The sequence below is a fragment of the Cygnus atratus genome, chromosome 3 (assembly GCF_013377495.2).
Source record: "Cygnus atratus isolate AKBS03 ecotype Queensland, Australia chromosome 3, CAtr_DNAZoo_HiC_assembly, whole genome shotgun sequence".
Taxonomy (NCBI): domain Eukaryota; kingdom Metazoa; phylum Chordata; class Aves; order Anseriformes; family Anatidae; genus Cygnus; species Cygnus atratus.
In genome coordinates, this window is record NC_066364.1 from 70,377,151 (window position 1) to 70,665,508 (window position 288,358).

General features: G+C 39.4%; 2 protein-coding genes and 1 long non-coding RNA gene across 5 annotated transcripts in view; 2 read left to right on the forward strand and 1 right to left on the reverse strand.

Moving 5' to 3' along the window:
• Nucleotides 1–28,600: 28,600 nt before the first annotated feature.
• On the reverse strand, nt 28,601–213,778 carry GRM1 (glutamate metabotropic receptor 1). Of its 3 annotated transcripts, XM_035538549.1 has the most exons (9): nt 213,079–213,778; nt 179,363–179,612; nt 91,378–91,613; nt 70,379–70,625; nt 64,518–64,686; nt 62,777–62,903; nt 56,667–57,597; nt 40,760–40,798; nt 39,606–39,666 (listed from the first exon to the last, which is right to left on the reverse strand). In XM_035538549.1, the coding sequence occupies exons 1-9, from the start codon at nt 213,776–213,778 to the stop codon at nt 39,606–39,608; spliced, it is 2,760 nt and encodes a 919-aa protein (XP_035394442.1). The 3 variants fall into 3 exon arrangements, with proteins under 3 accessions (XP_035394441.1, XP_035394442.1, XP_035394443.1); XM_035538548.1 differs by lacking the exons at nt 39,606–39,666; nt 40,760–40,798 and adding an exon at nt 28,601–29,423; XM_035538550.1 differs by lacking the exon at nt 40,760–40,798.
• A 20,338-nt stretch (nt 213,779–234,116) lies between these two features.
• On the forward strand, nt 234,117–277,415 carry SHPRH (SNF2 histone linker PHD RING helicase). Its single transcript, XM_035538295.2, has 31 exons — nt 234,117–234,377; nt 234,529–234,604; nt 235,604–236,277; nt 236,702–236,831; nt 238,742–238,960; nt 239,292–239,370; nt 240,125–240,275; nt 241,008–241,113; nt 241,613–241,869; nt 242,311–243,006; nt 246,323–246,574; nt 247,381–247,459; nt 248,406–248,569; nt 248,657–248,913; nt 251,226–251,347; nt 252,833–252,921; nt 254,653–254,742; nt 255,835–255,942; nt 256,940–257,082; nt 259,105–259,278; nt 259,856–259,918; nt 260,946–261,171; nt 262,469–262,612; nt 263,323–263,424; nt 264,288–264,359; nt 265,508–265,696; nt 270,643–270,735; nt 271,224–271,310; nt 271,773–271,951; nt 275,214–275,294; nt 276,590–277,415. Exons 3-31 carry the CDS (start codon nt 235,636–235,638, stop codon nt 276,684–276,686), a joined length of 5,091 nt encoding a protein of 1,696 aa, XP_035394188.1. The 5' UTR covers nt 234,117–234,377; nt 234,529–234,604; nt 235,604–235,635; the 3' UTR covers nt 276,687–277,415.
• Nucleotides 277,416–284,363: 6,948 nt separating this feature from the next.
• Nucleotides 284,364–288,358, forward strand: part of LOC118243836 (uncharacterized) — a 23,789-nt gene continuing 19,794 nt past the window's right edge. The window contains exon 1 of the long non-coding RNA XR_004777352.2: nt 284,364–284,492. This is a non-coding gene — a long non-coding RNA (uncharacterized LOC118243836). The remainder of the gene's footprint in view (nt 284,493–288,358) is intronic.

A 288,358-nucleotide genomic window follows, 5' to 3' on the forward strand; every position in this document is an offset into this window, starting at 1 on the left:
GGACAGCAGCGTCAGCTGGTGTTGCAGAGTTATACCACCTTACTGGATAACCCTATGCAGCCAACACCTCCTGGCAGATGCACAGAAGGAAGAGAGTTTTTGTCAGCTCCACTTGTGTTGTTTGTGTAGCTGATACAACCAGATCAGCAGGGAAGCTATTCATATATGCTCTGTTTCCTCTCAGGGGCGTTGCAGAAAGTCTTGTTCGCAATTCAACATTTTTGGTACTGCTTCTCCCATCAAAATCTGTGTGTGTGAAACAATAAGGATTGTCATGTCTAATTACATATTCACAAAGTATTGTTTGTATACATCAAGCCATCTGTTCTGATCAGCTTTTTTTCCACCTATGTGTCAAATCCGAGCAAGACAAGGTTATGATTATCTTTATCTATAATATTACCCTCTTCTCTCTATCATGCTGACATTCACTTGTCATCTGACTTCCCACAATGTAAATTAGCTATAGCAGCAGGAACTCTGTAGTGTGAGCAAGAGATCCTTGCCACACCATTCCCAAGATCTGAGGGATGAGCAACAGCTCAGTCACCTCTGTACAGCACATCTGGAGGAGAGCTTCAAAAAGCCAAGGCAGCAGCCCATGTGGCAATGAGGCAGGAGCTGGGCCCTGGGTGGCAAAGACGTTTGAGGAAGGCACTTTTCAGGTGAGGCTGAGCTACACAAAGATGAGAATCCATGACTTAGATAGCATTTTGGGTCATTGCTTTTGTTATTGGTTCTATTATTATTTAAACTTTGTGAATAAAATTGCATACCACTTCCTGTGAGAATAAATATTCGAACTTTCTTATTCTTAAGCAGTCCAATTTAGTTATTATTTAGGGGGGTCCCTGGACTCTGAGGGTACAATGGAAGTAATTTCTGAAGCTAATAAGAAGACAACTTTCCACAAGCAGTTGGAAAGAAAAGAGGGAGCAAAGGCACAGCAAGAAACAAGTACTGAACAAATGAAGTTGAAACTGTCTGAAAGAAGGGAGTGGTTGAAAATGTTCAGCTAAGATGCAGAGCGCAATCTTAAACCTATGCAGTCTTTGCACTAAAATAGGATTAGCTTTGCACCATGTCCAAAGAGAGAAATTGTGAACCAAGTCACCAAGTCACCTTTTTTTTTTTTTCTCTTTTCTTTTTTCTTTTTCCTCTTTTCTTTTATCTTTTTTCTTTTCTCTTTTCTCTTTTCTCTTTTCTCTTTTCTCTTTTCTCTTTTCTCTTTTCTCTTTTCTCTTTTTACTCTTTTCTTTTCTCTTTTTTCACTTTTCTTTTTTCACTTTTCTTTTTTCTCTTTTCTTTTTTCTTTTCCAAAGGCATTTTGATCCACTTAGTGAATAAGGTAACCCAGCAATGTCCTGTATACTGCTAGAGTTTATTTTGCAACACACTGCACATATCTTACCAAGAATCCACAAAGTCCATTCTAGTCTATAGACACTCATGGCACTGCAATGGGCACCTTAAAGAGGAAGGTCTCAGATACAGTCAAGAAATGCAGAACTTCACAAATAATGATAACCAGATTTAATCAGTCTTACCCTTTCACATGTGAATAGATTGGTATTCAAAATACAGAGCAAGTGCAAAGAAAATATGGGAGCAGGACACAGTCCCATGTTACAACCACTGGATAATCACAAGAGGATCCAAGGATAGGCAGCACTTGTGTCTTCAGGTGAGCATTGTGTGTATGCCTTCTGGTACTTTTTAATATTGCTGCTTTTATTTTCATAAGTTGTTTACTGCTAGAGCTTATAGGCATGAATGGCATTAAGAAACTGGATTTCTTATCAGTGAAGAGAATCTTAAAATTATTAAATAATTAAGTATTGCTCTAAGCACAAAGAAATAAGTTTACTATGGAAATATTGCTCATGCCATTGTGATACTTGTATCTCTTAACCTAAGGGAATCAGTTTAATGAAGTGAAGACTCCATGTGGTTTAATGAAAACCAATATGACAAAGTCTTAACTGCATTATGAAAATAAGGTCAATAGAAAGTAGCTTTAGTCTGGAATGGATGTCTCAGGAGCAAAAATGAAAGCTTTATTCAGTTTTAAATATACTGAGAATCTCTATGAAAATACATTTGCCAGATCAAGTTTTAGGTTCTCATCATTCCCGTAATTATTAAGCAAAAGAGAAAGGCTTTTTGTTTGTTTGTTTGTTTGTTTGTTTTTCTCCACTTGAATGATACTGAATTTATTATTATATATAGTCCAATACCACTTGCAAGATGGGCATCCCACTGTGCCAAGTGTGATGCCTGGGCATAGTGAGGAGGAGTCTCTCCAGCAAAGACAGACCAAGGGTTACAAGTCAGGATTGTTGTTCTCATTTGATATGAAAAACTGAAAGCCAGATCATATTGTTTGCAGAAAACCAGCCCTCACCAGAACAACCTTTTGAAAACGATGTTAAATTCACTTAAAATTTGGACAAATTGAAAAATGTTTTCCAGCAAAATAAAAATATAGAGAAGATTAAAGAAAAAGAAAGAAGGGAAGAAAGGAAGAAAGGAAGAAAGGAAGAAAGAAAGAAAGAAAGAAAGAAAAAGAGAGAAAGAGGAAAAGAAAGAGAAAGAAAGAAAAAGAAAGAAAGAAAGAAAAGAAAGAAAGAAAGAAAGAAAGAAAGAAAGAAAGAAAGAAAGAAAGAAAGAAGAAGAAAGAAAGAAAAAGAAGGAAGGAAGGAAGGAAGGAAGGAAGGAAGGAAGGAAGGAAGGAAGGAAGGAAGGAAAGAAAGGAAGAAAGTATTCTGAACATTTAGAAAATTAAGTAGAAGATAATTTAGGGAAAATACCTTTATATCAGAAAGTCAGACTATTTAACTATCAGAAAATTAAGAGAAAATCCTAACAGTTAGAGAACAAATTTTCTTATTAAAAAAGATTGTGTAAAATGTTTTTTTCTTTCCTACTATTTGCTTCTTTTTCTTGGAACAAATAGTAAAACAGTTAAACTCATATATGCTTATATAACATGGATACGTACCCAAATCAAACAATTTCACAGCAAAAGTGTGTTTATTTAGAACAAGAGATAAACTTCAGAGCTAGGAGCTGAATGCCATATTGACCTTCAAGTTCAAGGATGTCTTACAAACCTGGTCTTTCAGCAAATTCTGAGGTTTATGTATGTATTTCCTGGATCTTGGTAATATTCATTTTTAGATAGCACTGACTGAGAACATGTTAAGAAAAGCGTTTTTGTTGGAAACTAATTAGCGGTAACTGTAAGTTGATTAAATAGTTTTGATGAAACTTTCATTAGAAAATAGTCAAGCCGGGGGGTAGCTTTCCTGTCAAAAATCAGGATAATATCACTGATACATAATTGCCAGGGATTAGGTATAGGCAGCATAATATAAAGAAGATCCTCTTGATCCATAACAGGGCCTTCAATGAAGATCCTGCACAGCTTATTATCACATGATGAATGTTAGCCAAGGATTCACCTGGGGATGAGTATAATTTTGTGTAAAAAAATTCAGTAACCAAGTGACTAAAGATAGGAAAGACAGAGGTTTCCTTGTCTACTGGTATTGATCGCATATGTCTTGAAGTTGTCCTGTCACTGTAATCAGAAGTGCTTTTTGTTGTTGTTTGTTTGATGATGATCATTTTTTTTAATATTGTTTCATCTTAAATATAATAAGGAAACTTCAAAAATGTGTACATGAGCAAACACAATGAATTTGGCCATTGGTAAGCGCTGGACTGTTGAACACTAACTGCAAGTACCAAGCCATACAGCCCATTGCATGATACGGCTCAGAGGGAAAGAGATGCTGCAATGAATTCAACATAATGCCGCTGCGTGTTGAGCTTCTCATATCTTGTGGGGCTCATTTAACTTGAGGAATGTCTCTAGAGATGCTTTCTGTGGGCGGCTCCAAATACGCAGTATCTTTGAACATCATTGAGAGTCATTTGCATGCCTTTGACCTCTACCTCTTGGAAAAGGAGCAGATAAGAGTTTTGCTATAGAAACAAACAAATAAACTAGTATGGCTACTTTTTGCTGAAAATCCACACCTTCTGAGGCCAAAGGACAAAAAAGCCCCCATGCTGCGCCTCAGGCCTTGTCCTTATGACTGCAGGTGCCTGGGCTGTGGGTGCTGGGGTAAGAGGGCACGGCCCACTTGTAAATGCTGCGCCTGCCTCCATGTGCAGTCACAGGCTTCAGCTCACAACTTCACAAAGGGCAGAGAGGCTCTGATTTAGTTTTAGGGTAAAAGCTGATAGGGAGGGATTGCTTTTTGTAAAATCACCAATGAGGAATGTGGAGAGTGTTTTAACCAAGCAGAGCCAAAAACAAGAGTATCTGAGTGCAAGGCCTGTGTGTGCACCAGGCCTCTGCTGCTGGACACCACTGCTCTCCTGGCTGTGCCAACTCCTGCCCCTGTATCCTGGTCATACATGATGGATAATCTGTCCTTTACACCAGGCTTTCTTTCCTGCACCTGCCTCCCTCTCATATCTCCAATTTCTCCTATGTCCAGGAGATTTGTATCAAGCTGGCCACTTTTTTTTTTTTTTCCAGAACTTCAACGTCTTAACAAACCTTGAAAGCCTGCAGTGTCAATAAAAATAAATCAAAGCAGCAATGTCCATACATTAAGAGATTTATAGACTTTCAGGACAATGGAGAGTATCTGATCAACTAATCTGGTCCTTGTGTAGCATCCACAGGTCATAGATCTTTTCAGTATCGAGCTCAGTAACCAATTTTGACTGGTTCAGAAAATAAACTGCTTTGCTCTTAACACCAATTGATTTGGAAGTGTGGAAAAGTGCTAAAATATATATCTCCACTAAGGAGAGAAGAAAGTTTTAAAAGAGAGAGGTCTGGATAGCTCAAAGCTTGAGTAAGCACAATTTATAGCACTTCCAGCTGTCTCCTTTTTTTGTCCAGATGTCTGCCACTGTCTAGGTCCTGCTGGCACCCTTGAGCTTGAAAATGTTGTGAAATGTAAATGCCATTATTCTGAATGAAAATGATGCAAATGAGATAAGGCATAGATAGTGCCTGAAACTAGGGCCATAATAAAGCAGGCACTAACAAACCACCATCTGCACAGCCTGAAGAATAATAACACTGAAATGCTAATCTATGGATTGGTGTTGCTATCTGCTGTGGTTTCCAGCAAGCTTTCACTGAATTTTTCACTGCAGCTGATACCTATTGTCATGTATCCTTTAAAAAAGGCCAGTGATTAAGCAAAATTAAATTTTGATTTTGTGCATGACACTAAAAACACAGCAAAGTAGAGAGCGTCATGTTCCCACCACCATTCAGGTGCAGTCCTTTGCTCAGTTTGCTTCAGTGATTTTTGCATTTTCTTGGTTTGCCAAGCTCAAACCAACTAATTTCAAGGAATAAGGAACACCATGAGTTGGTTTGGTCTTTTTTTTTTTTTCTTATGAAAAGAAATTAAGGAAGATGTCATTTCAACAACATTTAATATGAGAATCTCCGGGGATTTTAAGAATATTATATTTTTCAAATATTGAGCAGTGGAAATTAAATAGTTTCCCATTGCTTTTCAGCACCAGAAAGACTTTATTTCCCTTTGAAATTTGTTCTTCACAGCACTTTTCAACCAACTCAAATATTCTATATAGCAGGCTCTGGCTTGGCTACAATTCTTTCAATCTACTGTGGGAGTTCTTGAAAGTAATCTGCGATGTATTTTACTCTGCACACCTTTAAATCCTGGCTGCCATGGCTCACTTGGCACTTTTAAAACCGACAGACAACACCCTACGTCTGGAATTACTTCTTGACATTACTGGGCAGCAGCCAATGCTTCAGTAACTTTTTTTTCCCAGCAGGACATGGCTTTCAATAGGCTCTGACTGGGGCTGAGCTTTCTGTGGTGCAGCCTGTGCTGAGAGGCATTAAAAAGAAAAACTGGTGTGGCCATCCTGGACAAGGGAAAGGGGAGGAGGGGCCAAAGACAAAAGCCCAGGAGCATCCTGGCTTGGAGCAGGAGAGAGCAGTGCCAAGCTGTGGCAGATGAGCCTGTACCTGGGAAGGCTGAGATCTCTGCCCTCATCCCCTCCTGGAGCATGGATGGTGCAGACCAAGGCAAAGGCATCTCCCAAGCAATCCCTGGGCATGGGGCATGGGTCAGCATCATCCAGGAACTATTCCCCAAGGCAATCTGAGTACAACTCCTTCATTTTGGAGAGTAAGAGACTTTAGCTGTGGGGCTGGAGTTTAGGTCTGATTCATCTCATTAAGCACCCCTGCATCCCTTCCTGCAGGGCAGAGAATGTTTGCCCGCTACGTGCTGCTCTCTGACACTTGGACCTAGTGACTGCAGTGGTCATCTGTGCTGCCTGGTTTCAGACACCATTCTCTGAAAGCTGCTGGCTGGTTTTGCGTGGTGATTGTAGCGAGGATGAAATGAATCTGAGAGGTTGTATGGTGCCACCTACACCAAAAGCAGATCCACTGGAAGTGGTCAACCTTGGGCACTTGGGAAGAAACAAGATCAGACCCACATTGTCCCCTGGACCTCCATGCCGCAGGGACTATTTGGTGAGGAGAGCTCTATGATGCTGATTCAGGACATGCCACCCTCTTGCCTGAGACAGACTTTCTCCTCACCCAAACACAAGGGCAAAACTGAAAACTCATTTTCCAAGTGCAAGAAGAAGTTGTCCTTTAGGGTAATGTAGAGGGAAGAAACATGACTAAGAACACAGGCGAAATCAGATTCTTCATAACTCTGGTAGGCTTATGAAAGCAGTTGGTGTGCAAAAGCTAATGACCCTTTTTCTATTAAAAAAAATATATATATTTTTTGATTTGTCATCCTATGCTTTTTGAATCATGTTATAAATTGTTTCTGTGCCCATATTTGGAATCAGCATTCAGGGGATACTGACTCCATTAATAAAAATGGTAGTTCAGATGCCACTATTAATTATGCATTTTGATCTGAGACATTTTAATATTAGTATTACAATCTATTGAACTGACATCACAGAGACAAAAGCTTTTGACAGCAGATTTTGTTCAGCTTGGATTCAATTGAAACAGTGTTTTATTAAGAATCCAATGAGATCTGTGCCTTTTTTCAATCCTTCTGTGAAATTGTCTTAGAGCTAGCAGAAGTTGAATTCTGACTTCTTCCTCTTTTTTTGTTTTGTTTTATTTTGTTTTATTAATCTGAACACCAAAATAATGGTTGAATCAAAAATTGAATGCTTGAATTGTGGTCTAAATTAGAGCACATAATTAAAACACACCCACCTTTAGTAAGACTAGCATTAAAAAGTAGAATGCTAATAATTTCTATTTTTTTACTGACTTTTTTAATCATTTAAATTACATCGATGTTTTGAAACTTTATTTCTTAAACTAAAAAGAGAATGTGAAATTTGTTTCTCTCTACTTGTTATACAGTTTGTAGACTGGATGTGTAATATTTGCCTCAGTATCTCACCATCAGGATCACATGGCAATTTAGTAAATATGACCAATGGTAGCTGAGGGTTCCAGCTAAACTAATCTCCAAAAGCAATAAGATCATCCATCATTTTTGCCTCATATTCAGGCTAGATTGGCCATTTATCTTGTTTGTTCTCAACAGGTGTTCTATCTAATACTCTGTCAATAGTGTCATTATAAATACCGATTTCCAAGAGTTTATACAAAGACCATCTTTCGGTTTCTTACGTCCCACAGGTCTTTGCTGAATTTTATTTTCTGCTAAATACATGCAGCCTCCATGGGCTGCTCAAATACAGCAGCAGATGTTGGGGGAGAGATGGAAGATACCTTCTTTATGTTACCTAAAATGTGGGGAAAGGAAATAGTGGCTTATCAGGAAGGTTCAGGTCTAGCTACAAGGCTTTGCCTGCAGAGGATATAGAAAGCTCAAAGCATGCAGACTATAGCTCTCATCAGGTACAGACAGATGCAGACTAATAGCAAAACCACTCTAAAATGAAGCACTCTGATAGTTTTTCCATGGAAAGTGTTGATAGCTAGCTCCTCAGTACCAAGGAATATTCCACATGGACAATATTAATTGAACTGAAAATTCATTTTCCTCAAATTAATCAAGGTGTACTGTTCTTGGAAGCTCTACTCACAGACACTCCCCTGTGCACTCTGTGCACCCTGTGCAAACTCTGGACATATGCATGAATTTTTACAATTAAACATTTTAATGGAGCAGCTAGTGGTCTGCTTGGCCTGGAGCATTCTCTGATTTACTTATCCTTTCATTTATTTTTTTTTCAGTTATAATGTGTCCTATCTCATAACAAAGTGGTAAACTACCACAGTGGTATCTCCAAGTGTTATCGTTTCACGGACTGCTCTTAATCTTCCCTTGAATATGTTCTTTCACCTCTCAGGGTTACAAAGGCATCCAAACAGGAAGGTACATTTTCTATTTGTGCATATTTCAATCACAGACCTTGATCCAGTCTTCACCAATAGAAACTCTATCAGCTGTACTAAGTTCACATTTAATTTTTTGTTTTCAGTCACTTGTCTGACCCTGACAGAATTACTCCAATAATCTTTCTATGATGCTTTGCATAGAAAATCTACACAACTTAATTATTTGGAATAACTTTGATTACTGGAAAAAAACAGCAGCTTGAAATCCCTAGAAAACCACCTCTTTCCTTCAGGTGTTGTTCCACATGCAGCTGTGGAAATGTCTATTGTGTTCTTTTGTCAAAAGGTGCCTACCAGTGCAAGGATCTAGCTGTGCTGGTTTTACCAGCAGCCTCTTTCAAGTTAGTCACTGTGCTTAACAACAGAGGAGAGCTCAAACCTCTAGGTTCAATTCAGAATACTGCCTGTTGCTGAATATTCAGGATATTGTTGGCTACTAATAATGCCCACCTACAGGAATAATTATTCTTTTCTAAGTCTGAATGTCACATGATGAAATTCAACTCTTTTACTCATTTCTTCTCAGTCACTCTGTGCAAGTTATTTTGCTAGTTAGCACCAATGTTCTCCCTGTTCCCATCAAGTTTCAGCATTTTATTAAATCATCATGTGACTTGCAAGTGACTGAATCACATGGAGCTTTTAATGAAGTATTTAATTGGAAGGAAAAGCTGTTGCCTTTTCAGTCCCAGCTCCCACCCTTCTTTGCTAAATCCATGATCTCTCTCTCATGTGTGTAGAGGACAGCAATTTAATAAAGAACAAGGTGATATGACGCTAACAGGCATGGCCACTCGGCAGCTTGCCAAGCTGGGCAGTTGTGTGTCCCAGCCAAAGACTGATTTTGATTATTTACCACAACCGCACTTGCTCATGCTGCCTAGTATCATTTTTATGAATGGAAGAACCACTCATGACTTTAAACAGTATCCTTTTGTCAGATATCTGTGATATTGACTCCCTTTTCAGGAAAACAGGACTTTTCAGATGTGTCACGGTAAAATGGCAATGGAAACTGAGTAGTGATAAAAGCAACAAGAGACTTCAGAACATACTTAGCAAATCACAATTAATTAATAAATGAACTCGGAGCATTTTTCCAGAATTTTCCAGAATGTGTCTGCAGTCTCGCTACCACAGTGAGAGATAAGCTATTGCAGGGTACATGTTAGCCTAAATCTGCAAAGCACTTACAAGCCTTGCTGGAAGAGATATCTCCAGTGCTGTGGTAGTACCACAGGAGACGTGCTCAGAGCTTAGGTGTTTACAGACATCGGGTGTCCTCACTTTGGCAAAGTTTCTGTGGACCTCAGATACCAGGGCAAAGCAACACTGCTATTGTGGGGCTGACATCCTCTCTGTAGTCCTCACAGTTGTGTCAGTTTGAATCATTTAATATTATTTGAATAGGTTTTTAGATATACATTGGATATTTGTCTGTGTATACAGATATTTTTATCCTACCAGAGACTTAATCCTTTGGCAGTAAACTCTGAAGTGCTTTGGAGCGCAGCCAAGATAATACTTTCTGAAATGTTTTTGAAGTTCTCGTTCTCTTCAGAGCTGTGAAAATATTTTTTTTTTCACCTCAGACTATCTTTTCTTTCTTTCTCTTATTTTTTAAAGGATACTGGCAGCCTTGTCAGCTTTGCATTATATATCACCAGGCATGCTTTGTGAACAAACCCAGATGTAAAGAAGTCTGGCATTAAACTGAGTGTGTGCTTTGGCATCCTATGGAGAGGACATTTTCAAGGACTCCTTATGGATGACTGGGATCTGTGTGTATCATTGCAGAATAATAAAAGACTAGCTTCTTTAATGATGTTACAACACCAGAGCACCTGATAGATGACCTTTTTATGAAGATTATTGAATGTCAGTGATTTACCTGTGTCTCCCATTGACCCTGTAGACCCAGAGATGAGACATCAGCTAAAATGGATTTGTGCAACAGACTTGGCCTTCTATCTTCCCAAACCAGCAAGCTCAATTATTTGTGCAGGAATGAGTTATGTATTAACGAAATAAAAAAATGTGCTCTGTCTATGGGATGAAAGCTTGTGTTTCAGGGAGGAGAAAAGAAGGGATGCAACACCTAAGCAAATGGCAGAAGCTTATGTTCTGGTTCTTCCTGATTACTGATAGACTTCTCTGTTGCTCCTGGTACTGACTGTTTGCTGTGCTCTCCCTCATCACACTAAATGCTTTTTTTTTTTTTTTTTTTTTTTGAGGGGGAGACACGGGGGTGACACTATTTAATTTCTTCCTATTAGATGATATATGCATCTTCTTAACTTCAAACATATAAATCAAGGGAGAGTTAGAATAATTCTAAGCTGATGAAAGGTTTAATTAAAATACTTTCAAACTCCTGATCTTTGTGCCTTATTTCAAATAGGTTGCTGAAGCTATAAGGAAACAGCCTAAGATACCAGATTTTAAAGCATTTTCTCTTTTTTTCTCCCTCTTTTTTTTTTTTTTTCCAGACAGATGCTTGTCTGTCTTAACAAACACAGGACATGATTTATCCCATTTTTGACCATAAGAAAAATGTACTTGAATTTTCCTTGCTTTCAGATTGCAGATGGAAAGAATTTTCATTTGCCATGGAGAAGCTAACTGAATTTTATTCTGGTTGTGAGAAAAGAGTGAGCTGGCAACACTAATTATTTGTCATTCATAAATGATTCATTAAGGACTGTAATATCACATTACATCTATCTGCATTAGATAAGTAGCACACCCTCACGAATAATGTGAATTAAGGGTTAAAATATTAGAGCTTTTTGGTGTCCTCATAAATCTGCCTTTTATTCCACCCACACACAGACACCGGAGACCCGAAAGCCCCTCTGTGGCTCCTTCCCCCTGCCACCCACAGCAGCTTATGCTCCTTTCCACAGAGAAGTACTCAGAAAACTAGGCCCCCACCACACAAGTACAGATTTAAAAAAGAAATGGACCTGGCACCAGATATATGACACTGTCCCACATGATATCCTTGTGTCTAAATTGAAAAGACAGGGATTTGATGGATGGACCACTCAGTGGGTAAGGAAATTGGCTGGATGGTCGCACTCAAAGAGTTGCAGTCAACAGCGCAATGTCCAGGTGGAGATCAGCGATGAGTGGTGTTCCTCAGGGGTCAGTATTGGGACCAGCGTTGTTTAACATCTTTGTCTGTGACATGGACAGTGGAATCGAGTGCACCCTCAACAAGTTTCCCAATGACATGAAGTTGTGTGGTGTGGTCAATACGCTGCAGGGAAGGGAAGCCATCTAAAGAGACCTGGACAGGCTTGAGACAAGGGCCTGTGCCAACCTCATGAAGTTCAGCTAGGCCAAGTGCAAGGTCCTGCACCTGGGTTGGGGCAATCCTAAGCACAAATACAGGCTGAGAGGAGAATGGATTGAGAGCAGGCCTGATGTAAAAGACTTTGGGGTGTTGGTAGATGAGAAGCTCAACATGAGCCAGCAATGTGCACTTGCAGACCAGAAAGCCAACCGTACCCTGGGCTGCATCAAAAGAAGCGTGGCCAACAGGGTGAGGGAGGGGATTCTGCCCCTCTGCTCTGCTCTTGTGAGGCCCCACTTGGAGAGTTGTGTTCAGCTCCGGGGCCCCCAGCACAAGAAGGACATGGAAGTATTAGAATGAGTCCAGAGAAGGACCATAAGTATGACTGGAGGCCTGGAGCACCTCTCCTGTGAAGACAGGCTGGGGGAGTTGGGGTTATTCAGCCTGGAGAAGAGAAGGCTCCGAGGCGATCTTATAGCAGTCTTCAAGTACCTAAAGGGGGGCTACAGCAAAGCAGAAGAGGGACTCTGTCAGGGTGTGTGGTGGCAGGACAAGGAGTAATGGCTGTAAACTAGAAATGAGTAGATTTGGATGGGATATAAGGAAGAAATTCTTCACTATGAGGGTGGTGAGGTACTGGCACAGGTTGCCCAGAGAAGCTGTGGATGCCTCAACCCTGGAAGTGTTCAAGGCCAGGCTGGATGGGGCTTTGAGCAACCTGTTCCAGTGGGAGGTGTCCCTGCCCATGTCAGGGGGTAGGAACAAGATAATCTTTAAGGTCCCTTCCCACCCAAACCATTCTGTGATTCTACGATACGGAACAGGGCTGCATAGCTGCCCCTGATAGTATGTGTGGGGAGATACGGGATAGAATAAGTTTTCTCAGTCTTTGCTTTGTATTTTATGTATGTCCTTTGTTTTGTGTCTTGTATATGGTGTCTGGGTATGTGACACAATTAAAAGCTGCTATGGAATTGTCTTTGCTAAGTTGGTGAGAAGTGACCTTATAATGGAACAGAATATCAAAATCAGCACTGTCTAGCAAAGGAAGTTGCCAGATTTCTTAGATGAACAATAGCATAAGAAAAAAATGTGATTGTCTCTCATTTGATTAATTGTAGTGGCAACAAAAGCCCCAAATAACACCATTTATATTGTCAAATGATTCCCTGATGAAAAACTTTTCTTTCATCTAAATAGCACACAGTCACAATAAATGTCAGGGGATAATGGATGCATCTAGATTTTCAACAAGACAGACTGCATGACAGTGGCTTAGAACTGCAAGAAATATACTGCTGAACAAAAATCAGAACAGCAAAGGTGCTTTTCTACACTTCTGAGTCTGGCTGACAGTCCACCCCAACACGTGTCACTGAGGACTGGTGCCCTGACACTTAAAGCTTTACAGCATCTAGTGCTATAAGGCTTTGCTTGCTGCTGCTTGAGATTTTGTTGAACTGTTTGGGCTGTGATTTTCCAACAGCCCAATTCCAATTTTTCTCAAATTTTAAAAGACAGAATAAAATATTTCATTTTGTCAGTTAAAAAGAAAGTTCAGCAGCTTCTTTAACAAGCACTGAAATTCAGTCTGCATTGACTATGGAGACCAGGTCTGCAATGTGTGTGCCACAGGCATAGGACATAATAGAGATGGAGACCTGAGCAGGGAAGTTTTAGGAGGTCAGTGGGGAAGAAGGCAGATGTGTCAGGGAGATCAATTCTTCTGGAGGGAGCCAGAGACCTCAACACATGCCTGCAAACTCCCTGGCCAAGTGTCCCGCCACCTTTAGCTACTGGGGTGAGAACCCCTTGTTGCCACCTGGTTACTGTGAGGAATCTGCAATGAGCCAGCATATTCCAGGTCATAAGCAGCAGCCACTGAGGCTGTCACTGCTCTGCTGCTGGGTGCAAACTTCAGGCTGTGCTGTGGATTGAAAAAGATGGTAATTCTGTCCATAGGAACAACATTAACATGGACCATCTACAAAATTAAACTCTTAAAATACATAACATTGTTTTGCTTCCTTTGCACATACATGTGAAGACAGCTTTAAAAGATGGAGCAGACACCATTTTCCCATGGGCTACTTTCTATTCAATAACAGGATGAACTTGTTTTAGGAATGAATAAGGTTCATGTGGTAAATGAAATGCATGCACTAAATGATGAGGGGGTTTAAGGGTAGACAGAAAGACTGTCTTTCATCAACTTGAAATACTAGGCTTGATTTTCCAGCTTTGGGCAGTCATATGAGGTACTGAAGTAACTGGAAGCTGGGCTTTATGTACGACTTCTATATAACATTATAATGTTATGTAAATTGAAGTAGGCTCACCAAACTGAGGACCTAAAGTTAATGGTTTGACATTTCTTACTCTCTGTCTCCATTTTACATACAGCTTTTTGGGACTAAAAGTGTCCTTGTGTCTTACAGGAGAGTTCTGAAATAAAATTCATTTGGTTAATTTGAATGATGCATAGTAAAGAAAGCTTGCTCACCTTCTCAACAGTGAAGAGCAAGAAAATATTGAGAAGTTATTCACTATCTGAGCACAATCCATCTCCTGCAATGAAAGAGATCCTGTAAAAATCAGCTGGTTATGTGGTGATGTAATTAAAGGCCTTGTCCCAGTGAATGTCTGAAAAGAAATCAGAACTGTAGCTGAGTAAGTAGTCTGACTTTGGGCACATCTTATTATAGAATGCTAGCTGTGGGGCTAGATGGTACCAAGCTACATTACTATAGCTTTTAATGTTCAAGATCAATACAGATAAATAATCATCCACAAGATGAAAGAGGAGAATCACTCCTGTTTCTACTATGCTATAGGTCCCTATTTGTGCTACTGTATCCGTCTGTTGGGGCAGTAGTTTGACGTATTTGCTCAGAGAAGCACCTAAATCCATTTGAAGCTAGATCAACAACAAAAATTTTATATATGTGCTTAATATCTGCTGCTTCCATTAACTCCAGGAGAAGATGAGGACTGAAACAGGATTATTATTATTTTTTTTTCTTTAAATGTCAAAATAAGAATTTAGTGCTTAGCTTTAGGAAAATATTTGCAAATGTTGGTGTTAGTATGTGATGCATCAGCCTCCTCACCTGCCAAATGGGGAGGACAGTGCTACATCCCACACAAGCATGCTACAATGCAGACAGACTGAATCCATGACTATTTTAAATCTCTAGGAGAGGAGTGCTTGTGGACTTCCAGAAGCCAGTCTTTGAGGAGCCCAAGTCCAAGATGTTCTTCAAGGCTGAATAATGACATAGGTCTCAGAGGCAGAAAGGACCTGTGACTAAGCTGCTTACATGTGAATACAGCATTTTGGAAGATATCAAGTGATCAGTTGAAAAAATCTTTGATGCATTTGTGAGAGAAAATGTAGATACTCGAGGCTTAAATCTATCTTGAGTAACTTCAGTGTTTCACTGGGCATGATAGTAAATATTGGGTAAATATTTTTGCTCCCTCTTACATTTTCCAATAAAAGTGCTGCTTACTGACAACCAAAAGGTGGGCTCATGTGTCTTAGTGATTAATTAAGACCAGTAACTACTTTTTCTGCATGGCTTGATGGGAATGCCAATGATGAAGACTGACCTGTACAACCATCAGCAACTGAATATTGTCTTATAAATGTCAGGCTTTCTGACTTGAGTGCAAAACCTCTCTTCCCCCCCAGGGAATCAGCTTTACCCTATTTCTTTCTGTAAGGCAAACATGTCTTGGAGGTGGTCTTTTGCTGACAAACATTGAGCATATTTCTAGGAAAAGATGCAGCAGGATGTGTAATTTTTCCATGGGCTTGCACACAGCTGTCCTCTTGAAATAAAGGAAATAAATCAAACCTACTCTTCTGTTAAGGACTATTGTTCCTTGTCTGAACCTGTTTCAATGCATATCAGCCACTCGTGACAGTTATGAGTTGCCAGGAAGGAAGCTACCTGTGGGGAAAGTTAGCAAAACTGGCCTGACTGGGTGATTCACACCAGGCATTAACTCACTGTGTCAGGTGTTCAACCTCAGCCAGGCAACACAGAAAGACTGCAGACTGCATCTTTAAATGCAGTCGTTTTAGTAGAGAGAGAAATATTACCAAGGGCCTCAGGAAAAATACAACCGGAGAATCATCTCCATTTTCTCCTTTAAGTCAAGCAGTACAGAACAGGTGCCCAACACCTGATGTAAGAGCTGTGAAACAATTTCTGTGCATACCTGATGATCTTCAGGAGGCTTATTTTTTGCAACATGTAAACTAATAATAAAATAAGCATCTCAGTGCTCAAGAGAGCCTTTCCAGATAGGGAGTGATACAAGTTTCCTTTGAAGTATTCTACAGATGCAGTGATGCTTTCATATCTAGGTTAAAGAAGAAAAAGACTTTTTGCCACTATCATTCTATAACTTTCATATTAGAAACAGGATCCTGATGCCACTGTCCTGGCCACTTCACATTAATCACCCTTGTGAAACTTGGGGGTTTGAGTATCACTCAAAAAATAAGAAAAAAGTTCAGATTTCCTTAAAAGTGCCAAGGATGGAGAAATCTTCAGCAGTGTTATTGCAACACAAATATGAGATTCCTTGTTCCTCGATACCCTGCTAAGCATTGCTCTTAGGTGTTTTTTGTTTGTTTGTTTGTTTGCTTGTTTGTTGCTGGACTGAGCCTAAAGCACTGGGAGGAGAATCTTAAAAAAAAAATTGTAACTCTTCAGCTAATAAGTTTGATATCTGATATGGTCCCCTTCAAGAATTAGCTCTTCTAGGCAAGAGATGCACTGGTTGCACCCATGGGGCTTCTTCTCCTTTTGTGCTTTGTTATTTGCAATGTGATCCACCACAACAGTGGGTACTAACTCAAAGAAAATCCCCACTGACAGGGCCATCTGAGCTTGGCCAATCAGGGACAAGACAGAAATGTCTGATGGACAGAGTGCACCCATGCAACCTAGTCCAAACTCTGGATTTTCATGACGTAGCCCTGCTTTAACACATTTCAAAGTGAAACAACTCGGAGCAGCCATTCATGCAGCAGGTACAGCCTCTCTCCCTTTGTTTCCACCTCTGTATGCTGTCACTACAACACCCACACGGGGCCAGCACCGTTGCTCTCTTCTTAGGTGGGACAGTGACAGCAGACCACCCACTGGCTCCTGTGACCTCAAGGGCAAGCAGCAGTTCTGATTTCGGTTTGCGTTTTGGTTAGAAATGTTAGTTGCATTTTAACCAAATAATGCATCAGCGGAGACCCCTGGAGCAAACAAAATAACCAGGCATCTTCACCCACGGCAGGGGAGAAGCCACAGGGAGCTCAGAAGCTGCTTGGGCTTCTGTGGGCATGGGCAACCCTCCTGAGAGATGAGTTGCACTTCTATAAAACAGTGTTCCTGTGCCACCTGTCCTTAAGTACTGAGAAGAAGTCTCTGCATAGAGTGTCTTCTCTATCCCCTGTTTTTTTCATTCAGGCTAGCTTCTTTGTGTCACGGGTGAAGTTATTTGTGACAGAAAGATGACACAGAGGTAAGGGAAAGTCCAAGCAATTGTACTAGGGAATTGAGGTTAAAAGGTAAATATTGCTGGCTGCAGCGTTTTCTGCCAGCTGCCTGTTTTTCATGCCGTTGTGAGCAGAGGTGCTGAGGCTCCCAGCTGCCAGCAGAGCTCAGAGGGCTCCAGATGCAGGAGGAAAACACGCACAACACAAATTTCTCAGCACAGTGTGCTGTGCAAGGCAGCTTGTTCTCTCTTCAGGTCCTGTTCCCAGGCTGTGCAGTGCCCAGTCTCTTGTGGACAGAGGGTGCCCTGTCTTGCAGGAGATGACACCTACCTCAAAACACAGCAAGGAGAACAAAAAGGCTCAGTGTTTTGCAAGTGGTGCTATTGCAGCTGACAATGCAGAGTTATGCTGCCTGGGCTGGAGCTGGGACTCAAAGCCTAGATCTCACAGGGAAAATTACTTCTTCTTAGACCTACTGCCATTTCTGTCCTCCTGGGAGTTAACTGTGCTGTGGATTGTGGCTTTATTTGATTATTTACATAGCTGTAGCACCTGAGCCAGCCCCAGGTGATGCATCTGTTGTGGTTTGCTTTGTGTGGCCTTTTTATTCCACAAGTTTTCACAGACCTCCAGCATCTTGCTGGTCATGAGGTAACTGGAAATATGAATGAAAGTGAGGGGTCCAACGTCCAGCTAAAACTATTGAACTAGGTGGTACCAATTCTGCAGCCATGCTATATATGCTGTTGAAAAAGGCTGGAAAAGGTAACTAAGAATGAGAAAAAGTGAAGTAGCATTCAGATGGAGCTGTGAAAGAGAATAAAAGGGCTATGGAATCCCTAATGTCTTTATACACCCCTCTCTTGCATCTGGACATGAAATGGAGGGAAAGACAGTGGATGAGTTCTCAAAGGTGTCTAAAGTATTTCCATACCCAGCTTTTACTTGTATTATTTGTAAACTGCCATCCAGCTCCCTTATTCAGCTTTGAAATACCCCTGTGTGGATGGATGTCCTGAAGTCATTAAATGAGTCAACGGCTCTAATGGGGACAGAGCTCGTGGCCAGGCAGTGATGCACCAAATTTGTCCCCAGCAGCATGGCTGCTGCCATATATTAGCACCATACTAATGGTTCTGTGAAAATCCTGCTGTCAGGGACAATGGAAGGGCAAAACTCTCTCATTCTGCATTTTTGAAAGTGAACAACTGTATGACCCAAGGGGAAAAAGCAGGATGGAAGGCAGGGCACGCAGCATAGCCAACTCTCTAAAAGGGAATACAGCCCCGAAGGAGAAGCTCTAAGCGTCTTTGGGGGACTGCAGCCTAACACACACGGCCACCCCACAACTGAGGTTGGTGAAAGCATGGCACAAAATGATATGACTAAAAAGCGCCAGCAGCAAAAAGAGAGAGATCCAAAGATCCTCATGACTGTAAAATGGAGCTTGGAGTGAGAACTGGACCGTTAGGAAACTCAGAAGTTAAGTACTCAAGGAAAATGATGTAAATCAGGGCATAGGGTGATTCATACATTTTGAGGATCACACTCTTAAAGACTTCAGCTTCTAAATGAACATTGCACAGATGTACATGGGAATCCCAGCGCAGTTACTAGTGTTGCTGGATATTCCAGGCAGTATTTTTAAGCAGAAAGAAGAAATACTTGCTGGAGTACATTTGGGTGTACATTTGAAATTACAGTTGAATGGGCTTTGCTTAGGTGTTCAATTCATCCCAAGAAAACACATCAGTTCTTGCCTCCTTCCCCAAACAAAAATACTCTATTGATCATGCCTTTTTAAGTCCATAAGGCACATTAAAAACCTCCTATACTATAAGATGTTGAAAACATTGTTCAGATTCAGTTCCCATGACAGCTGCCACCCCCAGAGGTGGTTTTTATGCATTTTGCTTTAGAAATTTTGTAGTCTGTCCATCTGAGTGTTAGCTAGCAAGGGCAGGAAGAAGGGCCACCTCTTCAGATCTGTCCGAACACAAGTCACATCAGCACAGTGGACTTTGTCAGAAGGTAGGATCTAACTGAAGCCTTTAGGCATATGCTCTGGTTCCCTCTTTTCCTCTTTGCTGTTAAGTAGGGTGAAGGTTACAGGCAGCTCTCTGGGCTGCTCAGACCTCCAAGTGCTGGCAGCTCAGAGGACAGCAGGCGGGACATTCCCATCGAGCGCAGGTGCAGGATCTGTGTGCACACCAGAGGCCCAGAGGCATTTATTTGACAGCCTGTGCTGCTGGGCATTCATGAAAGTGATGGTCCATCACCCCCTGAATGAGGAGAGAGGGGCTGACAGGTCCGCTCAGCTGCATTGGGGGAGACTGGTCTCACCTCAGTCTTCATGGTGTCTGTCAAAGGAAGCTGGAGAAACAGCTCTTACTCAGATATTGTCTTCTTTCGAGGCCCTCCGTAGCACTGAATCCCACATCATACATGGTGCCTGCAAGGAGAATACACTCTTGGTGCGTTGCAAAGATGTGTACTGAAAACAGTGCATCAAAAGTGTGGACCAGAGCCTCCTCCATGCCAGCCGATCACCTGGGCAGACCACCTCTCTGGGGAGGAGGTCCCCTGGGGCCCTACCCCAACACAGATGCAGAGCAGCACAGGGCACTAGGAGTCCCACGCACCATACCGTGGCCGTGGGTGGGGGATGGATCTCATGCCACCTACACATTGCATGGTGTGCAATAAATAAGTAGGTGGATTGAATGTCATAGATGCATACCACTCCTAAACTCTTATCTGTCTGCACTGGTATCTGTGCCAGCTGCTTCTCCACCTACCTAGAGGCCTTCTGGTTATGGAAACCCACAACTCACAATGATATTTTACTTCTGTAGAGATACACTGCTTACGCCCACCCTTGCAATTCAGTAGATAACAGATGCTCTTTCTCGGTACCAGTGACCTGCTTTCTCAGGTTGGAGCAGTCCTTTTCTGAGTGATTTACTGGAAACTGGAAGCTGAATTAGCAAAGACAAAGAATACCTTGCTTGCTTATTGAGTTGGATAGGACTTACCTGTAGCACTGGAAATGGCAACCAGTCCAATCATACTGTGGGAAAGCATCAGAGGTAGAAGGGTGCTGTATGGAGTCCTACACAAGAGTCTGGGACACTGAAGAACAGCAAAACAACTAGCAAGTGGATCATGCTGCTAAGACTGAAGAGGGTCAGGTGGACCTGGACTGGCAACATAAGGGTGAATTATTTATAGCTCTATGGGCCCATGACACCTCAGGCCATCAAGGCAGAGAAGCAACATATAGATGGGGTCGTGATTGAGGGGTGGACCTAACCATGGACACTATTGTACAGGTTATTCATGATATTGAAACATGTCCTAAAGCAAGTCCTATGGCGACATGGCACCCTGGAAAGAATTGAGTCAAACGGGATTCATTTCCAAAAAAAAAACTCATAGACACCTGGGCCAAACAGCACGGCACTGAGTGGGTATATTACATTCCTTATCATGCACCAGCCTCTGTAAAAATCAAATGATACAGTGGACTGTTACAGCAACTAAACTACACTGAGAGCAATGGGTGCAGGGACATTCAAACATTGGGATGCACATTTCAGCAAAAGACACCTGGTTAACTAGTTAACACTAGGGGATCTGCCAATTGAGCTGGCCTTGCCCAATCAAAACTCTTATGTACTGTAGAAGGAGATAAAGTCCCTATAGTGCACATAAATAACATGCTGAGGAAGACAGTTTGGTTTATTCCTGTCTCATGCAAAGATAAACCCATCCAGGGGATTGCTTTTGTTCAAAGACCTCGGTGCACTTGGTGGGTAATGCTAAAGGATAGAGAAGTCCAATGTGCACTTCAAGGGGGTTTGATGTTGGGTGAAAATAGCCCATGATTTGAATTGTATGATGTTAAGTGCTACATAATACCGTATGTCATCACTACTATGGTTGCTATATGCCATATCAACAGTATTGCAGTAAGAATCACCCAGATTAATGAAAAATGAATTTTGACAGAACTGGAAAAGTGCAGCCATGATGGAACCAGAACTGGCTTCAGCATTCAACAATCCAACACCACACACCACCTCTCCTGCCCTGAAGGACTGTTTTGACAAATGGAGCCCAAAGTCATGGACTAAATGAACTCAACAGACATTTTAGGGGGGTGGCCCATAGACTAGGGGGATGATATGTGTGTGCATATACCAAAAGGCAGAAAAGATGGTGGTGATTAATTGGGATGTATTGGAAAGTCAAATAAAAAAGGGTCCTGAGCATGATGTAGATGGTATGGAATAAGGGGTGGATATTGTTCTGGTTTTGGCTGGGATACAGTTAATTTTCTTCATAAGGGCTGGTATGTTCTGTGTGTTGGATTTAGAATAAAAATATTGCTGACAACACACTGATGTTTTAGTTGCTGCAGAACTGTGCTCACACAGAGCCGAGGACTTTTCAGCTCCTTGTGCTGCCCTGCCCACAAGGAGGCTGGGGGTGCACCAGGAGCTGGGAGGGGACAGAACCAGGACAGCCAACCCAGGCTGTCCAGAGGGATGTCCCATGCCATGGGGCATCATGCTGAGCAATAAAGCTGGGGGGGTTGCCTGGGAGGGGAAGGCATTTCTCAGGGACATGCTGGGTTTCAGTTGGAGGGTGGCGAGTGATTGCATTGTGCATCACTTGCTTTGTATATTCTTTTATCATTGTCATTATTATTTATTGTTATTATTTACCCTTTTCTGTTTATTTATTGTTATTGTTTATTTTTATTTTATTTACCCTTATTTATCCTTTCCTGTTCTGTTAAAGTATTTTTATCTCAACCCATGAGTTTTCACCATTTTTTGATTCTCTTTCCCATCCCACTGGGGGCACTGAGAAAATGGCTGTGTGGTGCTGCGCTGCCTGCCATGTTAAACCACAGCATTTTTAGAGTTGTAGCACTGGAAATGGCAACCAGTCACTCCTGCTCTCATCCACCATCCCTGTTTGGAATCTCATAACATTTGCCAAAACGTGTGCTCGGGGCCAGCCACGGGGCCTGTGGCAGTACCACGCACCTAGCTGCATGACACCCCGTCTCCATTTTTGCTAATATCCCTTTTGAAAATCTTATGCAGATAAAAATAGGCCTTGATATTCACTACAGAGTCTGCTTCTCCTTCCAAGTGATTTACAGACAGGTACTTGCCAAGTGTCTAGTGACTCATTTATTTGGAAAGAAAACCACCACAACAATACAATCTGCAAAACCACACTTCTCCCACTCCCATGTAAGAAACATTTTCCACAGCCTCCCAGACCTTGGGCAGGACAGCTATTAGCAACCTGCTTCTCTCTTCTTCCCTACAGAGTGACAAACACAACTCCAGGGGCCCAATTCCCATTGCCATTTGCTGCTGGTGGCCTCTTTGTGCAAAGTGGAGGCAACACAGTTATCCTGGGCCCAGTGACCCGGCTTACCAAGTGGAGCTGGAGTGGCGTGGGCCAAGCTGGTGGAGACTCCAACACACTGCTTGGCAGGAGGCTGAGGCTAAAGCAGAAAAATGCTAAGCTGCTTTGCTGCTCCATGGTCCTGGACCAGTGATCCATTTGCTCAGTGCAAAGCTTTTTTAGATGAGCTTTTTTGGCAACTTGTGAATATTGTGACCATTTCATCTGACCCCCCTGCATAGCAGAAGCCTAGCAAGTCTACCCTGTGAATTCTTCCCTCGTTTGAAAATTTGAAAGAAATTTGCTAAAATCTCCTAGCCATCTGCTACAGTGCCCAATTATCTTGACAATTCAGATTTGCTTATTTCTAATTGAAAGCTTTCAGACTTATACCTCCCCAGTCTTGGATTTCGTTATGCCTTTTCTTAGTTTAGATTAAGAGAAATGCCGGTTGAAGGCATGTAACTCTGTTGCCTTTCTACTTGTCACATTACCTGCTGTTGGGGCTAGCGTCAGAGGACTTTGGAAAGACTGTAGCACCAGAGTAGTCCTTTTCTTTGTCAGACTAAAGCACATTTAGAACTGTTCTGGAAATCTAGAGCCTAATAAAGCAGCTTTAGCAGGCTGGAGCATCTGGCCTTCTACATATTTTCCTTTAGCACTTCCACCAACTGTTGTTTGCTCATATCTACTGGAGTCTGTTTACATAGATTTTGCCCAATCTGCTCTTTCTGGTAATGTTCATATTGTTGTATGTTTATGTGGAGAAATTAAAAAAAAAAATAGAGGGAGAGAGAAAGAGAGAATATGAACTGAAATATTTATGTGGTCTAAAATGACTTCAACCGAAATGATCCTCATCCATGGTGGAGGCTCAAAGCACAATACAAAAACTGTTGAAAAAAGTAAGACTTGCTGGGCTCATTACACTAGTCAGGCTGTTTGGAAAGCCATGCATAAAACAATTAGTACTAACCTCCTATGAGAATACTGCAATTTGAAAATGAACTCATTTGCACAGCATATGTGTAGCTAGTTAGAGACCAGATAACAATTGTTATAATATTTCTTCGATAATTCTCAGATGCTGCCATCATGCTTATTCCCGCATTCATCGCACTGGATTTATTCTGCATGTTGGTCTAGTGACAGAATTAGCACAACTTAACATTCCTCTAGGTAAGTGAAAAAGGATTAGGTCCATGATTTCAGGCCCTTCTTAAAAATGCATATATATTTAAAGAAAAAAAAAAAGAAAGAAAGAAACCGCAACAAAAATTCCTGCCCCTAATAAAGCAACTTACATTTGAAAATGTTATATTCTAATATAGAAGTGCAGGTATATAGCACTGTTCATTTTCATGGGCATTTCTACAGTAGTTTTTCTTACAGATAATACTCTGTTGTATAGTAAATGTATTAGGACCTTAGAAAGTACACAGAACTGAAGAGCTGATTAAGATACCAGTTATCTGTGTAACATATGGTAATCAGTATTGAATTAAGTTTTAAGTGTTTTAGCATAGACGAGGTTAGACAAAAGCAAGATTAGGTATAAACCAGCAAAACCAAAGATGTGCACCTTCACTGTTAGGCTACTTTTCACACATTTTCCAGAGATGCATTGCAGGAAGCATACTTTGTTGCTAGATGGAGCAAAGGCTGTGGGACTGGTAGCTGCTTCACCACAGTCAATTGCAGTCCGCAGGGGGCTTCACCCTGAGGGTGCTGCAGCCTGTGGCCACCCACAGAGTGGGTGGCCACTCTCTGCTCCCGCCCTGGAGCTTCAACCCATCACAAGCCTCTGCCCACAGCCCACGCTTGCCTGCGAGTAGGAATAGCGTGCAAGGAGTGTGTTGGGATCCCACGCTGGGGGAGGTCACCTACAGCCCCTGTGATTACGCAGCTACACAGGAGCAGCCTCCCTGAATGCTGCAGGTGAGTACTTATACATGCAGCATGGACAGGATCAACTGCTGTGGGCTGGCTCCCCCAAACTGCAACTGGTTGCGAGGGTGGTGCTGGCAGCAGGCTTGGACTGGGTGCTCTGGAGGGGAGTGGCTCTGCTGTGTTAGCCTGAGGATGGTTTTTTAATTATAAAAAATCCACTTGATCAGCAGAACCTTACTAAGAAATAGATTGCCTACACTTAAATAAATAAAACGGGAAAGAAAACAAAACAAAACAAAAAACTCAAAACCTCTATAAGTGAAGAGACCAAACTTGTTGGCACTTACCACTGAGTCTAACGTCATTCTCTGTACTCCAGCAGTGCAGAAGTCGTAGGTCGACTGACTCCTCAGACGTGGGCTTCTGCAAGGCCAGATCCAAAACAGGGAGCCACTAGAAACATGCCTAGTCACAAGCCTAAAGAGAAAAAGAGCTAGATTTTCTATGTTTAGAGTCACTTGGGTCTGAAAAATCTCAGCTGTGCTCCAGAAAAAAGCTTTTATACTCCCATTTTACCGATCCCCTAGATGAGGCATATTAAAGTTCAGGGTTCACTAAATGTGTGTGTTGCAGAGCAGGAAGGAGTCAAGAGTCCCAGTACTTTGCTCTAAACAGTGTCAGTAAAGGAGGCACAAGATGTCTGGGATGGGTCAATGCCTATCACTTATAGCTGTCAAAAAAGCATATTCGAGCTTCTCTAATGGGAGCTGACATCACACAGAGTCAAACATACATAGAGGACTTCCAGCAAAGGGCTGATCTTTCCCTACATCCTTGGGAAGCAAAATTTCCTGTCATTTCCCATTGAATTGTCTTCCACAACTTATCAGCCAAAATGTGCACCTCTGTTGCTCCTGCTTTTTATGAGGAAGCCAAACAGCTGGTTTTGTTGTTGTTGTTGCTGTTTTCTAAACAAAAATCCCCCAACCCTCCATTGTCTCACCTACATGACATAATCAATACCTACCTCCCTTTGAGCATCCCACCGTCTCTCTCACAGGATGCTAAAAAGCCCTGGAACTAGACATTTCTATTTTCTACTTTGGAAGCAAAAATTAACAATCTTGGCATTCTATTTTTAAATAATAAATAGAAAATATTTATTTTACAGCATTTTCAAGATCATTTTGACAAAAAGGCAGTTTTCATCAAGCATTTGACAGACCAAAAGAAAGAACTTTTACAGAAAGCTTCATAGCTCATACAACTACATACACAAGGTGAGTTCTTGCTCTGTAGATATATTTATGTATGTGTATGTTTCCAGTTTCAACAGTTACAAACTAAATGCTAATATACTGAATTTCAAGAAAACTCCTACTCATGATATAGTTACATTGCAGTAATAAAATCAGTGCTTAATATGTTCAAAGTAGACAGATATGAAAACCATAATACTTTGCCATGTTGCCATCTCCTCACCTATATGAGCCTTTTATGTTTCTTTTTCTCCTATATATCATTTCTTCAAAGACTGGTTTCCTATTACTATCCCTGTGCTACTGACAACATATGTTCTTGGAAAAAGAACAAGAAATCTTATACTAAGATTATAAGAAGATAGAATTCATTGCCACTGCAGTGATCAGCAAAGAAAATACGGTATTTTTCTCATTGTTTTCATGAGTAATGTGCATTAAATAAAAATAAATAAATAAGAAACAACAACAACAAAAAAAAATCCCCCTAAATGCTCCAAGCAGACAAAAATCAACCAACTGACCCTCAGGTGTCTTTAGTTCATAATAAAGTAGAGACATCAATCTACTGACAAAGACATAACTGTGCCTTTGGGCAAAGTCAATTCATGCTTTCCATGTAGGGATGATGACAGCAAATGGCCACTAGTCATATTGAAAGGAGCAAACATTGTGAAAAGAGGATGAGGAAAAAAAGAATCCATCCCATTTTGAGAATCAACCATATCTCCCAATACCACTATTATATTAGGTCAAAGTAAAGAGATTTGGATTTTAAGAGAAGAATTGATGACTGGACATCTTAAAATTCAAGTGAAAAGAAAGAAAAAGAGTAGAAATATGATGAATTTAGGGGAAAAAATGATAGAATACTCACAGTAAACATGTTCAAAAATATTCCTTAAAAATATCTTTGGAAGTAAATTATAGAATTATGGAATATACTCAGGTAAATTCAAGATCACAAAGTTCATAGCAGCTAAAATTCTGTCCTGGATATATTTAATATGTACATTTATAAATTGGGTAATAATAATTATGATTAAATTCAAGCCGCAGCAGTTAGATCCAGACTTTGAACATGCCAGCCATTAGGAGCTTTGGATTAGGTCCATCTCTAGGAAAATATATGAAGGATAGAGAAGGAGGAATGAATGGCAGAGTACAGCTACCTCAAAGTCACCTTTAAGATATAAGATTGTATATTAAATAGAAGTGAAAATGTATAGAAAGAGCACAAACCTGAACATAACAGATTAAAAGAATGATTTAGAACAAACCCTGGGAATTTATGCACACATTAAGCACTGATGAAAGTTCCTGTCCAGACATGATTTTATTTTTAATTATCTGAAGCAACAAAAATATTTTAAGTACTTTTCCTTTCTCACCTTTATAGACTTATACTGTTAAGTGCAAGATTCCTAAAACAGACTTTTTGCTTTTTCTTTTTTTCCTTTGTTAACCACACTTGCTACAAACACATAAAGTAACAAGTTCTCAATGCACTGGTTATTAATACTGTAGGTCTACTTCATAAAATATCTGCAAAATAAAGCACCCTATTATAAGGGTAACAACTGTCTCAGCTTGTATATGAAAAAAATGTGTTAGCACAGCTTACAAACCTCCAAAGATCTATTGAATATTCGTAACAATGAGATATAAAACATGATTGAAACATAAAAATATTCATAGTATATTTATAAGACAATCTTTCAGTGGTAGTTATTGGACATTACATTTCACACATACTGTACACACGCATTCAGAGACACAAACATACGCTCACTCTTGCTTCAAGACTGACTATAGCCCGCAATGAAGAACGGCCTTTCTTTCAGAATAATAGTTTTTGCTCTAAGTATACAGCTATTTTCCAATGCATTTGATTCCAAAGTAACACAAAGGAATGATGTACTCACATGGTAAATATGTTGTATTATGAAAAGTTAGTCAATAAATATTGTTCTGCTACAGTAAATGTTGTGTAACAGTTTAGCCAACATGGTTTGCGATTGTATACAAAAAGGCAGTTTTTCTAAGTCCTTATCATATTACAAGTACTACAGCAAGGGCTTTCATCAGAAACCTCTCAAGTCTTGGTGATATTCCTCCCTCTGTTCACAATCAGCCTTAAAAAAAAAGCCCAAATCCCCCAAAAAGCAGCCTAGTATGAAGAATAAATTGTTCCAACAAACGTCTTTAAGAGACATGTGCTTTCACATTATCTCAGCCCCCCTCTCTCTAACACGTTATGCATGTATACCACCAGCAGAAACCAGAAAAAGATGATTTATGCATATATGTGTTGTATACAAGCTTTGTTCCTCCTCACCGTGCTCCGCCCTTCCAGCTCCCGGACCAACTGGTGCCATTGCAGGAAGGCTGCAGTCATGAGATTCGCTAGGGACTTCTCCTAGGTCACACTTCCCAGAGTCCTTTTCAAGCATTGCCAAGAGAGGGTGTGACTAAGTGTGATTTTTTTTTTCCAGTGTGTTTATTCATTTTTTGCTATAGAAGTTGTCTTTTGGGTTTGTGCTTTGTTTTTTCCTGTCATTTTCCCAAAGTACAATATTTTTAATAGCTAGAGAATTTTGAGCCCTCAGAATGGATTTTTTTTTCTTTATTTATTCTTTAAGTGCAGGATAAAGTTTTTGCCCTGTCATATGTGACTTTGCTCTCCTCTCCCTCCGCTGCCTCTGGGGGATACATCTCCCCAGGACCTAACAGCGGGCAGCTGCCAACATTCTTCCCATCACGTCTCTCGCAGCGTCCGCACTCTACAGGGTGGACGAGCTTTGCTTATAATCCCTCAGGATGACAGAGGCATAGGTCATGTCTGGGGGGGTGCAGAGCACCGACTCCGACACGGGGGAGCTGGGCACGGAGCTGCCCGAAGCCACCGAATCCCGGAAAGGGGACGGGGGTGTCAGCGCCGGTGAGTCTTCCAGGGTGAGCTTGCTGGTGGCCGGCTCCTCCTCCTCATCATCCTCCGGGTTCTTCTCATAGACATATCCCTGAATGAGCTTCAGCTTCTCGCTCTCCGCTTCCTCAGACGGGGGAGACAGGGGCTCCCCGCTGAAGGCAGATGCCTGGAGAGGTGGCAGGGGCGGCGGCTGAGGAGGCCGCACACCGTTCCCCGAGCCAGGCGTGGGGAGCACGGCATTGAAGTCGGGGATGCCGGTGGCCAACTTGTTGACCACCCCTTGCAGCTGCTCCATGAGAGATCGAGGCTGCAGGGGCAGGGTCTTGGGGGACTGGTCAGGCAAGAAGAGGTGGGTCTCCTCCGCCGAGGCCTGCAGCGGGGGGGTCGTCACCACCCGCCTGTGCACCACCATGGAGGGGCTGCCTGGCTGGTTGAGGCGGACGGGCTCTCTCTCTTCTTCCTCCACCACATTGTATAGAGTCTTGCTGCTGATGTCAGTAAAAGTCAAGCTCTTGGTTTGGCCGTGGTAGCTTTTAGTGAGGGGTTTGATCACGGCTGTCTGATTGCACCCTGTCTCCTGGCTCTTCACATGCACTGAGAGTCTGTGCCACATGTGCTCGCCCTTGGGAGCTTGTCTTCCACCTGGTTCAGACCATGACACAGACTTTCCATTAGAACTATGAATAAAATAAAGATGGGTTTATTTGCATTTACATTACACAGACATGGGCAATATAGAAAACAAGCTGATGTAAATCCCAATCGTTTTGCCTGTTTAACATGCTCCCCAGCCCCTGTCCCCCCTCCCAGTTCTTCATGTCCTCCCAGAAATACTACAGAAGGAAACAACAGCATCTTTTAACAGCAGCAGTTACAGCAATTTTCATCCAAAGGCAATTACTCCACACTGCTTATGTGCCCCATGGCCACCCTGGAAAGCCCAGCCCACGGGAAGGGCTCTGGTAAGACTGGCTGTGGTTTGAGGACCCTTAGCCTTTTCATTTTTTATCTAGGTTTCCTGACTGCACCTTGCAGGGGAAAGAGAAAAAGAAAAATAACATCACAGGAAGAGCTTTAATTAAGCCTGATTTACAGCTTATAGGAAACATTTTCAAACTCTTGAAAGATAAACAACCCACAGCCTTAGCCTTTGGCACCCTGGATAGCAGGAGGAAGCATTAATAACCCCTCTTTTTCTTTTTATTCTCTGCTCCCCGTCACACTTGGGAACACATTAGCTATCACAGAAATGACAGGCACCCACCAGGGCCTCCTTCAGGTAGAAGGCTGCTCTGTCTGCCCAGTCCTTGTGTCAGCCCTTTCTCACCTTCCCATGTCCAAACAAAGCCCCAGACAGTGCCCCCTGCTTAGGGACGTGCTCTCACTGCAGGGACCCCTCGCTGGTAGTCAGGACAGACAGAACATAGTTCTTCCCCAGTGACCATTATTTACAAACCAGAATAAAATGCTGGGACTGAAAACAGTCGGTTTGTGTGGGCGGAGGGAGGAACAAGCAGCAACATGATCACAGTGAGTGGAACCCGCCAGCTCCTCATGTAAGCTGGATCCCAGCATTTGAATGTTTGGCTGAGGGGGAACCTGAGGGTCAGGTCCGTAGCTGAGGAGTGACAGTGCTTTTACAGCTCCCTGGGCCTTGCAGAGAGCAGCACTCAAAGCAGAATGACATCTCATTAGCAGCTGGTGGGACAGGGGGCTGAGCTTCAGAGGACCAAGCAATTGTTTAATTGCAGGTCAGGCAGTAGAGATCATTCATAAATTATAATATGCATCACCTGGGTGGAAACTAAAGACTAAAGAGAAATTCTGAGATTATTTGTTTGAAGCAGCCTTATCTCAGGGTTTCATCCCTCAGGGGGCAGAAGTAAACAAAGGATTAAAATTCAGGCCCTGTGATTGCAGTGCAGGTGGGAGGCAGGCACAGCAGTGCTGCCTCTTGGTGCTGCACACAGCAGAGGAGATCACTTCCCTTACATACAGCCTGCAATATCTTTCTGAGTATTTTGCTTTTTCTTGCGCTTCTCTTTCTCAGGGAGTAAATAATTACCGGTTGAATTTTGTGAAAATATTATTGGCTAACTTTGTCGTAACTGGGAGAAATTGGTACAACACAGATAATGAAAAACTGGCAAAAGGGAAAAGAAATGTACATAATAATGTGGCACTTTTCTGCTGAGCAGTAAATATTCCTAGAGAAAAAGAGAATTTGTGCAGGATCCAAGCAGTGAGGTTCATCTCCAGCTCCAGACTCTGGACCTATGACTCATCACCTTGGTAGGAACTGGCTCACCAGAAGAGGCCAATCTAAAAAATTCATAACTCCCCCAAGCATGTAGCTGGTAGGACCTGGAGATGTTTGGATTTAGAGCTTTAACCTGGAGAAAAACAAAATAGCCAAGTTCCCAGCTGGCTAGAATGAAACTTCTTTATAGTCATTAATGAAAAGATAAGAATGAAGGTTTAGAAGCACTACAGTTTTGATCAAAATGAGGTCTGATATGACATTTTTTTGAAGTGCTATAGAGATAAGCAAATGACTATAGCTGTCGGGTGTGAAAGATTTTTAAAGCAATATTTTAAAATATAGAGATTTGCAAACTCTTCACACAGAAACATTTTGTCTGCTTTGAGTTCAAAACAAGTCTGTTCTTGTAGAGAGGAAAATAAGTCAACTGCTCTCATTGTATTTTTGCTGATGCTGTTGCATACAAGTACTGCAAAAGGCTTTTCTGGAAAAACATGATGATTATCTGCTGTCTCTTATGCTAAGTCCACTTCTGCATCATTTACTTCTTCATATCTAGCTCTGGTGCATCATCGCACTTTTGAATCCCTCCTCACACCATCTGTTTAGTATCTATCTTACTTTGTTCCCAAGATCTTGTATTTTACATCAAAGGCAAGCACTGTTATTTTAAGGAGCTCACTACCTCTGCCTTCAGATCTTCCTCCTATTCAGTTCATTTTCCTCCCCCTCACTCTCAAATTCCACTCTCCTGACTTCTTTCTTCTGTAGCACTCTCCATAATGTACTTAATTGAGGCCAAGTCAACAGCCGTACTTAAATCAAACTGTGCTGGGACTACAATACCCACCCGTGAACAAACCACTGAATCAGGTTTCGTCTGTTACCAACTTGCTCTACAAGGAAAGCTGGTGCTGCTGGCACCTTGCCTCCACCTGCCAGGCCTCCAATAGCCTTGTGACAAATAGCTTTAGATCCGCAGTGGCTCTTCACGGGGTCATTCAGGCGATTTCCACTGGGAAAACCTTTTTCTGTTATGACTCTCCTCAGTCTTTTGTTCCGGCTCTTTCCCTCAACTTACTCTGCTTGCTGTGTCCATGCACCACAAGCCTGTCAATGACTCGTGTTTTAGATGTAGTCAGGGGATTGTCATGGCAGTACCTGGGCTGTGCCTTGCTGGGCAGTGGGCAAGCAGTCACGCTGAGACTGGCACATTCAGGCAGAATTAACAATTAACGTGCAAGAAGAAAACACCTGCTATTCTGAAACAAAGACTAGTCACCTTGAATGGTATTAATTGGCACTTAGGCAAAAAGTAAAGATGGAGCTGGGAAAGCTCTGACCAGAAGTGAGTATTGGCTGGACAGGAATCAACTCACATGTGCAAAGCAATGCTGACTAGTCCTAACTGCATGGTCACCATTTGTTAAGTGATCGTCACACTTTTTTTGAAGGATGTACCAACAGGAGAAGGTAAAAATCAAAATTATCTGTCTTTCATAATGGGGGAAAGGATGCTTTTCCACAAAAAGGAGAGCAGCAAGCTGGATCATGGCTGGGTTATAGAAAACGTGATACTCTCTGCCCAGTGAAAACTGGTGTCTTCTTGCTTCTGTCAATATGAGATGTCCATGCAGGTATTTATTTGCCTTTCCTAACTTTCTCTCTCCATTATAACATTTCCTACAGGATTTAGACTTCACGCACAGTGCTTGGCAGTGAACTCCTTGGAGTTTCAAGCGACATTACGGTTTATAGTTGTGTCTATCCAGCATAACTATTTCTTCATATCTTTGTATCTAGCCTAGATGTCTAGACGGGCCCTTGGATACCCTTTTAACACATAAGATGGGTTTGGTTTTACTAGATAGGCAACAACATACATGGATTTAGCTGCAGTTTCTGAACTTTTCTCACAGCTTTGTCTAGAGCTTTTGTATTTTAGGGGAATAGGCACAAGTACATTTCTGGTGTGAGTTTGTGTTACGTATGTGAGTTCCATCAGCAAATCTATTGCTATTTTTCCTCAGTAATTCAAAGTGCTATTTTTAATACATGTACCAATCTTTACAATGTTTTCTCTGCACGACTCTGGGCTAGTCACTTTCACATATTTTCAGCTGATGATTATAGACGCTAAACAAGCCAGAAAACAATTTCAAACCTTAATAGTTACTTTCAGAAAGTCTTTAAAAGAACTGATGTGCCCAAATCTGAAACAGCAATCCAAAATATCCCTGCCCAGCCATTCCTCAGCTGAGGACATGCCTACAGCTTTTTAGGTGGTTCACTATCTTTTGCTAAGGGTCTCCGTCTGCCCAAAATCTTGCTCCTGCTTGCGTCTAGGACTGCCTCAGACTCAAGTCCTGTCACAGTCAAAGAGGAAAGTCATGCTCTTGCCAGTGCCTTGGGGATCCGACCTTGTTGGCTTCCTTGGAGCAAAACCTGGGAACCCTGCAACAGGTAGTTCCTCCTCATACAGCACAGTCCTGAAGATGTCTTGCTTCAGACATTGGATGGCAAAGGTTTCTTTATATTTTAGAGACTGAATGTTCCTGAGGTGGAACAAGGTTGCCCCATTTCCAAGAGTCTATGGTAATCTAGTCTGTACAACTCTCTGATCCTATTACCTTTTGCCAGTGAAGTTACAGCCTGAGACCCAGAGCATAAAGAATTTGGTGAATTTTCCATCCCGTGTGCTTGAACCTTTGTCTTTTTTGCCTTGATTTTTTGTGCATAAAAATCCTTAAATGACACCATAAGGAAGAGTTAAATAGAGCGATATTCCCAGGTTTCTTCAATGAGGTTTGCTTTAGGAACCCACATATTGAGAAATGGCTCCTCATCTGATGTAGTGCTTGTCATTGCCAGAGTGAAACAGCTGGGGATGCAGTCAGGCAAAGTGCTTGAGGATGAAAAAGAAGGGACGCTTCAGGAAATGCTAGACTTCATTCCTTGTTTCTTTTTGAGATACCAGAGCTTCTGTTGGTTACCTTTAGAGGGCAGATATATAGGCTTGCTTTTTTAAAGCAGCAGTGGCAATCAATCAGCAGAAAAGATTACAGAAGAAAGAAGTTCCCTTTCTTTCATTGTCAGACTGATGCTTTGGTCAAACCTACCTCCTCATAATCACTATAGTAACTGTTTGAAATGCCACAGCTGGTAGGAGGCATTGGGATAACCTAGTGTGAAACTAAAATTTTAGGAATGAACAAAAAATGCAAGCGGCTGTCGATTTTGTAAACAAAAATTAGGTCCAAACCAAACCTTAAACTATCTGATCAGCAACCAGATGAGGCCAGTGTCAAGTGCTGCCCAGTCAACAAATGATGCTCTCCCCTTCACAGATTACCCTCCTGGGCAGGAGAATTTCTACACTGCCTGCAGAAAGGCAGCTAGCCATCAACAAGCTTTCTTCAACTCTGCAGACATGAAAGCAGCAACAAAGAGCCTGAGCAGAGCTCTGTCCCGCTGCAGCCTCACCGCTCCCAGGACCCAAGCTAAATAGTTTAAGATTTAAGGCTAGTACCTGCACTTCAGCACACTGCAGTGTTTCGCTTCTGTCTCCAAGGTCTCCTCCATCATGGTATCCACTGCAGTAAGGCCGCTGTGGCATGAAATTTGACTAAGGGAGTGAACTGGCTTTCATCCAGGTTAGGGATATCTCCCTGTGCTAAGGAGGACCCTCTCCTCAGGGCCTTTCAGCTAGTGGGAGCAGTCAGCCCCGCCACTCATTAGCAGAGGAGGTCATGTTGGTTAACATGTTCCTGCAAGCCTGATTTTTAAAGGGCCCTTCCAAGAGCCCTTCCAAGGGCTCATCTTTTTTACTAACCCAGGTTTAACCTCTCTGTGGCTCACCCAAGAGTGAGGGACCCATCACCCTCCCACCACACTCCCAATCTGGTGTATGCTCAGGATTTTTGCTGATAAATATCACTTTTTATCACCTAAAAGAAAAAAAAATAATCACAAAACAACTTCAGCGTTAGTCCATCTACAATGCAATCTCTTCTTCAGTGATAAGAGGATCTTACAACAGTTCTCACAGCGTGACTCCAACTCTTTCTGTGGTGCTGTATAATTAGAGCAAAGTTTAACCTCCTACTGGTGTTTCTGGAAATTCAAATTACTGAACTAACTTTTCTATGTTGTTCCACTCCCTTTCTTTAGGACAAAACAAATCGCTTGCCTTGCACATGGGACACAACGTTCCATGTAAATTAGAGAGCTATTTTAAATGTACCATGGAAGCAGCTACACAAAAAGCAGGTATACACAAACTGCAGGAAAACATAACGCTGTCCCACTGTGCCACAGGGGCAGAGCCTGATGACACCTGGGGTTGCAGTGGGTGAGCACAAACCCAGAGCCACCTTTCTAATCCCCTGCCTTGCCACAGGCTTGTGTCAAGTAAATCTAACCTAGTTGTTCCTTGTTACTCTGCTGCAAGAGGTAAAAGTTACTTTAATAATAATATTTCAGAGAATAATTTCAGAGAATAATTCACTGATAATACCAGCAAAGGTAATTATAATTGCTAGTATTAATTTTTAGTCTCATCTGAAATGCAGAAGCTATGTCACACTTCAGTTATCTATCTAATTATTAGTGACAAAACTTTTGGTTCACCAGTATGTTTTGTTACACAGAAATGATTAAAAATAAGTTACTGCAAATAATTTGGAGAAATACATTTGCAGAACTTGCAAAGCACTTCTAATCTGATAGCTTTGACATTACGAAAATGTCCCCAAATTGCAAAGCAGGTTGCAGCTTGCAAACTGTTCATTAAGTATTTTGAAAAGAATAACAAGTAGCTACTAAATAAATATGTGTTGCTTGGAGAAAACAACTTATTCTAACAGATAATACCAAGTTCAGGATAATGAACAGTTTGTCCCAAACAGCAGGCAAATTCTTCCAGTGTTCAAGAAATGAAGATCAAAAACCTGCAAATCAAAGTGAAATTAAAAAAGTATTCTTATTATTGAAAAAAAAATAATAATGAAATCTGTTTGTTTTGTTGTTACTTACAATTTTAAAATAGCCAATATTCAGAATGAGTACATCCTACAGGATGACCATTGTATTTTTTTAAGGTTTTCAAGGTTAGTTAGTGCACAAGAAATGCATGGTGTAAATCATCATAGATTCTCTGTGGAACCTCAATCAGTGGAGAAGCACATTTGTATTACCTGAAGATGTGCCTCATGTTGCACATTTGAATAAATATATACAGCAGTGCAGTCATTGACAATACCTGAACTGAAACATTTTTTTTTCAGGCAGGCTTGAAAAGGAACACAGCTAATGCAACCTGGAAACTGAAAATTACAATGTGTTGAGCAAAGGAACCTGGAAAGCTGTGGAACACGGGAAGAAAATGATAGAATGAAATTGATTTAGGAAAAGTGTAGGCAGGAGCAACTAAGACAAAATAGCCTGTAGAACTATAAAGCTATAAAGATCAACAACCTTCAAATACATTATTTTAAAAGAAGTATTGAAGAAAAAAAAATCCAGAGCTGCTGTTGAATAAGAAATTAACAGGGTTTGTACATAAACAAGCCACAAAATAGTCGACAAATTTTGTGTTCCCCACTCCAAAGCACCATACCATGGTACAGAGATTCCTTTAGGAATTTATAGGTAAGACCTTTCCTATAAATGCAGATTAATATTAATTAAGATTGTTAGATTTTTCCTTACTTTCTTTAATCCCTCTGTGGTTCTGTGGGCACCACGTTTTTATCCAGAAAGATATTGGCAAATGGGATGTCGTATAGAGAACAGCAATAAAAAGCCCCATCAGGAACAGAGAAAAAAGTTCATGAGAGAAAGCTGAAATAACTGAATACGTTCAGTTTGATGAAAGAGCTCAGTAACAGATTTTAAACAGCTGAAAGGCATTAACACCGAGGATGGAAGATATTCCACATAGCGTGTAGATGCACAGCTGAGAGCCCTAGATGAAGTTACAAAAGGGAAAATTATTCTGAAAATCCGGAATATTCCCTAGTCAATAGCTGTATCATGACAGGACTAAATTCCTAATGATTGCTCTGGGCAGTTGTTCCAAAAAGTGTGCAGCAGTTTTATAGCAGTAAATGAGGTCTTTTTCCACCATAACTTGGCAGATTCTCTGGTATACTTGTGAATAAAATAAACTCCCAGCAGTTTAAACAGTGCTCAAAGGACCACCAGACTTGTTTTAACATGCTGCTGGTGGGAGGGCCAGCGTTTTGAATGCAGCCTTAACCCACAGGAAGCTTAGTCATGAGGCACCCCGTTTATAATAGATCTAGCTCTAATACGCTGCAGGAGATAAACCAGCGAGCAAGGGCTGTGGGTTTTTTGGGTGTATCTGGACATTTCCATGGCAATGAACATGCAGCTTCAGGAGAAAAGAGCCTCGAAGCTCGAAGCTGATGTTTCTGAGTTTATTAAGATGATGAGCAGTTTTTATTACTCTATATTTTCATGGCTCTGCATTTCTGGCCATCTCCAGGATCACACGGAGAATGGAGATCAATGTTAGCACAATAACTGATGCTAAGTATTGCGTGCATCAAACACAAAAGAGTTTGGGGCCCCTCCATCTATCTGTCTGTAACTGGAAGGTGAGGGAAACCGTAACAGCCTTGGTGATTTCTAGCATGTCAGGGCAGCAAAGTGAGGCTTCCCCGGAGAAATCCAGACTGGCTGACTGCTGCGGTTCTGCTGGCTGAGGCCTGGGCACGAGGCCAGGAGGTGGTGATGGGCATCCAGTGAGATGGTGGATGCCTGACTTTGTGCAGCTCAGCCTGGTGCCAGGCCACGGGTCACCGGTGGAGGATGCCCCTTCCCCTGGCCACAGCGCAGCACTGCTGGGCCTCTGAAAGCACCGATCCCACTAGAGGGAGAGAGAAGCCTGAGGGGCAGGGGAGGGGGAAGAAACCAAAACAGCAAGCTTCATGCTCAGGAGGTCTGAAAAGCTCAGCTGCTTTTTAAAGCCTTTCTTATCTGTGCAGCTGCCACAAGTGTTTGAAGTCCCATGGACTGCTTGGCGTCTGACCAGAGGTGTTTCTCAGGAGATCATGTGGATGAGGATTATTTTTTTTCCAAATTAAAAAAAAAAAAAAAAAAAAAGAAATCCCAAGAACTGTCATGCAAAGAGCAAGAGCTTCAGCCTTCCCCATGCTCAGGAATTTTATTCTTTGTATCCATGCTTTTTGAATATAATCTGTTGTTGCATTTGCCTTTCTTTGCTTCCTAATGGTCAGATTCCCATTCCATCACCCATTTCTGTCTCCAGACAGACAGTTGGCAATCTGTGCCCTGCAAATCTGCAGCATTAGCTTCACACCAGAAAAGAAGGACATATTGTTAGACAGAAGTTAATAACAAAATGTGTGTACTTTTCCTTACACTGGCTTTGCAAAATTTTTGTTTCAGGGAGACAAATCTTGTTGCTGCCCAGGCCCTGCATAACCATCACTGCTGCACCAAGTCTATGATGTAGACTACCTGTATTTCTTCTGATCTGCGTGCGAGTCAGAGGGGCAGATTTGGTGGAATTAACATTACTGCTACCTGCGCACAATTTGCACATCCTATGAAAGGGCTGGAATGTTTTGTGGCTGATCATAGGAGCTGAACGGCAGCTTGGGCTGCACAGGCACTGTGCTGCTCAAAATACTGGGTAAGTGCCTCAGAGGCAGATTTCCACCTCGTCACTGCACAACCTTCCCTGAGGCAGGGAGCAGGACTGCTTCACATCTGTAGTTTATCAGATGGAAAAGATCATAAATCTGTCCTGCAAAATAGGAGGCGAGGCCTTTCCATTTCCGCAAGAGCTAGCATGTTTTCTCCACCGAGTTTGTGTGTGCTTAAGAGAAGGCAGTATTTGCACTTTCATTTTTGAACAGCTGAACTTTGCTCCTGTTCACTGAATGGAGAACATTCAGAAGCTGAACGTCTTTCAAAAACTGTAACAGTAAAATTTTCTCTGCTATTCTTTAGAGATATGCTAGGGCAACTCTTTGTTCCTGTGTCAGATTCTGCAGTTTTTATTTACTGCACATCATTTCCCTGCTCTGTGAATGCCACCAAACCAGCGTTTTCTGTGTTCCCTCTGCTGGCTCTGGAGCAGCAGTTCACTAACAAGCACAGTTAGTGGGAGCTGTGAACAGCAAAGGCATCTTGCCATGAGACAGCCACTGCATTTTTGTTTAAAGCACGCAGAATAATGTCATCTCCATGCAAAACTGTAAAGAAAAAAAAAAGTTGGCTAAATGGAAAAAAGAAGATACAATTAGTACAAAAAATGATGTATTTGCAGAGTTGCAAGCATTTACAAATAAAAGTGAAGGCTTTTTTTTTTTTTTTTAAGTGAAAGCTGCAAAAAATTGTTGAGTGTTCTCTTCATCACATCTGGACAATCAGATTAAGGCATTGTGTGAAACAGGGGACATAAGCAAATTTCCCGTCTTTAATGGCATGCACCACATTTGTCCCATCGTTAGACATGATAAACCAATGAGAAAGAGAAAGCAAGGGGTAAAACCACTCTTTGTCATGCAGCTTCTCTTACACATTCACTGCAGTGTGGGATTTTTCAAAGCTGCACATGTGCCGACGGACACTGGCTGGTGGGCGAGAACTCTGGCTGCCTCTTCCTGAAGATTGAAAAGAAAAAGACACCCAGTGAGTGGTTATACACATGTGCACACATGGTGGTTATACCACTCAATAGGGTGCCTGTCCCTGACCTACATCTAAGGCTCACTGTGGTCCTTCCTGTATTTTTTCTTCTTCCTTGGGCCAGTCACTTCAACCTCCATACAGGTCTCTCCTTGGCTCCAGCATTGTATTGTGTAAAATGGGTTCTCGTGGTGTTTGACCCCATTTTGTCTGCTGAGCCCTGATGCACTCTACAGACCAGATGGTAAGGGCTGCTGTGTACTTAGCTGTCAGCGGGAACTCTCCCCTGGTATTCTCAACACAGGGTTAAATGATGAAAAAGGAGCATTTGCATTTCTCATCTTATCTACAAGAGTATCAACAAAATTTTGGTTGGTGTAGTTCTTAATATATACAGCTCCTGATTTTTCTCTGTCTCTCTTATTCCCACAATATGGTTTTCTAAGTGTTTGGATTCTGTTTGTTTGGTTTGGTTGTTTGTTTGTTTGTTTTAGCTCTAGCTGAATAGTCACTATATGTAATTTCATTGTATGTGCTTCTTTTTTCCCATTGACACATTGGCTTTTTTGAGGTAGACGTGAAATGAAGTCTCCCAGCCACTCTACCTCCAATGATAATTCCAAAAAGGATTGCAGATTGCAGTTTTGGACATTAACGTAAGACAATTTTCACTATATTTTCTCCTCTCCCTTGCCCTATAATGCGGATGCAAGCCCTTGTTTGTCTTCCCCAGTATCAATAAAAATATATAAACACGCGCGTGCCTTGACAAAAATGTCGGATATTTTTGCACATGAAATGTATCAATGAATTTCTGAAAAAAAAAAAAAAAAGTTGTCATTGTATTGCAAATAAAATGCAAATAAAACTCAGCATTTCTCCCCATCAAACAAATAACCATCGTGCATGCTTGCCAGACTTCTGTTTACCTCAAAACAACAGATTCATGGATGGTATGTGCACATACTACATACTCAGTACAGCTGCCAATGAGCCAAAAAAGCCATTCTTCTCACCACATACTAAAGCACAGGAGCACAGCATGATGTACACAGAATACATGCATACCCATTTTGGAGAGGTAGATGCCTTGAGATGACTTCTGAACTATTATGAATAAAACACAAATAAGACACACTGCTGAGCAATTTTGTAAACCTACTCACTTTGAAGCTTCTAGAATAATTAAATTCCTTACCAGGAGTAATGACATCTCTGAGATTTGACAATTTAAAGGTGATCATAATTAGGAACTTAGCTAATGTGCTTTCTCCTACATCCTATTGAAGTTACAGAGATTATTAAGCTTCTGATTAAACCGAACATCCAACATTACTACAGACCTTTGCTTTTCTTCATCTATTGACAGAAAAAGAGTTTCTACTTTCTGTGGTTGGTTTGTGAAAAGTCAGAAATTAGTAGTTTATTCAGTCACAGGAGCTAATTTTACAAAACATGTAGCAACATGTGATTGATTATCCAAGAGAAAAATACCATTCTGAACATATTTCATACATATACACATGCTGTATGCACAACAGAGGGCACACAGCCACAGAAAACCTTGCTCAAGGACCTTGGAAAAGGTGGAAAACTTCTGTTTCAGAGCACTTCTCTGAACCTGGGTCTTTGTGAGGCAACATGCTTTACCAGTTACTGTCCCTCAGCTAGTGCCATATGCTGCCACTTCTGGCTTCTTGAGCTGCATTCCTTGTTTCCCACCCTGTACTTCTCTTTATACATCCCCAGAGTGAGCCCAGAGCATTCTGGTCTCCAAGCTCTGGGCATCTGTAGGTCTTGTTTTGAAATCCTGTTATGTGAAAGGAAGAAAGAATCCTGCTTCCTTACTCCAAAATGCTTCCTACCATTCAAAACACAGTGAATTATTTTCTTACTGTGGCTGCAGATGCACTCCTCGGCCAAAATCAAACACAGATTACATATGTAGCAGTATGCAACCTCCTAAATGCCTTGTCAGGTTTGCATTCGGTGGGAGACTGCTGTTTGAAGTGCTGCCATGCTCCATCAAAGCAGTGGTTTGCCTTTCGGTCAAAGTCAGGGGGATCCCCACGCGGTGATACCCAGGATATGCACTACAGAAATCAGAATCTCAAGGTTCACGCTTCAGTAAAATTTGCATTTGGATTTAGAGTGAAATTTAGATTTACAGTGTTGTGGGAAATGTAGTGCGTGTGCTAATTATACTTTGGTGAACTATTCTGCCATAATTAACCATTGTCAGCTGCATAAGTAATAATAAATGCTCTTGCAATATTCAATTTGAAGTATCCTCATAGGCTTGCTTGCTCTTACTAGTAGTTTATGGCAATATTCTCTTTACTTTTTTTTCATTCTATTTCTAATTAGGATGTATCTCCTCCTTTCTTCCTCCTGGCTTTGCAGGCAGTGATGACATTTCACACACATTCCTCTGGTAACCAGAAATTAGGTAGCCTGCTTTCCTTTAAAAAATTATGTTTAAAGGGCCATTTTGGGGGGCTGTCTTCTAAACAATAAAGGTAATTCCTGTTGAGTCAATGACGCTTATTTGTTTCCTGAGCCCAGAGGCAGGATGGACCTTCTGTGTGTTAGAATGAGGAGTTGCCATAGTATAACAAAATATGTGAACAGCTTCCTGATGAAATCCTGGGTGCAGTAACAGGGAGCCTGCCAGAGGAAGCAGGGTGACAGTGTAGAGGGTTCCTGAAGGAACAGGATTAATTACTTTACTTTATGTTCTTTGAAGCAGAAACATGTTTCTAGACAGTTGGTCAGAACTCAGGCTAGGGAGCAGGGCTGTAGAAATCTGCGGTGAGGGAAGTAAAGGGTCTGAGAGAAAAGTCACTCTTGCCACTATTTTTTCTCTTAAGTGTAAATGAATCATCCCATGAGGCAAACAGCCGTGTCAGGATCGTAGGAAAGTGTAAAATTGCTATCTATAGTGTTTTCTCTCTGAATAACTATGAAACATTCACCTTCTGCCCTGGAATTACTTTCTCTGTCCATCCAGACTCTCCACACAGATACAGACTGAATGAATCTGTCTGGCATCCAAGATAATATAAATGCAGGATTCTGTGTTACCCATCATCTGAAGCCAGTCAAAGATCTTCCACACTAGATGTTGTCTAAGCTGTAAGAAAGGCTTTCGCATTTCCCATGGTCAAAAACATACAGGAAAGCACAGCCCCAGGTTTTACACAACCTAATTTGAAACAACTGAGCATTGATTACATTGGGAAGATAGTAAGTGGAGAGACTTCAAGAGAAGTGATGATGGCATCACGCTGATACTTACAGTGGCATGATAGCCCTGAATCATTTCCTAGTTTTTATTTTTTTTATTAATTTATATATAGCCCTTAGCTTTAATAGAGGAAGGGAGAGGGCTTGTGACACCTGCCCTGTGACGGACTGCTATCACAGCCTAGACTATCGTCTGCTCCAGCATTCAGACTGACTGCCCTCCTCACCCCAAAGGGGCCGCTCTGCAACAACACAAACTTTCCAGCCTGCTGTCTACTTCCTTGACCCCCTAGCAGCCTACAAGGTGACTGGGGAGGTACGCATACTTTGGATGTAGAATCAGATCAGTAAAGTGCTCAAGAGAACTCCCACCCCCAATTCTTTTGCCTCTCTAAATCTAACATCTTCCGAAGCAGAAGCGTCAGCTTCTGATGTTTGTGTCCTTTAAAGTTCAGGTTTTGTGTATAGTTGTCATGGCTGGATCAAAAGCTATCCATTATAAAAGAAGCAAGCCCAGGTCCTTCTCCTGTAAAAAGAGGAGTTGAATTTCAATACCTTTTGCAGGAACCAGAATCTGATAGAAGATTTCTGCAATATTTAAAGCAATAGATTAAGCTGGGAAGATAGACTGGTTTTCAGTACAAATTCCTTTTTAAAACAAAAGCCCTGCCTTCTAACCGAGTGAAGGTTAGAAATAATTGCTCTGAGTTTTAACTTAATTATGCTAATCAGTTGGACAGTGGCAGTATTTGGAAAGAAAGAAATCATTAACAGCTGCAGAGCAGAGAGAGCTGTAAGTAGGAGGGAGGCTATGTTGTCATTTGCCCTTGCCAGGCAGGGTGAGGCACACAGGTAGTTACTATCCGTGGAGGACAGAGGAGCAGGAGAGATTTTTGCAGTGCATTTTCTCTGGTGAAGTGTGGGCATCTGCTGAAGAGGACAGGGGGATCACTGGGCTGAACAAGGTCCTAGTAAGGTGCTCAGAAAGACTCAGCACAAAGCTAAGGCTGCACCTCACGTCACCCCAGGCCAGCACGAGCCAGCTGTGTGCCCAGGGGAGCATCCAGCCCTCCATGCCAGCATGGCTCTGGGTGTGATTGCTCAATGAACTGGCAGGGAATGATGTGGACAACTAATATGGGTTGCAACTAAGCCAAAAAAAGGAAGGGGGGATGGGGGGAAGATGAGTTCCCTGCTCCAGTTAACAGCATCCAGACATTTGTCCCTGTGTAAGTGAAGGGGCAGCACAGGGTAAGGAAGGCTTTGGCTGTCATTTCTGGCTTAAAGCAGCTTAAAGCATTTGTGGATTCACAGGCTATGATACTCCAAAGCAGCTGCAGGCAAATCTCTCGGCTGTCCAGGATGGCAGCAGGAGAGATTTCTGAGGTAAGATATAAAACTAAAGACTGGGCAATGTGTAGAATGGACGTTTCAGAGAGTACGAGAAAGTAAAAGAAAGACCCCACTTCCTGAGGACTACAGATATCCCTGGGGCCACACGTTGCACCTGCCTGAGCCTACACTTCCCCCCCACAAGGTCCCAAGGTCCCAGGGCACAGCGGCAAGCCCCTGCCGTGCACACATGAGCTCCGAGGACCCTTGGGAAACTGCTGGCCTGTCCCTGCACACCCACAGCATTAACCTGCCACTGGGGCACAAAAGCTGGTGGCAGCTCCCACATGCCTAGTCTGCTCACTGGGCTCCTCCTGCAGTCATCTGTGCATGCTTTCAAGCATAGCCCCTCATCACTCCCAAGTCTGCTCAAGGTATCTAATCCCTTCATGGGAGCTTATGCAGACTTTGGGATCTGTATCAGGTTTTTGGTGGTGGTGGTGGGTGCTTTTGGGGTATTTTGCTGCTGTGTTTCTTGTTGGATGGCTGTTTTGGGGACTTTGCGATGTTGAAAAGGGGTAATGTGGAGTAAATTCCAGTTTCCAGGCGGTCCTTTATCTGGGAATGTAAGGCTTGTAAGTCAGCTCAAACTGGCTGGACCGAACCATCTGAAGGGATCTGTTTTATGCCATGAAAAGAAATGGACATAAGAGAACACAAAAAGAAGAACGTTTTCTATGGAAGTAGAGTGGAAGACTAATGTCCTGAGCTTGAAATAAGAAAGTGACAAGAGCAGAAATTCCTGCCTTTAACACACCCCAAGGATAAGGAAAGATTAACAGTTTGCAGACAGCTCTGGGTTGAAAGGAGGAGGGTGTTCTGGATGGAAGGTGTCTCCTGGATGGTCATTTACACTGAGTCTGTGATTCTCTGGGGATACCTGGGACTGACTGGAGTGAAACTGCAAATACCAACAAACCACTGGCCAGTGAAGGGCTGCCAGAATCAGAGCTCGGGCACTTGTTTTGCTGGAGGGTAAGATCAGTGTTGACTTCTCCAGCTGTGGTGCTGCAACAGAGCTGAGCTAATCTACTGGTTTGCTGCTGAAAGGGACAACTCTCACCCATGTTACCCAAACCAGGGGCAGCAGGGACAGCCTCTCCGTTGCTGACATTAATGCTTATCTAACCCTGAGGAGATGGGGCTCAAGGACAAACTTCCCAGCAATGACTCACTTGACTCACATTTTTTTCCTCTGTAAAGTTAATTTTGCAAGGTGGAAGAAAAACACATCCTGCACACCACAAAAGAACCACACAACAGAGAAGGGGAAACGACTTAAGAAGAGATAACTGAAGCAGTAAGCTAGAAATGGTAAATTGTTTGTAATGCAGTAATAAGGATCCTGGAGCTTTTCGTTCTCAAGTGGGCTTTTAAGTGACAAATTGTGTGATTCCTTCTAGCCTGCAAAATTGTTCGCTGTTTATAGTGATAATGCCTTTTAACCTATGCTTGTCAGGTGTGGGAGGCTGAATGCCAGAGCACATATATGCTTTGAAGAATTAGCTGACTTGTTATTTCAAAATTAAATACTCCTTAACAACTCTAATGTGGAGGCAGATGTTCTATTGATGCAATATACTTTGCTTTCCATTTCAGCCTATACTTAAAGTGGTTTCTTAGAGTCCATAGGGTGTCTAAGAGAACATAACCCATGTTGCTTTGTCAGTGGATGACCTTCTGTGTGGACATTAACTCTGTCATAAAGTCTTTTCTGCAGACTTCCAGACTTGGGTCTGGAAACCCCAAGGAAATATCTGGTAGTACTAATTTTGCTCGTTCAGAGTCCTCAGGATGCAAATCTAATAACCAGGAGAACACAGAAGAACATGGTCAGATCTCTGCTCTGGATGTGAATGGTACTCTGTGCACTTGGGTCTGATGGAAAACTGTACCAGATGGGTGGAAAACAAACCTTATTGTCTAGAAAAAGTATCAAAGTCAAGCAGAAAGTGAAGATGGAGGTTTTATAATTCCTCACTATTCTGTTTACAAACTCTTAAATCACCAGGAAAAAAAAAAAAATCAACAGCCAAGAAAGCTTCCCCATTACAAACAGCAGTGGGACAGGCACTTTAGCAAAGACTGCATCCAGATTTTAGGCTGAATAGTACACCCAGAGTTAGCCTCTTCTTTGCCACACATCATAACCAGCACAAATCTCTGCATCTTCTTCTGTATTCAGTGAAAGTAAGATGAAGAATGTAAAACTTTTGGGTGGCATAAAATGTCAGGGGAGGTAGTACAGATATCTGTAAATAAATATGTCTGCGTTTTGAAGTATTTTAGGAAAAAATGAGCTTCTGCAGGTACCTGGATAATGTGCCGTGGCCTGTCCCTGCAATAGCTGGAATTCAGCTGATAATGATAAGGCACAAATGTTTGGAGATTGTGGTCTCACAAAAGCTGGTGCAATTGGCAGTGGTTTGTACTGCTGGGACATACGTAAGCTGAGACTACTTGGCGTTTGTTTCCAAAGTTTAGTAATATTCCCATTGCCATAAATACTTGTAGCTCTGAGAGTACCATGGGGGACAGGGGCTGTGCTACTGCTGGTGAGAATTTTTTTCAAAACCTTCCCTGAGATAGGGAAGAGCCTTGGAGAACATCCTAAATTTACACTGATGACCTAAGTCAGGATAGACAGGTTTTTGTGTCTTGGTAACAGTGGGCATCATCCCGACAAATTTGCTCCCAAATAAATTACTGATCAACTGACAAATCAAAGTGTGGACCTCTTTATCGCAGCCAACAAAATGTATGTGCTGGTTTCTTCCACCAAGGGCTTCAAAGATATTTCTTTAATAAAATATAGAGTGATATGGGACTGAGATTAATTCTTTATTATCAGCATTAAACCCTGCTCAGATTTCATTTATAACTGTGTGGTGAACCATACATGCCTGACTAGGGAACTCTTCAGTCCCTTAGCAGAGGTGGACCATCTTCTCTCTCCAGGATTGTGATTCACCTATGCACTACAAGGGCTTGCTAAAAATCAGGTGCTCTGTCAGATGTTGCAAAAGCATGCTGTAGTTTGGTTTGCAGCATTTAGTTATATGAGGGAGTCCTGCACTAAGGGGGGTGCTCATTGCAGGCAGGTATAAGTTTGGTGGACAGAATATGAGGTGCCTTTTTACATCGGTAAAGAGGTGGAAGAGGTGACATATGAGATGTGGTCCTCTTTGTGGGCTCCTATGTGCTCATGTGTCCACAAGCATGAAAAAGGATTAAATAAATTAGCAGCAGTTCTGCATTTCACACTAGCAACTTTGCACTAAATTGTTGGAATGAATCAAGAATATTTTTCAGGCTACATCTTAACTTCAGGGGAAAAAACAATACAACAACAACAACAAAAATTGTATTAACTCTAGACAGTTATGTATAGTGCTTGTGCTATTTTATAGCTCATCCAGAGAGTATCAGAGATAGCAACTATATCCTTCAGTACCTGAATTTTTGTTCACCTCTTTATTAGCTCAAAGATGTATGAAATTGCAAGGTGGCTCAGAGATCCCCACAGAATAAACACTTGCAGAATATCCTACGTGTTTATTCTAGCAAGTATTTGTACATGAATTATCATGTGTCCATGAAAAGTCACAGCTCTATTTCTTTCTGCTGAGGGAAGGTGAATAACTAAAGCACAGGGCTGAAACATCACACCTTTGAGGATATGAAGGAGGTAAAATGCAATCCTGACTTAAAAATCTTAAAGTAGATTCTAGGAGACTTTTCATTTTAGTTCTTTGTTCTGTTTCCATTTTAACATGTTGAATTAAATGAATAAATCTGTTATGCTTTTAAAAGTGATATTTTATTCCCCCCCACTGAATATATATATATATATTTTTCCCCTTAGTATGTGCTTATGGGAGTTAGAGTCTGATATATGTAATACAAGGAAATATCTAGGGTTTTATGTACTTACCAGGATGCAACCTTCAACACCAATTTATTTATCTGATGCTCTGAACAGGAGAATATTCCTTCCTTGTTATTCTCACAGAGAGAATTCTAACCAAAATGATGTGAGATTATGGTGTTAAACAGATAAACAGCATTTGCTTATGCCTACAAGTGAAGGCAATTGTTTGTATCACTCACTGTTGAGCTAGTGCATTTTTACAGCATCCAAACTGGATTGTTATGACTGCATTTCAGAATAAAAATGCAATAAATAATACATACAAACACAAAAATACAAGGAAATGTAATAAGTGATCCAGTCAAGCAAGAAATTAAATTACAAGTGATGTTCCTATTTCTGTGTTTTATGCCAAAAAAGATGCTAGTCTCCCTCAGGCTTTCTGCAGTAGTGTGTTTGCTCCCCTTACACCAGGAAGCAGAGAAAGTGGTACATAGCTGTAAAGCTCCCCTCTGATATAATTGTGCATCTATGCATCATTGTGTTTGGGTACTAAAATTCATTATACAAGGCTGTCTGGTGCTACAGCAGTGCCTATAAGTAAAACAACGTTTTATGATTCAGCATTTTGAGTGCAGCAAAATGAGACGAGCTGTAAAGTGAAATTCTCCACAACTCCTTTGGTAAGAACCAGGCTGTATTCAGAGACAGTTCCTTAGGTCTATCTCCTGTCAAAAGCCCCTGGGAGAACAGAGTAGTGAATATCCATGAAAAGAAAGTGGCAAAGCTGCCTGGGACAAGGACTTCTGAGAAAAGGAGGAAATCACAGAAAATCTTACACAACAGTTCTTTCACCTGAGGGGACTGCCCAAATCAAATATAGTTCTGACTGGTGACGAAGAAGCATAAGGCTGGATGCGAGCCCGGAGTACAGGTTCTGTGCCCTGTACAATGAACAGTATATCTTGGGTTTGGTCTGAGGTTGAGCAGAGCGGGGAGGCTATCCTCACTGCCCTTACTGGGAGGCCACTGAAGAACCTTACCATTTTTATATTTCTCTTAAATATAGTCTTGGCTAGCGTTTGCTTGATCACAGAAGTAAACCCAGAGGAATAAGCCTAGATCACCGGAACTCTTGTGCTGCATTGCATGTAAGCTTGTACTTAAAGACAACTGTCCCAATGGTATTGGATATCTGGTCCTGCCCCCTCTCCTCAGCTTGTCTTAGGAGTGACTTGTAATTGGTTATGCATGTGTTGGGATGTTCTTTAGCTGGGATAACTTGCAAGGAAAACTTACAGTGACTTACTCAGCCTCCTCCTTATTTGTCATTAGAAGGAAAAGGTAAATTCTCTATCTTCATACTGGCTATATTACATATATATAAGCAGATACATAGCTTGGTATATAATTTGGTATACACATTTGCCATATCTGATTTATAAATAAATATGATTTTTAGTATTTATTTAAATCACTAGGAAAAAAAGTAAGTGTGGAAGATACATCTCTGACTTATTTATCAACAATTTTATGTTTTTTTCAGATACTTGGAATAGAACTACATCATGTCTATTAAAGCAAATGCAAATTCAAGCTGCATAGCACAGTATTAGCTATAACTACATAGCTCAAATTTAATGAACAATGTTGCAGCAAGGCTAGAAAAGATTACTATTGGATTATTAAGTTTCAAATTCCCTTATTCTGTGTTTCTTTCCAATTCTTTCACATCAATTGTAAGAGACCTTTGGAAAAAGGTAACTGTCTTCTGGGATTTTTAAATATTCACTTAAATCAATACACTGACAAGGACTGAACAACTTGACTGAGTTTGTTGAATTTTCTTATTTGAAATGCACATCACGTACAGGAGAGAACAGGGTAAGGGCTGCTACCTGTCACAGTGCTGTGTGTCCACAAAATCATTAGTGGTTTAATCCTAGTAAATAGCCCAGCAAAGCCAGCAAACATACCAACTGCTGAGAGAGAGAGGTTTGACATTAAAAACCTTCAATTATCCCTGTGAGCATGCAGGATGCTTTCCCAAAAAGGCACTGCGACCTCAGAAAAGGGAGAAGGACTCAACTGTACAAGAATCTAGATGGCCACTGGGGAGGGCTGCAGTGAGCACAGTGATGGGTATAAGTTGGACTGCAGTGGGTGCTGCCTGCCTTCCCCGTGACAACTGTGGCACCAGGGAACCAGACCAGAGCTACCACATCTGCATCGGCGCTGCGAAGGAAGTGGACTGCTCTGTGATATGACCTGGATGGGATGCAGGAGCCCTATGGACACGGTGCCCTGTGTCCTGACGGGGAGACAGGGGCCATGAAGCCACATGCATGCTGCCACGGAGCAGCCCTGCACCAAAAACTGGGCCTGTACTTCACAGCTTTATTGCTAGATTACTGGGGACATCAACCATACGATGATAAATAAATCATTTAAACAAGCTACCTAACCTGTCCTGTGTGATTTTTTCCCACCATCTTTTTTTTTTTCTTCTCCTTTTAATGTCCGTATTATTTCCCACTTGCAGGAGCTTACAGCCTCTGCTATTTCAAAACTCTTTCATAATCTGCCTTACTCCTCTGGGTAAACCTTAGCAGGATGGCTGTGCAGACACAGCGTATTTAAAGACTTTCTTGTAAGTGCCTTGGAGTATACTGTATTCCAAGGTCTGTAATGGTCAAAAAAAGGGCTGTTGTATTGTGCATGCAATACTACCACAGTATATGGAAAGTTTACCCACTGCATACTGCATCAATTTAATTCTCTAAACTGCAAAAGAAGCTAGCCTACCATTTCCTTTTAGATTCAGTGATTGTCTCTGTACTGATCAGCTGTACGATAAGAAGGTAAAATTGCAACATACAGGAATTTGTACAACAAATATTTAAAGATAACTCTTACAGGCTAGGAGTTGCAGTTTAGGACCAAAGAATAAACTCTGTATTGTAGACATCTCAGATTGGGCTCACGTCCTAAAGTGCAGGAGTCTAGAAATATATTCTTTTTTGTAGGAGAAGGTACAATGATTATTATTAATCCTCCTTGCACTTCCCACTAAATCCTTATTTCCGATCGTTTGATGCATTTCAACCAGACAGAGTGAAATTCTTTGTACAGCTGTGCCAAGTTGAGATTGTTTTTATTTGATTTCACACATTTTAGCCTGCAGAGGTCAGAACAAAAGCCATTGTTTTTCTTACATTAAAAGTTTTTTCGTCTGTTCACACTTCTCTCTGTGACTCTGCTACCCCTTTGCTTCCATAATACCCTACTTAAAGATAGCGTATTGGCTGCATGGAGTAGAAACTTGAGAATGAGAAAAGGGAATACTCCCAGGCATCTCCTCCTGTGATGAGGCGCTCCACTTGGATCAAGTGAGAAGCTGTGAAAGATCTGCATTTGTATGACTGCAACTGAACATGCTGAACATTTACTCTCTGTTTCTGGAAGCTCCAACTCTTGCCATGCTGCACAGTGCAGTTGCCTCCTCCCACCATCATAAAAACAGTGAAACAAAATGTCCTACCTTCTGGCCATACTTATGCTAAGATTCCCCTCACTGCTTGTCTGTGGGAGGCTTTGAAACGGAAGGAGCTGAAGAGCCCAAAAGCCTTTTTGGACTGTGAATCGCCAAGTGAAATGCGTCCCAGAAAAACGTGGCATGTCAGCACAGCTTGCTCAAGATGAAATGGCAACTCAGCAAGTCAGTTTAAAGAGAAGGGGCAACTTAAGAATACCTGGAGAGAATTTTATAACTTGCAAGACAAAAAAGCAGATGGTTTCTAAGTCCTGGTAAGGGAGCACATATGATTTACTAGAGGTAGCTGAGAAACATGATTCCCAGCTAAATTTCCCAGTACACACAAGAAAGGATGAAGAACAGAACAGGCTCATGTATAGAAAGCCAGAGACAATGTACGAGGAGATGCTGGGTTACCCGACCCTTTTTATTGGAACAAAATACAGCCACTTTGAAAGACTTTTGGTCCAAGTGACTGCCTGGACACTGCTTAGAGATGCCTGGGTGAGCAGACTAGAGGCATGGACAGCCAAAACAAGTCAAAATGATAAATAAAAAGTATGTGCTTAGAAATATTTTAAAACAACCATTCATTTCTCAGTGCAGGCAGCTGGAGTAAAAATAACTGAATGCAAGTGTATTAAAATTAGACAAGGGTATACAGGTGGCTCAGGCACTAATGTGGAGTCCTGGCCACACAGTGAGTCTTGCTAGTTGCCTTCCCATTACCTCAAATTTTGCCACACAACTTATGCTGACAGCTAAATCCTTGCTTATTCTGATTCAAAATGTACTAAAATGGTTTCCAGACCTGGGCTCTCAACCAAAAATTTAAAATAATTTATATGTGAGGACTGAGGCAGTAGCTCAGCATCACCACCAAAATGGCAGCTAATTACTCAAAGGTGCACAAAGAACTTAACTCCTGTGTCCTCCTCAGCAATCCTCCTCCACTGATCCTTCTCATGTGCAGCCCACAAGAAGTCTCGGGTCTTGCTGTGTGTCTCAAGCTCCACATGAAGTGCATGTGTGGACTACAGAAAAGCCATGCAAAAGACCCAGCTCCAACCTCCTGTACACTGAGCAGGGTCCATTTGAAGCAGTGGCTGGAGAAGGCTGGAGAAGGCCTCAAGATCAGTATCTTCAATATCACTGGCTACTTTTTTCTGCATGTAGCCCAGAAAAGAGCACTGCTTCCTTGGGGAGATATGTCATAGGCTGGAAGCAGTTATGGTGAGGATGGAGGGAGCACACAACAGAGTGAGGGCCACACCAGGCAGGGCTGCATCCCACCTCAGCCCTCCCTCCTTTATATCTGCCCTTGGTATCTTACAGGCACTTTCTCAGAGTGCTACTCTTCAAGCTAATTGACCCTCAAAGACCAAAGTAACATTCATGGTCAAGTACTAGGCTAATGATCACAGCAAGACCCATATCAGAAAGTTCCAATCTCACAGGTGGGAAAAAAAAAAAAATAAATAAAATGAAAAAGGCTCTCCTAAAAATGCTGTAAAAGCCAAGATCTTATAATGCCACCAATCAGCACACTCTAACAATAACTGCCCCCCCACAGCTTCAATAAATGTAGCAGAGATCACTGTCTCGATCTCTCCTGATGGAGCTGTTCCATTTTTTATAAATATTTAAATATTCATTTGACAAGAGGAAGAGACTGACAATATCTCAGTACTGAAGACATTCACAAGGGATCTCTCAGACCCAGATTTGAGTTGTCTCACAGAATAATACGGAGTATTTCTCTAGGGTTTGCATCAGGATTTTTTTCCTCTTTTCCAGGACACACTGCTGCTCAAGAACAGAGAGAAAGGGGGAGACTTGCCCTGGAGCGATGTGTTGTCCAGCTATAGGACATCCACCTGGGATGTGAAGGAGATGTTCTTAACCTAAGTGAATATCTTAGCTATTGTCCTACTGGCTATTGGGGTAAAAAAGGGAAAAAAAGTCATCCTGGCCTGGAGAGGATCCTTCCCATCAAAATCCAATTCTATGAAACATTTTGAGAGGCCAGAATTTTCTGATGGGAAACATACCCTACTGGAAAGTTCCCAGCCTGCTCTATTTAAAACTGTGCTGTCTGTAATCACTCACAGTTCAGCTCAGCCAAGTAAGAGACAGTTCACACCTTCATGATTGCACACAGCATCTTTGGAGTGCCACAGATCAGTAAAAGCAGCAAGCTTTGTTATTTTTGTAAAGACCAATGTTACCGAACAATTTATTTTCATTGAAATTGTGTTGGTAGTTCAGCTGGGACATCCATTTTTCAAGTTGACCTCTGTATCAGCACAAGATGTAGCTGAAGGTTTTCTATTGACTAATAGATCCTATGTTAATGGACTTCCCTAGTTAATTCTTCTGCTCTACTTTACAAAGAAGAAAGGAAGAGCAGGTTGGCTGGCTCTACTTCTAAAGCTAGTAGTTAAACTAACAGCACAACATTGGAGGTTGGTCTTTTAACAAGGTTTATATAAGTTTGATTTGCCCTTGTAAATCTAAACTAGCTTCCTCTGTTAAAGTTAACTCAATTTAACTCTATATCTGCACGCTAATTTAATTTAAATGGATGCCACTTTTCTGTTTAGAGGAAGGAATTGGAATTTACTGGATTAGCCGAAGAGAGGTTCAATGCAGATAGGAAGAGAATGGTGAAAATTGAAAAGTAGTAAAAGAAAAGCAATCTGGCAAGAGAAAGAAGAGATGACAAGAAAATTGAAAGTTTGTGGAAAACAGCTGGAAAACAGATCCTTTGAGTGAAACTGATAGCCATTTACAGGGAGGGACATGTGGCTATAGGGACAGACAATTACAGTATCAAGAAACATCACCACACTCAGAGATCTGACTTATGGAAGGAAAACTGGAATATAAATCCCAAGTTTCAATAGGAAAAGAAAAACATTGAAAATCAGTCTGGAGGCCGTTCCTGTTGGCATTAAGCATATTTCAGTTCTTTCAAGCCTTTTTTTAGGAAGGACCTGAACACACATTTTAGTTAGCTGGGTGTTTGCAAAGCTCCAGCGAATTCTACCTTTTCCTTCTTGGTTTCCCCAGTGGCTCCCAGTTCTGTGCCTGTCAGCACATTGTCCTTAGAAGCTTTGCAACAGACTCTGTTAGGAGATAAAATATCCTCCCAAACCCTAAAATGACCTTTTGTACTTCTTTGTGCCTGTGTATGGAGAGGTGTGTTGTCCTTCCTCATAAGCAAGCCTAGCATACCCCTACCCCTGTGCTGGTTTAGGTGAGGAACATAGCAGTAACTGTGCAGGAGGTTTAGATCAGAGATTGACGTTTTGCTTTGTAAAATAGCTGGTTGCTTGACCTGAGACAAAAGAGCAAAATTCATAGTAACTAGGTTTTGAGTTTTCGGTTGAGAAGAGTACCTTAAAACTTTGTGTTGGCTTTTTGTCTCCATTCCACTCACTGAGGCTCAACAGAAGCACAGAAATGCTTACAAAAAATTATGCATCAAAGAATTTGATAAAAAGCTCAGGAAAGCTCTATTGTTTTATTAAAGTGACAATGCTGAGGGGGAAGCTGTTTTCTCAAGAAGAAGAAATATTTTCTTATATTGTGAACTGTATTCTAAATTTACTATATTTAGATATTTTTAAGCACAGTTTTTTTTGTTGTTTTCTGTTGTTTTGTTTTGTTTTTTTTTTTTTCTTGTTTGTTTGTTTGTTTGTTTTGGGAAGGTAAAAGAACAGTGAGGACTCCATGGCACATTGAGTTGCATATTTGGGTTATTTATGTCTCTATTCACTTTTTTTCCAACCCCTTTTCTGGTAACAAAATAAACTGTAGTGAAGTAGCATAAAGGAAAAATTAATTACAGCATCAATTCTGTATGGTATTACCTCCATCCTTATCCCTTCCATCTGCAGGACATATGAAAACAGTTCTTATGCAAACTGAATCAAAACCAATTCTCGAGTGACTCAGAGAAACCTACAGATCCTAAAGAGATGGAAATTAACCGAATTTTAATTCTGTCAGGAAACTCACTGGTTCTTCATTATTTTGATAAGTTTTTTTAAATTGTGACAAAAAAAATCTAAGCTCATGTCTAGCCCCATGGTGCTTCTTTAAAGATAAGAAGCAATAAGATAATAAAGATTGCAAACATTCTGACAGCTGCTCAGAGGGAGATGATGTTTGAAGTTCTCTCTCTCCCTCTGCTGCAGCTTGGTTGTTTTTATTCTTTAACAAGGAGAATAACAGGCTCAACAGATGCGGATGTAAGCTCGTGTTCACCTTCAGTTGACCTCTACAACTTTTCACACCAACACTGGTTTTGGGAACATGGACAAGTTTACACTGCTGATGATTAAGAGACTTGTTCATAATTCTGAATATTAAATAGAGCACAGGCATAGTATGAAGGGTGCTTTTGGATGACAATCATGAGGACTGTAACAAAACACTACCTTACAAACTAATGTTCAAACCCCAGCTTTCACACACAGATCCCAGTGGTCTCAGACAAGTACATGTGATTTACAACCACTCAGACACAGATTTCTGCTCCCCTTTCCCAAAAGGCTATGTTTATACTTCAGTTTGGAGAGTAATGCAGAGAATCTGCTCATAGGGGTTTGTGACCCCTGTCGTATGGAGAGAGATGGGAGAAGATGGAATTGGAACTTGGTTACTCTGCCACTGCCTGAGCCACCCCAGTGGTAGAGGGGGTTGTGTACAGGGCTGCCTTTAGAGCAGGAGAGAAAATGAGAAGCAACATGTCAATATCCATCCAAGATTTATATCTAAAGGATCATTTCTACCTTTTCTGCTACATGTGAGATGAAAAAACTTTACATACCTTACTATTCAGCAAACTATGGTCAACCAAGAGAGGATGGCAAAGAGAGGGACATAAAATATGGATAGATCTGTACCTGCAGTCAATCACTTACTTTGGATTTCCAGCCCCTGGTTTCTTTCTCCGGAATATGTTGAGGAAAGTGTTGGACTTGCAAGGTGCCTTGCCATCCCCGACATGCATACGCACCACATCTGAGGTGGTGAAGGCACTGCGGACATTCCTCTCGGGCTTGGCTATGATGATGTACATCTTAGGAGTGAACATGCACCCCAGGGCCACTGTCACACTCAGGCTCACTGCGAAACAAGTGGTGATGATCTTGTAGTTGCTCCCAAAATAGATAGGCACAAAGGCCAGCCAGATGATACAAGTGGTGTACATGGTGAATGCAATGTACTTGGCCTCATTGAAATTGGCAGGCACATTGCGAGTCTTGAAGGCATAGTATGTGCAGCTCATGATGAGGAGTCCATTGTAGCCCACAGGAGCCACAACTCCTAGGTTGCTGGTGTTGCAGATAAGGTAAACTTCCTTAATACTGGGGTAGGAGAGGATGGGCATCGGGGGCTCCAGGATGATCAGCGTGACCACCAGTGTCAGCTGCACACTGATCAAAATGGAGGCAATGACCACTTGGGCCCACGCACTCATGAAACGTGGCTTGCGGGTACAGATCTTCTTTTTGCTGCCTGCCAGGATGCGTGCAATGCGGTTGGTTTTGGTCACAAGGGCAGAATAACACATGGCAGAGGAGAGACCCACCAGAAGGCGCTGGAGGTAGCAGGATGTCGTGGTGGGTTTAGCTATAAGGGTGAAAGGGCAGACGTAACCCAGAAAGATGCCAGCAAGGATTATGTAGCAGAGCTCCCGGCTGGAGGATTTGACAACAGGGGTGTCCCTGTAGAGCACAAAGATAAGGGTGACAAACATGGTGACCAGGATCCCCAGGCAGGAAAAGACCACAGCCACAATAGACTCTATATTGCTCCACTGGAGGTACTTTACAGGGATGGGTTCACAGCCTGCAGTGTACAGAAAAGAAACAGAGTGTTAGAAAAGTATCTGCTTGAAGAAAGAACATTTTTTTCCTGGCTACCAATATAATCTAAATATTAGCTTATGCCTATGTGCCATGGATTATTAAAACCATTTTACAAATGACTGAACTGCAGCATGGAAAGCTTTAGATTAAATATGTTCAAAAACATAGCCATCAATTTTGGGTGACCCAAACATTTGCTTATGATGCTACAAAGGGAAATGAGATTTAGAAAATATCTTCTAATTCATGTTGGAAAGACTGCTGACAAGCCCAGCACATCAAAGGCACAACCCAACACCATCACTTCATTTCAGCATGGATGGGATTATTTCAAATCACAATGGCAGCTTTTTAACCTCCTCAGACTAATTTATTTTAATCTGCATCAAAACAAGAATAAAAACCCACTACATTTTTCTGAGGGTGATTTTATAAAGAAAACAGAGTGTTTGGATATCTGTTACAGGCAGAAAAATCATAAATCCAAAGTCATAACGGAACTGCAACATGGATACCGTACCTTCTCATTATATTTCTGCTTTTTTTTTCCTTAACATTACCTTATTTTCACTTTTTCAAACCCTCTGCTCCTTGTTTTTCATCTACACTCCTTTCATCAGCTCCACTAAATAATGTAATTCATTTCTTATGGAAAAGTCAAACCCACAAAACCTCTCTGCCTTTAGAAAATAAATGGACAAGGACTCCTTTACGACTAGTACAGATGTGTGAGTATAGGTATCGGTTTAAATGGTGTTTAACTGTCAGAGCTCTCTTCCACACCTCTCACCCCACAGAGGAGTCTGTGCTGGAGATATAATATCATCAGTAAATATTATATAGCAAATAAAATCCTTTATGTTAATGGGATGTTAAGGTTGGGAAGCTGAGCTACTCAGAACTTTCATTCTGGCATTTCCTGATTTCTGTTCTTGACTTAGCAGTGTTAACATGCTTTTTACGTGTTTATGGGTATTTTCTGAGGTTTAAAATAAAACCAGAATGAACAAGAGATCAGTACCTCCATGAGCCATTGGCAGAGCTGGGGCTGTCAGGCCACCAAACTAAAGGTGGTGGTAGTTGCCTTGCAAGAGAAACATTTTTTAACTTGGTTTCATTGCTGAATCTTAGCAAGTGTCCCGATATTGTGATGAGCAAAAGTCATGCTCAGCCTTTTCCTCTTCAATATGGAGTATATCTTCAGAAATCATCCTGTATGAGCTAAGAGCTTCTGAGGCCCATAATTCTGCTCAGTCTAAATGTATCTTCCACATGTTGAAAAAAAATTACCAATTAATACTTATACCAAAATGTAAAGTCCTCCCTTCTAAATACAGAATAAGTAAGCAGAGGTATGGATCAGGGCTGAGCAAACAGAGTTTTGCTGTAACCTCATTGTGAGAAAGAAAAAAGTGTGTTTTTTTTTGAAATTAAAAAAAAAAAAAAAAAAAGAGTAAGCCTGAGGCAAAGTCCTGACATGGAAAATTTCTGCACGAACTTTTAATGTCTTCCAATGTCATATGAACTGAAAGAACGCCTTATAATTCTGTACTCATTTTATCTAAGAGTGCCAGGCTGACTTAATTACAGGTAATGCTATCACCTGTAACATCAAAAACAACAGGAATGATAGTGTGTGCATCTGGATATCTTATTTTATAAAGGAAAGGGATTCTCTTTTGCTCAAAAAGATCTGTTCAAGACTCAGATGGGTGAGGAAAAACTGTTCTTCCAATCAGTATTTTTCTGGTGAAATGTAATTAAGGAAAAGCTTTTTATTAGAAGTAGGAGCCTCTGGCCATTAGCTGCAGCAGCCCTGAGCAGGAATTAGCTATTATTTTCATTTAATAGTGGACTAACAGTCAGAAGCTACTGTTCTTTGATTAATACATGCAGAGCTCTTTTCTTGAACCAGAAGACAGTCTGTGGTTGCTGGGAGGCTTAAGTTTTAATGTGTGCTTTAAGCTTAGCAACATAAGCCATACTCATATTATTCTACCTTAACATGTTTGGAGACTTAGCCCTGATTCAGCATGTAGGTAAGTCTATTGATTGCTTTAAGCTTATCCTGTGCAAGGTTTTAGAAACATGTTTTGTTATATCAGTGCAATTCCTGTGCATTGTCAAGCCCCAAGAGCCACATATGCTACAAACATTGCAAAAAACAGCCTGCACTGCTTATATCAGCAAACAGTTGTTGGTTGTCAGCATCTGTGAAGGTGGGTCATTTCCCAGCTAGGAGACAGCAGGCTCAGGAAGCTTGTCAAGACAGGGGGAGGATACTCAGGAAACAGTGTACTTACAAATTGCATACATGAAATAAATAATAATAATAATAGTAATGATGATTTTAAAAGAGAGAGAATCAGTGGCAAAAACTTAACAGTTACAAGTTTCTAGTAAAAAGCTGTTTGTTAGTTTTCATCTTCTATTGTCCCTGCACTTTAACCATGAATCATTTCCCAGAGCAGAAGGCTAATCAATTTTTCTTTTTTAAATTTTATTTTTAAATTATGTTCATACTGCAAGGCCAATAAGACACTCCAAGATATTTTCTGAGGTCATTAACACATCCCAGGTAGCTGATGGCCCCAAACCTTTGTAATTCGTTTCATAATAGCTCTATAAAACTTCCTCTCTTATCTTGTTTTATTGCTTGTTTAAGATGGAGAAAAGTGGGTTTACTAGCTTGACATTCATTGCTCTTATACAATTTCTGTTACTATAAAAGATCTCTCTTCTTTGCACAAGACCTTAAGATACTAGTTTTAGTGACAATTTGTCAGGTCAGTCTAAATGTACAGTTTACATCATTTATGGAGAGAAATTTCTTTGTGCCTGCTGACTCCACTTCGCTGAATGCATATTTAGCGGATGTAATCTAAAAAACATTTTATATTTAAAACTAAAATTTAAATCTCTGCAAAGAATTGCTGAGCAGCAGAGACTGATTTCAAATGGAGAAAATGAACGTCTTGAAAAGCATGTCTTAGGAAATGGGTTAGTATGCAATCCATGTTTCTTAAAAGGACTAAGGATTTTAAAACCTCCATCTGTGATGGAAAATACGACTAAAACTGCATACATGTTTAGCATTTATGATTTAAGGTAAAGGGAAAAACAATCTGGAATGTGAGATGTTAACGTCTGTGTCTAGATGCTACAGTGACTGGCAGGGTATGAATACAACACACAAAACCAAATTATAAAAACATATTTGATGGGGGAAATGCTGGCAAGGAAAGAGATTTTCATACTAAATAGTACCAACAGTGACTCCAGCAAAGCCCAAAAGTCAGAGTTTGTGTAGCTCAATTTCCCTTTCTGTAACCCTGATATAAGGGTTAAAAAAGAATCTTTCTCCTCGATTAGAAGGAATGAAGAATCTGTGCAGAAACAGACTGCCATTTTGATGTTCTCTAGGAAATCAGTCGAAGGCTATGCTGTCATTTGACTGATGCCACTGTGATTTTAGAACAGCAGCAGCCCAGTCTCCTTGCTGAGAAGAAACACAAATCAGCAGGTCACTTACTGATTTCATTAAAAGTTAATAGATTGCAACATGCCCCTGAGATTTTTTCCAACACTCATGCTTTCTTCAACTCCTTTCGGCAGTGCCTGTCATTTTGACATGCCCCCTTTCGAGCTATTTTGGGCAGCTGGTAGCACTGAACCATATTTGCTCAAGTGCACATTGATCTCTCACTATGTTCTTGTTCTGCCTTATTGATTGAAAAGAAGTCCTAGTTTTCTTCCCTGAACAGTAGATACAAACGATTCTGTGAACCTCCAAGAATGTGGTTCTCTGTGGATACCTGCTTTAAAATTAGCAGACATTGGTATCTCAGAAGGTGGGGGTTGAATCTGAGCTTTTCCAGTGATCAGGACATTTATAAAGGATGCTGTAGATTTTCTAGTGTCTAGAAAAACAATATGTTTTTCCACAACTGGGGCCCTTGTAGAAGGTGTTTTTTAAAAACTCCTCTTCCTTCAACCCATTTACATGAAACTTAAAGGAACTGAATGATCATTGAGATCTCTGTATCCTGATAAATATGTTTGAACTAGGTTTTGTTGCACACCACAGAAAAAGAGGGAAGGAGACTGTTGGGGTCAGAGGTATGGGGTACAGACACACATCTGGGAACTTGGATAGCTTATTTTCCATTCAAAAAACAAAACAAAACAAAACAAAAAAATAGGTCAAATTTTCCATTTTGTTGTGATTAATAATACACTTTTTAGCTGGAAAAGTGGCCAGCTTTTCCTCCCAAAAGAAAACCCCTGAAAATTCACTTGGCTTCAGTGACTAGCTATGTGTTTGGTGCTGCAGGAACATCCAGTTGCCACCCAGTTATATTGAAGGACAATGATGTGATAAGTTGTACAGTTGATCTTCAGCTAGGTAGTGAAATCGTTTCTCTGACTATACTCTGATGAATACTGGCAGCAAAATTTTGCAGATGCAGCATGAGGCAAGGTCTTTCTTAGTGATACAAAGCAAACCCCAAGGTCAAGGTGGTGCTTCTCAATGCATTATGTGTATTTTCTTGAGGTAATAGTTACTGTAAAGCCCAGAACAGGTGTGAGCAGTTGACCTTGGTAGGTAGAAAAGATCAGAAGGATGCCATAGCATACGACTCATTCAAAGCATATTCACAGGGGAGACAAATTCTAATTTTCCCTTTCCAAATTTTCCCTTTCTTCTGCCAGCCTTTTTTAAGATTTTGTTGATGTTCCTTTTGCTGGTGGATGTAGAGAGAATGATCTTTATAAAAAAGGAAATTCTGATAGTTACTGCAAGCCTAGAAATCCCAAATAAATTATTACAAATTGCAAGATAGAACAAGAGGAAAGAGTATCATGTCAAACTGACAAAGATGCACCGAGCTCTTGTGATATTCACTGCTAAAATTGCAGCAAATGCTGCTAAGTTCATTGGTAGTTTTAACAGCTTTATTAATGCTTTTGTTAACTAAAGTGGAGGAACAGACAGAATATGTCATTTCTTCTTGATACAAATTTCACTGTCTTTATTGTCATGTGTGCTTAAATATGTCCCTTTACTATCTTTGCATGCTATCACCTTACTCTCCACCACATGCCATTCTCATTGTGCCCTGTCAAATGGGAATGCATTGGGAGGGACACATCCCTACCTGTCAGTTCAGCATTCGGCCACCAGCCAAGCTCACAGGCTTTACAAGTGAATTCATCCTGAACAAATTCATTCTCCTTGCAAGCAGTGCAAATCCAGCAGCAGCTCACTTCTCCTTTCCTGATCACCTGTAATGCAAAACATATCCTCAGCGATGAGCCTCTATAAGAGAACACAGAAGCCCCCACAGCAAACTGGTCCCGCCTGCATTGTTTAAATGACAGGATTCCTGCATGTGGGACATTGCAAACAAATAGAAAATGTGTCCTGGATTTATATCTAACCCTTTGTATTAAAAATTGTCCTTACAAGTTCAAGGATAATCTCTTAGGACAATTTCATTTTTTATTTATGTATTTTTTTTTCCTGAGTTAAAAGTGCAAAACCATTTTCCCTTTTGGTGCAGTGTCACAGTAAGTGTTACATTTTCAATCAAACTTGAGAAGAGGTTTAGTCTGAGAGATGACTCAGGTTAGGACAAAGTCTTTCAGCTCACACTTAGTATCTGTTGAATCTGTTGTAGTAAAAAGCAGTAAATAAAGTCAAATATTAGAATGAAGACTGATTCATGCACTTACATATATATTTTATAATATTATTTAATATATTTTATATATTATGTATATATTATATATATATATACAAGCACAAGCACATAATTTCTAATTTACAATGAAAATTGTAAATTAGACTCTGTCTCTGTTTGTCAGAAAGGAAGAATCCAGCCTTCTCTCCGGAATCTTCCTATCCATCTATATGCAGAGCTAAGAAAAATACAAAATGTTTGTTTCATTGAATGATATATATATATTTTTTTTTGGTTAGCGTTTCCTCCGGCATTCTGTGGAAAGAGTCCAATAGACTTCAATGGGAGATGAAGCTGGCATTTTGTATGCATGTTGTTTACATATACACACATACACAAACTGCACAATCTCAAAAACAGAGAAAAGGTATTTTGGAGGGCAGTAAATACCAGTACTGTTTCCCCTCCAAGACTGCTGGAGTATGTCACTAAGCCTTTGCCAAATCATCAATCATCTATGGCTCATAGTAGCAATATATGATTTTAAAGCTGCAGATATGTTTATTAAATGAAATTAGAAAGGAGAATCTTTTTTTAAGGTGATATTCCTGAATCGGCTTCTTGCTGTTTTAAACTTAACTGCATCCATAGCATTTTGATAGTGGTAGAACATGTCTTTATGTCATCCAGATGTGGCAGGTGGCAAAGTACTTGTAGCTTGATACAAGTGCTACTGTTTGGTAAACAAAGAGTGATTTCATTTGTTTTTCCATACCTCCTGTTGTGAACACGAGATATAAATGTGATTTTTAATTATTTTTTTTTCTCACAGGTGCTATTTTTGGAACAAAATACTGGATTCCCATGGGTTACATTATTTTAAGGCCCCTGAGTGAATCCCAGCCACTGACCAGTGTAGGCAATGACTAAGTGAAAATCTTGTTCTTTCTCACATAAGGTGAAATTTAATTCAAATCTTGTCATACTGGAAGATTCTGCATCAATGGCAATTTTAGAAAGCATGGGCCTTTGTATGGGATTTTAAGAATAAAATGTTGATCTAGGAGTCTTTCTATAATTTTGGCTTTCCTGCAGAAAAGAAAGTTCTAAGTAACACCCTCTGTTTCCCTTGGCTTGAAAGAAGATTGTTCGGATTTAGTGAAAAAGCACTGCCTGGTTATTCACATTTATATGGAACAAAGGATCTGATGCAAACCTTAATTTGCCCCTTCAAGCAAGGCTCGCTGCACACTGATCGGACCATCCCACTCTTGTTCATCTGAATCCTGTAATCGTCAATGTTGAGCACACCTTCGTGCCAAGTTCCGATGAGGACATAGTCATAGCGGTTGGGCTCTATGTACTGCAGGTTCATGATGTCGTACCTGAAAGGGAAAAAATAGAAAGCTAGTCACTGCCCTGCAATATGAAGGATAAAAACTTACTATGGACTAGAGTTTCATGGAATCATCAAATACTGTAAGATCTGCAGTAAATAACAGCGCTGATTGTCACGTAATTTCTGATTGACTGCCCCATTTACATAAAACTGTGGGTAAAAAGTTGTGTGTCCAGGAAGAACTGTATACCAAAGAAAGCAAGCTCTGCTAAAGATTCACCTGTACTGTTGCACTGTTGGGATGGTGTGTTGTCCAGCCATTTTTCAGAACCTTTAACATACACTTGGTGCCTACATATAGGTTGGTTGCAGTATTGCTGCTGCTGAGAACCCTGAAGTAATCATCCAGTAGAAATATTTGAACTAACTAAACTGGTATGCCATAAGTTAACTGTAAGCACTAGTTCACTATTTTCCTCACCTAACTCAGTGAAACTGTCAGGAAAAGTTAGCAGCCCAGGAACAATATTTACTTCCTTGCCCTAGGCATACAGCACAGATCTTCCCAGGACTAATATAAAAGAACCATAAAACACTGTTACAAAAGCATTCAATTTCCCTACTTCCATCATTGCCCTCCATGTGATGTACCTGATGTGTGCACATCCCTTACTGCTGTTTGTCTCCTTCTTTTACTTACAGAATGTGGCTTGTGCAAAGCAGTAATTAACTGTGGTAATTTCATAATAGGAAATAAGCAAGAATGGGAGAATGAATAGTGGAGAGAGAAAAAAAAAAAAAACACAGAAGAGGATGGACCTACAGGCTGGCCTCTTCAGACAAGAAGGTAGGTAACAGGTATGTGTGGGAGGGCTTTAGAAAAAGAGGGTTGCAAACCAGAAATCAGTATTGGTGCTGAAAATCACAACACGTCTTCTGTTTTACAAGCCTGGTTAGTTACTACCTTGTTTTTCTCCACTGGATTGTCTCAGTCTCTGGACAAAAATTCTTTAGCTTATAATGAGTGTTGCTAATCTGTATGCACATTAGGAATGAAAGGTAAGAAAAACATGAGCTGTAAATAAAACCAGGATGCTTGTTTGTGGGCAAAGTGGAAGAAATATCCAATTCTTTCTTTTCCCTTATTGAGGTTCAAACACGCAAAATTTCAACTCTGCAGTTCACGGAGGAAAGGTGCTCAAACTACTCTCTAGATGCCTAGTTTTGGTAATTGAATCTTTGAGATCTCTCTAGTGAAAGATAGTTTAATGAAGTGCTTACTTACAACTGTATTTAGATCTCAGTCTTGCCAACGTGCATGCTCAGACGATGTCAGTGCCACTGCATGGCTCCACTGAACCATGTAGGAAAAGGGACTCCTGCCATTGACTTCAATGGAGCTCCAAGCAGGTGCTTAAAAAGCAGCTCTACAGCTCCATGGTTAGCAACTGGGTCTTAACTGAGGAGTTGCTATGGAAAGGGGTAAATTTCAAAGTCACCAGAAAACAATTCCTTCTCTTTTCACATCTCTTACAAAGGAATAACATAAAAAGTCATTCTTTTTTTCAGCATTATGAAGAGTCAGCATAGCAAGAAGCAGTAAGGGCAGGGCACTTTATAATGTAGATTCAACGAACAGGAGTAAAATTGAGCAGGGGTGTACATGCTTCTTGCTAGCAAGCAGAACCTACTTGTTTTTTAGTGTGATGTTGAATTAGACCAATACAAAATCAGTTAAAATGGGCTGGAAAATGAATTCAGGAAGGGGAATAAAAGATTACTAAAACTTCATATTCCCTTAATAGAATTTTCTAGCCTACACAGATTGTTTTAATTTTTGCAAAAATATATTACAAGGCACAAAGGGGCATTCATTTAATATCATTCAAGAGCTGGCAAATTCAGGGATATGATTTTATTTTAGGTAGGAAGCCATTCTTATGTTTTCCTATAACACTGTTCCCTTTTCTATCAGTTAACCGTCAAAGAATAAAGTATGCACACTAAAAGATCTTACACAGTCTTGCATATGACAAGATGTAGCACAATGCTTGCAGCTTTGATATGCAGCTTGAATTTTAAGTGGAAAAATGTGATCTAACAAACATACTCAGCATGGAGACATGCATAAGTTCTTTATCCTTTCCTTCTTTTCTTGAATGAAAAATTCCATCTTTGAGTAAGGACAAGTTCAGTGCTTCAATAACTCCCTGTCACCATTCCCCCAGGTACACATATACAACTTTAACAGTTTGGGGCTGTGTCCAAGCTACAAATGATTACCCCAAAATAAGTGAATTTGAGAGCTGTGAAGCTCTAAGAAAGCAAGGACTGTGGAGGCAGCTGGAACCTACATGCGTAAAGCAGCATTTACAGAAGCTATGAAAACATTCTGCACATAAGAAAACAAACCTTCATTTTAATGTAAGGACAAGGTCTCAGGTATATTGGGAAATGCTATGACCAAGTCATTGAGGTCATATGAACAAGTTACTTGTGAGCCAGACCATGAGCCAGCTGGTCGCAGACACACTCATACCCTGAGGTGAATGCTGGTTAGCCAGAAATAGCTGAAGTTACTTTTCTCCACAGCCGTAACATAAAGCTGGCAGTAAGTTTGGTATTCTGGAAGGCAGAATGGTAAACAGGATTGCTGAACAACGTTGGGTTGTAACTGGACAAAACAACTACCCATGGAGCTAAACTCCAGAACAACAATGAATATTTGCCTCACAGTTCTTTATAGACTCTATCTGTTTTAAGTCTCTGCACTATGCGTTAATAATTTACACAAAGCATTGCAGTTGATGGATTCACCAGATTTGAAGCCAGAACAGCTACTGGGTAGAGTTACATGGGTCTATATCCAAGTTTAGTTAGGGTAAAATGAACAACAATGCTTCTGTTAGCTTGTGAACACAAGCATTTCTCCATACATGAAAGGTCAAGCGTTGGGGCTGGACGCTGACAGCTCCTGTCAGTTGTCCCATAGCATTTTATGGTCAGAGGCCTAAGCACATTGTTTGTCCTTGAAGGGTAAGTTTCTCCCTACTAGCCATAAGGTAAAAGTAGGCAGTTACCCTAGAACAGACAAGAACTTGAGATGTTCTGTCCTGAAATACATGGCTGTCCTCTGCCCCTTGCACAGGCCCAAAGAAGGATGTGGTGTGGACTTCTGCATCCCTCACAGCTTCTCCAGCCATTTCTTGGAATTTGGGTGATATGATTAATATTGAGCAAGCAAATGGGATGTACTCTATGAAAGTCAAATGTTGACAAAGCTGTAAGGGATTCAAAATAAAATTTTATGAGTGTCAGCCAAGCATAACTACAGGCATCTCTACCTGATCTACCCATGACAAGCATAAACAGGAGGTTATCAGGATCTGTTGCTCAAAGAACCTTACAGATCTTGCAAGTAATTCCTGGCTTTTAAGAAGGAACATTGCCTTATTCTATCTTGTGAAGCTGATTTGTTTACATTATATAGTAACAAAACATTTAAAAACTTTGTACATATTTATGATGCATTCTTTCACTGGCATAGAAAAGCTGACAAACCAAATCTGTCTCTCTCTGCCTTATTTAGGTGTCATATGTGGCGTATAGCTTTTCATTTTGCTGAGGTACAGAAGTTCTTTGGGGTACTGATACAGTGGTGTGGCACATTCACTTACCCACAATGGACTTGTCTGTGTGGGACACTAGAAACACTAGGATGAATCTAGAGTGACATACTGATATATACAGTTCTACATGGGCATAAACTACTGCTGGTGTACAAAGATTGGACCAGCTGTACAGATATAAATGCCACAGACTGATACAAGGATTACAGCATGAATAACAAAAAGATTGTCTGAATTCTCTTGCCCAAACTAATGCTAACTTTCCAGCTGTGAAAATATAAATGAGAACAACAACAAAAAAAAAAGTAAAAAACCTCTACCAAAAATAACTCACCAAATTCTAAATAGGCCAGGAAAGCAAGAGAAATGAACCTTGCTACAGACCAAAATGATAGAAGGGAGAAATTCTATCATCCTGACCTACTCTGGAAAATATCCTGATATAAACCCTCCTATATTTTGAATTCGGGAACTGTTTGTTCTAATTCTGGAATTTATACTGATGAGAGTTGATGGGAGTCTCAGGTTACAAGATAATGTATAATATGGGATAAAATTGGAAAATTACACCTAAACATCAAACTACATAGCTAAAAACTAGATAAAGCAGCATATGCAAAGCTGGAGTAATGCTTTTATGGAGATAAATAGTGTATACAAAGTTTAAAGATATACTAAACAGTACTTTCTCAGTATTATCTAAACTATATGTACAAATATCTGATTTATACATTTGTGTTAATAAGTGTGTGCAAGAATGTAAGGGAATTGCTTGCCTCTAGTTTCGAAGTCTGACTTAGCTCATTTATACCTTTGACTAAAAAAAATACAGTATGCAGCACTTTATGAGAAACAAGACCAAACTGACCAGGTTTTTTCTTATTTTAAATGTAATGAGCTGATTAAATGTATATACTGTGTTAATATAACAAGAAATGTAAATAGAAAATGGTAAAAAAGTTGGTCAGTTTTGATAACAAAAGATAGCAAGAGGAGTAAGAGTTGCTTTAAGGCCACCATGTCTTGCAAATACTCTTTGAAGGCATACACCAGGCTGCACACTCTTGTTTATTCCAGAGCACTCTCTTTGTGCAGTGTTGGCACCCAGATGCATTTATGCAATAAGCCCAAAGATGGAGTGAGAGAGTCTTTTATAACACTTTAATGACTCAGTAGCAAAACTAACTTAAATGAGGTAACCCCTGAGTAGAATTCAGTTAATAATGAATCATGTACACCAGCAGCTGAATTAAATTTATTTAAAACAAATAAATAAATAAATTCATCTGGGAGATGCCTCACTTAAAAGAATTGGACAGAGTCCACAGACCTAAATGAAGAGGAAAAGATTTATCAGCTGGCTCCCTTAAGAGAAACAAAGGTGATGTCCAAGTCCACAAAATTGCTGTCTCTCTCATTGCTTGGGTACATATTGTGTCTGCTAGGGAGGGGTAGACAGTAGCAGCTAACAAAGCTGGAATTTACTGGACCCCAAATGAGTGAAACCCAGTACCTTCTGGCAAACACTATTACTTATCCTGTTCTATTCTGACCTATCTTTGAACTCCGGGACAGCTGAGCTTATTTGAAGCAAGATAAGGAAAGCACACAGGAGTTCAGCAAGCAAGACTAAATACTGTCTGGCACAGATGCACGGCTGTCTCCCGGGGCACTTGGAGTAGCTGAGATCCAGTTGGAAAAGGATGTGCTCTACAGCCCTACCTTCAAAACCTCAGCAAGCAAATGCTTTGTTAAATTCCAAGCAACTGCATTAGGCCCTTTACGTAATAAAGCCCTGGTGGTGAGCCCCAGTGCTAGCTTAAACACCAAAAGTCTGTGAGATACATGGTCCGTCCTCTCCCAAAACACTAGAAATGTTACAGGGTTTATTATAACTCCTGAGTCAGTACAAGCTGTAGCTATCAATGCATCATGTGTTACCAGTGTTATTCGTACCTGCTAGTAAGACTAACCCAGATAACTCTGTTTCTGTCTCACACTATGCATGCTTTTAGCAAAGCAGCCAGAGAAACCTCCATCACCAAATCCAGGAACATTGCCACCTTCCCAACATCTGGTACAATTAGTTGAGATAAAAAATCTCTTTACCTTCCAGGGGCATCTCCCTTTTCATCAAACCAAACTTCTTCTCCAGAAACACCAATGAATGTGGACTTCAGGAGAAACTCCAACAGCTTGCTGCCGTCGATTGGCTTCATAGCATCACACAGCCCAACGTGTCCAGGACAAAGGGAATGATGCATATTTTGGAGTCCATGAGCCATGGCATATATAGCATTGATGACAAATCCCATTTTACTGTCCTGAACATAGTTTTCTTCTAGGCTCTCATTGCCTGTTTGTAAAAAAAAAAAAAAAAAAAAAAAAAAAAAAAAAAAATTATAAACAAAAAAGGAATATGGAATAACAGAAAATATGGAAAAAGCAGTGAGAAGTAAAAAAAAAAAGGGGGTTTCTTTTTCTCTTATAAAGTTTTACATATCTAAGAAACATAAACAAGGTGCCAGCAAGGAATTAAACCAATAATTAAAAAATGAAATAAAGTGAAATTGGCTCTTCAGAAAACCCCATTTTAATCAAATTGTCAGCTTTAATTTGTTCATTCTGGAATTTTTGCTTGTCATTCCACAAAGTTATTTATGGATAAAAGGGTTAAACAGCCCAGCATCAGAATAACACATTTAATCTAGTACAATTTTTATAAGCAACTTGCTTAAAGTTTGATTTTTTGTCACATTCGAAGACTATTTTTGAAATCTCATTTTTTGGGGGGCCAAGATAGTAATGTCTGTTTCAGTGTAAATAAGCAAACAGTGTAAATCAGCATCACTTCTCAAGTTATCAGAAATAATCATGGTAGATAAAAGTAGTAGTAGGCACACCAATTTGGGATTACTACAGAGAGCCATACAAAGCTGGTCACACTAAGAGACATTTTATGTAATTGCGGCTTAGAAGATCCAGCCTGGGCTGGCATTGAAGTCTCTGTCCATTGATCAGGAACAATGTGGCAGTGAAGGCTTTCCCCTTTTAGCCCCGATCTGCTGACATTCAGGCCCTGCCAGAGGGTGCCGTTTGTGGCTGCATTCCAAGCCAGGGCCCGCCAAGACCGGGCCGTCCCCCAGTTTCCTGTCACAAGCTGCTGGACGCTGCCAGCGCCAACCCCGAGTCACGGAGGACCCGAACCACATGGGTCCTGAGGGCGTAAGAAACCTCCCTGTTTTGTTTCTTTTCCCCTGAGTCATCCAATTTCAATATGCTCAAAACTGCAAGATGCTGTCATCTGTAGGCCTCCCACGTTACGCAGTGTTAACAGGCTTTTGCAACCCAGTCTCTGGTACTTTGTCTAAGTAACACCTTGTCTGCGCTAGGAAAGTAGGATGTGTGAGAGACTAGGTGTTAACTGACACTCCTGAAAGCCAGGTTGGAGAAGGTAGCTGTCATTTTCATATGAAGAAAAGAGGAGAAACTACAAGTTTACTGAAACTTTCAAGTTAAAAACCAGCTCCTTCTCCCAGTGCAGATATTGTATGGCTTTCAAAGCAGGTAATCAAGACAATCCTTACATTCATCCTTGGGAAAGACTCAGATTTGGGAGGCCTTCTCCATTTGTTTGCCCTACAATTCAGAAAGGTCACCTGGGGATTAGCACAGATTCTGAAGAAAGGGATTTCTAGGTTTTGTTCTCTGGGTTTCCCTTGCACAGGACATTGGTTGCAACTGGGCAAGGAAGTCTTGCTTCAGTAGCTATTTTCCAGATGAGCAGAGCATAGCAAGCAGTTGTAATGGCGAAGAAAGAAAGCATTGTGAAAATACACATAATCTGACTGACTGGATTCATATGCTCCTCACACTGAGATGCACTCACTGCCAGCACCACCAAACAAGGAGCAGCCAGATAAATATTTCCCAGAGGCAACATATCTGCCACTTTCCTTGCAGGAAAAGATTCGTAACTCCCATTCAAATCACACCCCATTCAGATCCATGTTATAAAATACAGTGAGAATAGAAACCTTATATGTACACTGACAGAATATTTAACCAGGGAAACAAACACTACGGCACTGCATGTACTACTCACTTACAGTACGCATGGCACAGTCTAGGCATTTGTCCCCAAACTAGTTTATGTGTGGTCTGAATATATTATCTCTAGGTTTGTTTTATCTGCTTATTAGTCCCTTAGGACTAACACAGTGTGAATTTACCACAGCTTCTGCCTTCTTGTAGAGGAAAATGAATGTAGAAAATAAATGTGTTCTCCATCCTGACATGAAAGAGAGGTGGAAAGACCCTGAACTCAGCACTGCAGTTCTCTGCCATGGTAGCCTATTGGTGGCCAGCAGCTGAAGAGATCACAAAATGACAAAAAGAGGTCGCAATGGTTTTCTACCTGAGAGTTTATCTGAGATGCCTTCCTAATTTCTCAATTAATGAAAAAAAGTATAGGAACATATTCAGTGACTCTTTCAGGAGATAATGGCAGTATCCATATACTTTTCCTGAGACAAACATTCAGATGGCTGCCAGAGGTAGAAATGTTTTAAAATGAGACTATTTTCCTCAAGTATGTATGACCTTAGCAAAGCACAGATTTGGTTTCTCATATTTCAATATAATGTGCGTACCTCCAAAGAGAATAAATATTTGATGGTGGGAGGATTTGCTTTCGACTAAGTACGAGTGAATAGCTTGCATTGAGGCTTGAAACGTAGCCCCACACTGCAGAGGTGACTGCCTTTCTGCACTTGCAGAAATAGTTGCACTCTAGTGGAAAGTAACATAAGAAGCCTCATCTGGTAATGAATTGTCCACAGATCAGTAATATAAAATTCCCTATGTGCAAATAAGCTATTTCACAGTAAATCTACCATGAGAAGTCATGCTTTATCTAAATTTAACTTCCCGCTGGCAAAATCCAATTTATTTCATTTCCACCATTATAAGTTATTGATATACTCATGTATTTGGGCTTGTAAAAATTCACTTACGACAATAAGTAAGAACTGTTTTTTTAAGAAAGTGAGATGATGTAATTATGTTTAGCCAGAGATAAAATACAGGAAATCAATGATCAATTAAACTTTCACAGGACACTTTCACAGGTTTTAAGAAACGCAAGAACTATATTTTGTTTGTTATGAGCCTTGTCTATAAAGTTGCTATTTTTCCCTTAATGGGTCTTTGAAAAGAGCAAAGCAGAACTCTGGACTGTGAAACTTTCACTTTTACTTCTTCTCTCTCAAAAATATCACTGATCTACAAAAACTAACCTGAACACTAGGGTGAATTAACATTAAAAATAGAAAAGTATTTTGTTACCTTTCTTATTTATTTATATTTTCGAGGGACCTTAGTTTTTACTAAGCAAAGAAAAATTGTAAGTCATGTTAATATCAGATTAATTGAAATCACTTGAATTAGGCCGTTACCTTTTTGAATGACATTGAAGTATTCAGGTGTCCTAAATTTCACGCTTACTTATTTTTGTGTTGGATGCAATGTAAATCTTCCTTTAATAATTTCCTTTAAACAATTCCTCAAAGGTTTGGGTCATTTTTTCTTATCAAAGTTTTGTTTTTATTCTCTTTTATTTGTCAGTCATCATGTGAAAGATGAAAAAAAGAGGGAGTCTATACACACATAGTCTACTTTAAAAAAAAAAAATCACAACATCAAAAAACACCCTGACTGTACACAACTGAAAAATGCTCCCAGCACATCTAAATGTAATATCTAAGTAGATACAGGACAGAATACAATCTCATGAAACAAATTGTTAGTCTTTCCTTTTACTGTAACGTGCCTCAAAATTAACTAATATTATCTCCAGGTAGGTACTTACAAGGAGCTGAATGTAAAGCAACCATGAATACAGTCTAATGCCTTTGCTGTGAAGTAGGTGTGCCACTATTGGTGTTCTCAAGAGCAGAGAGGGTACTCATACAAATCTCACTTGATAAACTGAAATTAAGAAAAACTATACTACCAAATGAGGGCTAGAAGTGACATAAGCTTTAAGGTAGAAGGTAAAGACAGGAAAAGCCTACACTAATATTCAACAAGAAATTAAGCACGAATGATTACTTGTTTGTGGTCCTCAGAAAAGTTAGGACAGGAAGGAATTTGGGATGGAAAGAAATGTAAAAACATTTTGGTTGGAGAATCGGATCAATACCTAGCCAGTTGGTAAATTTTGAACAAATATGCACATTTGATAAAGAACACAGTCTGTTCACAGATGACTCCTGATTGGAATAAAAAGACAAAATCTGTTGAATAAAATTGTTATAAATGATAATGTTTGATCTGGAATAAGCAGATATTTTTATAGTTTGTTGCAGACTGCAAAACGAACTGTCATATGCTGAATATTTAATATCATATAAAAAGATATTTTGTTCTCTTGGTCCAGTTAATACTATTATGAAAGCTGTCATCTTTTCTGGCAGTCATGACAGAAGGATGAAGGTCTTAGAAATGGTATACACTGCCTTCTTCAATTGTAATGGTCCTTCCCAGGACTGAAATGTTTTGTGGGTAAATCATACGAGATTTTAGCTTTATTGCCAGTTGTGTGGCGGGGGGCTACTTTCAATATGAGTGCTCATATAAGCAAAGAAATTATTTTGGAAGTACAACCAGGGCTAAATTTCCCTGGGAAGATGAAAAAAAGAAGTCTGCCATACTTGGGCTGTGTGCAAAACAACCTGGCACAAAGCCACGCCAAAGAGTGAAGAGTGCTTCCCTGACAAGATGCCAGGCAGCAGATCATGGTAACTCCATGATCTGGTAGAGCGGTACCCAGGTTTGCAGCAAATGTCCCCATGTGTTGGAGAAATCATGGAGGCAGATCTCCTATCCTCTCTTTCAGTCCCAACATACACTGCCTTACCAATGACTCCGAGCAAACATGACCATCTGGCTCTGTACAAGTTTGTGAGTGACATAACATGCCCTTGGCAAATAATGGAAGTCACATATCTTGCAGTGTCTTATAAGAGAAGACCTGACAAACTTGGACCCCACCAAATTTGTGCCATAGGATCTTGCAGGGAGCAGGGCAGAAGGCCAACATGCTGAAAAGTTAGGTCATTTCAAATCTGGGTCCCTAACGGTAGCAGCTAAAGATTATTTTGGCAACTAAATGGCACATGAAAGGTGATGAACAGACTTAGCTCATTTTTTTTTGTTTGTTTTTGTTTTAATGAATTTTAGGATATTTGTCTCCTTGGAAAAAATAGGGCACTTTTATTTAGATGCATAACTATCTAATTAGAGCTTTATCTTTGGACACATAGGAGAGAAAATGCAATTAATTCTACATTTCTCTTTTGTCACATATTCCTTGTATATTTTTTCTTTTCCTTTATTGGGATTATTTTATCTTGTTATTTATCATGTTATTAAGAGCCAAATTAAGATTCTATTAAATAACTTTTGCAAAAGGCTTCTTTTGTTTAAGCTCATTTGGCATTATGGGTTCAGGTATTTTACAAATATTGCCAGTTCTTTCTTTCTCACGTTCTATTTATAACATCTCTTATGTTATCTAACAACAAGGATAACAATATAATTATTTAACAAAATTCACCTTAAGGCATTGCAAAATGGTTACTAAAGATTATAATGCCTCTAATTGTAATTAGTATAGAGACGATGTGTTCACAACCTGCACACTAAATGGCTTTCTCTGCATATCATCTTTTTAAAAGCAAATGCATTCTGTTCATTAATATTATATGACAATGGAATCTGAATAAAATCTTCATCTATTGATGGTATAGAGAGGAATTTGTTGACTCCACTGCTCTCATTAAGTCCAAATGTAGTTAGAGCTAAGAAGTCAGATTCATAAAAGTTATTTGTTGTATACAAAAACATCCAAATGCCCATCTGTTTCAGCCCACAATCAAATAAGCAGCTACAAAAAAAAAAAAAAATCTGAAGTTGTGTTTTCAAAAGTAACTGCCTGTTATCCAGGCAATTCCAGCTGTAGCTGCCTGCCTGAGAAGGAGAGGCCAATAAATGTTAGTGAGTGATCAGAACAAGTAATTGTGGATCAGGGCTGCAGGCTTTGCTTAGATTATTGTAATGGACTGTCTCAATGACCTTGGTGGCTCTATGTACAAGCTAATACGACTGCTGGAAATTTGTGCAAAACTGATTTTGTTTGTTTGTTTCACCAACCAAAAATAGGATAAGAAAATAAAAGGCTTTGTTTCAATCTGAATTTAAAAATTACTCAATTTTCATGAGACAGAATGATAGACTGAAAAATTTGCCACAGACCATAATAAATGTTTCATTTAACCTACAACAGATAATCCTATCATAGTAAATTATTTTTTCAAGTATGGTTTCTGCCCCCAGAAAGCAGCTCTTTTATTGTTTTCAAACAAAAGCAGACCATATGTGTAATGGTCACTTCCCACGTTGATGTCCGCATGTTTGCAGCAGGGAAGCAAGTTCAAGAAGCAACTAAATACAGTGAGATGAGAGGGTCCTGACTGATAGGACACACAGGAAGGATGGTAGAAGAGCTATCAAAAAGACACAAGATAAAACAGGTAATTGATTCCCATTGTAATGTAAACTATTTGTTTGACTGGATGAAACTCTACTACTTGTCAGGTAAGGGTCAGGAAGGAAGTATTATTTAAGAAAAAGGATCTTTCCCTAACTGCCTCCTGTCACCGATCTATACAAAATAGTGCAGTGCTCTCAATAGAATAGCAAGTGGCTCTGCCATTTGGCAAGAGTACAGAAAGCTTTCACCAGGGCAGGTAAGAGAGGGGGAATATCTTACAATGTGAGGGTTTGATTTGAAAACACACCAATAAACATTGGAAATTTTACGGTACTCATGAAGCAATAAATGGAGTTCACAGGGTTGCAGACTTCATTTTCAGGCTGTCATTAAATCAGAAAGGTTTCGCTTCCATTCTTTAAATGTTTTTTATTTCCCCAAGCAAAGAGATTCTCTTCATGCAGTCATATTTGATGCATTTTTTTCCCTGAAAAGCTAGGATACGATTACAGTTACCAGTTGAGATACTCTGCTATTTTCTTTTTGAGCACAAGGAAACCTATGGGTCTCCCAGATACTACTGCTACGCCTGGTGAAAGTTGCCTTTTAATTGGGATTGGTGTATTTCTAGTTTTAGATAAAACTACAGAGAGAAGTGAAAACAATTCAAAGGCCAAGGCATTAACTGGATGCTGACTGCAGCAAAAGCTGTGTGCAAGGAGTTATATATTTTCACTAGCAAATTTAGACAAATAACTAATGACCTTTTTTCTCCTGGAATAAAGCTGAGCTGGTGAATATATGAGGGTCTTTTTTTCCCTTACTTTCACCTACATATCTTTCATGGATATCAACTCAATCACTAAAGAAAACCATAATAAGAATTCAGCCATCAAGAGGCGCAGGTTCCTCTTTGGTTCAGATGTCTAACACTTAAACCTTAAAAGATCGGTCCTCTTTTTAGACACACTATACACCATCAGTGTCTTCAGCTTCCCTGCCTGTTTTTGTAAGGAAGCCACATTATCCTTCAGTGTTCAAAAAGACGTGTCTTCCTTTTGTCTCTCCCTGTGTGTTAGAAGCAGTAGGGAAATTTTTAATTAAATTTACTTTCTTGGTTCTCCATATCATGTTATGTAAGCACATCAGGGCTTTAAAAGCTTAGTGTCAAAGACTCTAGAATAAGGCTGGCATACACAAATATGACAGTGCCACAGTGAAGCTGAAATATTATGAGGGGAAATGTCTGCACAAGCTGCTGACTCACTCATTAATCAGATGCAGGAGAGTCTCAGAGTCACTAGGCTCTGGGCAGGGGACTGAGCAGTGCTGCCAGCCCTGAGCCAATGCTGAACTCACAGGTCCAGCCCTTACACAACACAACTTAGGAGCAAAACAATAGGAAACAGATCTCCTAACTGCTATTGTCTTCCACAGTCTGCAAACTTTGCTAAGCAGACACAGGAGTCTGAAGCTCCCTTCCCCTCCCTGCCTTTTCTGCCTCTCTCTATGGACATTCAGACTCTCACACAGCCATATGACTCCAGGAAAAGCAGATTTAAGATGTAAACACCAAGTGACACTGCACATAACTCATGCTCACATTGTGGGAGATGACAAATCTGTGTTCCAATGTGCCTGTGCCCAAGAGAGCAGAGAGAATTTTCATTTTACATCTCATTTTTACTGACCCACAGGAGCTAGGCTCCCAAAGGCTTTCCCAAAGGCTGGCTGCAGCTTCACGCGAAGAGGAAGCGGGGCCATGCCTGATGTCTGTACATGACAGTGCTCGGGTGAGCAAGCAAGCATGCCTGGGTGAGCTATTATACATTCACTGACACTCCCAGATGATGTGCAGTGCTGCAGCCTTTCTCTGGCTTTGGGAGAGGCTAGGGGGAAGCTGGAGACCTCTGAGCAGCTAGCAGCGTGACTGTGCCAGCACTGCGTCACTGGAGAGGGAGGCAGGGGAGTGAAAAACAGGCCTGCAGTGGAGAAAAAGTTCTTTTTCCCTTTCTCCATAAATCTGCATTGCCTGTTCTCTCTTGTGTTGGCTAGCGGAAAAGAAAGGGCTCAAAAGGAAATATAACATGCTACCTAAGGGCCATGCCAACAGCAGAGCTGCCTGCATGGCAGCCACACCAGGAGAGGGCTGCCCCCGGAAAGGTTGTTACTGCCAGTAAGAGTTGAAAGAAACTGGTCACACACACACACACAAAAAAAAAAAAAAAAAAGTTGCAAGGATACATGGCCACAGAAAGTATTTATAGCAAGAGGAACATAAGCAGAAAGCTGGATAACTAGGAGCGAACTTTCTCTGCAAGTTAATGAATATGGCACGTGGTGTTAAATACAGGTCTGGAGATAAATACTTACACCAGATGGCTTGAGAGAAGCTCAACAACCTAATAAGGCTTCTGTTGGGGATGACAGTATGGCCCAAAGCCTCTCTGTTTCTTCCTTCTGGGTTAAAATTCTGTTGATGTTACAAAGAATTTTACTGAAGAAAAAAAATAGGGTATATGGCCATATGAGGATGACTTGCCAAGATTCTTTCTCCTCTAAACACATCTGCAAGGCAGTGTTTGAAACCTCTTCTGACACGACTGTACATATCCACTCCTATAAGCTGTCAAAGACCTAGTAAGAAATCTTTGCACTGTTTCTCTTTGTTCCTAGCTTTTAGTAGAATGACCATCATGAAATAGCTCTGCAGTGATGACTGTTTTTTTAATGAAACGGACTGATAGATGTACAGAGTATAGCTCAGTGAAGGGAAAAAGAAAAACTGTCTGCCTTAACCCCCCCCCCCAAATAAAAAGGATCCATGCTCATGACCTTTGTGTGTGTTCTTGCGAGGCAATCAGCTTGAGAAATTCAATTCACATAATGTCCAGTAGTGAAGGAACATTACCAAAAATTGACAAGAAGGTTAATTTTTAAGGTTATTGATTACCTCATTTAGGCTATTATCTTAATTCCAGTACTTTGGAATTAATAGACTGGAAAACAACCGAGGAAAATAATTGTTTTTATTTGAGATAAATCAGTTTCTGTGTCTTGGACTCCCAGGTAAACACAGGTCGGATTTTTTAGCATCAGTTCAAATGGTTTGAAAAGAAACATTACTTTGTATTTATGTGCCACCTTTTTCATGGCTGCCTTTATGAGCCAAATTGAGACAATACATACAACTCCCATCATGCACATGAAAATGAACTTTCATTTTTTATGCACATTCTAGTGATAATGATTGGAATTAATTCTATCATGAACAGAGTGAGCTGTAGATACTTAACCTACTGAATGGTTAGAAGAACGTCTATATGTGGCCCTTCTACCTTCTGGTCATTCATCACCAAATAAAATACTGTGATCAACTATTGGAAGACTCATGGAATTGACCAGAAATCTGTCAAGAAATTACAGTGACTTATTAGTAGCTATGATCAAATACCCAAATATAATGAATGATTATACTCAAGTCTTAAAACTAGAAATCAATAAAACTCTACTTGCGATTCTGAACTTGGGGAATTCATCAAGTTGGAAGCAGTTTAGGCTTAAAAAAAAAACCTACTCTAATGCAGATAGTTAGGACATTAACACTGTGCTTGTTAATAACACTAATTGACATGTTTATTATAGAAATAGGCAACATAGGAGATAAACTGAAGTGATTCCAGTGCCTTTCTTAGAGACAGACAGTAATTATTATGAGAGCTTGACAAATAATTGTTATGATTAATTTGTTTTTCTTAAAAGCTGGACAGTGTACAAACTGCCTGCAAAATGACCACAGCATATTCTATTATTTATTTGAGATTATTATTTAACTTCTACAACAAGTCATTATTTCTCAGCTCCTATTTTAATTAGAAATGAATATTTCATCTTATAAGCAGGAATAATATATGCAAGCAGATTTTTGTTGTTGTTGTTCCCTGATTGAATGGTTTGTACATGTAATCAGCAAAGACACTGATTTCAAATCCAGATATAGCATCTGAAATCCATCTTATTATTTCATTAACTGACTAAAATTTAATGCTGACAAAGATATTTGAACAGCCAAGCTCAACCTTAGATTTTAAAGGACATATGCAATAACAATTATTTTAATGGAAGATTCACAAACAGTATGAATGGAAAGGAGGCCATTTACCCTCTCTGATCCAGAACAAGCCATACTCTGATCTGGCATCCCAATCCCCCATCCCAAGACATTCTTTGACTGCTTTTTGTTCGTTTGTTTCAATTCTTTTATTTTCTCCTGTCCTATTTCTTGGCAATATGACAGCAGGGAATTCAATTTGTTACTCCTACTGCATATTCTGTAGTTGCTGCTGTCATTCGCAGTTCAACCATAACCTGTCTCCGAGCCCCTTTTTCAGACTTTGTAGGGCTCCACGAATGCCCTCAATATGCTCTCAAAGCCTCAGGCACCATTTTAATATGATTGGTTATTATCACAGAGACCTTGAATGCATCTGCTTTTCTTGCTTTCTTTACAAATTGCTCAGCTAACTTCTTCCTCTATTGCCATCCTAGATCCTGACACAGTCTTCCTAAAGGCTGGATTCTACAGAGAACATTTTCTAAATGACCTGTGGAGAAATGATTTCAAAAAAAAAGAGAAAACCCAACCTTCAGTTTTACCCTCTCCCTCAGGTAACTATGTAGCCTTGTTGCCTTACTCGCATACTCCATTAAAGACATATTTAGAACTACTATTCTTAACAGATCTGTTATTTGGAACAAGTCTAGCAGATAATAAGTTGCTGCTACTCTTACAGGAGACAGGAATGAGCACACTTAAAATTATTTAGAAATCTAAAGAAATATTTGCAGATTTTGATGTTATTTGGCTAGCTTCAATCATGATTTTCACCATTAATAAATGAAATTGTTGAGTCAGATGCCCTTACAGATATCCTATTATAGCATACAGAGAAGGAGCAAATGAAAAGGACAGGAAACAGGACTGATTAAATTTCAAGTGTCATGCTATTCATACAAAGCCTGAGACTTTGTCTGCAAGAGGAAGACAAAACTCAGTAATTGTGCTGCAGCTTTCAGAACATTAACCATCCTGGATACTTAAATTAGGAACCTGAATACATACTCAGGCAACTAATTAATTGATGCGATTAATACCTGAACTTCTCTAGTTGCTGTTGACTTCCATGGGAATTACGGGAGATCAGTACCTTTAAAATCAGGCCAGTTTATCTAGGTCTCAGAGTGTGCACTTCAAGAGCCTAATTTTGAGCATGTTCATTGGAAAATGCAGGCTCAGAACAGAAAACAAGCAACCTTCATATAAAGCATAGAAGGTATTACCACTGAACAGGGCAAAGAAGTTAACAAGAATCCAGTATCATTATATGTTAAATATTCTACACCAGTACAACACACAAACTACTAATCACAGTCTTTACATCAGGGTAGAAAAATATGATGAAAATAATAAAATACATGTTATTCTTTAACCTATTCTCTCGGGAGATCTCTGCTCCAATCTGACATGGAGACGGCAAAACAGAAAAAATTGCATAAACTATTCTCAGTTCATTGATCTAGACCTGTAAATAACTAAGTTTTAGTTTCTAGTTGTCTGTGTATGGGCATGAGATCCCAAGACCGTCAAAGGTGTGGGTCAATAACGCATGTTAACATTGGATGAAGTACTTCATACATGGTAGGAGACTCTGTGGCTGGCAGGCACAGAGTGGCTGGCCTAACAGATCTTTTCCTAATTTAAATTCCAGTGGTTCTGTGTGAGTCTGAAGAACAGTCAGGAGAGGTACCTAATATTTATCAGTGTTAGGGACTGACCACAGCCCCCATTGCCCGTTCCTCTGTGCCACTCCGGTGGAGGAGGTAGAGAAGGGTGGATGGGCGATGGTGTTTGTAGTTTGATTTTTGTTTCTCACTGCTCTAGCTTGTTAGTAATATGTAATAAATTATATTAATTTCCCTATGCTGTGTCTGTTTTGCCTGTCACAATAACTGCTGAGTGATCTCCCTGTCCTTATCTCAACCCCTGAGCCCTTTGCATTGTATTTTCTCCCCCTTTCCCTTTAAGGAGGGGAAGTGAGAGAGTGGTGTGGTGGAGCTCAGCTGCCCAGCTGGGTAAAACCACCACACAGTGTATCTCTCATCAGCCAGTACTAGTGGTTTTCTTTTTCTTTTATTATTACCATGAAAAAAACAAACCACTTTTTCCTCATTTCTGTTCTTAACATTAAGGTGGTATTAAGAACACCATCATTAACTTACCAAGAATAAAGTAATGTGAACACCAATGTGTATCACCAAATTCCCCACATTTATTGATTTTTTTTTATTTTATTTTAAATATACCATCTCCTCACACAAGAAACCTCCTGTTTGTGGGACTGGCTTCCTAGGACCACAAGGTTGCATGCTGATGGGTGGACTTCACATGTGCGAGGTAACTGCTGCCCACGCAGACAAGGCTGCAGCCCTGCAGCCACAGTTGCCCTCATAGACTGCTCTTGTCTCCTGCGATCAAAGGCAGCTGCTGCAGCTGCTCTGGCACTGGGGGTGAGCAAAGTGGTGTCAGCCACACTAACCAGAACCTAGCTGGATCATATAATTTAGCAGAGCACACTCACAGTTTTCTTTTTAAATTAAGGGTGGGTTTCAAATGACTCGTAGAGATATCCAGATATTTCCTTGCAACTCTTGCAATATGCAATGCATTAATCACACATGCACAGATCACAAAGATCCACTATGTTTTCCCCCTAACAAGCCGACTGGACATGTGCCCAGAGTTGTGTTCAAGTACTGTATCACAGAAAAAATTCATTTTAATGCAAAGCTAAGATTAGATGCTTCTGAGTGACGTCTGCACAAGGACAATGCAGCACTGATTAGTAGCGAACTAGAGCTAAGGAAATCAGAAGACAAAATAAGTGGGCCTAATCTTTATTCATGCATTTAAAAAAACAGAAGCTGGTCTTTCAGATCTGAAAGAATTTCAAAAGCATTCATTTTAGTGCACCTCCTTTTTTCCTCAGTGTAGCCAGACATGACAATGCAGCAAAAAAAGGTCTATCTAGCCCAGCCAAAAGCAAATTACTAAAGTACTTGGGATTTCATAAGAAAACTGGTCCTTGTGATGTGAACTCCTAGACAAAATAAGCCTGGAAAAACAGGCAGAACAAACTGGCTTTTGCAGAAAGTAGATGACACACTGCATAACATGCTGCATAGAGTGTTTTTGCTTTGAAGGGAATAGCCCTGAGTTTCTGTCCCTGTAAAGCTAAGTTTGAACCAAGAACTAAATTAAAGGTTTGAACTTGCAGGTTCCGCCAAAGTTGCTTTCTACTATACAAATCATAAAAATCCAAGCTGAAAGATACCTCTGGAAATCATCATCTCACACTTTGCTGTGCTGCAGTAGCCCTCTCTGGCTCAGTCAGTAGCCCAGCCTAGCTCAAGAAGCTGTTTTCATTATTTTTCCCCTGTTCCTTCCACACTGGCAGAGTTCTGCACTTCCCAGGTCCTCCCAGTATAAGTGGAAAAGCAGCAGTTTGTTCTGGCAGCCCTACTCTTTGGAGCATGCATCTTCCATCAGATTATTCTCCTTATGGATATGAGTATAGTTTATTCTAGTAGGAAGGTTTGTAATTTTTATGGTTCACGTTTTACTACTCTGGCTCATAATTTATTGTTCTTTACACCACTGTTCACCCAAGATCTATTAAGAGGACCCTGTTCATTTTAAGAATTCTATTGCCTATTTTTCAGCAAATATCCTTGTGCACAAAGAGTATCTCTGGGCTGCAGCCAGATGTGTGAGTGTATGGGTGCACACCTACACATTAGATCCTGCTGTATCTCCTTTGCACCTGTATTTATGGGGTAATGAATGCCAGTAACAAAAACCTGTAAAACAGCTAGATGAGTTTAACAACTTTCCACCTCCAGGTAAATGAGAAAAGGGAAGAAACAATCTAATAAAATACCAGGAGGGCTGACGGAAGGCAGCTGGCCTTGTTTTCTGATCAGTTAGCATTATTATTTCATCAGGTTTACTTACAGATTTGGTTAAATGCTTATATCTAGGGTAATTGGTCTGATGCGTGAACTGCACAAAAAATTGATTTCTAGGAAGAAGTCAATTAATTTTAATTGTGTCCTTTTGTCCTCCCCACACTGCAGGTACAAGTTCAAAGCGTCTGTGACAGTCTGAGCAGCCAGGAGTGCCCCTGTCTCTCTCCAGGCACAGCAGACAGGAGCACAGAGGAGGCACCAGGGAGCATGATTCATATGTCCTGTTCCTTTGCAGCTCCGTCGGTTTACTCATGTAATGGAGAAGGCTGAATGTCACAAGCCTACATGAGGATTGTTTTAATCCCAGAAGTGGGAACTTTGACTGTTAAAATCCATAATGGGAAATGTACGTGTAAATATTAGAGTGAGAAAACTTTTGTGATATCCCACTATAGTACGAATATGTTCTGTAAACTGTCTTCTGTGCTGTTACAATGGCATACGTATACTATTCCTTTCCTTTATTTGATGATGATCTAATTTTTTCATGGATTCCAAAAGAAGAAAAATAGATATTGTGATTGTATTTTGATTGACAGCCTGGTTAAAATTTTTGGAAATATATAATATTGGATAAATGAAGCTACTTTCTTCAGAAAATAAGCTGGGAGCAAATGAACAAAATACCTGACTGCAGGTAATGTCTTCTCTTAATTATGCCTATGATTTATCACATATAAGGACATTATTAAACTTCCTCCTCTTTAAACCTTAAAAGCCATCTGTTACTTTGTCTGGGAAATAAAATGAGCCTCCAGCTCTCCTGTCTTATCTGCTTTAAAAAAGCCTTGACTAAAAAGTGTAGCAGCCATAGTTCTTTCAGATAAATTGTCCTTAATATGCTTCATTATAGGTGCCCAAGAGATTGAGATCAGAGAGTTTTGACCCCTTCTGTGGGATGAAGCTTAGATCTCCTGCCTTATACTGAGAACATAAAGAAAGAACTTCATCTGCTTCTCTACTCCACAGTATAAAAGTACGATAGAAATCCAAAGCAGTGGTTAGGAAGGGTGAGTCAGGATACATAAAGTACAACAGATCTTGAAGAAGTCATGATATGTCAATAGCTTGATTCTATTGCTCTATGAGGTGCTCTGTGAGAGAACTTTATAGGATTAAAGGAATTTTCTCAGAGAAGCGCCTATGGACACCTCTGACACAGCAGAATGAGTTCTAATAACATCTGCTGGATTTAATTTCTCCAGTACACAGCATAACCTTAAACATTCCGAGAACTACTCAAATCAGCTCTCAGTAGAAATGCATTCATGCTTTCTGCAAAGGATAAAAACAATGAAGTACATAGCCTAAAGTGTTTTGCTTACTATATGAGAAAATTAGGGCTCCATGCCATCTCATATAAATTAATCAAAACTAAAATTAGGTCTTGAGAAAAAGTTCATGATGAAGAGAAGTTCTGAAGCTCCTGAGCTACCTTCCAGCCTTAGTGATTATGTAATTCTGTGACTTTGGCTGCACTCAATCTGATTGCTTGTCTTTCTGTTGTACCCAGACAGGAATTAGCAGATAAAGCAATCCTTTTGGCATGTCCAAGGTATGAGTAATCATCCAAGGGAACTTGGCTTGCAATCTCCTTTGGAATAATAAAAAAAAAAAAATCTACATTTCTTGTTCTTGTCTGCCACAAATAGGTTCACAGACAAATAATCCTTCTCCTCAAAGATCAATTGAATCAATGAATGAATCATGAATTGCCCACTTTGTTTCACTTCACTCTGTCGAAAAATGTCTGTGCTGATTGCCTGCCAATGTATTTTGTTGTCCCAGCAGATGAACTGCTGTGAGCATAATCTGATGTTTGTATCAGTTCCATAACCAATTTCATAACTGTCTCCTGTGGTGCAGAGGAGTACTCATCCCACCCAGTTCACACAAATGGCAGCCATTGTATTATCTGCCAAGAGGTGAGCAGGCATTTTGTAAATCAGCAATTAGACCTCCACACAAGTGATTGAACTGTACTGAGTTCTACACCCTCTCCGTGTGAGAATTGCATTTAACTCTGGTCTATGTGGGCTCGCCAAGTCCAACAGAGAAACATTTGTCACTGTCCCCACTTTTTGTGGGGAGAAAAGAACTTCTATTCAGGCTATTTCTATCAGATCAGAGAGCAGAAAACATCCTACAGAGCTGTTGGAAGGGTGTTTGTCACTTGATAGGTACAGTCTATCACCTAATGTTGCTGTCAGCATACAATCTTCAAAATGTTGAAACAACTGAGTTTGATGAACCGAGACAAGTTGTGACTGCTGCTTGGAGCAGTGCCTGAGGTTGAGCACTAAGGAAACTCACTGTCAGGTCCATCCTGAGCTAGGTAGTATCTCAAATTCAGAAATCAAATTCTTAGTATCTCAAATTCAGAAGTAGTTTTTTTCTGCTCATGTTAAAATGGACTACTCTGTTCTGACTTTTCATCTGAAGGGTATGAAGGATGGTGTGAAGTTCTAAACCTCCCATTGAGTCAGCGGTCCATACAAAGATGCAGGACATGCTCGGTTTCCTGAAGTATGTAGTTACTAAATGGAAAACACTGAAAATACATTAGTGGCATAAACAGTTGAAGAAAAGTAACTTGGTACTGGTTTTGGCCTTCTAGAAATCAAAGAAACTACAAGAGAAGATCATACAAAAATCTCTTTTCTATTTACAAGAAAAATTCTAGGCTTGAATCTTGTTGTGTTGAGAAGAGTATCTTCTATAGCCATGAGAAAGAGAGAGAGACAGAGAGGTAGACACTTATGAGAGGCATATGGCTATAACATTAACAAAGAATGAGTCAAAAATAGCTCCCACTCATTTGGCTGCCACCCAAATGGGAAAAGTATTGTGTTGTTGTTTTTGCTGTTTTTTTTTTTTATTATTATACAAAAGAAAGGAATAATCCGAAGGAGCAGGTTGTTTTCTCTTCCCAAGAACTTGTGCTACTACTACATAGTACGAGTAAATCCAGATAAAATATTTTGAAAATATGGTCAATTTTTAGGCAGCCCTCAGACTTCACAAATAGAAGGCACTTGGATTTGCTTCCTTCCAGTAATTCTTAGCCCACATAGACTTTTTTTTTTCCTAAAAAAAAAAAAAAAGAAAGAAAAAAAAAGCGTGTACAGAGTTAATTGCAACATGAGAATTCCTGAAGGAGAACATCAGTCTTCTCAGGGACTGAGTGAGAGAATTCAAGTAGTAATTCCTGCCATCAGGGGAGGGCGATTTCTAGGAACTTCTTTTTCCTTGCTTCCTAGAAAGCCTGTAATCCCGAGCTAGTGCTGACTCGACAGTAATGGTGTGTGGGAACTTGCAAATGCAGCAGCTGTAATTGCTTGAAGAAAGGTCCTTGTCTATCCATAAATGTTAGAAATTGAACTCCACATTTCAGTGGCAATTCTGAATAAATTACCCAATAAAGTGATTAGGTTGTATATGAGAAAATTATACTGGGCAAGCAGTAATTGAAGATGTTCAACCACAAACTTTATAATTATAATCTTTTCAAACTGTATAGGTCCAAGGATTTTGAATCTTTTTGAATAAGGTAGTTGGAGAAAAACACTCTCTTCTCATTTTTTTGTTTGTGGTTGCTCCTAGGGATCCCACTGTTGGGTAACTACAAATACATTATGATCTTTTAGACAACAAAAGTATCTTTTGCCCTTGGTTTTCTTTTTCATTAAGTAGCTTCCTGACATAATAACTCTCCAGTGACTGAAGATGAATCTACTACCTTTGAATCAATTCCTGTTTATACAAAAGTGCAGGTGTGCTGTGTTCTCAGTAATGACTACCAGTGCACTTCTGGAATACTGAACAGATCAGGACCAGACATAATCACAATGTGTGCTAATAATGTGCATGGAGTTCTGGGAGTACAGGGGACTCAGCTTTTTCCATAATACGGAATCCTATGTAAGTTGTTACAGGAATACTGATGGCATACTGTGAGGTGAGAGTGAAAGCTCTCAGATATAATGGAGTTGAGGAGCTCGATACTAGTGTTCAATATCGATAACTTTCCTGGGGTGATGGAGTAGGACTTTAATTTATAGTACAACAAGGAAGTCAGAACTTAGTCTGTTGGTACTTTTAATGGATTTCAAATTCTACTGTTTATTATTTATTGAGCAATACGGATTCTCTCCTTCAAATCTGTGCATACAGCCTTCTTTGTGAAGGACAGAAGAGGCATTTCAGACTTCTTTTTTTTTTTTTTTTTTCCAGAGAACTTGTGAAGAGGCCTGTCTCCAAACCTGTGATAGGTAAAGAAGGCAGTTTCTTGGCGCTGCCATAGTAGACCTTGGAGATTAAGGCTTCATCAGCAAGCATTGGAGCTTCTAGTATTTGGAGTAGCACTCTTAACCCTGCAGAAAGGTCAGGTAAAGATATGTGTGTAGAAAACTGGTGGTACCAGACAGTCACCAGTCAGCTCTGTGCAGTTAAAGAAAAATACAACAACAAAAAAAATTGTACTGATCCCATACTCGCTGGGGACATGCATGTCTCCTGGTTCTGTAGATATGCTGTTATTAAGAATAGATACCTTGTGGTGTTTCCCTTTTGTGATCTGAGACATTTATGAACTTCTCTGTTCTACGTGATAAGCCTGAGGGTTATCAGTGGTTCATCCCCAAATGTAAGAATTGAACGCTTTTCAGAAAAGCCTAAGAAGTATCACCTTTTGAAGTTTCGTGCAAAAACTTACAGCTTCTTAGAGGAGGGAATCATAGAATCGTAGAATGGCCTGGGTTGAAAAGGACCCTAAAGATCATCTAGTTTCAACGCCCCCTGCTCTCGGCAGGGTTGCCAACCACTAGAGCAGGCTGCCCAGAGCCTGGAAAGATGTTAGAGTGCCTAAATTATGACTATTAACTGTCAGAGTTTACCAATCCTTTTGTATTTCTGTAGTATTATCCAAATGTAGCCATTTCTGCCTCTGATACCTATTGTCTTGAGAAGGACAAATCACTAGGGCAGGCATGTAATGATACCTCTGCAGCATCCTCTCCAATGTCCAGTGCCTTCAGCCCTGGGATATCCTCAGACAGATTAGTGTGTTATTGTTGTTTTTTCTCCCATAAAACAACCTTTATTCATTTATTTGTTTATTTTTCATAAAACAGCCCTAATTGTGGGTTGGTTTTTATTTTTGTGTGTGTGTATGGCTTGTTTTTTTTTGGCATGAATTTGTTTAACTGCTTTTTGACTCAAGTATAGATTTAGAGTCCGCAGCAACCTGTGTCTACCAACTCATCTGCGTGAAGATGTGAAGAAGTACCCCGTTTAGTCCAGTTTGAACTTGGCACCTGGTATTTGTCTTTGATGAAGCAAATGAAAAACGACCATGCTGGTTCTGACTAAAGTTCATAGTTTTATAACCAGAGGCTGCAAAACTACCTGTGCTTACAACAGCCACTGAGATTCCTCAGAAACCAGATGTTTTTATAGGGTCAGCTTGAAACATATTTATGTGAATGGAATGACCAAAACAAAGCAATTTTGAGCATCATTTCTTAAGAAAGAAGGCTATGTATTTTCATTGTGTGTACATCATTCAGTCTCCTCTTTGTAATTTCTGACCTTGTTGGCCTATATTATCTCCTTTGTTTGAGGTGAAGCAGTCTCAAAAACAATTAAATATATATAACATGAAGGAACATTCTGGTAGAGTATGAAATTAATTATTGCTTTGAGGAAAACATATCAGTACAAACTCAAGTATTACTTAGCCAGTACATCCTTCCACTAGCCTCTAAGCACCCAGATGTGCTAGCCAGTCTGCCAGTCAGCACGTCAGACCAGTTTTGAGCCAGCCACAATATTTTTTGATATGACTCAACTGTAATAAGAGAACTGAGGGGAAACTAAAGGTAATGTAGAAGGTGTTGTTAAAAAGTACCACTGATGGAAAAGGGAAGAACTAGAAATACTGTGGGCAGTCAGCTCAGGGAGCACATGAATACCAATGGAGATTAATGCCATCACATAAAGGGGATGGAGATGTAAAGAACAGGACAAAAAACCATGGGAAGCCAGACTTCATTATTTTTATTTATCATGGGGTAACTTCCTTACTATCAAAATGTACCTTTTTGACTAGAAATGAAATATTTACAAATTACAAACTAAAGGTTTATATTTGTTCCAATTTTTGTTAAAATGTAACTGTTACTTATTTTATCTCAGTCAGAGCCAGGTAGCCATATTACACTCCTCTCAGTCTCAACATAGCTCTAAAACCTGAAAGGGGAACAATTTGCTCTATGACAGAACAGATCTATATTGAGAGGAGGCTGTGCCGGACATAATCCTACCAGAGTTCAGATTGATATCTGCACAATTTGGGACTGTTACTTTTCACCAGTGATTTATACTTCAAAAACAAACAAACAAACAAGCAAAGCAAAGACAAATTTTTGCTTGAGCACAGATTCAAATAGGAAAACAGTTGACAGGTTACCAGTGCAGTTCTTCTGGAAGTTGAGATTCTCTAGTGGGTGCCCTGGGATGCGACACTGAAATCTGTGCTGCCAGAACTCAGGAAACCAGGGGTTGCGGTTGTTGGTGTCCAGACGCAGCTTCAGATAGTAGTCATCAAAAGACAAGACCTCTGGAGATTGCAGTTTGATAGTGATGCCTCCATTTGCTTCAGGTTCATAACCTTCAATGACTTCATCTCTGTCTGCCCAACCATCACTGAAAAGAGGCAAAAAAACTTTATTACCCAGAGACAGGAAACTTGTTTTGAAAAAGTAACTAGCCAAAGGCAGGCCAGCACCCCTGGAAACAAGCAATTCAGGAGGAATGTAATGGCATATCTAAAATTCAGACTGAGTGGGAAAGAAGAAAGCACAATGATACAGACTTGTAATGAGCAGTCTGACTGACTTCATGCCAAGCCCTCATTAACTCATCTGAAATGAAGAGGATTTAGCCTTGTCCCTCTGGAAAGATTTTTTGGGCATAGCTTCTAGTGTGATCTCTTTATGACTGAATCTCTTTGCCTTATTTAGGCTATCCTGTGAAGGTAGAATGAAAGAATTAACGTCAATGGAAAGGAAACTAAAACAGGATCCTGGGTGTTTTGCAGAAGAGATCTGAGAATGTATGGATTGTACAGCTAGAAGAGTAATTTAAATTAAACATAAAGTGAGGAATATATTGTGTTGGAAGAGAATGGTATGCTCTATTTGTTAAGAATACTTGATAAAGTTGAACAAACTAAAAAGAAAACCACACGCTACACGCTATTCTCATACTGTATAGGGATCTGTGATAATGTTCTTTCTTTTTTTCTTTCTTTCTTTTTCACTCTTTTTTTATTGTTTTTATTATTATTATTATAAACAATGGCTTTCAATTTTACTTCTCTGTTTATTCACTTAGAGACATTCCTCAAAATCTGAAGATAAAACTCTTTCTTGAAAACATTATTTCATGGAACATCTATTTTAACAGGTTTGAACAAAGTCAATTTTGCTTAACATTTGAGTTTTAGTTTAGTTCTTTTAACTAGAAGTCCATTGATTTAGTGTCATTCCCACGTACCTATTAGGGTCCCTAAGAACAGCGGTATTATGGTCTAATTTAAGTGCAAACATGTCAGCCATTGCTTAGTTTTAATACACTTGGCATGTCATTAGAGAAATAGATTAATCTGGCATCTCAGATCTATCTGTATCTGATCAGAATCAAAACAGCAGCACTGCTGCTGTGAAAATCAGACAGATGAAGCACTTTCAGCATGAAAAATATGACTGACCACTAAGAGAAAAGCCCTTCTTTCACTCAAAAGTGTCTCTGCTTCCTGCACTCCAGACAGACAAAAAAGAAAAAAAAGTTCCTTGTTAGGAGGCTCTTGCACACAGCATTGAGAAGAGCATCAGAATGCACAACACACCAACCAAGGGCTTTTACGAGGCACCTGGCATGGATGTGACTGGGAGTCCTAAATGGAAAACAGACAAGATATGAAGTAGCAAGCTCTGTCACAGTCCTCGTCAAACAAATGTAGAGTGACTATGCATTGGTCATGTGTGAGTCTTTGGTCCCCAGCCACCAGACTGAGCACATGCATGGTTTAGCTAGCTGGGCTGCAGGCATCTGGAAAAAAAATAGCAGCTCTCCATGGAAATACAGGAAAGCCTACGTACTGAGTGATTTTCACACAGGACCCAAGACCCAAGCCTTTATTACAGGAAGTAATTTAAAATAGGGACATCTGGCAGCACTCTTACTGAGTGATCAACACATTCCTTTCCACCTGGGCCGGGAGTTGCCACACTTGAAGACAGCACTACGTGGCCCCTTTGAGACAAGATTTCTTCTTTGTTTCACCATTTGCCAAGGCCTTGCAGTAGAACTGGCCAAACGTTCTGGACATACCTACCACTGACCAAAATCCTCTTATAGCCAAGCAGCATAAGATACATACCTAGTATGCATGTTGTATCTCATATGTGGTATGAGAGCAGAGAGCAGGAGAAGGCACAGGGAGTAGTTCATGGCAAGAAGGCAGCGATGGCTTATGAGTCCCTTTGTGAAATGGCGGTGGGCATGAGGCTGAGCCCCAGAGACCATCCTTCCTGCAGGCTGAAGCCAGCAGCATCTGCTGGGTAACTTCCTCCTGCAGCCTGTGGGTTGCCTGGCTCCCTTCGTACCAGCACAGCCCTAGGGATAACCACGTGGCGTGGCCTAGGCTTGACAGCTGCTTTTGAATGTCATGAAAGTGCACGGAGTTCAAAGGCCACAAATTGCCTGTTCCTGCTCCCTGCCCCACTAGATTGTCTTGAGTTTTGGAGAAGGAAAGAAACCACAGATCAGCCACTCCTCATTTGTCCACATGCTCAGTGCAGCTAGTAAAATGTACAGTGTGCCCCCTTACTACCTCATAGCAGGACACAGTCCAGACAACAAAAAGGTAAAGGTAAAACCAGGAGACCAAGCTTGTGGGATTTCACATAATTCAAGCCATCAATTAGCACCAAAGAGAAGAAAAAGACACATTATTTATTTTTATGTGGGGGAAAAACAAGCAAGAGATCACTCTTACAGCATAAGTTATTGAGTCCTAATTGCATGATTACTTCATTATTTGTCACAATGTTTATGGCTTGCAAACTCTAGACTCAAGCAAAAACATTACTGAGTCAAAAAGATTAAGTAAATCAGGACATTTTTAACAAGATTTTCTAGAAAGGAGGTAGCTTCTCTAGTGGTTGGATTCCTACCAGCCAAACATTAAAAGTGATTTATTTTCTCTCCCCTCCAAGTTTGCCTTGGAAAAGTGCCACACTCACTCTGAAGGCAAAGCAGAGAAATTCTGCAAAGGCAAAAGAAAGTGTATTTCAAGTTCTTTGAGTGCAGCTGATGGAAAAGTTCCCCTAAATTGGAACAGGGACTGTCACCTAATGTTTCTTTGTCTCTTCCTAGCCCCAAATGTTTTTTGTTCTTTCTTCAGCTTCCTCAGATTATTAAATCTCTCTGTTAAGGTTTCATTCTGAACCAAATGTGAAGAAAAGGCACTGGAATCAGAGATAAAAGTTCATATGTGTTGAAGATCATATGGGAGCTTTGCTCTACTTTCAGTAAAGTCAAGGAAGCAGGAAGGAGTCCTCTGGTCTCTGAGGGCACCCCTGCCATCCTGGCTGGCTGTGCTGAAAAGTGCCCTAGGGGGGCCTTGCAGCCCCATCAGCAGCAGTGGGAGGAGGATTATCAGAGACCTAAGGCCTTTTTACAGTCTCTAAATTCTTTTTTATTGTGAAAAAGAAACAAATAGAAAAAATTGTCTGGAAACTGTGTATGAAGATGCTATATGAACAAAAAGGCAGTACTGCAGAAGACAATGTTAAAAATAAAATGACCTTTCTAAAGATGAGCAACAGTATGGTCCTGAAGCCCAGGTAACAGTGTACATGGCAATGGCAAAAACACAAAATCGATAGCTGATACAGGGGAAAATGAAATCTCGTTTTAAAAAGCAGTGCATGCTGCTCTTTTATTGTCAGAATCCAGTACTTTCCACCTACTTTCCTTTTCTATCCTGCTGAGTACAAAGTAGCACTGCATGTTACCAATGCATCTCTCCTGTGTGCCTCTACTGCAGATTTCAGGATGTGGCCCAATGTCCTTCACCCAAACTGCCTGCCCCTGTGACTGTCCACTGTGGCTTTTGTGTGACTGTAGGGTGTCCTGTGCAACAGCTAATCAGAAGCTCTGTGAAAGTGTTTAAAGCATGAAGACAGAAACAGTGAGGGACAGAAAAGTGTGTGGGTTTCAAACCAGCAACCACCCTGTTCACTGTTACGAGGAAAAGAACCAACTGCTTTTTTTACAGTTTTGGGGTGTTTATCACAACTGAAATGGCCACTAATATTTTGTAAGCTACTCAGTCCAAGTCCCATTTCAGAGGCCAACATTCATGATGCCAAATCCAAATCTCAGCATTCAGTCATCATCCCCCCACCCCCAAAAGAAAAAAAAAATAAATAAAAAATCAGCCAGAAAGGGAAAAACTCAGAGTTACTCTGTCTAGCTTCGGAAGTCCTATTTACCATCACCACAGACTGAGTTTGAAGAAACTCAGGAGGGAAGGGAAGCCATCTAAGGAGACCTGGACAGGCTTGAGACAAGGGCCTGTGCCAACCTCATGAAGTTCAGCTAGGCCAAGTGCAAGGTCCTGCACCTGGGTTGGGGCAATCTCAAGCACAAATACAGGCTGGGAGGAGAATGGATTGAAGGCAGGCCTGATGTAAAGGACTTTGGGGTGTTGGTTGATGAGAAGCTCAACATGAGCCAGCAGTGTGCGCTTGCAGCCCAAATGCCAACCGTACCCTGGGCTGCATCAAAAGAAGCGTGGCCAGCAGGTCAAGCGAAGGGATTCTGCCCCTCTGCTCTGGTCTTGTGAGTCTGCACCTGGAGCACTGCGTTCAGCTCTGGGGCCCCCAGCACAAGAAGGACATGGAAGTATTAGAACAAGTCCAAAGGAAGGTCACAAATATGATCAAAGGTCTAGAGCACCTCTCCTATGAAGACAGGCTGAGGGAATTGGGGTTGTTTAGTCTGGGGAAGAGAAGACTCCAAGGAGACCTTATAGTGGTCAGACACAGACACAGACACAGATTTCTAGGTTGGAAGAGACCTCAAGATCATCGAGTCCAACCTCCGACCTAACACTAAGTACTCCACTAAACCATATCACTAAGCTGTACATCTAAACGTCTTTTAAAGACCTCCAGGGATGGCGACTCCACCACCTCCCTGGGCAGCCCGTTCCAATGCTTAATAACCCTTTCGGTAAAGAAGTACTTCCTAACATCCAACCTAAAACTCCCCTGTCGCAACTTTCGCCCATTCCCCCTCGTCCTGTCACCAGGCACGTGGGAGAACAGACCAACCCCCACCTCACTACAGCTTCCTTTAAGGTAACTGTAGAGAGCGATAAGGTCGCCCCTGAGCCTCCTCTTTTCCAGGCTGAACAAGCCCAGCTCCCTCAGCCGCTCCTCGTAAGACTTGTTCTCCAGACCCCTCACCAGCTTGGTCGCCCTTCTCTGGACTCGCTCGAGCACGTCCATGTCCTTCCTGTAGCGAGGGGCCCAAAACTGAACACAGTACTCGAGGTGTGGCCTCACCAGAGCCGAGTACAGGGGGACAATCACCTCCCTAGACCTGCTGGCCACACTGCTTCTTATACAGGCCAGGATGCTGTTGGCCTTCTTGGCCACCTGAGCACACTGCTGGCTCATATTCAGCCGACTATCAACCAATACTCCCAGGTCCTTCTCGGCCAGGCAGCTTTCCAGCCACTCATCTCCCAGCCTGTAGCTCTGCTTGGGGTTGTTGCGCCCCAGGTGCAGGACCCGGCACTTGGCCTTGTTGAACTTCATACAGTTGACCTCAGCCCATCGCTCCAGCCTATCCAGATCCTCCTGCAGAGCCTTCCTGCCCTCGAGCAGATCGACACACGCACTTAGCTTGGTGTCATCTGCAAACTTACTGAGGGTGCACTGGACGCCCTCATCCAGATCATCGATAAAGATATTAAAGAGGACCGGCCCCAGTACCGAGCCCTGGGGGACACCACTTGTGACCAGCCTCCAACCAGATTTGACTCCATTCACCACAACTCTCTGGGCCCGGCTATCCAGCCAGTTTCTAACCCAGCGAAGCGTACGCCAGTCCAAGCCCCGAGCAGCCAGTTTCTTGAGGAGAATGTTGTGGGGAACGGTGTCAAAAGCCTTACTGAGGTCAAGGTAAACCACATCCACAGCCCTTCCCTCATCCACCAAGCGCGTCACTTTGTCATAGAAGGAGATCAGGTTCGTCAAGCAGGACCTGCCTTTCATAAACCCATGCTGACTGGGCCTGATCGCCTGCTCGCCCTGCAAGTGCCGCGTGATGACCCTCAAGATAATCTGCTCCATGAGCTTTCCTGGCACTGAGGTCAAACTGACAGGCCTATAGTTACCCGGGTCTGCCCTCCGGCCCTTCTTATAGATGGGCGTCACATTGGCTAGCCGCCAGTCAACTGGGACCTCCCCCGATAGCCAGGACTGCCGATAAATGATGGAAAGCGGCTCGGCCAGCTCCTCCGCCAGTTCTTTCAGTACCCTCGGGTGCATCCCATCCGGCCCCATCGACTTGCGCACATCCAAGCTCCTTAGCAGGTCGCCAACCATTTCCTCATGAATAGCAAAGGCCACATCCTGCTCCCCATCCCCTTCCGCCAGCTCAGGGCACTGGGTATCCAGAGAACAACCGGTATTGCCGCTAAAGACTGAGGCAAAGGCGGCATTAAGCACCTCAGCCTTTTCTTCATCCTTAGTAACTAGGTTTCCACTCGCATCCAGTAAAGGATGGAGATTCTCCTTAGTCCTCCGTTTCGCATTGATATATTTGTAAAAGGATTTTTTGTTGTCTTTAACGGCAGTAGCCAGGTTGAGCTCCAGATGAGCTTTGGCCTTTCTAATTTTCTCCCTGCACAGCCTCGCTACATCCTTGTAGTCCTCCTCAGCGGCCCGCCCTTTTTTCCAAAGATTATAAACCCTCTTTTTTCTGCTAAGCACAAGCCGCAACTCTCTGTTGAGCCAGGCCGGTCTTCTTCCACGCCGGCTCGTCTTTGGGCACGTGGGGACAGACCGCTCCTGTGCCGTTAAGATTTCCTTCTTGAGGAGCGCCCAGCCTTCCTGGACTCCTCTGCCCTTCAGAACCGCCTCCCAAGGGACTCGGCCAACCAGCGTCCTGAGCAGCTCAAAGTCAGCCCTCCGGAAGTCCAATACAGCAGTTTTACTGGTCCCCTTCCTGGCCTCGCCAAGAATAGAGAACTTTACCATTTCATGGTCACTCTGTCCAAGACAGTTTCCGACCACCACATCTCCCACCAGTCCTTCTCTGTTTGTGAAGAGAAGGTCTAGTGGGGCACCACCCCTGGTGGGTTCACTGACCAGCTGCGTCAGGAAGCTATCTCCCACGCTCTCCAGAAACCTCCTAGACTGCTTTCTCCGTGCCGTGTTGTGTTTCCAGGATATATCCGGGAAGTTGAAGTCCCCCACGAGGACAAGCGCCGACGATTTTGCAACTTCTGTCAGTTGCCTATAAAACTCCTCATCCGTCTCCTCATCCTGGTTCGGCGGTCTATAACAGACCCCGACCAGGACGCTAGCCTTGCCGGCCTTCCCACGGATCCTAACCCACAGGGATTCAACCTTATCATTCCCAGCCTGGAGTTCCACAACATCAAAAGATTCTCTAATGTAGAGAGCCACGCCACCACCCCCTCTGTGCTGCCTGTCCCTCCTGAAGAGCCGATAGCCAGGCATTGCAGCACTCCAGTCATGGGAGCGGTCCCACCACGTCTCCGTGATGGCAACCAAGTCGTAGCCTTCCTGCTGCACGATGGCTTCCAGCTCCTCCTGTTTGTTACCCATGCTGCGTGCATTAGTGTAGATGCACTTCAGCTGGGCCATCGCCTTCTTCCCCAGCCTAGCCATTGTTTCCCCCGGCACGGCTCCAACAAGCCTTGTTTGAGCCCCGTCCCCCTTCTCGCCTAGTTTAAAGCTCTCTCTATGAGCCCCGCCAGCTCCTGGCCTAGGATCCGTTTTCCTCTTGGAGATAGGGACCCATCTGAGGCCATCAGGCCGGGTGCCGAGTAAAGCTCCCCATGGTGAAAAAACCCAAAATTTCTGTGCCGGCACCAGTCTCTGAGCCACCTATTAACCACGTGAGTTTTCCATGTCCTCTCCGTGCCTCTCCCTCCCCCCGTAGGGATAGACGAAAACACCACCTGCACTCCCGCTCCCTCCACCAATCGTCCCAGCCCCCTATAGTCCTGTTTGATAGCCTTGAGGCTTCTCTTTTCAAGATCATCACTGCCAGCCTGGACTATCAAAAGCGGGTAATAGTCAGAGGGGCGAACCAGGTTTGGAAGCTTCCTGGTAACGTCTCTGACCCTGGCCCCAGGGAGGCAGCAGACTTCCCTATGCGTGGGGTCAGGCCGACAAATAGGGCCCTCCGTTCCCCTGAGTAGGGAGTCGCCCACAACAATCACCCTTCTTTCTTTCTTGGTGGAGGCAGTCCTGAGGCATGGAGTCAACTTCCTCACCTCAGGCATCCTCCTGGGCAGGCTTCCTACCTCGTCCTCACCCACCGGTATCTCAAGCTCCAGGGCCTCAAACCTATTGTTCAAGGGCACCTGGGAAGGCAGCGCCGGAAGGGGAGGGCATCTCCTGCGAGGTCGAGAGGGGACCCGTCTCCATTCCTCCTCAACTCGCAGGTCCCCTCCCTCTGCCCGATGGCAACAGGGCAGGGGGTCCACCCCCCTTTGGGGCGTCTCACCCCGGTCCCTCTCCCTCCGGTCCTGCAGGGAGTCACTCCACCAGTCTATCTCCCGCTCGCACTCCCTGATATCCCTCAACCTCTGCACCTCCTCCTTGAGTTCCGCCACCATGCGGACCAGGTCGTCCACCTGCTCGCATCTCACGCAAGCAGTCCCTCTGCCTCCCGCCGATGGCAGCAAGAGGCTCAGACACTCCCCGCACCCGGAGACCTGAACTGCCGCATGTTTGGACGGGCAGTCGGTCTGGGTGTGTACTGACTTCCTAGAGCAAGCACCGTGCCTGGTGGAGACCATTGCAGCCCAGCTGACGGGAGAGTGCCGTTAGAGGAGGTGTCCCTATGGGCGGGTGTGAGCGCTCCGCCCTTCCTGCCCGCCCTAACTGCCTCGCTAACTGCCGCGTCACTCCCTGTTTGCCGGCCCTGTTCGCCGCGCTCCTGGTCGCTCGCGCTCCCTAAGGGCTGCCTTTGAACGGCCGGGGGGAGGAGCTGTCGCTGACGCTGCTGGCTCCGCCTACGCCTCGTCAGCCTCCCTCACGAGGGCTGCCGGTGCCTGGCGGCTCCCTCACGTAGGCTCGATGCCCGAAAAATAGCCCTGCCTGTCCCGATCCCGCGCTCCGCTGCAGCACGCGTCTGCCCCGGAGCCGGTCGCCTCGGCAAGGTCTTCCAGTACCTAAAGAGGGCCTACAGGAAAGCTGGAGAGGGTCTTTTTATAAGGGCATATAGTGATAGGACAAGGGGTAATGGCTTTAAACTAAAAGAGAGTAGACTTTGATTAGACATAAAGAAGAAAGTATTTACTCTGAGGGTAGTGATGCACTGGAACAGGTTGCCCAGAGAAGTTGTGAATGCCCCATCCCTGGAAGTGTTTAAGGGATGGACAGGGCTTTGAGCAACCTGGTCTAATGGGAGGTGTCACTGCCCATGGCAGGGGGATTGAACTGGGTGATCTTTAAGGTCTATTCCAACACAAACCGTTCTGTGATTCTATGGTTCTGTGAAACAAAGCTATTTTTTTCTTAATTAACTTACCATTCTATTACTGTATTAGAATAGACATTTAGAAATTGTGGTTTAAGTTGAATTGTTGAACTGAAGTCACGTATATTCTTGTGACTGAAATACCAGGAGAAATGTAATGGATTTCCAGTTTCGTCTCCTCTTCCAATCATGAACACCATCAACTGCTTTTCACAAGGGCTGATGAGACAACCAGCAATCAAGCACTCTATTTTCATCTCCCCAGGACTTAACTCTTAAACCACGCGGCAGCAGTTCAACTCTGCTTCCCAGCACTGTACCCAGAGCATTACTGTTCCAGATGCTTTTTCCAAATAGGCAAATAAGTACACAGAAAAGTAACATGCTATTGCTTATGAAAACTACTTGGAAGCTATTCTGTGATTATTGTGGGAGGTAACATTCTTTCACGCGAAAGGAAAAACAAATACGCTTGTCTGTCATGGAAACTGACTGGCACTTTGAACCCTGCACCTTTATAGGGCTTGATTTGATGGGCCAAAGGTATAGAGGGCAACTGAAGTGTGCTCTGGTGTCTGGAGTATGGCATCATTGACAGCTTTGTCATCGCCATTTGCACTGGCTTAAGTAATGTTTTCTTAAGAAGTCTGCAATCATGATAACTTTTTTTTTTTCCTGCTGTGCTGGACAAGTCATATAAAATAAATTAAAGAAATTAAGAGCAAAAAGCCCTTTATAAATGTCAAATAAATTATTTTCTGCAATAATCCTCCTGTCCGGGACAGATATTCTTGTTATTTTAAAATGAAATGAAGCAGATATCCCCCTCAGGTATGGCAGCAGGGTCTCAGGTAACCAACCATAACTGTCACACAAATGGTCAGAATATATATTATTGCCTTTCTCTCCTTTCCACAAAACTAAAGCACATGTCAATATACTTTCCTTATAATGTCAATACACAGCCTTACAGAGCATGTTTCTAAATGCCTTTTTACCATTGCTCTCAAGGCTGCCAGCTGCTATGTTAAACTTCTAATAGGTTTAAATATGAGGACAGCACCACTTAAAGAATTCAACACTCAATAAAGTGCCATGGCCATTTTGTTATTTATGTCAATAACTTTATTTTTAATGAAAATCATTATATGCTGCAATATTTTGATGCTTTATTTGGAAGGTGCTTTTTGCACACTATCTTTCTGTGTGGTGAACAGACACTGCTTGTTTAGATTTTCAGATACAGCTTACTTAGAGGCATTTCAAAATGCTACAACCCTCCAAATAGTGATAAGTGGAGTTTAAATAATTTGTAATTTGTTTCTGATTAATGCCAATCCTCTCGGTGGCTGGTCAGACCCAGAAGCCTATAAATTGTGTTTCTCTATCTCATTATAAAAATCTCTTTTGATAGTGTCCTAGTGGAAAATCCAGCATGGATTCTCACCTCTGGCTGCAGGAATATGATCTTAACGGCCTCCTGTGTCCTCTTCTGGAAGAACATAAGGAAATCTAGATCTCAGTGTAAGAGCAGCCCAGAAAGTACCAGTGTATCAGGTGGGGTAATTTCACAGGCTGTTCCACCAAAAAGTCAGTGTTGTTTTGATATGAGCAAAGGTGGCAGAATCAGGCCTAGAGTAATTTGCAAACACCATTGCAACTGGATACTCAGCTGCCCTCTTCTGGGAATAGACTTTAAAAAAAAAAAAAGCTTATTGTGAATGAGGATGAAACTATTCTCTGGCAATAAGGAGCTCTATCAGAGATACACAGTGTTTGTGTAACAAAATTCAAACAGATGTCACATGAAGAAAATGGAAACTACCCAATATTCACAAGTCAGCAGCTAGCAAAGTGACTTTCCTCCTTCAGCTTATGCATTGTGAGTCAATCCCACTGGTCACCAATATTAACTGGAAGGTTCTGAGCATTACTGTTAATGAGTATTAGGTCAAACCTGAGAAGCAAAAAGCCATTTTTTTGCACTCATTCACTCAGCTAATTCAGCGATACTACATACGTGTATTGAAAGGTGGGAGAGCTTTCCTCAGTTGCAAAACTATAAACTCTTAAACATAGTCTTACTTTTACATGTTTGATGAGTCCTGACAATCTTAGTAAATTAGTCCAATGGCTACAGTGAAGCTCGTATCTCACTGTTGCAAGATCAGGCTGAAAGGCTGTCTGTTATCATGCTATAATCTGGGGTTGCTGAGCATTGTCTGACCTCAAAACAAGAAGAATCAAATTCACTAGCTCTTGTCAACTGGAAGAAAAAACAGGGTAAATAGGTCAGTACTTTTGCTTCTGCAAGCATAGATGGAGGTGGGCAGGAGGCACCACTTTCTCAAACTGCCTATCTTTTACAGAATGCATCACAAGGTACTGTGGGATTTGTACCTGGTCCCTTTCCACAAGCTGTATTGGGCTGAAATGTACCTTAAATTCCAGCCTTTAGATTTGTCCTAGATGTTGACCTTCACAGGTCAGTCCAGACTCAAATCAGCTGAAAGCATTGTGAGAATATCAGCTCTGCAAACTGGAAGCAGGACAAGAAAACCACTGAAGCATCTTCTTGGAGAGCAATGGAAAATAAAAGGGAGAGAGAAGATCACTGCCTTGACAATCTCCCCCATGCACAAGAGAAGGTACAAGAGGAGCAATTAAGGATCATTAGGTGCCAGACTGCAGTTACCGATTTTAGACTCATAATTCACATGGTGCTAATATGTCACTGGAGGTTGTAATCCTGTCAGGGACTATTAACTGAAGAATATATCAAACTTGGTCAGGACTTGATAGGTATCTCTAGAGAGCACCAGTGTGACTCAGGAAGAGCCCAGTGTGATTTATCCATTAACTCTGATGCCTTTGAGACAGGTATGTGTTACCTATCAGGGTCTGAACACTGACATCCTACAGGAGGTGCTATTTTCTGAGTGAAATTGAAAGATGAGGTCTAAAAAAAATCTCCAGGGCCATTTTCTTCAAGCATTTAGTCATAATTCTTAGTAAATTTTCTGTTCTTGCCAGTTTCATTTCATAACACTGCATATACATTTTTTCACTTCCTGTCCGTGATAACTGATGCTGCACAGTCGTAGTAGCACATTACTTCTTATATTTTACACCAGCACAAACTGTTGGTAGGAGCTTCCAATTTTTATTTAGTGAATCAGTGGATTTTTTGAATGAATGACACTCTGTACAGAACCAAAGTTGATAAATGATATGTCATTATGTTTCACATGGTTATCATCCACTTCTGTGTGAATTTTAAGAGTTTTTGCACCATTCATTTAAAAAATGTAGATTATAACCTCATGGACCATGGTGGATTGTCTATTTTGTAAATATGTATTTAGGAAGGCTTTAATTATCGTATGCAGTGCATATATTTACATGTCATTTACATAATGGATTTTAACTGTCTATCATGCAGGCATCTATCTTGGGGAGTCATTGCTGTGAAGATTTGTGACACGGTTGGCATGTACACCTTTTTGTAAATGTAGTGGCTGCTTTTATGCAGGAAAGGTTTTACCATTCTCAAGGGTGCACAATGGTGCATATCTTGGAAAATCAGCAACCATACATAAATTCTCTAAGGTAATAGCTGGTTTTCAAAAGGTGTACGTATGCTTCCACCCCAGACTGTCAAGAGGATTGAATCCTTGCTCTGCATATTTGAAATTCACAACATGAGGCACTATGAGTGCACAGTATCTTTTCCAAGTGAAAGCATATGGGAAGGTAGGGGGAGAGAGTTCAATTTTAAACAAATACACAAATTTAGGAAGCTGTAATCTTAGCATTGCGCATCATATAAGGTGATCCTGGGCTCTAATATATGCAACTAAATCCAAGATTTTTAACAATTTATTAATACACCCCAATCTGAAAATAGAGAGATATTTCTTTTATTCTCTGTACCAGTTCCTGGGGATTTCTTTTTTATCCCCTTACTGCTGCTGTACTGCAAATTACATTCAAGGAGATTCCATTGCAGAACGAATACTGATAGTAAGGGGTAGTTCCTGCTAGGCAGAACTCAACGGTAGCCCATTTTCAGGGAGAATAGTAATATTCCTGGTAAGACTTCCATTCTGTTTGAAAGTCTTATAGACTGAAGCTTTTTTTTCTGTCCAACTGTGCAAAACATAAAGGGGAATAGTAGAGTGGTTCCTACCAGTACTCCAGTCACCTACAAACTATTCAAGTCTCGGGGCTAGATCTGAAGAATTGGAAAGAGAGATCCCTTATGGAGAGAAAACAACCTAGAAATTCATGGAAAGGTATAGGAATGTATACAGGAATGAGAACGGGTGAAGACATGGCCCTATCTACTTCTTCCCACTCCAGCAGATCTTGCTGAATGTTTGGATGTGATTCTGTTGTACTTCCTACAAGATTACCATAGATATCTTCCTTAACCACGAGCAGGAAAAGTAGAAACATTTCCATCCTTCTCTCCTTGTTTTCTGTTTTGAGGTGCTGAGGAACAGGGAAATAGGAAAACATCTTAGAATCATATTTTCTTCTCTGTTTTTCAGACAAACTGTGCTGAACAAAAAAACATCTTGAATTCCAGACTTTAGATTTCCCCAAGAGGGTGACTTTCATAGGATAGTCCAGAATTTTCCTTCAGTGGCTTATATTCTTGTGATTCCCTCAAGGTACCCCTTAATGTAGCCCTCTCATATGACAATGCTTAAGAGAAATATACACAGAGTTTATAGTACTTTTCCCAAATTAAATTTCAAATACACAGATCTAAAGAGGACAACCTACATCTTACATCAAGTTGTTATTACTGGTTCGCATATGTCCTATTTCAATACCTGTACAAGGTTTCTGAAATGCTATTTCTGCACTTGTGTGAAAACCAAACCTTTACACACTTTTATGCAAGAACTGCTCATTGTTTTGATAGCTCTTAATTGAAATCATTTCTGTAGAAGAACAGGTAGTGTAGATAAAAGCATACTATCCGCTCCATACCAAAGCATACTGCCATGGGCTTCGAAATATCAAATCCAATAAAGTGGAAAACAAAGGTGAAATATTATGAAACCCATGATGGAATCACAACAGTTGTGAAGCTGTTAATCAAAGCTAAACATATATTAGAAACAAATACTACAACAAAGCTAAACAAATATTAGAAGGATATTTCCACAACAGATTTTTCAACAAAAGTTGTTTTAAATTTGTCCTCATCTGCAATTCTTCCTTCTTCACCTTTTGTGGATACTTGAATGCTCAGGTTAGTATGATTGTTTATAAATAAGATATTCTCCACTCACATATTCAAAAATTGTTCATTTGAAGTTATATATTCATAAGTAAAGTATCCAATTCATACTATACCAGTGAGCCACCTAAGCACCTAAACCTTTCCAGAGAGAGAATCAATACTTTAAGGTTTTTACAGAATGAATAAAGCAAAATTTGGGTAGCCTGCTAGCACAGCATTGCATTGTGCCTGCAATGAACAGCACATGAACCATTTGCAAACCAAGAAACTGATGAAAAATGTGAATAAAGAATTCACCTGAAAATCAAGCAATCTGTTCAAAAATGGTTACTGAACATAAAAATAGGTGTAATACCTTGAATAATATTTTTTTTAGTAACCCACTTTGCTCAAGCAATACTGTTATAATTGACCCAAAGCAACTATTATAGAGTATTTTCAGTATATATAAAAGCATTATAAAAGCATTATGGATTTACTCTTCTGCACTTAATGCTTAAAATTTTAAACGTTTATTCATGTAGCTACACAAATGTGAAATAAGAAATCTAAGTACAACCTAAGTACAATGCACCAAACTTAGCTCTATATCACACAGCTAACCTCTACTCCTTAAGAGCATTTGCCTTATCAAGCAGATGTACAGTAGGACACTAGCAGCTTTTTAGGTATTTAGGTGTATGGCATCCAATCTATCTTAAATCAAAATATGCCCAGAATACATCTGGAAATGATCAGGTATTTTGCTTAGAGGAACCACTGAAATGCACCATCTTGCTTAAATGCTACTTATTTACTGGTGTTCATATTGTTCAAGCATGACTCATTCTAGGTATCATGCTGGCATTGAGAGAGCTAGGGTGACATATAGTCTCTGATGTAAGGAAAAGGTTCAAACAGAATCCTGCTAGCATGCAGTAGCTGAATAATATCACAGTGCGTCCCACAGTAACCTCATTTTGTAGCATCGGGGGCACAGAATAGCTGTAATGAGGAGAGTGCTTAAATGCAAACTTTGGATACAGCAATACCTCCCTACCAGTCTGGCTGTCTAGGAATTAGAAAAAGCACTCATTGAATCATTTTATTCCATGTAAAATAATAATAATAATAATAATAAATATATAAAAAAGACTACTATGCAGACCTATCCAATTGTTTGAGACAACCATGCAGACTTATCCAATTGTTTGAGACAACAACATTACATTTTCTAAAAGCTATAGGTTTCATTGTAAGTTATATTAATCAAGAAAGTATACTGAAGATATATTCTTTGTTATTTCTGTACTGGAGATTGTGGGGGTAGCTGTTTTCCTTCAAGATCTCATCTTGTATTTGAATTGGAAGACTTCTTCTGGGCAATCATTACAGATATCTTTTCCAGTATTAGATGTTCTCTTTATGGTACCAAGAGTGCTGTGTGACTTTATTTAAATCCTTGAATCACTGAGTAACCACTCCACAAGTAGTTTGTTCCCGCATTTCACCCTCCACAACTCAGGGATTACCTCATGCTCTGGGGCTGGGGTGCTTCCATGATATACAAAAGTGCCCCAAACTTTACATACAGTAAATCTCCCCTTCTACCATCTTGTCTACCCACATTGTCTCTGTGATGGATTTTCTTAATCTGCCACTTTCTTAGCTGGCCTCAGCCAGTTTCTTACTGGATAAACATTCTTCTTTACTTTTACCTTTAACATGAATTTGGGGGAAAATGGAAATACCTTAACTGCACAATCCAAAACATCTACAATTAGCCAGTTCTGTTTCCTCAAACCTGAAATACAAGCCTGTTACAAGTACAGGCTCCATCCTCAGTATCACAACAATCCCCTGGGCCTGCTGCAAATGTTTGTGGGATTTTAGCAGACACTTGCCTGGTTGAATGTTCACAATATAATGGCTAAATGAACTGCACAAGATTTGAACTAAAAATGCAACATGCATTGTATATATATGTACTCTTGAATACCTATAATGTGGTTCAACAATTACTCTCAGTATTTATTGGGGCAGTTCTGATCCTGACATTGCCTCAAGGGCCTCCAGCCATTTCAGCCTGAACACCAGGGCACCATGGGGACCAGCAGCTCCCTGGGGGTGTTGGAGCTGCCCATGGGCACATCAGGGCAGGGCCTGGCAGACTGTCCCATCCCCTCACCCCACAAGGAACAGGACACTGGGGGCACTGGGGCAGAACCAGCCCTGGCACCAGGTATCTTCCTGGGAACAAAGACAGGCCGAGGCTTGGACAGGCTGTGGGCTGTGGGCCTGTGGCCAGCCAGGACAGCTATGGGAGATAGCAGGAGCAGCTCCGCCTGGATGAGCCCCCAGGAGACCAGCTAGACCAGGGCCTGTGAGCATGCATCCCCAGGCCACTGGGGAAGTCCACCCTCAGCTGTGCCCTCCCTAAGCTGTCTCTGAGCCCATGCTGACAGAGGCCAACAGGGGCGTGCCCATGGCCACGATGTCGGCCTTCATTAGGTCCTCAGGCATGGCTGAACCATCAGGTAGGCCCGGACAGCATGGTGTGCACAGCGAGGGTAGCCAAGTGGGGCCATGAAATCACACTGGCTAGTCCCTCAGTCCAAAGTGTATTTGTCACAGCTTTTCTTCTTACTACTACAGGTTTAAAATCTTGCTAAATCTACAGTAATTCTTTCTTTCCTCTTTCATTCACACAAACAATCCACAGAGCTTCAAAAGCCTGATTAAAAAGAGAATTAGAAACACATAAGCACTGGCAACATAACTGAATCTTGAAGGTATCCCTTGTTTTAAATGACAGATGTAGAAGTTCAGGTTTTAGCTTTAGTGAGCAACTGACAATACTGTTTTCCTACAGACAGACAAATTCTCTGCACACTGGCTATGGTCCTCCAAGCAGACAGAAGGAGGATAAAAATCACATTTTCTGTTCTAGAGCTTCCATTTTTTTATGATATATGTATGTTCCTACAGCCACTGATCCCATATAATTGGTTCTTCAGAAAGCCTGGTATCAAACCATTTGATTTAAGAGGTAGTTGGAGTGTTTTACCTCCTCTTGATGCTCATCTTTACCAAGAAAGGGATGGGAGCTTTGCTTCTAATGTGGCGCTATGCTTTTGCACTTTATTTATGGAATCATGGAATACTTTAGGTTGGAAGAGATACTTAGAGACATTACATTTCATCAAGCTATATGGTCCATGTAATCTCCCTTCAAGTAATTTGGCACATTCCTGTCATTGTCTGTAGGTCTTTATAGAAAATGTGAGTCACGTAACAAGGGAGACAACAAATCTGCTACGATAACTTAAGCTCTGTGCTTTTAATTAGGGAGCCAAAACTTCTTTTATATTTTATTATCCTATTGAGCTTGAAACAAGCAAGAACTCCTAGGATCAAATTTTAATAATGATGATGCCACAACTTACTAATGGAAAACTGAAGTAAGATTTTTCAAAATAGAACCTGATTTTTTTCAGCTTTTGTCCACAGGCACAATGGGGAAAGAGTGTGTGTGCAGCCTTTCCTCTTACATGACACAGTGAGAGATAAATATTTTTCCTTTTCTACTGTTGAATATTTCCATCATGTATAGCTTTCCCAGGCAGAGAAGAGGGATGGGTATGGATCCAGATAAAATAAATAATTGCTTCATGCAGTGGTGTGGAGATATACAAAGAAAATCTGAAAGACACGGTGCAGAAACTTCCCTTCAGTAAAACTGCTGCATTTACAGGCAAGGAAAGGTGGAAGAGTGAAAGCCAAGGGACATCCCCAGGCTGGGCAGGGCCCCTAGACAGGGCTCAGTCTGACTGTGCCCAAGCAAGGGCAGCCAAGGAGACCCAGTGGTCGTGGTTGTGCTCAGCCAAGAGATGAGATCACTGGGCAGAACATCTGAGGGTATTAATCCAAGATCCTACAGGAAAACCTTCATTTCTGTTTTCAGCTTTTATTTAGAGATTTTTTAAATCTCTTAAATAGAAACAGGAAATATGCTTTCTCAATATTTCTCTTGCACAAATACAAAATTGCTATAGTCACCACAAATATGCAACACATGCAGACGGAAGAGAGAATGACCCCACAACAACAAATTGGACCAAATGCCATTATCTGGTGATCAGAAAGAAAAGAGAATTCAAAACCATGGAGAAGTTGACAAGTCCCCAGTGTTATTATTTCCTTTTCGTTTATGTCTGAGTAGTATGTAAGAATACATCTCAAAGGAAATAGACATAGTCTATCCACAAAATCTGAAAGCACCATTTTAAATCCATGTTTATTCATGGAAACTGGAAATAAGCAGTTAATTCTTGAGAAATATTTAAAATAAAAAGCAGTTATTTGTATTCATCCATTGGAAAACCAATAAAATCTACAATCCTCAAGAGAAGTCACAGGTGCATTTTAAAAAAATGAACAGTGGAAAAAAGAAAGGAAAATGGCTTCTTCATCAAAAAATATTGTTGTGGGGCAGTCTGAATTTTTGAGTAGTTTGGATACAAGGACTCGTGCTCACAAAAAAGATAGAAGAGCTGAGGGAAGAAAAAATATGGAGAGGACAGAGCCAAATAAAGAGTTCTACACATTTTGTGTATTATTTTCTATGAGCTTGCATGGTTGGCACTAACAGGAGTAGCCTGGGATGTGATTAAAAACTAAACAGGCAGTGTTTTCAGCTGCTTCCAGCTGTGTTAGAAAGGAAAATTATATGAGTTTTTCAAGGTTCCTTTAACCTTCTCTTGATTACACACTGTGCTTAGTCTTCTACTTTTCTGTGTACTTGAATCCTGGTGCTTTAAAACTCCTTGTTTTGCACCCCACTGGGAACTGAAGTATGGGTAGGCTTAATGTATACATGCAAAAGGAGTGAAGATGCAGGAGTCTTATAGTAGCCTGAGTCCTTTCTGTTTGAGGGATCAGCTATTTTATATGGAGCAAATGACTCATCTTTAGTGAATCCCATTCACTGATTGATACTGACTCCTCTGACTGTGTCTGGTAGCACTTACTTATCTGTGTGATACAATAAAAAATAAAAGACATTGCTCATCATTAATAAATATTGGTCAATTAGAGAAAGAAAGGCATATGAAGATAATTTTGCCATTTAGCTTTTGGAAAATCCATCACAGGCAGAACACACAACTGTTGGGAAAGGGTGTGGATGAGAAGACATTTGGAGAATTTTTAAGTAAGAAGAGTGTAACAAACAGATATACAAGTACACTGGCAAAACCATAATTTTCCAAATGACATTAAAACTAATGGAGGAGGGGGAGAAGGGAAGGAAGTAAATTACTACAGGGCAGTCAATGCTCTTTGAAATAAAAACAATTCATAATCTATCCAATAGGTATTAGTCCTATTTCCAGTTTTAAGAAATGAAAATTATTTAGCCCAATGCCCATTTTGACAACATTTAGGAAATAATGCTGATGAAAAGAACAGAAAATCAGTGTTTTGTTTGAGTGGTTTTTTTTTCAATACCTTATTGAAATGCAGCAGTTGTTTGTTTTTTTTTTTACTTACATTGGAATTGAAACGTAGCTCTTCAGCAAATAAAACCTTATTTAAAATCAGAATATGTTTACTAATTAATTAGAAATAGTCATATATTTTCAAACTTTAGCAGTGAACTTCACTCTGCAGTTGTTACTGGGGAAGAGGAAGGGTAGCTGTGCAGATACGAAACCTGTAGTAACCACAGATATAAGCCAAAGGGGAATTCACATGAATGGGAATTAACTCTATTTGCCAGTCAGTTTTCCTCATGTGATACTTGCCCTCTCACTTAGAAGGACACTTTCCCATGCTGTGATATAGGTCTGATTGTCTTCTGCCTAGTGACTCCTGCTGTGGCCAAGCAACCCCTTCTCACCCCATTCTTTTCTCTTTCCCATCTGCTTGTCTGTTATCTCCTCAGTTACTCGTCTTTTCTGCACTGCACAACCTCCAACATTTCACATTGTCTAGCTAATGTGGCTTCCTTTGAAGAAACCCCTTGGGTGTTGCCATAATGTAAGTGATAGAGAAACATAAAACTTCACCAAGTGTGGAGAAAAGGACATTTTTTATTAGTTACTATTTTTGTATGACCTCTCTATATGTACAGCCAGTGATTGCATGTTGGAAACTATGTTTTAGTCCCCACTGAAATACAACAGAGTTGAAATATGCCATATCAGTTAAAAAGAATTATCTGTGAAAGAGTGGCATTTTATTAATGGTAACTATGTAGTTTTGGCAGAGGAAGAACAGAACTGTTCCTGGAAGACTGACTAAGCATAAAGAATGAGATCACTACAAGAATGTTATTTATTTCCTTTGATACAGTAACATTAAGTTTAACTGCACTACAAGATGCACGAACTCCAACAAATTTATTAATTTTACATTTGCCTATTGCTAAGATTGGTCTTATAATAAATACACATTTGCATTCTAAATTTAAACAAAAATGTAAATACATCTGTAAATACAAATTAGAATTTGATCCACTACCGGTCTAGGAGATGCTTGAACTCTCTAAAATATGAGTAATAGAACATCATAACACTTTCACAGAGAACTCAGTTAGGACTTGGAAACCATATTTTTTGCACAGAGAATAGAAGGAAAATTGGAACTATGTCATCAAGATGGAACTGAAATATCATTCCCAAAAAAGACACCCTTCTGTCATATTATAGTCATGTATATATATTATATATGTGTGCCAAGTAATTCTGTTAGGCAAGAAAACAGGAAAATAAGAAAGGGTCTAGGGAAAAAGCAATGACATTAGCAGATAATGAAAGCAATATTTGCTAGCTAAGTTTTCACTACCCTTTTGGGGAAGTCTCTACCTCAGGACTCAAAATCTACAGGCATCAATGAATTCAGGCTTGGGAATACATTTTCTAATATTCAAAGAAAGGAGAGGCATTTCTTTTTTATGAGCCTGTCTAATCAATGGCCAGAAAAATAGCAAGGATTATTTTGCAGGGAAGGTTTGACAGGGAAGTGTCTGATGGGAATTGGTTTAATAAGATAACCTTTTAAAATGGTATATTCAGGAAATCCTTAGAGAAGCACATACCAATGTTAATTTGACAGGCTTTTCTGTAGAAATCTTTTTTTGTTAAAAGAAAATAAAAATAAAATAATGAAGCTCAATAGGGACAGATTCGTTTTTATGTCTTCTTATTTTTTTTAGTAAAATCCCAGGGTCTAATTAACCAAACATGTTGTTTGTTGTATTGAACCATAACCTGTATTTGAAACATAAAAGGCTGCTTAACAATAATGGAAAGGGATACTGCTGCTGCTTTATCCTCTCCCAGACCTTCTTTACCAACCTCCATCTCATCAACATAAACCACCCAATAATAGCTCACATTGGTCATTAGCTGCTTTGCAAAAATTCTATTTTCTCATTTATTAAAAATAAAAATGAAATCAGGAAAAAATACTTTTTTTTACTGCCTCAGAAATTGAGATAAGGGTATTTCCTACCCATGACACAACAATAACTTCTTCTGTCTCTGTTCCAATGTACAAAGACACGGTGATTCATCCTTATAAATATTGCATACAGAATAGGATATAAAGCCTGTTTATTGTCAACTCTTCACATCTTATTCAAGTATATTGTCCCTGTGATTTTTGCATTGCCATTAACCCAAATATTTGATGAGTAGACTATAAAATTGCAAGGTGTTCACAAATTAAGAGATATTAAAATATACAATATTTTCAGAGACTTTTTAGAGCCTTCATGATTTACATATTTCATTCTTTGAAGATTTCTTTGAAAACACAAGAGTTAAACAATTACTTTATGTTAAATGAAAATCAAGATTCTTATAGTGTTGCATGCCTTCAGGAACTAGACCTGAATAGAAATCCAAAATAATCTATAAATCACACACACAAAGCAGCTGTGCTCCTCCTGCCAAGACCAGAGAGGCATACTTAATAAGCAAAGTGCAGACACACAACACTAGGGCTAGGAAAAACTAGAGTGTTTTATTCCACAGTTTGCTCAAGTCTATTTTCCAGAAAATCTATTCACAAATACCAGAAAATATTCATGGAAGATATACCTGCTGATCTGTACTGCACTCGTAATATAAATTCATTCTAAATTCGACTTAGGTTTGAATCTTCATAGAGCAAAGCAACTTGGGTTTTCAGACTGGTCCTACAGACTCATCACAGGTTTTTTCTTGTTTCAGAAAAATTCTTTGGAACCAAGAGTGTATGTGAGATCTGACATCTAAAGAGTATGCAGGAACACAAAAGGAAGAAAATACTGTTAGTGATCGTTTTTACTCTTCAGAAAAATGCTGCACGATGTAAAGTTTATGCTGAAAGATTTTTGTTGATTTCAAACCTCACATTCATGTAGAAATGCACTCAAAATTCTTCTCATGCTATCTTTATATGTATTCTATCCTTTAATTATCTCCCTCGCTATATATTTTTAAATGTTTTTATACACAAAACGTAAATTTTCATCTCTCCTTCTCCTAACAGTTTACATCCTTGACATTTGTCTATTTGTTCATTTCTATATTTCATTTCTTCCCCTTACATCAACAGCTATATTTGAAATGCCCTTCAATACTTTTAGATGCCTGTGTGCCTCATCTTCATTTCTCTTGAGACAAATTTAAACAGCAGCTAGTTTAGTCATTTTAAACTCATTATTTTCTATCTTTATTCATGAGTTTATTTCCTTCCTGCTATTTATTTTTCCTCATTGTAATTTTATAAGCCTCTCTGATTTCTCTTAACACAGTAGCTATCTCCTTCTATATGTGTTGCAATTTCCTTTCTTTGCTCATTGTTCTTGTTTGGCTTACTGTCATATCCTTCCACCTGGCAGAAAACAAGAATGCTCAAATAGCCAGGCTGAACAAGTCATATTCTGCAGAACACGTAGCACCTTGTTGATATGCATTTCTTATATACATTTTGAAATAATTGCTCTTGTAATTTATACTGCAGTTTCTGAGGATAGAAAAAAAAAAAAGTCTTTGGAATTTCAATATTTAATTTGAAATAATGCAAATCAGAAACAAGGCTTCTAATACATATTTGATTTAATCTTCAGACATGTATATTACTTAGTACTTGAGGGGATGGGAAAGCTGAGTATACAACAGCTCTAGGAGCAAATTAAGCATTGGTCTTGAGAGGATCTAACAATTTTTGTATTGCTGTTTCTGTGTATTTTTATATGTGTTTGGATTACACATTTCTATGCACATATATTTAATTAAAAAAAAAAAAAGTGTTACCTACTTGCTGTAGCCACTCTTTTCAGAACAGCCCCTACGTTCCCCACCTGCACAGAGATGTTGCAGGCCTCCCCTCTCCGCTCAGCTCCGCTCCTCCTGGAGCTTGCCCAGTACCCGCCCTGGAAGAGTTGTCAGCACGCATGCTGCTGTGCTTACACCAGGCTCAAATGGACCTGCTCTTGTCTAGCAGACCAAAGGAGGAACTACAGGACGTGACTTCTGGCAGTTAGTCTATTTCCAACACACAGCATGCTCCAGCCAAAGCTACAGACTTCAACCCTACACTGTTCAACTCAAAATATACATTAAATCCATCCATGCATGCAGAGAGGTGTGGGCTCGCAGGGAAAGGAGCAAGGGAAGGCAAAAATGCTCTGGACTGAATGTTCCTATGTGGGTACCTTGGTTGAAGAGGTACTGTGCATGGGAAATGGCTGCCTTCACCCCGTGGATTGAGTGAAATCAGTTCTTTGCTAGTGTTAAATGGCTCTGAAAAATGAAGTGACTGGCTTTGAATATTTTCTTTTCAAAACTTTGGTCACTGAGCTGAAAAAAAATTATTAGAATAGTGCTGTGCTCAGAAGGAACCCAGACCCTTTCTCTCAGTCTCTTTCCTGCGAGATACAGAAATCACACTGAGCTGGGTTGTGGGATTCCAGCTTATCTTGCTTCTCTATAGCATTTAGGCAGAGATACTCAGCGATGAAGAGAAGGGGAGAAAATGGCACTGGGTAGTGGAAGGGGAGATGGTCTTGGGCAAAGGATTACGGAAACAAAATCCGTTCCTTTTTAACTTTCTCTAGTGAAGAGCTTGTTTCCTTGTGCATAGCTGGCTGTGGATGGTATAGATCCTTTATACTTAACAAAAGTATACAAAGTTTTGTATAGTATATCCTTATACAAAAAAAAAATAATAAAAAATAGTACATTGAGGTTAGCAAGGCATGTCAGACCCAAGTGAGCAGCAGCCATGTGTGGTAGCAACAGAAACGTTAGGACAACTGAGCACAGGGCTCTGGTTACATCCTCATCTTGTCATCTCCAGCTCTAACAAGGCAGATGTATGTATAGCAGGAGTTTAAATCAGTGAACTCCAAAATATTACAGATTTTGCCTACAGTGTCTTTTGAATGTATGTATTGGCACACGTACTGGTTATCTGGTGTGGCTTTTGGATGGGTTGTTCTCAAGTGTGTGGTCCCAAGGCTTCCCCATGACATTCCCAGTCCTGCTACTTCTCAGATATTTGCTCTTGCCCCCAAAATACTTGGGAAGGTACTTGTAGGGACTACTGGAAGGTACTTGTAGGGACTTTGTAATGGGACAGTGTCTGTGGGCCAGTGTTTGTAACAGGAGAATGAGCTGAAATTGAGTAATGAACTTGTTACTATTCTTCAGGCATTGTATGAAAAGGTTATAAAAAGAGTGAGGGGGCAAAAAAAAGGAAAAAAAAAACAATCAGAAACCAAAATACATAGTAGAAAGTCCAGTAAAACTGAGAGATTATAATGGGAAGCTAAAAAGAGAAACTGTATGGTCTTGAATTGAGAGTCAAAGTGAAACTGATTCAACTGTAAGATCAGTGGGAACAAATATTTTGGTCTAAAAGCAATTTTTTTAATTTTAAAACATGTTGCAGCCAGCAGAGGCTGTATGTGGTGAAAAGAACCCAGAACTGGTAACGTAGAAGACCAGATATCCTTAACAGCATTGGTCCTTGATGCTGTTCATTTAGAAATCTCTAAGCCAGAAATAGTCTTCTAGTCATGAGACAAACTCAAAGAGAAACTCAACCATTTAGTTAACAAGTGAAGAGAGAGAATAGAAAAGTCCATTGAACATCTACTATTAACACTGAAAGAAAGTCTGCATTACTCAGTTTGTGTTTAGATCTAAGATAAATAAATAGGTTGTTAAAACTTTTTTTCCCTGAAGTGACGTGTTAATCTTTTTACTACATTAAATATATCTGCCTTGCTCTTACAAATCTCCATGGATAAGAGGAGTTCAAGGCAAGCCACTTTCAATGCACTATGCAGGATGTGGTACTTTCAAAGCTTCCTTTGGACTTAAATATACTCCTGAGAATTTTCACTACATATTATCTAAAGGAATTGAATCTATCTAACGAAATGTATATTGCTGATGTTCTGACTTGTGAAAAAACAGCAGCAGAACATCATAACAGACAAAAAAGTGCATTTGACAGGACTATGAAATAGGACCCAAATTATAGAACAAATGTAAAGCTTCAGGCTCCAGAAAATGTTTGAAAGAAGGGCTAAAGAAGATGGTACAAAGAAGAAAGTCAACTCCAGGCTATTCCAGACTTCAAAAATTGAAAGGCAAAGGAGTGTGCAAAATGGGAGGGATGGTAGAATCTGTGAAGAAATTCATATGAAACTTGACAGTCTTTATTAGTAGCTGTCAAGCACTTGTAAAGAAGACCATACAATGGAACTCAAATGCCAAGTTGGACAGAGACTTTCAAATCTTACAGCATTAATAAAGTTCCTCTCTTCAAGTATTTTGTTACCAGTACACAGAACTTTTTCAGATACTTTGGGAAACAGTTAAATGATAGGATTCCTACAGAATATGCAGAATACCAGACACTCACCAAATTGCAATGTCCCTATGCATTAGCAGAGAGAAAAAAGAGTAGCTGAAAGAAGTTTCACATATTCACTTATGGAAAATTATCAATAGCAGGAACTAGTCACATAACATTTGTGCCCATAGCAAGGGTGGCACTTGTTATAACTGCAAAAACAGAGGGGGGGGAGGGTGTTCTTCGGTATATTTTATAATATACAGTATTCAGTATATTTTATAATATACCATAAACCTGGAAAAATACTAATAGATATTACCTAGTGATGAGTTAGTTCATAATGGAGTATTACGCACATGGGAATACTAAATAAAGTCCACCTCACAAACTATACAGTTGTATTATTATTTGTGGTACCATAAGGCTACATGGAGAAATTTGTATCAAAAAAAAATTATCAGGGGAAGCATTAAAGATCTATTTGCCAGACACAGAATCCTAGAAATTGTTTTGTCTGATCATGGTCCACTGCTCAGTTTGTGGAACAGTCGCAGAGGATTATGGATTTCAACATGTAACATATCAATTCCCAAACACCCTAAACTGAATGGTCTGGTGGAAAACAACATCAATATAGGTAAAAGGTTTTTCCCAAGCAGCTCTTTGACAGATATGTGCTTACTGCTGCTGAGTGTATGAGCAACATCTCTAAAATGATCTATCATTAGCTGAAGTTTTGTTTAACAGAAAAATCAAGAGCTTAGTCAAAAATACAATGGCAGACAAAACTGGTCTGAATGTTAAATGTTACAAGCTTAGTATGATAGGAGTTCTAGGGTATTAAAGTTTTGGAAGCCTGGATCTGCAGGCTATATGCATAATGTCATTTGATGCACTCAAGGCTGCAGTGACTAGGGAAACTGTGCTTTGCTCACCTTGTAGAAACTTGGGAACATACTTTTAAAGACATTACAATATCTTTCTGGAAAAAAAAAATCAAAATAAAAGAGGAGGGGATCCAAAAGCTACTTTTCCCTGAAAGCAAACCATAAGCAGGATTCTCTCAGCTATTACTCTTTACCTGCTACATAGTGTACTTGACTTTTGCTTTATGCATATAGCACATGGAAACACCAAGAGTGAAAATGCTTCCTACTTGTAATAGAAGAGTATAATTTTGAATACAGCTACAGTTGCAGAGCCTTAGTTGCAAGTAGATGTCTGGCTCCCCAGCAGCCAGAACAACTGCAGCCATATCAGTAACCTCCCCAATACCAGAGTACAACAAAGATTTTTTGGGTACCTCAAGCTACACTGATGTGACATTACTGGAAGGGATAAGACAGCTGTGGAAATGTGAAACTGGTTGGATTCAAAAAATAAAAAATAATTAAAAAAAATCTGCAATAATTATACAGTTGGTTCTCATTCAAAAATGCTAGGAAATTGAAACTTCTCATTATCTGTACAACCATTTTAACTCCGTGTCCAACATGGAAAGTTAATTCTCACCTCACTGAGACTAGAGTCACCCTAGAGCCATTGAAACCAATGGGGACACAGGACAATGTAGTGTAAAAAGTTTCACCAGGATTTACATCTATCTTCAAAATTGGACTTTTTTTAAAATTTAGACTTTCAAAAGCTTCTTGAGATGACAGTGAAACAATACACCAGGATGGTATTAGTCCCTAGCATTCAGCTGCACTCAGCATTAACCTGCTCTCTAGTCTGTATCTGCTCAGGATAGCCCAGAGCCAAGAGGTAACACAGTACAGCAAGCTGGTATTCAAAGACAATAAACCAAGACGGGCAGATTATGATGGCTACTGGTAGTATGCCCTTTTGGCCTGATCAGGCATTTAAAAACACCTTTTCCCATAAACATGACATTTCCTTTGTGGAGGATATATGCGTAGGTTATCTAGGGGATACTGTGTTCATGCAAAAATGTGTAGAAGAGCAGAATCATGCTATCTCGAGAAAATGTCTTTTCCTATCCTGAAGAACTATATTAGGTCTCAAAGCAGAAAAGAGTAAAAACTGAGACGATAAAAACAGAAAGACCTGAGAATATGGAAGACTATAACCTTAAGCCAAGAAAAGAATCTAAGCCCATGTTACTTGTGGCACCATGAAAAATAGCAGCTAGACATACAAAAAGGAAGAGAGGTAGAAAAAGCTTTATTGGGCAGTGTCAGGATGAGTAAATGTCAAAAAAAAAAAAAATCCCTCACCCAGTCTTCATAAAAGAAAAGATCAGTACTGAAAAAAAACATCTCCCAGAGGTTGAAAATAGCAGGATAACCTTATAGGAATAAGTGTCCCACTTTTCTGAAAGTGACCTGTAGGATGAATTACTAAGATTTTAGCATAGGAAGCTGAAGATTAGGAAGACAGCATGTGGCTATAATTGAGCATGTACAGAACTAAGGATCTTAAAATATGTGACTGGGGAAAGTCACAGAATAAGTCTTAATCCATTTAATAAGCTTTAGATGTGAAAGGACAACAGCAACAGGTAGAATATCTATAATGTGATGCTATATTTGAAGATAGATAACAAACACAGTAAATTAAGGGAAATTTTTGTTCCCTTATGAAATAAGGTTATGAAATAGAATTATGAAATATGAAATAGAATTCAAAGATAGTTTGGCCCATTTAAGAAGATCCACTAAAGGCTGTAGCACCATATGAATGGGGCCAAATTAAAAATAAATTATGAAATAAGTCTGATAGTGGATTAAATCAAAAAGAAATTCAGAAACAACTGTATAGAGTGTAGAGTGTGTAGAGTCAGTTCTAGTTTCAGACCTTTCATAGATACATGCACTTCTCCTAGTATTTGATTTTCTTCCGGAGTATGAAAATCTGGTCAGCAAATGCTCAACCCTGGTCCCTCTTTCAGCTGGATCTTCTGTAGCCTGTGGATTCTGTACCTGAAAGAGCTTGCCTAATCCAGTTCTGCTGCTTTTCAAGGAACAGTGCTAACTTTGCTATCTCAGTGGTGTCTATATTCCTCTCATTAAACTGAAAGCATTTCCGGAGGTCAGCAGGAGTTTGAAGACTCACCAAATTCCTCATTGTGGTGTCAAGGAGACCTCACAGTTTTAACCTGGAGAAGACTTCAAATTATAACCATCTCATTATTAAGTCTGGAATTAAAGAACTTAAAACACAGTTACATTATGTCTCCTCAGCAGGAAGCCCAGGGAAAGGAAGTAAAAACACAATCACTGAGAGAACATTACAGTGTGTAATGATCTAATGTGTCCTGCCCAGTCCTAGGAAGCATCACATTAGGTTATGAAGCAAAGCATATGTACTTAATCTAGCCACTGAAATGTGAAATTGAATAGAAAGCTTGCTTGAGAAGAAGAGCCTTCTTGACATTAACATTAAAATAGCCTGGAGTAAGTACTGAATATGTGCATGTTACTGGTTATACATGTTTGGCTAAATGAATTGAAAACACATAGAGCACCCACACAGTTTTTGGAAGGTGCTGGGGCACCATATGATTATGATTATGTCTTCATCTTTAAATGGAACTAAATTCCCAGAATGTAAGTGTGTGAGATCTGGCTAGAGACAGCATCATTGTTCCTTCTACTTCCTCCCTTCATTTATTCCACAATGCTCACACCAAACCCTTTTCTGAAAAGCTGTTAGTAAGCAGTTTGTTGAGTGATGAAGGGAATTGCTACAATTTTCAAGGCTGCATTAATTAGTAGTCAAAGATAAAGCCCTATCTGACAGAGCCGAGGACCAGGTAGAACACAGATGATATACATAGCTGTTCATTAAAATCTCTGGTAGCTATATGATAAAAAATAATCACCTGTATTTCCTTGGATTAAAGTTTACCACAATAATGCAAATCTTGTAAACAGGGTCTCAAAATCTTATCAGAGGAAACTGAACTTTCCCAGAACATACTCTTATAAATTTGATTAAAAATATAGCAAAATTACTGTTCTTTTTCAGACATGTTCTGATTACAAGCAGTATTGCAGAGACATGCAAATAATGCATCATTTAAAACTTAAAAACATTTCCAACTTGGTAAGGACAAAAATGTGTAATCAATACTTAAGCTGAACTATTTTACTAATCTCTACTCAAAAATCAATAGCAAATATATCCTCTAAATTTCTTTTTTTTTAGAAAAACAAACAAACAAAAACAACTCTCCAGATCTAAGAAGCTAACAGAAGCTAACACAGAACAGCTGAGAAAGAGATATCTCTGCAAACAACAACAAAGGTCCTCAGGTCTGAGGTGATAAAATCCAGTCAGCTTTTTGGAGCATAACTACTAGAGGTCTTTTTCTAGTATACGGTCAGTATGATATTTCACATCAAATCAAGGTAAAGATTTTTAAATGGTGCTAATGTGTTAGGACAGTCAAGTGCCACTAAGATTTTCAAATATTGTCACTTTTTATAAACAGTATTGTATAAGCATGATCACAAAGATCCCGTAAAGACAATTTTCTGAGTCTAACTTTTGAAAAACTAGAGCTGTTAACTGGCTCACAATGTCGTTTTTAACCACTGGGTGTCTCAATTTGGTTCTGCAACCCTTCATATCACAGAGAATAGTAAACTTGAACTGGTAGATTCACAGTCAGCAAAATATGATTAGAGCAGTAACATATGAAGAGGAAATCATGCATAGAGGAAAATGTTAGAGAAAAAGCCTCATGGGTCCTGGTGGATGACAGGTTGACCATGAGCCGGCAGTGTGCCCTCGTGGCCAAGAGGGCCAATGGGATCCTGGCGTGCATTGAAAGGAGCATGGCCAGCAGGTCAAGGGAGGTGATCCTCCCCCTCTACTCCGCCCTGGTCAGGCCTCACCTGGAGTACTGTGTCCAGTTCTCGGCTCCCCGGTACAAAAAAGACAGAGAACTCCTGGAAAGAGTCCAGCGGAGGGCCACAAAATGATACGGGGCCTGGAGCATCTTCCCTATGAGGAAAGGCTGCGAGACCTGGGTCTGTTCAGCCTGGAGAAGAGAAGACTGAGAGGGGATCTTATCAATGTGTATAAATACCTGAGGTGTGGGAGACAGAGGGATTTGGCCAACCTCTTCTCAGTGGTTTGTGGGGATAGGACAAGGGGCAATGGCCACAAAATGGAGCACAGGAAGTTCCACACCAGCATGCGAAAGAACTTCATGGTGAGGGTGACAGAGCACTGGAACAGGCTGCCTAGGGAGGTTGTGGAGTCTCCCTCTCTGGAGATATTCAAGGCCCGTCTGGACGCCTACCTGGGCAGCCTGCTCTAAGGAGCCTGCTTTGGCAGGGGGGTTGGACCCGATGATCTTTCAAGGTCCCTTCCAACCCCTTCAGTTCTGTGATTCTGTGTGATTCTGTATAGTCAGAGATGTGTAACATTATTTCTGTTATAATTTTACAAAATTATGGGACACACATAGTTTAGCACAATGAAAGCTCACCATCCAAATCCATCATAATAAAGTCTTAAAGTGACAGAGCTAGAGAAGTTGTGACATTAATTGTTATTTTTAATGCTGCATAGCTGAATCTGATAGCAGAATACAGAAAATACAGAAGCTAAAGAGAAGGACATATCAAAATATAATCTTCCTGGCAAGCTGCAAAGTAAAGCAGGGATCTCAGAACTTGAGATGCATCCAACCATTTCAAGCCCATGAAATACAAAGGATACAAATAAACCATAATGACACTGGATTATAAAAGGAATGGTCTACAGCCATATAAAAAAATGCCACCTAGCAGCAGTGGAGAACAAGAAACTTTCCATCATATTAACTACTGAGGGAAAGAAGAATCCACAGAAAAAGAGTCTTGTCTGTTTTGTAACATAATGATGTATTTTCAATTTACAGAAAAAAAAAATCCCACATCTTTTATGCTTCAGGTCATTTGATGTTCTTTATTGTCTTCGATGGTCATTTCAATAAGAGCTTATGAAAAAAGTCTTCCCTTTCCAGTATGCTCGCCAGGGTAAGTGTCCCTGGGGATTCGTGCAGTGTTGTGTGTGTATACATACATAGATCTGCTGTAACCAGTGTGTGTGGGAAGGTGGCTAACTAGTGGAACAGAGAGGCATAACAACATTTCCTGAATTTATCAAGCTGTATTCATGATGAAGTTCTTATGGTTACACACTTCAGAGGGCTCCCTGTCTGCATCTCCTAGCAATTTCACCTAATCACATGTGCATTTTTATTGGTATTGGGAGCCAAGCTTTACTTAACCCATTGTTTTTTATTCAGGCTCTCATTCCTGATACCTCTCTCATAAATGCTGAGCTCATTTTCCCTCTGGATCAGGCACCAGTAACTTTTCCCATTCAACAAGATCTCATTTTGAGCAGCCTTAAATGAAAAACCTACCAAGCAGTCCAAAGAAGGAGATTGAATAAAAATTGGTAAATAAACCAACTGACCAACACACTCAGCCCTACCAAACTGACAACCATTAAAGCATACAGATTGCTTGAATTATCTCACACTTTTTAATCCCACTGGAAACAGCTTCTAGCAAATCCTTTTGCTCAGCTTGCACATCCTGAATGTTTACCAAAACTTGGGCTGATCTCTCCGCTTATTACTAAAATTGCCTGTTACTTCCTAGGGTAAGATTTTGTTTACAGTAATTTGTAACTTGGAAAAATACCTGTGTGGATGGAGACTCTCTTTGCCTACTGTTTTCCTCCAGCTCTCGTTTTTTAGATACTTTTTAAAATGTTGTCCAGAACAGTTTTGTCGTTTCTAGTATAATGGCTGAGGAAAAAGATAGTTTTGGCTTTGCAAAAATTCACTCATGACCTTCTGAAAAACTCTTGCAAACTTCACCTTGAAATTTGCAAGGGGATACACTGCAAAAACACTGCTGGGGCTACACTGCTCAAAACAGGGCCAGCTCTGAGATCAGACCAGGCTGAATCCCATGGGAGGGAGAAGCGCTGGGATCAGGGTTGGATCTCTCTGGCAGATCAATAGGCTCCTAGTCCCAACAGTGATCTCCACAAGCATAAATTTTATTTTTATGTGGGGTGGCATTGCTGCTTCTGGGGTTTGCTGGTTTGCTAACACCTAAGAATTAAACCCCCTTCTCCAATGAAAACAATTTTTAAAAGAACAGCAATATCAAGGCATCCATTAGATAATGAGTTATAAGCTCTTAAAGACATCACTGCCCATTTCAGGATGCGCTACTGAAATCCTGCTCTGAAGACAGAATGATGACTTTTCCAGCGGTTAGGTATTGGCCAAAAAAAAAAAAAAAAAAGCATTTGTCAGTTGTGTTGAGAGTGTTCATCAAATCTTCACAAATTTTTGTTTTTGACTCCCCAAAATAACAGCTTCAGTTTTAAAAAAGGCATTCCAATACTACCTATGCATTTTTCCCATTGTGTAACTACAGAATGTGAGGAAATTCTTAACAATGGATTTGTCTTCACAACACCCTTGCAAGAGGAGAGGGTTCAGTTATCACTTCTTAATAGAAGCTGAGCTAAAACATAAGAGGCAGTAAGACAGTAAGTACAAAGTAATTGAGGCATCTGATATGGACAACTAGGACATGATCTTTCAAACTACATAGAATTGTATATTTAAAAAAATGTTCTGTATGTGTTTTCCATTGATTTCGATTATAATTGATTGCACTCAGCACTTGTCAAAAATCTCATTCCAAGAGTTCAGAGCATGGCCACCTACTAAAAGCTTATTCTAAATTACTTGGTCAGCATCATATGAAAAAGTGATGACCCTTATCTTTAATGTTGTCACTAAACTGTGTAAAGCAACAGACTCTCCATCCTTGTCCTATTTTCCTCTGTTTTATTTACTACATACCTGATATCTTCCTCCATGTCCCCTGAGGCAGAGTTATTCCAAACAGCACTTGCCTTCTGACACAGCCTTGCCTGTCCCCAGCAGAGGTCTGCAGCATGTACTGAATTAGGGCAGCCTCGAATGGAGAAAGAACCTTGTGGCTAAGTAATTCAGTATTGCTTCATTGCACATGTGTAGACAGCCTTAATGCTGGCACTTCTTAACTTCAAGGTGATTAACGTCATAACTTCAGTAATAAACTTTTAAATTAATTCCCCGTGGGTGCATCTGTGTGTGTGCCTGTGTGCACATTATGGATGTCCTTTTCTACCAATTATTTCCTTTCTTTTTAAGGAAGCATTTCGCAACAACACTATATAATAGCACTTAACTAGCTGTATGTTATCTCCCCTTCTGAAAACATATCAGGCAAGAAAAAAATTAAGGATTTGAACACAGCTTTGATGATTCATGCATCTTTCTATTCCTGCACAGTTATGTTCAAGATCCTTTTCTTGTTTTCATTATTTTTACAAAATAAGGAAGGATCCTCATAACAAGAAATCAGGCCAAGTATTTGCAGGCCAGCATAAATAAGTGTATGACATTGAATATGTAGATTTTGCCCCATATTCCATGGGGAATCCATTTGATCTGTAAATATAATCATTTGGTGAACATCAGTTTTGACAGTTTAGAAAAATTAAAATGGAAAGCACATGAACTGTAAAAAATGTCTGTCAGGATCAAATAATAATCTCTTTTTTGCATGAATGAGATGCCTCCAGAGGTCCTGACAGGTACTGATATGCCTGGGGGAAGGCATAGGTGGTAGTTAATCCCTATCTTGTTGGATAGCATCTGCACACTGGCCAGCAAGGAGATAATTTTAGGTTTGGTTTTGCTTTGTTTTTTATTAACCATGGGGCATTTGACTGCCAGAGATTGCTCCAGGCTAGCATTATTAACTAAGTATTAATACACTTCTATAAATGCACTAATTTGGTCTTAGGTAACGTGGTCATATGGGGCCTCCGAAGGATTCTTCCCAGCCTTGAATACACTGCCTGCCTAGAAGTGAAATACAGTCCCTCTAGGAAGACAGATCCTACCTAAATGCAGGTTCTAACATTGTCTAGTATGCTCTAGTATGCTTTATGTCACTGACATAAAATTTCTTCTCTGCCATTATGAGGTGAATGTTTATTGCTTCTTATTATCAGTCTAAGGGCATCTACTATTCTCAGATCTAATCCTTTTTTATTATTATTTATTTGTTTATTTATTTCTTGTTCATACCAGAAGATATCTTCAAAACTCTCAACACTGCAGTGTGAAAGAAAAGTTCACTGCTCACTGCCACTGAGGACAGGAAAGCGTTAGCTTGGAAAAAATATGCAAAATTAAATGGGAAAATAGTGCTATGCAGAAGTAAATCTCAGGTCTTAAACTCAGGAGGTTTAGTTTCATGTTCTGAGTTAGACAATAAAATTCTCAAGGAAGAGTGTTGGTTTTTTTTCCTCAAAATCTACACAGTTTAGAAAAATGTTGATTCTAATTATCCATGTGAGAAACACAGAGGAAAGAAAGTATTGCTTAGGGTATAGCAATTAGGAAAAGAATAGCACAGAGTTTTATTTGTTTTCTTCTTTTGATTTCCTTTTCATTGTTGAATCTTGATTCTCATTAAAAAAATTAAACAGCCATTTTCTTCAAAGCACAGTAAGGAAGAAAAAAGAAAATCCATTTCAATCTTTGATGTAGGTTAAAGTCTTTTTTTATCAGCTCAGAGCTGATAATGCAGTAGGGGCCTATTGTTTTCAGATCAAGTCTGACTACCGCAGAGGTTAATGAGCAGATTCTTCTTTTTAATAGGACATATGCACTGGAATACTCCCTGAGATTAGGAAGTTTGCTTTCAGATTTTTCTTTACAGTGTCTGCTGAGACTTTACCAGCATTTTCTGCTGCTTTGTTTGTCCTTAATGAGTATCTTTTTAAAGGAATGAGTGAAATGATCACTTTAGTAAATGACTGCAAAATAGATATTACAATTAGGCTGATAAATTTGTGTGCTAATTTTGCAAATTCATACTAAATATTTATTAAGTAGCAATATCCAGAAATATTTTTCCCTTTGTGTGGTTTGACTGCTAGAGGCTGTTTGCATGACTTTGTTGCTATGTTCTTCCACCTCTTCAGCACAAATGTAAAGCTGCTGGCCTTGACTCACAGTAATATTGTGAGAAGAAAATCAAATTCCAGCTGTTTTCATCAATACTTAGATATCTAAGGAAGGGATCCAACAGGAAATTACAGCTGATAAATGAACACCTTTGACTTACCGCTTATGGCTATGATAAAGAAACTGATGCTCAGGTGAGATGTGTAAGTGAACAGTCTAACTCATTAAAAATAGCAACACACACACACAAAATTTGTTGCTTTCTTCTATTCATTATTAACCAAAGTTTAAAAAATCCATGTACTTTCTGTATGCTAAATGGTGGCTTGTACTATTTCAGCGTCCAAGCAGCAGCTTCAACACCTCTTTAACTTTTTCCTAAACAAAAATGTGGACAGTATCTGACAACACATTTAATACTTAATAGTGAAAATATGCATATTTTTTAGTTTCAGGAAATATTTTGAATGGATAAAAGCCAGGGAAGGATATGATTGTGAGGCTGAACTGCGTATGTACCACTCAGAACAGAGCTTACATTTTGATTTTTTTTTTTCTCTCACTGACCTTCTCTTTTTCTCATGATAATGGGCATAAATCCACTCTTGATAACAAGAATCACAAGAACTGGTAATTTGAATATATCCTATTGTCTAGCAAATTGGTTTCCTCCTATGTTTACCACTCAGTCTGTAGGGATGGATTTACAAAATAACACATGGAAAATAACGAGAAATTAAGCTATTGTACTTCCATTAAAATCACCAGGAGTCAAAGAGCTAAAACCTTGGGCACTGTTTTCAAAACATCAGGGTGAGAATCAATTGAATGGGTACTGCTGATACCTGGCAAAGGATCTGGATTTCAACATAACTGAGACAGCATGGGTTCTCTCAACAGTAAATTACAATGGGTAAAATCGGAGATCACCCACCGCAATAGCCATCCCACAAAATTAGCTTTCAGGACGATCCCAAGTATATGAACTCTGTCTCCTCTGTGAACTGCCCTCACCACTCAGTAGTCAAATGACTAAAACACGTAGCACTGTTGTGGTCTTTGTGAGCCAGAATCAATTTATCAAATGGGATAAGTGTATAGAATTGTCCAGCTGATGAAAATGGTTTCTGGACAATACCACTACAGAGAGATATTTATTGCTAGTTATTCCATTCTTTATATGGGGAAAGAATAAATTGAAAATGAAGTCCCAGGAACCATTAGAGAGAGTTTTCCAGGAAGGACTTAGCCTTGCAAATATTTCTCACATGAAAAACTAGAAATTACTTTCTGCGGATGAGAGAGAAAGAAGCCTGTAGCATCTCCTGTTTCAGTTTGGGCATTCTGAATACTGAGTTGGTCCTATGGTTGTAAAACAGATTGCTTCTCCCTTGAAATACTCTCACTCTGTATGCTGGTACACTATAATACATGAGGAATATGCAATAATGAACAATAGCAAAACTTATAACAATAAAAAAACAGTGCACCTACAAAACACACCTTGCACAAGGTTTGAAAGTGCTATGTACCAAAAAAACAAATAATACATCTGGGTAAAGTTCTGCAATATTTTAGAAGAATAATCATGCCCTTTCCGACTGCCCCACAAAGAACTTAGATTTTCTATTAGCCTTTTTAATGTATTAATCATTGAAATGCTGGAATCTATAAATAATGTGGCTTAAATAGCTGTATTCCAGACCTTTCTCACAGAGAGAATATTAGATATCTCTCTTGGACGGACATTCTTCCCTAATTTATACAAGTCATGAATTTTTTAAAATTCACTAGCAACAATGTATAGTTGGAGAAATCATAACACAACAGTAGCATCTAATCAGGGGCAAATGTTCAAGAACATGAAGATGTTGAACCTGATTCGAAGTGCATATGTTTTTTTCTGGTGATCTCAGAGAGGTCTGGATCAGCTTCAGAAACCAGAAGCAACCTAGAACTAATGAATAGAAAGTGAAATCCACATTATGGAGCTGCTGGTAAAGTGCATGGAATGAAGTAAAAGCAACAGCAAGGAAATTTGAAAAAGAAGGTTAAAAAAAATAATAATCTACCAATAATAGTTATACAATTGTAAACAATACAGTTTGCATTAGACCAGATTTTCCCTCTTTTAGCAGCTGTTGAATGCAAAAACTAAAAGCAGAATATTAAAAACAGGGAGCTCTGCTGAATCACAACATGCCACAGCTGAAACTGGTACCTACCCTACAGCAACAAACTTAAGAGTCAGAAAATATTAGCATGTGTGCATATTTCTAAGGAATTCTCATTACAAAATTTGGTCCGAGTATAGCTATTTATTCCTACAGCAAATATAAAACATTTAAAATTTCCAAGTATGAGTACTAAGGCATATTTACACCTAACTGAGGAGTTTTAAAGATGAATACTTGTCACTACTGATATTGATCTAATCCTGCAAAAAAATCCACACAAAACCTTTATGGTCCTGCACAGACTCGCTGATTTCAGTGGTTTCTCTACAGGCCGATTCAATAGATCATTATTACATTACAAGTTCAGGTCTCTGTTCAGCAGAATATTTAAGACCACACTTAAATCTGTACTTGTTCATCAGAACACTTACCTTTAGGCATGGACTCAAGCCCCTCCAGAATCAATTTGACTTAAATGCTTTACTGATTATGGGTAGATGTCTCAGCTGGGGCATTGTGTGTGTATGCCAGCACATTGTGTTTCTTTTCTGCAGCTGGTAATATGTAATATTTACTGACACTGTGACTCGTACTACTAATAATGTTGGATTTGGTTTAAAAAAATGTTAGATGATATTTGACCTAATATATTTATATCTTTACTATCCAAGATATTTATTGAAAACATTAGTCTAATAGAGCATTTCTGTGATGGTTTTCAGAGGAATTTAGTATGACCACGCTTTCTATTACATTAACAAATTTGCTAGAAACAAATGGAAAGATGACCCACCAATTTTCACTGTCCACTTTAAAACAAATGCCAGCCCCAAAATTAATTTAGACAAATGTGCATAGAAATAGCTAAGAAACTCAAAAAATATGATTTTTTTAAGCTGATTCAATAGTGATTTGCTCTGGTTTTAAACTAGAGTAAGTGTTCTAAGAACTGAATATCTGAGGCAGAAAATACAGTAAGATCAGGAGTGCTAACTTGAAACCATTTCCTATGATTAGTTAAATACTGAATAAAAAAAAACGTAAAATCTCTCTTTTCAATTTTCAACTTGAACACTTTTTGAAAGGTTGCTAGAATAAATTTACCCACGTAATTTCTTTAAAATAAAATATGCACCTCCAAACCTAGAGGTTGAAAGAAATGTCATTATTTCTGTTGATAAGGGAAGTGGAAGATACATAAAATACCACAATATATATTTTATGGTTTATATATTTTTAATGCAATTGGATTGTAGCCAGGGGATAAGGATGCTGCATCAGTTTGTGAAATAGGAAGAGCTTTGGAAAGACAGACCAAAAAATACAAGAACTTTTCAAAACAAACAATCTGCAAACCACTCAAAATGAAGGAGTCTTTGAGTTTAATATGATTCAATTAAAAATTGAATGAAACTACCGTGCAATCAGAGTAAAAAAAAAAATGTTCTTTGTTCAGAATGTGAAAAGCAGTTATACTCCTCTCTGTAATGATAGCCGAAGTCTCTACAAAAATCAGCTGCATCCGTCACAACACATAGCAAAGACCACTTTCAGCTCTCTTCTTGCCACAAACTTTCCAGTGAAACAGTTCTCTGGACTCCTAAAATTGCTATCAGCATTTCAATGTGTCTATTTAGTTCTACAAAGTCATTTATAATGTTAGCATTTTGATTGTGTTTCAATGGTATGTCAGCTGTAGTTGTAATTGCAGCAGTGAGTAATACACAGTACTACAACTTGCCTGCTACTGTTACAACACTAACATAGAATGTGGAACAGCTGAAATAGCTGGAAAAACTCATTTAAAAGCAGGTAGGGCCCATAACTAGTTAATGCTGATTGCAGGTTATCTTCTTGTGTCTCTTGCTTGTGTTGGAATGAACTGGGGCAACAACTGCATCCAAGTGAGACAAGAGACCCCGTACCATATGCACTGACCAACAGCCAGAAGCAGACCCCACCAGAATCTCCTCATCTGTTGCAGTGTGGGTGTCTGCAATTGCTCTTTTCCCCGTCCCCAGAACAGACAGATAGCTTTGTGTAAAATTTGTAGATAATATTGTTGCAATGTTGAAGACAAAACCATATTTTTTGAGGTTACTGAACGTATTTATACATTAAGACAATGTTCTTCAATGTTTGCAAAACAGGGAACAGTATGCAGACGTTGCAAAGGACAGTCCCTATCATTACACAATATGAGTACCTTACCCCTGCAAGCTCGAACAGAGTTAATTACCAGTTTTGCAGTCTGCAGGTACAGCTGCGAAGTCATTAAGAGACCAGATTTTCTAGCCAATATTATACTTGCAGCAGAGGGAAAAACCTTAATTTCTCTTAAATAGCATTAATAGCAGAAGTGAAGCCGTTCAAAGTCCAGACTCTCTTCTCCCATGCAAGGGGCTGAGGTAGTACCTAGCTGTGCATTGGCACCACTCGGAGAACAGGAATCCTCCCCTAGGAATCCTAGGTCTTGAGTTTCTTGTCATTCCTATTCCCCTCTTTATCCATGAATATTCATCTAAACTTTTTTGAAAAAGTTCTTGGATGAAAACCTATTCATGCAATACAAATTCAGCCTTTGAATACTATTTCATGTCCTTTTTCACTAAGCAGAAAGTAGTCTAAGCCTACAGATGCTATAAACAATATGGGATGACTCCTCAGTCTTTTAAGTTGCTTTTGCACTGTTGACAGCATGAGGCATGTCAGCACAGTGCTTTCTGGGTGCTCCAAGAAACCCCTCCATCAGATTGCCAAGTAAGCTTGAATAGTCTCTCAGGCTCACGTCTGGATGATCTCCTTGTTGTTATTTATCATGTTTATATTAAGAACTATTCCAGGAGGACTAGCAAGCCACTCGGAGAAGTCATTTGGAGAAGGCATCAATGAGGGCTTTGTGCAAAGGGCAGTTCACCTTGAAATGACTGCAAAAAAATTATGACTGAAACACAAGGAGGCACCAAGACAGTAATGTGCTTTTGCTTCGTGTATTCTACAGACAAAAACCTGTCTCAAAAGAAAGAAGAGCAATGAGCTACGTCCATCTGGTCCCTCCGGCCTAAGGTATTGTTAGTCATAAAATATGCCAAGCAAGTCCCTCAGCTTCAGTGCTGAGCCATGGGACAAGTGCAATCCAACAAAGAAATGTGCCATTCTGTGTGGCTTCCTCTTGTGGAAAAGAAAGCAGGGGGGACTGACAGTAAAATGAAATTAAGAAAGGAAATGTTCAACAAAGCACTGCTGACATCAATAGAAAGCACTGTGCAGCCAGAGGAAACAAGACCCTTTTAGTCCCCTACAATCCTTATATTTCATTGTTTTCTTTCTGGTAGTTGAAGACTCAAGGCCTTGACAAGCATCCTTGTTGAACAGCTCAGTGCTAAATCAGTCCAGAATGGCTAAAAACTTGCCAGGAACTGTAATAAACTTCCTCCCAACTGAAATGTACTTTTAGTAGATGCAGTAGACAGCTTCTAGTCATACACAGAAGCACTACACAGCAGTTTAAATAGAGAAAACAGAGAAGGAAAATTACACTCAGTAACAAAATTCTAAAGGTGTGTAATATAGCTACACAAAATGTTCAGATTCAGGTAGCGGGTTCAAAGGAAACTCTATAGGCTCTTGGCAGGCTTGTTTCACTCCGCAAGGAACGGCAGAGAAACAGGAGATCAGAACATAAATCTGGGACACTTAAAGCTCCACCTGAACTGCAAGATTCAGGAGTACCTTCAGGCTCTGGGGTTCAGGTCGATGTGCAGCTCGTGTCCTGCTCTATAGTGGGGACGAGGCCGAGCATGGACCTTAGCAGGTGTCTGCCAAGAGCTTAGACACAGCCTAAGTCGTCCTGTAAGGTATGTTGCTTGCAGAACTACAGGATATAATAATTTTTAAAAAATAAATTATAAATGAGGAAAAAAAAAAAAGGCCTAGTAACACTGAACACAGGTGAGAAATGAGCTCTAGGGGCTGTGCTCCAGCTGACATTAAATTTCAAAATTTAAGTCTGCAAAATTCACAATGATTTGGCAATGAAAAAGTGCAGGGTGGAAATTTTACTAAGCCAGGTTATTAAACAGCTGACAAATACATCAAAGAGTGCTCATCAGCCGATGGAATACATACAGGCAGAAAAGAAATGAATTTTGTCCTGCTCTACCCTTTGGAAAGGCAAAAACTCACAGACTAACATTTGCTTCTCACATTCTGATGTCTTTGCGATACACAGGGTTGAATCACCACAATTACGAGACTGGATACAAGAACTGTCTGCATAAACTCACATCTACATCAAGAATTTCTGTGCTGGAGTACACAGGTTCTCCTGGAAGTGCCATAGTCAGGCTCTTTTCTCACATTATTTACATCTCACCTATTTATGTTTTTGTCTAGATCTCTTCTGAAAGGCTTCCCATGCCAAAAACATCCAAATCCATGGAAGAAGCAGTTCCCTACCATCGACAGCACCCAGCCAGCTCCTTTGAAGCATCCCAGAGTGCACAAGGTGCTTGGGTTTGGTGTTGGGGAAAATATGTGACCCAGAGATACAAGCTCAAGCGCCGACAACTGCTCAGAGCCTACCAGCACTTACAGCTCCCAGAAGGAGTCATGATTCACAGCATTTCTTGGGCACTGGCATGCAATTTTTATCTTCTGTGTGTTTGACTGGAAAAAATATCAGTAGTTTTCCTGCTTCCACTCTCCAACTTGTCGTAAACAAGTGAATTTATGAAGACAAAATAATCCTCCTTCGTTGGACTGAACGTGTTGTTCCGCAGCATTAACAGGCTGCTCCACAATGTGTAGCACTGTAAGAGAGACACTCCGTGGTACCAAAAATGTGTTGAGCACTACAATAACTGGTCTTCTGTAGCTCCAGTATTTCAACTTTATTTTGAGGGCTGGAAGGGGGGGGCTCGTTGCTGTTCGGAGCTTCGTACAAATGCAGCACCCACCAAAACTGTAAATGGGGGTTGCTTGGCAACTGCTTTAAAGAGTGTTATTTGCTCTCAAAGAGACAAGCTGTTATTTCTTTCCTTTTAAAACAAAAACATAAAAGAAGAAAAAAAAAAGGACTAAGAAAAAGAAAAAAGGAATAAGGTAATTACTTCACCAAATAATAGTGTAAAAAACTCCATTATACACACGCGGTTGTGATGTGCAAGGTCTTCCTTGTTACCATGATATGATTTCCAACAGAGAACCTGCAGCAAAGAAGTTGTTTTTACAAGAAGTGCAGTCAAGTGGAACTGACATCTCATAGCAAGTCAGAAAAAATAAATTACATGCAAGATGATATATCTCACGGAGAAAAAAAAATAAGGATGTTAGAGACCATTGGTCAGATCTGTTCAAAATTCTTTTTTTTTTTTTTTTTAACATGCTTGCTAGGAACTGCTTCTGGAAAAGCTGCACTCCCCCCAGTCCTCAATGGTTAATTTCCCCAACATAGAAAAGACAACAAATTGGCAGTGTACTCGGCACTGCTCTAATGCTGGGCCCACAGGGCTCGTGGGCTGGATGCAGCAGCAGGGTCAGCATGAGGCCATTGCAGACATGAGCATCCCCCATCACAGCGTACGCAGGCCTGGCACAGGTGCTCCCTGTGGCAGTGTTACAAGGGGCAGGACAGCCCTGGGCTCCGAAGAAGGACACCCCTCATCCAGGAAGCTTTCACAGGCTTTCACACATCCTTCTATCCATGCCTGTCTACACATCTGTTTCTACATCACAAAAATACCCCAAGTGTAAGAGGTCTAAAGCATTTACTCTTCTCTCCTCCAAGCATTGTGGTTGAGATGGCCCTAATCCTGTCAGAGCAGATAAAACCAGTATGCAAGTAATGCATTTAATGGAGCAGCAGCTACCAGTTGTACATCAAATCCCAGTATCCACCTATGTTGCCTGCCTCAAGCCATCATCTGACAGCAGCAATAGGAGCTCCTAACTTGATTTAAAATGTAATAGATGGATAACTCTCTGACTTCTAATCAAAATAATCCAAAGACTGTACATGGGTTTTGGCATATGCGATATTCTAAAAATAGGGGAAAAACACTAAAATACAAGTATTTTTTAAAATACTTCCGCTAAAGTGATCTTTTGTCTTTACTCCTTGTAATTATCTTCGGCCTTTTCTATAAATATTAATTCCTTGGAGCTCACTGAACTTCTTACTTTTGCAAGCAATAACTGACAAGGATCTGTTCTAATTGTACTCAACATCAAGAAGAAAAAAAAAAAGGCAAAAAAATATTTTTTTTCAGGAATATCATAAAACTTAAAAAGAGTAAAACATTACTTGTTTCTGAATCTTCTTGGTAAAAGCAAAATATTGCATGCAAAAGAGGATGTAGGTAATATTACCAAGATGCCTGTATATGATTAGGACTCTTACTTGCCATAGGAAGGCTTCAGTTCAGAATGTCACCTCCCCCCAATGCACAGCAGGAATCTGATGTGATATTTGGGATGCTGCCATGTGCAGAAAGAAACTTCATCACCATGCTGGTCTTTTTTTCTTTTTGTGTTAATTCATGCTGTTTCTAATGTGCAGTTGAACATTACAAGTAAATGCTCACTGAGTAAATGAGATTTGCCATAAAGCCTGGTAGTTGTGGCAAGACATCATGTTTTTTCATAGGAGTTTACATGAAGTGAAACAACTTCAGTGGGAGAAAGCAAGAGGGCAGGCCATCTCATTGCCTGTAAGACAAAACATGCAAGTTTCTACTTGGATTTCATAAGCACGGCTGGATTTCATCCCTGAAAGAGCACAATGCCCCAGTACAAGAAAAGTGGGAAATTTGGTTTACACCCTTTCTCTGGCTCTGACATGTCTCATCTCTCTGACATGTGTAGAGGTAGTCTGGTTAGCCTTAGGTGACTGATCTAATGACTGGCTTATAAGAAGCCTTATCAGTTCACCCTGGCTGGCTTTGTGAATGGTAGCTAACTCCCCAAACATTTCAGTCAACCTGAAATTATCAATTAAATTTAGCTCACAAAACTTGAATCAAGCTTAAATTAATTTTGAGATGACTGAAACCGTGCTTTTCTGTTCAGCTTATAATTTGCTGAACCCTAGAGGAGACTGGCAGTGGTACAGCTCTACCACTTATGGTTTGCACCAGGCCTAACAGCATCACGATTATTTGAACAGCTGAAAAATGAATTCTGTTGTTGGTCAGGAGAAAGACCCTGCTATTGTGTCATACTTTGATCACTGCTGCATCGATGCTGGAGAATGTGTGAAGCCTGATTCTTTCTCATATTCCTTGTGCTCAGATTATGCCCAACAAAATGCCACTTGAAACCGAAGACCACAAAAACAAATTATCAATGACTGCTCGAGACAAACATGTTGCACATCTGTAGGTTCCACTACTTCCATCTGCCTCCCTTTTCCTCCTTAGCAAGTAAATGACATCTTGAAAATGCCTTAGCTGAATTTTGCATGACTTCTCGTTGCTCAATGAGCATCATATTACATCTTAAGAGCACTACTATTGGTTATCACTTAATTGTGTAAAAAGACAGATAATTTACAGAAAAGAAGCATGCTGAAGAGGCCATGAAGTGATTCAAATAAGATATTTGCAGATTTGCTTGAAATACTCAGTTTGGATTGCAATGTGGCATGACAGAATGTGCAGTTCATAGAGAAAACACAATTCTTTTGGACAAATATCATTGTAGGGTAGAGGTCCAGTTCAGACAAAAGAGTTTAACTTTTCTAAAGAAAGCACTCTAGGTACATATATGCCTTCAAGTGGTCTTCAACAGAAGGATATATATGTGTTTGTTTGTTTGTTTTATCTACTCTGAGCAAGCAAGCAAGAATCAGCTATCTGAATGTCTCTGCACAACAAATAGCAAGGAGGAGAACTGCTGATAAAATTAATTTGTATGTTTGAGTAAATATATTAGAAAGCTTTAAATTTGTGGGCTACAGCTCTTAAATAAACTAGCAAGAAGAGGGAATATACAGCAGCTTAATATTCTTGTAATACTGACAGATGACTGGAGGTTAATAGTAATCAGGTTTTTGTTAAGAATACCCTGCAGACGGTGAGAGTTCCCAAGTCAAAATGCAACAACTAGCTCAGCTAGTCTTCTGAAAGATTGAGTCACTTGAAAACACTGTATGACTGGAGTTTGCAGATTTCATTTAATCTACCTAGGAAGCTTTGTGCACAGTGAATTTTAATATCTGCTCTCAGCAAGAAAAAACATGTAATAATGGAGGCATAGGTAGAAGCCGATACAAAGGCCAAGACTCATCAATTAGGCCTGTCTGAATACTTTGCATTACAAAGTATACCGATTGTGTTGCACCAGAGAAAATTTGTATTCAAGTGACTGACCTGTATCACTCTCAATTCTAAAGCTGGGCCACTGCAGCATAGGTCACTTTGACTGCATGAGGATTTATCTTCATTTATCCTTTTTTTTTTTTTCAATAACTTTTCCTGTGTAAGAATGCACTTCTAGATGCAATATCTTAAATATTCCGTAGTGTCTGATGAACACCAAACCAGAGCCTGATTCCCATGTATTATATTCTCAAACCAGATTTTGAGATGACATTTTAGGATAAAATTTACTCCTGCAGAGGGGAACTAAGATGTTCTCACCTCAGAAAAAGGATTATATTAAATGTCTTTCCTGATCTGGTTCCAACAGTAGAAGTAAGAACATGTTTTCTGATATACACTAGAAAAAGTTCTTACATCAATGACCTTAAAGATTTGCCTATTTTATGAATAATGTAAAGAAAGCCCAACAGCACTATCAAAGTGACATCAAACATGTACTTTTATTCCAGGAGGGTGGGATTTTTGTTTTGTCTTGTTGTTGTTGTTTTGTTTTTGTTTTGGCTTGTCATTTAGAAGTATATTTTCTATAACTCTTTCCTCAGAAAAAAATGTTTCACATGACTACAAGAAGTAACAGGAAAGGTAGATGCATGAAGTTATATAGCTTTGATCCTTCACAACCTTTTCAGTGCCCCACCAGTGACAACCAGAAATAATATTACTAGAACAGCTCTTTGCTGCCCCTGTTAATAGTGCAGAATCTGCAATCATCACTGCCAACTTTTAATTTGTTGGGGTGTTTTGTAAGGTCTTAATGATTATACCAGACATTAGCAAAATGTAGCAGCGCATACGCATCAGATGGGCAACTGAGCAGCTGGCTAGCTGCCAGCTCTCTAAACACAGCAGTGGTAAAGTTACAAGGACGTTTCAATTCAATTTTGTTTTAATCTAAAGCAATATGCAAGGGAGGTGCATGAGGGACTGTGGTGAGAAGTAATAAACTGCTTTTCCTTCTGTGCAAGTCATAACTGACTCCAATAAAGCCAGCAGTGCTTCATCGCTGTGATCCTAGTGTCAGTCAATCAGATGGCAGGCACCTTAGTCCCCAGACAGGTTTTTTCCTCATAAAACTGTCAATAACATTAGGAAAAACATAATATGTGCAGTAGTTACTTTTTCAGAAAGCAATTTGTATTTCAGACTGCCAGAATTAGCTCCAGCAAGTTACAGAGTTCCTTCCCAGAGCTGGAATTACAGTAAATATGTATCTCTTTAGACTGTTCAGCTCTTTATAACACATGTACATTATAATGAGGGCCAAAATCAGAGCACTTACTTCACCATTCAAATTCTGTTATGCAGGGAGGGGAAAAAAATCAGAGTAATTTTAAGTGCTCAGTTTAGACACTGTATACAGTCAAACAGAGGTGTAAACACCTCTACTGGACAGTTGGAGGCTCCTTGACTCATCCTGACCAGTAGACCAGGAATGGGCTTGGCTGGTCCTCTCAGAGGACACCTGCTTCAGGCCTCCCCAGGCGGGCAGGACCCACAACACTACATTGGAGGGCAGGACTCAGTCTGAGCAGGGCCAACATCCACCTTTGCACACTGACCTACCGATGAAGCCATTCACGCAAGCAGTGACAGAAACCCAGGTTCATGTTGTTTCTCAGTTTAGGGATATTTTAAAGGCTGTAGTCCTTTCCAGGTGTGTCTCAAGCCATTGGTGAAGCCAATGTGCACATTCAATTGCAGTAGCTTCAGCTAGACCAAAGTCTGTAAAAGAAGCTAAAAACGAGAGCATGCAAGTGGAGGCCATTTCCATATCCTGGAACTGGGCTACTAGGGTGAGAGGCAAGAAAGATTCCTAGCTTTCCATCTCTGTTTCCTGGACTCCTTATGCATTCTATTTTACTGCTTTTTTCTTATTACAAATGAAACAAGACAGGAAATTCTTAATTAAAGGTATTCTGCGTTGAACTTCATCATTACATATTCAGTAAAGCAGAGCGAGAAAATCGGATAAATTATGGAACTCTCTATACCGTGGGATTTGGGGCATATTTTTAGGAGGTGGAAAATGTGCCTGGGTATAAGATTCAGAATGCAAGCAGGCAAAGAAAGGAAATAATCTGCATCTGCCACACAGAAAGCAAGTGACCTAAGTACTGAGCATTGGATGCGGTGGTCATTCGGATGCCACAAACCATTCACTGGCAGGGGGGGCTTTTTTGTGTGTCCTTTGCTGTTAGCATGTCCCCAAAGCAAAAGTGCAGAGTGCAAGATGAAAGTGTTTGGACAGAAAATTTCAGAAATTTAATTTTCCTCTTGCCTGAAATGATAAATCTGACTTGATGAGTTACATCAGATTATTTGTTGTTGTTTTTTGTTTTTTGCTTGTTTGTTTTGTTTTGCATTGTTTTCCTGTTAAGCCAGAAGTGTTTTGAGATTAAAGAAAAAAAATACAAAATGGTAATAACCTTTTCTTCAATAACATAGGGGTAAAGTTGCTGGTCTTTGCACTTTGTTTTGTAAACATTTTCATTGGGCAGTGTTTTATTTCTGCTCAAAAACTATACTCTTTTCTCAAGTGGCACCACCAGCCAACATCTGGGGCTTCCATATTTTTAAGGATTGCAGCTGACCTGCTGCAGTAGAATTATAAAATACCGTCCTTGAAATTAAAAGATTACCTCAATGTGCATTACGTGCCAGCTAGAAAATATTAACATTTATATAAGTTTATTAATTAATTGCAGTTAATTTAACCTTCTTACCATAGGAGGCACATCTGTTAGCAAGCACATTCTGTACTGTTTCAGTGATTCCATCCAAGGCTTAAAGATCTTAGGTCTTGATACTGTTTTCACTTTTGGATGACATTCAGTCTTTAAGTTAGGTATTTTTTATTGAGGTATCTTCCCTGTCTGGAAGCTGGCAGCTGTATTTGTTATCATTCCAGTAACAGTCTATATTGAACACGGATTTGTACTTCAGTTTAAGTAAACATTATCTGTTGATAATGAAAAAATACATGTAATGAAGAAAGATGCTTGAGTCAACACAATGCGTGAGCAATAATCTAAAGTATGTATGGTTCCAAAATACTATTGCAGGGATAGAGAGGGAAAGAAGGCTGACACATCCCTGAGCTGATCAGACCCTTTGAAATGCAGCCAGTCCCTGTTCCTTCATCTTGAAAAAATAAGCCAAAAGAAGCTGTTTCCAGCCTTCCAGGCTGATGTTTCATCAGACCATTGGAGGACACTGTCACAGTGGCATAGCCCCTGCAAGGGAGGAAACTTCTAACTGCTGGACCAGTCTGAGTGACAGAAACTACAGGGATGCTTTTCCAGCCTTCCAATAGTAAGGTCCCTTCCTTCCCTTTTGAAACTGCTGTCCCCTCTGAAGACACACCCCAATCCCATTTTGCTTCTTCCAGGCTTTGGGAACATCCAGACACCTCTCCAGCACTAAGCCTGACTCTCACAGGAGGGCAGAATTTCAGTGCAGCCCAGAGTGCAGCAAGCAGTATGAAATACAAACACCTCTTCTTCCTCTCCTACCCACCTGAAATATTAACAGCACGTACAACGCGTAGCAAACTAGGAACAAACAACTGAGCATAGACTGCTCAAGTGGACAACAGTATGACTGAGTGAAAGAAACTAAATTAGGAAAGTGTCTTTAAAAGAATTTAAATGAAAATTAAATATTTGGCAAAGCAGGGGCCTTTGATCAACCTGAAGCATCTTTCACAGAAAACAGCTGCTTCTCATTTTCTGTTCCATGCTGGAATAAAAAGCTGCTGAATGGCTCAGACAAGCAGAATTTCTCCTCTTTCAGTTCCCCATTGTAAAGCTAATTGTTAGAAGTTCTGTTAAGGTGATAGTGAAAAAAGACCACACAGGCTTTCCTTAACTGTATTTTTTGCCCTGTCAGGATGAGCCATTCAAGAACATGCTGCTGCTGCTTCTCTTTTCAAGGACTTTTCCTGTTGACAGGAGCATTTACATGAGAATACAGAACAGGCACTGACTGACACTATGTTGAGGCTCATATAACTATCAAATTATGCTAGATTAGAATAAATGTCATTGACATACAGGAACATTATACGCTCAGTAAAGCTTCTGCACTAACAAGTTTGAATATTTACTGAAGACTATTTAAAGGTAGTATAGCAATCTGTTCAAAATTAAGGGGGTTTGGGAGGGGCTTTGTTTGTGCATTGTAGAGAAAGGGAAACTATCATTTATTTATACTGTTATGACAGGTGACATCTGATCAGTTTTGTCCCATCTCACATTTCTGCTGAAGACAGGATTGAAAAGTATGCTGAAAAATGTATTCCAGAGATGAGAAAGATATTTCTCTCTATGCTTTATTATTTCCTGCACACATATACACCTATGCACATGGACAATATGATGTGAATGAACATTAAAATACAGGGGTCAACTGCTAATAAAAATCTAAATTTTTTTGGACTATTTATAGTCAAAATGCTGTATGGTTGAATATCAGATTTCTAAGATACACAGGAAAGATCTGCAAAGCTCACAGCAATAAGCAATTCCTATTTCTGGCAAGGCTGGGAATGACTTCTGAAATTCAGGAAGCAGTGAGAGGAATACTTGTACAATATGCTGTGATTATATAAAAGGAATTGGAACAATACACATAAAGCCCACTGACTAGAAACTATTTGATCCAAAGATGGTGGTTGATGCTTTTGTGGAGGATAGAGGCACGGAGACTGGTGGTATTCTTTGCATGGGAAAGTGGAAGAAGTCACTTAGCAAATGACATTTTAAAGTCATTTCCAGCTAACAATGAAGAATTGTTTGAGATTGCAGAGATTATAAATTTGGGTCAAAGCACTCATGAATTGATACAGAGGGCTATCATGTCACAAGGACAGAATGAGAGCTGTCGGGAAAGGTGGGATACTTACAAAAGCCTTAATCAGCTCAGGGGACAGATAGGTATCTTTGTAGGATAATGTAATGTATAAAGAAGTGTGAAAAATGCCATATACTGAGAGACAAACTGTTAAATGCAGAATGGCATGATCTCCTTGGTGCTGTGAAAAATAGTGAAAAACAAACAACCAAAAACTTCAACTATTCAATAACAAGAAAAATTAAGTAGAAGTTGTACATAAATTGCATGTGTCATGTGTGGAAATATAAAGAACAGTACCCAAAAAATAATGATACACAGTTTACTGAGTATGATGTAAGACAGACAGAATGGGTCATTTACCAGTGGATTAATGCACTTACTACAGAAGGATGTCATGTTTACCGAGCAGGAAAAAATAAGTGTACTACTTCATTTCTAACGAGGTCCATCCCCAGATCTCTGCATTTAACCATATTATCAGAAAGACCAAAGAACTGGAGGACAATGTAAAGAACTGGAAAAATAAACAAATAAATAATGATAAAAGAATAAATAATTACATATGAACAGCTAGACTAAGAGATAGCTATAGTTTGGAAAGAACACACCTAATGTATAAATGCACTAAACAATAATGGCAGTTAAAAACCTGTGGCAATACTGAGCAGTGGAAAGGAATTGGCTAAAATAAAGCCTGAGATGTGTATCACGAGCATTGGACAGTTCATCTGGCTGTGGAACAGCTCAAAGGAAATGGCAGAAACCAGCAAAGCCACTGCTTGCAATACTTCAGCCATTTTTGGCAAATAACAAAAATGTGTTGTGAGGAACATTTCCTTGCACTAGCCACAAAATGGACTTCATGATTTACAGAGATTTTTCAACTCTAAGTTCTATGATAAAATCTACAGCTCTTCAAAGTGCAGCAAAGCTATATCATTCTTGAAGGAATATACTCTAACCTTTGCAAAGACAGATGTCTTTTAAAGTTATGTGGGACCTTATAAGGATTTTTTTTTCTCTTAGGAGGATAAGCCATGATTGTTATAAGGGGTAAAAACATCGAATTAATGAGAAGGAACATCATATAAACAAATGATTAGGAAGAAATTCACAACCTGTGTTTCTTAGTCAGGAGGCAATCTCACATAACTAATGGCAATATAGCCTTTGAAAATACAAAATGTCAGTCAACAATCATGCCTAGTCTTTCACTGCTTTGAGAAACACTGATATTTAGCATATGAGTACACAGAAAAGAAAATATCCAAAATTCATAGTTTTCCTGGAAAAAAAAAAAGTTTGATATCTATTATAATGTATCATATAGTTGTGATTATCATTCTTGTATTAGTTTTGTTGCATTATTAGTTTCATTCATTTGCTTTTGAAACATCGTTTGTTCTTATTTCTCTTGTACAACTTTAAACACAGTAGAAACATACTACGTCTTCACAACTTTCTCTGAGCTTTTGTTGTTGTTGTTCAACATGGCATTCATCTTCACTTCTATTATATCCTGTTCTGAAACAGTGTAAGTTCTGAGCTTTCACTTTATGTGATTTTTCTTTCTAAGAGAATTTCTGGAACAAGCAAGAATTGAAGGATTTCACTGGAGATTAAGAGTCAACAAAGCCATAATTATTAGCTTTTTTTGATTTAGGAATAAATGTGAAATGTCACACTACGGGTATTTGATGTGTGACTTTTGATTACTCAAGATTTTACCAGAGAGCAGAATAAGAAAGTGTACCTGAAAAACAGAGTATCTTCAAGCAATGCAGTCCACAAGAGTACAATTGCATAAAAGTATTGCTACAGGTGATATAACCCAAAATACTGAATACTCATTACCTCAAGCAATTAGCATAGGTAAGATCGTTCCCACTTTACCAGTTGGGTAAACCCAGCTCTGATTTAGAAGCACAAGAATGTGCTTCTAAAAAATTTGGAAAACACAGAAAATTTGGCAGAGGTCAAAAAGCCCAATCTCTAGATGATCAATTTATCTTCAGAATGGAACACGGAAAACTTTTCTTATCTGAGTTTGTGCTCAGATCCATGAAGACTTTAGTCTGGGATTTCTAGTGTAAAATGCCTTTCAATGAGAGAGAAAGGCTCATCCTGAGCATAGTATCAACAATGAGGGAGGATATATATCAGTATATCTCCCTGATATCTCACAGAGAGAAACGCATAAAGCACCTGCTTAAAGTAAAATAATAGCCTTAGCTTAAATTGTAAAGCCGGTATGGACAATTTATATCTTGACTGTCTAATATAGAAGATACGATGAGCTTCATCCTGAAGCTCCCTGTTCTCCCAACATCTGAGTCTGATACTTAGCCAGAGGAGAAATATTTGCTCTACTTGCTGAAGCAATTATGAGGACTAAATTAAAATGTCAGCATTAGGAAGAATATGCCTGTTACCTATCTTCAGCTTAAGGTAAAAACAAGTGTGATGAATATCACACAGGGAAAATGCCCAGTTTCGTACTAAAATAAATAAATAAATAAAAGTGAGATGAGGTAAAATACAAGAAATACTGTAAAAGGTGGCACACTGATGACATTTTTCTCAGAGCTTCAGTCTGCAACATGCTGTAAACACCAGTTTTTGTGATTCTGTAAGACTTAAAAGTAAGGCTACAGTTTGGATTTTAAATATTCAGAAGGTGTCTGGTTCTTTAACACACTGAGAAAATTATAACATATTAGTGGGTTGCTCAGGTCTTCAACGTACGATACAAGATTTTAGAGAGCAAAAAAAAAGAAAAAATGGTAGTCTTCACTACTGCAAAATTATGTTAAACAAGAATATAAAATTCTGTTTTGAGACATGAAATTGTTGATTATCAGTCTAAATATACATTATATGATTGAGAGTCACTACTATTCTGAATTTAAAGTCCTTGTTATTTTTCCCGTTTTAGTGCTTATGTCTAGAAAAGTTTGTCCTATGGACAGCAGAAGAAGCTCTTAGGCTGGTTTAAGAACAAAACAAACCTGTTATCCATGGATGCCCATTTCCTGAGGTGAACTAGGACCTCTTGAATCTTTACCTGGCAGGTAAGGAAGGGAGGCTCTGCCACAAGAACTCTGTTCTTTGTAAAGGATGGTATATATCATCAGAGCATTGGGTCACTGAAATGTGTAAAATAGCAATCCACAATGTTTTCTGATAAGAACTGGGTCTGTGCTTGTCAGATAACTTTGTTTTCCACAGTATTCATTCATAAAACACATTCTGTGATGAGATCTGGTAACTAACAGAACTCATGCTCAGCCCAGGCCAAGCTCACATTCCTAAGAAAGTGCGTGGGAAGAAAAGCAGTGGTATTCTTTCTTCCATACAACCAGTATTATTACTAACATGATCCTGAAGGTTATCCTCAGGAGCATGTATAAAGTAAGGACAGAAACTGGAAAAAAAAGAAGCAGCAGGACACGAGGGTTGTCATAGAATGAAAAAATGTTACTGACCACATGAGCCTCTGTGGGCATATCCAGGCCCTGTTCTGTCTGCCCTTCATTCCCTGATAGGAAAGAGCAGGCAACAGACCTATTTGCAAATATATTCTTAGACCAATTTGATTTTCACAGCACTGTGATGCCAGCTAACAGCAGTATAAAGGTGTATCAGCAACAGAAGTTGATAAGCAGTAGCTGTTGCTCAGAGAGCATGACCAAGTGCTGATGAGACACAGTTAAACCTTCTGAAGGCAGTGAATGAAAAGGAAGTGAAAATCAGCAGCAGTGGGGATTCCTTCTTTGACTGATTATCTTATGGGTTTCTCATTTTGTTCTTTCATTTCCTTTTTTACTTCCATTCTTTACACATCTCCCATAACAATATGTCAATAATTTACCAATCTACCACTTAGATCCCAACATAATTCTTTCAACTCATTTCCATGCTTCAGTTTCCGTAGAAATTCAATTCATTTGTACATCTCCCCAGAAGTTTAAACAAAACATGGTGCACTGATTTCTAGCTTTCTGCTCCCCTCCATTCCTCCTATCACTCTTGACCCCAGTAGCCCTTTCTTTGCAACCCTAGTTCCCAATCTACGTTCATTTACAACTCTCCCCTTTACTTTTCTGCTTCAATAACATTCTTAAATATTCAGTTCATGTATGCTTGCAGAGCTCATGTCTTGATCTGACTGCTGCTTTTCTTTTTGTTTGCCCCATTCAATCAAAACTATACTACAGAACCTTTCTAGTCAGTTGATTTAATCAATTTTCTCTACTAGTTCCTCTACATTACTTTCCTTATGCCAGTTTTCCTTTCTGTCCCTTGCCATATTACCTAGTTCTTTCCCCTCCACCAGATTTCTCCACACCTACTTTCCCACAGCCTCTTCTCTGCTTTTTCCACAAGGCTCACTCTAACTATCCTTCTGCAAGTGTGCTGCCTTTGCCACTCATGTGTTCACGAAGGCCCATTTATGGCTTGACAAGTGCATACAACAAATTGTAACATTTTCTGGATACAGGAAAAAAAAAATACTTCCCACTGTTCTATGACCTTGATAAGCAATCAAATTTTACAGCTATAGCATCTTCTCTGTGTGTCATCTCCATTCTTCTGGTTGCTTTCTCTATCATAGCATTTTTTTCTCTTTTAATAAGCCCTTTATATCAAAGATCACATCATTATATTTGCACTTTGCCATTCTTGCTTATATTCTGTTCCCAGACTAATGCAATAATTGGAATTATTACGGATGAAGTAGCCATAAAAAAAAATCCAGAATCACAATATTAGGGTGTAGGTGGGGTAGTTGTATTCAATATTAAGAGAAAGAAACCAAGGCAGTTCTAGAGACAGATGCTGAAAAGCCAAGTTGCATCAGAACAAAATTGCTGACTTACAACTAAGATGAGAACAGACGCAAAGAGATATGGAGATGAAGCAAATTCAAAGGAGAGATCAAAGACAAGAATAGACAAAAAGCAAGATCAGGAAATTTAGGCTGAAAATGAAAAGAAGGAAGAAGAAAAAGTAGGGGAATGCTGAACAGACATCTTGCTGTGGTGAGAGGCAAAGCTATGTACCACTACGCACCTCAGCCTCTCTGAAGCTCCTTCTCTGGGACACTCAACAAAAACACAGCAAGACAACTGAGGAGCTCGTGTTTACCCCTCCCCACTGTGAAAGGAACAGAATTCTTTGACAGAGAAGTAAAAGTCTGTCCAAGTAAGGGCCACAAATCTCTTCAAATATTTATAGTCACTGAGCATACTGAGAGGACTAGTGATTAATCGGCAAATTAATTTACTCCAAATGAAAGCACAAAAGGACATATGAGGAAGAGTCAAGCAGGCTTTGATCATAAATGCCAAGATTTTTCTTAACAGGCTTATAGGAAGAGCTGAGAAAAGAATGATAATGTCAGATACAGAAGTGTAGGTATATGGCAGTGAACATCTACCAGAAAGACAAACTTTTTTTAGAGTGTCTGTTTCGAAAAAGAGGCTTATAGATTTCTAGCCCAGTCTCAGTTGCATGAGAAATGGCTGGAAATTGTACCCAATGGTAAGAGAGAAACCCATAAGTTAGGGAGAGAAGAAAACATTCCTAATAAAAGCCTTACACATCTCTTCTATACAAACTTAGCAGAAAAGTGTTCAATCATCTTGCTACCAAGTTAATAAAGCATGTTAAGCATTGTTCTAAATTTTGACTGACTCTTCCCACTTGTCCACTTGACAATAATAAGAGGAAAATGATGGTTTCACCTTCCATAAGCAAAATAGTTCCTTCCAAAATTTGAGGATAAACTGAGCTCTTTGCTTAAAAGGTATCTGGCGAGAAGAGTATCAAGCAGGAACTCTTGTGTCCAGTGCTGGGCTCGCACATCATTTGGAAAGCTCCGCTCTACAGAGCCAGCCACGTGCTGCTGTGACCAATGATTTAGTTTGAGTAATTATTTTCATAGGCCTTTTTGGCTAAAGATGCAAATATTTCCCAGAATTCACATGTAGCACCCCAGAAAGTTTTTCAAGTTGACTATAAACACAAATATATATATATACATTTTCAGCAATTCTCTATATTGCACATACTTGAAAAGAACACAGTTTGACAACAAAGACATTTCCCCCTCTTCCAAATTACTGCGTGTGGTTACTGTTTTGACCAGTCAGGTATGAGTCCTTTTCTTCCATGTAGTAAATTGTTAAGGAAGGTGGGAGCATTATTCACACTAGCAATTAGATGATTCAATGTTTGTTTGTACCCAGTATTTGCAATAAGGTGATTTGCATTTTAGCTGGTTGTTGAGTGATGACATCATTACTGGTCCACTGCAGTTGCCATAGAAACACAACTGGATTTTTCACAGGCCAGGCAATTGAAAAGCTTTAGAGACGTGCTTGTTTCTGGTTTTAATAAATGGCTTGTCAGTCACAGTGTTAACGTCTAATACCTTTTACCTTTTAGAGAATAGAAATAGTGAAGAGTAAATTATCTATACCCTAAGAAGTGTGGATTTGATAAGACTGATGCTAAATGATAAGTTTATCTTGCAGTTCAACCCTATAAACAGATCACAGTTCCAACAGTGGAAGGATTTGTACCCAAAGCAAGCAGAATACTCTCACATGTAAGCATCCTCACTCTGGCTTAAACAGGAAAGTCCTAGTCATGGTTATCTTATACCTCTCTGCTGCATCTATATTTAGATGTTACTAGCTGTGCTTATTACATTACCATTGTAATGTAAAAAAACAAACAACAACAAAAAAATGCCAAGCCAAGAAGTGAGCATTCAGACAGACATCCTCCTATTTAAATCTCCCATGAAATTAGAAGTACCTCAGAGACCCTTTGTGAATTTGACTCTGCCACTACACCCTGAATTTCTGCAAAGCTCACTTTACATATTCTCCAGGGCTATATTCCCTGAGCGTGACACACTTTTGGAGTATGCAACATTCGGTATTTGCAGTTCAAGAGAGAACCTAGGTTGACCCTTTGTAAGATATGTTCAAAAATGAAAGCATACTTTTATGCTTGCATGGTTCTCTATAGCACTGCTAATCACAGCTGTGAGAGGAGGCAATTATACAGGTGATTTCCCAGTTTACTTTTGAACTACGTAGGTTTTAAATTTAAAACACATAACATTTTGAAATTTTCTCTTTTCAATAAAATAATGTTTAATTTTGGTTTAGATATTTTATAGTAAATAGTAATTTACATTTTTTAAGTTGCTTTGAAAAGAAAACCTAAGAGTCCATGCTTTCATAGAAGGTGTAAAAGTGTCATTTCACCCCATCAGCCTCTTGAAAAATCTTTCAGAAACACTTTTCATCAAAACCAGTGTGATCTTAATTCCTTACATTGTATTGAATGCTACAAATTTCAATATAGACATGCTGGTTGGGATTCAGACTCACAGTATGAAGGCCTAATTTATGAGTGTACGTGAAGGCATGTTTACTCATATGCCTGTGTGTGAGGTAGGTGTCAAAGTTGTCACTGCAAACAAAGCAAATTCAATAAAATGTAGACAACACAGACTAGGCAGTGGTTTAGACAGCCAGGCAGTACATGTCTGCTTTAGGGAGACTGAACCTGTTTCTAGGTTGTATTGACTTGCTCTCCAGTAACTATAATGGGATCTTAGTCAAGTGGCAGACACCCACACAGAGCCGCTTTAGTTTAGGTGTCAACCTGTAGGTACATTTCCAACATACATTTAAAAAATGGTTTAATCCTTCCATATTGAAATAAACATAATAAAGAGGGCAATGGTAAAGTAATGCATTGTGTTCTCACTTGGAAAAGCAAAACTTGTGTGAGTGTATGAAAAAGCGGCCTCCTACGCAGGAGTAAACTTAGTGTCAGGGATGGCTTTAAGGGAAAGAGGGCCTAAGTGGACCGTTAAATTTGTCATGCAATGAACAAGCTACTGGAGAGCCTTGCTCTCCTTACCCACACCGTAACAGCTCTGGCTAACTCTGTTCAACCCTAGGAACATTCATTTGTCTCCACAGCTCAAAACAATTTAAAAAGGAAAAAAATCAAGCACTATGTGTTTCAAACCTTTATGCCTTGACACTATTCAAACTTACTATTTTCCTAAAATAAATGTTAAACAAACTTGCCAAAGTACATTTCTTTTCTGAGGAAAAAGTAGAGTTCCAGTGCAGACACTGGCGTTTGTCTGTTCCAGAAATGAATCCTAAACCCACAGGAAACTTTCAGCAATTAAAAACAACAGCCAACGTGGAATATCTGCACTATCATTACTTAGCTCAGAAATGTTTCAAGGAAAGGCTGCATTTCTTTTTTTATTACCAAGTATAAACACTCACGCTTGGGACTGAACAAGCAACTTCACATTTCTTTTAATCACTGAGTTACTAGAAAGCAGCTTATCAGTATTTTAAAATGGAAAAAAAAAAAAAGTATTACAGTATAATTTGCATGCCTGGGTAATAATACTCAATGGTTTATTAAGGACTGTCAAGCTTTAAGCCGTTCTGCAAAAAGCATCAGGTAATTACTTCCCTTGCTTAAGGAGATTATATAAGCATTTCTAAAACTGTGCAAAGAAATATATCCTATATTAAATTCTATTGGTTACAATTTGATATTCTTTCAATGGTGAACAATTACATGAACATTTCTACTGAAGTCATCATGACCACTTCATTACTGAAGTGTTCATCTAGATAACTAAGGGAAAAACTGCATTTTATTATTGCAATAATGTGAATAAAGCCTGATATTCTGTCAGATTTTTCTACTATGAATATAACAACATAACCACTTCTGTGTGCACACAGAAGATGAGAAATTTTGTCCACTAGGATTTCAAAAAATGTTTTCCAAGTGCCTACAAAGAAGGATTTAGAGAAAATACTAACTCTGGTGTAATTGCAGTGATGCCACTCCTGTGTATCCATGTATCTGCTACGGTACTTAAGCAATGGTGCCTCCCAAAATGAATAGGATGGAGTGGCATAGTAGAACAGCAGATAAAAAATAATAAAAATAATTCTCCATTCAAAACCCTTTTGCAAAACATGTTTCCTCTCTACTTTAATTATAACCATCCTAATCCCAGCATTTCCATTTTTCTAATTGTTTACATGTTTTATTTAACACTGAAATCTTTTATTTATACAGGGTTGTGTGGGCAATTTATTTATGACAGAGGTTACTTAACTGAACCAGCAGTGAATCATGCATAAACGCACCTGTGTCTGCAGGGAGCTCAAGTGAAGCCACTCAGATCCAACACAGCTCAAAGATCTACTCTGATGCAGTGATGCTTTGGGATGTGACCTTCCTCATGGCACTTAGCTTTTCCTTTTAAAAGAGTGTTAAAAGAATGCTGAGGTGCAGAGGGTGCCACCTGATATACAGTGTCCACCGTAGCTGTGTGTATCCCACTCCCTTCCAAGTTACAGGTTTGTTAACTCCCGGTTGTAGTTCTGGAGCCTCCAGTACCAATCTATGCCTGTGCTTTAAGATCTCTGCTGTCACCCCGTGGCTTTTCTGCTCTGTGCTGCAGTTTATTCTACACTTACAGGCGCTTCATTCCACATAGAACAAGTAATTGTCTGTTAGCTGCAAAAATAACAAGAAGCATTGCAACTGCACAACCATAGAGAGCTAAACAAAAGCTGAACAAAGTAGGTAATAGTCACCTGGTCATTAAATAATTGGATAATTAGATTTAACTGCAAGCTAAAACATATCACCAGGAAGGCCAAGACAAATCTGGCAAAACCTGTGCTCTTAGCCTAGCAGGAAGCCTATGGCCCTTTACAAGCTCTAATATCACCAAATTTACTGAGCTACAGCATTATGTATGTCATCAGAAAGGACACAGGTAAACTTAGCTGATGGTCTCTAAGTCAGAGAAAAAAAAATCAGCAACAGTTTTTGTTTTTTTTTCCCTGTAGTAAAAATGGATCTAGAATCTACCTTTGAACACCATATGTGATAAAGCTGACAAAATAACATGCTTGAAGTTAAGTCTACTGAAGTTATGAGTTATACAGGAAATAAGGTAAGACTTGTATCTGCTTACAGATATACATATATAGGAGGGTATATTTATATGCTTAATTGTCTGTATTATACCCCAGAGTAACAAGCCACATATGTATAATGTGTATATGCCTAGTCTTTCCCTAGTCCTTCCTGACCTGTCTGCTCAGCCAAACAATCCAACAACCAAATCCCAAAGGAAACATCTACAAAAGGATTTTGAACCCTGCCTTCAGAAATCTTTAAGGAGAATCACTGTTCTAATCTTCTATTCAATCCTACATGGTCACCACAAACCCAACACACTTCACTGCAGGATGCCAGGAATGATAGGAAATTTTTCGTTCTACAATGTGGCAGGCAAGATCACAACTTCTCATGCAAGGCTTTTCTTATGTTGATCACTATATGTTGTTGATACCATCATGTGACTTCTTCCGTATATGATTGCTTCTTTTCTGCTGTTTGCATCACCTTCTATGTTCATCTTTATCTTCATTGTTTAAATATTACATTTTTAAAACAATCCCATTTTAATCTTGGTCTTTTATTAAAACATTTATGAATATTGCATAGATGCTATGGGAACCAAAAAGTGAAGCAATGACTTGTATATCCACCAAGATGGTGAGCAAAGAAGCATCTTTTCCATTACATTCTGTATGACTGCAGGAAAGATTTAGGGAAGATGCATTCCATATGGGAAGGAAACCTATAGGTTGTGAGGTAAGAATAACGTACTCGAGGTTATATGCAAGCTTTCTGTTTCAATACAATTTTTGTTTGGGGGAGGGGAGGGGAAGAAGTAAGAGTGCACTGTGGAAGATTCCACTTTCTTAAATCAAATTGTTCTGTATTCTATTCACACTATCTGAAAGAAACAGTTTATTTTCACATTATGGTATTGTCCTTTATAATATAGACCTTCACAGAAGGTGATCTTCTCAAAAGGGAACAGGAAACCAAAAATATTCAAAGGAAAATCCTTCACATTTGAGACAGCTATGTCTAGCATATTTGAAATTTCAACCAAACTGTTGGTATGGCAACAAAAACATTCATAGTTCAAAGGTAGAATTGGTAGTGTGAGGTATGCCACAAAAATACATTTTGAAGCCTCTGTTATTTGATTAGTTTTAAGGACAGATGCTCCTTGTTACATATTTTCCAAACAATAAATACCAAAAAGAAATATTTAAAAATAATGATTGTAAATGATTACCATTCCCTTCAAAGCAGCTAGGAAAACATTTTCCTGACCAGTCTCATATAACTTAAGTTGATCATATGCATTTGTGAACATAACTTGTGCGTTGGTTTGCTTTTTTTTTTTTTTCCCCTTCTTTCTTTTGGTGCAGTTTCTGAAGTTTCACAGCAGGGGAATTTGACAGTAGAATAAAAAAATGATCACATACAGCACAAACATGGGCACCTTGTAGATACAAACATATACTTGTAAGTATCAAGCAAAAAAGGCATTTATGAAAACTAGCCTTCATCTCAAATTAGTTTCAGTTATAGTCTGACTTCCAAAATCCTTTTGATATGATAGAGCAAAAGATTCATCTAGACGTTCTCTGAAATACATGGCACATGGAAGCTCGCTCCTTCTTGTACCATGTGTCTGCCTCGTTTGCCTATGCATGTCCTGAACATGCTTCACTAGAAGAGATGTTGCCAAATCTATGATTTAGCCCTCTTACATTAAAGAGCAATAGTCATTTTATTGCTTATAGCTTGTACTAAGAGCACATACAGACAGATGCTTAGGCAGATGTGTTCATTCTCCCTGTACAAAATTAAAAACTGGTATAAGGCACCCTGGCACATCTATCTGATGTTCCCCACATGATGATCTTAGCCAAAAACACTCATCATCCCTGAGCAGAGAGCATTCAGCACCCCACTTAGGTGAAGCTACACTGTGCCATTTTTAAGGATGATCCAAAAAGCTGTGTCACTATCTTTTCTTCTCAATGAATGAGAAAGCAGCTGTAAGAGTAAAATCCAGGATCTGAGTTCCACCTACTGTAACAGAGCACGGCCAGATGATTAAGTCTGTGAACTGCATCTATCATGCCCAAGTACGCTGGTAAAAGGGATCCCAGAAGTGTCTTCTACCCTCTTTACAAAAGTAACTAAACACCCCAGTGTAGCTCTTTACATGGCCTTATCCACCTACTCTTAATGAAAGCATTATCAATGCCACAAAAGGTAACCTCATGATCATCATATATCATCAGTAACTGTCTATCTCATTTTCATTCACTGCAAATATTTCACCTCACTGATACATTACTAAAGCATATTAGACAAGCAGATAATGTGAATTTGCTGTGTAGAGTACTCTAGTAATGTAAACACTCCAAGAAAACTGGCAAAAGGTATAGTTTGTGACGCTTGGCAAGATAAAGCAGTGCATGAAAGCAACACATCTTCAGAGAAAACAAACAAGCAAACCAACAACAGGCATTTCATTGTTTTCAGTACTTATTTTCCTCTAAGACATTTACTTCCATTACCTGTATAGTATCCATATAGAGAGAAGGGGTGGAGGGAGAGTCACTCCAGCAAGCTTTCTGGTAAACTCAACTTCTACACTATGCTCTACAATTTAGCCAAATCCTTAACTGGAATTCTGTGATGCAAGGCCTCTTGAGAGTAATCAACCACTTGCTCTATTAAATCACCTTTTAAACTTATGCTATAGTGGGCAGATACCAGTTCTCAACAGTCAGCAAATCTCATTTATTGTGTCCAAGGTCACATTTTCTACTGTGAACCAAATAATCCATCTCTTCCTTCACTTTGGCCAAAGCGGTTACTGTGCTTAATTTCAGTCTGTCAGTCTGTGTGTACACCAATGAGTCTCCTTCAGGTTTAACAGGCCTTGCTAAGTTCTTTAAGTAATAAATGTAAAAAGAAAGAAATTTCCAATTTTTTGAAGAGTTAAGAGTGTTTACAACCAAGCTCAGTATCCACTTTTTTGGAGTGCAAATGAAATGTTGGAAAGCTGAAGGAATAGCAAACTCCATTTGCAATGCTAATTGCATTACATTAAAAAAACAATACCATTTTATCTTTTCTTATATCCTCTTTATGCCAGAATTCCATGTATTTTTTCAGATTATGCAGTGAAAAACTCTTTTCTTAATGGATATGCAGTACTAAGTAATTTATACAAATTTATTTCAGTAACAAATCATTTCCACAAGCACCACAACTAACAAAGCATCAGTTCCCTACCTATCAGGGTTCTGCATTCCTAGACAGCTCCCCCAAGGAATACCTGCAGATTTTCTGCTACTTCCTTCTTTTCTGTGACCTCACACTCAACAGAAGTACCTCTGGTCCACCTTTCCTAAGCCCTTTCTTTGTTTCTTCAGCTCCTCCCACAGCCCATGGCTACTAGCTGGGAAAGAGGGAGTCAGCACTGTGTGCTGCTTCCAAGCCCCATCCATGCTACCTGCCTGGCCAGGGATGAGGTGTCCTTGGAGAGCCAGAGGGCACAAGTGGCCAGGTGAGCTCCCACCGTGTTCTTCCCTCCAGTGAGGGCACTGCTTTGGCATTTCCTCTCTGCACAGATACTGATTGTGGTCAGGCTGGTAGGGACTTAAATCCTGATGAACTCCACTTCTCTGCCAAATCTCTTTGGAACTGCCAAGAGGCTCAATACTTATTCTAGGCTGCCTGGTAGGCAGGCAGATGGCCTGATCAGCCAGCTTTTTTCTTCTGTAGAAGCTAGGTCAAGAAAGAGAGTGAAATTCAGCTGAATTAATTCCCTTTCACATTCACTTTTCTAGCTAAAATTTTATAACTACATTTGATTTTCCATAATGTAAAAGTAAACCTGCCCTCAATGTCTCCTATTTGAAATGTTCATCTGAACATGAGCTAACCCACTGCTAGCAAAGCAGCAGCAGTGTCTGCTCTAAGAGCAGAGGGATGGGCACTGCAAATACCTGTGTCAATAGATTACCTACCCCTTCCTCCTCCAGTCTGCCACCTTTTCCTAGATGAATATTGTTATTAACCAGTCCTTCCTGACCCACAGGAGTTAAAACAAGCTGCTGCTAGTCACAGACTCTGCTGGAGGTAAACCCACACTTTTTCACTGAAACAGAGCAGGTAGTATTCAAATGATCAGCTCCACCAGTAAATCTGCAGGCCCACAAAGTTGTGGTGATGGGCCAATAAATTTTGTTCTCGGTATATTCAGATTCAGCAGATCTCTCTCCACAAACCTACACTATATGAGCTTGCATGAAGCACTGGAAGAATCCTCTGTAGAGGATATCAGCGTGGTGACGGTGGTAATAATAATTTCCAACTAAGGGAAAAGAAAACAGTTGAGCAGTGGTAGTATCATTAGCTGGCATAACCATAAAGCAAATATGTAAGATATACTATATATTATTTTTAAAAGCATGCAAGAGTATTTCTGAGTTTTTTCTTGTGAAGTGGAATTGTATGTTAAGTTTAAGGGCATTCCAGCAGGACAGTGGAATAAGAACTTCAGCAATCTCATAAATGCAATCATTCTAGGTAATGAAATGCCCCAGAATCTAAAGCTTCTCCAGGAGACAATCAACTGTTTTCTTAATTATACTTTTTTATTCTTACAGACAAATAGATCACAAATGTTTATGTTTCTGCTTGTATCTCTCTCACCATTATCCAGAGTCATATCCTTTTTATTTCACACAGAATATTTCCTATTACTGACTAATGGTACATTTCTTGCTAATGTGAGATGCTCACTTCAGTTCAGAAACAAGTAGCATATCTTTATTTTTTCCTCCCTCCCCAGTTTTTTCCTTTCATGAAAAAGCTATTTTTATTTTAAAATATATGATTGGGAAACCTTTGAACATCGTTGTGGGAGACAAAGTAATCTTAGTGCATTCAAATAATTTCTTTTAAAAATAAATACCCATAAGAACCAGATAGTTTACAGAATTGGGATGTGAAGCTTTCTATCAGCAGTCAAGTTCAGTCTTACTGTAGAAAGTAGAAACTTACTGAGTAGATTACCATATCAGTGACTCCTACTGAAGGTTTACAGACGTGAATCCATTTTTTAATGAAAAAGAGTACCATTGAACTACAAACACATCTGACGTCAATTGATATCACCATACAGAAAGCCAAAGATGGTTCTCCTCTTTAATTTTGAGCATTACGTTGTCAGGTGTTACACTATATCTGTTTTGTACGTAAAGGAAAGATTTCTTACTGATTCCCTTTAGTATCCCACATGACAACTATCTTCACCTTTTTTTCCAAAAATAGTTTGAAAAAGGAATTAATATATTTTGATTAGATAGCACACATTTATCCCCTGTGATCTTCCTTATATAACCAAATTGTCATTTGACTTTCAGCATGTTTTTACTTCAGGACAGCTGAGAGAAATATACAGGAGCAATCAGTATTCATAGGTAACACTTGATTACACAGAGCTCTTCTAATCTATAAAGCAACAGCAAATCATTAATACATTAATTATCTCAACATTCCTGTGGATATGCAAAGACAAGAAAGCAATACTAGACCCATTTCACAGACTGCAAAAAGACCTGGCATTTACATGGGTGATTTATGCAGGGCCACAAAGTGGAAAGAATAATGATAACTCAGCATTTTCTTTGTATCAAGCTTCAGCTAAAGATTACTATCTCCCTTCTCTAAGCTGAAAATAACATACAGCCCCTAGTCTGCAATCCATAAAACTAGTCAAATAGAAGTAGCAGTACAATCCTAATTTTTCCTGGAAAAAATAGGCCAATAATGTAGCTCATATCCTGGTACAATTAGAATCATTGAAGGTTACTACTTTAAAAGGTGCTGGAAAAAAAAAATGCAAAGAACAGGTGTTTGTGCTGACAGGGATCAGTATGAAATTCAATATGTGTTTCTGTTCTCTTGGTAACCCCTACTTCATAATTTTTCATGTCCAATTTTAATGACCCTAGATGTTCTGAAAGTCAGCTATGCCAAAAATATCTATCAGTGATTCAAAAAGTGTTCCCTAGTAATGCAGCAGCACCCTACCACAAAATTTAGGATTCAGAGTGTCTCATGACTTGGTTTCATCTAAAGAAAACACTACCCATGTTTGTCAGTCACCTCTTAAGCAAGTAGAAGCCACAGAGCATGAACATGCCCATAAAGACCAGTCTCTAACAAGTGTATTCTATTGTATTAATTTTTTTTAAAGTACATTTGGTTGCACTTGTTCTCTATTACATAGTTAAATGGTCTATGCTGCCATAAGTGAAACACTTGCCAGACTGCAAGGCAGTAAGATTCTTTATGAAGCAAACATGCATTAGCCAGGATAGCCAGCAGCTGTTCCTTAACTTCAGTCTATGAAACACAGTAAGTAGTCCTTACCGTGTCATAACCAACCAGGGAACAAGTCTGCAGCTGTGCTCCCAGCACAGCACTGCAGTCCCTCCCTCACCACATATGCTGACACATCAAATACATCATCTGGGTTCAGCAAAATTTTTATCAGGTCCTGCTCATCCACGATGGTCTGGTGAAAAAGAAAAGTTAGGGAACAACTCATCTGTAATAATCACAATTGTGGAAGAAACTGCTGGTTAAAAACCTCAATGCTTGAGATTCTTGACAGGCTCACTCCATTATTAGAACATGTTAATTAGTGTATGCTCTCTGGTTTTCTCCCTGCTACTCCTCTTGTCATGTAGGAAAAAAAGAAATTGAAAATAAGTGTTAATTCACCTTATAAATTAACACGTACCCAATAGAGAGGTGTTATTTGACTATTTTCAGTTTGACTAACTTCATAACGCTTTAAAAACAAAAACAAGAACAACAAAACCTGCATGAAATTAGCTGCCAGTAAGAATCTTGTATCAAATATCACAGCCACAACGTGTTGATGAACAGGGTTTTTCATTTTGATGCAAGTATGGAGAGTGTCAGCTGGTAATCAAGAAAGTGCTTAGCAAGATTTTCTTTCTTGCACTAAATTCCAAAAGAGAAGGGAGGTGTCTGGTTTGAGACAAACCGAGAAGGGAGAGGAGAAAAGAAATTCTTGCTCATCAGCAGACCAGAAGTCTTGAAAGATTCAATAATAGTAGCCATGATAGTTCACAGCTTCTTTTAGAACAATGTTCCTGGTGCTCTGTATCCAGGCACCAGGTTACTTCTGGGCCTTTCTGATAACTATTAATCTTCTAGCTCAGAGCAGAGCAGTTCCCAGTGTGGGAGTTACAGGAGACGTTCAAAAGAGCTAAGCACATGGAGAAAAGTCTAGCCTTGTTTAGGAATGCTGAGCAGTTCTGAAATCTTTCCTACACTGCTAAAATCCTGACCAGCATGACATGGGTTAGAAGGAAAGAGAAGGAAGGAAAACTGGTGGCTTTCCTTCTCAAAGTAGAACAGAATTATTCTGAAGTATTTGTGAGCCAGCCATATGTGCCTAGCAAACATGTCTTTTGACTCTGGCAATACACCAGAGAGAACCCTGCAGAGAATACCAACCCAGAGCAAGGGGACCTTGCCTGGGGATGTAGGACCTGGGCAGGTTGTACCTGGCCAACAGTGCCAAGCCACTGATAATTAAAATGGCGTCGACAGCTTTTATGCAAGTGGCAGCTTGAAATACACTATTATACATTGTCTGTGAAAGTCTTTCTGTACCCCCACCCCCCCCCCAAAAAAAAAAAAAAAAAAGAAAGAAAACAACAGCAATGTTTTCCAGATTTTGATTGGTGAAATTTTAATTCTGGAGGACCAACCGGAGACAGTTGCTGCTAACTACAGAGATAATGACACTGATGATATGCTGTCTTTTGCTGCAAATATCACCCTTTGTTCCTCAAAATAAAGGGCTGCTATTTACTTGTTTGTTGCAGCCAAGGTTCAGTTTCTCCTGTAGGTCAGAGCAGAAGATTACTTAATTACATCCTTTTATGACAGAAAGTCACTGATTCACATCTGCCTTTGTATCAGAGTATATCTGCCTTTCATCTAGCTATATTAATTGCATCAAATATACAGTCTGCATGCTGGTGTAAATGAAAAGTACATCTAATTTTCTAATACAAACAATAGATTCAGGAAGTTAGTCATATTTTAAATTGAAAAGTTAGGATGCTGTTCGTTAAATAATTTGAAATGTGTTTTCATATCACGGTTGATTGTCAACATGAAGCCAAATTACTTTTCTATTACCACAAATACGAACTCAATCTTTAAGCATGTCCAAAGAAGGGCAACAAAGCTCTTCACCAGTCTAGAGAACAAGTCTTATGAGGAGTAGCTGAGGGAGCTGGGGTTGTTTAGCCTGGAGAAAAGGAGGCTCAGGGTAGACCTTACTGTACTCTACAGTGAGTACACTACTTGTAGCGAGGTGGGGATTGGTCTCTTCTCCCAAGCACCAAGTGATAAGACAAGAGGAAATGGCCTTAAGTTGATCCAGGGGAGGATTTGGTTGGATATTAGGAAATAATTCTTCACTGAAAGGGTTGTGAAATGTTGGAACAAGCTGCCCAGGAAAATAGTTGAGTCACCATCCCTGGAGGTCTTCAGAAAAAGTGTAAATATAGAACTTAGTGACATGGCTTAATGGTGGACTTGGCAGTGCTAAGTTAAAGGTTGGACTTGATGATCTTAGAGGTCTTTTCCAGCCTGCATAATTCTCTCCCTCTCTTTAAACCTAAATGTAAATTAGGTCCTCTTGTCTGTCTAAAATAGCCCCAAGGTTACTTGTAGCATTCATTAGCTCTGAAAAACTTCCAACACTAAACTTTAGAAGCTAGTATTAAAAGCCTAAAACTTTTCAAGGAAAACTAAATTGTAAGGAAGCTGAACAGACCATGTCAGTGACAAGTTCTATATCCATAGGTTTGCAACCTTAAGGAGCTCTCTGGCTTTTAGTACATATGAGAAGTTGGTTGTTCTGTGAAACTCAATGGAAACCACAAACAAAAAAGGAGTCCAGAGGTATCAAAGCAGTTGCCAAGGCCCCAGAGATTTACAGAGCTCTCAGAGATCCCTCTCCTGAGCTTCTGCAAGGACAGAAGAGCCTCCAATGTTGTTGGCCTTAACTATGGTCCCATTTCTGAACCAGCACCCTTGGGCCAGCTCTCCTCATCCTAACTATGCCAAGGAAAAAATTCACTGGAGACAAATTCAGGCTTTTCTTTTCCTGTAAGTCCCAGTTTCAACATTTTTCTCCTCCCCAGGGTTTGTCAAGTACAACTTAATCACCTTGAGACTCTTATGCCTTTGGAAACAAAATACTCCCATCTCACAACTAAATTTAACATTAATCAGGACAAAAATGTCTCAGCATTATAACTCTTGGTTTCTGTACCAATAAAGAGCTTGTGTGCTACTGTAGATATGACAAAGAAGGTATGTGAATTGTACATATTTATCTTTTCCAACATTAAGCTCATTTTATGAAGAGACATAGAAATGTAGATAATATGAAGCATAAGGCTGGAAAAAATGACAAGGAAGAACATGGCTGCACTGGCTACTCTACTAACATAAATTTATACACTTGCTAAAAAATGTTTTGATGTACAGACATCCCCTTCTCCTCTCAAAACATCATCACATTTTTTAGCCACGAGATATATGCTAGAAACGAACAGAGAAACTGAAAGTTCAGTTAACTCACCCCTCAGAAAGCTCAGTTCTTAAATCATAAGACTAAATGGAATTTAAATAAAACCTTAAACATGGTACATGGTGAGTAAATAAAGAACAATGAGATAACTTTTGTCGTCATGACAAGTATATCACATATGTTAACAGTATGAAATACATGATTATATAGACACTGTAAGAGAAAGGAAAAGATTAGACCAAGGTCAAATTCTACTAATATAAACTAGTGAATAATGTTTTCAGAATCCTCTTAGCTTTTCAACACTGACATAAAACTATATCGCTCTCTTCCATGACTACTGTGTTGAATACTTAGTTATCCTTGAATATATAAATTAACAAACCTATGTCTAACAAGAAGTCATTTTATGCCATACAGTTGTTACAAACACCTCTGCTAGCTTTTTGATCAAACTCATTTCCCGACCTTTGTGACTGGCATGTCTCAGCTTATTTCTTGTTTCTGAATTTTTCTGCCTTTCTTTGTTTTCAAGTCACCTTTAATTAGAGTGACTAAAGCCAATCTAGAGGTATTTTGGCTATAACCTTTACTCACTCTTTGCTAACCCACTGTTATTGTAGGCTGCTTCTTAAACTATAACAATCTTATTGCTAACATTTTATACTTGTAATAACTTAATTAGTAGTCCAGAATATAAGGTTAAACTATAAGTGTATGCTTTTCATCATTACCACACAACTTCTTGAAGCCCTTTATTTACCTTTGCCTTTATAAGCCCTTTCAAGAAATCAGCATTAAACACAGACCATGTGTGCTCTATAATATCTCAGTTAAACCACTATCAAGGTCTCATTTTTTTTTTTTCCCCAACAGTAACCAGACAGACATTTTCGAAAATCTTATTCTATGGAATTTTAAGTGCACACTTGAGAGTTTTTCCGGACAGTAGCAACATCATCTCCTTGACCTTGCAAACTGAAGCCTTAAGCAAGTTACTGAGAAATACCCCTTTCTTCACTCTCACCACATTTAGGATCCAGTTTTAACAGACTTTATATGGGAGACCATGGAGTTCACAGTAAGCAGCTTCTCTCAAAATGATTGATGGCAAAGCAAGGAGGTGGGGTTTGTTTGTTTTAAATGGGACTAATCTACTACTTTTGCTTTCCAAATGGTTAGTTTGTGGCAGCTGTGGTGGGCAACCAAGTTATCTCATCTGTTCCTAAAGGAGTTCCATATCACTGATGGTCATTACTTTTCTGTGCTATCCAGCTAAAGGATTAGAGTGTAAATTCACCATTAGATACAGGGACAACCGTATCCAAAATAACCAATCAGCCAGCTTAACATGTCAAAGCTGAGGGACAGTATCAACTTAAGTCCATTACTTATTATGAAGATGCGCTGACTAGAAAATCTTTACCTTTTCCTATTAAAACTTAGGTATAACAGCTGTCAGAAAATAAATATCATGTACTGGAATAATAATTACAAACTAGACCCTAAATCAAGTTCAGATTTAAGTTTTTGTTTGTTTGTTTTTTCTCCAGCTTCAATATTTTTGAAATAAGTATTTCCAGTGTTGCTGGCCTCTTCATTGCACAGAGAAGTATCCTTCAGCATCTTATTCTCATTTTTAAATATATATATATTTTCAGCAACTTAGAAGTCAATATGATGCACAGGCTGTTTTGAAACAACAGTTACTGGTACATCCAGCCTTCAAAGGGCCAAAGACTATGCATGACCAGGTTCATAGTACCAGCACCTCCATGAAAGGGCTCTGTATCCTATTTCAGTCTAGATACAGTCTGACTTCATTTAAACATCACTAGCATAAGAAGGCAAGAATTACACAACCGGGACACTGCCTATCAACAGTCTCCACAGCTTTCTGTACTGCAGTGGCTATAATCATATCAGAACTGAACTGTAAATCAATGTGAAGGTTTAGCATGCAGGATGCAGGCTTAATAAGCTGGATTTTGTGAAGTGGAGTGAAGCCACGGAGTTAAAAAACAGGCAGCTGTAACACAATAGTTTTATATGATCTAAAATACAAGAATCTGGGAAAAAAAATAAGTTAGCGAAGAGGCACTGAGTCAGAAAACAATGTGAAAATGACCAACTCAACAGAGTATACAAACAGACAACAAAAGGAAGTAAAATAGGGCATGGGAATATTCAGTGAAATAAAAGACCAGATGTGCTGTTTAAGTGCCTTTTGAAAAATAAAGCTATTCAGAACAGGAACATTGCCCCTGCTCCAACCTGTACAGCTCCAATAAGAAATGCAAGGACAGAAATGGGAAGCCCACATGGGAGAAACAGCCACATTTCTCAGAAGACTGAAGTGACAGAGAACAAGTAAAACTACACCAAAACATGATCTCCAGCTCACACCTGATTTAAAAGGGACCCCTCTGGTAGCAGGGGAGGTTGTTGCCTCCTCACTGAGGACCTTCTCTCCCTCCTCGGCAACAGATCTACTGCTATCGACACAGGATCCTTCCCTGCCCTGACAGACAGAAGTCTTTCATGTAAAGCCTCTTTCTTCCCCGTTCCATAAATTTCTTCAAATCCCCATGTCAGATGCAGGAATTGGAAGTCTGGTTTTCTCTTCCTTAATTTTGGGTATGTGTTTCCCCAGTAACCAGTGGAGTGGCAATAGGGAGACAGAGGAACGGACAGACAGACAGCTGCCCTCAGGGAGCAGCTCCAACAGTTTTAGGGAGCTCACAGTGACTGCTTTTTCTTGCTCAGGTAGTGCAGGAAAGAGCCTAACCTTTAACAGGAGGACTGTGGGCCTGAGCAACCTCCTCTGAGTCTATTCTGTCTCCAACAGAGTACTGTGCATATATATATATATATACATATATATACACACACACACACATATAATGCTTCTAGGCAGTTGTTTGTTTAGGGCGCATTCACTCTGTGCTCTCATCATGCATATATTTTTATCAATATTTATGAGAGAAGCCAGCACTGAAGTCATATATGTTACACTCTACATCTTAAGGCCATTCTCAGACAGAAGTGCTGCATTTTGCACAAAACTGCTTCACACCGTTACAGAAAAAAACTTTTCTGCCATTTGGGCGAAGGCACTGGCCACTGGTTTTACCCTAAAAGGGTTTGGATGCCTTGTAGATAGCTTTGTCATGGATCACCAAGTTCCTTAAGGATAAACGGAAACTGACCTTCAGTAAGGATTTTGAAGCCAAGTCACTATTCTGTGGGAAGTCAATGCAAATAGATTGATGGATTTGATGTGCCCATGGTAACCTGAGCTGCTGAGGAAGTGTGTCACAGTGTCCCATACTCATAAGGACTTGAGTCTATGTAATTACATTGTGTTGCAGTAGTTCACAAAGCAAAAATTTTAAGGTTTATATTACTATCATTATCCACGAGAACACGATGGAGTCTCAGACTACAGAAAATGGTGGGAGATTTTGGTATGTGGAGTCACTATCAGCAGGGATTTCAAAAGCATTATTGAAACTACAAAGAAATGGATGAATAATACATCTGCTAGAAATTACACTTGAGGGGAGATCAAAATTATTCACCAATTTGGAAATCATGGAGGGTTAAATATTATGACAATTTATTTTGACATTCTCTGGAAGAAATAGTTTCAATATTTTCAAAATAGGAACATTCTGACTTTCTATTTTGAAATAGCATATTTATTTTGAAATTGACACAACGTTGTTTTGGATTTAACAAAAATGTTTCAGGTTGGCAAAGAATAAAATTATTCTTCCTGCTGGGAGAAGGAAACAAACCATTAAACTCATTTAAAGTTGTTTCAACTTGTTGTTATAAGCATTGCCTCCAAAGTGTTTAGTTCAGCCACTAGACTTTCAAAAAGATCAAATGCATCATTCCTACAGCTCTTTGACAAAAAAAAAAAAAAAAAAAAAAGGAAAAAAAGGAAAAACTACAAACAAAAAAAACTGGAGATGTATAACTTTAAAGGACCCCAGTTCTGTGGCATCTTTTCCCTTGACTACTATCCCACTGCCACATAAATTGAGTTCCTATATTTTAAAACCAAGATAAGCAGATGCGTATCACCTAGAATACTGTACAGCTGTTTCTCCCACTGTACATTTGCCCTTATCATTTAGCTCCCCTTGTACTCCATAATAGTCAACAGACTCTGGCTCCTTCAAGAAGGATGTAAATCTCTACCTACCTTGTGGGGGGATTTCAGTTACACAGCAAGACTCCTGCTTCCCAGACTAAAAATTTGTGGCAATTTCATTTAAATGAATCACAGAGCTTTATATTAAGTTACATACAACGTGGGATAATGCAGTCAATACAACAGTTCATGTCTTATTTTTATGTTAAATTCAATTTATTCTAACAACATCTCCACTATTTCAGCTTTTCAACATGCTGCAGACTTAGGCATTAACAATGCATGAAGTTTATTTTAGAGGCTGCCAGGAACACAGCATTGGAGAATCTGGGCAGGTAAGAGGCAGATACATGAAGCCCTCCTTGCCTGGGGACACATGAAAGTGATTTGGGATTAACAAGAGAAGTAAATTTGAATCTGGTAAAATACTTGGCAATGAAACAGTGACTCTAAGATTGTAAAGCCTAGTTCTGCAGGGAACCGTGGTCTCAAAGTCATAGACTACATAGAGCTCTGAACTGTTTTTGAGTCAGTAGTAATATTTTCTCTAACAGAAGTATTCTGGAATAAGGAAAGCTCGAGTTTTTAAAAGATGAAGGAGTAGATTCTGTACTATAGTTCTCCTTGGCTCAAGCCAGGGAAAGGAGGAGGATGACATAAGGTAGTTCTCTGTCATTTTGAAGTATCTGTTTTTGGAGCTCTGTCAGAGAAACTGAAGCTTTACTCAGTGCACCCATACAGTTTGAAAGAACTGTACCACTTGAATACAGACATTCCTTTCCACTCTTCTAGCAAACATTCTTCCAGGGTCATCAGGACAGGTGGCACAGCTGCTCATGCTGATCCTGAACACCTCCTTCACTGAAGCACTGAGGCTGCTGCCTCCAAGCTGAGTCAAAAAGGGGCTTCAGTAAGTATGTAGAATTTATCCTAACACTGTAGCAAGTAGCTTTTCAAAACACAGAGAGGGAAAAACACCTCTTCTGATTGGTGTTCAATCTTTCTTGTGTATTCCTTCCCAAGTCATTTGTGGTTCAGTTTTATGTAGTGACCAGCGAACCCAGTCCTGGGCCAAGGTCCCCCCTGAGCATGGCGCTTTGCACAGACCTTGAAGACTGTCCCATTCCTAAAGTATTTGTAGTCTGTAGAACCTTAGAAACAGTGCATTTACTCACAAAGATATGCGAGGACAAACATGATGTTATGTCTAACAAACGATGAAAATAAATCCAAGTAGACTCCTGTTCTCTTTCCCATTAGGAAGACATGATTAAATTTAAAGCCAACAAATGTAAAGTACACTGAAGACATACTCTTATATTCAGACTAATGTGTGGAACTCACAGACGCCACTGAGTTTTTGTGGAAGTAAATAGCTTGGGATGCTCTCAACAAGAATCAGGTATTAACAAACAAGCATATCATCTCTAATGTCCATACTGAGGATGAAAATTATAAGGAACGTCAGTCATCTGGCTTGAGACAAATCAGCCAGTTAGCAAATACACTCGGGAGATGTTTTTTCACAAAGGAGAAAAAATGGAAGTGAAAGATTTCCTTTGAATCAGAAACACTGAATATTCACCTCTGATAAAAAGCACAGTCCTAGAAGACATGGACAATTTTCTCTCTCAACAGGTGAGCACTATGTATCAGAAAGTTATTCTCAATTCACACCCACCTTAGCAGCACTCCTGACCAGACAGTTGTTCATGATTCACAGCACCATGAAAACAGAATTCATCCCTTAATGCTGGAGAGCTCTAGCAACTACAGCAGTGTTCCTGTATTGAATCCTGATGGGCTAACAGCGCACTGCTTTCTCCAGTTTGGAGTCATGATTCTGCTTCCATTACTCAGAAGTGCAATTTATAGAGACTCAGCTTGTTTCATTTATCTAACACATCTCAGGTTTGATCAGCATTGACAATCCTTGCCTGAAACCAAAACCCTATCACTCGCCATCTCCTCATTACTTACAGAATATTGTAATTCATCCTCTCCCACTTCCACATTCTATTTGCCTTCTTACCTACATTGTGTGTTTTCTTTCTCACATCTTATCACCACCTCTTCTCCTTTCTAAGCCTTTTATCTTTCCTACTTTTTAATTCTGCCTGCCTCTCTCTATGATTGCAACTCTTACCACTGCTGGAGTAGCAGCTTGTGCAATTACTTAAGTTTATGCTTCCCATCTAAAAGGTTTTCCAAAAAAAACACGCTGGCAAACAGAAAAAAGAAATCAGTCATATTTCAACAGAGCTCCAGAGAGACTTTATTGTGCTCTGTCATGCTCTATTTCTATTCTCATGCTTACCAGAGAAATGGTGGCAAGCTTCTTGTGAAGGCTTTAAACTCTCCATTCCCTTTCTGGGTTCATTTAACATACATTGTAATCACACTGCTGAGACAAATTCATTTGAAATGCATGCAGATTAACGCATCTAATTTTGTACTCTAGGTGTTCTAGCCTTGGCATTGGCCTTAGCAGCGGTACTTTCAATAACATGCAGTATCTCATTTGTTTGCTTACATTATAATACCTCTGAGTAAGCCCTCACATTTACTCAGTTTGCTACTCTGAAAATGATCAACTGCCAGCCTGCAAAATCAGAACAACTGTCTAGTCTTTCCCTTTATATCATTGCCTATCCTCAAAAATTATTTTAAAATGTTATGATAATGTGTGAGACCAGTCACCCATATGGCATTTCAGGTCTGTAAAGGCAATAGTGCTTAAAATGGTAAAGGCTTCATGCTATATTTTTCTCATGGCAATAGTGATACAAGGTCCCATCAAGAACAATTGGAAAAGATAAAGGTGTCAGCCTTACATAGCTGCATAGTTACTTGTTGTTTGGTTGGTTTTCTTTTTTTTTTTTTTTGGGGGGGGGGGGGGGGGGAGGTCTTTTCTTTTTTGCAAAGAATATAAAGCAATAAAGAGGCAGCATAAAAGCGCATATTCAGATATTTATTAGGGGAAAAGCAGAGAAAAATTATAGATTTCCCATAAGAAATAGCAGTTTACAATGATTCAGCCTGCTGTGAGAAATCAGCTGAAACTGTAACCGGAGTCACATACAGGTTGTCAGTCCTGCATACGGTGTACTTAAATCTGACCTATTATGCAGGTTTCCTAATCCTCATGTTAACATGAAAGAGCTGATATTCAGCCTCTTCCTTGTGATGCCTTCATCAGAAATCAAAGAATTCACTTTTATTCTTTAAAGCAGAAAAATAACTCATTCCATTTCTACCAAACTAAACAACAGTAGTTTTGTTTGTTTGTTTGTTTTTTGTGTTTTTTTTTATTTTTTTCTCTAGCTAAATTGGACTTGTATTGAATCCCTGCAGTCTTTTAGGCAAAGAAGGACAGGGGAAAAACTTAAACTTACTCCCCACAGAACTAATAAATACAGCCAAATCACCAGCATGGAAAATAACTGCATGAGCCCTAGGTACCAAAGCTTACCCACAAATAGCTCATAGTGAATAATGCATATGGCTTAAAGCCAGTTAAAATAAGTGCCAGGTCAGTTATCAGGCAGCAGTGAATTTGCAAGGCTTTGAAACAAAATTCTTTTTTTTTTTTCCCCTTCCTCTCTGAGGTACAAATAACTGAAGTAAGATGCAGAGAATGACTGAAGTGAGGTGTGGGCAAGAGTTGGCCACTCAGGAGAACTGGAGTGTTTCAGTCCTACCTCAAAACAGACTGGTGGTGCTGAAGAGGCAATAGTAACATGAAAGAGCCAGCTTTCGCTCTGAAGTGAGTTCTTGACATCATTTTGGGTCCTAAAGCATTACCATATCACAGAAATGGAAGGAATTTCTCTTGGCTGAAAATTTTAGCAGAAAAACAAGAGACTAAGGATCTATCACTGTGAGCTAGTTGCCTTGATTCCAGTTTAATTTCAGCTTTAAAATCACTATGGTTTTGTCAGCCAGATTACAATATGTGAATGATCTGAAACTTCCAGTTTGTATGTTCATACCGATGAGTTATGGCTGGACTGAATTCACATGAATTCAGCTTCTCTGAGTGCTGAGGACATTTATAAAAACAATAAATAAATAAATAAATCAGGAAACATGTGGTCTTTCCCCACAACATTGTAACCTGCTCTTTATTCTGCCTTCTCTGTAAGAAATATTTCTACTTGAGCACTGACACAACTCTGAAAGTAAATTGCAGAAATTCCATAGGTCACTGCATTAGGATCTTGGCTTAACTGTTGCAAGTAGAAATAACTGCTTAGTTTCCTAAACATTTATAAGGAATTCCAGTCTTACAGAGGCATGCCTGAAAAACATCTGACCTCTAGCAAATTATGCAAAAATCCTTGATGTAACATCTTTCTGTATCATTCATTCACATAGAATTACAAAATATTCTTCCAGGTGAGCAGCAACAATCCAGCTACTGGTTTCTGCAGCTGCCTGGTAAAACATGCAGTAAGTAATAAACAACATAGAGCACAACGTATTAACTCAATGATTCTAATGTCCATACTAATTCATATACAAAATGCAGACACTGAGCTGTTGCACTTTTTTCAGTACTGGAAGACTTTGCAGAAAATGTAAAGGTAAATATATTTACTGCCAAGGATGTTCTTTCTTGGCATTTTGTTACTAGCATAGATAACTCTCTCTGCAGAATCCATCCCAAAACTATCTGGAACCACTGAACCAGGTCGTAGCTTTCTTTTGCTAAGGAAAAAACATGAAGTGGTACGGAATCATCTAAGTTTTTTACCAGAAATCTGGAAACGAGAATTTTTTCCCCACAAGTTTTACCATTGTCAATTTTAAGCTTTGCAATTTGTGCCACACTTCAAGGTACTTAATTGTCTGCTAAGTAAACCTTAGTCTTATACTTAATTCAATATCATTATCACCAAGCAATATCCATGTTTTCTTTACTTTAAGCTTTTGAACCACTACTAGTTTTCTCACTCAGACTATGGTCCCTCCCAAAAAACAGCATGTTGCATTCCAGTGGTTTGGATTACATGCATTTTGTTATGCTGGATTACTACCAGTTTTCTTAACACCACATTTCCACTCATGGCAAGTTGGCAGAAAGCACTAGCATCAGCGACACTGTTATATCTGCTATTTTCACCAGATTTACAAGGTCCAAACCTATCCTAGAGAAGCTAGGCTTGCACAAGGCATTTTTTTCCCCATTGCCATCATAATGTTAGCCATTATTTATTACTTTGTAATCACTTACATACTTAAAAAGAACCAATATTTTGGGGGGAAATGGATTTAAAAACATTGGCCCTGCAAAACATTTCCACTCCTTTGGGTAAGGCAAACCCTTCTCACTGATTTTTCATGAACTTGGGGCAGCCCATGAGGCAAATGAAGACACTGCATTAGAGTACAGTATATTTCTTTCAGCTAGTCTAACTTTAAAGAACAGTAACACACTCAGACTGTCATCTTTATGAAAAACTTCCCAATCTAGCAGCAGTATATTCTCAGACACTTTGTAGGTAGTGCATGAATCACTAGCACCAGAAACTCATCTGGGGGGAAGATCCAAGTAGTCTTTTTAGCTACATATAGAAGGTGATACTGATGATACTTCATGATGTTTATGATATTTGTGATGTTAGAACCAAAAGAAAGAAAGAGAACTGCCTGTCATTACATTGCTGGCAGTGCAGTCCATGTCATCTGTGGTGGGCTAGCCTTGGCTCGCAACTAAATGCCCACCCACAGCCACTTGTCAACTCCCCCTTCTCAACAACACTGGGGTAGAAAACAGAATAAAAAAGTTTCATGGGTCAAGATAAAGACAGTGAGATTGGTTAACTGTTACCACCACAGGCAAAACATTCAGAACTTGGAGCAAATTAAATCAATTTATTACGGATTAAAACTGTATTTGGACAATGAGAAAAAAAAATAAAAGTTAAAAGGGAACTTACCCCAGTGGTGGTCTACTTCCATCACTAATTTATATGATCCGTGAAGGGATACTTCGCCACCACACACAGCAAGAACTACCTCCAGAAGCCATGGATTGTTGCCTCTCTACCAATTTTTTTTGTCCATCCCCCCATTCCATAGCGAGGGATATCAGCTTACCTTTTAATTTCTGATTGTCATCCCCAGCATCCCAACACCAAAGCAGCCAAGCAGCAATCCATTCACCTGGCTAGCAAATGTAATCTTTCTGCTTATATCAAAGTTCACATAGGGCCACTCCTGGTTTTTGACTGTTAGGTGACTTCTGTCATTTCCTCCTCCCATTTTCTTGCCAAAGGACCAGCTTCCTAATCAGACCCTTCCTCCTTTTCCCTTACTAATGGATTGTATGGACCTGTCAGTCTCTGCTTCCAGTTTTTCTTTTTGACTCCTAGAGTGATTATTGTAGATAGGGTTTGTGTCCCTGTCTTAACCTGAGGCATCCTCTTATCCTGAGGCCCTTCTTCCCTTGCTCCTGTGATGGAGCTGGAAGGAGGCTCAATCACAAGCCAAGCCTCAAATCAGTGCTATGAATCGGTAGCTCCCAATGGGGTAGGCAAGTCATCTTTCTGTCAAATGGTTCCCCATTTCAATGGGATTACACGTCTCTTCAGCCATAAAATTGCAGGCTATCAAAGGTGATAACTGCCCTGCACACCTGCTCAAATCCTCCCATACACCTTGTCATCCAGGGATTGTCCTCCCAAGGGCACATTTCTCTGTTGCCTCACCAACAAGTTGTTCACTCTTATATCAGGTTGATGAAATCAGGTTCCACATACCCAATGAAAAGCCAACAAAAGTAAGACAATGGGACCAAACAGCTTCTGTACAGATGTACAAAAACCTCAGAAGCCCATGCAACAAAGCTAGCAACACCAATGCCAAAGGCAAGAAGGGAGGTGTAATCCCTCATTCTCTCCACAAGATAGCTCACCCAGCAAAAGAACATGATCCATGCCTGGGCCACATGCCAACACAAGTGCATGGCCATTGTTTTTATCAACATGTTCACAGGCACAACAAAATAGAGTGATAAGCAGCCCAGAGAACAGCAAAAGCCAAAAATGGCCACTAGCCTCTAGACTCTAATACACAGTAAAGCAAGCAAGCTCCATGACCAGCACAGAATCCTGCCAATTAACAACTACAATGGCTACAGCACACCATCGGATCAAAGCTGTCGTTATCTCAGACCACACATTAGGCACCAAAAATGACTGTGGTGAGTTGACCCTGGCCAACAGCCAAACACCCAGCCGATCTAAAACCCCTCTCCCACAGGACAGAGGGAAAATAGAAACTTGTGGATCAAAATAATGAGAGTTTAAGAAGGCAAGTAAAAGTTGAGTGTATAAGCAAAGTGAAAAGAGGAATTAATTCCTCTCCATGGACAGGCAGACGTCCAGTCACTTGCTGAAAAGTAGAGCATCAACACACACAAAAGTTGCTTCAGAAGCATCATAATCGCAAATGTCCCCCCTACATTCTCTTTTCACTGAGCTTGTACTGCTGAACACTACATCATATAGAATAGAATATTCCTTTGGTCAGTTTGGGTCAGCTGCATCCTCTCCCTGCGCCTTGCCCACCTCCATCCTGCTACCTGAGAGGGCTTGGGAGGAAGAGAGAAAACCTTGACGCTGTTCAAACACTGCTCAAGAGTCAAAACATTGGTGTTATAAACAGTGTGGTGTTCCCACACTGTTTTAGCCACAGATGAAAGCACAGCACCATACAGGCTGCTATGAAGTTAACGCCATCCCCACAAGACCCACCTACATCATTTCATTATATTCCCCAAAGCTGTCAAGGGGCTGACGAACAAGAGTGGTGACAGAATTGAGCCCTCAGGATGTTTGTGGGAAGGAGAACCTGCCCATCGTGCCCACTGGGAAGAAATAAGTGAAACCAGCTTAAGAAATCTCTTAAATCCTACCAGGGCATGCTGCCATGTCAACAGGACTTCGTTATCAATCACAGAAATTTAATAGTAGGCCAGTATTACCTAGGCTGTCTCTGATCTGGCCAGCACCAAAAGCAATTCATTCATAAGTTTTACACTGATGTTTTGCCTTGCAAAGTAAAATTGAATTGGGTCCAGCATATCAATTAGCGAGATCTGCTAAATTACATTTTCTTGAGGATGCATTCACTTCCCCAAGAAACCAGAAAATTGTTGGTTGTTTCTGAGTGTCTCCATATTTAATGAAATGCAGAGGCCAAACTTCAAAGACTTAGTTGTTAGAGTCTCCATTTCTGTGTCCTAACAGAAGATTTTTCTTGGTCACTGGTGTCATACGTGACCATAAAATTGTTTTCTCCCCTGCTGAACTTGAAAACCTCAGCAACATTTCAGAAAGTGTGAAGTTAAATGCCAGAAACACTGTTATTAATACTGACTTGTGAAGGGAGGGCAGTCAGGGAAAATGTCATCACACCATCCACCTTGAAAGCCTTGTCACCCTATGCTAAAAGAGCTTTATTAGGTAGAAAAAGACCTCACTTTTCCCTCTGAAAATGCACTACGTTCACAGCAGAGATGCCAACCATATCTTCACTGCCAAGTGTTTAAATTTTCATAAGACATCACCCTACCAGCACTTAAAATTCATGGTTCTACAACAGCCTATAGAGCAATACAAATGAATACCATAAAACATCAGAAAGCCTGGAGAAACAAAGCAATATATATTCCATTACTTGATGTTATATTGAAACTGCAGGTACACTAGCGTATCTCTTCCTTCCTAAAACTCCTCACACATTTACACAAACCATTTTGTGTAGGAGTTTAAGAAATTTTGAAATTACAAAAGAGCATTTTCATTTCCAACTATTTATCTAACATGTCAATTCTCCATTGATCTCAGAGTAACTGTTGAACTCTGGGATTTTGTTTGCATCTTTCATTTGCTTTGCATTACTCGCAGATGCTGGCAAGTCAGTTACATGCTTTGACTTGATGTATCATTTCAGGGTATGTACAGGAGATTCATCCGTCTTGAAAGATTCTCACAAAGCCTAATTTATGCTTATTAAGTAATATAAAACCTAGTGGTCTATGTAAACATAATTAGAAGCATGTTGTTGAGCATCTTTCTATATAGTCACTTCATATAAAAATTAATTTCTGTTAAAAGAGCTATCACCTGAATTTTCCTTAAGAGAGCAGCTTAATTTCTTAATAGAATTTTTGCCTTTGGTTACAGCAATACTATTGCAATCACTGTTTTTAAATAAAGCCATTTCATTTTTTTACTTCCTTTCCCGTATATTATCAGCCTGTTGTTTTCTCAGCTTTCTGTTCCTTAATTTTAAAGCTTAATATTTTTCTTACTGGATTCTTCACTACATTTGGACACTGTATTAGTTTCAGATTCATCTGCTATTCTCCCTCAGGTGGGATTATAACCCCTTCTTCTGTCATGTCTTACTCTTGCTTGCTTCCAGATTCAGAAATAGGTATTCCCTTTCTTCTCACTAATACAACAGACTCCCACTTCCAGTGGCAAAGTAGACTGAACTTCTAGTCAGATCTTCGATCTGAATTTAGGAACACTTGCTTAGATATGGCACAAATAGGCTCCTAACTCCGTGCCTGAGAATAGTCAGCCCATCCTGGAAAATTCCCCAGTATCTGACAACCCAGTCCCGGTTCAGTGTAACCCCCTATAATTCCCAGAGTATCATTCCCAATTTAAACTAAAGTCAAATTTAGTTCTCAGCTCTCTTTCTGATACCTTGAACTTAGTTGAGCTTGTCAATGCCTGTCTGCTTTCACCAATAGCAATACTGAAGATATAGCAGGAAGAGCACTATTTAGCCAGGTGTCCTTTTGTAAAGGCTTCCTCTTTACAGTGAGTCAGAGTAGATTATGGAGTTGATATAGTGTAGCTGATAATGAACCTGTGGGTAAATTAAAGGCTTTGTTTAGCTCGCTATTACAAAAAGTCTTGATTTTACATTCAGTCCCACTTCCCTCAATAAAAAGAATGCTCTTAAAAGGCTTTTGGTTTTTTGCTTAGCTGGGTACTTGAATGAGAATGACTAAACAGCATGTCAGAGCAATGTTAACACATGCCTCAGTTCCTGTTTGTATACAGATGACCAAATTCATAGCACTGCAGTTTCACTGCAACTTACTTGTGAATAAGTTTGCTAGATTTGCCATTTTTTTTATATTTCTTAATCAGAACAATTCAATGTCTTTTCTTTTAGTTCTGCGAGCACTTATAAAACATGTGCAAGCCCTAACATATTTTTTTTATTTCAACCATCTGTTGAGCACAATCCAGACTGTGCACAGCCAATCTGTTTTACAACCAGATCACCTAAAAAGGCAGATCTGACCCAGTCCTAAAAATGGTTCTCACATACTCTATTATCAGCATAAAATTAGACTATGTTGAAGCCTATCTGAAAAATGTATTGTGATTTCCAAAGAAATTCTATTAACATTTAATAGTTGAGAGGTTCTGATAAAGTTCAGAGCAATGCTGTTGGGCAGATCCTAAGACAAACAATTGAACCAGAGTATCATAATGTTTTGTTAAGGCTTTTAGTCAAATTCTGAAGCTAAAATGTTTTATATATTATCCATAAATAAGGGGATCAAGTAAATGACCTAATAAGAAACTGATGTTTGTACTACCATCATACTGAGTTTTGGTGCTTAAAGTAAGAGACTTACTTCCTTTGGCTCTTTGTATGGCCAGAGTCAGAGAAAGCACCAAACTCAGGTGAATGATAAGACAATACTACAAAGCAACAACACATGAATACAGTACACTGCCTAAAGCTGCCAGGGTATTTACAGAATGACCAGGGATGTGGTGATCCAGACTAATTTTATTACAGTCAGGTTCTTCAATTCACTGAAACATGTCAGTCCTGAAAGGTTCCACTCTTCATCGCATATTATTTGGTGCATATTGAATGATGCAGATGAAAAGCACATGCACAAATCTAAATCAGAATATCATTTTCTGTACTACTTTAATTTTAATGCTGAGGGCTTTCCAAATGCACTGCATCTTGTCTACACACTCTTCTAGAGACACAATCTCTGCTTTAAATAGATTGGAATCAAAAAATGTAACAAAAAAAGGAACAATGAAAGGACAACCATTGATTGCTTTCAGATGATTACTTAGGTAAGGTTAGCTATCTGATTCATGAGAATCGTTACTGTGATTTTTGAGGAGTGATGCAAGAAAAGAACAATATTATAGTACAGGGCTAAAGGACAACATTGCAGCCACAAGAGTGACAGAAAAACTTCAGGGAGAGAAAGGGACAAAAAAGTTTGATAGATCAAAATGACAACAGAATAATAAGAAAACAGAAGCTAAGTAGGTAAGACTGTCAAAAACCTTGAAGGAATGGTGTTTAAACAATAGATAAGAGAGAAACAAAGAGTGAATAGAAAGATTAAAAAAGACATTATCAATCTAACAGACAAGAGAGAATATGTCAGCCCTCATCATCAGAACAAGATTCACTGAAATGGAAAACCAGACATAAAGACATTGCAAAAAAAAAAAAAGGTGAAAGAGATTCCTCAAAATAAGAATTTTCACAAAAATGGCAATGTGGATAGATCACATATAGAAATAAAATGACCATATTCCAGTGGATATCTAATAAAGAACTGATAAATTCTAGAGGAAATAAGTCAGTCTTTGCCTGTCCAATACACACCAGCACTGTTCAGTAATGTAAGTGCAAATATATCAATCTTGCTGATGGCCAAATCAGTATGTATTTTAAAAAAATAAACAAATCCTTGTAATCTTGGTGCCCTAACTCCAACAGCAAAGCTCAGAATAAAGTATACCATGGCAAATGCCAGTTTGTAACCATAAGGCTGTGAAAAAAGTTCAAGTAATCAAAAATATTTGAAAATTTACGTTTTCAAATTACCAAAGGATAGTTAGTATCTCCTTCATAAAACCACATGAAATGCTATCCTGTATCACATTTCCAGCTCACATTCTGAAATCAGAATTCTTCATCCCATAGTTTGCTTCTTAAAATCTGCATATGAAACATTTCTCCAGAGTGCGTGGAAGCATAAAAACACTAATGTCACATGTCTGTAAAAAACAGATAATAATTAACATTTACTTCAGCAAAAGTTAACAACAGCAATTAAGTTGCCACTCATCTTCATATCCTTTTCCTAAGATCTGCTCTACCATCTTGCCACTTCTTTTCATTCATTAGAAAAGTAAATACTAAAATTATGAGTAGCCTGAATTGCACAGTTCTGAAACAAAGGACTGCCTGCAGGATGAGATGGAGAAGAGCTGTGGTGAAATCCACTCACAGCCTTACCTTCCAATTAGCAGAAATTCCCCAAGCACTCCCAGGCGTCTCATGGCAATGAGGATCCCCCGCACCGTCATTCCCTCACAGAAGCAAACCACCACTCTAGCCTTGGGTAACCTTTCTCGTAGCTTGCGGAGCAGGCGATCAAAGCTCTTTTCCCCAGCATTGCTGTAGATTTTGTCAGAATGAGCAATGCAGAGACCCTCCTGGGCAGCCAGCTCTTTGAAGGCCTCCATTCCACTTTCCCCATAATTGCCTGTTTTAAAAGAAAAAGAAAAAAAGGTATTATAACATGCATTTACTAAATTAAGGGTGATGAATCAACTAGAAAGAGCAAAGGAGGTCCTCCAAAGTGAACACGCTCAGAGTTCAGTGAAACAATGAGATACCTGTGGATCAGTAGGTCTTAAGTGACCTGGAGACTGCAGGTTTCTTTTCTTACATTGATTTACCAGTGGATATTAAAGGTAAATAAGGTGTGGAGAGGTAGAAAAGGGGACAAAGAGAGCTTAGACAGTAAATATAAAGTTGTATTAACGTTTCTCTGGCAATAATCACAGTTGTTCTATTCCAGAAAACCAGTCACAAGAAAGAGAAAAAACAATTTCATTCTAAGCTGTTCTGTACCACATGTAGTCCCCAATAATAAAAATGAATGAAAAATGGTTGCAAACATAAAACATTCTGATCTGGTAACATTTTAAAAGCCATGTGCACTAATCTGACTGACCAGTGTTCATGACAGTTAAAATTTAGGCCTGATGTTTCTCTCATAATAGGAAACCATCTGTAAGGACTTCCAAAATATCTCTTTCTAATACAGAAAGATTTTGACTTTGTGGTTCAGATAATATCAAAGTTGATTCTAAAATTCCTTTTATTTTTTCTATTCATGTATTTTTGAATCCCTAAACCAGCTTTGTAAAACTCAAACTGCCTTCAGCTACGGAGACAGGTGAAATCTCAAGTTTTCTTTGAATATTTTATGCCCGCCATGAGCACAGGATTTATGATGAACATCAATCAGACAAGAGGAGCAGATGGATTACAATAAATTGTCTATTAACAGTAACAAGAAATCATTCAAAAAGAGAAGCCCAATTTTTTCGCTATCCACATTTGTAACATTTGCTCAGTTTCTTGAGGGAGTAACATCAAATATGTTCAATACTTCTAGACACAGACCTTTCCAAACCTGTGGTAACTGAAGAGATGCAACTCTCCTCTTTGCAGAGACAGCTTCAAATACCAAATTGCAATGAGAAGGACTACTGAATCAGCCTAAATTCATTCACCAGACAAAAACATACAACACCCCAAAATGCACAGCTACAACACGGAAAATTCAGCAAGAGACAGATCAGACATCCTGTATAAATCCAACAAAAATAAGTACGTTTTTCCAGAAATGTGAATTATTTGCAGCAGATCCAACAAACTGTGCAGTTTCATATAGTCATAATTGTACTAGGATATAGCCAAACCTTCCATGTCTAGTTTCAAGTACAAAACTCAAGTTGCAAAGCCTTTTGCACCGAGCTGCCCTAGTTCCTCACAAATTTGCAGCACAGAGGCATGGCCTCTTTTCCAATCTGTGACTCAATGACAGATACAGCACGCAGGTCTGTCTGCTCTGCTGCCTGTGAGCCAGACGTACTCTAGAACGGGAGCAGCCTGCACGGCTGTAGGGAGAGGAGAGGAAGGGCTGTGCCTGGTGGGAACGCACCAGCAAGCAGCCCCACACTGCTCAGCCCTGTCCCATGCGCCTGTACCTGGGGAAGCACCATTGCCTCTCACAGGGGTTGTCACGCTGAGATGGGTGCTCAGAGGAGACACTGTCGAGGTATTTCCGTATATTTATAGGACATAACTCACAGTCACCAAGGGATTTACTGCAGGACCTGAGGCTGGGCAGTTTGAGCTACAATGCTTTTATGACCTGTCTCAGGCCCCAAGCTGCAGCAGGACAGCCTTGGTGCCAACTTGCATTAGCAAGTACCTCATACTTTGGAAAGAAATTGGAATATAATGCCCAGTTTCACAGAATCACAGTATTGTAGGAGTTGGAAGGGACCTCAAGAGACCATTGGATCCAACCCCCCTCCAGTTTCATGTGGAAATTTATGCAACAGGTAAACTTATTTGAAGTCAGTGGGATTATTACTGAAGTAAAATCTTACCTAAGCTGAGCCACTGGAGTAAACTGAATCTTCCTAGATATTTAGGCAATGTGTATTACAAAACAAATATAATAGGTTTCCTACCTAAATTAATAATGCCCTAAATGTAAGGGTAGGATTTTCTCATACATCAGTACAACACAAACTCTGTTCTAACTGAAGCCAATGATTTCAACAAATACGAAATTAAATTCACTTGGAATGCTTTTACCTACCTTTGATTTGATGGAATGACAATCATCTCAAACACACAGCCACACCTGCACTAACAGTAAAAGAGCCTACAAAAACTAGGCTAAGAGGAAGTAGGAGTGTTGCCTATAAATTCAATAAAGGCAATTAAGAGCCTAGAAGGTATAAAAGCTCATTAAGAACAAGAACCACACTGACACAAGATCAAATAAGCAAAAACAAAGCAGAAAATTTGAGGCTGAAACAAAAACTTTCTAACCCTTCTATGAAGTTGTGAAACAGCTTTCCAATAGCAGTACAAGGAAAGAAATCTTATTTTAGAATGGAGCTGGTAAGCTCACAAGAGCATTACATAATTGTAGATGTCTGCAACAGACGGAGATGAAACTTGATGAACCAGGTCCTTTTGAAGCCTGTTTCCTGCACTCCCGAAGCAAGACAGCACACTGCACACCTTCCTCCTCCAGGGGAAATGACCAGGAAGAAAATGAACATGTGGCAGATGTTAGACGCATTGTTCAGTGCACTCAGCTACTGGGGTAAGCACATCGTAAGGGTATATATAAAATAGAAAACACTAATTAATTCTGTGCAACAGCCAAGAATATATCCATCTGTACCAGCTTGCTGGGTACATCAATTTCAATCAACACATGCAACAGCTGAGAAGGGAAATGTGTAATGATGAAATCTGCACAGTATGGCAGTCAGTGAAGAGCTACAACAGGATCAACAATTACAACACCACCATGGACTGAGGGTCATTTTTCCTTTGAAAGAGCAATCGAAAATCCAATCTCGTTCATAACTGCCTTTTTGTTATGAGAATAAACTGGGAAATGACAAAGTATTTATTATCTTGAGGCTACAAACAACCAAGTTTCATTCTGAACTGTACCCAAATACTAACTGAGCCAGGAACATATTTTAAGCCCCATGGTACCTTGCTATTTTTTTATTTATTTATTTATTTTTTAAGATTTGCTGTTTTTTTAAATCCCTCTTAAATAATAATAATAAAAAATAAAAGTTCTGTTCAACTTGTATCCTGTTCAGAGAATGAGATATTCTCCTTTCATGCTTCGAGTCTGTACAGCACTGTAAAGGTAAATTCTAACCCTATCATGACTACAATTGTACTAAGAGCACTGTTCTCTCAGTGACAGACAGCTTTGCTTCACCACTCTAAGAGTCCTACATGAGGCTATTCCAGCTGAAGGATCCGTGTACCTGAAGATGCTGGTGAGAGCTACACACAGTGGGAATTATTCTAACTCTCTGCATTCTATGCAGTTAAATAACAAAAATATGAAGATGAAGCTTTAGTAGAAATCAAAGATGTCACCCTAATGAAAAGAAGAACGACATTTTCAGGTATACACTTAACAATCAACTTGTATAACTCTTTGTTTCAAAGCCCCCTAAAGTAATTCAGAAATTTAGCTTCATAAAATGCTCCTGTGAGACATTCAAGTCACAGCTGCCAAAGGAAGTTACACTATTTGCTTGTATTAGCACTTCAGCAGTGTGGGGAGCAGAGCCCAGGAGCTTCATCTAAAAGGTTTATACTGTTCTTTTTATTATAGTTGTCTGGCAATTTTACTTCCATCCTCTTTGTCAAGAGAGCCATTTTTTTCCATGTATGAAATGAAGCGGAAATGTAGCCTTAGCAATCAGATGCTTATGAGAACCCTGGATATTGTCTTTTTGAGGGATGCACAGAGTGTGGATCCGCCTGAGCCATGTGACAAAGTGCTGCATTTCCAAGGGGGTTATAACCAAAACAGAGCACCCCATGTAATACAATGTCTGATTTCATTCAAGGATAGCAATTATCTGTGGGGCAGCATAAGGCAACATGAACCACTCATATTTGTGCTACAGAAAGCATCTGTTGAAATCTGTAGGTTAGCACATGTTCTATTAAAAATACATTATATATATATATATATATATTAAAAAAACCTTAAAAGAGAAAGGAAACCATAATGCTGAAGAGGAAAATTATGAGACTCTTCTCCTACTCAGCTTTCAGGGTCAATAGGAAATACCAGCTTCCTTCTTAGACTCTCCCCCCCTTTAAAGAGAGAGAGAGAGGGAGAGAGAGAGAGGAAAAGAGATCAGGAGAAAGATGTCTGTTCATGAAAGAACGTTCCAATGCATTTAAATAGCAAAAGGCAAGAAGCAAGAGATACTTCATCTACATGGGCAATGAGCAACACCTTCAGGTGAGGTGACCTATTCTGTGCTAACAGTGACTTACTGTCCACATTTATGCTTCTCAACAGCAGCAGTAATGACAATCTAGCTGAAAAGTGAATAAAAAGAAGCATACCCTGCAAACACACAGTGAAGGAAGTGCACCAATAAGAACCACAAAGTCTAGCTTCACTGCAGGGTATTTCAGAAGCCTGTCAAAACACAGGAAGGTCCCTCTTTTTACAAATAAGTCAGAAACTATTCTTGGTCCTCTTCTTTCCTCTCTTCACATTATGATCTGTTTGTTCACCTCTCCCAAGCTTGTACTCATACTGCCCAAAGTATAAACTTCATTTCAGTGTTCAGTATCAAATCACTGTAAAAAAGTCTATTTCTTCAGCTGATTAATGTTTTTTTGGCAGAGAGAAAATTAAAATAAATAAATAAATAAATTTTTACAAAGTAAGAGAGCTGCATGACTTAACAACAAGGAATAACTACTCAAAATCTTCTCTAGTGCAAAGACAGATTAGCTGTGAAGAGTAGAACAGGGACATAGTCCAATTACTAAATTGCTTCCTGATATATTCCAATAGCTATTTCAAAAAAAAAAATCTAGAGGTAATGTTATATATAACAATAACTGTACAGTTTCCAAATACATGTCTGGAAGGTTTTGAACCACTTAACAGATTTAAAATAAAGTTTTTTAAAAAGTGTCAGTTTTCTCCCCTACAAAATACATTATTTCCTTTCACCATCAGGGTATCTTTGAATAGGGTCAGTTAATGAGAAACGATTGAGTTGCCTCATTTTAATGTGTTTCTTATCAATCCATATTAAATAAGCACATGCATACTCCTAGTCCATTGCAAACTAAAATTAAAAAGGCCAACAATCAGATTTAAATTAGCATGTTTGTAATAGGCTGGGAGTGTATACACCATTGGCTAATGTGGCTCAGCTGATAAGCAGTCAGTTTCTAAGCTGTAGAAATTCAACCCTTTACACCCATTTGTCGACACTTTTGATCTACAGAGTTAAAAATAAAAGCCTAAGTCTAAAGCCATTCTATCAGTGCAATAGATTAGCAAAAAACGAGATGCTGAAGAGTGGATCTGCCCACCTATCTTATTTCTGTACTTCCCATGTGTAAGTATTATACTCACAACAAGAGTAATACCTTCTTCTGGGGAAGCAAAAGCAGCCCTGTCGGCACAGGTCTTCCAGGACAATTGTGCCAACACAGCCCCCCTCTGCCAGATTTCCCTGTCACTGTGGAAAGGGTAGAAATAAAACACTAAACATTTTTCTCTAGAAAATCTTTTTCAAGGCTAAAATCATACTGTTGTCAAAGGGGCTACATTTTATGAGTTATCAGTTATTCCAAATAGAATTCGTCTTTCCTTTTCAGTGAACGTTCTTCACATGATGTTGACTTCACTGCCTAAAGCCCTTTACCACACAGTTTCTTTTCAGAGTTCAGATAGCTTTTTCAACACCACTTTCTTCACTGAGTATATTTCAGCTCACATGTTTTTAAGAGGAAACTTCAAAGCAGAAGAGTTAGGCTATGAGAGTACTTTAGAAACCCTAAGAGACAGGCCACTTTACAATAAGAAGAACACTGCATGGATATGAACTCCAGTTCTGATATCAGTCAGAACAGAACAGTGGAGAAAGCATCAAAAGAAAAAAAAAAAAGTCAGTAAACCTAAAATCCCACTCTAACACTCAAAGCTTAAAAGGAAAACCCTACCTCTTATTTATTCTAACTAGCTTGCAAATAAATCAGCAAAGAAATAAATTGTTCAACAAAAAATGCCAAAGTAGCTGTTTCAATTTCTCTAAGTACAATGGTGTTTGGAGACTAGCTGGATTGCCCACTACTCCCTGGGTGCCTTTCACTCAGCTCATGTCCCAGCTGCTTGGTTGTAAAGTTGCTTTTAGCCTCATACCACCCATGGGTATTGGGGACCTCCTTACCACCACTAGTTTGCATCCCAGGCCAACTTATGGATCTGTGGAAGTCAGACTTTCCCTCATGTTTCCATGCTCATTTTCCTTTGACAGCACTGGAGAGATTTTGCATTGGGTGGAGGCCTCACTCTCTTTTCAATGACAGAGGGCAACTCATTATCAGAAATTGAGGTAGCAGTGTAAACACTCCACATTCTTTTAAAGTACCTTGGCAAAGTTTCCTGTGCTTACCATGGATTTCAAACCAACAGCACTCCAGCCTGATGAAAGCCAGAAGGATGCATTAAATGAATGAACTGAGTCATCTCTGGTGCTCTACAATACTCCGCCATCTGTGCTTATGGCTTATTTTCTTCCAAACTTCAGGCCCTTGTAGAAATGCAGAAAGGGAGCTGTTGAGACCACACTAGTCTTTTCATTTTCTGAACTCAAATAAAACTGAGTACAAGGGAGAAAATAAAAACAGTAAATGAGAGGTTGGTGTTTGATGATTGCTGTAGCCATAAAATAATACAGCATTCCTATCATAGTTCAACTTTTCAGAGAAATGCAACTGTATTTCAGATAAGAAAACTCCCATTATTTTATTAAATGCTAGGTTACCTCCTGTCGTTAATTACAAAGTATGCAGTCTGGCAACAGCTCACCGTAGCTATGTATTATCTCCATAAAGTAGACCCAAACATAGGTAAAACATTGCTGACAGATGAAATGGTTACTATTTAAGCCTTCGTCTTGAATGAGACAGGTGCATCATCTTGAACACCTAATTGATATTCTTGTCAGAAATACAAGCACAGGTAAAGTCAGTCTTGATGTGACGAGAGTAGTGCTAAATAACATTCCCAAAACAAATGCCCCAAATTGTTAATTTTTTCCCTAAATTTATTCAAAGAATACTCCTAGTGCTTATTTATTTCATTTATAACAAGGAGCTTTAGAGATTTATTTATATTCTAATGGAACATTTTCAGATAAATCCTTGGCTGATATACACTACTTGTAAAAAAAAAAAAAAAATTACTCACTGAACCTATTCTTTTGTTGTTGTTCATGAGTTATCAGTAGCTTCCAGTTTTCTTTAGAATTTATTGAAAGTAATCTAACGACCCCTAACAATAACCATTGGTTAGGGCTGTTCTTTGGCAATGATTGCACAGTGGTCACAGATATTTTCTCTTTCTTGATAAGACAGAAGAAAGTAAACACAAGAATAAGTTCCAGTGAGAACATTCTCCTATGAATAATCTATTGTTTCTTCAAAGCTCTCTGTGATTATTACCGTTGGTAAAGTTATTTGCAAAAATACTTCTGGAAAGAATACTCAAAAGGCACATCAAAGTAGGAGAACCATATTCTCTCTCTTATTTTGTTTTTAAATATGAGCAGATGTTTCAAAAAGAAAGAATGAAATTAATGCTCAGTTCTGTTCATGCTTTGGCAATTATGCAATTAGTTTAGCTCACATTTCAAGCACAAGATTTAAAACACTGATGGCAACCCTGAGCAATCAAAAATTACACATGTACCCTACTATGAATGAAGCTTTGAACATAAAGAAATGAATGGAAATCTAAAAATAAAAAAAAATAAATAAAAAATAAAAAGACATTTCTACCGGCTATCTAGTTTCTGAACCCGAGGGCACAGAGAAATCAGTTTATTAATTTAAATTTATTAATTTTTAAGAGGGAAAAACAAACTGTTAAATTTTATTACTTACTGTCTGTTAACATTGAAAAAAAATATCTAAAAAGCTACTGACCTCAACTATAATACCATATGTAAATGTTCATGGCCTTTAGAGCAATTTTGGCTTATATATGATTTTAGACACCTACATTTTCTGTTTATGGGAGCCACGGCTCCTGATGTTAATTATGTCAATTTTGGAATACTATGTAAGTGATAAATCTTAGTGTTGTGTGTCAGAAGCTACACCTAATCGGTTTATCCGTCACCAGAGAAATTGTTCATGTAAATGGAATAAACTTCTGGGGTTTATTGCAAATGAGAAGAAAGACTTTTTTGATGTATGCTTAATCAAATCCCTTGATATTATAACATAATTATTCAGAAGACAATTATGTAATTTTAGAAATAATTGTGTTTTAATTTAAATTCATTTATAAAAGAAAGTTACTGCTTTGCCTTTTATGTCCATTAAAGAATTTGATGAAAATAAATATAATTTCCTAATATTATCTGAACTATCTACTCTCACTCACAGACTACTTTTGACTTTGATTACTATGACTAATCATCTGTAATAAATATCAGCACAGCTGGAAGAAACCCAGAATAACATTTAATAATTCTGCCTCTTAGATTTATACAAAAAGAAAGAAAGAAACATAAAAAGGTTTAGATGCTGAGTCTGAAAGCTAGAGATAAGGAGCAAAAACACATTTTTAATAATTTAAGAACAAGGCCTAGGAAAAGAGAACTGCATAAGCAAAAATAAAATTTATCTAAACAGAAGTGTTTCACTTTTAGAGAATCAACATTTTCAAAAAGATTGAATTTAACTTTATAAATATTTTTCAGCAACAACCCCCCACCAAATAAAACATTTAGTCAAAATATTTCCAATTACCTCTAAGCTGAAATCCATGTTCTGCAAACATTGTCACATATGGTGATTCCAGTACTCACAGTAATGCTTTAAAAGACAGCATAACAGTCAAATACATAGCAGAAGTGTTTGCAAGATTTGCGCCTAACAGAAATAAATTGAAAACAAACAAACAAAAAAATAAAATCCTAATTTTGAGTAGTTCTTCCATCAATAAAGCTGAGGTAAGATATTGATGCCAGCATTTCCAACTGAGTTAATAACCTCAAGGATTAACACAATATAAATGTTTAAATTCCACAGTGTTAAAAGGTGTTTCTGATGCTGCTTGATGAAATGTTTGAAATACCTTTCCCTACAGGCTACTGTAGTATCTGCAGGTGAAAAGGTGAATAATGCTGAGAATCTAGGCAGTCCATACAGGAAATGAATGTACAAGCTGAATTACCACAAGGAGAGAATTGTTAGTTTACTTTGTGTAGCTCCCACTGAGGTAATTTAAAAGACTGAGCTTCAGAAGGGCACACTTGTGAGATAGAAAAACTGGCTAAATGCAATTAGGACAAAGTTATAAAGCTGAAAATGTGAGATATTATAGAACACTTAAAATACTACTTGTGAATTAAATGCAAAAACGAACTGTTCATCTTCTCTTCTCTGAATTGCCATTAAGCTACAGAAGCACAAACTGGGATTGAGTGTAGGCATTGAGTTAGACAAGTACTAAAAGAACAAAACTGTCACAACTGTCAGAAAATTAACAACAAACTCTATGACTGACAGTCTTGCATTCTTGACTGGTTTGCTTTTATCTCTGTCTCTTTATCACCGTGTTATGGCTAATTGGGATCAGAATAACAAACCTAAACTATTCAGGAATTTCAAAGTAAATTTCTAACCTTCAGCGCCAGTTCTCCCCTACTGGAAAATATTACAACTGGGAAAGAAAATCCTAGCTGAGCAGCATGACGACTTGATGCATCAACATCACTGAAGTCCTATGACGCATGCAAGAATGCATCTCATTCTTTAGCACACACCTCTTTGGAAAAAAAACAGAGCATTTCAGTTATTCACAATTTCTGATTTCTGAAGGCTGAAAGAAATGTGTCATTCATAAAGTTCTTGAAGCCAGACACACCTGCTATCCCATGACTTTTTTACTAAGGCAAGTACCAAGCAATTGTTTGAACTGATCCCCCAGGTGAATGAAGAAAATAGCAACATTGCCAAGTCCCTCCTGCCTTTTTTCTGTCTTACAAGAAGAATGAAATCTTTTTTGTGCTGTAAAAAATAAAAAGATACACAAATTTCATGAAGACAAACAAGAGAGATGCCACCTCAGCGGGTGCTCCAGAACAATCAGATACCTTTTATTGTATGTCCTTATGCTGCCTCTTAGCCGTTCTATTTGCACACTGCTATTGATAATAAAAAATCAAGAAAAATGGAAATTAAAGATTAAGAGAGATTAAATGTGGATTTATGAAATACTTGGCTTTTTTAATTCAGTAAGAATGAGGTAGGGCTTTTTCTGCATTTTTATTGATTGATTTCTTGTAGCCTGTTAGTCATGACCCTCATCTCCCCCCCGCCCCCCAAAAAAAAAAAAAATAATAATTTAGTTTTTATTCCTCCTCTTCTGTTTTCACACTTACTGTTTTCACATCAGAAATACCTACCTCATTCATAGTCCCTTTCTTTCCCTGATACTTCTTACTCAAGTTTCCCTAGATGCTAAGGAAAGGTTTTAAAGAATAGTGACCCAAGAAAAACTTGGAAAAAGTAGTGAAATGACCTGACTGTTACGCAAATTTGGCAGCCAGGAACTACAGGCTCTGTCTGTCAGAGCTTTGCATACCAACCTAGAAGTGCAGTGGTCCTGTGTACAAGTGGCTTTGTCAAGCTGTACTCCAGCAGGGACACCTTGGACCACCCGAGTCCTCTGCCACCCACACATGAACCACAAGGACACTCCCAGATCACCTCCAGCACCTTCCATTATGCAAATTGGATGGGGCAAGGCTTCTGGGATAAGAGGCCTTTGCAGCACACCTTATGAATGCCTTCTCACATCGTGTGTCTCACAGAGATGTATGTAACACTGGTATGCAGACCAGTAACACAGCTGATTGGAGGGAGAAAGGAAAGACTCTTTCCCAGGTTTTGAGGCAGAAGACAATTCATGGACAAAGTGTTAAAGTTGTTTGTTTTTTCCCCTACATAACATGAATTTGCTTTCTCCACACTCACAGCCCTTTGGCTTACAGACAGCTCCTGAGGTATGACATCTTGGTACTCAACAAGGAGTGCTATTATCCAGAAGGCCCTAGCAGCCTCCTGACCCCAGTTTAAAACATGAACCCAAACACATAACCCAAGCACAGCTTCATCTGCTCACCCTGCAGGTAAAAGCCCCCAGAAGGAGCCACTAGATGAAGAAAGAAGCCCTCTGCTGAAGTCCCACGAGCTGACTGCAGCCCCTGGGGTCTGCGCTGGGTGGTGGTCACCACGGAAAGAGGGCACAGCCCTGTGTGCTCGTACTGCCACATCTTTTCCCAAATCACACCTGTGGGGGCTGAAGCACTCAGAGAAACTAAGCGCTGGAGAACAGGGCTGGCAGAGAGGCCACTGGCGGGCCCTGGAAATGGGGCAGAGCCCCAAGATGGGCTGCAGGCTTGTGTGGCAGGAGCAAGCAGCCCATCGGTCCTCCTGTCCTGTTTCCTGGAGGCGGCTACCAGCAGGGTGGGTGTCTCTGCTGGGCCTCATCTGGTTTATTGGCATGGTGACTCAGGCTGAGAGGAAAATGGGGAGAGAGGGAGGGCTCGGGTAGGCGGGTGAGCCTGGACAGCAGGTTCCTGGTGGGGACAAGCATCTGGTGGCTGGTGGAAATGTGAGGAGAGAGGCTGATGCCAAGCACAAGCCAAACACATCCAAGCACAGCAGCTGCTGAGGGCAGGACAAGCTATTCATATACCCCTCGCTGCATGTGAGCTCTCCAGGAAGACTGTAATTAACCACTGTCAGAGCAGGCAGTGAGATGGCAGACCGCAAGGCAGATCTGGGCTGTTACCAGCCTCAGCGCTGGCACCTCGCTGGCAGCATGAAGCAAGGCTCTGGCAGAGGAGCCAGCTGTCTGTAAAAGCTGACGGGCTGCTTCAGTGCAGCGGGTACTGATCTCACAGCCATGGGAATGAGAAATCTGCCTACAGACATGGTACCCGCCTGTCTTCTTCCTGGTGAGACTCCTCAGGAAGACCCAGCCATTGCTCTGGCACTGTGAAGCTGGGCAGCCCCACATGTGAGGGACATCTTTGACAAGGGTCTCCATCTAGGATGTAAGGGGACAATGGGGCTTTTCAGGGTGTCATACGTGTCTACCTTGGCGGAATCAATAAATGGCCACATGGAGGCTTCTTGTTCTTGTGACAGCATCTAATCTGTGCAAGCATGGCACTAAAACATTCCATGTATTTCTACCCAGCAATAAAAGACCTACTTTTGACAAAAGGAATACAGAAGTTCAATGGATGTGCTTCTACAATTGCGAGTATTAGAAAATCAATCCCCAAGGTCCTGCCTGGACACCATGGGTATGTGACCCAAAAAAAAATAGAGACTTCTAACTCTATTTTGACATTGCATAACCCAGCATCATTAACATGCCTCTGGTATAAAATAACATAATGTTCTGTGACAAGATGTAAGCAACACAGAGTGAAAAGATACCAAATCCCTCAGATGCATAGAATGTTTTCAGGTCAGATATCATCTGCCTCTTGTACCTAACCCAAATATAAACGACTAAATTGAAGCTGATACCAAAACACATGTGAGTTCCAAAATAAACAAAATTTTAGTTGCTAATTATGCTGGACAATTTTCTTTCTTCTTTCTTTATATCTTTATATCTTTCTATCTTTTTTTTTTTTGGTTACAATAAACAACCAGGTTATTTTTGACAAAGAGCTCATAAAATTTTCATAATAGTGATAGATATATGGACAGGCAGAATGAGTCTTCTTAGAGAAAAAAATCATCACTGCAAATTCTGTATACCACTGAAGAGCCACATATACTCCTTTTCTCCTTGTCAAAGTATATCCAGCACTAAAGTGAAGACCTGGTAGTCCTTTGTATGAGTCTCGCATAACCTCCTCTTCTCCAAAGTAAGCAAGATACTTAAGTTAGATTTTATGGTTCTTAGTACAGTATCAAGATTTCACCAAGAGAACAAAAGTATGCTTCCCACACTTTTATAGAAAGAAGCTGATTCCTCATAATGAAGAGATATGCCAATCACATTCCATTTTGTCTGGCAATATGTCCCTTTTATTGATTAATTTTTCTCTTTCTTAGTACTATTTTTCATGCAACTGAGTAGTTTGTGTGATTTGCATGCACTTTCCCATTTGAGTAGCTGATCATAATGCAGTGATCCTACAGGGCAATTTTAATTAAATGAGATTTGCCTTAGAGAGGCTGTTTTGAAGAACACTCTCCTATTAGACCTCCAATGATGTTTCTGTAAGTATGTGATTCTATATAGAAACAAAACCACAGATGATTGGAATAGGGAAGTTCAGGGCATCTGTGAACCTGTATTACATGAGAGCAGAGACACTCAGGGACTGAGTAAAGCTCATTTTCATACTAACGGAACTGTGTAGAAACTGTTTAGCTGTTACATTAGCAGCAGGATTTCTACTGTTTCTAAAATGCTGCTATGAATTCCACCATCCATGTCTTCAATAGAAAAACTAACTGTTTTTATTTAAAATGCAGTCTGAATGCAAATCTTTCTTTACCTTCCTTGAGACTGTTTGGAGCCTCAGAAGGTTATATTGAAATTAGCCACTGCTCATTTCCTTTGATGCCATCAGGATCCAATTCAAGCCTCTTTGTGGTTGCATAGACATAAAATATCAACAGCTATTGATAAACAAAACTATACACAAACTGTGGTCACAGATTTCAGCATATTTCCTTTATGGATTCAGCTCATACCTCTCTAGGATGCTTACACAGAAGAATAAGGAGATAAGAAAGTCTATCACGTATACAGTGTGCACAACTTCCACAAGCAATGCAAAGCAACTAATTCTATGCTGTTACTCTTCTGTATGGAGAGAGAGGAAAAGTGCCCATCAAGAACCATCTGACCCTCACTCTATCCTTTTGATGCAATGGTTTCTCCTCCATCAACACTACAGCCCAACAAAAGAGGGTTTTGATGTGTTTTTGTTGCATTTGAGAGGGTGAGTACAAATGCAGGAGGCTGCTCTTGAAATATCAGCCTGTTGACAGGAATTACTGGCACAACTGTGAGCAAGCTCATTCCTGCAAAATCTTTGGCAACAATGAATATCAAAATCATGGACAGAATTTGTATAAATATGTATATCTTTTGAACATTTGTTAGATTCTTCAGTGGTCCCATCTCCTTTATAACACCGGTTAGGTTAAGTTTTGTATTTTATGTGTATGAGATTTTCTGTCTAGAATCAGTTTTATCCTTAAAAACATCTCCTGCATTGCTATGGTATTTTCAAAGGAACTACAGTCTTATCATATACATCTGTCCAGGTTTTAATATAATCAGGAAAGCATATGGTTATGCATATTAACATATTATGAAAAGGAGATGCTTTAGGCAGACCTCAGTTTTCAGCTTTATAATTTGACTGTTTATATGCCATTGGAAAGCACATTAAATGATACAGTGAGGGCCAATATCTACTCTGTGAAACTGAATTTCTATGGATTTTATTTTAAAAAACAGAGGTTCAAGCAAATGATTGCTGATAAAATTGAAGGTTACTAGCTTACATAATACCTCTGAGAATTTTTACAATATAGAATAGCAATATTTCTGAGCCATCTTATTGCATCTTCCTTAGCTTACAAAGAAGGCATATCAAACCAATAAGACATGCTAGAAATGAAATGAGGTGATAAAGAAAAAAAAGAAAAGAAAAAAAAACAGGATCTGACAAAAAATGTAAACCGCTAGACTCTTCTAGAGGTAAATTTAACTTCTTTATTATAGATACTATGTAAAGGTAGTGTTTTTTAAGAAAACACTTGACAGCTTACTTACCGAAATTATTTTAAAAAGGAAAAACAGGCAGATCATTAGTTTACTGAGTTAATATACAGGATCTTCTGAAATAAATATTTTTTTGCATAGCAGTCTGTAGTGAAAAGAACTATATCTGATGACTCCTTTTCCTTTCTGTCCTCTGCTCACTAAGATCATTATTCATACATTCAGTTGTCGGTGGGGAGGAGGAAACATATTCAGAAAGTCAGTTGAGTAACCAAATATTTACTGGAACTAGGACTATCTTTGGTGGTGGCACACTGCTAATACACATGGCCAAAGAGAATCACCTGTCCTCATAAAGGCATTCATAGGTCCCTAACTGGTGCCGTGGCTGTTCAGCTTTTTGCTCTGCTAAGAGTAGTTGCGTTTGATGCTTTCCTTGGAAAAGGAAAGTTCCTTTCAGTTCATAAGTACTAGAGAAGCTTCATCATAACCTCTAAAGAAACCTCTAAAGAAAAGCTCAGGAATGGCAGGACCTTGATCAGGACATAAATCTTTTTGGTGTGATGAGTCTCACTGGGCACTTCTTGGCTGCAGCAGAGATTAGAGTTTATCTCAGTAACCAGCAAACAAAACATCATGAGTGATAATTAGATCTGAAATATTTTGCTGGAATACCTCTGAAATATCTTGCTGGAACACATCTGCCAACCTTGCTTTCAACCCTGCATCTCAAAGACAGCTGTAACTGAAGTTTTACAAGAAACTAGCTTGCAAGTGTTCCCCCCATAGCAATCTATCTTGTTAAATCTCATCAACATTTATAATAAGATGTTTGTATCTCCAATGAAAAACTCCAACTTGAGACAGAAAAGGCTGTTAACAAAAGTCATGCTTTAAAATGTCACCTCACACATTGCCTAGGAAAAGAGGTTAGACATTTCTGTTTTCCCTGGCAATGTTAATCAAATTAATTACTTAATTTTGTGTGTAATCTAAGAAGCTACTGTTTTCACCACTTTTGTAGGTAGATAGCTATCCTATAACAAAAGATAAAAAATAAATTGATTTAAGAAAAGAAACCCAAATGTGAATTATATATGTCACTGACATCATAGAGCTAGGAAAAAAATTAAAGCGTTGCTTCCTGAATTGCATCCACTTTAGTCACATTTTGTTATAGGTGTCAACTCTGTCAGAATATCATCTGTCAAAATGAATTAGTGGAGAATTTAGTACTTCACTTTTAATGAAGAATAAGATTGTAATGCATTTTCAATTTTCCTTCATCCTCTTGTTAGCACTTGATAAATGCTCATTCAGAAGCACTGCTGCTCTTCTGACATGATGCCTGTTCTCTCATCTAGCAATTCTAAAGAAAGTCAGAAGCAGAAAGAATTCTGGTTTTCTTAACATTTCATGAGATCTCTGCAAGCTATTTTCATCTTGATTACTTAATTTTAAGTGGATTAGTTGCTTTTTTTCTCCCCTATTAAATAATGCCTTTATTTTGAGTGGATAGCCATGTTAACAGATATTAATGAACAAAAAACAATATGTAAATAAAAACATCTGAAGTATTTCAGTATGTTCATGTGGGTATATACATCAGAAAGAAGATGAACTATTTTGTCTATTCTTAATGGGGTGCTGTGAAGAATTTTGATTTAATCACAAAGGACCATTTGCCTTTATTTTTTTTTCAGGGAGTTGAGATCCATTATAATACTACATGGGGAATAAATACTTTCCCTTGTGATGTTTACTGTACTTATTATCATTGAGAAACAAAAGATATTTTTCTTCAATGCAAATCCCATTGGGTTTTTCACTCAGTGATTGAAGTGGCTCAAATATTGGCTGGGCAACCTTTCTGATTGATGCCATCAGGCATTTGCCATCTTCTGGCGGAAGGGAAGGGAAGGGAAGGGAAGGGAAGGGAAGGGAAGGGAAGGGAAGGGAAGGGAAGGGAAGGGAAGGGAAGGGAAGGGAAGGGAAGGGAAGGGAAGGGAAGGGAAGGGAAGGGAAGGGAAGGGAAGGGAAGGGAAGGGAAGGGAAGGGAAGGGAAGGGAAGGGAAGGGAAGGGAAGGGAAGGGAAGGGAGAATGCTGATAAAGGATTATGACGTTGTGTCACTTCTGGAAGGGACTCTGCAGAAAAGGAAGAAGCATTCGGCAAGTTTTTATGTTCTGTATTTTGTGAAAGACACAGACAGTGTATACATACCAGAAGATGATGATGGTGTTGATGGTGATGATGAATAGATAATTTGCTTTCCCAGCTCAGAAGGAAATGAAGTGGAAGCGCCAAAAAGCAAGCATTTTAAGATGCATGTGTTCAGATAACTTCTGAAAGAAGAGGCTGATGAGTTCTCTGAACTACTAGAAATGATATTCAATAACTGTTGGAAGTCATAAAGTGCTAGAGGACTGCAACAAAGGCAGTGTTGTGCAATGCTTTAAAAGGAAAAGTGAGTTAACCTGAGTAATTATAGATCTGTCAGCCTGACATCCATTCTGGACAAAATAACTCAGGAGCTGACATGAAACTTAAGTGATAAAAAATAAAAATAAATAAGAAAGGGGGCATGATAATGTAAGAGGTGCCAATTATGTATATGTGGAAACCAGAGTTTTCAAATTCAGTTACCTAAAATATCTTTAATCCATGGATTTGTAAGTTTGGCTATTAAAAGTAATAATGCAGGACATCTAACTTTATTTTACATTACATATTTGCTATGGACCTGCAATGGTAGGAATCAACGTTGCATGCATAAAATAGATTAAAGTCTGGATGTTAGGTTCCAACATATACTAGCAGTGAAGGAACACTCATAGAATGGTCATCTTTGTATTGTGTCCCACAAGAGTCTGTTCTTAGATTTTACTAGTTAACATTAATCAGTGACCTGGAAAAAAAAAAGTATAAAAACATTATCAATAACACTCACAAATTACAAAGGTTGGGAGACAAGTTAGTAATACAGCGTGATCTAGGTCATTCATTAAACTGGGCATGAACAAAAAAATTATGCAGAAAAATACAGATACATATAAACTCCCAGGAACTTAAAATTCTGTACACAAAAGATATTTTATCCCATCGTGGGACAAAATTACTGGCTTGGGGATTATAATATATAAGCACTAAACATAATGCTCTGACTAAATATATAGAGAGAGAATTGTTTGGTTTTTTTTTTATGTATGTAAACAAATACAATACCGTAGTAACAGAGAGATCATATTACCTTCATTCTATTTGGCAGCAGTATGACTGCTTCTGCAATAATATCCAGTACTAAAAGATATTGAAAAATTGGTGAAGATTTAATGAGTAGCCATCAAGACAATGCAAGAGAGGAAGACGTTACTTAAGGTAAACTATTCAAGGATTCAATCTCCTCAGATCAAAACAAGAACGAAAAGCATGAAGCAGCTTTTAAATGTAGGTAGAATGAAATTCTAGGACAATATTCCTAGAGACGCATTGGTATTAAGGAGCCTACCAGGCTGGATTTTAAAATGGGTTAAGTGTACACACACCATTATATCATGTGGGGAGTCCATAAAGAAGATGTGGGAATAATTGCATGAGTTTGAACTGGACTGTATCTTCGGAACCTGCTCCAATGGCACCAAAGCTGGACCTCTGCCTTTAATCTACATTCCTAAAATATGTATCCTATTTCAAAACACTTGAAGTTCTCAATGCAAATGTAACATGTCCTTAGCTGTAACATGTCCCTATAACTTGTCAGCACAGTTGTTAACATGAACATCCAGCCTACTACATCCGAGCTGGGAACTGTTCAAGAGAGTGCTCTATGTGGTAAATCCAGATTAAATATTACACTTCTCAGTACTTGACTAGCTATAGTCTGTAAGGCTAATGCTATTAACTCTAACGTGTTAGTTTTGAAAGCTTCAGTATGCCAACATTACAAACTCAATGAGGGCTCTGCAGACATAAAAGTTTAAGTCAACCAGTTCAGAGTTTAGACCACTCATCAAAGAAGTGGACAATACAGCTTCACTTTTGACTTTCTCTCAGGAAAGTGACATAACCACTGAAATCACTGAAATGGATATTCCATATTATATTACATGCTATCATGCTCAGCAATAAAAACTGAGGTAGAAGAGGGTTGGGGTCATTGAAGAGGGTAGAAGATGGTTATTGTTTAGAGACTGGTAAGGCATAAGTCTGCCTGCCTGAGGTGGTGAGAAATTTCCTTTGTTTTGCTTGTTTATTTTTGTTTGTTTGTTCACTTTCTTGCATCTATTAAGTTGTCTTCATTTCGACCCAAGAGTTTTCTCACTTTTTTCCTTCTTATTTTCTCCTCCTGTCCTGTTGGCATGGGATGAAGAGGAGTGAGTGAGCAGCTGTGTGGGTGTCTGGTTGCTGTCAAGGGTCAACCCAGCACGTGGACCAATGAACACATTAAAACATCTTGCAGAACACAGCAGAGTAATATTTGACAGTAAAGCTTCACAAAATGATATTCCAGTCTTCTCAGAGGAAAAGATGACCCAGAATCTCCTCCAGTTAGTCTGATCCAAGAGATAATGTTTCCCTCCCTAGCTTTTTTTTGAAAAAATACCCCAGAATAAAACATTTTTAGTACTGCAATAATTTATTTTCACTAGTCCAAAGCACTTTTTTGCACAATTAATACATGAATGAATCACCCAGCTCTACAACAGAGACAATCACCCTTTCAAGGTGAATTAGGATTAGGGCAAAATGTCCACATTTTTTTTTGTTTCTCTCATATAACTGAGTTATACTTGGATCCCTCTTTTCTACCGGATCTATTCCCTAATTAGCAGTGAAGCAGAACTTGATGCATAACTTATATGCTCTAGAAATTAAGGGTAAAACATCTGTGTTTGCAGGTGTGCATCATCCCCACCCTCTTGTTGATTAAAACGTATGCCTTTGTCTATTGGTGCTCTTGATTACAACATATCAAACACCCTTTCCCTTTATTCTAAGCAACAATGGCCTTTGTCACCACAAAGATAATTAGTAGCAGCATAAAACCAAGTTTCCCTGAGACTGAAATTCAAATGTGCATTACCATGAAGAAATTCTTTGTAAAGATTTACACTTTTTATAATGCAACCCTGGAATACTTCTACATAAAAAGAAGGCAGACTGATGAAATATTGTTTCTATTAGTCAGATATATAGGCTTTCCCTCAGCTCTCCTCTTTTCTTAGTGTTTTCCCTCATATACATAGGGACGTACATTTGCATTGGAATTGTGTAATAATTATACCCCAAACCACTTCCTGAAGAAATCAGTGGCAAATCCATTTACAGCAATGGAATCAGGTTGAAAGCAAATTCTACTTTTAGTTTAAAATATCTTACAAGAGGCTAATTATGATCTAACTGTAACGAAAACTAAACCGTTTTCAAATTCTTCGCCTTTGTCTGCCTGAAAACTAAGCTTGCATGTCAGCTCAGATGGATTTTTCTTCCTAGTTAGAAGAAAATATACTTTGCTAGTTAGAAGAAAATATACAATAGACTGAGGATAGCACATCAATTCTGTATGGTTCAGGGATGCTTACATCTGGCTGTTCAAATTAATGTAACACGTTTCTTTGTGGGTTTTTTTGTTTGTTTTGTTTTTTTGTTTCTTTGTTTGTCCCAGAGAACTGGGAGAGGAAGCTGTGGGAAAGAATAGGAGAAGCTGGTACAGAAAGGTGCATGCTGTGATTTTTAGAGGATGGACGATGAGACAGTTAGAGGTGGAGCCAGCTTGAAGATGCCTATAGAAAATTTCCGCCTTTCGAAGGTGTTGATCCAGTGTAATCAAATGATTCTACAAGAACCTCTTCAATAAATTTCTCCCCCATACAAGGCAGCCCCGTGTGGTTTCATGCCAGCCCCCCATCAACCACCTTCTGTGTTCTTCTGGATGTGCAATGAAACCTGCCTACTGAGCAAAGAAGCGTACATAGTCCTTGTTCTATGAGTCAGTTGCAATTCGTAATATATACAATATATATATGGTTCACTAAATATTGTGCATTCTTTAACTTGAATTAATATTTGTTAGAGGCTAGACAATTTAAGATAGCTTCCTTGCAAGTTGAGAAAGTTTGTATTAGCATAAGGCAATACCAAAGGGTCAGAAGCCTTCTGCAAGGGAAGTCTTCACGTGACACAGACACAGAAATAATTCCTTTCTTTTTCTACTTCTGATGCTATTCTTCTGGCATGTATTATGATAAAAGTGTTATATGAGCTTGTGAATTTAAGCACATACAAATCAGCACTCTAAAAATATTAAAAATGAGAGATGGAAAAAAAAAATCTACATGAAATTTAACCCTGATGTTACCTGAACTAACAAATGGACACAAAAGCAAAACAAATAACATACTTAAAAATGAGTCCCAATTCTCACATGGGCAGATGCAATGAAGTTTCAGCATTCAGTTAGCTCCTTACTGACCTTGATCTTCTATTTACAAAATTAAAAAGATGGCCAAGCTTATCAGCTATTTCAGCATTCCACTTTAAATTAAGCAAGAAAGTAGCAAATAAATTTCTGCCTGTCTCTTCAAAGCAGCACATCCAAAATCTTGCCCTTTTTCTCCAGTGGGCTTCAACTTTCTGTCAGCCCACTGCTCCGTTTTCATCATTCTCTGAAACACAGAATTCTGAGGCCATTCAGTTTCCCTCTAGCCTAACCTACTACACAGAACTTAAAAAGGTTTATAAATATTAATTTTATCTATAGAAAGCCTGTCTTTACTGTGAGATAAAGCACCCAGTGCCTAAACTTGTAAAGTGCTAGACACTTCTGTGATGTAACCAATCCTCAGAAACTATGTCCTGTAAGTATATGGTTAATTTTTGTCTTCCATAATTCAGGCACTTGAAGTTGAGTCAGTATTCACATGCCTTTTTGGATCAAGCAAGAGTGTTTTGCACCTTAAAGTTTCTCTCCACAGAGTCAGATGCATGGCTAAATTTCAGTCAATAGTTAATCTCCCATTGACTTCATTAAGGCAGAATCATAGGTCTGAATGTAAATACAGATGTATAGCCAGAATTTTAAAGAGCGTTTTATTATTCATATGTCCTCAGGATATGAACTATAAAAAGCAGGGATGTGTCTAAGGATATTTGTGGCACCAGCACATTTCTGCTTCATACTTCATGGGCAACACCACAGCTACGACAAAAGTAGAATACATTTTTTTACATATATTTGGACTCAGTAGAATAGACAGAAGTAAGTATGACAAACTCATTAAGATTTCAAGCATGACTATACTTGAAATTGCCTTGTAAGAGCACATTAAGATGCTCCCCGCACGAAGGGATAGCAGCTGTAACATGCTAGTTATATTCTGAAACAACAGAAGACATCAATGCCTATGTTTTGTCTATTAAAATTACAGGACATATTCACAAAATTCACTACGGCATTCCTTTCTAGAAAAACTGCGGGGTAAAAATGTTAATTGGACTAGCTACCAATTTCGTTTTCTTCCTTAGTGTTTTGTTTTGTTGTTTTACTTGGCATGTGCTGTCAGATGAATTATATCATTTTAGATTCAATGTAGTGTTCAAATTAATGAGACCATGAGAAAAACATCACTGCATCCTTTTAGAAAACTTGCTGTTTTTTCACTCACAAGGGACAATATTCTGTCATAGGTAAGATAACAGGGCAGTATAAAATCTGCATGAAAACTGAAATTTCCGCCAAGCAAACAAAAATAGTAGGAACTAAAGGGCTCTGTAAACTAAGGATAAAATGCATAATAAAGCACCAATTGCTTGTAAATGAACAAATATCGACTCGAAATAAAGCGTGGAAATTACATCAATGGACTAACTTTGACTAAAGGGGTTGTTTAGTCCTAAATTTATTTTCCCATAGGATCAATATCAACAGCACAGGATTCTTTTAATTTTCCAAGGCAGCTGAGACAATTAGTGAACACATGAATGTTAAGGTACTCTTTAAATTAAATGTTTCTCCTCTCTGCTTACATAATCAGAAGTATCAATAAATGCATAGGATTTAGTGTTAGAAAGAACCATCAGCTTATCATACCTGACCACCTGTATAGAGCCAGCCCACATGTTCACTCTGTGTGAACTGTGTTGTGTCCTGTGATTTGCATTTGAGTAAAACTGGTCTGGAACATCTGCAGCACATTTTGGTTAGGCAACATCGAAAGACTGGAAATGTATCATTTTCCTCAGTCATTTGTCACAGTGGTTAATCATCTTCAAAAGTACAAGTGTTTGTCTTGTTTCTAATTGAAGTTTTTCACCTACCAGCATTTGGCACCTGCTATGCATTTAACCATTAGGATACAGAACCCTTTAGTTCCTAGTGGTTTTGTTTGTTTGGAGAAAATTAAATATTTTTGAGGGGTAAAATAGGCTGTATATATATATGTATATATAGGCAAACCAGATAGAATAAATGGTTTTAGGTTCCTTCTATAAGGCAGTCTTTCAGCCCTCAAATAATTTAGAGAATTTTATCCTTATCTCTTTTCAATATTTAACTTTCTTTCTTCCTAAAATGTTGATAACAGAACTGAACAGAGAATAGCAAGGTTAATAAAAACAATCCTTAGACTGAGGTCAAATGTCAAATTCCCTCTCAAGAATGATATTAGCTTTTTGAATTTCGAGGTTGTTTTGTCTTATTTTTGATGCAGCTTCTCTGCAACCTTACACTGCATTTAAGACTACTTTCAGAGGCACAATTCTTATCCTGTGCAAGTGGCACATGTGCCTTAATCCTGCATATATGGTTGGCATTTGACTGTATTAGCATGCATTTTCTTAGACTGTGCCTAGCTTCCCAAGAGATATGAATCTTTTCTTTTTTCCCTAGTACTTTTCTTTCCACAAACCTGTATATCTTATCAGCAATTATGCTTTTTATATCATTGATGAAGACAGCAAAGCATTAGACACTTTGCTGATCTCTGTGCAATGCAGTTAAAATAACCCCATTTGATGGGGACACTGGTGCTGTCACTTAACACACACAGGCTGAGCAGCTGGATGTTGGACTCCTGGCCAAATCTGGCAGTGAAGGAAGACTGGTTTGACACAGCCAGGTATCCACATGAAAGAGAAAGACTAGTCCTGTATTTACAAGGTAATTCAGTGACACCTGAGGACCATGATCCTAGTGCCTTAAGGAGGAAGAAAAGAAGAAATGACTAATGAAGGAACTGACTGAAGGAGCTACTAACAGGTACGCTGTGGCTGAGTGATACCCAGGCTGCCAAGGCTCCTGCCTGGCTCCTTCCCCCTTCTCAAAATCTTGAACACTTTTGTTCCAACACAGTGATTTGACTGTCCCAGCACAGCACATCACTTCACATAGAGATGGACCTTCTAATCTGATCCTGAATATGAGTTCATGCTCCCAGGGAATTGTGGCCTGGCAAATAAAGGCATTCTCTGAAAAAACATTGTTGTCCCAGGGCTGTAACCCATTCTACCCAGTTCAGTAGTAGTGGATTTCAACTTTCCAGTCTCTCACATCATCCTCCCAGTTTTAGCAATGCTGATAATATGGCATTCCTTTACAGAGCTGTCAATATTTCATTTTTTTTGCTGCTCAGGCAAGAGACTGAGATTTATACATGTGGAGCCTGCAGTCAGAGAAATACATTCTCACTAGGAGAATTACCATCTTTCAATATCCAGCACTTAACAAAGTCGCTACTATGGCCTACATGCCAAATTTCCTTGCACTCAAGCCTTTCCACCAAGCACCATATGGGTAAGATATATAAATAAGCATGAAATGTTTCCTCAATTCCTGATAATTAATGATAATTATCTTTCATATTCTACTCTACATTGGACAAAACATTCAATGTTCAGTTGAGCCTAGCCAGATGTTTTAAGAAAGTATTTATGAATATCTATTCAGATTTCCAATGACTGTCACTTCAGCAGTTTTCATGCCATGTTCTTATTGTTGTTGCCTAGATGAGTTTTGTTTGAAAAAAAATTTTTGAGGAATAAGGATGAAAGTTGATAGTCAAACAACTGCAAATTGTGACTGCATTTAAGAAAATGAAAGTGTGTTCCACAATGAATGTGCAGAGAGAAAGAAGAGTTAAATTCACTGGAGAATTTGTATTAAGAAGTGAACTAGATTCAACCTTCTTCTAGTTGGAAGGAAAAAAAATATGTATATGAATGTCTTTTAATATCTATGCAAATTCAGTAAACTGTATGTCTTCACACAGTTTTACAGTACTTTCCTTTAACTACGAGATGCTTCTAACCGCAGGATTCACAAGCCCTGGGGATTTTTAGTGCTCTCTGAGGAATGACACTTCCATAACATGAAAAGATAATATATGATAGCTATGTTAAGCCCCATTCAGGATCCACTGAACTCAAATAGAGGACCATCAGCCAACTTCAATGCGCACTGGATCAAGAGCCCTACAGCTGCACTTACTCTCTGCACCAGCACAGGACACAATATATTCTGCTTTGTCTAGCAGAACTGTCAATTGCCTTTCCTTACAATATTTCAATCAGATTTCAAAGGGATTTATAAATCATTGTTGTCTGTTAATATAATGCAGATATTCTTTAAGTAATTTACGTGTTCAAAAACATTCAACACAGAATACAAACGGAAATTGTTCAAAACTAGGAACACTGCATTGTATAACAAGCATCATGACTTTTCAGTAAAATGAAATATCTGTCGCACTGGTTCTTGATAGACACAAACCATCCAGATAGTGGCAGGTAGCAAGAGGAAAGGACAGCTTGTGATAAACAGTACTTTTCATTAAAAAGCACCCCACATGTCACAAAACACTATTAACACACCCTGGATCTGTATGCAGTACTGCAAAGCTGTAGCTTAACTAATGGAAAATGAAGGCAAATCTTACATGCTGTGTATTGATTTACTATTTCGTGTGTGCATTGACTCATCTGCTCACTGAATTCACAAAAGAGTAAGCAAGTCTTGCTTACTCTTGAGCAGTATACAAGGCCTTATTAAGACCTAAGTATCAAAAAAAAAAAAAAGTCTGTAATTGTGGCTCTGTTAATATTTGGAAAGAAAGAACTGTGAGTGAAATGAAAATTACTTACAGTAATATTTGATTGAAAACAAAATTAATTATAAAAAAGGAGAAATCTAATTTCAAGGAAGTTAAAAGGAGCAGCTAAAAAAATAAAATACTAAGGAATTATGTGGAAACTACTTAGATATGTGTAAGAGTCTGAGAGCATTTTTATAAGCCACCATTCAAAAAAAAAAAAAAAAGTTCCAAGAGGATCAAAAAAAAAGCCAGCATGATAGAACAGAAAAGTAAATTTCCTAAAGCTATTAAAAAAAATAAATAATAGTAATAAAAAAAAACTTTAAAAAGTGGAATTTGTGTCCTAATGAGGAAAAGAGAACAGAGCATACCTTGTCAAATAAAATATAAAACCACAATAAAACAATATGAAACAGTTTTCAGACATAAAGATGTAGAATATAATAATCCACCATTCTGCAAATATTCCAGAAATGGGAAACTTGCCTGATATTCAGTGATAACCAGATATATAAAAAGAGCACTCAGGGAAGATAAAACCATAGCAGAGAAGTTAAATTAATTCTCTGGATCTGCCCTGTCTGTGAAGGGGGATAGGATGGTTCTCATAGAAAGGTCATTCCTTTTGTAGACAAGTCTGAACAGTTGTCTCAGTGTCAATATTTTATAACAAATCCATAAAATGGATTTGACAAATTGCCAATACCAGCTAATTTTCAAAGCAAAATTCTGCTGTGATACATTGCCACCAATTAAACTGGCCTTGATACCAAAACAGATGGCAATGGTAAAGTAGAAAAAGTAATTTTATATTTTCACATATCAGCTTTATTTTTTAATGGAATTTATAGAGCATTTAGAGGCATGGGGGGTAACTGGATGAACAACAGACTTGTGAGATTTCTGCCCAAAGCTAATTGGTAAGAACCATAACAAAAACTGTTTTAATGCATACATAAATAAGTATGCCATATTCAGGAAGAACCAGAACAGCTTTTACAGAGAAAATACGTACCTCAGAAGATTACTAGTATCCTTTGCTGGAGCAGATAACCATTGAATGATACAGAAACTATGAAGCACTTGGAATTTAAGAAAGCTTTTGATAAGGTCCCTTACTATGGCTCTCACAGAAGCAGAGGTAATATGGGATAAGACAGAAGGTGCTGCTATGGATTAATAATTGGCCAAGAGAAAGGAACAAAACTGTAAGAAATATATTGTGTGCTAACATATGAAGAGTAACACACATGTGTAAGCTCCTGTGTATGATGGCCTCTGAAATAGGCTTTACCATTTAAAAGTATTTGTGGTAATTTAAAAGCATTTTCTGATGGCATCCATTCAGTGCCTTGTGGTAGCTAAAAAGGTAATGGACAGCTAGAAGTTTCTCAGGAAAGGTCTGAGAGCAATACAGAACATGTTACTTCATGAGTGAGTTTAACCATGGTGCACCCCTGCCTCAAACACTGCATACAGCTCTGTTGGCTCACACTTCCTATTGAAATTAGAAGAACAGGATAATGATCAGGATTAACAAATGATGATAAATTTTGTACAAATGTAAGAATGTAATGCAGGCATTAAGGAACAGGTTTAACTGAATAACAGGAAACACTTGTTCATACAACATAGAATTAAGTTATTGAGTTCTCTGTTATGACACTAGGGAGACTGACATATAAATAGATGCAAAAAAGAATTAGACAAGTTCACAAAGGAAAGGTCTGTTGGTGGCTGGTAATCTGGTATTTGGGAAGTTCCTACACACAGGAGCTGTGAAGGTGTGCTCCATGCATGCCCTGCTCCTGCTCCTTTTAATATTCACCCACTGCTGAAGGAGCAGTACAGCAATTTTAATATTTCCCTACATGTAAACGGAGTCCTCAGCCAAAGACAGTTTATTTTTAAAGAACCTCTTTAAGTTATACATTAATAGTAATAATAATGCAATATTAGGTTTGGGAAAAGATCCAGTCTGACAAGTTACCCAGCAAAACCAATCTGGTGATACACTGGATGGCTTTCATTTGTTGTGCATATCTTCCCAGCCACCTTTGGTGTTATTCCTTAGCAAAGAGATGGAGGGATGGTTTCCTTCGGTGAAAAACTGTTGCAGTTCATGTCCAATCAGTCTCAGGCCTTCCTGATCAGACTGTCAGCACAGGTGTTAATTAGTGTCATGGGTGATGGTGGCTTATGCTGTGAACACCTGCCACACAGAAAATATACTGAAATCGCTGGTTTGTTTCATGTGGTCCAGTGAGCACCAGTTATAATGACTTTGACCATTACTTTTCTGGATTTTGTGTGGCAGGTGCAATGCTTCTGGTCTCCAACAGTTACCAACTCACTGGTTCATCAGACCCCTGAAAAATCTTTCTCAATGGGTGACACTACTCCTAGTCATATTACACGTCACACAGGTTTTTTTTTCTGTCTGAGAAACCTAAGAACAAGCACCTTCATATTACGAACTACAGTTCGAAGGAATACTATAGAGGTATTTTCATGTGGCCTTTTGAGAAAACACAGTTCATTTTCTTAAAACAATATTCACTGAGACAAGTACCCTGCAGGAGTTTCCAAGAAATGTGGGACATACAAATATGAAAACAAGGAGATAATGAAAAAAAATAGAAGTAAAGCACAAATGAACATATGGTATCTACCGATAAATATGAACTCTAATAATATTGCTAGAAGGTGGGCATAGAAGTTAGATGATTCTTCTGAGGTGACTTAACTCATGCAGCTGCCAGTTGTGCAGTTGAAAAGTTCGATTATTTGTGAATTTAGGAGTACTGCAAAGCAATAAATTTTCCAGAACAAATTTCTCTTGATTCTCTATGGCATTTGTCACCTGCAATAATTTTGTCAACATCAATCAATGTAAATGATTCTCCCAGCACCTTCTAATAAATACAATAAATTTGTCCAATACAGGGAATACTCTAGTCCCCACTTGCTTTTAAATCAATTTCTATCCCCCTCGGGACATTTCCCTCTCCTTTTTTCCCTATCCTGAAGCTTCTGGTGAAGGTAGGTGAAGCAAGTTAAACAGAGAAAGAAATAGATTGGGGTATTCATTTGTGACCGCACATCTCAGACACAGGTCACAACACTTTATGAGGTTTAAGAGAATTTTTATAGCTGTTGATAGAAACATTTGTAAACTCTGAAATTTCAAGCATATGAATTGGAGTTGCTGTTCACTATTGCCTGACCATAATTTTATCAGAAAGTATCAATCAGCCAGTAATGCTATGGAATTAATAATATACCATTTTTAGGAATAACTGCAAGAACAGCTTGTGAGAAATTAAACACAGTCCTATTATATAAAAATTATTCCTTTGAACCATCTGGTGGATATTGCCCCACTTATCTTTAAATGGGAGTATTATTTTCTAGCACATCTAAAGCTACGTTAGTGAGTCCTACCAAAGGAAATTATTTCCTATGAAAACTGCAATTAAGTGCAAGGCTTACGTCCTGCCATTCTCATTCCAGCATATATGACCATGCATATAAGTTCCCTATATGTTACTACAATGCAGTGTGCGGCAGTCAGATTATCAAAAATCATTATGAAGATGACTAAATACCCTACTGTCTACTTTGAGCTGAAAGCCTTTACAGTTGTGCCATCTGTTTCATCATAGTTCATTTCAAGCCTTTTACTCAAGCAAAAGGAACAGCCTTGTAATACATATCTGGCAAATTTGATCATGACCAGAAATATGTCAGTGTTATCAATAAAATTCATCTATAAATAAGCAGAATTTGGTGCAATTAACTTAAATGGTTCATTTCTAAAGATATGTTAATCTGCTGGAATTAAAATTTTATTTATAAAGGGGTATTTGTACACTAAACTGCAAGAATAGTCCATAAATAGACATTGGCAGTCAAAGAGATCTATTCTGCACATTTGTATTTTGCATTCACAAAATAAAAAAAAATCTTACATACATTTTATAAGGCCAACACATATGCCATGATTGAAATGAAAAGCAAGACACGGGCATGAAGTATTTCTATTTGATTTTTCAGAAGTGATCTCCTTGGAAAATGAGATGATAAAAGGGTTTCTTACGCCCTCATCTTGCCTGCTTCAAAGGTGAGGGAATAAAGGTGAGGGAATTGCTGGAGACTGTGTGCTGGTTACCAGCCAGTGTGTAGGCGTCTTGTGGTTTTGGATGGTGGTGAAATGCACTGTAATCTCATAGCTGCTCTCTGCTTTCTGGAGACAGCCCTGCTACCTTCTGTGCCTTCAGAGTCACACAGCGCAGAGGTGGTGCTCGCCATCTCCGCTCGGCATTTCTGGCCTTGTCCCAGGACAGCCGAGGGGCTGTTCTCCAGCCAAGGAAGAAGGTAGCCCCCATCATTCTTCCCAGTTCTACCACATATAGAACCGGTGGCTGCATAGTGAGGTGAAAATAATACCTGTCTCTGAAGGTATCTCATGTGGCAAGTAACCCTTAGCAAGCAAGACTCCTTCTGCCCTTATCACACCCGCTATGTGTGAATACGACCTGAATTCAGGAGCACCCCTAGGATTGTGCCTAACTCCATGCAGGTGCTTTTAATCCCTTTGATTTCCACAGGATGCCTTGGCTTGGCGTTATACATACGCTTATCTGCATTTCTAGATAAGGATGCCTTCCAAGCCCAAGAGCTGAGAAGATGTACCCATGCCAAGAGCTCCAATACTGAAGGACCTTTGAAGACTCCTTAAAAAAAATAGTAGTCTTGGAAATGCCTTGCAGCTACTCTATAGTCACACAGCCTTCCACAGGCAGACGCACAGATTTCTCACATCATTTCATGACTGCTGCCTACTCTGAAGTAAATGTGCTCTCATGATGTGTAACTCTGCTCGGCTGAGATACACAATAACCAAGCATAGTAACTTGACTTTGTTTTTTTCTCCAATGTGGAGCTCTATGTGCCAAATTTAAATCTAAAAGGAGTTATGTGGGCCTTTGAAAACAGATTGTATTCACTAACTGAGAAGTTTCTAACCAAGTGCAATGTTTATTTATCTTAATAAACAATGGTGAAAAGAAAAAGAAATGGTATGGCATACCTCCATGCAATGTCATGTAACAGTATGTAAAGATTGTGTATATTGTTAAATGTGGTCACCAATAATGGCATTAACACAAGAAGAATGAACCTTCACATCAAATGCAAAGAATGATACCGAGGACTCATTTAAAGACATCATGCTACAGATTGGGTGACTTTACTGTCCTGATTCTCATGGCAAGTGTAGGCTCCATGTTAAGAAATGTGCGCACCAAATAGTGTGCTATTGATTTCTGACTTTCATTAGAAGCATATTTCTATAGACTGGTGTTGTTCTGGGCATTCGGATAACGCCAGCCAGAGTGTAGGCGCAGAGGAAGGGGACTGGAGGAGTTGAATGGTTCGGACTGCCTAAGAAAGAGCTCATCACCTCTCGGTTATTTCTGTGACCCTGCCCTGGGTCAGGGTTGACCGAGGAGCACTGCTAGCTGACACAGGTAGGCAAGTTTGTGGTCTCATTGCATCCCCTTGTGGCTGGGTGGCTACAAGAGCTGAGGATTGTCTAACCTATCAGAACGAGGGACTGGGTGGAGAGACTGGTTGGATGCTCCAAACCCATGGTACCCTGGAATTCTTCCCAACACATTTTGCAGCCCACCATAAAGACAGCATGGAGACCTGTGAGTAAGTGTGGAGGAGGAATGTTTCCAACTACACTTTATTCCTGTATTTCCAAACATAGCATGGCTGGAGCAGCTCCGATTCACACAGACTACTATTCAGAGTGGCTCTGTGTTGTCTGTGAAGCATGAGCCCACCTTTAACACACCACCAAGCAGCAATCTCACAGTGAATGCATGGGATTTCAGGCAACATAAATGGAATAATTCACATTGATTTTCATGTGTACTAATTTCACTTCACATGGGAAAAAAAAAAAAAAAAGTATTTGAAATCCACCCAACAGCAGTTGCAATGGGGGTTAATGACCTCTTCCTGAAAGGAACAAAGAAGTTGAAGTTTATTAAACATATTGCCAGTGGAATCAGTATCTTGACTCTAACAATAAAGGTATGGCAGATACAGCTTTTTATTACGAGACCAAAGAGAGAGAGAGAGAGAGGGAGAGAGAGAAACTTGAGCTGCATAATCTGCAAAATCCTGATGACACTTCCTAAGAGAAGACTGTTACCTTGTGGGGTAGAACCGATCCACTATCTTCAAAAGTATCACTCTAAATCCTACAAAAATATCTTGCAGCAAGCATTTTTCATCACTTGGGAGCTTATTTGTAAAAACAGATATTGAATTAAAATTTCTCACAAGCAGTGAATAGAATTGCTACTTATTATCTTTAAAAAAAATAAAAATAAAAATAATTTTCATAATCTATTGTCTTTTCCAAAAGAGATAAATCCCACTAGTGTTAACAAGAGTTACATCTACAGAGAGAGAAAGAGAGAGCAGATCCCTTAAGGCAGATCCTCAGCCAATGTGAATTAGCAAAGCTCCCAGGAAGTGCACTGAAGGGAGATGTGGCAATTTACGTCCACAAAGAATTTACCCCTTTGATGTTTATTTTTCACCCTGGCCTGCCACAAGATCTAATCCTACCTGTCAGCAATAGGGAAACTTAACAGCTCATATATGCAACTCTTTATAGCAGTTCCTTTTCTCATCTGTGACAGGGCAGAAAATGAACTGCAAATGTCAGGTCATTGCTTCCTGCTCTTGCATATGGTTTTTGAGAACTGCTGCACTTTCATCTTTTAAGGGTCCAGTTTAATCCATTTCACCTTTGCATGTTGTATACGCAACTCTTAGTGGAGACTTTTATTTATTCATAACAGTGTTTGTTCTTAGCACTTCTTACTTTGCCATCTCTGTGAGGATAGAAGGTATGGAGTCAGCTCAGAAAGGAGGGGAGAGAATCGTTAATCAAACCCAGGAAAGAGATACACTCAGATAAAGCGAATAGGTGCACAATTACACAGCAATACCCCCAGCTTTGCAGTTTCGTACTTCAAAAAAATCCCCTTTTAGGGCGATAGCTGGACTACAGAAATGCCACAGAAAGACGTTAGGAGAGCCCGCTTTCTCCCTAAAGACGAATCCCACCATTTACGTCAGTGCAGCTCGCCTGGCTGCAATCCCCCGGCTCCTTTCCGAGCACCCTCAACCTCGGAGCCCCTCTCGCCGCCCGGAGCGGCCGCGACCTGTTGGGTGCCGGCGGCAGGACCGGGGCAGCTCCGCCGGGGGCTGGTGGGACCCTCGCTCGGGGGCTGCCGGAGCAGCCCCCAGCCCCGGAGCCGCCGGTCCCCGGGGACCCTCCCGCGGGCGTGGGGCTGCGCGACCCCGGCCCTTTTCCACGCGGGACCTTCTCTCGCGTGTCGCCCGGGGGGGCTGCGGGAGCCGCCCCGCACCTACCTTCCGTGTGGACGGCGGAGACGTAGGTCCAGTTGTAGCGCTTGACGATGTCGAGCATGGCCCGGGCTTGCAGCGTGTCGGAGGGGACCACCCGCAGGAAGTACTTGTAGAGCGTTTTGTCGCTCAGGTCGATGCTGGTGGCCGAGTAGGCGATCTGCGGGATGTCGAAGAGCTGCAGCAGGTTCTGCACCTGGATGGCCACCGAGCTGGAGCCCGGGCCGATGACCCCCGCGATGGGCTTTTTCAGCCTGCTCTGGGGCTGGGGCTGCGAGTCCGATAGGCAGCGGCTGCCGCCGTCCCTGTCGTCCCTGATGGAGATGAGGGAGTCCCGTATGAACTCGATGCTCTGCTCCAGGGCCACCGAGGAGTGCCAGCACGAGTCCCGGATCTCGCTGCCCAGGGTGATGTTGGGCAGCAGGACCGGGTCGGCGTTGATCTTATCCAAAGTGTGGAACATGGCTTCCACCCGCTGGATGCCGTACTGCTCGCGGATTTCCCCGCACTTCCTCTCGGGCACTTTCTCGGCCGGGGGCTGGTGGTGGACGGAGAAGAGGGCTCCGATGATGACATCGCCGTCCATGCGGGCCACCGAGCGCTGCGAGGAGGCGGCGGAGAGCAGCGCCCTGCGCCCCGCGCCCCGGGGCAGCACCTCCGCCTCCAGCAGCAGCGCGGGGACGAAGACCAGCAGCACGCCGATCATTTTGTTGCACGACGTCGTCCAGACCCAGGCGACGAATTTCAAGGGCTCCCCTTGCCCGCACATGGCTTAAGGGCGTGTAGGAAATGGCATCCGCTCGCCCCCGCCGGCTCCCGGCTCGCTCCGAGCAGCATCACAGCGAGGTCCCTCTCGCAGCGCCAGGCAGCCGTCAGCCTAGGGACTTCCAACCTGGTGGCACAGAAACGGGGGACAAAACACGCTAGCGGGGGTGCTCTCAAACCCCAGCCCGGCGGCACAGCCCCGCTCCGCCACTCTCACAAACGCCCGGCTCAATCCGCTTCATCCGAGGCTCCCGGGAGCAACTTTCCGGAGGGAAATGGAAATAAAGCGTGAGCCTATTTCCCTCGGCACGCCACCGGGCACACCGGCACGCGTGGGGCTGGGGGATCCGCGCCCTCCTTGCAGCCAAAGCTCCCGTTTCGAGCCCCACCATCCCGCCCCCCCCCCCCCCCCCCCCCCGTCGGTTCTGCCCTGCTCCCCCCAAGTTGGGAAGTTTCCCCGGGCACCCGGCCGCGCTTGGCCCCGGCGGCCGCAGCCCCGGCAGCGGGAGGCGGCGCTGCCCTCCTCGCCTTGGGGCTCCCAGAAGGCATCTTTCCCCGGCTCAGGGGGGTCCTCTCCCAGGGGAGACGAGGGGGTGGAAAGAGAGCCGAGGAATCTGCCCCGCCGCCGCCGGGAAATGTCATTTAAAGGTCAGCGGAGGGAAGGAGCGGAAGGGAGCCCCTTTGCAGTTTACCTGAACTTTTCCGTGCGGAAGGGGCGAACCCGTAATGCAGCCGGGGACACACACACACATGCCACGGGGAGGGGGGGGGGAAATCCATGCTAGTTACTACGGCAACGGCGGGCAAAGTCCCGCTGCGCTTTACCGGCACGCCTGCCTCGCAGCCAGGTTCCGGGCCAGGAGAGGCAGCGAGACCGGCGGCGGCGAGCGGAGACCTCGAGAGGGGCGGGCACGGCACCGGCACCGGGAGCCGGGAGCGCGGTGCGCGGCCGGGCCGGGTCCCTGTTGCTCGGCGGCGCCGTCAGCACCCGGGACAGCGCCCGGCTCCCGGTGCCCCCGCCCCTGCCCCACCGCCCGGCGGCGAGCACCCCTGGGTGCTTCCCCCAAACTTCTGCCCCCCTGCTGCCGCGGTCCCCCCGCATGCACCGAAACCCCGACACACGGACTCCCCGACACCCCGACCCACCGACACACGGACATACCGACACCCTGACACACTGACACACGGACATACCGATACACCGACACACAGACACCCCGATACACCGACACCCCGACGCCCCGCCACACACCCCCCGGTGCACGCAGCCTGTCCGTCCCGGTGCTCGTCCAGCCGGGCGGGCAGCCCCCGCTGGAGGGAGGCTTCCCCCACCCGCAGCCCCCCGGCCGCCGCCCCCCGGCCGCAGCCCGCTGCCGGTGGGGGCCGTGCCGGGCCGTACCTGTCCCGGTGGGGCGGCCGCTCCCCGGGCGCCCCGAGCAGGCACCGGCGGCTCCCCGGGCGCCCCGAGCTGGCGCGCTGGCGGCGGGGCGATGGCTGTGGGCTGGGCGCTGGTGCCCTCTGTCTTCAGCGCCGCTCCACCGCAAGGAAAAAAACAGGTCATCCCGGGCTCATCCATTATCTCACACGGAAGGATCAGGCATTTTCTCCCCCTCCTTAATTTCTTCCCCTGTTCGCCTCGTAAGAGAGCAAGGGAGCGTCACCCGGAGCACGCAGCCGCTGCAGGGGGGGTTCTGTCTCTCCTCCCCCCAGGCTCTTTATTCATTACCCGCTGGCCACGCTTAGCAAGAGCAAAGGCGAGGGACGGGGCCTCGAAAGCGACCCCGACCACGCTCGGGGGACCTGAGATGGTGAAATGTGCCGAGCTGCCTTGCAGGCACGGTTTTGCTATTCAAACAAATATACGTATATTTACACACACATGTATATGCACATATATGTACATAAAAAGATACTGCAACGGGATAAATCACCTGTAAGGATAAAGGCATTGAGATTACAGTTTTCAGGTCAAGATGAAGCTAAATGAAGCACGTGAGAGGCATGTCAGATTAAAATAATACCAGATTGAATAATCATAATTCAGACGACCTGCTTGCATCCCTCACGCGGGTCTCGGGTGTTTTACTTGACTGTACGAAAGTTAAAGTTAGATTACCTCCCCGCTGGGAACTCTATAGATATTTGTCCTACTTTTGAAAGAAAGAGGCAAGGACAAACATTTAACTATTGCTTATTCAGCGAAGGGTTTGCAGCGAAGGCTGCCTCAGGGGTGTCTTCTCCCTGTGTCAATATTTGTGCTTTTTCTCCTGTCACGCAGCTAGTTATTTGCCTGCCTCGTGTGTCGATCTATGAGGCACGCTCATTGTGGAAGACCCAGCAGGAGGCTCCTGCAGGGCCCCCAGGCCCAGCCCGGGGCAGGTCCACCAGCACCAGGCCCAGGGGCACCGAGCTGTGTGGGGTGGGAACACGGAGGGGAGCTGAGGGGGTCTGGGGCTCCTGTGAGGACGCTTGGGATGTCCAGAGGCTTTGGGAAGGGATCTCCAGAGCCCAAAGAGGGCAGTGGGACCACAGGGGCCTCGGTCTGCCTCTTCTTGCTGGCACCTCCCTCACAGGCAGCCTGGCATGCCCGAGGGTCCCCAGAGGACCAGCAGGGTGAGTGATATTTTCCTTTTGGTGTTGGTACTCTGGTCTGCATGAAGTGTCACCATGTGCCACCCTGACCCTGTCACTGCCCAGAGATCCAGCACTTCTGCCCTCACAAACAGCCCATGCCCCCCGTCTCACTGTCTCCCCACATCTCTGTACACGTTACATTCACCATGCAGTAACCATCCTTGGGGCACCACACACGACTGCATTTTTTGCAGAGCTATGAGCTGCCATCAGACAAGAGAAGGATCAGGGTGATAACAGAGCAGGGGCTGTAAGCAGTACTCGTTTTCTGTGGAAAACTACCTGATGTGGAATATTATTTGTTCATGAAACAGAGGAAAAGTGAACAATTTCCAGTCTCCTATGAAACACAATTTGAAAATCACTTGGAGGTTGATTGAAATATTCTATTTTGATAGCATCAAAAGTGTTTTGTTCTTATTTCAGTTTAAACATTTTATACTACGTAGCACAGAGTGTCATTATTTTTACTTCAAATGAAATCAATCATCAGCTTAAAATGGAAGCTCTTTTCCAGTATTTCTCCAAAAGATATGATTTTGTCTACAACAGGCATACTCCTGTTAAATATTTCTATTTCAACAACATGGCCTCTTTCATCAGAGAATCTTCTATAGGAAAAATTCTGGTCATCTGTAAAGAGAAAGGCCAGAATATTGTAGAACACATTTTGAAAGGGAATAGGTTTGGAGTAGCAAGGACTGAAGCTTGGTAACTTGGCTTGCTGAGACCCCATTTTGGTCCTCCCTCCTCTGCTTTCTACCAAGAGCAAAAATTCAGGTTGACTGTTTAATTGTGCAGACTCTCCAGCTACATTACTGGGCAGACTTAAAGCTATTCTGCAAGGATCAGTGCCTCTAAAATTATGTAGTTTTATTCCGCCTTGAAAACAAGTGGAGATTTCATATTTTCCTGTTTGAAGTCAGTTAACACATATACATTAGCTATGTCATAAATTCTCAGTAATCCTTTCCACTCTGCTCACTCAAAGGCTTTCCTTTCATGATTTACACAAGCCACCTACTATATATACAGAGTATGCATGCAAAACATGCACAGGTATCCCTCTGATGTAGTATTTCATTTCAGTATCGTGTTTGCTTGTGAACAAGGATTTAGAGTCATCTTATCATCAGGCAGGCTCGTTCAGCAGAAACAAGGATTTTAATCTTCCTAATATATTCAGCATGTTTTCTCCTCTTCTCTTAGCAAAGCCAATGCTTCTCATTGGTTTCACTTAAAAAATGTGCCAGCTACAGCATCATTTTTACCCTCTTTCTTATATTTAAGCTATGAAGTCACCCTATCTGTTAAGAAGCAAAGAAACAGCATTTTAAACAGTTTGATTACTTACCCTTATTTGCTTCAATTGCTAGGAAGTGAACATTAAAGGATCGATGTCAGTGTATACGGAGCTTCATAAAGGTCTGATTGCTCAGCTGTTCCTTGTACCAGTAGATCCATTAAAATTAAATAGGATTAACCCATGAAATTTAGGTCTCACTTCTGTGATATTTAGAATCTAGCAACAGCATCCAGACAGACCTACAGTTTTATTGGGCTACTCTCCTCTGCTCTTTTTTTTGACAGACATACACACCCCTCGACCACAAGGATCCCCAGAAATATGAAAGCTTCCATTACTAGTCATCCAACTCCTGCTTATCCCCTCTCTCAAGTCACAGCATCCTGAGCACATTTCACGGGCTTAGGAGATTTCACATCCTTTTAAAATAACCAAAATACCTCCTCAGAGATTTAGTCAGGAGGTTATGAATTCAAATGTCTTCCAAATAAGTGTGAGATCCAAATCAGTGCAAAACTCAGCACTCAGGGACGTCTTGCAGATTTTTGACACTCTCTAAGGATTACAGGCTTCATGATGTGATGAACAGACCAGATTTATTCATACATTCAGCAGTTTCAATCTCTGGCTAGCAGATCTGTTAATAAGTTTAAAATAATTCTTTTTTGCATTTTTAAATAAATGACTGATTGTTTATAAGGTCATATTAAAAATACTCTCAGCCAAAGTTTTTCATTAAGACTGTTAAGGAGAGGGATCACACCACCATGCTCCCGAAGGGAAAAGGCCTGGCTTTTCCTGAAGGAAAGCTCACCTCTTAAATTGTTTCTCAACATGAACACATGCCATTCAAACAATGAAATGTGACAGGCAAAAGCACCCCTTTTCCCTTCACCGCAAGAAGAGCCACATGCCCCAAAGGCTGCATGCCTGCCCTGGGTCTCCCTGTTGTGCAGGTGTCTCAAGAATTTTGTCCTTCTGGTCCTTGTGGACATGCTCATGATGAAGGAACAAGAAGCCAGAAGAATGTCTCCAGCACAAAGGAAGGTGGATACTCAGTTCTGGATAATGTTCCAAGCCATACTTGTATTTATTTCTTAACTGCAAAAATGTACTTATGGTGCCCTCTAGACCAAAATGCTGAGCGATATTTATGATAAATTCTTACACACACCAATTCTATCTGGCTTAATTAGTTTTGATTAAGCTCTCTTGCCCCGAAATCCTCTGATTTCCCTGAAATAATCCGCTAAGAAACAACCTGAGTAAATAGATAAATCTGTGCTGGGTCCTGCATACCAACAAGCTTGTGTTACAACAGGCCAAAGAGAAAAGTGCATTCCAAAGTCAAAGGTCCACCATTTCTGAGCTTCAGACTCTCCTTTTAAAATATACAAATCTCTCACTTCATTTGGGAATGTCAGTCTGAATCTCTCTGGCAGGACTCACCAGACAGGGACTTACATTGTGTGAGTGTGATGGGAGAGAAGCTACCTTTGCAATATGGGGTTAATTCAGGTTAGCTAGAGGCATCTGCTGAGCTAGACTGCTAACAAACAGAGCACAGAGTTTAGCTATAAGTCCCTGTACTCTATGGAGAACAATTTAATGCTGTGTTTGTGGGAAGCCTGACAGTTAAAGCATCTGCAGGCTGGAATTTTTCAGTGATTTTCAAGGACAGTTCTGCATAAAGCCACCTGCAGGAATCCAATCTGGTGTCACAAAAAAATGGTAAAATCTACACATGAAAAGAAGGTCTTTGCAGTGCAGGTGAGAAAACGGTATTCCTGCTCCTTCTGCCATCCAGACTTTCAGGCTGGAGCTGTGGGTCAGTAAGCCCTTCCACTGCAAAATTTAGTTACAAAAGGAAAAAGTAACTCAAGAAGAGCAAAAGTTCACTCTAAGATTGCAGCATAAGACAACACATCTCTGCACCACTCAGAGGGGAACCTGCAAGTATGTACTAATTTCTGAAAATTCCCCAGTAACCACAGTCAGCACTGAAGAAAACAGCTCTGTATTTACCAGCTGGTATTTTTGTCCTTCATTTCACCACATATTTCCCTTCCAGATATTTTGTATAACAAAAGGGGAGAAAAAAAAAGTCTCATTAAAAATCACAAATGTCAGAGACAGAAAAGGCTAGCAGTCTTTCCAAAACAGGATCATTTTACACTTGACTAAAGAATCAATGGAGGTTTTGCAAATGTCATTTTAGCAATCAAACCATGTGTAAGAAATCTCTGACACATTTTTAAGAACCTATCCAATGCTCCAAAAATAAAAATAAAAAATAAAAATAAAATAAATAAATAACATTAATGGGTCAGAAGTGGTACACTGACTTAGGCTGATTGTCCCAGGCAGTTACTTTTGCCATTGACAGTCTATTCCCACTTACGTAGCACTGTGTACAAGAGACACTATCAGCTTCCATAAGCACCTGTTTTTGAAGTCTTTGCGATAGCAAATAAATAGGAGAATTGAAAACCTTAAAGATAAATAGGGGTTTATGATGACCTTTAACTGAAATGATCTCATTTTCTGCCTTGCACCTTCTTTATGCATTTACATTTGTTCAGAACGGATGGAAAGTATGCCTGAAAATCACTGACATCAGACAGGTTGCTTTTATTCACTCTCACTATACATAGGTGTAAATGAACAGAGAGGAAGAAAGTTTAGAAGAAAAGGTGTATCTCAGGGTGAGCCACAGAGATGTGAGTGGATTCAAAGAGACTGAGGTGCCATGGCTTTTCCCTGTTTGAGGTTGTATTGGTCTTGCCTGCATTATATAAATCTATAGTTTGAACACTATGGATTGAGAAGAGTGATTGAACTGATTAACAGGCTGAAGAAAATACAGTTTGGATTCATATTACAATGAACCAGAGAGAAAGAGGTATCAGAAATGCACCGCATCCTGTAAACAATAGTAGAAAAATACCTCCTGCCAGAAAAAGGAAAGGGGAGCAGCTATGTTTTTTTATAAAATCCATATGGCTGCCTGCAGCCAACATATTTATATCCATGCAGTTTACACGCTTCCCATGCTTTAGGCTGAACCTAATGGTTCAGTGAAGAAAACATGACAAAATATTAGGCAATATTGTATTTATTTTTAATACATAGCTGTATTAGGTGACTTTAAGCATAACTTACAGAATAAAGAAGCTGATACCCAAGTACAATGTACAAACTTTATTATTTGCAAACTGCTTGATTCATTTGTTCAAAAAATTGATACATTAAAGCACCACAACTGCAAAATAAGAGGCTAGTTCAGAGAAAATACAAAACAGTTCTTATTAAGTGTTTACATGTCCTGACATCTTCTTTGCTGTCATAAAAAACAAGAACAATATCTGAGTACATATGTTTCTTTTAAGTACTTCTTTTATTTATAGTCCTCATGAGGAATTGCCTAGATAACAGGATTTCCATACAGACTTTATCACTTTGACTTTCTAGCTAGGCAAAGTATTTCTGGAAGCATTTCATTACTTCAAGATCTATTAGGATCATTGTAATAACTCTCTTTCCTCTCACTTCCCTGACAGTATGCTGCTGTGGTTTGGTGACACATTAATTGCTTTTTCTCTGCCATTTCCTTCTGGTCAAGTGGCTGCAGTGTCTCACAGACCATTTCAGGGATGCCAAGTCCCCTGTTCTCACCTGGGGTGCCTGGCTCCTTAGCCACGAGCTGTAACTGGCTGGTCCTTACGGTGCTTCATATCCCAGTTACTCTAGAATCAGACTTTTTTACTCTTGCTCAGCTATGCAGCTATATTTAACATTGGATTTATCACAAAGTTGTCTTCATTAAGGTAGGATAAGAAATGTCAAGTATAACACTGCCATGGGTGATGAAATGGCTGAGGTCCACGTCATGCTTGAATGCATTGACTGTGAATGCTCGTTCTCAGTATGTATATTCAAATGCTTTTTGTCTTGCATTTCTATCAGCTATTTGCCTTTTGCTGCCCATTCTCTAACTAGGTAATATTTCCTTTATTTCTCTCGTCCACTTATGAGTAATGGATTGTATTTGGTTCATGCATTAGGTCACACAGCTTCAAACACCGTACTTGGATGTTTGTTCTCTGGCAAATCCTTCTTACAGAATTCCCTTTTTCATGAATGATACAGGTCAGATCCCAGAGTTTTTGGATCCCAGACCCCATCAGTTAATCCTGCTGTGATTAACTCAGGCTCAAGTACTTCTCTGAAGTACCTCACAACCATTGCAGTACCATGTTGGTACTGATGACAGTGCAGCTGTACTTTAAATCCCCGTAAAGGATCAGCAATCCTCTACTGTGTTAGAGTTTGCTGTATAATTCTTGTTCTAATGAATACTCTTTTTTGATAGCACATCTTTGAAAATTACTAGAGCTGGAAACATAACTCTGCGTAACTCTGAGAGTAGTCTCAAGCAGACCACTTCCTCAGGCAGACCTCCCCCTGGATGAAGGGTGGTAGCCACCCTCTGAGAGGGCAGCTTTGGCACCAAGCTACACCACTGCTCTGAGACGTCCAGTGGCAGCCTGTAGGTCTTGGCAAGACATTTTAGATGTTGGTCTACAGGTCCAAAGAGCTGCCTACTGGAGAAATCATTTTTCTCCCTATGCTGTGCTGCTACAGAGGTGATCAAGACATTGCTGAAAACAGGAGGGGTACACTCTGTAAAGTTGCTGAGACACCAGAACTTGTAATACACCTTTAGGGCAATTTTCACGTTACAATACAGAAGACATTTGTTTGCCATTGCCTCTGGAAGGGACATCATAAATAATGAAGGAACCAGGTGGTGACTTGGGTGACCTGCTGAAGTTCTTTGTAATCAAAGCTGAAGCAGTCTATATTTACTTACTAAATAACTGGCAATGCTACAGAACCAAAAGCCTGGACACACATCAATACGCTAAAACTAAATAAACTGAACAGAAGACAAGTTATTTGTCTTTAACATGTCATTGGAAATTGTTGATAACAAGCAAACCTGTCCATTTGGAAACTTCAGAGCGCTTGTTTGACCATCATAGTCTTGCAATTTAAATTATTCACCTATGCCCAAAAGCATATTTGATTTCACATTTTGCTGTTAAATTTTTTTGTTGTTGTTCTTGTTGAGCAAAGCATAGTTATCAAGACATAAACTGGTCCTGATTTTCTGTAAACACTGGAATAACAATGCTCTGAAATTCCAGACCCCCTCATATACTTTGAATTGGACGTTAAGAAAAACAGTGCACCTAAAACCATTAGTTTCTTTAGGAAAACTTACTGTCTGTAGCCAGGAGGTTGAACTGAAAATGATCAAAAAGGAAGGCCAGGAGCATTGAACAAAACCCAAAGAGAAGTACCTCACATATTATTAATTACAGAACACTTTATCTTAGTTGTCTAAGCAGATAAAAGCTGCGGTGTTTGCTCTGCCTACTGACGTAAACCTCCTCCCCAGAATACCAGTAACTATTCAGACTAAAACTGGAAGAAAATATCACTGAAATTTGAAAAAGTCTCAAAGATAAATACATTTTTTCAACTGTCTTGAAGGTCCATAGCTGACTAGAAGTAGACCTGTATAAATAGGCATATTGGAAGAGAAGCAGGCAAAGTAACACCAGCAACAACCAAGTGCCCAGTTGGCATTGTGTTGGGCCAGCCACAGAATGGTATTTCTTTGCCCTGGGGACTAAAGAGAGGTGACTACCAGAGTTTGGAGTGATCGTGAGGCAGATGGATCATATGCACATAATTACTAGAGTTGGGTATGAAGGTGGCTTTCTCACGGAAACACTAATACCCTCATGTGTGTAAATTGTATTTATAGATTATTAACCATAACTCATAAGGTGACTCTGGAAACTTGATTCACAATGGATGAAGGGACAGGAAGAATACATGACTGAAGTTTTCTGCCATCATACTACAAATCAAAAAGCATTTAGGTAATCATTATTTGCTTCACTGAATTAAGAGAACCCACTTAAGGGAAAATTTTTAAATATCAGTTAGTTGTATTATTTAGAGAACATCTGCATATTCACAATGATGAGTTTAAGGTAAAGTGGCCTTGTGGTTTTCAAACCATCTGTACATGCCTATTGTGTAAGCACATATTATTTTAATGGTATAGCCTTTTATTTTTATTCTGGAGGGCATTATCTTGATAACTATAGCATGCACTTGTTTTTGTTTTCCTCTTTCTTGGCAACGGCTTCTGAAAATACTCTTTTTCATCTTCACTGCATTTTTTCTTTAGCTGAAAAAACATTAGAACCCAATAAATTACCTCAAACCAGCTCAATTGATTTAACAGCTGCTGCTAACTGTCACTACAGGAATGGGCAGTGATTGATTTCCATGTCATTATTTAAATTCAACAGACGCTTGCTAGTGCTGCATAGGAAACATCTTAATTCTTTTGTGTTTTTGATTTCTAAATGGTACCTGCACTTAGTCTTCCTTGCATTGTGTTCAAATCACAGGAAAATGGCTTTTTCAAATCTATTATTAGATCTCTTGGACTAACTGAACATCTTATTTCCTCGCTGGCTTTTATTTTTCTCTAAATTCCAGCCACTGTCAAGAGGAAGCAAATCTGCACACCATTCTTTCATATTACTCTCCTCTACCAGCCAATTTAGCATGTGCCACTCAAATAATTTATATAACATTTTCAGCCTGTTTTCTAAATCAGCCTGAATTTGCATGAAAAATCTTTCCTGTTTGCTTCCATTTTGTGGCTACATGTAGATAGACTAATGGCACAACCTATAGAACCTAATCCCAAAGGTCATATGCTTAACTCTACTCTCATTTTACAGAGCTTTTAAGTTTGTGCCCTCACAGTTTTCTTTTTAGAAATTGAGGAGGAGGGTAAGGGGAGGTATTCAGGGATATGAGCTCAGAAGACAGCCTTCAGCTTTAGTTGTCTAGTTCATTTTTAATTTTGTTTATTCATTTCTAATGCAGTAAAAGCCTCATGAATAAATAACCCCTAAAAAAAGATCTGCACAGTAAATACTCAGATGGACTACTACTCTATTAAAGGAACACCACATATGTTTTCCATGCATCACAGCTATGCCTTCCACTACTGTATATACTTTCTAGTTAAAGATCTCCAAAGGTGAAGAGAGAGGCATTCTGGTCTATTTGTTGCTGCAAGGAAGACCTGATGCTGTTCCTGCTGCTTCCTTGAGGTGACAGAGTACTTTTGAGAGTGCGGAAGATTGCTGAGGGGTGTTAGGGAAGAGTCTCTTAACATTTCCCGGCTGTAAATTGGACATTTTAGGATGCTGAGGTTAAACTTTCTTTTCTCTTTGCCCATTTTAACTGTCTTGGTTGTGGATGTGAAATGTGGGTGAAAGGAGACTGTTATTCAGACTGGTGCTATTTGTAATTTTATAGTGTAGATAATGCATTCAGAAATCTTTTCTTGAATGCAGTCTGCATTCAATGCTGTTAAAGAGTTTATCTTTATACAGTTTATGGGATAATTTTGATTAGATGAAGTTCTGACTCCATAGAAGTGTATAATACCTATACTAATTATGGTAATTGTATAGTGGAAGTTGGTTATTCAGGAGAAAGCTATTTGCTTAGCATATAACACTTTGGGACTATGAGACAGGGAAATGTCTGGATTTGAAGAATAAGCAATAAAGACCACTTTGGAGCAGATTGTCCCTTATGCTACCTTACATTACAGATATCTTAGTGATCATTCAAATTGATGTTATCTTGCTTGAGACAGCATTAACTTCACCAGAATCTCTCAGAAACACAAGGCATAGATAGGGAAGCATCAGCATAGCTCCTGAGGGAGCTGCATTGCTTGTGCAGAAAACGATGCAGAAGGCAGGCATTAACTTGGAATGACGGAGACAAAAAGTCAAACCCAACTAAGCTCTCACCAGGCAAACCTAACCCACACAGAAATGATTTTGACCACAGTTGGGCCCAGACAGACAGAACTGGAAAATGTGACTGCCTGGGCAGGACCCTCCTTGCAAAGGTATCTGCTTGCAAGAAGCCTGGACAAAAAATCTTGGTAAACTGTGAAGTTTTGCATGGTGTGGATGCTGCCCTCTTTTCTCCCCATCACTCATCTCAAACTATTGCGTTTGTTAGACTTAAGAACAAGGAGCAAAATTTTGAAGTAACACTGGCAACAGCAGATAACTGGAGTTACCAGGGTACCAGAGCAAAACAAAATTCTGGGGTTAAATCACTTTTGGCGGATAATGACTGTAAGTGGCTGGGACAGTGTTACCAGCTATATCTGTGTGCTTGTGCTCAAGTTTCCTGACACTATGTTCACTAATGCATTTAGCTCAGCGTGGGGCTGGATCTGCCCTAGGAGGCCAGGCAGTCAGGGCTGGTGGAGCCCTCAGTGCCCTGAGGTAAATGTACCTACTTATGCTTTGGGCAGGGACCAGCACTAGTGCAATTTGTGACAATCCATAAACAAGATGCTTATCAAGCTGGAAGATAAACATTCCTGCTTTTGCTGATATCTCTACACACAACATCATAGTACTGTTATTTATATCCTATAACATCTTAATCATTTATCACTTTCCATCTGTGCTGCACACTCAGGACTTCATCTATTAGAAACATCTACAGGTCCATAAACATCCTACCCGAGTATTTCTGCAACCTTTTTACATTCTCTTTCTATTGCCTAGAGAAACAAACTGCAGTAAATAAGAAGCAATACTTTGCTGGGAAAAAAAAAAAAAAAAAAAAGATTTATTTTTCTCTGTCCCTGTTACTTTCTCTCACAATCATTTTCCAAAGACAAGCCTGTTCTCCCATCTCTCTGCACCAATTACCTCCTCAGTTACAAGAGCTTATTTTTGTCCATGTGGAGCTGTGAAATTTTTCATTGTTTTATTGTGTGACAAGGTGTTGTTTTTGTGGTGTTTTTTTTTCCCCTGAGACTGCGTTCAGTGATGCATTGCCATTTCTGGTGGCTCACTTCCCCAGTCAGACGAGGTGGATGCCACCAATTCCAACTAATGAACAGTCTTGTGGTTCATAGATGGGACACCACGAAAGAAAGCACTTTAGAACAAAGCAAGTCAAAGCCAAAAACCCTCAAAGCACAGAAAGCAGGAAGGAGAGTTGGTCAAAACACAGTTTATTATCATGACTTCTGTATGAAGTTTGTAGTTGTAATGCTACATAACAGATGATGCACCCACCCTGGTGAGAGTACAGTATAAACGGAATCTTTTTGTTGTCATTGTTTTATAGACAAAACACAGTACATGCAGCTGGGTTTGGTTTGATTGGAAAAGGCAAAGGAAAGACTAATGAAAAGAAAATATCTACAGATATTGCCAATTAAAAAAAAATCAAGTTTCTATAATTGGAAACATTGACTATCTAAAGAAGTACCAAATTAGAGTACATAAATTGCTTACACCACTTGTGCTGGTAAGCAGAACTGTTAATTTGCTTGGGCCATCAGATCACACCAGGTTGGGCTTCTGTCCTTAGGCTTCCTGTGTTATCATGTAGAGAAGCAACAAACACAAATCTGGTACCCCAAGACAACTTCTTGTTACTCATTTCTCACTGTATTTCTAATTTTTAGGCCTAAGACACACATAAACATGGTTTGATTAACAAAAGTGTATGTGTATATATTATTGGAAGCGCATTTATATCCAGAGATAATATTCTTTCTCATTAGTTAAGGTTGCTGCCTTAGCAAGTCAATGCCCCAGGCCAAAATAGAAGGTCATCTCAGGGATGCTTCACGCTCCGCTCTGCTAGACCGAATACTTGCTCCAGAGGTCCACACGACACCAGAGGACAGGGGGCTGGAGGCTTTGGGGCTCTTAATGTATATCATGACCGCAAGGGACCAGATCCCATTGCACTAGCAGTGCAACACAGACAGTTCTGCTGCCTAGCAGAGAAATGCTTCTCTGTAATCCCCTTGTGGTGTAGTGCCTCGTGACGGGATTCTTTGTCTCACTGCATGACAGGTTGTAGTCAGAAATATCCCCATGTCTTGTACTGGTTGGCAGTAACAACATCGAGATAACGTGTAACTACCCTGAGGCACAGGGCAGTTTGCTGACAGCTTTGTGATGTCTCCTTGGCTGTTTCATGCGCTGTTCAGTACATGATTCAACCCGGCCTCTTCCCTAAGCAGGGTTCCAGGTGGGTTCAAATATGAATTTTGGACAGACAATTGAATATAATGCTACTCTAAAGAAGGTGGTTATAAATCTTCTTTCATCAAGCGACATCAAAAATTATGAACTAATTTTAAGATAAAATCTTGTTAAACTTAAAGAAAACATATGCGGAGGCAGATTTTCATCTGTGTTAATTAAATGCATTAGTTTGTGGTGTGAGTATTGCAGATCTTTGTGTACTTCTCATTTTATAAATCAAGGAAATAATATCCTGATCATTGGTGAACTTCATATTTCTTCATATTCAGAAGATACAAAGACTGCTTCTCACTTCTTTATAAGGGAGGAGGCCAAAAGAAAAATGTCCCAGAAGACTGCACATTTTTGTTTCAATGTCACTTTGGATTGCCTTTTTATCCACAGTGCAGACCACAGAGAAGAATTTTGCGTAAAAGAGACTTTTGATTGGTTTGATCTATATATCAGAAAGTCAGCTATGAATTCAAATCTTCTCTTGCTAGAGTGTGAAAATGAAGATTTTTCACAGCCAAGAAAATATCTCTGAAGAAAACACAGATAATGTCAGAAATATCCGTCATGAGTGTCCTTCAACTCTTCTCTAAACTAGTGCCTTGTATGATGCTATAAATACCTATATTTTGAGCTTAAATTTCCAAGTGCCTTCAATGATTTTATAATACATACTTTACTTATTTATATTCAGTCATATTAGAGGAGTTGTTTTATCCCAGGAACTGCAAACTTTTCCTTTATGCATTCTTTATTATGTTAAAAACAAAACATAAACCAAGGCTCATAAAAGTAATATTAAAGCAATGAAAGCACCTTATTACCTTGATATTTAAATATCTTCAAGAACTGTATTGCAAATCCTGGACAGCTACTCTAGATGATATCCTAGATGCAACGACATGGTTATTTTCTTTTTCTGCTCTATATTTAGATAGTCTTTTTAACTGTCTTCTTGTGTAGGAAAAAAGGAGACGGGCTTCACTCCCACCAGTGACTGATCAGCTGCTACCACCAGTCCTGAGGTCAGTTATCACCTGGTTTCCACAAAATCAGCACGCAGCTCAGCTGAGCGGCAGATGGACCAGGGTGCGTTAAGAACTGCGTACACACGTGAGCCGAGACAGATGGCTGAAAGAGTGCTATCCTGTGGGGTGTAGATGGACTCCTCCAGGAGAAGCTGCGTAGAGAGGTAGAAGGGCATGAGAGATATATTGAATGCTCTTATTTTGAAGAAACAGAACCAAAGTCCTGAATACAAAGTGAAAAAAAGAGAGGTTTGTAATCCCGTGGCTACGTGGTAATGTTTTGTGCATGCTGGGGAGTTAGCCTACTGGCTTACATGATTGCTTTTGGCACATACAAATATTTTGTTCTTTGTAGCTCTCTGAAAAATATGTAAATCTTCCACTCTCACCTGAAGCAGCATTATAGACATGGATAGCAGCAATTTTGTGATGAACACTTTAAAAATCCCACTATGATAGCTAAATTACTTTAAAACACCAAACACCAAGGAAGTTGCGTAGAGTTGAACCTATGAACATAATTTCCTACCAATGCACAGAATTCTGACTGTGAGTTTACTGATCTGGAATAGATTGGAGCCATATTATACCTCTGCTGTGGTACATTTTTTCATTTCCATCATATGGTGATTTTATCTATAGGACGCAAAGATTTTTCCTATTAGTTAACTAACTGATTAACAGTGAGTGGTTTTCTACCTAATTTCCTGAGGCACACAGATACTCAGTTAGGTCTTCGGCATAATGTACAGTCATTGTAGCGCAGGGAATACAGTACACCTGCCCTCGGTTTTATTCTTTTGCTGCAGCCATTCACACTTCCTGTCGACAAAACCAACCTGGAGAAAAACACAACTTTGATTTATTTTAGAAAACTCCTGCTTGTTTTTGCAATTAAAATATCGGTGAAAAGACCCTAAAATATTGTATGTTGACTACCATGCTGTTCTTTCTTCCTCAACCTCCCTCAAAAAAGAAACCCTCCACAAAGTTGCATGTCTTCCGCTTTTATTTGCTTACTCTTTCTGGGATTTAAGAGTTGCTATTGAGATCAAAGGGGAATTCGTATCCATAAGCAAGAGAAGCCATGTTCTCAAGCGTGGTCAAAAAAAAACAACCAAACCAAAACAAAACAAAAACACACAGTCTCCTTTTATGTCACATTTGCTTTTCTTTATATGGTTCCCTTCTATTTCCTTAAATTAAACGGCAATTTTCTTTTGTGCATTCAAGTTCTTTAGAACAGGAGGGAAATTACTAGGTACTAATCACTAGGATCCTTAGTTATTAGTTGCTGAACAGAAATGGGCATTCTTCCACCTGCTCTTGACCCTTATTTCAAAATAGAGCTTGTTTATCCTGAGAACTATGGAAGATATTTCCTGCAGAATGGGAGTGCGAGAAAAAGAGAGGCTTAGGCAGAAATCATTATGCAGAAAAGGCACCCTCTTGGTGCCATTGTATTTTCTTCTCTTCCGAAAGCAGAAAAGGTTCCTTTCTTGCTTACTAATTTTATGATAACATCCAGATGAGATGATAAATGAAGTTCACTTTCACAAGTGCTTTGTATTTCAAGTCTTTAAAAACACAATTACTACAAAAACAAAGCACAAATCCAAACCTCGGAGAGGAAATCATTAAACAGAGGACATGCATAATATATAAATAAAACAGTCAATTAAAAGACGAGAACTCCGAGATTTACAGACATTAGCATGTGAAAAAGCTTGCAGAAGCACAGTTTGTCGTCTGCTATTTCTATAAAGATTCTTAAAGTGTATGCTGCTTGAACAGTTTCTAATAATGGGTGAGTGATTTGACTACCATCTGTGATGTTGCGGTGGTTTTGTGTTTTTTGTTGTTGTTGTTTTTTCCTTGTTTGTTTGCTTGTTTGGTTGGGTTTTGTTTTCATTCTTTTCCTGCAGGAGAATCTGCTGTGATGTTTTAGTTTAGACATTTTTGTCTGCCTTTGTTTGTGATGCCATATATTTGTATCGGAGAACTCCAAGTGAAAGAAGTGTTCTTTGCGCTTTGAGTGGGAAGGGGGTTAAGTTTTGTAGTCATCACTTCCTGGGGAAGCTTGAGTAAGGGCTAGGTAAGGTGGATACTGCTAGAACATTATGTCAATAATGTTTGTTTCTGTTTGAAGGAGATTGGGAAAATTTCTCTGGATGATTCACCACCTACTGGATTCCCAAGAAGAGCCTGTGGCAAAAGCTTAGAGCTCCTTCAGAAATTCAGAATATTCACTTAATAAAGAGCTTTGGGGGGATGAAAATCCTGAACTGTAAAAATACAAGCTGCCAGGGTAGATCCATCATGTCCAAGCAGGCATCATAGATTTATAATGGAGTAGGACATCACAATATTCATTGTAAACTTTATGGCTAGTTATAGATCCCAGAATATTAATAACACTGTTTCTTATTGCTAACCTTAGAATTAGATTTGACAGCCATTATGGATCTTTACAGGTAGCCCTTTAGGCTACACAAATATAGCCTCTATCAGGCAAGCCTGTGGATACAATCTAGTTTCTGGCCAAGCGGCACAGCCTATATCCTATCTTCTGGCCTTTTGGAAGGAGCTGCACCCAGTCTGCATTTAAGCAGGACTGACCCTCAGCATGAGAAGTATCCTGAAACTTTTTGTGCCCCTCTTTGCTGCGAATGCCCCTGCACGGTCTTCATTAGGGCACTGGCCTCACATACCTCTTCAATCCCTCATCGCAACAGCTAGACAGTCATGCTAACAGCACAGTTGCTACTGGTGCTACTCTTCCTGAGGAAGCTTAACACCACAGACCTGTCTTTGGAGTGAGTCATCCAAACCCAAAATAAAAAGGCAAGTAATCCACATCAGCCTGTGTTCCCTGTATTCCCAAGTAGCTTTGGTTAGAGACTGAAGTCAAGGGGGTTTGTTCCAGTTAGCAGGCTTCCCTTTTCTTTCCTGTTTCCCACTACTGGTGTAACCCAGACTCATCAAGCAGAGGAGGAAGAGCAGCCACTGGTGGATCTCTGTCTTTTCTGTCAAGAGCAGGTGCAGAACCCTTGTGTGAGGGGTCCCACGTCTGAGGTCCTGCGCAGGAGAGTCTTCCCCACCCTAGGCTGACTGCATATCACTTTTATGACCCCGGTGCCTCAGTAACCATCAAGGGAGTTGCCCTCTGACTGCTCTGGCACATATCATTGGAGAGAGCCTCTTCAGGCTGGGAAAATCTGATGCTCACATCTTGCAACACGAACCTGGGTGTCAACCCTTGCTGGGAGCTGTCTACTCAGGCATATGGCTGCAAGCCAGGACGTAGGAGTGAAACGTGGCAGAAATTCCTAGGGAAGCAGAAAACTTCAACTGCCCACTCTCTTACTCATTGAGTCAACAGCTAACTCCCAAAAGGCACATCCAGAAACAAAAGGCATTTAGTAAAAAACAAACAGAAAAAGAAGTGGCTCTCAAGCCACCAGCTCAGCAGCACTTGCCACAGTGCACAGGCCTTGTGCAAGAGCAGGCTCAGACACATCAGTCATGGGGTTGGACACCATTGTCGCAGCTAGAGATCACAGAATGGGTAACGTGGTGAGCCGCCCCCACAGTGATCTGAGCCTGGCCTTAGGCTTTTTGGACTAGCAGGACCTTCTTCACACAGGGAGCTAAACAAGCTCTTCTGCCACCTCCACAATTTCTTCACACAGATGCTGGAGAACTTCCCAGCAGTAAAGCAGTGCATAGAGCAACAGAGCACCCTGAGGGCACCGCCAGCCCTGCCTGTCCCTGCCCACCCCAAGGCCACGACTCCACATCAGCCCAGGGCCACCAGCCCCAGCCCCAACAAAACCACAGCAAGGCCTGGCTTCAGCTCCCTACAGCCCTGCCCCACTGCAGGCCAACGTCCCAGCCTGGCCTTGGCCTGTCCCTGTCCGCAGGGCGGTGCCCGGTGTCAGGGCTGGGTCTGCCCCAGTGCTCCCAGTGCCCTGCTCCTGGTGGGCCAGGGGGATGGGATAGGCTGCCGGGCCCTGCCCTGACGGACCGACGGGCAGCCCTGACACCCACAGGGTGCACAGACACATTTTCAGCTGTTGCAAGGAACCTGCCCAGCAAACAGATTTGTTCCCTCCTCATCCCCTCTACTGCTGTTATTCCTGTTACCAATGCACACCAGGGAGTATGGAGTTGTTATTTCACCTCTGTTCTGCAGTAATTTACAGTTTTAACATAGGACTGGGTGATGATTTTTAAGTGAATTTTCACACAGGAATGGTCACATAGGAAGACATGCACTGGGAATTGAGACAGACAAACCGCCAGCATGGCAGTGCCAGCACTCCGAGGGCTTCCTTCCATGCGGCATACGCCACAGCGCTGGGCAGCTCCTCTGGGACCACAGGAGCATCACCTTTCCAGAGTGTCTGAGAACGGGGGAGAACCAGCCACAAAATTTTGCCAAGATTTTATCTGTAAAGACTAACAAATGGTCTAAATAGCTGCTACAAGAAAAATAAACAAACAAACAAAAACAGAACATTTTTAATGGCTTTCTGATTTATTTACAGCTGTTATAATACAAGCCCCCAGGTGTGGATCTGTGTGTTTCACACGAAGATAAGTGCTCCCACATTATTTACTGACGTGCTATTTGCAGCTATGGGGCTGATCCTGCCTTTATTCAGTGACAGTTCCCGAGAAGCCCCCTCTTTAAACTCCTGTTCTTAGAGCACTTCAAGTACTTTGCGGTGCCTCCCCCCCCGCGCCTGCGCACACCGCCAACGACGCCGCGCCCTCCCTCCTGCCCCACCCCTAGCCCCGCCCCACTGCGGGCAACCCCCTCTTTCCCCGCCCCCTCACCCCGCGGGGAGGCACTGCGCATGCGCCGAACGTTCCCCCCTCACGCTCCTTGTTACGCTAGCGGGGAAGGGGGCGGGAACAACCGCTGGCTTTCTCGCCTCCCATTGGTCGCCGACTGGGGCCGGGGCGGGTGCGCGCGCATCGCCGTGCCCGGGTGGTCGCTGCCGCTGCGCTACGGGCCGAGGGCCGCCTCCCGCCACACACACCGGGCGTCGGCGGGGCCCGAGCCCCTGCGGTACGTGGGCGGCCGTTGACAACCGTTAGTGACCGTTGGTGACCGTTGGCCCCACTCCCCTCCTCGGGCCGGCGCCGCGGGGGGAGCCCGGCCGCCCCCTCCCAGCCGTGGGCCCCGCGGGGAGCGCCTCGTCCCGGCGGGGCTCGGCTCGGGCAGCCCCGTCCGGGGGAGCGTCCCCTGCCCGGGAGCGCGGCCCGGGGTCCGGCCACGGCTGGGGAGCGGCGGGGCCCGGACCTCAGGCCGGGGGAGCGAAAGCGGAGCCGGCGACGCAGGAACCCGGCTGGCTGCGGTGTCCTGTAAGACTCTTAAATTATCCACAATTCTAAGAATCTCGCCCTCTTCCCACGCAAGCCCTTTAACGTTAGGATATTGGAATTAGTAGCTTAGAATGTTTGCCTCTCGGCTTCCGGTGTTTTGGTAGCGGTTGTGTCTGTGTTTCGTTAACAGCTGTGCGCAGAAGCTGAACTGGTATGGATGTGTAAATATTTTCCCGTCTTTGGTGACAAAGCTGCTGTAATATGAGGTAAGAAATCTATCGCTGTGTTTAAGCTCCTTAGAAGAACCCATATAACTGTCAAAGGTAGTTTTCCTTAAAAATGATGACTGTTTATTTGACTATTTAAGTATGAGCATGTAGTCCTGAGTATGTAGTCATTGGTTTCCTGGATAAGTCTAATATTTCATGATTTGCTTCTTCGTGTGTGTTGTTTAGCATGTGTACTTTATTTTCTACTATTTTATCTATAAAATCTGTTCCTTGCCCAGGTTCTGGCAAGGAGCTGGAGGGGTGGCTTGAATTACCTTAGCAGTTAGTCAAAATCAGTAAGACAGTGCATTTAGTTTGCTGATTGCCACCGTGCATTTCAGTGAGACCAGAAGTAAGGGCTCCTCTGCAAGTAGATTGTATATCCAGCCCACAGGATGCACAACTTCCTGGGAAAATAAAGTGTTCAGTCACTGGGGACTTCTAAGGACAGAATTTAGTAGCTTAGTCTCTAAACTATGTTTTATGTAGTGGCAGTTTCAGACTTAGCCCTCTGCTAAGTTTGCTTAAAGTTTCATTCCCATGTAGGGTTTGAAAGAAAAGGAGGAGTACTGTGCATGTCTCTTCCCCACACCCGCCTCCAAATCTCTGGTACATCCTGCACTTTTGTTTATAGTGTTTCTTTTGCTGTCTCCCTCCACCCCCAGCTTTGAGGGATTCCAGTGCTTCTACATTTATATCTGTCCCACAGGATTCTGAGCAGTAGTGAAATATAGCATTCCTGTTGATCTCCCTCTGTAACTGTCTGGCAGAATGAGCGGTAGTACAAAACAAATTCTTCACATCCTGCTTTGTGTAAGGCTTTTGGATAGGGACAGGAGATGGTCTGTAAAACTGCCTACTGAAGAGTTAGATTTCTTATTGCATATGTCTGTGTCCAAAACTTTGCAAGTTTAGCAGTAACTGCACAGTCAAACTTCAGTGTGAACATTTAATTTTGCAATACTTATCACTGACTAATATAAATTTATCTCACAGAGTCTGAAAATAGCATTGAGAAAAACGACAAAATGAGTAGTCGTCGAAAGCGTGCACCTCCATCAAAAATAGATGATGTGAAGAAAAAACAGCTCTGCTGGAATATGCATGAAGACCGGAGAAATGAGGTGATAACATTAGATGATGAAATGACCAATGAGGATGATGTTCCAGGCCCAAGCACTTCCTCTTCGTCCTTCATTGTTATAAATGATGATAGCACTGATGAGGATCTCAGTCAAAAAGAAGACACTGGTTCAAAGTCGGTTAAGTTTTTTACTGTTAACGATGAAGAAGACTCTTATTCCACCTTGACTCCTGTGTCGGTACAGCTAAATATTACCATCCTGCCATACCGTGCAGATGGGTCCTGGAAAGCTTTGTTGGGAGAATTTGCTCTTTGTCATCCTTCTGAGCAAATTCTAGCTGAGGAATTCCATGAAAGGGGCTTTACTTTGATGAGAGGAGACTCTGACGATCACCTGCAGGTCTGCGTCCATAAAAGAAGCGAAGAAGAGTACAGTAATGAAGCAAAAGAATACCTGGGTGCTTATGAACAAATTATTATGGTGGAACCAACTTTAGGTGGTGAAATATTGGAAGGCTTGAGATGGTTGCAAAAGAAGAAGATAATTGGCCTTTATCAAAGACCTGCAGAGGCTCAAGCTTTAAAGGTATTGATTCATATAACTATTTTTGTTGTTTTACGTTTTAAAATTTCTTCTTTGTTGGAATTGGGAGGTTAAAAACTGCTGAACAACAAAGTCTGGCGTCTGGCCTATAGTTTTATAATGTGATGAAATACATAGTTTCTGCATCCTTTTGCAAATGTTTTTGGTGTGTTTTCTTCTTAAGGCTATCTTTACTGTTGCACCATTACTAACACTTTATTCAAATGAATCAAGGTAGCTTTTGTCTGTGACATACTGTATCTTCCTTACTGTTATCTTGGCAAGGTTCATCATATCTGTCTGCATCTGTTAATTTTGAAAGTTTGGTAGCTAAGGTTTTTCCATGTAGAAGGCTATGAAAATTAGTGCTTTTATTTATAATATTAGCTTTCTGATAATTAAATGATTAATCCTAAACCTTTCATAGGTTGGAATTTACCTTCTGGAAGCTGGGCTTAGTAAACCCGATTTTCTCAGTGATGGAGGTGGAAGACCCAAAAAAGCTAATCAGCTGATTCAAAAACTCATGGAAAAGTTCTATAGTTTTATAATTCCAGGTAATCTGATTCAGTTGAATGTTGATGAATACTTTTTGTTATTGAAAATGTCTCTCTTCAGTAGTTTCAAATATAAATGAAAATAGCAAGTTATTCCTGCTGTATAGATCAACTTTTTTTTAGGTAATATTATTAGGTAATAAACTTTCTGTATTAGTATCTGACTATTAATCATATGCTAATTAACTTGTGGACAAATTACAGATGGTAACTTTCCTCCTCTACAGATAAGGCTCTGAGGCACATAAAAGCTTGAGACCTTACCATCTGGGGAGTAAATGCAGATTTCTTTAATGCATGTGAATTGTTTGAACAGATTTACAGTAATTTGCCCAAGTTACCTAGGAGCTGTTTTTAAAAAAAAAAAAAAAACAGGAATTAAACTTGGAAAAGTTTTATTCCTGGTTTGGTGCCTAACACAACCATGGCAACAGATTTTTTGTTTGGTTTATACTGTAAAGCAATTGTAAAGAAAATTGCATTGATGAAGTTATGTAGAAATGAGGGAAATGAGGGAGGTGTCCTCTCTCTCCTAATGCTTTTATATTTGTTTTCTGCTGTATACTCATCCTGTTAACGTTCTTGTAGATGGTTTTGAGACTTTGTGTCAGGGATTCCATATCAAGTTACAGCAAGTGTAGGATAGGTGCGTTAATGAATCTGCAAAAGATCAAAGTTACACTTCACAAACATGGTAATTTCACTGTCATTTCCATGAAGTTAGGAACCACTGTGAGAGGATCCCTTGGAATAGTTTCCATAGTTCTCTGGTGTTTGTGCCAGGTATATCTCTTTTTTTTTTTTTTTTTTTAAGTGAGAGGTGTCCCAGTGGTACTCTGATTTAGTTGTTGTGTCTCCCATTATCATTTTTTTCTTTTTTTTTTCGGTATGATGTTATGGTTTTAAATGTGCCTTAAAGGTCACTTTGTGCTGATTATGCCAGGCTTGAATTGCTTCTTAATTTTGGTTTTCTGAGAAAAATGCTGCAAGGTGGCTTTCTCTCCAGTACTAGCTAGGGTTAGTATCTTTCTTTGAACTGTAGAGTTGTACAGTTGTTCTTACATTTTATTAGTACTGATTTTATTTGAGACCTAAAACACTGTCAAAACTTGTCTAAGTCTTTCGTTGCCTCATCTTACTTCAGCTTCCTAAAATACTGACCCTTTAATTTTTCATGAATAGTTATTCTACAGTGCTTAAGTTCTGTGTACGCCCATATATCCAAATGTCATGGAAAATATGTATGTACAAGGCCTTCTTTCCTAAGTCTCCTAGAGGGTACATACTTCTTTTGAGGTAGGATTATAACTTCTGAAGTATGAGTTGTCTGACTTCTTGCAGTGATACAAATGATGGGAATTCCATATTGTTACACTTCTATACTTCTATTTTTATAGCCAGATGAATAATTTAAAAGTAACATGAAAACTTATTAAAAACAACCAGAAAATCTCTTCAGTATGTTTTTATATCAAGAAGGACTTTATTTCATGCAAAATGAACAAATCCTTTTACAACCCACTGTGGTTTTCCCCCTTCTCTAAGTTGATCAACCCATGTGAACATTTGAAACTGAAATGCGAGTTATTTGTGATTCTGTATGAGCTGGAAATATTTAGTGGAAGGTATTTATTGCATAAATAAGACCTGGTCATTCTGTGCCTAAATTTTGAAGGAAGAGCTTTTCCAATTATATCCATTTCCATGATGGCTGTAGAATGTTAACGTTAGCATTTAGGAAAGTGTTCTTTGTTTCCTACTGCTGGTAGCTGAGTCAGGTGCAGTTGTGACATGTGTCTTAATGATGTTTTGCTTTGTTTGCTTTCACATCTTAAGTATGTTTCAGCAGAACTTACTGAAATGTTGACAAAAATTGATAATGCATCTCTTGAATGACTGGGTGTATACAGATGTGCTGGAGGAAGATGAAGAAGAATCTGACATGGAACTCGAGCGCCAAAATATCGAAGAGCTTTACGACTTTGTAAGGCATACCCATCAGCAGGATATCCAATTGCTGAGAGAGGATGTGCAGCATCCTGCCTTAATTCCCATTCTGAGGCCATACCAAAGCGAGGCTGTGAATTGGATGCTTCACCGAGAGAACTTCACAGGCACTCCAAGCAGTGGCAAGTATATGGGCCTGGAAAACTTGTATAACTGAGGAAAGTGGCGTTGTATTGTTGGCATAATGTTTTCTTACTGTTTGATTGGAAGCTTTGTTATTTATTTCATTACTATTTTTATAAAAGCTGTTGCTCGGGTAGTGCACTAAATGAGAAAATAAATATGCTTTGCTGATCAGCAGGTGATACAGCTTGTTTGTCATGAAGCGTGGTGGAGGTAAATGTCTGCTTCTTTTATTTAAGTGTCACAATAAAGCTAAGCAATTCTAAGTACTGTTCTAAGTACCGTTTATAGAGAAACCTTGTAATAGTATCATGACCTCTTTCTCCCTAGAAAATGCGCTGCACTTCTTATGGCGAGAGGTCATCACTCTGGATGGAGTGAAAATCTACTATAATCCATTTACTGGCTGGTACGTTTCTATGGTCACCTCTTTAGAGAATACCTTAAAGCTGTTCTTTGTGAAAAACCTTATTGGCAGCTTTTACATGGAGAATACAAGATAATCCATAATTGTAGCTTTTCAGTTAACAACTAAAGAATTAGAACAATGATATATTTGATTTTAAAGAAAGGGCAAATTGGAGTATATAATACATGGGAAAATAAGTAAATCTGGAGTTGAAGACAGTTCTTAAAAGCTGCTTGTATTTGATACAAGTTTGTGGTTATAAGATTAACATTCTTTTTAAATTAGAACGCTGGAGGCTTCAACCTGTTCTTCCAATGTTTTTAAAAGCTAAAGGAAGGAGGCAGCATAAGGCTTTTTATAAATGCATTTCTTATCTCAGTTTCACTTTTCTCATGAATTTGTTTAGAATAGAATCTTCTGCTAGTATGCTTTTTTCCTGATGTGTATATATAATTTTCAGAATACGAATATAAATTTTTTTTTTTTGGAGACTAATGTTGTAATATGCTAAGGTTAGCAAAGCAAAATCTATTGGGGCAGGGGTGTGGGGGTAACCTTTTGCTATACACATTCACCTTGATCAGGTTTGAACACTCAGAAAGCTTGCAAGCTTTTGTCAAGCTCAGCGTATCTGGTAAAAGATACTACCCCTTGCTTTGCTGACACTGTGCTGTGTGTATGTTCCTGAACGCATGCTTCTGTCATACCGTTCTGTAATCACTGATTTTCACCTGGGAATGTCCTTGTTTTTTAGTATTATCCGTGAATATCCATGTGCTGGACCTCAGTGGCCTGGAGGTATTTTGGCAGATGAGATGGGTCTTGGAAAAACAGTAGAAGTGTTGGCTCTTATTCTGACTCACACCCGACAAGACATTAAGCAAGATGATCTGACATTACCTGAGGTGAGACAACTAGGGTAAGATTTAATATGAGGAAATTACTTTTCAGATTAATTAAATGTGTTTTATCTCGTAAGTTTATTACTTTATTTTATATTAATCCAGAATCAAAGCTGGATTAAAGTATAGTAAAAACTTTAGCTTTTCACTATGCAATACTTGATGACATAAAAAAAAAAAAAGCAGATTGCATGAGTGGCATTTGATACCATTCCCCATTGTTGAAGGGGACTAGCAGGCAACTGCACTGTTAATAGGCTATTTTTTCCACACAATCCAAGAGTGTATAAATTTATAATTTAGTCTGCTAAGTTGGAAATCATTCTCCCCTTCACTTAATTCTATTAATGAGTGTCAAACATCTATTAGACAAGCTGTATTGCTTATCTCTTTTTGTCTTTCTGGCTGTATATACAATATGTATTTTCCTCTCCTTCTGCCCTTCCCCATCAGTAACCTCTATCAGTTACAGCTGTAGATTCCCGCAACTTAGTTCTGAAGTCGCAGAGACCCTGAGGGGCTTGCTGGGCTGCTCTTCCATTTCAGTGTAGGGTGTTGAACACCATTTGCCAAGAAACTGAACCAAATGAGATATCGTTCTGCCTACTTAGAATAAACTGAGCAAATTAGTGGGATCAGTGCTCTGTAAGAGTGCACACTTCTATAGCAGTTCAAGCTTTTTTCAAATGTGAAAAGATGTGAGCTGATAACACTATTTAATGTTGTCTGCCTTAGGGTAAGCTTGTGAACTTCTTTGTTCCACCTCAACCTTTAGAAGGAAATAAAAAGAAAAAAACAAGGGAAATGGAGCTGAAATTGAAAGAAAAAATACAATATCCCAGTAAGTGTTTCTGATGAGTTTTTTAATACATTTTGCTTTTAGCATAAGTCTTGCGTTGACCATTTATGGTGAGTTTAAGGCCAATCTGTGCTTTTGCAGAATGAAGTAGTTCTTTTGCTGAGTACTTTGGTGTAGGGTTGTGTATTGTGAACGGGTCATCCACGTTTAAAAGTAAAGTTACCAACTCTGATGCCTGCTACAGAGTTATGTGTACCTGGAGGTCATTTTGTAAGAGTTTATTCATGAAACTGAAATACAGAGTTTCTTTCTAAACTTCAGTAAGAAAATTAAGAGGTAGTTATTTTTGTGGTTACTCAGTATTGAAATATGCATGTCTCATCTGAAAAAAAGTGATTTGTAAAACTACCTCAAGTAAAGCATTCTCAAAACTGCTGCCTGTACACACTTTGCATTTTTTTTAGATAATCACAGTTCCTTTAATATGTGTTCTCCACTTTATCTGAGCTGTAGTTTTTTTCTGCTTTGATTATACATACAGGCTTACGAGTGATGGTATTAGCAGCTGTAAAGGAGATGAATGTGAAGAAAGGAGCATCCATTATTGCAATATTTAAGTATATCAGTGCTGTCTATAGGTATGACATACAGAGAAATAAACGTCTTCTCAAAAGAACTCTAGAAAAACTGATTGCAGAACAAGTAGTGGAACAAGTCAAAGGACATGGTCTGGCTGGGTCTTTCAAGCTAGGAAAGAATTACAAGGAACAGAAGAGACGAGAGAGAACCAAAGAACAGGTAAAACTTGCTTCGATAGTTACTTCAAAGAATGTTGCAAAGGCAGATCTTTCTACCCTGTTGCATACTGCTATAAACCAAGTTGTCTGTGTGACCCAGTTCTGTGATACTGGCTTATTTATAAAAATGGAAAAAAAAAAAGCACCATTTGTTTTGAAATCCATAGACAAAGAAGCAGAAATTGTAAGTAGTTTAAATATGGGGCTAAAACATTAACTGCATTTGTCATAAGTCTTTTAAAATACTGCTGTAGGGGCTGGTAGATATATTGTTCTCACCATGGAGTTGTGTGGTAAACACTGGTAAGCATTAACTAAATTGTCAAACCACAGATTTATATAGAATGTTAATATTTATGTCTTGATGTTAAAGTCTTCCTTCCAAAGGAAGAAGAAAAGGTGAGAAGAAAGTCTGACAATCTTGTTTAATTTTACTTTGTAGATAGCAAGGACTTCAGGAAGGATTCAGAAGAAGCAGTTGACTGATGCTAATACTCAAACCAAAGAATCAAAAAATAGTGATGTCACTTCTGAAAATGTCCTTAAAATCCCTTTACGAGTAGATATCGCCACAGAAGAACATGATTATTGTGCAACTAGGAAAAACAGCCAGAAATCTGAAGTAGATCACGAGAACTCTGTCAAAGAGAGTGATGTTCAGCAGGAAGCTGTGGTCCCAAAGTCTCTTGACTTGCATGGCAGCCTCGTTGTTTCCAGTGATATTAGCAGTCATCCTGATCGTGATGTTTCTAAAAGTAAAGCTGAAGTCAAACAGGAAATTCCAAAGGACCAATCCTCACATTCCCAAGAACATGCCAGCAGTAGTGTGCAGCATGCAAGTTCTGTATTTCCATTTAATACCTCTGAATATCGTTTTGAATGCATCTGTGGTGAGCTTGGATTGGTTGACTATAAAGCTCGTGTGCAGTGCCTGAAGTGTTCTTTATGGCAGCATGCGGAATGTGTAAACTACAAAGAGGAAAACTTGAAGATCAAGCCCTTTTACTGTCCCCACTGCCTTGTGGCAATGAAACCAGTTTCCACAGGAGCAACTCTGATAATTTCTCCAAGTTCTATTTGTCATCAGTGGGTAGATGAGATCAACAGGCATGTGAGATCATCATCTCTTCGAGTTCTGGTAAGATTATGTATGTTCATCTTCTGCAGAGTTACTTTATCAAGGCTTGGGGCTTTCTGTCTGACTCTGTATCATGTGAAGTTCAGAGGTTTCTTTGTCTATGTTGGAATTCTGTATTCCTTGCTGTTAGACCATCATGTCTGTTTTGGCAACAAGTGGTGCATTTCTTTTCCTGAAAGATGTCTGCACTTAGTTCTTCATTTTTTCATTATTAGTTGATCATTGGGAAACGATACAGTGAACTAGATATTCTTATCACATGGAAGCAAATCTTGAGTAGTAGCAACAAAGCATGACTTTTAAGAGGGAATGCTGAATATATGTTTTTTCCAAAAGATTACCGAGGAACTTAGGAAGGCCTAACTATAGGTGTTTCAGCAGTATCAACTCTCACTGTATACTTGCATGCAGGCAGCTTCCTGACAGGTGCTTCTCACTTCATTCTAGATAAAAACATATTTTGGTAGGTAAAGAATATACTTTTGAATTCTTTCTCAGGCTTTAAAGAAGTCTTGAGCCTTCAAGTTTGCTTAAAATAACACCGTTACATCTTGGGCACTTCTCTAGAATGTCTGACATACGGATTAGGATGTTGCTTGTCTGGAGACCTTGTATCATCTTGATTTCTCAGTCATTGAAATAAACATAATTACACATACAGTAATTATGACTGTACAGGATTTTTTTTTTAATATAGCTATGACAGTACTCAAGGGTAAGCATTGTCTTTTATTAAACTGAATTTATTTCAATTCAATTATTTGTCTGAACTAGATGATCTCTAAGGTCCTTTCCAACCCAGACCATTTGATGATTAATAACGTAGTCAAGTCTTGTCCTTCGTAGTTTTAATGAGCAAAAACTTTTGTAATGGTAAGGTGCTTTGAGATCCTTAGATCCTGTATATTTTGAATAAGGGTAAGTAAGTTGATAAAAAGAATCTTCACAACCAAGAATATATCTGATATCTTCAGTTATCCTTCATGGAAGTCCAATGTACAAATGAATTCTAGGCCTCCAGTAAGTTGTGTGTGTGAGTAGTCTAACTAGTTTAGATAACTAGCTTTAGTGCAGCAGCTAACAAATGAGTAGCTTGCACAGTTTTCATGGGACCTAGTCCAAGTTTTATACCAGCTTTGATGAAAACTGTCAGAAATAGATTTACGTGGTAACAGTAGAACAGCTTAAATACTGAATGTCAGTACTTTAAAACTGTGACACCTTCCATTCTAAGACACTGTTTACATTTTCTTTTAACTGCCAACTGTAAGTCATCCAGAATGGCTTTCAGTGCTGTTTCAAATGAAAAGTTTTTTTTCCTGTAAACTTAAAATGAAATGAATGCAGACATTTCAAAGAACAACTTTCCCATGTTAACAGATTTTGCATTGCATGTGAATGATGTTTTTTATTCTTTCAACTGCTTATAACCTGTGGTAAATCTTACAGATTTTGTGTAATAGAACAAGGAATTAGTATTTATCAGTAGGTCTTGCTTTGTAACAGGTTGTCTTTTCCTGCTGCTGTGGAAACAACCAAAACTTGGCCAAGCTACAAACCTCCAGAAAATCTGTTCACAAATGCTTCGAAGAGATCATTAGACTTCAATAGCTATTTTTCCTTAACAGTTGCTTCAGTGAGCGTGCTCTGTGCTTTGGTGTTTTGTTTTTTAAATCTCCTTCTCTTTCTCCCTTGTTCATGTGCATTAACCAGGTTGTACTTGCTCAGTTCTCTTGTTCTGGGGCTGAACAGAAATGTTCTGCAGGAGTTTCTTGCAGTTGACAAAAACTTCGTTGCCATATGCAGAAATGTAGAGCAAGAAGATTACTGGAGTAAAAAATACCGTAACAATGAAAATAACACTTAATTTTAACAGTGAAAATTAAACAGATCAAGGGCTAAATAGGGGGAAAATCAAATGAGGTTGTATATCATCACCTCAGTTTTGGTATTTCTAATTATTCTGTTGCTTGAATTAAGAGAGCATTAAAGTTTGTTACCCTGAGGGACTGGGTATCTTAAGTGATTAAAAACAAGCATTTGTAGACAACTTTAGATAAGAATAGACTGTCTTGATTAGAATGTTTATATAATCACAGAATGAGAGAGACATAGCAGGATATTAGCTGTTCAAAGATGAGACTAGAATTTAGATGTTTTCTAAAAAGATGGGGATATTCCTGTATCTGTGAGAAGAAAATCATACCTATTTTAATGCTGGGATTAATATACAGTTCTAGGTGAATGGTAAGAAGTAGCCAATGATTTTCTTAAAAAAAAAAAAAAAAATGTAGTAAACAATGGATGCGTGTAATTTTGAAGAGCGTTCCTGAGATAAATGGGGAGCAAGAGAAATAAGTTTTTTATGAGAAACGGGGGAAAAAAAGTTGATTGCTATATAGCTCTGGTAATGATCGCTTTTAGCTAAAAATCCTGGGGATGACAAAACTCTATTTTTGTAAATGTATTTTACTGATTGTTTGCTATACCACACATTATTTGAAATTTTGACGTGCTTTGGTATTCTGAGTATATTAGGACTCATCATATTAGCTGTGTTTTAGGTATAAAATGCTATCACGGAGAAGCATATAGTAAAATGTTTGGTTTAGCTTGTAAAATTTTTATTGAAACTGCTCCATGTTTCCAAAAGGATATTACAACAAATGTCACTATGAAAGATTTATAATATTCTGTTGGTGCACAGGGAACTGTTTCTCACTAGGGTGTTCTTTCTATGTCATGAGTCTCTGTGGAGATACTTTTTGTAGATAAAACATTACCCAGAGTATCATTTTCTGTTTTTTAACTATTTTATTTTGCTGCACGCTACTGTCTTTGTCTAATCTTCCATGAAATTCTTGGAGAGGATTGAGAGGAGAAAGGTAATATACATCTAGAGTAAATGAGAGAAGAGAGAGCGTGTAACACTGGCATAATGGTACTTCTTACAACATAACAGAATATTTAATCTTGCTTACACCTGTTGCTACGCATAACTTGTAGCAAGTTCTAAAATTCTTTTTTCTTCAAAGGAGAAGCAAAATCAGTATTTGAAGTTTTGTGCAGATGTAAATAATTATACATGAAGTTGCATCAATGTATTTCATTTATTATTTTGTATTACTTACGTTTTCTGACCATACTAGCGCATGGATACAGGTTTTGTGAATGATTTCCGATTTTATGAGGACCACATCTAAAAGTATGCATGTATTAAGCCATATGTGGTATATATGATATATTTGCATTTTTTACTGAAATGTCTCTTACCTTAATTCTTTGCTAATGCGCTATTGAATACAAATCCATGTAGGTGTATCAAGGTGTGAAGAAGCATGGCTTTTTGCAGCCGCACATGCTGGCAGAGCAGGAGGTGGTTATCACCACATACGATGTCCTCCGCACTGAACTGAACTATGTAGACATACCCCACAGCAACAGCGAAGATGGGCGCCGTTTCAGGAACCAGAAGCGGTACATGGCCATCCCGAGCCCCTTAGTAGCAGTGGAGTGGTGGAGGATCTGCCTTGATGAAGCACAAATGGTTGAATGTACTACTGCAAAGGTATAACATTCCCACTCATGCATTTATTTAACTTCAAAAGGTTTTGACAAGCTTATTGTAAATAATTAAATAAGACTCCCCCTGCTCCTAACATTCGGTGAGCTTAGGTCATTTGTCCTTGTAGCTTGCTCTGTAGAAGTGAATTTTCGGTTGGAGATATTACTATTAAATGTTTCTCCTGTTGGAATTTTAGCCGACTGTGAAATATATTCAGCTCAAAAAATACTTAACATAATCTGTACTGACAGCTTAAACAACTAGGTCATCATGCTGTATATAGTGTTTGATAGTTTCAAACAAGACACTAGGCTGTTCAGTGACATGGTTCAGAGGCATAGATATGTCCCCTGGATCCAAAAGTTAAAATAGTCTGCAGTGTCTCTGGAAACTCTAGGTGTGCAAAGGGAGATAATTTTAATTAATGTTCTTCCAATCTTTTTGCCCAAGACAGGAAGACAAAAATGCTACTTACATCATGGTTCATAGGCCTTAGTATTTGTTCTGTATACGTTTCTTTTGCTAACTCTCTGCCTCTTGCGAACATTTGATTGCACGGAAGTGGAAATGGCTTTTATCAGCTTTTGGTTACCTTAAAAATAGCTCTCAGTAACTCTGTACATGTTTTTGTAATGTATTGTACCAATGTTGCCTAAAGGTCTGTTGAACTTTTAAACTAAAAGGTGTTCAGACTTAAAAAATAAATAAATAAATAAAATAAAAAATAAAAAAAAAAAAGTCCCCATGTCTTCACACTGTGTTCCACGGTTTTTTCCTTTTCTGGCATTAATTGTATCTTGTTTTGCTAGGCTGCTGAAATGGCACTCCGTTTAAGTGGAATCAATCGCTGGTGTGTCAGTGGCACTCCTGTGCAGCGAGGATTAGAAGGTGAGATTTTGTGTAGCAGTGTCAGCTGTGGGTTTTCCTTCTCCTGATAATTAGGTGGTGGGTTTGAAGCACTTAAAATGTCTGCTAATTTTGCTCTGAATTCATGAGATATTCTGACTTTGCAAGTCCCCTGGTCTGTGATGTATGTGATGAATGTCTTATGGCTCTCAGCTGAATTATCATAAAACTAACAGAGTAGGGAATGTAGCCACCAGGTCTTCAAGAAGTTGAGGGTATCATCATATATTTCTATTTCTGCGTTGTCCACGTGAGGCATTTAAACATGTGCTTCTGTAGTTCTCCAGTAAGTTCTGAGTACAAGCTTAAAGTTAGTATGTCCTTAAATTTTGTCCCTCAAGATGATGGGCGCCCGAATTAATCAGAATTGGCAAGCTATGTTCTCTCAAGGTAAGAAAACAAGAATAGTGGGTTTCGTTAATTTCTTCTGCTGTAGTAGAAAAGTGAAAGTCTTCTGAATTGCAGCCACTTTTAGGATAGTGGGCAACAGAAAGTGCCCAGCAGGCTGTAAAGTAATGACACTAGGCAATATTATTGTAGAAAAAACTGGCAGATCCAGCTAACCATATGCAATCATATAATTTCTGCCTCTCACCCCCTGCTTTGAGTAGGTTTAAATTCACCAGTTTGTTCTGCTAAACTTGAAATCAGCTGGTCGAGAGACACTTTCCAATATTCCAGCAAGTTCAATAAAAATCAACAGGTAACTAGAGGAGAGACTCTTCCCTCCCTTCACGCAGTCCTCTGCCTCCAGTTAGCTGTTTTTGTGAAGGAATGACCAGAAAACAAATGGAAAAGATAATCGCTCAAATGTCTTTGCTTTATGTATGGTAACGTTTCTGTGAAAGCTAACTTTTTTTTTTTTGGAGGCATATTCTGAAGTATTAAAACAAAAACGTTGCACTGAATTTTTTTTTTTTCTTGGCAGATCTGTATGGATTGGTTCTTTTTCTTGGAATTGATCCTTACTGGGTCAAACATTGGTGGGACCAGCTTTTATATCGACCTTATTGTAGGAAAAATCCCCGTCCTCTGTACGGTTTAATTGCCAAGATAATGTGGAGATCAGCAAAGAAAGATGTGATTGACCAAGTAAGAGAGAGGTTTTGGTTTTAAAATTCTTGAAGAAGATTTATCAATAGTTTTATTTGCAAATTCCTTTTCTTCTTTTAATTGCAGATTCAAATTCCGCCTCAGACAGAAAACGTACACTGGCTTCACTTTTCTCCTGTGGAGAGACACTTCTATCATCGCCAGCACGAGGTGTGCTGCCAGGATGCATTGGCAAAACTCAGGAAGATTTCAGATTGGACTCTTAAGCTTAGCAGCCTAGATAGAAGGACCGTGACATCCATTCTGTACCCTTTGCTGCGGCTGAGGCAGGCCTGCTGTCATCCGCAAGCTGTTCGGGGAGAGTTCTTGCCATTACAGAAAAGGTGAATTTCTATCACTTCCGTAATGGTTTGCTTTATCCAAAGCAAATCTTTAGTTGTGCATAATGGTGCAGTATCTTGTATAGCTTTAAACTTCACTTTAATCTTCTTAAGTTAACCGTGCAACTTTGTCACACCAAGCTCTGACATCAGAAGCTGAATAATATGCAGTAGAGTAGTGGGTGTAATTCTTGTGCTAAAGAAACATTAGTACTGAGTGACAGTTGATTGCGCAGCAACACTTTAACTTTGATGCTCTTGCATACTAGGGTGTTACAGGTGACAGATATCCTGTGAAACAAAATATACTCTTTTTCAGTTTCAGACAAGCCCACCAAATTTCTTCGTGTCTTACAAAACTTACTTTCATAAATGAGAACAATGAATAAACAGAATTGATTTAAAGAATTATTCCAATGTTTTTAACATGAGGTTGCACAGCTAGTAAATACAGATCGAACAGCTTTCAAGTTTTAAAGTCCGCCCCCCCCCCCATGCTTTGAAGGTCACCCTTCGCACAGATGCCCAGCAAATATACCAGTTGGGTCTCAGCCTTTGTTAGACCTAAAGCCTGTTTCCAGTACTCTTTGTGAAACATAGTTAATTCTTTTTCAGGCAATTAGATGGGGTTTGTGAAAACAAGGCGTTTCTGTTCCAGAATCTCAGAGCACTGCTTATGTTTCATTCTTAAGTTTAAAAACAGGGAAACAACAAAACTTCAACACTAGACGTATTGCTTCTGCTGTTTCCTGCTCTTGTTTGTCTATTTTATTCAGTTTATTTCCATCCTTTTATGAGGTTTTTTGTCCTATTCCTCCCTGTTTCTCATACAGGGCACTTGTCAAACATGGGAGAAATCAATGTTCCCACAAGCCCCTACATTATTAGCATTGAAATTAGCCAGTGGAGTACAAACGAAACATAAAACTGAACTGAGTATGCTGGAGACAGCTTAGTGTACTGCATTGATTTTGGTGGAATGCTTGTGGAGTGACAACTGCATAGTAACTGTGATTAAAAAAAAAAAAAAACAACAAATAACAATGAAAATTAAATACTCCTTAAGATGATATATACAAAGAAAAGTTGTTTCTAAGCACTATTTATATATATTTTTCGTCAACCAAGCCTGACTTACTTTTATAAGTTCTCTTAAAACTGCTGATGGTTCTGAGAATGAAAGGTAGTGGTAGAAATATCAGAGTATGAGCAGCAGGTGCATTGAGTATTTTAGTATGGTTGCAGAATTCCGCTAACTATAAATAATGACTATATTAACTTACAGCCCGTTCTAGTGTAACACTGCAGTATAAACTCAAAGCACAGTTTCTGTAAGTAGAATAGTGTTGCAAAGAGGGTAAATTAAACGCCTAGTCAAGGATACCCTTCCACCATACCTTGGGCAGAGACTGCATGGGAGTGGTGTCGCCCTTCCTCTGTTCCACAGCACTGAACACCAAGTAGTAGACACCCCTCCTGAAGGTCAGTGAGGCTGAGAAGCACAGTTCCAGTGAGCTGGGTGGTATCTGGTCTCACAGCAGCAATTGGTCGTAGAAGCAGCCTCAGGTTGGATGTAGACTGTTGTTGCAGTTTACTTTCCTGTCTCTCTGCATCAGTCTCCTTCCTGCCTGGATTCTTTGTCCCTTGGCCTTACTCCAAGCTATCCTTCGTGCTTCCTTTTTTGCTTCTCCCTCTAATTTTCCCTTTCCTTTATTTTTCTGGTTAGCTAATTCACTTCTAATTAAATTCTTCATAATAATTATGAATACTACAAACAAATGTAGAAAAGGAAGTCTAGAAAGAAAGGGAAGTGGTACTTGCTAATCTTCACTGTTTTCATTCCATATATCTTCCACTTACCTCAATATTTCATCTGTTCTGCATGTTTAGGTTGGTGATGAAGGGGAGAAATGTAGTCTCTCATGGCTGTTTTCATTTTTCATTTTGTTCTCTCAGCTTCTAGCAACACGACGTCTATTTTTGGTTGTTTCCAGTTCTCTACTGTAACAGAAGGAGCGACATATTTTGCCCCATGAAGGATTACTTTACCTGGTTCTATTTTTCCTCTTGTTTTATTTCTCCCTATCTTTAGGAGATGTCAATCTCTTGACATACTTAAGTTAGAGTAAATCTCTATCTGGAAGAAGGTTGTTGGAAAAAGTTTTTTGTTGGCGGCTTATTTTTTAATCTCTAGTAAACATTTGCATAGTATGTTGCGTGTATGTAACAGTGTTTCATGCTGCACAGCGTAACAGTTTAACTTCTTTAGCATTATGGTTTTGTTTCAAATTTGAGCCGCTTGGTCTCTATTCTAGCACCATGACCATGGAAGAACTGCTAACATCTCTGCAGAAGAAATGTAGAACAGAGTGTGAGGAAGCTCACCGTCAGTTGGTGTGTGCTCTTAATGGCTTAGCTGGTATCCATATCATTAAAGGTAAGACTGGATGGCTGTAGCATATTTACTCCTAAACCATAGTAAGGCTACTAAAAGATGTCTCTTTTGGAATCAGGGGAAAAGTCTTAGTGAAATCCTGGGAAAATAGGCTTGTAAAAGTGTTTATAACAAAACCAACGCTCCTTCTAGTCAAGGAGGAGAGAATAGATGTAGTGTGGTGCATCTTTGAGATGTCTCAGTATTTCTGGCTTTCCTGTTTTGTGTTCTTTCTCAGTTCTACCATCTGTTTGTACTGGGAGGATAAAAGAAATCACACTTGTATAATTGTACTTAGGCTGCCTTCATTTTATTAGTATACTGCTTTCAGGCCTGCCTTTGTGTCCCCTTCCATGTAAAATTCCATGATGAATGTGGAATCACTTGGCTGCATTTTAGGGTCTGTGCTTTTGCCTAGCAGTTAGAGCTGTACAGCAGGCATCACAAATTTGTCAATGTTGATTTTTGTCTGAATTAAGAGGGGAAAAAAAGCTTTGACTTTAAAAGTTGTTTAAAAAACTTGCCATAAATACCTAGTGAGTTAAAGAAATTGCTGTCACTGCTAAGCCAACTAAAAGTTACTGGCAAGTCAAGAAATCTTCAAAGGATGCCTGACAAGCCTCAGTCTTGAGTCCTTGCAAATTCAGCACATAACTTTTGTCCTGTTATGACAATAGAATATTGCACGACCCTTAAAGTTGGCAACTGTTCCAATGTAAGAAGGAACAAATCTTGTTCCTGTTATATTTCTAGATATCTGGGAAGGTGATTTTTTTGTTTTACTTTTCGTTTTTATATATTTCATGTACTTGTACTTTTCCTGCTTTGAGAGTCTTCTAAGCCTATATTGCTGGTTAAGTCAATTTTCATCAGATGAGAGAAAAGGAAATCTTTTTTTTCGGTGCTGCTGCTTTCATGTACGCAACTTCAATTTTGCATATCTTTTTAAATCAATTTATGTAATCTGTTTTCTGAGAAGTGATTGTCATGTTGGTACCTTACATCTGCGGTTATGCTCGCTACACGTATGTAATTACTTTTGTATTTCTAAAGTATGATACAACTTTTTTTGTGCGTGTGTGGTTAGGACTCTGAAAGAGTGAGTAACATATGTGCAGTGCAAATTTAGTAATACATCCCTGCAATGAGTTGTAGATGGTGGGTTTTTAGTGTGACATTTGAGATCTTTTTTTTGACATACACAACCGTGGATGGATATTTTAAGATCAAGAAGTTTATAGATCTGACAATCATGTAATATACTTAACTTAGAAACTGCTTTAGCCTGTAAGATTCAATATTCTTTGTCTCTTCCCATTTTGGAGCAGGGAGAATGAATAGGGAAGATTTGCTTGAAGATGAACAAATATTATACAGCCTGTCTGAAAACCTCAGTTTATTGCAAGTGATGGCTGTCTGAGTATTTAAAGACCAACTCAATTTGTATATGTAAATGTTCTTGTTTTGTTTACTTTTTTTTAAATCCAGGAGAATATGCATTGGCTGCAGAACTGTACAGAGAAGTGTTACGTTCTTCTGAAGAGCACAAAGAAAAGCTCAAAACAGATTCCTTGCAAGTGAGTAAAGATTAAGATGTAAAGAGACATGACTAAGAATTGGAATAATCTAGATTTAATTTAACAGGTTAAACTTTTCTTTCTCCCAAGTGGTGTGCTGAATGACTCTTTCAGCCAGCTGTCATCAGTCTTTAGATAGGAATCTGTCCAGTGACCTTCATTTGTCTTTCTAAAATCTACTATGTTTCTAAAAAGCTTTTGCTTCTCAGTCATAACGATATCCCAGAAGCAGTGTATGATCTCCACCTGCTGTTCTGTAATAAACTTAACAAGCTGACTTTCTAGGCTTGTGTATGTGACTGTGACTGCTCACATGAACGGTATTATTTTGCAGAGTAGTGCAAATACAGGATGCTGGGATGGCAATAGGAGTGATATTAATGTGCCAAGTGATAGAGAATAATAAAATCATTGCACTGTAAATGATCTCAAATAGCATTAAAACACGAAAAAAAAAGTATTTTTTTCAGGAAAAGTATGGATATATTTTGAATGCTATATAAAAGAATGAATATATTTTCCTGGTAAATAAACAACTGTGTAACAGCTATTTCAAGAATTTTCAGTTTTAAATTGACCAGGATTCTTTTCATCTTAACAAGATATTTAAAATGATAATGACAGATAAATAAGAAATTATCTGTATATTTCTTTACTTTGCTTGTTCCATTAAGTTACTCTTTGATTGCTAATCTTGTATGTGGTCATTTGATGCCTCCATTGTGCTGCTTTGATATTCCTTGTTTGTGAAATTGGAACGTTTTTCAGTTAGCATATCTCTATCAGCATAAACTTGTTAAGCTACTTGTGACAACGTTGTTAATGAAGCTGTTTTACTGAATGGTATGTGAAGTAAATGTTTTTCTCAAAATGTGCACTGCCTAATATTGACTTTGTGTAATAAAACTACTTCTGTTGAATGCTTCCCAGTTGTGTAGCTTTGACTCTTTAAGAAAATGGCAAGCCACTGCGGGTTAGTGGTCTTTATTGGCTGAAGTATTGATAGGGCAATGGTGGAGTGAGTCAAGGAGGTGAGAAGGGCACAAGATCATGATTGTGGAGGTTATTAAAGTACATTCATGGAATATGCAGGCAGCATAATATTAGTAGTCTGGTTTGGGATACATAGGGCGAGCCTAGAATAAGAAGAGTAGAGTTGCTTTGAAGTAATGAAGTTGTTGGTTTTTTTCCCTGAAAAGTAAACAAAAAGGTTGTTTTATTCAGTCACCTTTTATTTCAGAAAAGTAAAAAAAAAAAAAAAAAAAAAAAAAAAAAAGAAAAATGGTTGAAGCTTTCAGGAGATGGGTTTTTTGCATTATTTTCTTTTGCTTCAGTAGGCTAAGTGACTTCTCCATATAATGTTCTGAAAGATTTACGAAAGAATGTGCTATAAAATAAGTAACTTGTTTTACGTAATAGTCAAGGGCAGTTTTAGTTAAGAGGGTGAGTACTGAACAGAATCTTAAGACTTGCCTGATGATTTGGTAAGAGGTGTTGATGGTCTTTTTAACCTGTTTCACTTCCCACCTCAGTAAAATGATGAAAACATTTATTATTATATGCTTTCAGATTAACGTAGGGGTAAAAAAAAAAAAAAAAAAAAGACAACTCACTTTAATTGAGTACTAATTTCTTGCCATAAGATTTCATTGCTGATTAAGCTTTTCCTGTCACAGTTATTGCAATGTATTTTTTTCATGACTACCGCTGACCTTTTTTTGGTATGTTTAGAGACTTCATTCTACACACAATTTGATGGAATTGTTGGCAAAGCACACAGGAATTCCTCCAACTTTGCGTGATAGCCGACTTGCAGAAGAGGTAAATCTTGTTCATTTTTATATAAATACATTTTAAAGAGCATCTTTTTATTTTTTATCCTTTAATATTTTTCTCTAACCAGAGCTTTCAAGTTAACTATGTGCATTTCCTTTCAGGTTAGTAAATAGAAATTTTTCTAGAATTTCCTAGCAACTTAATAGAAATTGTGCTCATTTTTTGATTGCCTTAAAACTCAACTTTATCATGTTTTCCTGACATTGATGTGAAGAGAAGGATTGGAAAATGTGTCTTTTGCTTACAAGTATAAAGCAGAGATTGTTTTTTATAGCAATCTTTTGCAAGCGGCTCATTCAAATACATGTGAGTCCTGTCTGTTTCTGGTAACTAACTTCCATCTGTAGCAATAATATAATTGTTTTGATAGTAGCAAACAGAAGAAACGATTTAAACACACCATTAAAATACACTAAGAAAAGGTATCTAGTGATATCAGATTGTAATGGTAAAAGATGTGTGTGTATGTGTTAACAGTAAGAAACAAGATTTCTGTTGATCAGTTTTTAAAATATCAAATAATGTGGTACAGTTTATATCAGAGACACCTGCATGTCACAAATGGTTTTCACTCTCAGGAGTAATTTTTATTGGGAAAAAAATAGATCTGATGCCCACAAATATAATACAACGTAAACCTTTCTTGGTATTTTATGGATAAATTCTATATGTAGGTGAAGTAAAATTCAATTGTGTGGTTCTCAGATTGTTTTAGGATCTTTTTATTGTTTAGCTTCAACAGAATGTATTTCGATGTACAGAGAAGTAAGGATTATGTGGCATTCCAGTTCCTTTTATCATGTGTTGTATTTCTAGTGTGTTATTTGGGCCTGTCCAAAAGCAAAATCGCATGGTTAACATCATGTAATAATTTGTCTTTGAATGTTTTGGGGGGGCTTACTAATAAATTGTAGATTCTAGAGGGAAAAATTAAGTTTAAGTATTGCTTAAGAACAAAGGTGAGTAGCACTCAGGTAGCTAGCCATTCTAAAGCATTATGATAGCTGAGATGTTGCATTTTCAACTATACCTCATAAATAAGAGTTGTACATAATTTAAACTCTCACTTCCGTACAGGCAGAACAACTTCGACAGCATTATATGAGTAAATCGAATGCAGAAGTTGCAGAAGCCCATCAGGCTTTACAGCCAGTTTTCCAGACCATTCGGGAGCTCCAGAGAAAGGCAGGTACCTCTTACATACTTGGTCTGTTTGTTTTTGTGTTTTTTTTAATTCTATGTTCACTTTTTTTATCCAGATCTCCAGCTACCTGTTATCTCTAATAGTTCTTTGAAGGCCTGTTTGAAATGGGACTTGGGCAGTATATGCATATTCATGCATACACACAGAGCCCGCAAATATACTGTGTTCCCTGCACAAAGAGATTCACAGTGCTCAATGAACAGACGACTAAAAAGAGAAGCACATAGTAATGGCGAAATGGTTCTAGTAAATTTTAGCACTGTGCTTGATTCTTATGTTAACTGTTTCACATATAGTTTAAGTCAGTAAGTTAGAGGTTTTGGCCTTGAAACGTTTCTGTGGTGTATCAGATAATATTTCAGTTACTTCTAAAGGAACTGTTCTTTTTTGACATGCATTTAGTCATTGTGTGTAAGGCTCAATTACATTTAGTCAAGGTGACAATTCACGTTTCTTGGGAAGGTACAAACCAAACAAATTAAGGAACACCTGAAGTGAAATGCTGCTTGTTAAAATAGTAAAGAACTAATGCAGAAATGGGGTCATGCAGCACGTAAAGAAGTAATCTTTCATGTATTTTCACCTTTAAAAATTATAAGCTCACTTCAGTGTTGTTCTTAATTTCACAGAGTACTTGCTTTCTTTGAAATGGTCCTTTCCTCTTTTACTTTTCTCTTTTAGAGAGCACACTTTGAATTGATCATATCTTTACGTGGGTATTCTGTGTAGACGGCCTAAGAAAACCTGACTCTACTGAAGCAGTTTCAAGATGTGGAAGTAGATGGGGTTGTACAAAATTTCTCAATCCATGTACTCAAAGGGATATTTTCTAAGCATATGCTCATCTTCTGCTTGCTTTCCATGGAATTTACCAGTCTGTGTTAAGTGTGGCCTAGAGAGCCGAATAAGCCTCTGCCACAAAGATCAAACTTATTGATTGTTGAATGTTCATAGATAAATCTGTTCTTTTGCATACAGATACATTCTGGTTCTCCTTGGTGGTTGGATGTCATCCAGACTGCAATACAGTATGCCATTGATGAGGAACTTGTTCAACGTGTGCAGAATGAAATAACCAGCAACTACAAACAGCAGACAAGTAAACTCTCCATGGCAGAGAAGTAAGAGACTAGCTAAAATAGGCTAATGAATACAGTTAAGTCTTTTCAAGTCTTCCAATCAGTTTGTGCTAACAGCTGCAGCTTAATAGCAGGCACTTGTGCTTCAGAACATCTGGGCTGCAAATAAGTTTCAAAAACAGTCCAAAAAATCAGAACTAGATAGAAGACTTGCAAAGAAAAGTAGGAGAATTAGTTCTCTCTTAGACAAGCATTCTTTAAAGCATTCCTTTGTATTATCTACTGTTGTTTTAGAGTTTTGTAGCAACTGCTCGTTGAGAAAGATCCCAAGTTTATTACGTTAAAATTGGGTAACCTCTAAAAGAAAATTACTCTCAGAAAAGGGAAGTGGACAGACTATATCAGAAAGTCCTTGTGTAACAACATAAAATAGCATCACTGTCTTTAGAGCAAAGAATTTTGTGTTGCTTTCATTTCAAACAGCAGTACTGCTTAATTCTAAATGTATGAAGCAGTGCTTTACAGGTTCATGTTATGCAAACAAATGGTCTTAATAGCTACTCTTTACTGTACTTGTTTTGAATGGAATTTCTAATATGGAAAATGAGATCAAGAAGTTACTAGTATTAGTGTGATACTTTGATGTAACAATTCCATTTTTTGTGTGCTATTACAGTATAATGATTTGGAGGGACAGCTAGAAGTCACTTAGCACAAGCTCTTGCTCACAAATCGAGACCCATGCTCAGGGACTTAGATTGATTAAGTTGCCCAGGAATTTGTCTTGTTATATTTAGAATACCTCCAAGGAGGGAGATGCCACAGCCTCTTTGTGAAGCCTGTTCTAGTATTTGACCCACTCAATGAAAAATAAATATCCTTCTGTACAGTTAGTGTTTCCTCTGTTGCATCTTGTGTCTGTTCTCTGTTGTCCTTCCACCATGTGCCTTTAAGCAGAGTTTGGCTTGGTCTTCTCTGTCCATTCACATTAGATATAGATAAACATAGAAAGCAGTAAGTTCTCCTCTGAGCGATTGTATTTTAAGGGTGAGCAAGCCCTGCTCTCTCAGGGAGAGAAAGAACTTAATTTCCTATTTAATTTATTTTAGCATGTGCCATAAAAACTTGATAAAGTGTCTAGCCCTTTCTAACAATCAGTGGTGGAAGCAACAAGTGGTAAACTGTCTTTGAGTATTAGAGATGGTTAATCCAGGGGATAATGTGAGAGTTTTACAAACTTGTAATTGCAATACATGTGTATTTTCAGGCTACCTGGTTAGGCAAACTCATCTATTTTAGTTTAAAATATGTATTGCTTAACTAGGTCGTTTTAAAAGCCAAGCTTCAGTAGTGTTGATAAACCTGTGCCCTTCTCTTCTCACTTTCGAAAAGGCATGTTTTGAATCAAACTCTCCTTGTGGTGTAGAAGCACAGTCTTATAAAATGCTGTCTTGCATATGAATACCAGACCCTGTATAAACAGTGCACTCTCAGTAAAAGACCTGTGCCCGTAGGAAAAAAAACACAATATACGAAGTACTTGACTGGTCCTCATGTCCCCAGTCTAATTAAGACAGACAGCTGGGATTTAGGAAAATAGTTGGCTCATGTCCATTTTTAATAACTACTTAGCCTACAAAGTTAAAATTCATAGGCAGTGCATTTTATATGATGGATGCATGAGTCTGCTGTGAATTGTACAGGTGCATTGACAGTCAATTTGTTGGCCAACAGATGCAAATGAGACTAATTGTGTGTAATTGCTTATGTTTGGTAGATTTGTATTGTGGACCAGCATGTTGCTGGTTAGTATTGGTTATTAATATTTGGTCACATCTCAAGTCTTGGAAAGTCTCTTTCTATTCTACAAATGCCAGGCATCATCCCAGGGGTACAATGGAATGATTCTGAACAGTTAGCGTTACGTTTAGTAGTAATAAGCATTTGTTTGTGATATGAACTTCATATGTTTTCCTATATTATTATTTCTCTTCTTCAAAATACTGAATTAAATTTGGATTTGATGAATCAGTGTGCTATTTTTTCCCTTTTTCTTCAAATCAGATTCCGTGACTGCAGAGGCCTTCAATACCTGCTCACAACCCAGCTGGATGAAGTGAAGAAGTTTCAGAAGATTGTAAGAGAAGCAGTGAAAAACTTAGAAGGCCCTCCCTCAAAGCAGGTTATTGAGGCTGCCACTATCTGCCACTTGCGACCTGTTAGACTTCCACTTAACAAGTATGTCTGGAAAATCTGAAATATATTTTAGGGATGTATTACACAATTTTTCCTTTATTCAAAATAAGAGAAGAGATTATGGTCTTAATTTTGTTCTCAGATTTGTGTTTTTATGTACACAGACAATACAGGTTCAGTTGTTAGAATCATGACCTTCATTTTTATAGAATTGTAGAGCTGTAGAATATCCTGAATTGGAAGGGACCCATGAGGATCATCAAGTCCAAGTTCTATCTCAAGCACAAGACAACCTAAGAGTTAAACTGTATGTCTTAAGGGCATTGTCCAGATGCTGCTTGAGCAATGACTGGCTTGGTGCTGTGACCACTTCCCTGTGGAGCCTGTCCCAGTGCCTGACCACCCAGTCGGTGAAGAACTTTATAGAATGATAGAATTATTTTATGCTTATGAAACCTTTTGCTGTCAGATATTATATCGCATGTACATATAAGACTTAAACTGCCCTTTTTGAGGACTTTGTGTAGTTTTTTTATATATTGGAATTGAGAATTACAGGAATTATTGTGGTTTCTGATCAAATTCTGAGTACTTTTGTTTTCAATCTCCTATATTGCAGCTGTGTCTTTTGTAAGGCTGATGAGCTGTTCACAGAATATGAGTCGAAACTCTTTTCTCATACGTAAGTTCATAGCTATATAAATTTTTCACTTCAAAAAGAAAAGTGAAAGTTGGAGTGTTTTGTATTTTGTACTTAAAGTTCTCTGAAATACTTTGTGAACAAATTGCAACAACTTCTTGCTTGGGGTCTTGATAGCAATTTCATGAGGTTAAATTTTCTATGTAAAATTCATTTGAAAAAGTCGTGTACAAAGAACAACTACATGCCACTCTTTCTCAGGCTGCTATAATTGGCAGTATGTGTGAAGTGTTGAAGTGTTCAGAAAGCATGTATAAATACATGGTGTAATGCCATACCCTTTCGCTGATACTTTTTAAAATTATTCTGTATAACTCAAAGTAACACAATTTGACTAAAGCCACAATGAGGGAGGAGACTTCAGACCTGAATGCAGCTGTGATCTGAAGGAAAGGTTGCACCAATCCATGGAGTGAAAGGAATATATGTAGTGAACAGTAGTGAGGCATAGATTACAGTCCTCTGAATCCTTCTTGACTTCTATCTCATATCCCTTACAGCGTCAAAGCTAGATTTGAAAATCTTAATGTCACTTGAGAAAACATTTGGAATATCTTCCCTAGTGGGAGCTCTGTTAGGATCATTGGAATCATTAGGAAACAGGGTGTTTTCTGAATCGGCTTTCATTATTAAGAAGGTATCTGGGAAGCTGCACTATTCTTAAGCAGTGCAATGCATAGCATTATATTTTGCATCAGAATTTGACTGTAACTCTTGCTGATTAAAGAAATCAGAGTTGCATTTTTTTAATTGAATGTGATATTCTAGAATCATTAACTACTGAAAGATAATTAAGATGCATAAGCGTCTTACAAAAAGCTGTTAATGATTTTGAGCTGACGAAACGGCCTGTACAGTGATTTGAAACCAAGTAGCAAAATATCTGTCTGTATTTGTTTAGTTTGGTCTTTCCTTTTAATCAAATATTAGAAGGTTGAAATATATGATGAATAGTAGAAACTGATGTGGAATTCTAAATCAGTGATATGTTGTTGGTTTTATTTTTAAGTGTTAAAGGCCAAATGGCTATATTTGAAGAGATGATAGAAGATGAAGAAGGGCTAGTTGATGACCGTTTGCCCACCACAAGTAGAGGACTGTGGGCAACCAGTGAAACTGAGCGTGCCCTAAAAGCTATTCTCTCCTTTGCTAAAGCTCACCGGATGGATGTTAAGCTAACTGAAGAAGGTAGCATATTTCTGGAACTCTTTGAAGCATGGAAAAAGGAATATAAGGTACAGTAAATGAGATGGTAAAGAAATATGGTCCATTTTAAGTAATACATGCAAATTTAAGCTGTGTATGAACAAATATTAAAATTGCACTCCTGAAATTAGTTTGTCTACACAAAACATTTTTGTGGTGATTATTACACGATTTGATTTAAAATGGTTTATATGTGGTTTAAGGATATCTAAAAGATCTGTACTGGCAAATAAGCAATTTAGTAAGCACTGTAATTGCATCTGTTAGGGTAGCACATAGATACAATTAAATGTGGTTTTCTGCTTAGTTAAATCAGAATGTAGCAAGACTCAGCAAATCAAATGTTGGTCAATTCTGTAATTCAGTTAACCTTCAATCTTGTGCTAGCTATAGATGTCCCTTCACATGCTTTTCTTTTTTTCCCTGGATCTTGTTTGCCGTGCAGTGTAACCTAGAATATTAGTCTGCCATTCTTTGGATCAGAGGGAACTACTGAAGTATAATGTGGCTTTCTTCATGCATCCTTGCATGTCTGGGTGTCCTTGCAGTAAATACCAGTGTTGGAGATAGAGGAAGAACTTTTGCATACAAGGGTGTCATCCTATCTTATAGCTTAGATATAATCAAGTGTTTTCTTTCAAATACTTCTCCTTTTCATTTTTGATAAACAAATAGTAATTTTTGGCATTTGCAAAAGGTTGTGGAATTTCAGTAAGATCACTGAATGTTTTTTGATACAGTTATTAAATTGTGGAAAGTTTGGAAAGGCATATTTTGTGGTATTATCAGTAATTTAAAAATAATATAACATTTGTCAATTTGTATGTACTTCCAGTCCAAGACGTTTCTTTTGTAGAAAGTCAGCATTTGCTTTTACTTGAGAGATCTGAATCTGATTTAATCTTCACCCTGTGCTTGTCTGTTCTTTTATCAAGACCGTTAATATTTATTTAAAACGTACTTCACCTTCAAGAAGTAGTGTTTGTACTATAATAGCTAACTGTTCAAAATTTGGTTAATCATTTTCCCTTATTCAACATCTGCATGGTCTTGCCAGGCGTTTTGTTTCTGACTTTTTAGTTGTGTAATAATAATAGCTGTAGAAGAAATGAGACACCTCTTTCATAAAGAGACTGGAAAAGAAAGTAAGCAAAAGGTATAGGGATAATCTTGCCTTCCTTCATAATTTGTTGTTGTGGCTGAATTAGTGTAAAGAAATACTATCTCTTATTCAAAAATGTTTTCATATTATACAGTGTATGGTGGACTCATATAAAGGGAGCTCAACTCAGTTCTGCTACTAATTTGTTTAGGCTTTTCTTATAGTTACTTCATGAATATTGGATGGTGCTAAGGGATCACGTGTCTGCTATTGATGAACTAGCAATGGCTACAGAACGGCTGAGGGTGCGTCATCCTGATGAGCCAAAACCAAATCCACCAGTTCTCCACATCATAGAGCCACATGAGGTGAAGTACTTGACAATAAAGAGATGTTCTTTTTCAGAAAGAATAAAGTTTGGAGACTGTACCTCAAATGTGTGTGTGTATATATATATATAGAGAGAGAGAGAGATCTATGTATAAGTTCTATAATGCGCCTCTGTTTCAATTTCAGAAAGCTTGGGTGGAGTAAACAGAAAACACGCCACTTTTATATGTAGTGGATGGGCCTTTTTGAGCTTATAACTTACGTGGATATATTCTGTCAGCCTTCTGGCTGTATGAGTGGCATGTTTCCAAAAGACTACTGTCTTTCCAGCAGCAGGTGAATAGCTGACGGACCTGTCTGGTATTGCCCAGTTTTGCAACCTGGTGGAAAATGAAGTTGACCTGATTTCTCACCTGCATTGTTAATTTCCACAAGGACTTTAAAAAAAAAAAAAAAAAAGGCCATAAAAAAAAAGAAAAGAAATAGACACCTTATTTCAGTACCTTGGAATCAGAGCCACCTCTGAGGCATTTTCTGTTCTTGAACACAGAAAATGCTGGGTTGATTTTACTTCTTAATTATTTTCCTTGCACAAATAGAAATGTTTTCAATAGAAAGATATTTTCCTTTTTTTCCTGTGAAGACTCAGTGTTAGATCAAAGTGCTACTTTTTTTCTCTATAGGAAAACAGACATTTCATCTGTATTTTTTGTTGTTTTTATTCATGTGTTTAATACTGTTTCCATAGGTAGAGCAAAATCGAGTGAAACTTCTGAATGACAAGGCAGTTGCTAAATCACAACTACAAAAGAAATTAGGACAACTGTTGTATCTCACTAATCTGGAGAAAGTAAGGTTTATTGTTCCTTGATCTTTACCAAACTAAAGTGATATATTCTACTTACGTGAAGAAACTAGCCGTTATTTCATTTAAAACTTGCATTTTCAAGTAAATGCGTTTCCTGTAAAGGTTCACACTACATGTTGAATTCGTGTGGTGTTCTGTGTTAGTGCATATTCATGAAGTTATTTATTAAGTGTTATATTTTGGCCATCTGATTAATTACACAAATATAAAACTATGAAGTGGATATAGATGGTTAAAATACTCATTAAACTAACTGGGCCATGTTCAGAAGAAGGCTTGTAAATTTATGTACCTCTGTATGTACCCTTGCTATTCTACCAAGACCTTGTTTACTTAAACAGAAGGGCAAACAGTTCTATAGTTTAAATATTAAAAATGTCAAACCAAACACCATATATATTAGTGTTAATCATAGTGTTCAAGTAAGCATAATTTTAAGTAAGCATAATTAAGTATATTTAAGTGTTTTTACAACAATATCAGGCTGAGAGAAAATATAGCAAGCTTCTCATTTGAAGCTTCAATTTTGCTCAGATTTTTCAAAACTGTACTGCAGATATTATCTGGAGGACTGCAGTGTGAATAGCGCTTACACAAATTATCTTGAGAAACTTAAAAAAAAAAAAAAAAAAACCTGGACTTTTCTTCATGGGTGATGTTTTTCAATTAGGGTGCACACCTTTTAAGGATCTCAGCATTCATTTTTCCTAGACGTTTAAGTATAGAATAACTTTTATATATTAATATATATTATATTAATATAATATATATTAATATATATTTATAAATATAAAATAACCTTTTATTCATTAAAACACAGAACACGTTTTTCTTCTACTTTACAGTCTCAGGATAAAACGACTGGGGGAGTTAATCCAGAACCGTGTCCGATCTGTGCACGTCAACTGGGAAAACAGGTAAGATACTTAGCAGTTTTTGCTTTTCTAAAATCTTTACCCAGATCTGAGTTATATATCAAGACTGTCATTATGTTTCATCTCAGAGTTGGAGGAGTTCACTTAAAGGAAAAGTAGTCTTGTCTTTAACTTTGTCCAAGACTGTCACTTGAGAAGATGGTAGCCATCACATTTCAAGGAAGTTTTAAAATGCTTTGCATCCTGTTTCTGCATGATAGGAAGAACCTTGTAAAGCCTAGATCTGTTGTTTGGTTGTCAGACATTCAGCCAGTTCCCTCTGCTACTTAGACCCGTGATTTTTTTTTTTATTCTTAGTATAGCCTGTAGAGCAGACTAGTACAGGATAGACTTTGTAGGCACAAAAGGAATTCGTAAAACAATTTTTATGTGAAGGAAGGTCACAGATGAGATGTAGATATTCTAAGCCCTCACAGGAAAAACAATCTCTGCAGCACAATCTTTTGTTTCTAACACGTTCTGTCAATAGAAGATCAATCTTCTATGTTCAAAATACTTCCTTTTAAAAATCCAAACACGTTGCCTAGGACTCTAGTAGTGTTATGAAAGAAAACGTTCTAATTCATACCTCTTGTAAAGAGGCTGTGGATGCCCCGTTCCCAGAAGTGCTTAAGGTCAGGTTGGGTGGGTCTTTGGACAAATGCTTCTAGTAAAAGACGTCCCTGCCTGTGGCAGGGGGGCTGGACTAGATAATCTTTAAAGGTCTCTTCCAACCCAAACTATTCTATGACTCTTTGACTTTTACAGAAGTCTAATACAAACATTTGTGTAATCTTGTTTAAAAATGTTGTAAATGCTCATTCTGTGTACTTAACCTATGCATTACAAATTAGCATTCATAGAAATGAGACTGTCTTCAAGTTTAGAATTGGGAAAATGCCAAAAAATGGACAATAAATGTAGAGCAATTCTGTGGATTATGAATTACTCTGTGCTGGAAACCTTTGAAATCCAGGCTTTTTAGCAGGTGTAGTGGTAAAAATATTTCTAATATTCTTTATTTTTAAGCTGATTACTTCAATGAAAATAGTGCATCTATGAAGATGTAATTTAACATGTTTAATACACTGGTTTTCCTTTGCATTTATGTGAAACTGATACTGTTTCATTTTTTTCAATTCCCTGCATAGTGGGCAGTGCTGACATGTGGACATTGTTTTTGTAATGAATGTATAGCTATCATCATAGAACAGTACAGTGTCGGCACACGCCGGAGCTCGATTAAATGCGCCATTTGCAGGCAGACAACATCTCATAAAGAAATATCATATGTCTTTACTGCAGAAACTGCAAATCAGGAGGATGATATTCCTGTAAAGGTAAGCTGTGCCTGGGGGAAGGCCTGGTAAACAGATTAAAAATTACACGTTTGTTAAAACTAATGCTATCTTAGGGTGAGAGGGTGGAGTGAGAGCTTCTGCTGAGCTTAAGTTTTGGTGTTTTTTTTTTTTTGCAAGTGTTTAATACTGGGTAGAAATAAATGTTCTTTGTTTGCAGGTGGATTTTTTTGTTGTTGTTGTTGAGGTGATTTTTCTTTTTGTAGCTAAGGAGACGTGAGGCTTTTTGGAGGCATAGTTTTGATAGCTTTGCTTGAAATGTGTAAAGTTTGAGAAAAATGCCTGTACCATAAGATTGTTACTAATTTAAAGTATTTATATTATCCTAAATCTTCATTGTTAGCCAGAGAATATAAATCCCAATTCTGAACCTAAGATTAGTCATCTGAAATGTTCCTTGAGCTGTTTGGGTACAGTAGTTTTTCATTTTGCTTATCTGTGAAATGTCTGGTATACAAACCATAATTAGGGGGGGAAAATGCAACTCTAAATATGACTAATGAAAATTAAAAGCCTGGAAAAAGCTATATTAAGAAATAAATTATATTAAAAAGCTATATTAAAGGCTATAGCCTGCAGACTACAGCTGTGCTTCCTTCATCTAACTTGCCCACTAATAAACTAGTGGTTTCACTTCAGGTTCTAACGAGCATATTCAGTAATTTGACCAAAATTTTAGTAATAAATCACAGTAGAGAAACAAAAAGTTTTTATCCCATAATGTATCATTTATCAAAGGCAATGCTTTTCATTGGAAAGTGTTGACCATTAATCAGTTCTATGGAGAAAGGTTTCTCTGGTGCAATATTATGGGGGGACATTCTCTTTTCCCTATGCATATAGCTAATAACATAATTGGAAGGCCACTTTCTTGGAGCTTGTTTCCCATTCTTTTGATCTAATTGTGTGGTGTAAGCTTTTTTCCATGTTTTAGATTAGTTTTCTGGACCCTATACTGCTGGGTACTCTGAAACAACATTGTCACTTTTTTCTTTTTGTTGATTTGTTTTTTTGTGTGTTTTTGTTTGCAAAACCAAAAGGTAGACTTTGGAAAAACTGCCCCTTGCCTGTTTGCATTTTAAACTTGACAGTGTTTGGTCAAAGCTTCATTGACTGGATACCATATACCTACAGAAAATAGGATTATGGAATAAAGAATGACCTTCAGTCTTAAAACAAATGCCTGCATATCTGGGGAATTTCTTTCCCAATATTTTCCATTGACAGTGTGCAACAGCTCTACTGATGACTGGGAGTTGTATCTTCCACTGTGACTCTCTTCGTTCTTTTTAGCCCGGCGTTCTAAGAAGCTATGGTCTTTTCACTGTGCCGTCTTAGACTTCTCCCATAATTTAGCAACTCATTGGTTAATTTCAAACAGCGTGACAGTCTCTTGGGTTTCCATGATAATTCGTTTTCTAGAATTCTTATAAAAACAGCCATCCATCTGAAGGATGGCTCAGCTAAATACTGCAGGTTGACTTTCCCCTTTCTACAAAAGATTTTAAAATTCAGGTTTTATTGGGGAAACTATTTGTAACTTGTGTGCATTACTAATGATGTTGATGAGCCTGTAGACACAAACATGTAGGAAATCAGTCATGATTGCATTGTTTTATCTACCTTTCTTGGTAATTGAGAGGTTTTCTTGGGTTAAAATCTGGGGAGGAGGAGGAGATAGTGTATCTCTGGATCTTTAACAATACTGACATGTAGTACAAGGTATGTCGCACAAATTTGTTCGCACAAATCTGTTGTAATGTTAAAGCAAAAGCCTGTGGTCGTTGAAGCTCTAGGAAAAAAAAATAGAGGATTCTGGATTAAAGTGCAAAGGTGAAAGACTCGTTGGTAATATTTTGATTTAGATGATAATACTGTCTAACTAGAATGTGATTATGGTACAGCTGGACGTAGCAATCATAGTTTTCATTTGGTTAGTGTAGTTAAAAGTAATGAAGTGTGCTGACAAAAACTTCCATGTTATCTGTGCAAATCTCCTTTGAACCATGCATGTATACTAGGGTTGCTGGCCTTTGCGGAAGTCAATGCTATCATATTCAGGCTAGGTATCTTAGCCTTCCTGGACAACTGGAATTATGTCTTGTGAGTAGATGCTTCCTAAATCAAATTATTAGACTTGAAGTAGTTGAGAGCATGTGGCACCAGGGGGAGTAAATGGGCTGTATTTCCGAAGTGCTAATTATAGAAGTTTTAGCAGAGAGCTTAGTAAGGGGTTAGAGATACAATCCTGTTACTAACAAGAAAACTTCAAATGTCTTTTATAAATTACATAAGTAAAGTAGAATAACCAAATTTCTGAAATAAAACACAGAAGGAACAGGTCACCTACTCTCCTGCATAAAGGGCTATAGCGTTCCCTAGAACTCTATGGTGTCTGCATCAGAACTTGAGGTGAAGCAAAAAATGAGTTTCATGTGAATTTTCATCGTGTTTTCAGCAAGGCCTATTCTTATCTCAAAAAAAAAAAGTTTACTTTGTAGCTTCAGTGTATTTGCTATCAAAGCAAGCAGGAATATTAAAAATAATATTTTTCGTCTCATTCCTTTAAGGACAATTGTTAACAAAAGATAACTAACTTGCTATGGTTTTTGTAATATCCTGCACTGCAATATGTGAAAATGGTGTGATTTATTCAGAATTTGTATTTTCATCTGAAAGTTCTTCTGCTCTTTTTGGTCTTTTTCAGTATTTGGTGTCTGTTATTTTGTTGGTGTTTTTGTTTTGTGGTGGTGGCTTTGTCTTTTGTTTTGTCATATACATCTTATTTTGTTGTACCAGCACTAGTCACATTAAGTTAATGCCTTAGATGTGAAAGGACTACTGTAAAAGGGAGCATTCTATACTGAGAGCGAGCTTACTGGCATCCCTGTATGTTTTGCTTCTATAAAAGCTTCCAGTGTCTGGTTAGTGTTATAGTGGGCATTGCTAGTCTGTTATCTGAGAAATTGCTTGTTAGAGGGTAGTTTTGATTCTGTGTGCTGTTCCATAATTAATTAGAACTGGCTGGTCTGTTTTTATATTACCTTCTGATATTCAAGAAAATAAAACTTCAAGGTGTGTGGGTAATGGTGGGGTAACTTTTTTTTAAAAGAGACTGGAAACCAAGAACTCACAATAGCCAGGATACTTCTATTAGTTTCAGTTCTCTGTAAATACCGAGAACAAAATTGAATTTTCTTGCGTGCTGTGAAAAAAAAACCTTTGGTCAATTGTTAGTTCAATGATGAGTCAAATATAGTTTGTCTAATATGGTTTAAGCAGAGGGATGAAGAACTTGGCACACTTGACAGACATCTTGGCAGAAATGACTGAATATTAAGAACTTGGAAAGGTCATTTACAGTTTTAAATAACGTTAAATTAAAATCTAGTTTGTCTGTGTCTGTGAAGAGGGTATAAAATCTCAGGCTTCCAGGGTTTTACACTTGCGAAATATTTTGCCATGAGTGTTCAGAAGGTGGAATCCAACTTCAGACGCTGAGACAAGTAACCCTAACAAAGAAAAGTAGCAGGAAGGAGTGATGCTTGAAGCAGAAGAGTCTCAAGTTTCCTCAGGTTAGACAGGTGCACAGGTTGAACTGGCAGTGCAATTAATGTACTTCATTTTGAATTTATGGATTGGCTTTCCGCAAGAAGTTTTCTTATTGGCAGAGGTTTACATTTGGTCAGTTTGCTTTTTGTTTCTCAATAGATTTGGTATTGTGTGTAAAAATAATTGCTTTGCAAATTGTAAGAGATTCTGTATAGTGTGAATGATCAAGCAGCCCGGCGTTGGCTTCCAACTTGTGCTTAGACTGCTGTCATCCTTCCCCACCAATTCCGCGAGCAGCATAACTTCAGTAAATTTGATCCCTCATTGTGGCAAGCCAACATAGTTAATTCAATGTTCAGAGGACAGGTGCAGACAGAAATAAAACAATATTTGTCCAGCTGAATCTAGTGCAGCTTGAAATTGCTATACATGTAAGAACTAGTAAGCAATTAAATTACGGCTTCTTAAAAAAGCATATTAGGTAAAGTTACTCTAATACAAAGTGCATACTGAAGGAGATAGAGGGAGATACTAAACAACTTTTTGAGAATCCTCTTCATGACTAAAGGCGAAAGAAATGTAAGAATATAGAAACCAAAGTCTACAAGAAGTAGTATTGAGTTCATTAAGCACTGAAATACTCACAAACGCAGAATATGAAGATGTTTTCATTGCAGTGCTGAATCCTTCAAGAATTAATTCAGTTATACTTATCAATTTCTTGATATTTTAAGGTAATTCGCGAGCTTTATAGTAATGAGTGTAAGTTTATCGTTGCCAGAGTGGGAAACAAAAGCAACAGAAATAAGGTTCATGCAGCTTTTTCATTATCGCCTTTGAGGAAGCGTGAAGGGAGGGGAAGTTAAATGTGTGTTTGGAAAATTCTTTAAAGCATGTGATTCTGAGTAAGTTGAACCTCATCAGGCCTAACTGACATATTGGGGTGCAATTGCACTGCTTGGGCTATCCAGTGTGCTGCATCCAGACCTAGGAAGGCATATCTGTAGTCCTTCATTCTTCCATGTACTGTACATTCTGTAATACATCTTTGATCTATAGCAGTGCCTTACATGGGAGATTTAAAAGCAGTTCAGTGCTACTTAACCTGCCCATCCTCCAAGTTTGTAATGTTTGAATCTGTTCCAAGTCCACCTGGGAGGTTGCCATCTGAATAGGTCAAGAGCCTTCAAAATGGAAGCATTATGGTTTTGCTTTTTAAAAAGTATGCAGCTTTATGAAACAATTCGCTGATGTCTTTTTCTAAGATGTGTAAGATAAGTAAGAGTCCTAATATAGCACTGTTTAATAAAACAATTAATTTGGAAGTTGTTGTTTAGTATCCTACTCTACTAATGGTGTTTTTTCCATTTTCAAAGGGGAGTCATTCTACCAAAGTGGAAGCTGTGGTTCGAACGCTGAAGAGAATACAATTTAAAGATCCAGGGGCTAAATCCTTAGTTTTCTCAACGGTATTAATCACCATTTTCTGTTTTGTCTTTGTGTATTGTGTGTTTTCTGTGAGTTTAAAATGGTCATAATATTTACTGGGATTTAGTTTAGCTACCAAAATGTTGAATCATTCTGTACAGCTACTAGATTGTTTTGAGAATTTGTAGGGCAGCTCATGTACCTGAGATACAATAATCCTAGTCAACAGATGTAACAGCTTGTTTTGTTAAAAGACAAACATCTAGAATTTCTAATGCTCCCATATATCTTTAAATTTAATGCCCATATATTTTTGATAGATTATAAAAACTTTTTTTTGTGGTGGTTGCCAGTTACTTTTATTCAAGCTGATTTTTTAATTTTCCTGTTTAGATTTATGAAATATATGGCTCCTGCCATGCAAATCTTTTTTAAAACCTGAAATGTTAGTGTTTTGAAAGGCTTTAATATATTGTAGTTGTCATTGCTGTTTGTAATATTGACTTCTATTGTGTTGTTTTTTTTACAGTGGCAAGATGTATTGGACATAATTTCAAAAGCTTTGTATGACAACAATATGACTTTTTCTCAAATCAATGGAATTAGTAAGTTTCAGGTACATGAAAGATATCTTTCTTTAAATTATTTTCAGTTGGGAAATTATAGTTCTTAGAAGTTAATTTGATCCTTTTACTTCATTGCTTCATTTGAGAAACTAAAAGAGCAGCAAATTTGTTTAGCAGAATCTTTGGTCTCTGAATTCTAAAAATCATATTTGCCATAATTTAAAACCTTTGAAGATAAAATAGTACATTCCCTTTTGAGAGAGACATGTTGGCATGTTCGTGCCAATGTTGAAATACTAAGGATGAGACACTAATCAGTGTTGCAAGAAATCCTCGCCTTCCTGATAACCTGTCTGGTACCTGTTTGGTGATGACAGGGCTTGTATCAGTTAGGCTACAGACTGTCAGTATGGGGCCTGGAGTATCTGCTATAATTTCTTGAAAATATAAAGATGTCCCCATGCTCTTTATTCAGGAACTTCTGTCATGCTGCTGTGATGTTTGCCTTTTAGGAAAATCTCTCTGCATTTAAATACGATCCCAAGATCAATATTTTGCTGCTGCCCCTTCATACTGGTTCCAATGGACTAAACATAATCGAAGCGACTCATGTTCTGCTTGTGGAACCCATTCTGAATCCTGCACATGAGCTTCAAGCCATTGGCAGAGTACATCGTATTGGCCAGACAAAGTAAGAGCTCAAATTGCTTTAAGAGGTTTAGATGGTCTTAGAGGTCCAGAGTAGACCTGCATACTGTAATCGGAATAAATCAATTCACTGAACTTCTCAGTTCTGGAGATGAGGCTATTCATAGGGACTGTATTTTTAAAGATGATCACATGAGGAACAGAAACAATAATAATAATGAAAAGCTTGATAAAAGTCCACAACGTGTACTTTTGGGAGCTCTTGTTCTACTGGGGTAAGATGCAGAGGCAAACTGCAAATTTAGAAGTTTAGCAAGAGTGTAGGGTCTTGAGTCCAAAATCCTGAAAACCCTTGTTCAGCTGCTGCACTAATTTGTTTGCCTTCAATTCCTTTGTTTTTAACTTTGAAGTTCTACTTCTAGGCATGTCCAGAAATGTCTTAGCTTTGCAGGTTTGAGCAACTCACCATTTATGTCATATATGGCTAAGTTCAGGCATTGCCTGAACTTAGTTCATCCTAGTTTCCCTGAGAGGCTTATTCTGTCTGGTCATTCCCAGCTCCAGATTACAAGCTGTGTTAAGTCGGGTTTTGTTTTTTTCTCTTTCCTCTTAAAAATGGAAGCTGTTATAGTGGGAATCATTTCACCTGTTAAAATGCAGCCTTCGCGAGGATGTCTGAGGCCAACCTTCTGGCTTCTTCTATTGCCTAGGGAATTGAGTGATTATACCACTTAAGAGAATGCCCTGATCACTCTTAGATTAGAGTCCTGCCCATACTTAACTTAGTTAACAGAGAGACTGAATAAATTCAGAAGAAAAATTCCTGAATACCACATCTGGTTCAAGTACTTGATCTGCAAATGGTTAGAGGGTAGAAGAGTACCAGAGAAAAATAGTCTGTAGACCTTGTCTGTATTTTTAAATAGTATTTAACAGGCTTTAGCTGCTGCTGAAGACAGAGTACTAGTCTATGTGGACTATGTTCTAACTGTTACGTTGATTGCTATTTTTTCAAGTATTTCTCATTTTCTATGGTTAGAAGGGCTCAGAAAGTAAATACATATATATAAAGATATATATTTAAAATCTTATAAAAATGTAAAATAACATTGAAAGATTTTCTTTAATGTATTGAAGAAAATCTATGAAAACCATCTGAAAGTTGCAAAAAGTTTGGGGACATGGAAGCAGTGACTTAACTATTCAGTGTTCACGTTTTTGTGGAAGTAGTTTTGCAAACAGCACAAGAAGCAAAAGCTTGGAGAGTGAAGGAGAATCAAAAGAGAATAAATCATAACAAACCATAAATCAAAACAGTTTTTCCCCTGCAGTGTATTCATCCTGATTCTATTGAATTTCTAAGCAGAGATTTTAAGAAATTGTATTGTGATTATACCGTTGAGCTGCACTGCTCTGTTGGGGTAAAATATTACCTTGTAGTTTGAAAGCAGAGAATATTTTATCACTACTATAGAACACTTTTCTGCAGCTGCAATGCTTCTTAAAGAGAAAATGTATTTTAAAAGGAAATTATTCTTTATAGAAATACTAATTTGAATTATTCAAATAAATGACTTTCTCTTTTTAGTACTTTACAGTACTAGTCATCTCATGATAAGTAATTGAGTAATTCGTTAATGTTTAAGAAAAATGCTATGATTTAAGTGGATATTTTGTCTTAAGTAAAACAGGAGGTCATATAGGTTTATCAGAGGAAGATTATTTTGTACAAATAAATTTAGTTCCTTCTCTTTGCATTATTACTTTCCATAAAGTTTTATAGAGAAACTTTCTCCAAAATAGTTTTGCAGTTATTTCTCATGTTAACAGCAGGACACTAGACCAGTTACAGCACACTCCGTAAAGCTGATTAGGTTTTCACAGTTCTTCTTTCACCTCTGAGTATCTCATTTTGAGAGACTGAGTTTCCATATCTTTTGTTTGTGTTTCAGATTTTGAGTAGTACTGAACACTTAACTTTTGGAAAGTTTGTCCTGAATGAATATATGCAAATATTTCTCCTTAGGTTTCATGTTACTTGAAAAATAATAATGAAAGAACCCTGCGCATGAAGTTAGAAACATAGTTAAAATCAATTCTGGAGTAATATTCTGGAATAATAATAATAATGGGGTTTGTGTTTTGGAAATGGAAGCAAAAGGAGAGGGCATGAATGAGCATATATGTGAAAGAATGCATATGGACAGGTGGATATTTGTGTGTGTTAGTAAAGATTTTGAATTAATGGCGAGGATGTAGGAAAGATCAATTGCAAAAGCCTGCATTATAATTTTACTTGATGCTGGCCTAAGAGGTCTGGTAAAAACCTTGCAATAAAAACCAGCAAGAATGTACTATGCTTCATAAAAATCAGACTTCAGCAAACTTTTTTTGAAAAAGAGCTGTATTCAAGTCCAGTGAGCATAAGGAAGTGTTCTGCTTAGTTTCATGGGTATAACTATTACTAGCTCAGTTGAGTTCTTTCTTACTTCTCTCTTTGGCAGGTATACCTTTGCCTATGAATCACAAAGTATTCCCCCAAAATATTCCACTGTGTAATGTTACCTAACAAATTTTCAATTTAAATTCTGAAAAACATCCAATCACTTTCAAGGGTTCGTATATTGAAAAATGTTTACATTGAGGAGTTTCTGAATGATTTCTACATCATCTCTGAAACTGACTTTTTTCTGTTTCATTTTCTTATACTCAACATTTCTTTTATCTCACTATAGCTTTTTTTTAAACATAATTTTACAAATGGGGTCTTCATTTTGTTCTGTGCTTACTGACTTTAAGTTTTACTGGTGTTTGGAGTTTTGCATTTACTGACTTTAACGTTTTTATACAGTTTTGCCATCTTCAAGAACAATGTTACTAAAACTCTGGGAACAAGTTTATTATCCCTTGCACCAAACTCTGCTTCTTCAACTGACTTGTGATGATGCAGTATAAACATTGTATATAAAGAGTGAGCCAAAATCATTACTTTAAGCCACATGGGAAACTCTCAAGGACTGTTTGTTTGTAATAGGGACACAAAGTAAAACTTCGCCCAGTGTCTGCTTTAGGATTTTAGTTAACACAGCTTATGCTAATTTAGTATGTGATCCAGCCAAGTAGAATTGTGTGATCTTGGAGGCACTAAGCATCCTTAAATGTCAGTGAAAGTTACTAATCACCTGCCTTAAAATAGGGGCATTTTTTCAGTCTTAAAATAATCAGTATAAGACAAGTGATCTTGAATTTTTGAGACTAACAGCATATCTTCTGTTCACTTTTCTCTGTTTTTTGAACACTTTCAGATCTACAATTGTTCATAGATTCCTGATAAAAGCAACAATAGAAGAAAGAATGCAGACTATGCTGAAAACTGTAGATAGAAGGTATGTGCTGAATTTTTTAAACACTCATTGCAATGACACTGAAAAGGAGTTTCTCAGCTGTACTTTTGTTATGATTAGGTACACATATAAAAAAAACACTCTTCTGCTCTCCTTCAAAGTCTTTCGGTTGAAACAAAGCTTTATAATGTGAAAAATTTCTTTTATGTTGATTACAGTAACTGGAAGATTAAGGTATTTTAATTCTCTGGAGAATATTTTTACATTTTGTATATTTTATTTCAGAAAAGCCCAATTAATGCACTGTGTATTATGATTTGCCGTTTCATTTTACCTATTTCCGTTGCCATAAACACTGATATTAATGGAGTAGTACTAAATTTGCCACTGAAATGACAGCATGCTCTAAGCAAGCTCTAAGATATGATCTTATTCTTTCTTTCATCATTTTTAAATTCTACAAACCGAGACTTGACACTTCTGTGTCACACGGGTTGGTTTTGCAGTCAGTGCAAGAGTTGTCAAGATGCCAGCTCGTAAGGTGGTCTGGTCTGCAGACACAGAAAGCAATTTTCACTGTTTCTTTTCCAAAAACTCTAATCACTAAAAGACTAGGACTAGAACTTAAGTGGTATTCGCATTCTTTGTACAGAAAATACAAGAGTTTTGTACCGCTTTAACTGTACTGTATACACATAACAAATCTAGGAAGAAACACTAGTTTAGGAAAATGAGTGACTTTTATAGCTTTTCTGGTTGTTATAAAAAGAGATTTAAATAACTACAGCCAGAGACTTGCATGTAAATTTTTCACCTTTAGTTTTGAAAGGATAGTTTAATCAGTTTCCATATCTGTTAAGTAGCACTACTTTTGCTTATAAAGTTCAGATAAATATACAGTGATCTAATGAGGGCTAATGTTTTGAAAGTAGCATCAAACCTTATGCTTGGAATCTGAAGCCAATCCCCTAAACATTAACAGGACAAAGTGGGTTATCCCCATAATTACTGAGGTTGGAACTAGGTGATCTGTAAGGTCCCTTCCAACCTAAGCAAGTCTATGATCCTGCGATCCCATGTTCTGTTGCCTCTCAAGTGTTTGATGATCACCATGTTAAGGACAGTAGGTGGACTTAGTATCTTACTGAAATTGTGCATCAGAAGTAGCTGATGAATGTATGCACTTCTCCTAATAGAAAGTGTAATTTTTTTTTTTCTGAGCTCATAGCCCAACATTTATTGGACTCTGAACGATGTGGTGGTCTGTCTTCAGTACATACAGGTTGTTATTTAAGTTGATTCCTTCTCTGATGTCTGCATGCAATTTTTTCCTACAGCCACACAAGCTCTTCCATGAAACAGTCAGAAGCTTCAGTTCTGACAGTGGCAGATTTGGCTGACCTTTTTACAGAGGAAACTGAAGAACTTGAGTAAAAACATTGATTTGACCTCGTGATATCAGAAAGTACCTGATCTAATAAGCACCTGTATATAGTCCACTTGATCTGTCATTCATTTAAACACCATCTAACGTGTCCTTAATAGAGCTATCAGAAATAGAAAAGTCTTCTAATTGTTAACATTTTATTCTGTGGTGACATTCTTAGCAGCACACATTTCTGATAGCACTGGAGAAAACTTGCACTTTGCACATTAAACAAAAATCTGGATTTTATTTCCAAAGAACATTTGAGCTGGATGTTGAAACTGAGATCTTGAACTGCTGGATTTTTACCGTCAGGTTGGATTGGTTGGTGATTCAGTATGAGAGCAAAACTATGTGGGTGGTGGGGTGGGAAAGGGAAGCAGAAAAACACAAATCTACTTTTTTTTACTGTACAAAGAATTGTTAGGAAGAATGACTATAAATTAATATTCTTCTAGAAAGGGCTTCTAGGGTTGTTAGCATTTAATGCCAAGTTACTGAATGTCTTACTGGTAACACTTTAATCTTTATTAATCATTTGGATATTTGTATTAGGCTTTTAGATATTCATAAAGACTTGTGTGACAATTAAATTTCATTGTTAATGCTCACTCACTACAAAATGATAAATTAAATTATGCTTTTTGTATGTGTGTTGGTCTGGAACTCCGTTAAACACTTGAACATAATGTACATGTTTTTCACTTACTATTAAAACCATGACTACTTTAGTGCTTTGTTTAAACAAAAAAAAAAATTGTTACAGATTTTTTTAAAAAAATAATTGGTTAAGCTGCAGATCACTTTATAAACATTCAGTGCTTATGTACACTTTCTCCTCCTGATTTTTTTGTCTATTTCTCCCTCTCAAAGATGCATCAGTCTAAATATTCAAAATATGAGATTAAGTTAGGCAGTCTAAATGGTAGGTACCTAGTCTAAGTTAGTTAATCAGTGAAGAGGTGAAACTTTTGCAGAATTTTTCATCTTTATGTATGTAAGAACACTGTACACTATCTCAGCTGACTATAGAAAGAGTTTAGAAAACAAATCTAGGCTGACTTTTAAGATGCTGAAGGTAGGCAAGATAAATTCTAAACCTTTTGGCATAGGTTATGGACACACATTTGCTTAACGTCAAGCAAGGTCAGTTACACAGTGTTATGTTTAGTGAATGTGAAAATGTATGCATAAGCAACAGGCTACTTCCTTCAGAGTACAGTATTTACTGTTTTAGCAGACAGTGTTTTTTGTATATTTTATAAATCTTACTTGAGATTAACTAAAATGAGTCCTTTAAGAAATCTCAGTGTTAGAATTTTTATTCTTATGCCTGCTAAATAGACTTGTCATATAATTCTTGTTTTTCTGTTTTCAAGAACGTTTTATTTAAGTTGCAACTGGTAGCCTTTTGGGTATTAAGCCTATCTGCATGGCAAACAGATTTTCCTTTGCTGACACCAAATGTGAATTGAATTACATGACTAGTATTGCATCAAGAAGTCCGTCTTTGGCATTCTGTTGTCCATCTGGGCCAATTAGATAACTTATTCTAAAGACTATTTGAGTAAATTTACAGACAATGATTCTTTACTTCCTGTATTTGTAATATGTACTAGTCATATTTATATATTTTGTTTTGGAGATCACTGTTTTGCAGATTACAGTTTGCAGCAAGGGAAATTGAGTACATAGTAGACTTTTTTCAATGAGAGTGATCAAACAGTTTGCACAGACTGTGACATCTCCATCCTTGAACGTATTTGGAACTCAAATGACACTGAGCAACCTGATCTAGCTTCAGAGTTGGCCCTACGTTGAGTGGTGTGTTGGACCAGATGACCTCCATGGATCCCTTCCAGCCTAAATTATTCTACAGTGTATTGGAGATCACGCTGTACAGACACTCTAGGAACTTTAAGGGCAGCAACATTCCAGTTTTCTCATCATCCTCAGAGAATTTCAATACTGTACAATGTAATGTGGTGGAACAAGGAGCTTCTGTTCACTGTGAGAAATTATATATCTGTTTAAAAAATGTGGAAGCAAATAATGTTTACATTCATAGCTCCCATTTTAAGTAACTTGTTGTGGGAATAATCATTGTCAGAAGCAAACTGAAAAATATCTGCTGTGAAAGGTTTCCTAAGCTCTGCAAGTTCTTGGCTTGTTTGTATAAAGATAGCTGTTTAAATGTTTATTTACAAAAATGTGGGGTTTGGATTCCAAGCCAAAAGCATAGCTTCTCATCAAGCAATGCGTGAGATGGTTTAGTCCTGACTGTTTTTTAATGCTTACGTAACAGCATGCAATGCCAGAGACCTGATTCTGAGCACTGAGGACTGGCGTGCCAGAACCCAGAGCTCTGGAGGCATAACATTAATACACTTCTTACAGTTGTAAGGCTGAATCATTGGTGTGTATGTAGCCAGAGTCGGTAATAAAATAGTTTGTACTAATTTCACATAATATTAAGTACATAGACTAAATTTAAAGAATAATATTGAAAAAGAAATTGAACTGTAATTTACCACTGTCTGCTATTCTTTGCAGCATTTTGTTTCTTTCAAGTGTTCTTTCAGATGTTTTTAAGACAGCTTGGGAGATGAACTTATTTTTCAGTTAAGGCTGCAGCTTGTACAACTGCAGTGCTTTTCTCTTATTGACTACAGAGTAAGCATGTTTTCATGATGCTGCGATTTTTGCTCTATCAGAGCGCTCTTAAAAGACAATACCTTAGGTGGAATGATCTTTGTCTTATCTTAATTGTTCTGATATGCCAATAGAAATGGTGTTTTCCACAGAAAGCAGAAGTCTGCAAATGCTGACTGCAGTATTTGAGTGGACGCAGTAATGTACTAGCTTCTCATGTGTTCTCCTGTGAAATAATACTGCCAACTTATATTTACATGTCTTTTCCAGTGCAGTCCCCGTAAAATGAGGATCCAGCTGACTCCAAAGAACTCAACACTAACCTTTCATCTCTTTCAGTTCCATAGCTGTAAAATAACTAATGCTTTTTTTCTCTAGTTGGTGATGATTTCAGGACAGTTTTCTATCCATGTATAAAAGTTCAAAGCCTTGTAAAAGAGAGCTGCCACCTCAGTTAGGCATCTGTAAAAGCTTGATGCAAACAGAAGATCTTAATCTACAGAAAACATCAGTATTGGAAACTCAGGAGTGCATTCCCTCATTGTGTTAAATTGAGCTCCATAAATCTCACTGTGGATGTTTAAGATGAGTTTGGAAGTCAAGGGCCATTTTGCTCTCTAAATCAGTCTATGCCAGGAAGACATTTTCATCTTGATTTGTTAGGTAACTCCCTTGCATGGTAATAACAGTCCGGGATATGTTATAGTTTCATGCAGGCCTAATACTACAAAAGAGCATTTGCCTCAATTTTCTCATGCATATTAAAGAATGGATATAGGACTTGATGATGCTTCTTATGAGATGGGTCTTCCAAAAACTTTTTTCTGCCAGTATCTGTAGATATTCAAGTTGTCTGCCAGCAGTGTGTCCTCTACTTTAAAAGTAACTGCACTTCAATACAAGTGTGAGTGGGATCCTACAGACGTTTTTCATTAAAACTATAATTAGACATACTTCCTCCTGTAGGATTCTGTCTGGATTAGTGGGTGAGGACCAGTTCGCAACTTTCTAGCACTGTCTTTTCTGACACAAACAGTGCAGTCACTGGAAAGAATACATGCTGTTCTCTTTCCACCCCTTTCTACAGTCCTTATTGACCATATTATGCTTTCCAGGAGTCTCAATTATTTTAATAGCAACTATTATTTCATCTAGCTACAAATGGAACCTGTTTTTTTTTTTTTGTAACTTAGACGTACTGCTTAAAATCTACATGATGAGCATGTCTATAGACAGGCTAGTTGCAAAGCTACTGTGCCTATGTTTTTCTTCCTTTTTTGGTTGCCTGAAACGAGTACACTCTTTACAAGGTTATCTGCTATAAGTTACAGGAAATTCATACTGTGGATGAAAAGGAGACCCAAGCAGTCTGTCTGTCTGCATGTCTCCCTCCCTCTGTCTCTCGTGGCTTGCTCAGCTTATTACAAAGAATGTGTTTGGCCAGTGGAAGTAGAGTAGGTGAGTCACAATCCATGAAATGGCTGCAGTAAAACTAGTTTAGTGTGCCAGAGGAAAAGTGAGGGGGGGAAATTAGCCTATTTTTTTTGTTTTTGCAGCTGTAATATGTTTACCCCTATTCACTGTAGATGATGATTTTGAATTTCACTATTAATTTTTGTATTTCTGGTTTTATATTGTACAACTGGCATATAGGAAGGTCTGGTAAACTAATTACTGAACAATCAGTGAGGCTTAAAAGTTTTTAGTTCTAAAGTCTGTAGGTTTTGTATTCATAAACTGAACACGTGAACCACTATCACAAGTCCTGTTGCATCTTCTGTCTTCTCCTCTTCAAAGAAGGACAAAGTTGGGAACTCTTGAGTCATTGCATTACTGATTTCAAGTCAATCAAAAGTAGTCATTTTAAAGAGCACAGTCAGCTGAACTTGCAGCTTTCAACTGTAGTTAAGGTACTAAGTCAGCTGGGGAGAAAGTAAACGAAGCAGGGTTTCTAAAAACTAGAATAAACTCTACTTTGAAAATTGAGTGTGGGATTTCTGTAAACCTCTGGCTTCATTTCCTCTTATATACAATATGTCAAGCTTCCAGGTCTTAAATCACAAGTCACTTTATTTTATGTATTTATTCAACCAAGTGTAAGGTCTGATTGTTTACAGGGTGTTTTAAAATGTAAGTTGTTTATGTAAGCTGGCTTAGATTTTTTTGTCTCTTTTCCTCCCGTTTTGTTATGGGGCTAGAGAGTTAGGATTCACACTGTCACTGTGTGTTTGCCCTTTGTGTGCTAACAGGCCACCATCATTTGTTGAAGAACTGTCAATGAATCTAGGGTTTCTTGTGACTATTACTAGGTAAAGGAAGAAAATCTAGACTGCTGTTCTTGTTACCCTGGTGGTGGTTTGTCCTGTCACTCTCTGAGCATAAGGCAATAGCACTTAAACACCAAGGTGTGTTCAGCCATCTTTAATGGCTTGTTCTGCACTAATAGAGCATACATATATTCATATACATATTCAGCGTGTGGTCTTGGATAATCAAATGTTTGCTATCAAAATTGTGCATCAGTACAGAGCCATTACTACGCTTATAAAAATCAGCTTTGGGTTAAGTCAATAAGATAGAGAACAAAAATTAAAGAAAACAGGAAAAAGGCATTATATTTGACATATTTATTGCATGTTCGCCAACTGTGAAGTTTTTCATTTTCTTTCTCTCCCCTCCATGCGAATGGGCTTTTTTATTCTATGCTGTAGGCTTTGAAGAACAAATGATGGAGGAATAGAGGGCATATTTGACTGATCACCCACCTTTATGTCATCAAACTGGAGATTTACTTAGGCAGTGTGAAAGCCAACTTAAGTCATCCTAGGGTGATTTACTTTAATTTATTTAATTTCCAAATGCTACATACTATGTTGAGCTGTGGAGCCATAGTTTCTGGGACTGCCTCTTCTATCGTCCCTTTAGAAACCCAGATACTGCAACAGGAAGTCTTGGTTGCAAAAAGTTTCTGATCTGTTCTTAAACAGTGGCCAATTCCTGATCACAAAAGATTTGTATAGGCAACTGACAGTCATTCTAATTCTTCCTTCTCCCATGTAAAATAGTGCAAGTTTATGTTACAAATGTGTATGTAACACCTGCAAGTAGAAGTATTAATTTCTGTTCCAGCTTCTCCCAACGTGCTGGAAAGTAAACTAAAGTAGTAGAGGTGCAAAGCTAACAGCTCCTCCCTGCACTGTTTGATATGGGACTTTTTTTATATGCGCTCTATTTGCAGCAAATATACGTAAATGTGATATAAGACCTTGCGTAGCACACTGCTATTCTCCTAGAAGCATGCCCCCTTCGTAGCACTATCCTTATCCTTAAAATACTACCAAGAGCAAGCTGTGTTTGATCCATGCTGGAAGTGGACCAGCAGCTAAGAAAGCACATGCATGTGTTGTCTCTCTTCTAGGAAGCCTTAGTAAAGCAATATATAACTTTGTGGAAATGATTATACTGTAGTAACTGCTGCCATCATTGTTAGATTTTTAAATCAGATCTGATGAAAAGACATTGTCATATAGCTCCTCTTACAGAGGTGAAAAGCTCAGAGCATTTCATCACCAGGCAGAAAAGAGATGGAGGGAGTACATGCGAGTCCTGGCAATCCTTTCATACCTGCTGCTACTGATGTATCTGCTGCTGTGGGGCAAGACTGGATGGAGCTGGGGGGAACAAGGGCTTGGGAGAGAGAACTTTTTGAGGAATAGTTGGTAAAAACCTCCCCCGAGTGCCCTTCTACTGTTCTTCCTGTGGGAGGAATGAGTCACTGATATGAGCAGTGAGTAAACAAAGGGTGACAGATCATAAATGTAACTTATTCACTGGAGCTCAGCATTCATCTAATGCAGTGGCATGTTTCTGTGTGTTCATGGTTTGAGATTATAGCTGTTTTCCTACTGAAATCTTGGGATATGAATATAGAGGGACTTGCAGTAGTTGAATGAGCAGGAATATTGAAAAGTTTTGCCCATAATACATGCCTTAACGTGCACCTAAGAGAAGTTGTAGGACTCTATAGCCAAACTTTTGCTGTGGATTTGTGAAGGATAACACAAATATCAAATGGTTAAAACTGAAATAATGCAAATGTATAGAGCTCCTGAAACAAACTGTCAAGTTCTGCTTAATAAAGGAAAGGTAATTAATCACTTCTGCTGTAAATGCATGAGTGTCTCTGATGGGACAAAACAGTGGACTTTGTAATTGCCACTCTTGGGAAATTTTGCACCCAGTGATCTCCCATGTCAGCGGAGGCACAGAAGGCCATAAGCCTACAACAGTCCCATTGGGCAGGGAAACGGGGCGGCCAGGTCTTGCCAAAGGTCTAAACCTGCTGTGTCAGAAGAGGGCTGTGTCCAAAATATTTGGGGGGGAATCTTTCTTCTTTGTGTACCTTGATCATCAGGCATCTTGTAAGCATAGTTTTCCTGTAAATCTACAAATCTAAATTTTCTACAGTTTTTAATACATCCTTCATTTGTTAGCAGGCTGCCACTATTGAAAAGGACTTTCTGCTCTCTCTGTGGAGCACGTATTTCTTTTTTGTTACTCATTCTTAACAAAGGTGGGTGCCTCTGAGTCATTTATAGCTCTCATTAAAAGCCTCTGTAGTATGACGGAAGGACATAAACCATCAAAGGGTGGACACAGTGGATGAAGTGAGAGGGGCTCTTCTCCTGCCTAATGAAGGACATGCTATGCTGCTGCTACAGCACAAGAGAAAAACGAACAAGTAAGGGTGGGTCCTGTCCTGGGGGATCAATTCTAAAATAGGTAGAAAAGGCTTTCCAAGTAGGCTTGGTCTCCACTGACTTGGCATGTTAGGAATCCTATTGTTGGGTGCAGGATGCCATTTGGTAATTTTTTTTTGAAACACTTGTTTCTGTGGAGAAGTTTTAGAATGGGAAACCGTGACCTTGCACTTAATGTCTTGAGGGATTCTTTCACTTTCTACTGAAAACAATAACAAAAAAAACTTGTACTCCCACCAAAGAAAGCAGTTGGAAGGGCAAAGATATAGAGTGGTCTTCAAAGATATCCTAGCTTTGAACCACAGAGGGAAGTTTGCTGGGTGTGCTTTGCAGCACGTTGTTTGCTGGCTGCCTCCACGCTGATGTCTTTAATTTCAGCAGATGATGCTGACATGGGAGAGGGTGAGTTGTGTATTTTTCTTGAAGAAAATACCATCATTGGTTATCAAAAAAAAAAAAAAAAAAAGGGTATTTCCAAGGAGGAACTTTAGTAATACAGAAACCCTTAAAGCCAACTACTTAACTGCTGGTGTAGTTGTCAGCTCTAAAACTTTATCTTAAATCGGAATCTGCTATAGCTATGTAATGGTAGAACATACTGATGTACAGTGGGATGTGGAACAAATTTTCTTTCATAACCTTCCTCTGAGTGCTTTTTTTAAAACTATCAATTTCTTCTTGCTTGTAGAAGAATAGCTGGAGTCTTTGTAATGTTTTAAACTTCAATAGGAACAGTTTTTAAAATGCAATGGTCAGTTGCCTTAGTGTCAGCTGTGCAAGTTCCTCATTTATTCATGTTATGATTTGATCACTATGTTAATGCTAAATTAATCATTTGTTTGCAGACTAATTCTCAGATATTTAAATTACATTTTTTTGTGTTAAGTAATTTTAGTCATCAAATTACTGAAGTAAAACTACTTTTTGAAAAAATATTTTCTTCTATGTAAATACATGGTATGAAACATTTTGTCAGGAATTTACAAACAATTTTATAGCTGATAATTTAGTTACAGATTTCAGTGTGGAAACAGAATAGTTATTCTATTAATACAATAGTGAAACTCATCAGCTTATACAGTGTCAAGAAACAACCCATGAGAGTGAAAACAGTGGTTTTCAATCATGTTCCAAAACTGAACTTCCTAGATGATGTCAAGAAAGATTATTTTGATTACCTGACCTGTTTTCTTGCATCATACAGATTGCGTCACTAAGTGAAATAATTTATCTACAAAGTAGCAAAACTAAATTTTTATTTGAAAATTACCAGTGGTGGGTAAAGGTAGGGCTTAATCTTCCCTTTGTCTCCAAATAACTTTGCATTCCTGTTGATAGCTTCTGTTTTGCATTCTTTATTTGTTTTCAGAATTACATCACATTGCCACTTAAGGTTTGCAGCTATTTCAGAGTCTTTGTGAACACAATTTTTCGGTCTTACTCTCCTGAATAATACCGACTGTTGTAATGTTTATTAAATAACCTTTTTATCTTTCTGGTTTGTGGAAAAGTAGGTGGTGTCTCTTCTGAGAGAAAAGTTCTTAATAATTTGTGTTCCTATTAGTTTTCCTCAGCATGTCACTGAGTTGTCTGGTAGATGTTGCTCATTAAATAGTATCAATTAGTGGGAATGCTCTGCATATATTACTCACTTGTTACTCAAAACGACAATTATAGTATGTGTAGAAGCCTAGGAGTCTATAATTTATTTTTTTTTCAGTGCGGGTGGTTGAACCCAGCTCTAAAGCTACTGCCTTCTGGAAACAGTTAACATTTCTCTGTTGTGTTTCTTCACTGTAGTCTCCTGCTCCATAGATAGAGACTGGGGCTGAGAAAACTTGATTAGGCCGTCTGTTGGATTAGCTGTATCATGTTTGCCTTCCTAGAACTCTAAGTCAGTCCTGGTTAATCCCAATGTACAAGGAACGATTTTTAAGACCCTAGTATAATTAGGAATCCTCTTTGATCCATTGCTGTATTGGAGTTCATGTATTAATGATTCCTTTTAACATTTAAAAAACAAAATGAATAAAAAATAAAAAGTAGTTCAATTAGTTATACCTAGATGGAACCTGAAGAATGAAGAAAATAACTGATATGCTTTGGAAAAGAAAAAAATTCTGCCAAAGCATGAGAAATTATATTAAAAGTAAGGTGTCTTTGAATAGTATTAAGTCAGTACTCCAGCTGGTCCTTGTTTCTGTGAGCACTGCACAAATGCTTGGGATATCATCGAAAGTCCAAATCCAAAATGGCTAGTAGAACTGCTCCACAGGGAGAGAAGACTTGCAACCAAAACACATAGAAGCTCCATAGAACACGAGGCTGGTGAAAGGACTCGCGCAAAGTCAGGCACTGGCAGAGAGGAGGCCAGAGCCCTGGCCTCCTGCATGCAGCAGAGATCGGCCTCACAGGAGGCCAGGATGGACGCGTTCCTGTTCGGATGCCTCTCACACCGTGCTGTTGGCACAGCAAGCGCTGGAGCTGTTCAGCTGCACCTGCTGGCACCTAACAGGATCCTGCTCCTGCTGTGTTGTTGGGTACTGATGCAGCCCTGCAGAGGTCCTTGTGACTTGTTCAGTTGTTCCTTGCAGCGCTCCCCGTTGCTGTGTGCAGGCAGAGCAAGATTTGTCTCCCGTGTACCTACACCTCAGCTAACTGCTTTCAGCAGCCTTTCTCAGCTAAGGAGCCAGTGAACCTTCCTGGAGAGATGCCCGTTCTAGCAACACCTTGGAAGAAAGATAGCGTGAGCTTGGAGAAACGCCACACCTGTTAACAGAACAGAGCATCTTAGATCTGCTGTGGTGAAATGCTTATGATGTAAATAGCCAGGTTTTGTAGCAGAAGACTACAGCAACCAAAAACAGTTGTTCAAGGCTTTTGTAGATCTGTTGTACTGTGTGGAATAAATAAGTAACGAAGAGTTAAGTATGTTAGAGGAAGGCCCTGATGCCCTTTGGGGTCCAGTTATTAAATGAGGTTCTCATAGGAAGTCCACACTGGGGATTTCCTTGAACTGAAAGGAAATAGCTGGTGAGAGTGACATACAGGCTTTTAAAATGGTGACAATTTCTTATGACAGTCATCTGTACCAGCACCTGCACTAAGGAAGAGAGGTTTTTAAGTCCCCCCCCCCCCCCCATTTATTTTTTTCAAATAGTTTTCCATGTTGTCAAAGATCCATTTAATTTTAAATACTGTAGTATAATGTACATGAGGAGAAATGGAAAGTAGGATTTCAATGGATCATCCTGAAAACATCCATTTCATGCCCAGGTTTCACTGTGAAGGAGGTAGAGGATCCCTCTGGCTTTGGCAGACTTGCTGGCCAGATGTCAGCCAGCTAGGGATGCATTCCTGCTGAGGATGTGACTGAAGGCTGAGAAAGAACACAGGCAGCAGAGCCTCCTGGCTACTCCTGCAGGGGATATCCTTCTGCAAGCTGCTTCCACAGCTCAACTGTAGGGAGCCCCTGGCTTGAGGAGACTTGGGAGCATGCTGGAGATGACTGGGAGCTGTAACCCTCATTCAGAGGTGGAGAACAGGAGTGTGTGACATGCAGCAGTAATGAGAGAAATGGGAGTGCGCAGCTGATGTTTTGGGGGACAACGCTTTCCTCCTAATGCAAAAAGAAAAATAGAAATGGTGCTGTATCTAGTTTCCCTTTGCTCAGGTATCCTTGGTATCCTGAATAAGGAAGATCGTTTGTTAATGGAACAAAGTTCTAAGGTGTTGCTATGGCATGGGGAAGGGGAAAATCTGGACTTGTGACAAAGATAAAAGCTGAACAAAAGTCACGGCAGGGGGAAAAAAAGTCAAAAGTTAGGGTATGCCACTGCTCAGTTCCAACGAGATGTTTAAACAGGTTGGTTCGTTCGGTTAAGTGTCAGTACCTTGGGACACATTTTGCTGTCAGTCAGTCCACTGTAAATCTGGGGTTTTATGGAGTTCCTGTGCTCCTGCCAATGCAACTGAGAGTAAACTTTGGCTCTGGTTACATCCATCAAGAGTAAGCTGCAGCTTGCCTTATCCAGAGAAGAATTCCTTTCAACTTTATAAAGTTTTGCTTGAGTTGGGACATCTGGATTTGGTACAGTAATACTTAACATTGGGATGTTGCTGTAAACACTTGGCTGTTTACAGAAATGAGAGAAGAATCAGGCCCCTGTTAACTATTTCACAGGAGCATAGGGTTTCTTCCAAGAAAAACATATGCGTAGTCTGTGGCAGCATCTGCTCCCAGTATTTTGTTCTACAGGAAAACCTAC

Bases quoted from the DNA above. Each gene is read 5' to 3' on its own strand.
- SHPRH (XM_035538295.2), top strand. From the start codon at position 235,636: ATGAGTAGTCGTCGAAAGCGTGCACCTCCATCAAAAATAGATGATGTG. The intron at 247,460-248,405 runs GTGAGATTTTGT...TTTTCTTGGCAG, and splicing joins TGTGCAGCGAGGATTAGAAG to ATCTGTATGGATTGGTTCTT. The intron at 255,943-256,939 runs GCAGGTACCTCT...TTTTGCATACAG, and splicing joins TTCGGGAGCTCCAGAGAAAG to ATACATTCTGGTTCTCCTTG.
- GRM1 (XM_035538548.1), bottom strand. From the start codon at position 213,778: ATGATCGGCGTGCTGCTGGTCTTCGTCCCCGCGCTGCTGCTGGAGGCG. The intron at 70,626-91,377 runs GTAACCTGTCAA...TTTTACAAACAG, and splicing joins CTTCCAGAAGAACTGCACTG to GCAATGAGAGCCTAGAAGAA. The intron at 29,424-56,666 runs GTAAGTGATTGA...TTTTATTCATAG, and splicing joins CCAGGGGCTGGAAATCCAAA to TTCTAATGGAAAGTCTGTGT.